Here is a 275683-nt window from a genome sequence, read left to right on the forward strand (position 1 = left end):
GAAGAGGGCAATGATTTCTAAGGAAAGAAGTAAACAGGGTCTCCAAAGCAAGGATGACAAAGGCAGGAAAGGCTGTCAAGTGTTTGAGTGGGAAAGGACAGGCACCCCAAAGACTGGCAAGAAAAGGGAACAAAAGGCGACCCATTAGCATTTGAGGGACACTTGTCAGGTGTAGAACAGGAGGTCTGCCCTTCAAAAAAAATTTTTTTAATGTTTATTTTGGAGACAGAGTGTGAGCAGGGAGGGGCGGGGGGACACAGAATCTGAAGCAGACTCCAGGCTCTGAGCTGTCAGCACAGAGCCCGATGTGGGACTGAAACTCACAAGCTGTGAGATCATGACGGGAGCTTGTCGGATGCCTAACCGACTGAGCCACCTAGGTGCCCAGGCACTCTACCCTTCACATGCACCATCTTATTTACTATAAAGGTCAAGACCAAAATGTAGATATTGTTACCACAGAAGCAGTAACCAAGCAACTTTCTTGCAGATATCTTCTTCATAAACTCTTCCCAGAGTTCTTGAAGACATGTGAAGATACTATGCTACCTAAACTTTTCTGAACTCCTAGCACAGGGCTGAGAATTAAATGGAATTAAGTATTCATGTTTATTTTCTTAAATATATAGCTACTTATGAAAATACTTTTATATTTTTTCTTTGATATTTTGGATATATATTAGGTAGTATCATTGCACTTGCAAACTGTGGGTACTTAAGAACACATGCAGAGCATGCTACATTTGCAGAAAGCATAGTGAACAAAACAACAAAATGCAAAACATAATGAGGTATGTCACAAGGGAATAGCACACATATGAATACCTCTTATTAAGGATCATACCTGCAGCATTAAGCCTCTCAGAATCCACTTTTGGAAATTCATGGTTTGATGCAAATGGGATGGATTCATGAATGTCGTGTATTGAGAACATTGAGCTGTTGCATGCACCAGTGACTCATCATCATTTATTATAAATATAGGTTATCCTTCCTGTCTGAAGGTCCTAATAGCCCAGCACCCCTACACTTGGATCTAGGATTGTTTCCATAGTAGGAAGGTGAATTTGCCTGTAGCTCTTTCTCACCAATAGCAGGACTAAGAGAACTGATTGCTAGTATTAAATAGCATGCCCTCTGGCTATGGAACAAAGCTTACCTAAGTGGTCAATGCAGGGATCAAACATGCAAATGAGTTCTTGCTTAGTACTGGGTTGACACAACTAAAATAAGCAGCCAGCATAATCAAAGAATCCTATGAAAAGCATGTTAGTGTATTAAAATCCGACATCGTTATTAAATACCTACTTGCAGAGGCCATCATGCTGCTCATTGTCAAGTAATTAAACAGGCACCAACATTACGGGTGGTTTTAGCTAATGTCAGAGGCATTCCTCTCATTAAAGTCTGCCTAATCACTACATCATGATTGCCCAAGAAAGTAAAATTCAAAATTGCTGAAGGCATAAAAAAAATCTATTTTCATATTGCCTAATTATCTAAGGTGTGAATATATATGATTTCACAATTTGGGGAGCAGAATCTCCATGGTGATTATATGCAGCAAATTTCTTTTATAACTGTGAAGGAAAACTTTCCCAAATCTAGGGGAAAATTGTTTGTTAACATCTGTATTCAATATGTTGGGAATCCATTTATGCAAGGTTTGTACATAAGTCCTAAGCACATTTTGCTGCTTTATTACAACCAAAGACTACTCAAATTTTTATCTTTCATTTCCTCCAAGATTCTTCAGTTTTCTTGGTTAAAAAAAAAAAAATGGTTCCTGCATGTAAAGTTCCTTAAAGCTCAATTTCACTGCATGTGGCAAGCAGAATACATATTTCCGAAGCTTATAAATTTTCCCAAATAGCAAGTAAGTTCAACACACTCAGTTTGATGTTTAGTTCTGCATAACTTTTTGTTATGTTAAGAAACATAATAGAAGATAAGTAAGTCCCATTACAAAATGTGCATTTTTCTAGTAATTTAGCAATAAGCTGCATTTATTGAACCACAAATGTGTAAATAACAGTCAATCCTTTAGCAAGAATTTAACAAATCCCTACTACTTGTGTATCATGGTCCTGAGCATTACAGGAGATACAAAAATATAAAATCTGCCCTTCTTTAAGGAACTTATTGGGTGTCATGAGGAGTAAATAGGAATGTGTCAGAATATTTTTGGCATGCTAAACTATAAAGGTTCTTATGTATTTGTGAGTGTTTTTCTACATATTTTCTACCATCTCTCCTCTTTCCCCAACCATGCCCTCCATATTTAAATATTTAGCTAGGCATAAATGCTTCTGATTTTCACTTTACATATGAAATGTGACACCATCAGGTAGAGGAAAAATATATTTCTTCCTAGTATTTTGATTTTCAAAAGGCTAGTACTTAAGAGAAAGTAAAAGATTCATAAGTAGATGAAAGATTTTGCAAAACACAAATAACAGTAAGCCTGTACTGTTCCCAGTCCTCATCCACCCAGGTTACACAAGAATCCCTAGGACTAGGATGGGGAGGAAGGGAACTGACAAAGGCAGACATATTGATGCATCCCAAAGATGAGGATCACATACCCTGGATGAAAAATAGCAACATTCTAGGAAGGCTTGTGGGAACAGAAAGCAAGAGGCCTGTACCTCACATCTCAGGTAAAGACACAGAGAGACATTAGGATTCCTTCCCAGGTGAAGACATGGGAGAGGAATGACCACGTGTCGCACACTGGCAGACACTGCCTTCTGCAGCCTCACTGGGATTTCTTCCCCTTTCATGGTGCAGCAACACAGAATGGTGTGGCCACATGACCAGTGATGATATCAGGGCAGCAGAGAGAGCAATAGACCTGTGAGAGCCATATTGGTAGAGTACAAGTGCATCTCCAAAGCACCCTAATTAGAGGTGAAGACTAGCAGAAAATGCCATCCCATAATATGACTGTTGGAGCTCAGGACTTTCCAACCCAAAACATGCGGCTGTCATATATTGATTGGTTTAACCATAGGTGCTTGGAAAATAGCAAATGCTGGGAGAGGCTTTCTCTGAACTCTCCTTATTACCTAAAGACAGATCTTCCAAAAGAAGTTCAATTGTCACAAATACCCTCCCCGGGAGTTTCAACAACCAGGTAAAATTGACTCTTACCATGGGAGAAGAGACTAGAAGTCAACACCACACCCAGACAAACTTTGTGTCACAAACTATAATACTTCCCACCTATTCTTCTAAGAGCCCATTCATCTTTCCTAAAATTCATGTACTGTCCCCTAAGAGACCTTTATCCTCCATCACCTTTCCCTATCAAAATGGTATTTAAACTTTGAATTCTGAGCTACTTCAGAAACGTAATCATTTTCCCTGGGTATCTCTCTTGTGTACATGAGGTATACATGTCAATAAACTTCTTTTGTTTTTGTTTTTCTTTTATTCGTCGTTTTTATCATAGGAGTCTCAGCCACAAACTCAGAAGGGTAGAAAGAAGATTATTTCTTCTCCTCTATCATTGAATGGCCAAGGACTTGATGGGCCAATACACGCTTACTGTACTTGAGTTTTGACGCGTAACATTGAAGATCTAATGGCCCAACATTCACCAAAGTATTTCCCAAGTCTCTAGCTTCAGGTTCTATAGAGTTTAGACAATACTGTGGGGAAAAGGACAGTATAACTTTTCACTGGGGTTGTAGGTTGACCACCCCAATGAGAGAGTCAAAAGGTAAATTCACTAATTATAAGAAATGAAGAACTTTGAACTTTTCCTATATTTTAAAATTGCGAGTTTATATTTATAGCCAGCATTCTAGAGTAAAATCATTAGTACATAATTAGGTCCTATCTTACAGATAGCAAGAGCTCTGACTTCTCACATTTTTGAAGGCCTTCAAAATGAACATAAATCACTCTAAAATTTATCTGGGAGGGTTTCACAAGAGAGAATAAACCAGAGCTGGACATTTGAAGACAGGTAATGTTCAGGGAAGCTGGTTATCAGGAAGGGAAATTTACTGAGAGGAAAAGAAAGACCAGAGAAAAAAGGAGAAAATGGGATCAGCATTACATGTCACAGAGTACGGACAGTGGCCAGCTAGAATAGAACATGTATGGATGTAGAATTAAATGAAGTATTTAACTAAAGATAGTAAGATCAGATGAGCTTGAACAACAGTGCGTTCTGCATGACCACACATGATAAGCAGTGAAAAGCCCCCAGTCTACATTAGGATTCTCTTAAATATGATCATTTCCAACCTTTATAAGCAATCTTAAAGAGGTTTTCTGAAACTAATTGACACACCAGATCATTCTTCTCTCTCTGCCAAGTGTTTGTGTGGCTGGAGGTACAGATAATAAACTGCAGAGCAAAACAGTGTAATAGGCAAGGAGGGAGACTTTGAAGAAGGGTCTTTCATCACCAGCACTAGAACAGAATGGCATTTACATGAAATTGATTTTCAGTGGTAAAATTATGCTTGTGATGTTCCATTGTAAATATTGACAGCATTAAAAGGAATGTCTAAAAGACAGGCACTAAAATGTCACCAGAAAAAGGCTGACTAGTATTTATGCTAAATTCCTCAAATTGCATCCCCTTTTTTACATAAGTAGTGATGCCTCAAGAAACAAAACAGATAATTCTCTAGAGCTATGAAGTGAAAGGAAATGAATGTGCCTACATTCATATACAAAGACACCCACTGCCTCTCGTCATAGTGACACAGGGTTTTTTTTCCCCATCTTTGAGGATTCTCAGATAAGAAAGCTTACATCTTTCCCATATTGAGCTCAGAGGATGAATAGACAAAATAAAATCATCGTAAACATAAAGGCCCCTTTCAAACATTAAAGGATTTCTAGTTATTGAGCAGAGAATCAGTTATTGATGGGACTTTGACATTTGAACTTAGAAACGTTTATCTATTTAATGAGGAATTAGACTAACAACTTGTTAATGATGGGAGGGGAAAAAATCAGACACTGCTGCTTCTCTATTAGTTGTAATAAAACAAAGGCTAAAAGGCACAATCTGAGGATTTCACTCAGCCGAATTTCTAGAAGCTTTTAGTTTGTCCTGTATCATTTTCCATGTCGACATCTAGCAGTTTCATTATGAATGATCAGTAGCTTGTGTACTGTCTAATTCAAGAAAATAGGAGGCAGTCTTGTGATCTCCGATATAATATTTAGAATTATATGCAATTATTCTGAAAGAAGAACTTGAAGAACTATCCTGGAATTCATTTTAAGAATATTATTACTCACATAGTACGTTTATTAAGTAATTTAGAGCAAAATATTTTATTGGGTTTCTAATTATATTACAGAACATTATATTATATTTTTGAGCTTGTGCTAAAATATCCTTGGAATGAATCATAATTCTAGGATTAATAGACTTACAGGTTTTGAAAAAAAGAAAGGTTCCCTTTGAAATATTGCAATTAGTGCTTTGCATTGCTACTGAATAATGCTTTCTTTCTCAAATTATTCTGAAGAACGTAATTTAGAGTGATTTGTGGAGAATTTTATTGTAAATTTGAATTCTGACAATGACATTTTACATCAAGAGACAAATTTGTTGAGAAACACCAAATGCAGTCATTCTAAAACTGTTATAGAAGCTAAATACCTTCTGCTATGATCAATAACAAGCATATGCATAAAGGTACAGTTGCCATATCATAAGAAAGTCTATGGATCTCAGGAAGAATCACAATCGGCCATTTATTTGGGGTCAGCTAAATAGTAAGGCTACTTTTTTAAGTTGAGTGTCTGTGCCAAAGTGATGGTAGAGCTTATTAAAACAGAATAATTGGCAGAAAATAGGCCTGCTCTTCAAATGCCCTCAGAAAACTTTGAGCTATGAAAAGGTTCAGTGTTCATTTCCTGAGTATCTATTAGACTGTGGCTTTCTAACATGAAGATAGTAGATGAAATCAATAAAGAGCCAATGAACTAAGTTGCTAGCCTAAGGGAGAAAGTTGGCATGACTTGGCCAAGGTCACCTGGGGCAAAACTGAATTCTGAGCACAAGCTTCCTAACTGCAAAATCAGGTCTACACATTATAATTCTCCTGATTTTCTCAGGAAAGGAAATAGTGGATATTGTCCATTTATATCTTTGTTTAGTTATGTCCACACTTGCATGTATGCCATGATTGAAGGCTAGGGGTGTATAAACTGGCTACTTTTGGGGAAAGAAGCACAGGCTGGAATCTCAGAGTTAGAACCTAAATTGGAGCCTAAAGCCCAAGGTTTAAAATCTGATGGCAGGGTTGTTTTAACGATCAATGAAAACAGTTTGAAATAGTGAAAAGTACACTAGAAAGGAAATAGAGATATGCAGGCTTTAGTTGCAAAAACAATTAAGTCTGAATGATTAGCTGTCTGTGGGCCAATAATTTAACCCCTAGATCCTGAACCTGTAAAACAAAGAAACTGGACTAAGAGCACTTTGTATTACATAAGATCTTTTACATTTTGGGGGAAAAAAAACCAAAACACAATTACAACTTTTCTTCATTTTTTCATCAGTTAAAAACTTCAGATGTTTGGATTCATCCTTAGTCTAATCAAGGTATTGTGCCTCATAAATACTAAGCTCACAATATACACTCCGTTCAATGAATAAAATTATTTTTGAAAAGAGGAATAAGGGAAAGATTTTATAACATAGGATATTATTTTGTAATTAACAATAAAATCAACAATCAAATTGGTTTCTCATGCTCACCACTGTTTCTTTATAACTGTATCTTACAGATCTGTCTGAATGTAAACACAGTATCTCGATTCTTCCCAACCTCCATCCAATCTTGAATTTCCTCTTGCCATTTTGAACACCATTGTGTTCTGGGGCTGCAATCTGTTTGTACCATTGATAAAGTCAGGGCCTCCAACCTTTGTCACCTTCTAAAAGGCAGGGAATACATCTGTCTAGGTATCCCATAAGCAAGTATCCATAAATTATATTATTTGAGAAATAGGTAATTGGTATGTTTGCTGGAGTTCCAAATATGATCCTTAAAATTACTAACCTAACAAGGCTGAAAGTTTGATATCCAAATATCCTTGTCATTTTGAGTACTAAATCATACTGCCTAAAAATGTTTCTTCTAACTCATTGCTATAAGATTATCTGAAAAGTACTTAAATTGACAGGATTTATCCCCAACATGTGGTGAAGACACCACTTGCTCATGGTCAGCATTCCTCCACCTTACCTCATTCTCTGGACCCAGCTCCCAGGCCCCACCACTTAAACCTAGAAGAGGTTAGAGGAGAGAAAAATCACTATCCAGCTAGAAAAAAAATAACTAGGAGTCCATCATCTTGTTTGAATTATTAGTAGGATCCTAGGGAAACCAGGCCACCTTCGTAGCACCTGAAGACCAGAAAGCTGGGTACAAAGACCAGACATGGAAATTCTGATAGGAGAGTAGAGGAATGTTGAAGACAGTCTTTTCCCATTTTAAATTTCTCCAAGGATCAGCCCAATTCACTAAATTTGAATATGATTTTACATTGGATGAGAACTCTAAGGTAATATCATAAGGAAGAGAGACAAGGTGTGCAAGGTTGTTTGAGGATTAAATTGGAAAATAAAAGCCAATCATTTATTATCAACCTTAATTTGTCTAGTTACCTTTTTTTAGACATAGGTTTTAAGCCAATTCTAAATGAGGGTTTGGATTCTAAATCAGGTTGGAATCATGTCATAGATCATTGGGCACAGATTTGGAAGTCCCCGACAGTCTAAACATTGAGATCTTGAGAGAAAACTGAGTTTGTTTTTCCCGTAAGATATCCTTAATATGTTTTGACAACCCAGACCCATACATTTTAGTGTATGTATGAAAGGTATGTGAAGACAATTTTAGCATTGGAGCTGGGTCAGCAGCCATTCTGCTAAAGCCCAACCATTCAGCATTTATGCTACTTACTTACCAACTGGCAAATACCTATAAAGGTAATGAGTTTAACTGGATTCATCTAAAGCAATGGTGCTTTAAGCCAGTGTCTAACAAAAACTCATTTGGAAGAGAGAAAGAAATCTCCACTTAATTGGGGACAAAACAATAAGATATTTCCATCCTCAGCTGAGCTAAGTAATGAAGTGATGAAGGTGCAGTAAAGCAACACCCTGGCCAGAAGGGGTAACATACAACCAGAAGCTCTGTGTGATAGGACCTGCCTGTGGCCAAGGGTCTGAGAGGGGTTGTGTTTGGAATGGGTTGAGCCAGGGAATTAGTCATGGATACCAGGAAGATGAAGAAGAAAGGAGAGCAGAAAGAGAGGAGAGAAGAGGGGAAAGGCCAGGGGGGCAACAAGCAGGAGAATAAGGCAGGAAGCCAGTATTGGCTGGAGGGGGGGCGGCAAATCCTCAATTACACTCCCACAAGTAGGCTATTTTTATGTCTCAAGTTTCCTTTAATAGACCTGCACTATCTGCCAAGTGTAAACCATTTTTCTATTTGTCCACTCTTCCGTTTCTTATTTTAAGGGCCTAATGAAATGAAAATTATGGAGGAAGAAAGGAGATCTTAATAATAAAGTTATTTCAAGAATAAAGACTACAGCCACGCATCCCCTCAGTGTTGATCCAGCACTCTGCTTCGAACTCAAGAGTTCTATGAAAAGCCTGAAATACATAAAAAAAAAAATAGGATAAGATGCAGAATACTCTGAAGACCCCCGTAACTGCTAGTCACCGTGGGTGTTTTCAAAGTTTATGATCATCTTACTTAATTACATTTTCTCCTGAGAAGCATGGAATGTTAAGAAGTTGAAAATGAAATAGACTTATCTATATACCTTGTATTATGCAGAAGAAACTGAGCCCCAAAGCCATTGAATGAATTGTCCTAAAACACACACAAGTTTGGTGATGATAACAGGGTAATGCCCAATTTTGCTAACATTGCCACAATATTAAGATGGTATCTATGCACATTTATATGAATATCTGTACCTCAATACACTATTCACTTTTGCCTATTCACACAACAACAACAACAAAAAGCTTTAGGAAAAAAACTATTATGTTTTCTTTTCCATAATCCATGCTTTGATCTCCTGAGACTGATTTAGAGTGAATAAAGACCTTATAAATAAGTCTTAGAAATATGATTTCTTTAATGTTTGTAGTATTATAATGCAGTGTGTATTAAAATGTAATTGCCAATAATCTTCAGTTGGTCACACAATGAAGAATTCACTTTTATGGTTCTTTCTGTCTCAATCAGTAGGTTGAATCTTCAAGAGATTTCTCAAATGAAAATAAATGGCCAGTTAAGAGTTGGAAAATGTGTTTGAACTTTTTAATATAATCATCTATATATTGTTTCAAAGAATTTTCAGTATTCATTGAAAATATATTCCACGTAGAAAGTCTTCAGTGACAACCCAAAAGAATAAATACCAGATAAAAGGATAACATTAGTATGTCACATCAATATGAAGAAGGAAGTGTGAAAAAAATAGCCATTACTCCTTTGGCTGAGGAAATAAATGTAACTTCTCTAAAGTTTGGTTCTGTCATTACAAAAAAACAAACAGAAAACAAACAAAAAATAATATAATTCTTTTAAATTTTCACTGATGAAATGTATGTGTGCTCTTTAAAAGGGTAAGTAAAATGTAAAGTATAGGGACTTACTGCCATCTTGTGGAATGTTTGTTATTGTATTCTGAAATATCTTTTCCCGTGCATTTTTTAGAATGTCATTTTGTGTTGCTATTAGTTAGAAAATGACTCAATAGTTCCCCAGCAACTAACCACAACTAATATTATTTACAAAGCAAGACATGAGAAAATGGATGCATTTTTCTTGATGAAGATTTTGATTTCTTAGTTGGAGATTTAATTTCCTCAGTGCCCCTTGTTTTTAGTCATTTACTTATCTACTTCCCCTGTTAAGTGGATTTCGCACATAATTTAATATTTTTGATTGTCAAGGATACAGAGTGGAAGAAAAGAAATGTTAACAGAGTGTTAACAGGCAAAGAAAAAAACAAAGAGCACATTTTGTCCTGGGAAGTTAGGGCAGTCCAAACATCTAGAGCAATTGTTGCAAAGTCAGTTGGTACTACACAAAGCTTGGTCCTGGGATTGGCATCACCTGGGAGCTGTTAGAAATGCAGAAACTTGGGCCCTATTCCAGACCTGCTGAATCAGAATTTGCATTTTTATGAGATCCCCAACTGATTCACATACACAATAAAATTTCAGAAGCACTAGCAAAGTCCTCCATATTTCACTCCACTTACTTAGAGCAGAATATGCATGCACGCGCACACACACACACACACACACACACAATGTTACCTGGAGTTATGACAAGAGGCAAGCATCAAAACACCTGGCTTCAAGTCTATATTATTTAATTTTGTGCATCTGAGTTCAAGCCCCAATAATTTAATTTTTGTGGATCTGAGATTTTTTTCTTCTGTAATGCGCAAAAGGGTGTTTATAAGATGATTCTAATGTCCTTTATCATTCTAAAATTGTTAGATTTATTATTTATGCATCAGTTGCTCATTGGGTTAAAGATCCATGCATGAGCAAATTGATCATCCCAATACTGATTTTGACCTGATGATTAAATTTCAAATTCATAGCTTGCAAACTGTCTTTCATCCCAGCAGAAATGTTTTATCTGGTACGCAAGGTATTTTAAATTTTTGAAATTATTTACTAATATTTTTTTAATTATGATTTTACCACAAAACTTTTGGATCTTCTTCTTCTCTTGGAAAATCAGAAAACCTACCAATGCTTAGCTCACGTTTCCACATGGAAGCAATTACCTACGGTGGAACTCCACTCTGCCCCAATCCCCACTCAGCCCTATTCTTCACATTGATGCCCGGTCCTTGTAGGCCTTGAGGTCAGTGACCTCTGGCTTCAATGGTGTTCTCAATCAAGTGTTTAAACATGTCCAAAATCTATAATGGACTAAATGAAAACTTCCCCTCCTTTATAAACTCTAATCTTCAAAGCTGAATGGTGTCTTTCTTTGTAGCAATAATACTCTTACTTAAAGGTAACCACTAAGTACATTTAAACAAGTAGAAGCCACATCACTGCCTTTTCTAGAGGTGGAAAATACCTTTGATCATGGGGGTTTTCATGAAGCAAATATTTACTGAACAAGGTGCAAGGTGGTAAAATAATTTTGCACAAGACAGAATAACTCTGCCCTCATAGAACTGACGGTTTTACGGGAGAGAGACATAATTGAATAAGTAATTCCAATAACATGTGATGGTGGTCCTGATAGAGGATGTGAGCTGGTCTAGAAGTGTTCATACCAGCCTTTAAGCTGAGACCTCAAAGGTAATAGTAGCTATCCAGTGACAGGGATGGGAAGAAGAATGTTCCAGAGAGGGAAGAGCATGAACAAAGCCCCAGGGGGAAAGGGAGCATAGCCAAAAATGAAAAGATAAACAATGTTGCTGGAATGAAAAGAAAGAAGCAGAAATCTGACATGAAATAAGCTTCAAGAGACAGGACAGTTTCTAGACGTTGGATGTTCTCCTAGGAGGTGGGGGAAGCCCCTCATGGGGCTTAAGTGAATAGCCAACTTCGAGCTTTTAAAGTATCACTCCGATTTAAGTATATGTCTATAAGCATGTGTATTCACAGAAACTATGGGCATCAAATACATTCATGTATGTATCACCATCAAATTCACAATGTACTTTGCCAAATTGATTACAAATATTAATTCATCATGCCCTAGATGCACCGTGGCCTAGTAAGGACGTATGTTTCATAGTTTACAACATATTTTTTTATGTTGTTGAATCTCTGTTGATGAACCTCTGAGATAGTACATATAACTTCATTTGGGGGTAATGCTAAAACGTCTAAGTTTGCGCCCTGTTGATGGTGAGCCAGACAGAGCCCAATGGTCTCCCAGCTCCACTAACACAGACCCTTGCTATGTAGGGGAGCCAGCGTTCCAGCCCATGACCTTTACTCAGGGGTGCACATGAGGTTGAATGCATTATCCCTTGACCTCCTGGCTGAAAGCCAGTCTCGTCTGGATGATCCTACTGTTTCTAAGCAGTCCACAGCTGGGGGACTTATTTAGGATGTTTTTAAGGCATTCCTTCTGTTCAGTGTTTTTAAGGCATTCCTTCTGTTCAACCTGCTTATTTTATCCCGCTTAATGCAACAGCCAAGCACTGCCTGGGCCCCCTGCTGTTGGACATTGATGGCACATTTCAGTCTGAAAGGAGTTAGATTGTGATTGCAAATAACATAGGAAGGTGAAGTCTCCAAAATTAATTTGGATTTACTTATTTTTTAAAAGCTGCACAAATTTTTCTCACCCTCCTCCACCCCCCAAATTTTCTTTCATTACCCTATTTTATGGCCACTTGAAAGTGTACAGTCACTTTCCTTTTTTCATGTCATTATTACCATGTACAATCAGTTTTCATGCCAATTACCTGTCATAAGAGTCTTACCCCAGTCAAATTGTGAAAGGGATGTTTCTTCAACTACAAAAATACTTTTCTCTGTTTAGCTCCAGACATCTGAACCAGAAAAAAATCACCTTAAGTGATGAAAAGCATGGTGTGCAAATCAACTCTCTGGGTGCCTGTGGAGAGATTCACATCCAGGTAAATAACTCTTCAGGCCCCCTGGTCAGGACTTATCAGCAGAGACCCTTCCGGGCAAGTAGGAGTTGAGATGCAGGCGAGAGCAGCTGTGTGCAGTGTAGCTTCAAAAGGCAGGCAGATAACTAGACAGATCTGCCTCCAGGCAGGTCCTCGACAAGAGAAAGCCTATCAGACAGGCAACAGTCCTTGCCTGCCTAGAAAATAAACTGGAAGCCACAGGGGCTGGGGTTCCGAGTCAGGAAACTCCCTCAGCATGTCCTAGAAGGCAGGTCAGCATGAGGCAGGCAGGGCCACTGGGCACGGAACTACAGAAGCCCAGCCTTAGGCTCCTTTCAACATTCTTCCTTTCAGTGGAACAATGTCTCTGGAAGAAAAATAATTTCTTTTAATGAAGTACTCCCTTAGACTGAGGCAATGCTGAACTGTCTTGCTCTCGAAAGATAAAGGGGAGAGTGTAAGTGCTCGTGTGTGTTTGTTGTGTGAGGTATAAACGCAGCTGATAGATCTGTGCATGTATTTACAAGTGTTCTATTCACACACAGTTGTAGCATTGATATGCAGCCCAGGTAATGATTCTTATTATCTTATCTTGAGTTCACAGCCTATGATTTCAGGAGAATTTATTTTTAAGGCGAATACAGAAATCAAATATGAGAAAGGAAACATAGCTGGCAGATTATTTAAAACAGCCACAGCAATAACAACAACTTATATAGGCTTGAATTTTCCCAGGTATAGTGTATCAGAGATAATGGTGATTATAAGAGATTCTAAGTCTGTCTTACACACCCCGCCTAGGACTGCCTGTTGGTTAATTTTCTCTGTGAAATCAAGTTACAAATTTGGAAGTCTCAAAAAACAGACCATGAAAGAGCTGAGCAGATAATTGTGAGTGACTTGATACCCAGTGATATAGACACAATGAAGTCTAAATCAATGGTTTGATAACATGTGGCTCTAAATTTCCTGTCTTTAAAACAAATTAGAGCATGTAAATTTGGTTACATTACACAGTGTATTTTATAGAAGTTTTTGGCTACCCAGACTTATCCAAGGCTAATAGAATCCCAACCCCTAAATGCTAGCAATATTCCATATCTGGACCTATCTCCACTTCCCCTGCTAGCATCCACCATTTCTAAGAACTTGTCTGTGACTATCAGTTCAGAAGGTGACCGCTTCTCATAGAGAAAGAGGAGGAGAAAGGTCAGAGAAATAAGAATAATGTGATCTTAGATAAAGGCCCTGGATAGAGCTAGGGAAGACATGTGAGTAGGACGTTTAAACACTCAGGAGAAAGTGAAATATGAAAAGCAAAGAGTATAAAGAGATCAACACAGATGGGGATTTTTTCCTAGCCTAACTGTGTTAATAGCAACTTCTCCAAATGTGTGTGTGTGTATAATAAGGCATTATATAACCAACCAGTGTTAGAAAGAAGCCAGATCACTGGGTGTCTAAGTATGATACTGGAGAAAAGATTACAAATGTATATATCCAGACAATTAAAGTCTGAATTATAGAGACAATAACACAGAAAGAGACCTTGAATCAAAAGACATACACACTGCATAGCTCCTATCACATTCCAAAAGCATTATTAATTCATCAATCCACCCATCCAAGAAATGTTCACTGAGCATCACTTCAGTGTGTTAGATTCCATGCTCAGCCCTGGGGAATACAATGAACAAAACAGAATCCATTGTCTTATAAGGCACACACATTCTAGAAAACAAGACAGAGAAAAAACATATAGACAAATATGTGACACGAGAGAAGATTGTGATAGGACTTTTCAGGCAAAATGAATCAGGTTAAGCGTTAGGCAGAATATGAACAGGGGACTGTGGTAGATAGTAGCTCTTCTACATGGGGGTTTGGGGAAGTCCTTTCTGAGTAACACAACAGAGCTGGGTCAGTGAATATCTGGAGAAAGGTGGTCACATGAGGCAAGAACAATGAGGGTCCAGCTCAAAGACAGTGACAAACTTGGGATGTCCAGGGAACAGGAACAAGCCAGAGTGAGCAAAGAGAGAGTGGCAGGAGCTGAAATGAGACTGACGGACAGGGCAACCCAAGTGGGGCTTTGGAGGCCATGGTAAGAAGTTTGGATTTTTTTCTAAGTGCATTATTAGAAAACACTGTGGGGGTGTGGATCAGGGGAGTGGGGAGTGGCATGATGTGATCTTTTCTTTGAAAAGATTTCCATCTCCTGTGTGGGAAACAAATTATATCCCCAACAGAATGGAAGCAGGGAGACCTGCTAATAGGATGCTATTGTGGTAACCCCGAAAGAAGATGACAGTGGATCAGAATACAGTGATAAAGGAGGTGATAGGATGTGGACTGTGACTTGAGTTTCTCCACACCTGACAAAGCTCGCAGAATCATTCTACTTCAGAAATTGCTATAGAGGTCATCTCAACCCAGGCCTCTATATTCCATCAGTTACTTTGCTGTTTTGAATAACATCTACCTTGATGATGAGTTCCTCAAACTTGCCTAATGATAGGGACTGGTTAAATACACCGTCTGGGCCCCCCCGCCCCCTCCCTGCAGTTTCTGACTGTGTAACCTTAGTGTAACCTTGGTGGGGTCCATAAATCTGTTTAACAAGTTCTCTAGGAGATTTTAACAACAGGCCAAGTTGGGGAGCACCGACTTTAATAACTGAATTTTGTTATTCTCCGCATTGATAGACAAGTCCACCTCCCAGTGAAAAATGTACTCCTCATGACTAAAGGTATTGAGGATATCACCAAAGACATTGCTTCCAATTCTATATGCGGTTCAGAATCACACAATGGCCTTGATAAAAATGTTTTTGATCAACAGACCAGAGTGAGCATGTAGTCTCACTTATCCTACAAATTTCTTCTATTTCCACTTGCTACTGTGCTGGTTCAAATTCTCATTATTTGTACTTATTTTCATTTTCAAAAATTCTATCAGGAATTCCATTGCTAGCTCAATCTTCCTAGTACATTGCATTGAAAAATACTTCTCCCCTGCTTAGAAAGTTTACTTGGATCACTTTTTCTATAATTTCCCAAACTTTGGTTCAACTTTCAACAAAACCTGCTATGTATGACTGGTCCTCTGCATAACTTTGTAGTTTTCTCTGTTCCTATTCCCTTAAGAATCCCCCTGCTCTGACCTTTTAGGTCAACAGTGACAAGGACTTCACAATTCTTGTAGTTGGCTCATGTCATTTTTTCCTTCTTTCTAGAATTGTGCCTATCTAAACTTTACCCCTCCAGGGGGCGCCTGGGTGGCTGGGTTGGTTGAGCATTGGACTTGCATCTCAAGTCATAATCTCATGGCTCATGAGTTCGAGCCCAGCGTAGGTCTCTGTGCTGACGGCTCAGAGCCTGGAGCCTGCTTCGGATTCTGTGTCTCCCTCTCTCTCTGCCCATTCCCAGCTGGTGCTCTGTCTCTCTCTCTCTCAAAAATAAACTAAAAAAAAAAAGAAAAAACAACTTTACTCCTCCTTCAAGGCCAGGAGTGGGCTGCTGTACCCATTTTCGCCAGCAAGAAGTGATTTCTCCTTTACCTCAACTTCTACGGAATGACTCGTTAAAAAATTTTTTTCCTTTCTTTTTTTAATTTTTTTTATGTTTTTAATATGAAATTTATTGTCAAATTGGTTTCTATACAACACCCAGTGCTCATCCCAACAGGTGCCCTCCTCAGTGCCCATCACCCACTTTCCCCTCCCTCCCACTCCCCATCAACCCTCAGTTTATTCTCAGTTTTTAAGAGTCTCTTATGGTTTGGCTCCCTCCCTCTCTAACTTTTTTTTCTTCCCTTCCCCCATGGTCTTCTGTTAGGTTTCTCAGGATCCACATAAGAGTGAAAACATATGGTATCTTCTTTGACAAAGCAGAAAAGAATATCCAATGGAAAAAAAATTAATGTTTAATCATTTTTGAGAGCCAGGCACAAGCAGAGGAGGGCAGAGAGAGGGGGAGACACAGAATCTGAAGCAGGCTCCAGACTCTGAGCTGTCAGCACAGAGCTGGATGTGGAGTGGGACCTGGGGCTCAAACCCACAAACTGTGAGATCATGACTTGAGCCAAAGTCAGAGGCTTAACCTACTGAGCCACCCAGGTACCTCTCTATGGAATGACTCTCCAGGCCATTTCTATATGTTCTTTCTTTTCTTTCTATTTCCAGTATCTGACACAAGTCAGGCTCTCAATAAATAACTGTATCACTTTGAGGCTCCTGGGTGGCTCAGTTGGTTAAGCATCCAACTTCTGCTAGGGTCATGATTTCATGACGGCTTGTGAGTTCGAACCCCACATTGGGCTCTATGCTGACAGCTCAGAGCCTGGAGCCTGCTTTGGATTCTGTGTCTCCCTCTCTCTCTAATCCTCCCCCGCATATACTCTGACACTCTCCCTCACTCTCTCTCTCTCTCTCTCTCTCTCTCTCAAAAATAAAAAAAAAAAGAAATAAAAGAAATTAAAAAAATAAGTGAGTCACTTTATAAACATGCATTCAGTGAAATACATTATTATGAAAGAATAAATGTATTGACAATGTTTTCTGAGTTTATTTATATCCTTCCTATCCTCCAGGTGATTCTGATGTGCACTCAGGATCAGCAAGGCCTCAGACCACATGTCATTGGCACTAAGTAAAACTCAACTGAATTCCCTGGGCTGGACAACACAGACCACCAGTTCTAGTGAAAAGAAAAAATGTCTAAACTGTAAAGCTTAGTCAGAACTAATGTTCAGGATTGAAGCAAATTTGTTAATAATCTAGAGGTGTAAAACCTTCCAAAACAAAGTCGTCTGCCTTGAATTGTCCCTGTGCTCTCTATAGATAGATCTAACTCACTGAAAAATTAATCTCATTTTTACTTCATCTAGCCCCAGTAGGACACAGCTGCACTCATGTTCATCTCAATTGATGGAGTGAAGAAGCCTCATCTTTATTCAGTGTGAAGCAGCTGCCAAGAGAAATAGCCTCTGAGAGATGTAATAAGTTCATGAGGATCACCTGTGTCGTGCAAAACAATATTTGATTTTTTTGAAAGTTTAAACCGATTGGAAAGAACATATGAATTAAGCATCTAGCTTGTGGGTGAAAAGTTTTGCTGCAGGGTGATGGAGTGCACCATCAAGGTGATACATTTCAGACATTGCCTTCCTATGACACAAGGGGATCACGGAACAAATGGAACAGAGGAAATTATGACCCACTGACCAGCACGGATTCACAACACAGGAATGCTGCACAAATATGCTCTATTCTTATCGTGGAGAATAAGACTTTGGACAAATAAAACAAATGCCAAAGTACAGGTTTTCTGTGTGTCTGAACATAAGCTACGAAACAAGGCCGCAATGGAAATTTGTGATATATTTGGGAAACTATTCTCTGCTCCTCCACAAATGTTTCACCTTCCCTTTTTATCTTCAAATTCTAAATTTCTCCCTTTCTTCCTATTCTATTTGATGCAAAAGCTTTTTGTTTGACTGCTAACAAAACCTTAGTGTTATGCTCCAGAGGAGATTTTCTCTGCTCTTGTCTGTCAAACAGACATATGCTCAGTTTAACAAAATTGCTACCAAGGGAAGGCACACACTCTCTAAGAATTATGAAGCCATTCTCCTAGACTCATCAAGGTTTGACCTTTTAATAGGAGACAGTGTTTACTTTAAGGTGCTATAATATTGAAATTGGGAATAAAATATTGAGTTTTTTTACCTGGAAAGAAATGTGGAATGAAAATAAACACTGGCAAATTTCCCAATACATGTCATGGGCAGTTATAAGTAATTTACATTTACCTGTTAATTTACCTTTTATCACAACTCTTTAAAATCTCATTGTATAGATGAGGAAATGAAACAGAAATCACAAACCTGGGTCATCAGCTAATAAGTGACAGAGCCAGGATTTGAACTTGGGCAGTGTGGCTTTGTAGCCTTGATTTAGCCTCTTAAATACATTATGTTAAACTTCTACAATAGATTTTGGTTGGGCAATGTAAGGATTCATAGACCTTTGAAAAATTCTAGCTGAAGTGGTAATTTTTCTGGTATAAAGAATCTAAAGAAAATGGTATATGACTATCTTTCTGGGATCATTATAAAGTAGTCTGTCTTCTCAGCAAGTTATCATACTGCTTTTTTCTTTTCCATTAAATAAGAGATGCCTCTAGGCAGTTCGCATTATTTACTCTAAGAGTTATATAGTCAAAAACAAGAAGCAAATCCTTACAAAGAGTTATCAGGTCTGTGTGGTCAGAAAAAAAATCAAGTCCCTTCCCTCACGAGTCTATAAGTCTTATTCTTCTAGGTCACATCAGCCAGAGAATACAATAAATGTTTACCAACATTTTCCAACCCAACATGCAAGTTAAATAGCTATAGTAAAATACTTAATATGCTACATGACATCAACTATTTCTTCTTTTGTGGTTCCCCCAAATACTTAGTAACTTACATTTTTTATTATGCTTCAATAATTGCTCCACAGAAGTGGAGACCATGCCCTTGGCTTACACTCTTAATACACTATAAACCACAAAATCAACTCTTTTGTACTCTGATCTTATTGCAAGATCTCCAGTTATCCTACACATAATTTCAACAATTCTCATTTAATCAGTTTCCTATCCCATCCCTCTGGGTTTCACACCCTGGAGTTTGCCTAGAAGACCCCTCGAAGACCATTCTAGTGCCTTTTCTCTCCTTTTCCTAGGAGCCCTAGTAGATGTCTACTCACTAAGCCTTTTCATGTAAACTCTTTCCTTCCTCAAGAGGACACTGCTTCTTCACCAGACACTGCCATAGGTAACTGTGCATGGAGAAATTCTTTCTCTAAATAGAAACTTTGGGGACCATTACAAATAAGCCTCAATACTTTGAGTTTTTAAATTGCATGGGCATTCTATTTGTAGTTAGAATGTGGGAGATCTCTTGCTCCTGTGCTCTCATTATCTTACAGTTTCAAAAGCCTAAGGGACTGCCAGTCTCCCAATATCACAATCCATTTCAGCCTTTTCTTTGTACCTAATGCCCAGGTTCCAATAAAAAATTACAATATATGTAAAGAAGCAGGAAAATGTGATCCTGATCAAAAATCAAGAGAAAAATCAGTTAATAAAAATAGGCAAACAGCCAAAATGCTGGAATTATAAAATAAGAACATAAAAATATTACTGATAAATTTGTATAAGAACCTACAGGATATTATAAATATAATGACCAAAGACATGTGAAACTTCAGGAAAGATTTAAAAACTATAAAAGAAAACCAAAATAGAAATCTTGAAACTAAGATGTAAGTATTTCAAATAAAATATTCATGGGATGTATTTTAGAAACATATTGGACACAACAAAGAATCAATACACTTGAAGACAGCATTTAGAAATCACTCAAACTAAACCACAAGTAGAAAGAAGAAGATTTAAAATAATGATTGGAATGTGACAGTATTGAGCAGTCAAACATATACTCTTGACATCCTACAAAGAAAGAAGGGGGAAAATGACACAGATAAAATATTAGGCAAGGTAATGGCTGAAAACTTTCCAACATAGGTTATAAACATCAAGTCAGAGATCCAGGAAGGCTAGTAACACCAAATATAATAAACGCAAAGATAACCACACCCAAGAATATCATACTCAAATGACATAAACCAAAATAAAGAGAAAAATCATATGGGGAAGGGATCCAAGATGGCAGTGCAGGAAGATCCTGAACTCACCCCCTCCCAAGGACACACCAAAACTACAATTGCATATGGATCATTTCCCTCTGAAAAAGACCTGAAAACTAGGTGAACAGGTTCTCCACAGTTAAGAACAAAAGAACCACATCGAGAGGTGTAGGAGAGGCAGAGACATAGTCTTGGCAAAAAACCTCACCTCCAGCCCAATGGTACATAACAGGGAGGGATCTCACCAGCCCAGTTCTTCTCCCAGAGGAGTAAGGGGTTGGTTCCCCACATCAGGCACCCTGGTCCTTGGTAGAGGACATGAGAGATGAGCTCCCAGAAGTGCCTGGCTTAGAAAACCAAGGGAAATAAAGTGCTATAGGAAACGGAGATTCTCCTTTTAACGGGCTCACATGCAGTCTCACTTGACCCAGGATCCAGTGCAAAAGCACCAGTTTGAAAAATGCCTTGACTGTATGTGAAGGAAATTCATTTTCTGGTCTGGAGGCATCTGCTAGAGGGTCATAGGACAGTTGGGGCTCTCTCCAAAGATGCAGGCACTAGCAGATGTCATGTCTATACTCCCCATCTACCCTTCTGGCACAGTTGGGCACACTTGATGTAGCACCCTCCCGGTGCCTCATTGGGACAAGCAGAGGCAAGGGGTCGTGGCGCTGTCCCACTGCCTTGCTGAGGCCAGAAGGCATGGGTGTTGCAGTGATCCCGGCTCCTTGGCCCGCACAGGTGAGTGCCAGTGGTCATGAACTTCTCTTGCCCTCACCCTGGGGCCTGCATGTGTGCAAACAGGGCACCCTCTCACAGCATTGCTGGAGCCTGAGTGCACTCATTCTCACAGTCAAGACATTTCCCCACTGCCTTTCTGAGGCCAGTGAGTATGTCCCATTCCTACACTCACTGGCTGCACTGCTAAAGCCAGTGGATACACACAAACTGCATGGGGTGGCCATGGGGACTGGTGTTCCTGAACGGATTTCAGGACTTACTCTAAAGCTACAGTAATTAAAACATTGGGTAGAGGCAAATGATAGAAAAACAGATCAATGAGCTAGAACTGACTCTAGAACTGGAGCCACACACATATGGCTAATTGATTTCAACAAAACTTCCACGATACTGAGACAAAAATGTCTTTCCAACAAATGGTGCTAAAACAACTGGGTCTGCATATGGAAAAAAATAAGAAAAGCCCCACCCCTACCTCATACTACAACAAAATTAATTTTAAATGATCAGAGACCAAAAGTGGGGACTAAAAAATGTCAAGTATCCAGAAGAAAACACAGAAAGTAATCTTTGTCAAGAAATTGCAAAGATTGCTTAGACAAAAACTAACCATATTGATAAAATAAACTTTATCAAAATGTAAAACTTTTGCTCTTCAAAAGGCAAAACACAGATTGGGATAAAACATTTTCAACACATATGTATGGCAAAGAACTTGTCTCCAAAATATTTTTTGAAAAACTCCTAGAATTCAATAATGAAAATGAAGAGCTCATTTAAAAAATGAGCAAAAGATTTGAACAGATACTGCACAAAAAAATATTCTAATGGCCAATACGCATATTGAAAGATGCTCAAAATCCTTAGTCATTAGAGATATGGAAATTCAAACAGCAGTGAGAAAAAGCTCCCATCATACTAAAATGGCTAAAAATAAAATGACTGACCATACCACATGCTAGGGCAGAGGTGGTATGTTCCTGGTCTGTGAAACGGTATAATCACTTTGGAAAACAGAATTAAAAGATAAACTGAGGCATATCAAAATTTTTAGCTGTTTAAGCAAAGATCAATTCAAATTTGTCAGTGCCAAAGCAGAACTGGTGAGGAGTGCTCTACAAAAGGAGCTCCTAGAGAGATTTTACAGAGAAAAGGCGGAAGCAAAGTAAGACAATTACTAATTGGCTATAGCTCAAAGCTTAGTTAGCTATTTGTGATTACTTGTCCCTGGGTTTCAATTTTGTACACTTGAGGCATTTATATAGGTTTATATTTTGATTAGCCACCACAGCATTAGAGCCACCTCAGTCTAATCATCTTATTAATTTCTCTTAAAGTTTTATTTATTTTTGAGACAAGAGAGACAGAGTGCTAATGGGGGAGGGACAGAGAGAGAGGGGGAAACACAGAATCCAAACCAGGCTCCAGGGCTCCGAGCTGTCAGCACAGAGCCCGTCGGCAGGGGTCGAAACCATGAACCATGAGATCATGACCCGAGCTGAAGTTGGACGCTTAACCGACTGAGCCACCCAGGCACCCCTCCTTATTAATTATTTTAACAATTGTTAACCATTTTTTTTAGAAAATGAAACATACGTTTGCCACATAACCCAGCATCAACTGGTGAATGGCCAAACAAAACTAATAACAAATAAAAAGGGATAACTTATTGATACACATAACAGCAAAGATGTATCTCAAAAATATTACATATAGTAAATAAAGATTGACATAAAAGAACATACTGTATGACTTAATTTTTATAAAGATGTAGAGCAGGCAACACTAAGCTATGAAAATAGTAATCAGATACGCTCACAATAAGGATTGAGAGTATTGGAATGGCCTACAAAGGACGGTATCAGGGAGTTTTGGGGAAGATGGAAATATTGTGTCTTGAATTAAGGTGCTAGTAACATGGGCATATTCATTTGTCAAAAGTCATCCAACTGTGCTTTTACACTATGTGCATTTTATGTGAGCAAGTTATACTTTAATAAAGTGATTGAAAATTAGAGAGGAAAAGAGAGAGAAAGGGAGAGAGAGAAGGAGAGAGAGAGTGATAACTAGATATTGTTTGCACAAATAGATCCCGGGTTGATTTCCAGATGTGCGTATCTAAACTCTTTAGTCCTTTTGTCTAGGGTCCTTGTTATTCTCCAGTGCCTTGGAAAGGCAATTTCCCTTCTAAGAGTGAACTGGGGAAAACCACTCTAACTGATTTGATCAACAAACCCAAACCCACCTCTATTTAAAGAGAAGCCAATTTGAACATCCTATAACTGCGTGCAGACCCTGCCTTGCTTGAAGGGGTCTGCCTAGCAGTGCCATAACACATAACTCTGCTCCAAATGAGATTGTGGTTACTGAGGCAGAGCAGAAACATTTGCTATGCTTATTTGCATTAACCAATAGTCAGACTGGCCTTGGGGCTCAAAGCTATTTGTGGAAGGCTCTGTGGTCTACTGAGCTGATGAAATGCAGAGGTACGGGCAAAGGGAAGGTATAAAAAAGAAAATCGGCATACATAAGGCAGGTTTTTCCTTTCTAGCTTTTTTCCTTTTTATTCTTTGTTTTTCATTATATTCACATTGTTACTGAAAGCGTTATATGTGCATAGGATGAAAATTATAAAAATAAATCAACGGTACAGAAGACTATACAGAGAAGAGTAAGTATCCCTCCTACCTAGTCCTTCTCTATCTAGAAGCAAAATCTATTACTGTTTTCATATATGACATTTCAGAAATAGTTGATGTATCTGTAACTATATTTGCTTAAAAATGAAGCAAGCATCATGAAAAGCATGAATTCCTGGGCCAGGCTGCCTGAATAAGCATCCTAGTCCCATTGTTTCCTATTTAGTGATCTTACTCCAGGTGTGGTCTCATTTCCCTTATTTGTGAAATGTGCGAAATGATCATACCTACTTGATGGGGTGTTGTGAGTATTCAACAAGTCAACCAACAGTAAACTGTCACCTAGAATAATGCATATTTTGTGCCTTGTTTTTGCCTTTAATGATGTGCTGTGGACACTTAGCAGGTCAAGCTATATAAAGGCATCTCAGTGTTTCTGACTTGCTTATTCTGTTCCATTTCACAGTTCCTTTTCACATGCTTTTTTCCCCCTCCAAAATGACCACAATAGTTTGAGTTGATCTGTCAGCCTTTTTACCTCATATTTCCAATAGTTTAATCTTTCCCATTGTACAGCCTTTTATTTTCTTTTGCTGATATTTGCCCTGGCTTCTCTCGCTGATGTTTTCATCTTCTAAATATTCAAAGATCTTTTCTTGCACTTGCCAGAGTGCTACTAGTGAGCTATCTTGCAACCAGGCTCAGACTGCATGTCAGTATTCAGTTTTTTTTCCTCAATGTACCTTCCGCTTCTCTCAGATTTGTTATGTCTGTGCTCTTGACGCACATATGATGAGGGTTAAATAAGCAGCCTATCATATTTGCACTTTTGCCTGTACATCTGTTAAGTGTAGGATTCTGGTAATGCAATATTACTCTTAACAGTAGTAGCAGATACTACATTAAAGCTTATAATATGACTGGTTTTGATCCAGCCATTTTGAAATCAGGTATGGCCAGAAGAACAATGTTTATGTTGCACAGATAGACCAGGGCTCTCTGAGGACCCAAGGCTGAGACTGGAGATTCTTGGAGATACAGTTGTTCGTGTAAGAAACAGAGGCACGCCATTTTTACGGATTTATTATTATTCTTCAGGTGGGAAGAAGATGCCATCATGAAAAAAAGCACATGGTCTTTGTTAACATAAGGCCAAAAAGGGTAGGTTCACTGTTAATAATCCCCACCCTTCACAATAAAAAATGAAGTCAGAATCCTAGTGGTGCTTCCATATTAACCTCTTACTCAGGAAATTGGGAAATAAAGGCTAAGCACTTCAGCCTAAACTTTGCAATATTACCATAAAACTCTATTTTCTTGTAAGTAAAATGGAGAGAGTAACAGTATCTATCCTCATAGGATTACTGTGAAAAGCAAAAGTTAGAGAAGCCAAGCACATGGGAAGAATTCACTAAGTATTAGCTGCAATCATAAATGTTTCTCAACAAAATCTTCCAGTGATGAGGATTTATCTGTTGGTCGCCTGGGAAAGGAACAAAATGGAGACCTCAGTGTACAGTGTCTAGGTAACACTTGAGAAAAGAGGCCCTTTTAAGGCAGACTGGATGTGAGGCAAACGGGCCAAGCAATAAGTCCAGCTGCAATGAAATGCAGAACAAGGGAGCAGGTTTGGGCCCGAGGAGAGTGTCCATATTTAGGAGTGGAGCAACCTGGACTGGGTTTCTGGATTATAACTCAATCAAATAGGTTGAATACAGATTGCACATCTCGAGATTGAGTGAAATGCTCAGATTTATACAGCAGATCAGTGGCTAAACAGGATGAGGATTTAGCCCTGCTTTGTGAAGACGAGATCCGTTTATCAATCCCAGTAGGATTAAGAGAGTGGAGGGACAGTGGAGGCAATGCTCTTTATCCAAAAGAATGCCAAGATTCAATCTCTCTCTTAATAATGGAGTGAGGGGAAAATGCATTGAGTTGATCCTCTTTCAGGGCTGGCCCTGTATTCCCCTGCTTGGCAGGCAACCAGCCTCACAGGGCCTGGGTAGGAGAGGGGTAATAAAGCCACCCCTTGGTGGCTGGACACTCCATCCAGTCCCTGAGCAATGATATGTGGAATCATATGTGGAAAAGAGGACGATGGCAGAAGAGTTTGCACTGTTCTCATACACCTGCACAAACCCCTGCTTATAATTTTAGCAACTGACAGGGCCAGTGGCGCAATGGATAACGCGTCTGACTACGGATCAGAAGATTCTAATTTTAGCAACTGATCCAATTCTTTTTTCTTTAATTCTCTTTACGTATTTTTTTAAGTATTAAGTAACAAGCTCCTGTTTTGAAAATAATAACCCTATACTACTCTTACCATGCTTTGATACTCACATGTCTATATACTATACATTATATTTACTTAAAAACATTATTATTTCTGTAAACTGGAGGTAGTGAAAGACCAATGCAGGTTCCTGTCTGTCACTGTGGTTTTCCCTCATCTCTGCTGCTTCTAGTCTGTTCTTGATTCCTGCACTTCATAGCCATCTACCCTTCCTGACTGACTGCCCTCAGACTTGAGGATCCTGACACAGAAGAAATAGATTCCCATGGCTGTTTAGCCAGTCCCTATGGTTTTTCGAGGTCAAAGCCCTATAATAAATCCAGAGATAGAGAGATGGAGAGAGAGAGAGATAAATACATAGATGATAGAGGGATAGAATTCTTTCTGATTCTGCTTCTTCTCCCCTCATCAAATCCTAAACACCTTTCGTGTCTTTTTGTTTTGTATGTTATTGTCCACTTTATCAAATTCAGCTAAGCTTTTTGAGGACAAAAGTTTGCATAGAATATTGCTGAATACCTAGAATACTTACTAACACAATGCTGGCACATAATTAACTCTGAACCAACCTGTCCTACTATTAACTGTGTGATGTTTTTTCTGGATACATTTACATGCACTGACTCCCAGTCAGGTGTCCTAACCTTGTGGAACATTTCATCTTTTAAAAACAGAACATTTCATCTTTTAACAGGCGCCAGGGCGCCTGGGTTGCTCAGTCAGTTGGGCATCTGACTTCGGCTCAGATAATGATCTCATGGTTTGTGAGTTCAAGCCCTGCATTGGGCTCTCTGCTGTCAGCACGGAGCCTGTTTCAGATCCTCTGCCTCCCTCTCTCTCTGCCCCTCCTCTGCTCATACTCTCTCTTTCTCAAAAATAAATAAAAACATTTTTTAAAACTTATCAAATTGTACCCTTAAAATATAAAAATAAAAAAAATAGTAGGTGTAGTAATAGTAGTAACTTGTACTATTAGCACTCACTAAATGCCAGACACTCACATACATTACCTAACTCAAGCTTCCCCACAACGCGACGCAAGTCACAACTGGGGAGGCTAGCTTTCAAGTCTGTGTTGTTAACCACTATGCTATCCTGCCTTTCAATGCAATGATTTATTATATATAGATTTTACACTGTCTAAGATTACACTAACCAAAATTTCTAGTGAATGAAACTTCTATTTGTAGGATTTATCTTTTTGAGTAATATATGTGTCAGGGTCCCAACAGGAAACAGATGGCACACTCAAAATAGGATAACTGCAGAGGATGTTATTTACAAAGGGAGTGTTGACATAATGAAGGTGTCACAAGGGAACAAGGAATGATGCAATAACCAATGCTTTAGTAGCAGCTGAGTCCTTATCACCCCCCTGGATCTGTAGGAACTAGGGGAGAACAGTTTCTGGAGGTAAGAGGGAGAAAGAATTGCAAAGTGAGCCACAGTGAGAGGTCAAGGGCACAGTCAGTTCAGGGCGATTTTGAGGCAAGGAACTAGAGAAAGAAATACTATGCCTTCTCTTTCTGCTTTCCAATCCCTTTTTGGGGCTTCTCCACTGGTGAAACCCAGCTGAAAGTCAGACAAGTGACAGGGGTCCATTGATGTGTGCTGTACAGATCACCCTGGTAGAATCAGAGAGCAGGGTGGAAAAGGGTAAGGGGATTGAGGGCATACTGAAATCTTCTGGCATGGGTCCATTCTGAAATGTTACCAAATAAAAGGCATGGGGCAGCTCACATGCCCATCACCATCTTCCTCCCTGGGATATGAAATGTTTGCTTCCAAAGAAGACAAATTAAAACCTACAAATTGGGTAGCAGTACAGATTCTCTCTCTGCCAAACAATTAAGCTATGTCTAATGTATATAAACTTAAGTTTAACATTTCTCCTTGATCATAGATGAATCTCTGGATAATTTCCAAGACACTAGCACATGCTTGTGGTTCAGTTCTGCTCTGAGTTCATCCTGATGACAGATGGTTTTTCCTATGGCTTAACTGTGTCTTTAAAAGCAAATCTCCAGATAACCATGTCACACAGAATAAAGAAAGCATTCCCTTCTTTCCCTCACACTGCAACCCTTTGCTTTCTGACATTGGACACATGCCATGTATTTTGCATTAGCTCTGTGGCAAATGTCTAGTGTTACAATCCAAGCACCAGTGCTCATTAGCCTTTTTAGGAGCTTGGAGACCAGAGTTGGAAAGGTACAACTTGGAGAAATAATTCTCAGTGAGCAAGTAGCAATTTGCCAAGCAGACAAAAAAAAAAAAAAAAAAAAGAAAAAAGAAAAGAAAAAAAGAAAGAAACTGAGGAAGGGGGAGGAGGAAACCCAGACAAAGTTGTCTGAGTTAATGAACCAGAGTCTGAACCCATGACAGCAAAGGAAAAATAAAAATAGTCAAACTCCTGCACAGCACTTACTGTAAAGAATAAAAAAGGATGCAATGAGTGGGGTTCTGTGAGCTGTTTCTTGTAAATTCACTGATGCTTAGCACCTATGTGGAAAGCAAAAGGACTAAGTGGCTGGGGAGTGAACCTGGACCATCCTGACAGATGGAGGGGAGGGCAGATCATCGGGAGTTCATGTCATGTTGAGAGAGGGCTGGGCGCCCAGCCTGGACACCAAAGCCTCTGCCCACTCTGGGCAGAAATACCTCCAACTGGAAGGATATGACACAGCTAATGCCAGTCTCTGTTGAAAGACCAGCCCGTACCTGCTGTATTCTCACCCTCATTCAGCACACGCACACACACACACACACACACACACACACACACACATATATATATATATATATATATATATATATATATATATATATAACCATGAATATCCCAGGCACATACACTTCATCCTCTATGACTTTACTTATGCCTTCCATGCAGGCACAAACATTATAAAAGTTTCATTCTAGCAGAAGCCAAATTCTGCAGAATATTATATGAATGAAGGGATAACCAAGTCTGCTGGGGTTCTTTGTGTTTATCTGGCATGATAGAGCCTGAGGAATATTTAGGAAGAGTCTTGCCAAGGATCCGCTACGATTCTAGTCACAAATGCCAATGTGTGGGTAATTTTTTTTCACACCAGCAAGCAACAGTCAGACACAAGCAGAGTGTCCTAAAATTCAACTCAGTTCTAACACTGTCTACCTGTAGATAGCATCAGATCCCAAAGGTTGGGGGCTCAGTCAGATTTATTGTTATAAACTGCAATGTTACATCCACAAAAGCAAGAGATAGCATTTCAATCACAGAGGGCTAGAGACAAACTGGAAACTTGTCTTATTCACTATTGGAGTTTTTTGTATTTATTTTAAAAATGTTTATTTATTTTTGAAGGAGAGAGAAACAGAGTGTGAGCGGGGGTGGAGCAGAGAAAGACACAGAGACATAAAATTCGAAGCAGGCTCCAGGCTCTGAGCTGCCAGCAGAGAGCCTGATGCGGGGCTCAAACTCACGAACCGCGAGATCATGACCTAAACCAACTGAGCCACCCAGGCACCCCGAGTTTTTCCTATTCTTAAAAAGATATGCAATTCCAAAGTTTACCCAATCTATTTAAGGAAACAAAAGGTTGATATAACAGTAAACTAGATGTGTCTGTCAGTATGAATAGTCTTTATGGGAACAATTAAAAAAAGAAAAAGATAGTAAGTATAGTCCCATGAACCAAGAAAGTGGATCTTTGCAGTTCTATAAATGAGAAACCTCATCAAAAATCTATGTGTGTTCTAAAAAAAAATTTTTTTTGAATTAAAAATGAAAAGTCATGTATCCTCCCCCCTTCCTCCTCCCAGGGGCAGGGAAAGGAATTGTGAGCAGCATCTAGTTCTATAGTAAGTTTAACAGATACTGCTGTCATTGTCTCCCTACTTGCCCTCTTATCAGATAGTGGCTAGAATGGTGCCAAGGTTTCACGTACAAACATTTCCTGACCTGTACACCATTCCCTAGGAGCTTTACTCTCTGATAAATAATCTAATAAACACATTTTGTGGAAAGGAGTTGAAATATTTACATTTCAATTTGGATTTGCTTAATACCTAACTTTGTTTTTTCTAAAACTAACTTACTCTGGATTGATCATTACCAATTGTGGTGGCTCCATACTGGGTTCTTTTTAGTTGAGGAGGCCCTGTGTTTGCCAGGAGATTCTTGCCTATGTGGTTCTGGGTTGTGGTTGCTCACAGAAAAATATTCATGAGAGTTGGAAGGTAGGGTTGAAGGGGTAGCCATTTTTACAGTTGGGAGGTTGGCTACTGTGGCAATAGCTTCTAGTGCCATCCCTGATCTTCAGCTCACCTTGTTGGGGAAGAAGGGGGACAAGCCAGGCTTCAGCTCCTCCCTCTTCCACCACTTACCCTCTCTGACTTCAAGACCTGGGCTGGATACATGTGCGCTTTCATGGTAAAGGCACTGGCTTGCCCTGCAGTCATCCATGTGATGAAGATTAGAGATGGTGATGTTCAGATGTGGGTTCCACTTTGTCCTCATGGGTTCTAGCTTGGTCCTTGCAGATAGGAGTTTGTCATTGCTCTTCCTAACTTCATGTTCGACGTCCTTCTCCATTGCTGCCCAGCTGATGCATAGTCACTTCAGGCCAAGCACCTGGCATGAAGGGAATTGCCTTTCAGAGGCTACTCCCACCATTTCATAAGGCTTGATCGACCCTGACTGAGACACTAAGACACGCTTAGATTTGATCATTAAAGGTATCATGATTCCTTCCAGTTTAAAAATAAACTCTGGGAAAATACTCAGTTCAAAGTTCACAGTTGTTTCTTGACTGTCAAGGTACCTCTTTCCCATCAAAGTGAAAGCAGAATGCAAGGAGCAGGTCATGTGCCCACACTGGCACCTTGCTGGTGCAAATGACAAGTATTGATAGTACACTGGGCCTCTTAGCATCAACATATCTACCCACTCTGGAGCATAAGGGATATTTGGATAAGCACATAGAGCCCTTAGGCAACTGGGCATATGGCCCACAACCTCTCTAGACCCTTCCTGCTGTCAGTTTTACTCTCTCTTCTTGTGCTATGTTGGTCTCAGCATCTTGCCAGTAAAGAGGTCTTCTTTGGGGAACAGGAGCTCTGTTGTTCTCAGGGTGTGCCTAACTTACCTGGTCTTCCGCCTTATCCTTATTTTAGGGAAATTGGCATAAGAAGGGAGCTGGAGCACTCAATTCTACATTCACTCGTTTCCCTCCCATCTCTGCAGATCCTTCTACAAGCACAAGAAGCTTATGACCTTCCTTTGATTAGTGGAGAAAAGAACACTTCCGTTTCATTATACACTTCTCCTTCCCCTCTTACATTCTATGACTTCTATAAAAGCCCTATTATCTGAGTCAACCAGCCTTGGTTCTTGTTAGAAGAAGGATGCTTTTGGAATTTAGAAAAACCCCTTCCCTCTCAATAAAGCCTTGCTCTGAAGACACTGTCTCATTGGAATATATAAAATGCCAATTTGAAACTAGAGTTAAACAATAACGCCTTTGTTCTAGGCTTCCCTGAAGCAAATAAATAAATAATTGCCTCTGAATCAATGTCATCTAGGTAATGGGGACAATATAGAAAAAAAACTACATCAGTGTAATATCTCAATATTATTTTTTTTAACATTTATTTATTTTTGAGACAGGGAGAGACAGAGTGTGAACAGGGGAGGGTCAGAGAGAGGGAGACACAGAATCTGAAACAGGCTCCAGGCTCTGAGCTGTCAGCACAGAGCCCGACACGGGGCTAGAACTCACGGACTGCGAGATCATGACCTGAGCCGAAGTCGGCCGCTTAACTGACTGAGCCACCCAGGCACCCCAAAATTTATATTTCAATATTATTCTAGCATTATACCTTTCAAAATTTTAATTACTATATGTAATATCTAATAGTTTATAAAGATTATAGGTGAAAGTGAGGTAATGAATGCTTATATCCATAGATGCTTAAAATTGAAAAAGACCACAAGGTTAGGTGGTTAACTATACATGTTTCTGGTAGGCATTGTGTTTCGTTATTCATGAAAGAGACTGGAAATGGAAAAGGATATAAAAAGATGGAAGTTTTATTTTGTTTTTTTTTTCAGGTTATAAACAAAAGGAGGTAGATAGTCCAGGCTGATAAGGCCCTAAGAACTGAGCCTGTTTCTATCTTTTTGTGCTACCATAGTAAATGTGTCTCCTTCATCCTCAAGGTCATACCATCATTCTAAATACAGCTGGAGCTACCGCCCGCCAACACATCTGCATTTCAGGCAGGAAGCCAGAAGAGAGACAGGAAGGACAAAAAGACTTTGTCAAAAGTTCCATCCAATGATTGCTCCTTATTGATCACAGTTATCTGCAAGGGAAGCGGGGAAATGTAATTTTTCATCGCAAACAATAATCCCAGATCCTGTTAGTAAGAAAGAAGAGAAAGGATACTGGTTAAGCCTTGAGCTGTCACTGCCATAACACACTTCTACCAAATTGTCATCCAGCTTCTGGACGATCTTCTCCAGTGACAGAAAAATCTGCCGCAACCAAAAGCAAACCAATCTAATAGCAGACTGACTTTTTCCTATGTCTACCTGAAATCTGCCTTCGTGATACATCTGCCTAGTCACTAGTTCTGCCCTATGGCATTGATGAGAACAAATAGTCTTCCTCCTCTACATTTGCCCATTTTTCCAAAACTTCCTATTGTTACCTTGTTATTTTGTGTTGTTGTATTTGTTCTTCCAGACTTCATCTGAAATAGTCTGGATTAATTCTGTTTCTGGATTTACCTCCCTTTGCAAGTTCCTCTTAAGGTAGGATCTCAAGGGTGAACACAATATGTTCAACCTATCAACCTATCAATAACTCCAGGTTATCTGGTTGCACCAGATCTAAGGAAGTGATTGGAATGATCACTTTCTTAGTTAATATATTGAGTGGCAATTAGATAGTCTGTATGGAAACAGTGGCATTAATCCAGAAGAATTTCTATAGAATTGGGATACATTTACTCTATCTTTACATTTTAACATAAGTGGTCATTTAGTCTACTGAGCACAGAGCTAGCTACAAATACACAGACACGTACAAATGAACCATGCTCCACAGCTACAGCCCAGTTACATTACCAAGAATATAATTCCAGAGCTTAGAATGATAGTAATTTGAATAGGAAGGCCAGAAAAAACTCTCAGTCAGACTATTTTTACCTCCCACTCTGGCTTAGTCCTCCCTTCCCTAAGCCTGGACCAGACTCTCATTTTGCCATATGCTGCCTGGAGTTTGAGCAGTATGCTTATTTCTGTATGACATGGGAATGGCACTCAAGAGGAACTAAGTGCCTTTGACTTACATGACTGAGTGAAAATTTGGAGGGAAAGAGCCCCCAGATGCAGATGGAAGAGGCACCATGTGGCTCAGCTGTAACTGCTGGAAGACTGGGTTTGCTGAGGAAGAAAGATGCTGACAATAGATGTCCACATAAAAACCGGGAATGTTGAACTTACCAATCTTTAGGTCCCACTGAGGTGGCAAAGTGGGATAATAGCCTCTACCATATGGCTGCCATTGATCATTCTTCCAGAAAAACCCACCAGTCCCACAAATCCAAGTCACAAGAGAGAACGGCAACTCCATCCACCTAAGCTCAGCTGTAGTCCCCTGGCCACCTGAGGGAGGCATTGGCATTGCTTGTTCACATTATATGGAAAGTGAAGTGTTCATCAAACCACTCAGAGACTTCATGAAGAAGGCCTCACCTATCAGGAAGCCAAACCCCAAATCCATGTGTTCAAAGTGTTGTACACTTAGCGTGCCCCAGATGCTCAGAAGACATTCGAGTATGCCTGTCAAAGACATCTGCCTATTGAGGCTATAATGCCTAATATGAGTTATCACTGGTTTCCCTGGTAGTTTTGCCCACAAAATCTTGGGATTTTGTATTGATCCCAAACCATTAAGTTCACTGCAAACAACATGAGCAAATTTGCATGCTAGAGTCCACACTAAGCACTTGGAATAAAATAAATAAGACACGGTCTCTGTCCTCAAGAAATTCACAGTTTAGTGGCAGTGAAAAGACAAGGAAGTAAAATTTGAATATGATAATGTTATTTTAATTTCAAATCAGAAAAGTACCTTAAGCCAAAAAAGAAAAAAAATTGTGTGTGCTGGGAGGGGGACAGAATTTACTGACAAGAAAACTAGATGTGCCTGGTTTCTGCCACAGATGGATGAATACAGGTACTTAAACAATAATGTTCTGGATCCATTCTCCTGTTTTGCGTTTATTTTCATACTTGATCTCTTCCCAAAATGTGAGTAATGACCCATCCACAGCTCCTGATTACCCGTCTTAGTACCCTCAGCCTTTGAAGGAGGAAAGACTTCTTTACAAAAGATTCCAACAAATGTCCCGGGAAAGGGTTGTCATTGACTAGCTTAGTTCCATTCCCTGACCCTCTTCCACAAATGGGAAGGGGAGAGACTGCGCCACATGGTGGGGAGGAGTCCCTAAAGGAGAAGAGCTGTTCCACAACCAGAAAAAGAAATAGAAAACTTGACAGATTAAGGCAAGAGAGGATCTTCACACATGCAATCATATGGAATAAGAATCATGCAAGATAGAAACACAATCTTATGAGAAAAAACTAGAGTGCAGAGTATATGATCAATGAGGCTGGATTCACACTATCAGTGCTGAGACCTAAGAAATGTTACATCAACTCTCAGCTTCAGTTTTCTCTGCTATAAAATGAGGATAATAAGCCTATCTGAATTACAGGGTCATCTGACCTTTAAATAGGCAATACTATTTATTGACTTTAAATAGGCAATACACATAAAATCCTTAGCTTACAGCCTGCACAGAATAAGTGCTCAATACATCTCTATCATCATCACCATTGTTATTATTATTATTATTATTATGGTCATTATTTCAAGAGAATGGAAGAGACTAAGGACAGGGGAGGGGTAAGAGTTTAGGATAGGCCTGACATTTTGTGTTGATTAGGATTGGTATTGGAATTAATGGATTTAGGCTGGAACCAGGCTTTGTGCTACGGTTAGGCGATCTAACTCACTGCGTGCCTCGCACTTTGATAACCTAGAGAACCATGAAATGTTCCCAATACAAGAGGCTGCATCAGAAAAGGCTTCAGGACCTCACCATGAGGCCAAAGGACAGGGCCCTGTGGTCTAGTGGCTGCTGGTACACGGTGGTCCCTGGCCCAACAGTCCACTTCCCACTCCATCCAAAATCTGCACGTTTTTCTGTCTCTGTTGTGAGAAGCTGGGTTCTGCCTATCTTAGTAAACTATTTACCTGCCGCTCACCTCTACTTACCTACCATCACTGGCACTAAATTTAGTGGTCACTGTTGGATTCCTTTACTTATTCCATGTGCCTCTTACCAGTTTTGGTGACCTTTTTCTTCCTACTGCCAGCACTTCTGGCTCTTCAGCATACTGTCTCAGGCCACTGACACTGCTTTATGCTTTCTTACAGAGAGCACAAACTGCTCAGGAATTCATATTTCCCAGGGAAGCCCTTAGGTAGTGATAATGACAAGTGGAACTACATTCCAGAGTCCCCTGTAGGTGGAGCTGGAGCCACCCATCTCAGTACTGTACCTTCCCTTTCCTGCTCCCCCTGTTTGCCCACAGCATTCTTCTGGACTTGGCTGCCTTAATCAATCAGGGTCTACTTTGGGGAACTCAACCTAAGAAAATTGCTGACCATCCTACGCCTGGGTAATGTTCAACAATTTGGACAGCTTTATATTCTGCCCTCTGTCACAGAGGTTTCTTAAGTAACCATAACCAAGAATTTATTGGAAGTTATAGATTCTGCCCAGAGAGGGAAAAAAAATACACAAAATATTCCCCATTATTTCATAGGGTTCCTGAGCTCCCTAAAAGCCACCTATGGGTCTCAGTTTTTAAACATTTGACGTTGACACACAATTTAAGACAGGGAACAAAATGTAAACTACCAAAATGCCAGACAGATTAAGACAACACAAACTTAGTGTGTTTTACTTTTCCCAGGGCCACATTAATTGTGTATTTTTTTAAAGCTTATTTATTTTGAGAGAGAGAGTGAGGGAAGGGCAGAGAGACACAGGAAGAGACAGGATCCTGAGCAGACTCCCTGCTGTCAGTGCAGAGCCTGATGTGGGGCTTGATCCCCGAGATCAAGAGTCAGATGCTCAACCAACTGAGCCACCCGGACACCCCTACATTAATTTTATATTCTATCTCTTGTTTTGCTTTATTTTCCCTTAACAAGTTCATAATTGTACTGGATGCGTTTAATTTGACCCTCAGAGCACCTTTCCCCACCTTCTCTGTGCTTTAGGAACTGACTAGGCAGGCTGCCTTGCCCGCTGGCACTCCATTTGGCTAATAGGAATAACCATCAGGAGATTAGAGGGAAAAGGGAGAAGGAGGTCTGAGGTTTCCTTTCTGTTTCCTCCTGCACAGTAACCTCAGACAGGCAGTCTCCTCTGACCCAAGCACAGAGCTCCACGTCCTATGGCCCTCTTCACAGGACTTTCCTGCTCCACATTCTGGAAACTACTCCCTTCCCTGTACCTTTAGGCTTAGAGTGGCAAAGGCTTACTAATTTTAAATTCCTGGGGTACCACACTATCCCATGTGGTTTCTCTCCGCTAACACAACTTTGTAAATAACCTTTTATTAAATTCAGCTTAATTTACTCAATTTGAGTGCCAGCTGTTTCCTGATAATGGCCTTAACTGATGCATAATAAATCACCAAAAGGCAGTGACTACTTTTCCTTTGTGAGGCTGGACAGAGGTTAGAACTGGGATAGAGCTGGGGCGCCTGGGTGGCTCAGTGGGTTGAGGATCCGACTTCAGCTCAGGTCATAATCTCACTGTCTGTGGTTTCAAACCCCACATCTCACGGTTTGTGAGTTCAAACCATGGTCTGTGAGTTCAAAGCCTGCTTCAGATTCTATGTCCCCCTCTCTCTGTGCCCTTCCCCCACTCTCACTCTGTCTTTCTGTCTCTCTCACAAAAACAAATAAACATTAAAAAAAAAAAACTGGGCTAGAGCTCAATTAAAATTAGGATTGGGGGGCACCTGAGTGGCTTAGTCGATTAAGCATCTGACTCAATTTTGGCTCAGGTCATGGTCTCATGGGTTCATGGAATCAAGCCCCATGTTGGGCTCTGCACTGACAGTGTGGAGTCTGCTTGGGATTCTCTCTCTCCCTCTCTCTCTCTGCCCTTCCCCTGCTCCGTCTCTCTCTCTAAATAAATCAATGAATAAGCCTCTAAAAAAAAACTATTAGGGTTTGAAAAGGTGACACTGCATGATACATAGAGAAGTTAAGAGAGTAAATCTGGAGCATTCTTATCATAAAGAAAAACATTTTCCCCTTTTTTCCTGTCTTTTCCTCTTTTTAAAATGTTTATTTATTTATTTTGAGAGAGAGACAGACAGAGAGTGTGAGTGGGTCAGGGGCAGATTGAGAGGGAGAGAGAGAATCCCATGCAGACATCATGCTGTCAGCACATAGATCCCGAGGCAGGGCTCGATCTCACAAACCGTGATGAGATCATGACCTGAGCTGAAATCAAGAGTCAGTGCTTAAAGGCTGAGCCACCCAGCCACCCCTTTCATTTCTTTTAATTGTATCTTTATGAGAAGATGGATGTCAGCTGAACCTGTTATGGTCATCATCTCATAATGTATATAAATCAAATCATCAGAATGTATGCCTTAGATTATACAGTGATATATGCCAATTATTTCTCAGTAAAACTGGGGGAAAGAAGATTAGAGTTGAAGAGATAACAGCTATAAAGATGTGCCATCTTGCTCTTTGTTCTCAGCTGGAAATTTAAAGTTCAGACATCAGCCGGGGTGAATTTTGTCTTCTCCTGTTAGCTACTAGAATCACAAGAATATTGCATGCTTAACACATGAGTAGTTATTTGTTGAAACCTAAAAATACACGCCAGACGTTGACAACCAAATATTAAAATGAAGAATGTGAAATAGCTCCATAATTTTTATATTGACTTCATGTTGAAAGAGTAACATTTTGGATATATTAGGTTTAGTATAATATGTTATTAAAATTAATTTCAGTTATTTATTTTTACTGTTTTGGGTTTTTTTTGTTTTCATTTTTTTTTACTTATGTATTTTGTTTGAGAGAGAGCAAGTTGGGGAGGGACAGAGAGAGAAAGCGAGAGAGAAAATCCCAAGCAGGCTCCATGCTGACAGACACGGGGATTGATCCCATGACCCTGGGATCATGACCTGAGCCGAAATAGAGAGTCGAATGCTTAACTGACTGAGCCACCCAGAAGCACCTATTTTTACTCTTCTTAACCTGACTACTGGAAAATCTTAAATGACATATGTGTCTCATACTGTATTTCTACCCGACAATACTGCTATACTGTTATCACCTAGTTATGTTTCTCTCTCCCTCTCTCTCTCTCTCTCTCTCTCTCTCTCTCTCTCTCTCTCTCTCTCTCATTGCATATATTTTAGTTCCTTACATTTGGTTACTCTTCATAATGTCCTTCCCTAAGTTCCCTACTACATGTTCACCACTCCACAAGTCTCTTTCTATAATCTTCTCTGTCACTCTTAGTGCCCTCTATTTTAACATCACTGCTTTGATGCAAAATACATGGTCCATTGAAAACACAGAAAGCCAAAAGTATAATGACACCCAGTCTATAATCACTCCTGTTTGGAACACACGCTCTGCTTCTAATTTACATTTTTCATATTCTCTTGCAGCACTGAGAAAGTAAGAAATGCTAATTCTTTTAAAGTGCATGTAGCCATTCAAAGTGATAGGAATTTTCACAGGCATTCTATTGAAGGGTGAGCAGATTTTGGCAAGATGGCTACACTCACAAATTATGTTCATGTAAAAATATCTCATTTTTAGTGAGAAAACGACATACTGATTTCATACTCTTTTATAATGTAAGAAATGTATTCATGGTATCTTGATAATAAAACTGAGCATCAAATAATTGTTACACACATTGCGGCAGTTATCTTAGTGCTAGAAATACTAACCCTAACACACAGCCTTGCTAAAACTATGCCATATGATGTGACACGAACTTCCAAGCAGAAGGTCTGCCCTAGCCCCTGTAGCTCAGCAGGGTGAATCTTGCACCTTCAACATGATGGGAAAAAAAATACATACAACCCCACTAGGCTATTTTTACGAGAATACTAACATTTTCTTTTGATACCAATGAATTACACAGAACTCTCGGTGGCAAATAACCCAAATCTAACAGGCCTTGGTGGAAAAAGGGACTTTATTACTTATAATGAAAAAGCATTCCGATGAAGTCATATAAAATCTGTTTCTTGCTATCTCTCAGTTCTTTCTTTGGTATTACCTTAGCTTTCAGAAAACCTCTTTCCATGTGTTGACAAAGATGGTGACAAGTCAATCAACACATATAGTCTACAGCTTAGCAACACAATCCAAAAGGAATCATCTCTTTCTGGAAAGCTCCGAGGGGAAGCCTCAGACCAGACTCTCACTGGGCAGAGCCCTACCCTTGAGCTAATCAATTACTGTGACCCGGTTGACCAGGCTGGGATCACGAGTCTGACTCTCGAAAAGGAAGGAAAAATTATTCTTGAGAATGTGGAAGTAACATTTCCCAAGTAACAAGGGGGACTGTATCAGCAGAGTAAGGGATATCAGACCTGCCAAATTATCAGATGTGCATGACAACAAGGAGATAAGCAAATGAGAAGCTAACATGAAAAATAAAGCCCTCTTTCTTTTAACCCAAATTGCTTATGATACTTCATAGGCCAAAATTCTTCAATTCTGTTTAGCCATTATTACTGAGAGAGAAAGAGAGAGAGAGAGAGAGAGAGAGAGAGAGAGAGAGAGAGACTTTATCAGTGAAAGTTTGAGAAAGGGTGTTCTTTCCTTAACCATTAAGACTAGACTTGATTCTGAATAAGCAATGGGTGGGAGGGTCGAAAGAGGTGCTGTAAATGTATCCTGGAGAATCCTGATGAGTAGGAGTAGAGGATGTTAACATTTTCAAATCTAAAATTTTAGATTCAACCCAGTTGTGTCACTCAACCTGATTTCTGTTTGATACTTTGCGAACTTGATGATCTATCTTTGTCTACCAGCACAGAAGCAATCCTGGACCCGGAATGCTGACTGTGTTCAGATTATTGTCAATCCACAAATAGGCTCTTAATGTTCACTGTGGGACTGACACAATGCTCAGTGCTCTGAGCGGTGCTAAAAATGTCTTAGACATGATCCTTACCCTTAAAGAGCTCTCCTTCTGGGGCACCTGGGTGGCTCAGTTGGTTGAGTCCGACTTCGGCTCAGGTCATGATCTTGTGGTTCGTGAATTTGAGCTCCGTGTCAAGGTCTCTGCTGTCAGCACAGAGCCTGCTTCAGATCCTCTGTCCCCTATCTTTCTGCCCCTCCACCTCATCTCTCAAAAGTAAATAAACATTTAAAAAGCACACCTTTAAAGTGCAGAAATAAAGCTAACGTGCTTGAAACAAAACTGGACAGTCTTGAGCGATGACAAAACAGGGCTAAGTGTAACTGCCACAGGCCACTGCTCTGGAAACTCAGAGCAGAAGAAAATCAGTGGTAGTTATAACATGAGAGTTAAGAGGCCACTACTTTCTGCACTTGATCAAGAAAGAGTGAAGAGGAATGGCTAAATTATTAAATTCTGACTTCCTATCATTTAGCACTTTATTTCCTAATTGTTTACAAGAAGTGCATAAACACTTTTCTAAGCATTCTCTTTGTTTTTAGATTATTTCTATGCCCTTGAGCCTGTTAAACATTTGTAAATACAAGATAAAGTGAAGTGCAAAGAAACAAAGAATCAAAGATAAAAATCTTCAAGCAAATTGTTGACATGGTGTAAACAAATTTTTTTCTTAAAGTCACAGTCAATTCACTAATTTTCATTTAAAAAAAATTACATCTGCAATAGCTGATGTAAGCAAAGGGTGGGCTTTTGGTATATATTTATTGAATACAAAATTTGAAAAAGTCGTTCTGTAAGAAGTCATCACACCGGTTAGAATTTGGTGGGTATATTGTGTATGTCATCTCTTTCATTGGCTGAAGCATGCATCTGTTAGGGTTGCTCCTAGGTCAGGTCATTTGTCTCTGGTCTCTGGAGCTGCAGAAGGTCCAACCTATTATTGATCCATGTGCTAGGCTGGTATTCTCTACAATGATTGGCAGTCTGGAAATCTTCAGTGGGATGTAAATAATGTGTAAAGCTTATAAAGGTAATTTGCTAACTAGCAAAACTGTATTACTGTTTTGAAGACAATAATTGTGAAGAATCACAAAAGCTACTCTTTACCCTTAACTGCATTTCTACCTGATTGCTGAAGATGATAAGGAACCTCGGAATGTGCTAATTAATATGTCATAGACATATTAACAACCAGAAATATGAGTCTTGATGTTCTTTTACTTTTAACCTGTCATAGAAACTTTTTTAAAGTCCTTTCTTAATTTATTATATCAAATGCAAATAAATGTTGCTCAAGGTTAAAATAATTTTATGCTGACAGAAATCAGATACTATGCATTATTTGATATAGAGCCTAATATTATATAGTATACAGCAGCTTGCACTTATTTCTATTTAAAGCAGCACTAAGTGACTAGTAATATCATATGATTTATATTTTCATATGTATAGTAGAAAACCTACAATTTTATATACTTAAGGCTTAAGTATGGGTTACAAACTACAAATGTTCTCCATTAAGAATCATATTTTATTAACAAAATAAATATTTCTGTCTTATTCTTAAAGATGCACATTAGTTTTAAATCTAATCTCTTGCCCACAAAATTGATGTAGTTTCATTTTTATTTAATAAGAAGTTTCTTTAAGAAAATCTATCATTATCTTTTGAGTGTTCTGCTGTATTCTGATAAGCAGATATTTAAGCTTTGAGTATTATTTAGCCAAGTCTGCTGCCTGCTCATTTCTTCTATTCATGGCTCCCCCTAAAAATGCATAAAGAGATGATTTTTTGGTTTTATAAATGCCAGCCCCCAACACTGAGGTTAAAGAATGAAGTTGGCTCTTTTCAGGCTACTAAGAGCTCTAACTTGCCTTTTGAATCCAAGCAGTTCTCAAATATTTTTGAACACAGTCAGATTTAAATTGGGCAGAACTCAACTGATCCAGTACTGAACTCAGTTGCACACGCCAGTAGTGAAAGAACAGCATGAAAAAGAATTTGAAAGGAGCTCATACAAATTATGTATCATTTACTTTTTAAAACAAGGGTCACAAACCTGTGATCTGTAGACGCCCCCTGGCTCACCAACTGCTTTTGTAAATAGTTTTGTGGGGTTTTTTTTTCATTTTACCACAGCCATGTCTATTTGTCTACATATTGTCTGTGGTGGCTTTTGTGCCACATCAAAGTTGAGTAGTGGTGATAATCTCCTTACAGTCTGCAGAGCCTTCAACCTTTGCTATCAAGCTTTTTACAGGAAAAAAAAAAGTGCATATCCCTGGTTTAAAACAAGTGCAGTAGTATGTATATACACTGATATTATATGAATAGTAATTTTCTATGAACTTAATACTAACTAATTAACTTTATAAAGCATATCTTGATAGTAGTTTCAAGATACTTCTCAGCCAGACCATTGCCAATGAGCTGTCATAATAGAAGCAAAGTATAGGAGCACTGTGAAAATGTCTGCCTTGAGAAGTTTCATATGGGTGGAAGCGTAGAGCATATATATCTTAAAACTTCATTTGGAAAAATGTAGAAGGATTATGCTGAACGATTAGCTATGCAAGAATTAAATGGTGATGATATAATGGCAATTTATAACTACAAAGCAAAAATAGCCACTGAAAGCCATCACTAAGGCATTATTGATGCTACCCTACTAATATGTAAGAGATCATCCCAATGACACATGTGTCTGTGCCCAGAAGCTTTCCAACAAGGCTTTGAGTAGAGTCTTGAATTCTGGGTCTCAGTAAACATACTAGCGAGGCAGTAGTTTTAAATTAAGAGGAGATGTTGGTAACCCTTATTAACATTCTGGTTTGGTTACCGGTAGGTGACCATTAGTCATCTGTGAAAGACAAAGTCTTTAAAATTATGAATTAGTTGCCTCTAAAGATGCAAAAAGTCTTGTCCGTGTCCATAGTTCCTAAATTGTGTACCAGTATCTCAATCAAGGCAGCTTGACTTACTAGGCCCTGATGAGGGAGCATAAGGCAAGCTGACAGGCCACAAACACCGACCCCCCCCAACCAGGTGGGATATGTGTGATATTCCTCCAGCTGCCCAAGAACAAAGGAAAGGGGGAAAACAAAGGGTTAACTGATAGAGATGATAGTCCTGCAGGACCTAAGTCTCCATCACCCCTCCAAAGTGATGTGGGAAACAAAGGCAGAAGGAAATGGCAGATAGAACTAAATTTCCTTAAGACCTGCAGTCCACTGACAAATACTTGAGGCTGGCAGACTAAAATGTTTCTCCTGGAACTCCTTACTGTCTTAATGTTAATGCTTTTCTAGAGGGAAAAACAACTTTAGTTTGACAATAGCCAGGCCTCCAACATCCTGTAAGTCTTTAGTATATGAAAAGCTCATTGGAAACTTTCCTTGGACTTTACCTCCCCCCAACTCCATAGTATAAAACAAGTCTCTCCTCATGATCCCCAGGGACAGCTCTTCCTCCCCACGGGTCCTGTCCCCAGCCTTCAATAAAATCACCTTTTTTGCACCAAAGACATCTTCAAGGATTCTTTCTTGGTCATTGGCTCCAGACCCCATGAACCCCACAGTCACCCCAAAAAACCTCATCAGTCTCGAGCAGGCTAGTTGGCTAAATTTAATAGCATATTTGAGGAAGGACTACAATAAATCACCTTTATTACAGAGATATAGAAGACTATTCCATACTACTCCTCTGTGATTCTCAGTCATCCCTATCTATCAAGCCAAGACCTAAATGGAGAGAACAGTCCAGGACCTGGAATGAACCACAGCCACACTCCCAGCATATTTTCTTTTATCATGTTTCTTTGTAGTATGAACTCAGAAGAGATAAAATCTCCACAAGCCCAGAATGCAAAAGTTATAAGGTTGTTTGATCCTGCCACAGGATGAGTATTCACAGCCAAAGAAAAAGTGCTCTCCTCAACCACAAGTCTCCTGACTCAAGGTTTACTGCTTTTTCTGCTACCAGTGGCACAGCCTTCTGGATGGCTTGATTGCTCAGCACCCGGAACACAATACTAGCTCTGAATTCTAGCAGGGAACACTTTGCCACCCCATTCTCTCTATCTACCACTGTTTTACCTTCCCATTTCATTAAATTCAAACTGCTCCAAAATCCAGCGAGACTTGGTCTATGAGGATCTTTCGGAAACTCAGCTACAGTCTTCTTTGTCCTGACACACTGTGGGCTTTATATTTTATGCATCAACTAAAATTATACATACTTTTGGATTTATTTTCTTACAGAAATTTGGAGAATTTTTATTTTTTTTATTTATTTTTTTTTAATTTTTTTAATGTTTATTTATTTTTGAGACAATGTGAGAGACAGAGTGCAAGCAGTGGAGGGACAGACAGAGGGAGACACAGAATCCAAAGTGGGCTCCAGGCTCTGAGCTGTCAGCCCAGAGCCTGACGTGGGGCTCAAACTCACGAACCATGAGATCATGACATGAGCCAAAGTCGGACGCTCACCCGACTGAGCCACTCAGGCGCCTCTGGAGAATTTTTAAACTGCCATGCATTATTTTTTCATTTGGTTTCAGTTCTTCTTTGCAATGGACTCTTTTTCTTAAATCCTTTGGTTGATTGTCCCATGGCAAAAGAATCTTTGTCTTGCACATTCTCTAATGAAGGTTATCTAGAAGGGGTGATGTGCATGCCACTGTCTTCAGATGGAGTGCTGCAGACAGATGGAGGGTGCTCAGGGGGAGAAGAGAAATGAGAAGCTGGATCACACCGTGTATTTCATTAGTATTTTGTAGAAAGATTATGGTTCAGTGGGTTGAGAATATCATATACATCTATTTCCTAAATGGTGAATAAATTCAAAGACTGTGCTTAAACTAACTTCAATTTTATAAGTGTAATTTGAAAACCTTCAATGTGCACATGGTGGCATGTACTTGCACTGCCCTGGATCGAATACATGAAGCAGTAATTCATTTGTTGGAGGCAGCACAGAGTGTGCTCTGTTCACAGAGCACTGGCCTGCTACATAGAGCACCAGAACTCTCAAGCATGCCTGCCACCAGCTGGCTTTAGGACCCTCAGCAAGCTGCTTGACTCACCTTGGACTCAGAGTCCCTGTCTTTAAAATGAGATAACTGATTAGCGATAACCACAATAGACTCTTTCCAGCACTAACATTGTATAAATCTGCAAATTATCTAAAAGTCTTTGCCCTGAAAGAAATCCAGACCCGACCAAAACAAAACTAGGCAGTGCCTGTTTCTAATATTCCCAGAATTACTGAAATGATTCCAGGGAGTCTGAGAAGGTAATGAAATTTGTTTCAGTCTAGTGAGAGTCAATTTGAGCCTACTGAGTAGGTTAGTATAAATGAGTAATCACCTTGGGAATACAAGTAGCCAATTTGATACTGAAACCACATAACTGGGAAGGGAAATCACTTTTGTTTAAAGCTTGTATTTCAGAAACCAGAAAATTATTTTAGTAAGATGATCACCTGAATTTCTACTACACATACATTCTCGGGGCACCTGGGTGGCTCAGTCGGTTAAGTGTCTGACTTTGGCTCAGGTCATGATCTCACGGTTTGTGGGTTTGAGGCCCACGTCGGGCTTTGTGCTGACATCTCAGAGCCTGGAGCCTGCTTCAGATTCTGTGTCTCCCTCTCTCTCTACCCATCCCCCTACCCTGTTCATGCTCTCTCTGTCTCTCTCGAAAATAAACATTAAAAAATGCAAAAAAAGAATCCTTGTACATTCTTAAATCAGAGTCTATATTCTTTCAGTTGTCCATGTACTGTAGATGTATGAAGAGGATCTGGTAACAAAGGGGTGACTGGTCAAACCAGTAAATAGCAGACACTCCATAGATATCTTTTGGTAAGGTGACTAATGCTATCACTTTAGAAATTTTGCTACAATTATTAAATTTTTGATCAGCATCTTTTATTTTCATTCTTATTGTTTGGTTATGAGATGCCCATAAACTCTAGTGCTGGTTTTGATACCATTCAAGAACAAAGCTACAGGAAATTTATTCTTGTATTTGTTTATTCATCCAAAAGAACACATTGTTGAAATGTGCCAGTCTATGCATCTGGTAAGACAAGTAGAAAAATCTCTCTTTTCCACCATGGAACAGAGGCATATCAAATGACAGCAATGTTATCAGTGTTATAATAAAGATATACAAGAGGCTGATTAACAACCAAGGAGGATGCATTTGATTCTTTTTGGTGTGGGCAGGAGGGCTTCACAGAGGAGGTGACACTTAGTGTTAGAGTGTCAGGGATTCTACACAGAGGAAATAGCATTTACAAAGGCGAAGTGGGAATTCCTGTAAGTAAGGCACCATTAAAGAACTGTTTGCATTTAACATCGCTGAAGCACAGGGACAACTGTGGTGCCAACCGTGAGAGATTATCCTGGGCAAGAAAAGTCTCAGTCAGGAAAGTTTTATAGACTGTGCTAAGGAATTCGGATCCCATCTATCAAAAGGGAAAAGATTACATCATCCAGTATGCAGTTTAGAAAGAATGTGGAGGGAAGATGTGGAAAACAGATTGCAAGTGAGACAGCTGAAGAGATTACTTTACTTTATGCCATGTTTATAAAACCAAAAGAAACATTCTTTTTCCTGTAGAAAAATGACTATGGAAGGAGCATTGTCTTTTACTCCATTCTGCCTGAATAAAAAAAGTTACAGCCACAGGATTTGTTGAAGCCCACTTGCTACTATTGATTTTACCCCTCTTAAGGATCCTTCCTGGGCTGTCTTCATCACAAAGGACGCCCTGGGGGTTTAATGACTCCTGTATTGGTCAAAGTCTCCATCTGAGGGGAGAGAAGAGAGCGGACATACTGCATTTTGACTCTTGGAGCTGAGATTTGGAAAGAATAAAGAGAAGATAAATAAGAATGAACCCGTTAAGACAGGAGTCAACTAAACATCTCTCCCCAGTGCGCACTCACTCAGTTGCCTTCCAGAAGAGGAAAGGCTATTTTAATTCCTCACACTGTCCACTGAATAGTGGAAATAGGCTTGAAACTAATAGCTAGATGACACTGAACGTGATCTGTAGAATATTTTCTATCTCCATTTGGTAGAGAGATTCTTGTGTTTGACTATAAAAGTAAATTTTTCTGCATTTAAAGATTTATCTTTTGGTCTTGGTAATATAAAGTTCTAAGCATAGAAGCAGTTCCTCTATCTAATGGCATATACTTTTTATTGTAGTAAAATATACATAATGTAAAATTTACCATTTTTAACTATTTTTAAGCATTCAGTTCATTGGTTTAAGTACATTGATATTGCTGTGCAACCATCATCACCTCCATCTCCAGAACTTTTTTGTTTTCCCAATCTGAAACTCTAAACTCTCCATTCTTCCCTCTCCCACAGCCCTAACAACCACCATTCCATTTTCTACCTTTATGACTTTGACTACTCCAGGTATCTCGTATAAATGGAATCATGCAATAGTCATCCTTTTGTGCCTGGGTTATCTCATTTGACATAATGTCTTCAAGGTTCATCCATGTTGTCCCATGTGTTAGAATTTCATCCTTTTTTATGACTGAAGAACTTTTCATTATACGTGATTGCAGTATAGCCACATTTGGTTATCCATTCATTAGTTAATAGACTCTTGGGTTGTTTATACCTTTTGGCTATTGTGAATAAAGCTGTTGCAAACATTGATGTAGATAAGTATTCAAGTATTCAAGTCTCTACCTTCTCTTCTTCAAGGCTTTCTAATTCACTTAAGTGGAATTTCTGGATCATATGGTAATCCTACACTTACTTTTTTTTGAGGAACCACCATACTGTTTTCCACAATAGTTGTTTCCACAATACATTGCCACCAGCAATGCACAAAAGTTCTAATTTCTCCACATCTTGTCAACAACGTGTTATTTTTCTCTCTCTGTGTATGTGTCTATTTGTGTGTGTGTGTGTGTGTGTGTGTGTGTGTGTGTGTGTGTGTTTAAATAGCCATCTTAATAGGTGTGAAGTGTTATCTCACTGTGGTTTTGATTTGCATTTCCTTAGATATTCTGCATCTTATTGTGTGCTTTTGGGCGATCTGTGTATCTTCTTTGGATAAGTGTCTATTCAAGTACTTTGCCCATTTTAAAATAGGGTGATCTGGGGGGTTTTGTTGTTGTTGTTGTTGCTGCTGCTGTTGTTGAGTTGTAGGAATTCTTTGAATATTCTGAATATTAATCCCTTATCAGATATATGATTTACAAGTATTTTCTCCCATGCCTTTTCATTCTGTTGATAGTGTCCGATAATGCACAAAAGTTTTTAATTTTGATTAAGTTCAGTTTCCCTATTTTTCTCTCTTTTTGCTTATGCTTTGATGTTATATCCAAGAAATCATTGCCAAATCCAAAATCATGAAGCTTCCCCCTATGTTTCCTTCTAAGAGTTTTATAATTTAATTCCTATATTTAGGCCTTTGACACATTTTTAGTTAATTTTTGTATATGGTGTAAGGTAGGAGTCCAATTTTACTCTTTTGTATGTAGATATCCAGTTTTCCTAACACCATTCGTTGAAAAGACTCTCCTTTCTTCATTGAATGGTCTTGACACCCTTGTCAAAAATCTCTGACATATACTTTTAAATGACTCTTAACTTGAGGAAAGTAGGAGGGCAACAATATTGCTTTTGCTTAGTTTATGCCTAACAATAAGAAAGTAAATATGTCTCTCTTAGCTGTGACCCATTCCCTCAAAAATGTGGAACACTCATTGCTAGGAAGTAGAAAAGAGAGGATGGAATGATGGGAGAAATGTTATTTGTCGTAAGATGTCATTTGCTCCAATAAAAGAGTAAAACCATAGCAGAAGAATAAGGCTACTTCACACAGCCCCACCTCATTCTATTCATTACCAGTTTGTTCCCTAGCTATGACTATTGTCTTCGATCCCATCTTCTGGTCTGGAAAATGGGGTTAAGTTTGTTATCCCACAGAATTAGTGGGGATAAATGTTCCTAGATATTCTGTAAAAAACAAAAGGCCCCTCAAATTTGATATCATTGTTGTTGATTTGTTGATGGTCTATGTAAATTGTACTATCTCTTTCATTATGCTTCTATTTCCTTACTTAAAAATCAGAAACAATAATACTACCTTCTCAATAATGTGTACCATGTAACTACCTGTTCGACAAATATTAAAATGCCTCTTTCATATGTGACTTGAAGAAGCATGTCTCCTGCCACTCAATTTCAATTGCAGTAATATTTATTGAGAATTTACCTTATGCCAGACATGGTGATAGTTGGCTGAAATCCCAAGCTGAAAAAGCTAAAGTATCTGCAAATTATACCTGTAGTGTAATTTAATCCCTTTAACTTCTAAAAAAAAAGTTTTACTGGCTTTTACTGCATAAATAAATACTTTCACTATCTTCAAATTTTATAAAGAAAACCATCATGTATATTTATGGATATATGCAGATATGCCCTTTTAATCAGTTGTGATTGATTTCAAACTTTGAATTCTGAACAGTTGTACCAATTCAAGTATTTTTAAATTTGTAGCTTTTAAATAAAAGGATACCTGCATATTGAAACTAGTTGTGTTTGCTTTTTCTCTTCTGACAAAACACAAGGTTCATTGATTTCTCTGCATTAGATATATGAAAATGTATTCTGTAAACTTAAAAAAAAAAGTTTGAATTAACAACAATGAAAGTTTATTTCCACTTACGTAAAATTTTTTTTCTTAAAATAGACTGTGAGAGAAGATTCCTTTCCTGAGATTTACTTTGAAATCAATCAAAAGGAGTATAAAATCTAATGCTCTTCACAGAGAACAATGTGACATTGACAGCTGAACTGTATTTTTCCAAAGATTTTTTATAAACAATACAGATTTGGTGCTGTTTGTCTCTTGCAACTTGGGAAATCAGTTTTTAACCTGGGAATTCTTTCTAAATACCAGAGACTAGCAACCATTGTTCTAGTAGCCTAAGAAAGGACATAAAAGCATGGCATTTTTTATTACTTTTATATCCTTCACCTATCTGACTTCCTTCTTCAGTACAGACTCTATTTTTGAGAAATCTTCCTGACCCATAATAATAGCCTTTGCCTGAAGACCAAGTATTTAATCTTTCTTCCACTTCTTTGACATTTATGCATTCATATGCCTTTACTTTCATTTCTTTATGTCTTTCTCCCTCACTAGACCAGAATCTTGTATTTATTTTTCATAGCCTCTGGCACACAGTAGGTACTTGATGTGCTTCCTAATGGTCCTCTTCTTCCGGGAGGTACCAACTGAGATAGAAGGGGGAGAGGTAAGGCAAAGAGTAGCTAACAGAGCATGCAGATATAAACATAGCTCCATTTATTCATTCAAGTGATATTTATTATACACGATTTTTTTAGTGTGTCAGACACTGTTCAAGGAATTGGGAATATATCAGGGAACAGAAAAACAATGTCTCCACTGTTGTGAGTTTATACTTTCGTGGGGAAAGATGGACTGCAAAATATGCGTGTAGTTATGTACACATACACACACATTTGAAGTGCTGATGAGTGCTGGGATGAGATCTATACAGAGATAAAATATTGTCGATGGCTGCTTTTTATATAAGGCACATGGAGGCTTGACTGAGGGCAGCAAGAGAAGAAGCTAAAAGACCACTTAGGAGGCTACCGTACCAGGAGGCTGTCGTCCAATGAGATGCATCAGATTGGAGCACTGGAGGTGATAAGAAGGGATCATATTCTGCGTGTAATTTAAGGATAAATTTAACAGGATTTGCTTATTGGATGTGAGACGTGAGAATAAAGTCAGAGTTGACATTAGGATTTTTGGCCTGAGCACCTGGAAGGATGGAATTTCCATTTACTAAGATAGTGAAGCTCAGGGAAGAAGCTGGTGTGGGGAACAGAATGAGGATTTCTGGTTATGGACTGAACTGTGTCCCTCCAAAATATGTTGAAGCACTAACTCTCAGTATCTCAGAATGTGATTGTATTTGGAGATAGGGACTTTTAGGAGGCAATTAAGATTAATTAGGTCATAAGGATGAGGCCCTAATCCAATCTGACTGGTATCCTTCAAGGAAGAAAAGGAAGGCACGCCAGGGATAAACACACAGAGAAAAAGGTCCTGTGGAGACATAACACAAAGACATCTATCTATAAACCAAGGAGAAAACCAAACCTGAGAAAACCAAAGCTGACAACACCTTAATCTTGCAATTCCAGTCTCCGGAACTGTAAGAAAATACATTTCTATTGCATAGGCCACCTAGGCTATGGAGACTAATGCATCTGGATTTACTGCCTCTACTCACCACTTACAATTATTTAGAGGCTAAATGAATTCTGATGTTACCATATTTGTTCACTTGTTTAGTATTTGTTCACATGTGCTTGCCTAACTGCCTGGGAGGGTCACCCCTATCTATGACATGCCAAAGGAAGGGCACACAGATACAAAAGCTTCATCTTATCAAGGTATCTTCTTCACCAGATAACATGTATTTTCTCTTTTCCTTGTTTTTAAATGTTTTTATTTATTTTTGAGAGAGAGAGAGAGAGAGAGAGAGAGAGCAAGAATGAGCAGGTGAGGGGCAGAGAGAGAGGGAGACACAGAATCTGAAGCAGGTCCCAGGCTCTGAGCTGTCAGCACAGCCCTATGCAAGGCTCAAATGCACAGACCAAGAGAAGATGACCTCAGCCAAAGTCATGCTCTTAAATGACTGAGCCACCCAGGCACCCCACTCTTTTCCTTTTGCATGAACTGGCTTTGATTTCTTGCTTCTCAAGTTGGTAATCATTTGCCATTGTCTTCACAGGGTATAGTTTTACAAAAGCATCATACATTTCCCCCCATTGCATTCTTTCAGAAAGGTTGCCAGCAAAGTGTTAACACTGAATTCTGGACATTAGCACAAATACTTGATAAACTTTTAAATCTCTGATTGAATGTCAAAGCTATTGCTTGCCTATTGTATTCTTAGTTATCTCCTGGTAAACACACACACACACACACACACACACACACACATTCACACACACTGGCTTTGATTCTTCTGTCTTTCTTGTATCATAATTTGAACTCATATTGGCTTCAGTATTTCTGGCCCTTCAGAGGAGTGTAAATTGTATTAGAGGTTGTAAATTGTATTGGAGATAGACACAGGAGGCAAGAATGGGACGACACTATTAACTTTCTACCAAAGTAATTCAATTCTCCACCTAACTTAGCGTGTGCAAACCTGTCTTAAAGACCTGGTTTTTAGCAGCACCGTCAAGGCCATTCCTAGAAACTGGAGCATTTGCTAACCCAGATGTAATGGCTTCATCCCATGTGCCTCTTTCAGTATTGCATTCCAGAGGGTGCGTAATTGCTTTGGTGAAATATTGCAAAATGATCTTATAGTGTGATTAAAATATTTTCACAACTGTTGTCAAGGGAACAGTGTAAATAGATTTTTCCGTGTGATCAACTAGATAACCCTGAAGCTTAATGATGTGTCCCTGGCTTAGAGTAGGTTAGCATGAAATTTAATTTGTGGTAATCTGCCTCAGACCAATGGAGGACAAACTAACCTCTAACTGGGATTTACCCAGCTTCCAGCACATATAACTCAAGGGTGGCATCTCTAGAATGATGCCTCCCTCTGCAAGGAGGCAGAGGAGGCTGTGTTTTGCCATGAGAAATCATTCACCAAATTTTGTCAATTCTCCCTCTGTGATAACTCTCCCATTCACAGCTTCACCTTACCATCACTGTCACCTACTTGAGACGTTTGTCACTTTAACTGTGGGTGAGGTAATAGCCTGCATCTTGGTTTACCTACATCTCTCTGCAGTTCCTTTTATTCCACCAGATGAATCTTCCTAAAGTATGCATTTTTTTCATGAGATTTCTTACTGAAAAACACTCAGTGGCACTTTTAACCTGGCACTTGAAAACAACTACCTTTCCAGACTTCACATCAGCAAGTCAAGTTTTTAGCTATTTTTCTCTAGCCTAAGTGTGTAAGAACAGTCTACTCAAAATGTAAACATTTTAGCTGTTTCCAGGTCTTTCTCCCAGTGTGACACCCACCTTCTTTGCTTGCCTTTCTTCCCACCCATCCTAAAGGACAGCTAAAATTGTGCCTTAAAGCATTTCCAATTCCAGACTTGGCCACGAGTAAATTTATCCTGGCTGCAACTGTTGTAAATCATTCTGTGTTAAGTATTCAGATCACAATAAGGCATTACTTCTACTACCTTCACCTTAACAAAATACATATATTTTAAGAGACTGGTCTTTGTGATTCCAGCAGAACACTAGAAGTTTGTTATCTATAGTGGGTGAAATAAATAAAGATCAAGGATGCTGTGTTGAAGGCAGAGATTTAACTAATGTTTTCAAAACGAAATTTGAAACACTCTTTTGGGAAGCATCAGTCACATTGGCTTTCCACATAGCCTCTTGAAGATTTGTCTTTGAGAAATGTGGCCAACAAGAAAAAATATCTAGATACTCTGATTTGAAGAATCTCCAATGAAAGATGCCGGTTAAATCAATCTACAGCAAAGACTACAGTCAAATGCCCCACACATGGAGACAAAACTTGGAGCTTTTTATGATCCTGTCTTAAGTATAATGAGCCTAGCATTTCAGGAGAACTCAAATAATAAAGACAAAGCCTAAACCAAAGAGCAAGAGGAAAACTTGGAGAAAATAGAAATATGAAAACAGAAGAAAGATTCACATACATATAATTCTTTTTATTGTCCTCAGAGATAAGAAAAAGGATGCCATAAAAAATATTCAGAGAATACATTGGAGTTTTTAGAAATCATAAGATAGGAGGTGCCTGGGTGGCTCAGTTGGTTAAACCTCCTACTCTTGATTTTGGCTCAGGTAATGATTTCACCATGCATGAGATCAAGTCTTGCCTTGGGCTCTGCACTGATGGCACAGTGATGCTTTGGATTCTCTCTCTCCCTCTCTCTTGCCTGTCCCCTGTGTTCTGCCTCTCTCAAAAAAATAAAGTAATAAACATTAAAAAATAAAAGATAAGATGAAGAAATTTAAAACTCTGAAGAATATTTGGGAGATAAATTTGAGGAACTGTGGGAGGGAGGGAGGGAGGGACAGAGGAAGGAAGGAAAGGAAAGGAAAGGAGGGAGGGAAGAAAGGAGGGAGGGAAGAAGGAAGGAAGGGACGGACAGAAGAAGGAAAGAAGGGAGGGAGGAAGATAAAAATGAAGGAAACCCATTAGTAGCCCTCAAGACCTAATATCTGAATCACAGGAGTTTCATAAAGGGAAAAGATTGAAAACAGAGAGAATAAATTGTATCCAAAAAAGAATGAAGTTAATTCTGAAGAACTGAAGGGCTTGTGCTTATACAAAGGAAGGGACCGTCATAAAGGGTACACAAATGCAGGCAGCACAAGAAAGGAAAACAGGCACAGACAGTGCTGTCTCATCATTATAACATTTCAGAACCAGCGGGCAAAGAAAAGATCCTCAAAGCTTCCAGAAATGAACATACATACCCTACACAAAGAATTGAGCAACACTGTTGCAAGAGGTCATCGGAATGACGTGACCGCAAGTTGACCTGGGAGCTGAACGCTGGTAATGGAAGTCTCCTCGCCACCCCCGACCCCATTCATCAGGCGTGCTTGGGGAGTGAGTTCGGCTTGCCTTCCCCATTCCCAGAGGCTGCCCGAAGGACACAGCCTGCAGATAGTGCTGTGGTCCTGAGACTCTGCGCGGTACTTGTGACTGAACCCAGTGAAGGCCTCTATATAGTCTTCTAAGATTTGGCAGGCGGGTGCAGAGATCTACCCCTCTCTAGCTAAAACCCCCAAGACAAGCCTCCCAAGTAAGTTCCCTTTTGCTTATTAAAACTGCCGCCACCAATCTGGAGCGGCCTGCCTCTTTCTTGGTTTTCTTCCTGTCCTCCGTGTACACTCAGAGAACACTGCAGAGGAAGGAGCTTGTGAACAAACAGAAACTAAAATACGCTGGAGGAGCAGCGTCCTTGAAATTCTGAGAGAAAATAATATCTAACTTAGGATTCTACATTCAGCAAAGCTAGCAGTAAATGGAAGGATGATATAAAGAGATGTTCGGGGATATGCACAGTCTCAAAATTTACCTGGCGGGCATTTTTCTTCAGGACACGACTGCTGGAAAAATCCAGGAAACAGGAACGCAGGATACCAGAACAGCAGGGAATCCGATAAGGAGAGAGGAGACCCGCGGCAGAAGGCTGGTGGAGAGAGATCCCAGGACCACGGCGCTATACAAGGTAGGAGTGGAAACAGACCAGATTGGAGCAGGTTAAAAGGCTCAGGAAGCAGCTCTTCAGAAAATGAAAATGGTAATATTGACGGTGTCTGAATATACTGAATGCTATTATACATCTGAGAGAGGATTGGGGAGTAAATTAGTCTACATAAATAAAAATAAATAAATAAACAGGGGCACCTGGGTGGCTCAGTCTGTTGGGCGTCTGACTCTGTTGGTTTCGGGTCAGGTCATGACCTCAGGGCTGGTGGGTTCCAGCCCCACCTCCAAGTCTGCGCTGGCAGTGTAGAGCCTGCTTGGGATTCTCCGGCTGTCTGCGCCTCTCCATGTGCACTGTCTCTGTCTCTCTCAAAGTGAATGAATGAATGAATGAATGAACAAACTTAAAAACAACTAAACAAATAAAAAATAACAGAAGAAGACTGTTACTCCATACAAATAAAAGTTGATCAAGTTGGGAAAAGTCATCCTAATCAACTACAGAGCTCAGCTAGTGATCGTATTTACATAATCATAATAATGTAAATCCTGCATATTAGTGGAATTGTAATGATAATGGGAGTTTATTAAAGGTAATAGACAGGTGCATGTATATGTGTGCAACGTTCACACATGTGTGTGTGAGCATTTGTGTGTGGCTGTGTAAGATGTGTGAGAAAATGTGCTAAATCCTCTTCTTTAGTAGTGGGAAGTCAATAGGTAATGCCTACCACAGAAAAATTCAGAAGTTGATCATTTATTATTTTGAGACATAGATAAAAAGTTTTTTAAGTGTTTAAAGAATGGGACATATGGGAGATGTTTTGGGAGATTGCCAGAATTTCTGTAGAATAAACCATGTTCATGTATAACTTGGATAAAAATTAAAACTAAGTTTAAAAATTCAATTAACGATGCACACATGCACACACACATGCACACACACCCACAGACACAGAAGAATGGAGAGCTTCCGAGGGCAAACTGGATTAATTCCGAGCATTAGAGCAGCTTGTCCCTACAGCGTTAGATCAATGCCATATCAATTTGAAGATGGAAAATTCCCACAAACCTGCCTGGCCTGACTCCAGGGCAGAAACTGCTTACTAGCCCCAGGCCCTTGGCTGCCCTCCGCATGGGCAGAGTACCTCACCCTCTAGGTCACAACACACTGGTGTAGAAAGATCAATTAATCTGTGTGTCCTAAAGAATTTGTTAATAAAATACATTAATTTGTGAATGATTTTCTTTTTTGTAAATTATTACAGATGCAAGTTTTTGCACATGTTTTTATTATATTATATTTCCTTAGGTGGTAGAAAAATGTGTGTACTGTAATTACACACATTATATACTACATACATATGTACATTACATACTACATTACAGTAGTTATGGCAGAAAATTGGCTTAAGCTGAAACATGTCTAATTAATGTTACTACCAAAACATGAGTAGTATGAAATACCATCCATCATGTGTGTTTTATCAACTTTGTTTTTGAAAAGTGAGTCTCTTTGATGTAATTAGATGCATCAGTGTATAACCGTGAACTTCACTTGTTGCAAATGACAGAAACTGCTAAAAATAACTTAAAGGAGGAAAAGATATATTAACTTCTGAAATTTGGAAGTCAAGGAGTTATCCTTCAGGTATGGCTGGATCCAGTGTATAAATTATATATCATTATGATTCTTTATCTATATATAGCAATGCCAATTCCAATTGATTGTTTTCTTTCCTAAAAGGGAAATATTTCTTCCATGAAGCTAAGATTGATGGCAGTTATATAATTCAGAGTTTCCTGACCTTAATTTAGCAACTCTAATAGGGAAAAAAAGGGTTTTTTTTTTCATGTGCTCATGTATGAATTTAAATAAAGAATTCTGATTGATATGTATGAGCAATATGCCTACCACCTGGACCAGTCACTCTTTCCTGGGAGACAAGTTTCAGTGATTGACCAAGCCTATATTATATACAGTCCTATGGTATACTAAGATTGACAGTTCCACCAAAATTACACATAATGGGAGTAGAGCATTTCTTTAAAGGAATGGATTATAATGTGCCCTCAATCCTATCACCCACTCCTCTACTGATGTATGCCTATCATCATATTATTAGAATTAAACACTTTATTAAGATTTTGATCTCTTTTAAATTATAAATATCACCAGGACAGGAACATTTTTAAGCTATAGGCTTATAAATCCTCTGTTCCAATCAAAGTGCTAAGAGCAAGTTTGACAGGTTGAAGGAGGAGCAGTGGGGATTTTTCATGGTCAAATTCTAAAGCAGAAGGAGAGACTACATGAAATTGCTAGGAGTGAAGACACTTTAAATACTTTATTATTTTGCCTTGATTTCTGTTCTACTTAGCTATGAATGCAAGTGGTCCCCAAACCTAGGGGCTTAAAATGACAATAATTTTTCTCTTATCTCTTATGGGTATGAGGATTTATGGGTATCTACAGAATGATTCTCACTTGGCATCTGTCATCCAAGCATATGCAGATGGTCGTGGTGGCTGCAGTTCCTCAAAGCTCCTTCACTTACATACCTCGTACCTGTCCTGGAAGAGCTGGCAACAGGTCCACAACTCTCCATGTAGCCTCCCCTACCCACCAGGTAGGGGCTTCTCTACAGTGTGCAGGGTAGTCAGGGTACTCACACTTTTCACCTGGCATCTGGCTTCTACCACAGTGTGTGATCCGAGAGAGCCAAGAGGAGCTACCACTTCTCTAAGACGCCAGGTTGGGACCTGATTGGCGTCACTTTTGCTATATTGTTCAAAGCAGTCCCAGACCAGCCATATTTAAGATGATTGACGAATAGATTTCACCCATTGATGGGAGAATGGTTGACACAGACATGGACGGAAGGAGTTGATGGCTGCCATTTTGTAGATAAGCTGCTACAACTACCATGTTCTGGAATATTTTCTGTAAACAGCAAGGATGAAATTACTTTGTACCCACCTAAAAGATGCAAACAACTATTGATTGTTCACTTTTTGCCCATTCTTCAATGCATCCTTTCACATTCTCTTTACTTCAGAGAGATAGATGTAAATTTTCATAACCAAGAGACAGAAATGTACAATATAGTAAAAAAAATTGCATTTATTACAAATTTTACAATAATGCAATTTTTGGTGGGATTTTTGGGATTTTTTTTGTTTGCTTATTGATTTTATCACCCACCAAATGAGCAAAAGTTAAAAAGCATATTCAAAAGTGAAAGCATGATATGAAAGATATAGTTTCATATTTTATAGTTGGGAATATATCAGCAACATGGCAACATAATGATGAGTGGAAAGAATATAAATTAAAGTGCCAATTTTCTTTGTCACAATAACTCCCATTTTGGGAAATCTATCCTTAGCAAGTTACTTGATAAGTATGGAGAAGAACGAAAAAGTTTTCATATAAAAAAGTTATTGTTGCATCATTATTTATAGTAACAAAAGTTTAGACTAATTTAAGTGCCCAACAATGGAAATATGGATAATAACCTTGATACACCAACCTAAAGGAACTTATGTCATCATAGAAAAATATATTTATAAATAATTTATAATATGGAAATATTTTTGCTTTCATTTTGAAAAAGAAAAAGAAAACAGAATACAAAATCATACATGGACAGCATAATCGCAGTATGCAATATGAATGAAAAGCTATGCCAACAGAAAAAAAGACAGAAACAAAACCTTCAAAAGATAAACAATGTTGACATAGCTAGATGATTGAACTATGAGTAAATCATTTTCTTTTTCTGACCTTTTTTTCTTCTTATTTGTTTATTTATTGAGGGGAGGCGGGGAGAGAAAGAGAATGAAAGCAGGGAGGAAGGGCAGAGGGAGAGAGACTCTCAAGCAGGCTCTGTACAGTCAGGGCAGAGCCCAATGTGGGGCTCAGTCCCACCACCCCGGGATCATGACCTGAGCTGAAATCAAGAGTGGGATGCTCAACCAACTGAGCCAGCCAAGTGCCCCTCCAAATTTCTTAATGACACTTGATCTTAGCCAAAAGACTGAGAAGGATTTTTTTTACCTGCCAATCTGAATTTGGAAAGAAAGAGGTAGTGTGAAATTCTACCTTCCTCTCGACCAGGACCACAGATAAGGATATGGAAGAGCTGACTTTGGTAAGATTCTCACCCTTTATAGCTTCTGCCAGTTTTTTCAGAACCCTGTCTGCAGGCTCTCGAATGAGGGATCCCATCCTGGTCACCCAGAAACTATAGAGGACAAAACTTACCCTCTTCCCTCAATGGTGAGTGCTTGGCTGAGACCCCTTTTTCTCCAGAACACCTAGTAAACAGTTTATCTAGGTTAAAGCTGCTGTGTGTGGGCACCTGGGGTGAACTCATTTGGTTAAGTGCCTGACTCTTGGTTTTCGCTCAGGTCATGATCTCACGGTTCGTGAGTTCTAGCCCCTCATTGGGCTCCACGCTGACAGCGCAGAGCCTGCTTGGGATTTGGGATTCTCTCTCTCTCCCTCTCTCTCTGACCTTCCCCTGCTCATACTCTCTCTCTCTCTCTCTCTCTCTCTCTCTCAAAATAAATAAACTTAAAAAAATTTGCTCTACTCTGTGACCACTGTAATTCAAGTTTATCTTTGGTGATGCTAACCTGCATGTGCAGCCTTAAAACATAATGCTGTTCACCTGAGGCTTCACAGTGGACCCAGACCCAGTGGACCCCGTCCATTTCCAAGTCAGATCCCGTCCAACACAGCAAGTTTCCAGACCCAGTCTGAAAAAAGAAATGTTCTGGTGAAGTCTGAAAGCCCAGAATGCAAACGCTGTAGAGGCAGGGTCTTACCCATCCTGGCATGAAAGCGGAAAACCCCAGGGGCTCAGCAGGCACCTTTGCCTGGTTGCTGTGGCTCCTGCCGGCCAATGGGGCTCTGTTTGGGTTTCCTCTTCTGACACGAGAACTATTAAAAAATAAACTGGGACATTTTAAACATTTTGAGTTTATTTGGAACAACAACAACAAAAATCAACTCAAATCAGTGGTTAGGAACCTAAATTTCTGTAATGACAAATGTCATTCATGTTCTTTAAAGAATGTGTGCAGCTTTTCTCACTTTGATTTTCATGTAATCAGGCAGCCTCCAAGAAGACAGCACCATGGCAAATGAAAAGAGATCCTTTTCTCTAATCATTCCAGCTGGGGGGAAAAAAAGTCCAGATGAAGATGTCGGGGCACTTGACCCAATGGGAAGCAGAGTCTTTCCTTCTATCCTGGACCTAAAGTAAAAAGTGGCCTTTCAATACTGAAGTGTAAAGCCATTGAACAGAAACTCCAGGCATTTGTTAAAAGTTAAAAGGCCCTGAGGAAAAGGAGACAGATGGGCTTTAAATCATCAAAACACTATTTCATAGGCTGATAGCAAATCATAAATGATTCTGGAGTCTGAAAATTTTGCTGCTTTATAGACCTTGGCTGTAATTTGAGCAGAACTTAGATGAATTTCCACTGAAAGTTCAGACTCTAAAATGTTTATGAACATGTCCCAATTCAATTCAAAAAGCATTTATTAGATAGCATGAAAACATTTTGTAAACCTGGTGTGTTAGACAGGCATGAGGAATATATAATAAACCCTCACTGTGGCTAAACGCTCTGCCCAAGCCACCAAGGCAGGCAGAGGTCATCCAGAGAGACAGGAGTGTCCCCATAACCTAGTGCAACCAAAATATGGCAGTGGGGTGCTTTCACCCCTCTGAGAAATGAGGGTAGAAATAGTGTAAGCATAATACATTGTGCCTTTAGTTGTGAAAAGCAAAGCATTGGCCATGTCCTGAAAGAAGGTGATATTTTCTGCTTAAAGAAGAGAAGCAGAGGGGCACCTGGGTGGCTCAGTTGTTCAAGCATCTGACTTCAGCTCAGGTCATGATCTCATAGCTCCTAAGTTTGAGCCCCATGTCGGGCTCTGTGCTGGCATCTCGGAGCCTGGAGCTGCTTCAGATTCTGTGTCTCTCTCTCTCTCTGCCCCTAACCCACTCGCATTCTATCCCTGTCTCTCTCCAAAATAAATAAACGTTAAAAAAAAAAAAAATTAAAAAAAGAAAGAAAGAAGAGAAGCAGAGATTCAGTCCCATGTTTTCACAACAAGGATGAAAGTTTTCCCTGTTTTCTTTAGCACCTTAAAATGAAGTAAAGCTAGGTTTTTTGCAATTTGCCTTCTCAATTTTCTAATGAAAAATTATGTGCTAAACTATAACACATAGTCTCTTGGTAGGATATATTCCAGGTCTTAAAGCAGGCATTTAAGTGCTGTACCTATCAATGTTTGAGTGTATTGGGGGTGACTGGTGGCCATTGTCCATAGGGACAGAGTCCCACTCACTCCCACAGGGCAGAGCTGATGTGACACTCAAGACCCATGTATTTTGTAGGGCCCAGTATAAAATAAAATGTGGAGTCTCTTGTTTTAAAAAACTATTAAGAATTTCAAGGTGAGAAGAGCACTAAATGAAGCATTTGACCCTTCTGATCATGGAGCCCTTCTTAGCATGAGACTCTTTTGAGTCAGGGACCTGTATGACAGCATGGCTCACATGCCCATGAAGTTGGCCCTCATGACATCTATCCTTCCAGGCTTGCGTTCCATATTCTTTCTTCTTTCGATTCTCCATATTCACACCTTAGGCTAGCCCTCAGCACATTTATAACTAGTGATTTCTGTTTCTAGCTCTCTTCTCCCTCTCGCACTCCTTCCCATGACTCCCACAAGTCAGTGGTGCTTTGTTATTGCCTGATTCCTGCAGTCTTCCTTTATGACATCCCATACAGGCTTGACTCTTCAAAGATCCCTACTTAATAAACTTTTTTCCTTAAAACTTGGCCAAGTTGTACTCCATTTTTTCACAGTAGGAAAAAAAAAAAAAACAACAGTTGATCATGCCAATGAAGATGTCTCCCAGAATATATATATTTACCCAAAATCACAGCATGTGAAGAACTTAATGTGAGTAGACAAAAATGGCAGAAGTGCTGGTTCTCCCAGAGATCAGTTGGGAGGATTCTTACTATTGAATAAGGGATTTGATTACCCCTGATCGTACCTCCATCTATGGCCATAAATAACCACATTTAACCATGCCACTGGGTCTCTTCTCTTAAATGGCCTTCTGCTATGAGCACAAACAGGGAGATAAGCACAGAGACCATTTAATTGTCCCCAGGCAATTAAATGATGAGCCACTTTGTTGCAAAGATGATTCATTCCAACAGAACTGAATTCTCTGATTTCTCAATAAATATTCATTGAGCACCTATTTTTCACATTAGCCATTACTTTAAAAAATATGCACAAGATAATAGCCCAAGTAGTATCTAGACGTGGTTTACCACACCAGTTGTCTCAGGTCAAGTACCTTAGAAGCAGATTCTGAGATGGTGTTCTTTTTCTTTCTTTCTTCTTTTTTTTTTTTTCAGTATCATTGATACACAATGTTACATTTGTTTCAGGTGTACATCTTAGTGATTTGACAAGTTCATACATTATATTATGTTCACACAGGTCTAGCTGCCATCTGTGCGGTTACATTGTTAACATCGCTAATACAATATCTTTGTATTCCCTGTGTTTCGCTTTGTAGTCTTGTGAATCCCTCATTCCATAACTGGAGGCCTGTATCTCCCACTCCCCTTCACCCATTTTGCCCAGCCCCCCACTCCCTTCCCCACTGGCAACTATCAGTTTGTTTTCTGTATTTATAGTTCTGATTCTGTTTTTTTGTTTCTTTATTCATTTTTTTTTAGATTCCACTTATGAGTGCAATCATACGGTTTTTGTCTTTCTTAGTCTGACTTACTTCACTTGGCATAATATCCTCTAGGTCCATACATGTTATCGTAAATGGTACAATCTCATCCTTTTTGATGGTTATGTAATTTTCCTGTGTGTGTGTGTCTCTGTGTGTGTGTGCGTGTATGATTTTCCTTATCCATTTGCCTGTTGATGGACACTTAGGTAGCTTCAATGTCTTGGCTATTGTAAACAATGCTGCAATGAACATAAGGGTGCATATATCTTTCTGAACTAGTGTTTTCGTTTTTCCTGGTAAGTACCCAATTGTGAAATTATTGGATCATATGGTATTTCTATTTTTAATTTTTTGAGTAACCTCCATACTGTTTTCTACAGTGGCTGCACCAGTTTGCATTCTCACCAACAGTGCATGAGGGTTCCTTTTTCTCCACATCCTCACCAACACTTGTTTCTTGTCTTGATTTTAGACATTCTAACAGGTGAGAGGTGATATATCTCATTGTAGTTTTGATTTGCATTTCTCTGATGATTAATGATGTTGAGCATCTTTTCATGTGTCTGTTAGCCATCTGTCTTGTTTGGAGAAATGTCTATTCAGGTCCTCTGCCCATTTTTTAATTGGATTGTTTGTTTTTTGGTATTGAGTTGTATAAGTTCTTCATATATTTTGGATATTAACACTTTGTTCGATATATCATTTGCAAATATTTTCTCCCATTGAGTGGTTTGTCTCTTAGTTTTGTTGATGGTTTCCTTTTCTGTGCAAAACCTTTTTATTTTGATGTAGTCCCAATAGTTGATTTTTTTTATTTTATTTCACTCATTTTAGAAGACATATCCAGAAAAATGTTGCTATGTCTGATGTCACAGAAATTATTGCCTGTGCTTTCTTCCATGATTTTTGTGGTTTCAGGTCTTATGGTTATGTCTTTAATTCATTTTGAGTTTATTTTTGTGTATGGTGTGAGAAACCGGTCCACTTTCATTCTTTTACATGTAGCTGTCAGTTTTCCCACTACTATTTATTGAAAAGACTATCTTTTCCCCATTGTATATTCTTTCCTCCTTCATCATCATTTCTTTCATCAGTGTGTTTTATATTTTTCAGAATACAGATCTTTCACCTCTTTGGTTAAGTTTATTCTTAGTTATTTTATTCTTTTTGGTGAAATTTTAAATGGTGCTATTTTTTAAACTTCTCTTTCTAGAAATTTTTTGTTAGTGTATAGAAATGCTACTGATTTCTTGGTATTAATTTTATATCCTGCCACTTTACTCAATTCATTACTTCTAATGAATGGAATAGTGGAGTCTTTAGGATGTTCTATATATATAGTATCATGTTACCTGCAAATAGTGACAGTTCAACTTTTTCTTTACCAATATGGATGCCTCTTCTTTTTTTGCCCAGTTGCTATGGCTAAGGCATCTAGTATTATGTTGAATAAAAGTGGCAAGAGTAGGCATCCTTAAGGTCATCTTGACCTTAGAGGGAAAGCTGTCAGTTGTTCACTTTTGAGTATGATGTTAGCTGTTCATATATGGCCTTTATTATATTAAAGTATGTTCCCTTTAACCCCATTTTCTTGAGAGTTTTTATCATGAATGGATGAGAAGTCTTATCAGATGCTTTTTCTGCATCTATTGAGATAATGTGATGTTTTTATCCTTTGTTTTATCGATGTGGTATATGAGATTGATTGACTCATGAATATTGAACCAGCCTTGCACTTGGGAATAAATCCCACCTAGTTGTGGTGAATGATCTTTTTAATGTATTGTTGTATGCAGTTTGCTACATTATATTATTTATAATATATTTAATATTATTATAGTAATATAATTATTAATATTTTGTTAAGGATTTTTACATCAGTTTTCAACAGAGATATTGGCCTATAATATTCTTTTTTTGTGTGGTGTCTTTATATGGTTTCAGTATCAGGGTAATCCTGGCCTCATGGAATGTATTTGGAAGTTTTCCTTATTCTATTGTTTGGAATTGTTTAGGAGAATAGATATTATCTCTTCTTTAAATGTCTGGTAGAATTCACTTGTGAATCCATCTGGTCCTTGATTTTAATTTTTTGGCAGTGTTTTTATTACCAATCCCATTTTGTTATTTGTAAACAGTCTGTTTAGATTTTCTGTTTCTTCCTGGTTCAGTTTTGGAAGATTTTATGCTTCTAGAAATTTACTAGAAGCATAAATTTACTAGAAGCATTTCTAGAAGCTTCTACTAGAAGTAAATTTCTACTAGAAATTTACTAGAAGCATTTCTTCTAAACTGTCCAGTGTTTTGACATATAATTTTTCATAGTATTGTCTTACAATCCTTTGTATTTCTATGGTGTCAGTTGCTAATTCGCCTCTCTTGTTTCTGATTTTAATTATTTGTGTCTTTTCTCTTTTTTAATTGACAAGTTTGACAAAAGGTTTGTCAATTTCATTTATCTTTTCAAAGAACCAGTTCTTGATTTCAATGATTTTTAATTTTTTTAGTCTCCATATTATTTATTTCTGTTCTGACTTTTATTATTTTGTTTCTTCTATTCACCTTGGGCTTTGTTTATTCTTCTTTTTCTGGTTCGTTTAGGCATAAGGTTAGATTATTTATTTGAGTTTTCTCTTTTTTCTTGAAATAGGCTGTATTGCTATATACTTCTCTCTCAGAACTACTTTCACTATATCCTAGAGATTGTGGACTTTTGTGTTTTCATTTTCATTTGTCTCCATGTATTTTTTGTTATTCTTTGATTGCTTGATTGACCCACTGGCTGTTAATAGCATGTTATTTAGTCTCCATTTATTTGTGTTTTTCTGGGGTTTTTTTCTTGTGATATATTTCTAGCTTCATACCGTTGTTATAGGGAAAGATACATTGTATGATTTAAATCATCTTAAATTTATTGAGGCTTGTTTTATGGCCTAATATGTGATCTATTCTGGAGAATGTCCCATGTGCACTTGAAAAGAATGTATATCTTGTTGTTTTTGAATGGAATGTTCTATACAGATCTGTTATGTCTATCTGGCCCAATGTGTCATTCAAAGACACTGTTTCTTTATTGATTTTCTTTCTTTCTTTCTTAATGTTTATTTATTTTATTTTGAGGAGAGAGAGAGAGTGGGGGTATAGAGAGGAGGATAAAAACAATCCCAAGCAGGTTGCCTGCTGTCAGCACAGAGTCTGACATAGGGCTTCAACTCACAAATCATGAGATCATTACCTGAGCCAAAATCAAGAGTCTGATGCTTAACTGACTAAACCACTGAGGCACCCCTCATTATTAATTTATCCATTGATGTAAGTGCAGTGTTAGAGTTCCCTACTATTATTGTATTCCATCAGTTTCTTTACGTCCAGTAATATTTACTGTATGTATTTAGGTGCTCCAGTGTTAGATACATAGGTATTTAAATTACTATATGCTCTTGTTGTACCTATCCCTTTCTCATTCTGTAATACCCTTCTTTGTCTCTTATTACAGTCTTTGTTTGAAAGTCTATTTTGTCTGATATAAATATTGCTACTCTAGCTTTTTTTCACTTCATTTGTTTGGTAAATATTTTTCCATCCCTTCACTTTTAGTCTGTATGCATCTTTAGGTCTGAAGTCAGCCTCTTGGAGGCAGTATATAGATGATTTTTGTTTCTTTTTTTTTTTAATTTTTTTTAATGCTTTATTTATTTTTGAGACAGAGAGAGACAGAGCATGAGCAAGGGAGGGGCAGAGAGAGAGGGAGACACAGAATCCGAAGCAGGCTCCAAGCTGTCAGCACAGAGCCTGATGTGGGGCTCTGACTCATGAACTATGAGATCATGAACTGCTGAAGTCAGATGCTTAACCAACTGAGCCACCCAGGCACCCCACAATCATTACTTTAAATTCTTTATCAGGCATATTGCTTGCTTATCTCTGTTTCATTTATTTCTTTTTCTGAGGTTTTCTCATGTTCTTTTTTTTTTTTTTTTTTTTTTTTTTTTTTTTTTTGCATATTCCTCTGTTTCCTCATTTTGCCTGACTTTCTGTTTTGTTTTTGTGGATTAAGTAAAACAGCTACTTCTCCTAAAGTTGAAGGAGTGGTCTTGCATATGGTATCCCCTATGCAGACTGTGTGTGCTTGGTGACTTTAGCTGGCTGGCTGGAGCTGTACCTATACATGCTAGTTACTCTTTTAAACCAGGGCTTTTTGTGGAAAAAATAAAGAAAAAATAATAAAATTTTTAAAGAGAAAAGAAGAACAGAGAAAAAAACAAGAAAAGAAAAAAGAACATGAAAGAACAAAACCAAAAGAAAAAATAAAAATAAGACAAGACAAAATTTTAAAGTTAAACACACACACACACACACACACACACACACACACACACAACTATGGCTTGTTTTCTGTGACCCAGCACCACAAGGAGGCTGGTGTGGTCTTGTGGACCCTCTGCTACCTGAGGTCACAAGCTCATTGTGAGCCAGATCTTGCTCCAGTCTGGACCTTTAGGGTGGAGGGGGAAAGAATGTTCCCACAGTTGTTTGAAACCATGGCTTTTTTCCATATGCCAGTGTAATTGGGGATGCTGTGGGCTTGAGGACTCTGGGCTTGTTGAGATTGCAAGTTCCCTGTGACTGCCAAACCCACTAGTTATGGTGTCTGGATGCACTGTTGGGACCCACCAATTATGGTGTCCCAAGCTACCCCTTATGGCTTCCAGACCCTGCTCTGGTCTAGGCTTTTAAGGTGGAAAGGGGGAGAGCCTTACCACAGTTCCTCAGCCCTTTTAAACTGCCACATTTTTTTTCTGTGTCCCAATGCTACTGGGTCTGGTATGAGCTTGTAGTTCCTGGGCTTGCTGAGGTCACCAGCTATCTGTGACGATCTGACTCACCTGGACTCAGGATCCATGAATCATGGGGTCTGAACCTGCCTCTTATGGCAGCCAGACCCTGTTCCAATCCAGGTTTTTGAGGTGGAAGGAGAGTGCTCCTACAGTTCCCTGGCCTTTTTAAACCATGGCGTTTTTCTGTATCTGCATGTGACTAGGGCTAGTATGGATTTGTGGAGCCTGGGCTCCCCAGCTCACTGAAACAACCGGATCCATCAGTTAATGGCGTCCAGACCCTGCTCCAGTCTAGGTGGGGTGGGAACATAAACCCTGTTGATCTCCAGTCCCTCTGACCTGAAGAGATTTCCCTCAGCTGCCCTGCCACTTGGCAGAGTTCTAGTGTTCTCTCTTTTATATGCTAACTGCTCTTTTAAATTGCAACACTAATTTTTATGTGCTGAAGGACAGGAATCTGTTTCCAGTCCCTCACTACTATCCCTCCTCACTGCCCTTGGCAGCCTATGGAGAGGAAGTTCCCTTTGTTACCATGTCTCCTTCTATCTTTTTTGCTCTTCTCTTGCCGTTCTCTCTATGGTTGTTCAGTAGCTGTTCAGTCAACCCTCAGTTCTTCAGGAGGAATTGTTCTGTTAATAGGTGTAATTTGGTGTGCTCTGTAGAAGTGAGTTCAGGGTCCTACACTGCCATCTTGAACTGGACCATCTGAGATGCTGTTTTAACAGGTAGTTCACTCACTAGGGAAGGCCCTTGAGATCTCACTGAAGGGAGAAAGGAGAAGAAAGAGGAATTAGACAGAAGGAGAAATAAAGCTGCAATTCAAGAAAAATGTCAACTTTAACCAATCCCATGGGGTCTCTGGTACTAGAACTCCCACTCAGAGAAATCCCAAGTAGGAGCTAAAAGGCCAGACATTTATACTCCATCAGTCACTGTGTGCAGTCCTACTAAGGGATGGCTCTTTTCAACTGAGACAATACCCAAAGAAGCTAACAGTCACGTCCACTACACCAGTTGTTAAAACATTGAAATACTCCATGTCTAGGGTTAATCAACCACTGTTCTGCTGCCTGGGCCACCTCAGCATCTTCTGGCCTCCAAAACTGATCTAACCTTATAACTAGTGTCTGTTCTGACTGATCAGTGCTCATGCTATACCAATTATCAAACGGTTTGGTTTGGGGTTGTTGTTTTTTTTTTAATAAATCTTTTTGTTTGAGAGACAAATGAGAAGCATAAAATGAGGAAAGAGGTGAGCAGCTCTGGAAATACATTGAATCTAAAATATGTTGAATTCAAATTGTGGGAAATCCAAGTTTCTCAGTTCAATTTTAGATGATGAACTCAAAATTTAATTCTCTTTTTTCAATTCAGTTTCATTGATTACATGAAGTGCTCTGCTTTTCTGTCTTAATTAGAAAGATTGCTTAATTTAATTTGGATCTACTGACCAAAAGACTACTGATGGGTATTTGAATTCATAACGCACAGTGACAATCAGGTTATAGGGATTTTCTCTAGAGTATTACAAGATAGATTCATTAAATAGCATTCAAAACATTTCATTAAACAAGAATTTCTGAATCACAACTAATTTTAAAATTTACATAAAATATTTCAGAAGATTTCCAAGGTCAAATATACATTTCGTGATTAACTCTGGAGCTGAGGTTAAAAACCAGGTATCACTATAAGGTTGCCTTATCTCTATGAAAGAAATATTTAGGAAGAGCAGGTCAGAGATGAACATGAGACAAAAAGCTCTAAACACTTTATTGTCTCATTGGCAGACCCCATCACCTCAACTGCATTATTCATCCATTCTCAAATTCAATGCAGAGGCCTTCTGTAAATCAGGGACAAATATGGAGCCTGGAACAGTTTAAGGCATTATTTCCAAATGGTGGTCCAATGAGCTTTAGGAAATATGCAAGATACTCAGGGGAGTTCAGAGGGACAGAGGTGCTTCCCAGTGGGCTCCAAGCCTCCATTTCAAGCAGAAATGCTCTCCTGTATTTAGTTTTTAGAGAGACACCTCTTACAAAATATTTACCTAAAATAAAACAAAGTAGATTCTATGGTTTAAAAAATAAAAAAGGTTTGCAGACAATTGTCATAAAGTGGCTTAAATTGTAATTAGAATAAAAATTACAAATACATGTCATTTTAAGACAACTAAATGTATGTAAGTTAGATGAATTGAGAATTTGTAAATTCATCATTTATGGCGATTCAATCTTAAATATGACCACATTGCCTTTTTCACTATATGTGTGGGGGTTGGGAGGTGGGGAATAGGTCAGCACAGAAAAGTTCTGACTAGTCAAGAAGGAAGTTTCAAGAGAGTGACCCAATTTCAAGCTAACTTTACATACAGTTTGATATTTATAAGTGGTTCTGATTATTTATTGTTAGTAAAGAGTCACATTTGTGTAATTGGTTTAAATGAAATTTAATGACATGTCAGCATGCCTAATATAAGGATTTTTTACATTGCTGAGAGTAAACTTCCAATTCAATCTGAATTAATTATACCTAAATGTAGGCTAACTTAGTTAACAGAAAAAATATATAAATAAGTAATATAATCATTCAGGCAAAATCAGAGTACCTGACATTAGCAGCCATGGTAAGCCATAAAACCCTAAATTGAAGAATGGGAAAAACAACATTTGATCATAATAATGTTTGTTTTATTTAGAAAGTATCTGTTGAGTATGACACAGAAGAAAATTAAACCCAGCAGCAAAGTTAAACTGTGTGGACTTCAAATGTCAAACTGCTTGAGATTTGAAATGGTTATCCTTTGCTTCTGAGTACTTTTCTTTTTTTCTTTTTTTTTCTTTTTTTTTATTTTTTGAGAGAAAGAGGGGGGGGGAGGGAGGGGCAGAGAGAGAGGGAGACACAGACTCTGAAGCAGGTTCCAGGCTCTGAACTATCAGCACAGAGCCAGATGTGGGGCTTGAACTCACGAACTGTGAGATCATGACCTGAGCAGAAGTCGGATGCTCAACCGACTGAGCCATTCAGGTGCCCCTAAGTATTTTTCTTTAACTTTAAGTTAAGAAGGTGTTATCTTCCAGGAACAGTTTACAGGGGAAATAATAGTTAAATTTATTCTTAATGAATTATTTCAATATCTTAAAAATAAAAAAATCATTAAATTTGAACCTAAATCTGATCATGACTTCAGTTCTAACAGTGAGCTTGTAGGATAAACCAGCCACAGAGAAACATGTGCAATGAAACCATGGAGATGGAGACAGCAAAGTGCAGAATATGGGAAATGCTATTGAGCCTGGATTATCAGCAAATAAACCACAAGGAAAAACAAAGAGAGAGGGGACTCTGTAGATTAAAAGAGATTTAAGAAACACCAATGAATTACAATGTACATTTCTTATTTGGATCTTCATTTAAAAACCTGGACAAAATTTATACGATGGGGAAATCTAAATACAGCCCAGGTAAAGATTCTGAAATGTTAGGGATACATGCTAAAATATTTATGAACAATTGTAAGATTTCATAACTATGCTTCAAAAAAATCTTGCAAAAAGAATGGCTATTTCTGTAAATGAAAAAAGACTGGCTATGTGTTAACAAATGTTGATAGTGAGTGATGGGCACATGGGGTTTATTATGCTATCTCTCTGCTTTTGTGCTTGAAATTTTCTATCACAAAAAGTTAACAATAAAATGAAATAACAAGACAAATAATATTTTCCTATATAAAAATAAAATGATTGAAATTTCTATTTAGTAGAAGGATATTTTACATGTCTTATAAGCAGTGGAACCAGTCTTACTCTGTTTTGATTTCCATTGGTTATTTTGCATCAGCTTCAAATCCTATGACTTCCTTGGCTGAAGCAGGACATGGGAAATTGACATCAGACTTGGATCTTCCCATTAATGAAGTAAGCAGCTAAAAGCATATTACAGATAGACACACAATATTTCCTGAGAGTTTTCAGAACTGGCCTGCCGAGGGACCCCTAATTTAGTATCCCCAAATTCAATCCATGACTTGGCTCACTCTTTTCTCTTGTCCCCTCCCTGTCATCTCCTAGTCATTTCAATTCTGTGTGGACAGGTGTCTAGCCCAACCAACATTTAAATGTGCTTGGAAAGATAAGCCCAAATGACACCCTGATAATATTCTTAAAAACTGCAGTATTGAGTGTAGCAGAAAATACATTTTCCCTTTCTTCCTTCCAACAGAACTTCTACATGCTCAATTAAAGGTCCTCACCTTTCCAGAGTCTCACAAGACTCTGACATATGACATAGTCCTGGCCAAAAAAACTTAAGTGAAAGATTTTGAAAGAGGATTCCCAGAATATTCTTTCAAAAAGAACCAACTCATTCTGTTCTTTATTTTCTCATTTTTCTGTATGGATTACAGCCTGATACCTGGTGCTACAACTGCCATATTAGAACCATGGGAACAATACCTACAGGCTAAAGATGACAGAGCAGGAATAGGAAGAGTGCCTCATTCCTTAAACAGCTGACCAGCCAGGAGCAACTTACCCCCAGTCCTTATGACATGAGAAAAATGGATCCCTATTTTATTAAGCCACTGCAATGAGATTCCAGCTATCTAGAGCTAAATGCAATCCCTTACTGATGTATATCACTTATTGAATGGCCAAAATGTGAAAAATGTGATTCTTACTACTAAATTCTCAGGGAAAAATATCAAAGTCCAAAAATTAAATCTGCAATATTTTGTAAGTATAAATCAAAGTGTACTAAAGTAAAAAATGCTATCCTAAAAATTTGTCACTTTGCTTAATCTCAATTAGAAGGTCCTCAACCAGATGCCTGGGAATGACATTTTCTACCATTTTAATATCCTCTGTGCCCATAACTCAGTTTAACAATCTTTTATTGAACATATACTACATCCTCACCTTTTATTTGTGCTGGAAGTAAGAACAGATGTGAAATGTAAGCTTCTAATATGAGAAACTCATACTTTCATTGGAAAGAGAAACATGCAAATGTACTGATTTAAATAAACAATGTATTGAAGTATCCTGTTACCACACTGTAACATAAAAGGCTAGAATAAGGGGGCACCACTACTAACCCATATCCTGGCTTAGTGCAAATTATTTGAAAACTGTGCCTCTTATGCGGAGCATCTCACTTTTATCTAATATGTATTACTTAAATGTACAAGCATCCTATACAAAATATACTATGTCATTAGCTCCCCTAGAGGCATGCAGTGACAACCTGCACAAGGTTCTGCCCAATCTGGAATAAGGAGAAGTCACCGTAGACTAAAGTCAGAGAAGACACATAGGGGAACAGTGTGAGTCAAACCCACAATATATTAGTAAGACAAAATAGACGAAAAGTTAAATTTTGTGTTTGATGGATTTTAAATCACATTTTCATTATTTCAAGGAAGAGCATCTATCCACAGAAAACAGTAAGCCATACCTCCAATACTGATCCCTGTATCCTGCTAAGTCTGTAAAAGTAAAGAACTGTTTAATTTTGCTATTAGAAATCCACGGATGCCTACTTCCCCATGCCATAAATGAATTCACTCACAGAGTGGCAGTAAACCAAATTATAGAAGGGCTTTTTATGGTCTTGAGAATCACACATTTGCAGGGGAATGAACATATGTAGTGGCAACAGAGGAGCAATTACGCATCCTATGATACTCCATATGCAGCTGTGAATATCTGCGTTGCCACCGGTGAGTCGACAGCTCTCCTGGCTGAGACACCCAAGCCAGGGTTTTGCTTTGTTTTGTTTTAAAGAATATAGCTTTCAACCCCCTCCTGAACAAGACTATAACAAAGCAGAGGGCCTCGATTGAATGACTCTTTCCAGTAAAATGCTCACTTGAGTGCTCTGGAAAATGCCCTTCTGAATATCCCTATGGCTCCTTTAGAATAAAAAAAAAAATGGGAATGATCTCATCCTTGGGTGGCATCAGGTGGAAATTCATTTCTAGCCCAATGCAGGGCTCGAACTCACGGACCGTGAGATCATGACCTGAGCTGAAGTCGGACGCCCAGCCGACTGAGCCACCCAGGTGCCCCTCACATTTATTTTTCTATAGGAAGATGTTTCCCAGTCTTTTTTGAGCCATGTTGCTCATTGACAATAACCATATTTATAAAGCACACTGGGTAAATTGATGAGGTTGTTCACAGCCAGAGGCAAAATATCTGGGGATCTTGACACTGTAGTTTCAGACCAGTCCCCCAAACGTTGAGAAAATCAGGAACCTATAACCCATTCAAGGAAAAGGAAGAAATTTCATTAGTATCTTGTAACTTAGAAAAAGTAAGAAAGGAGCCAGGACATTGGGGTCCAATTAGTTTTCCTTTCCTCCTCAGTCCCAGAAATGTCTTTAATCTTCTTTAAGCAATAAGAAAAAAATGTATGCCTAATGTTCTGCCTACGCTATGATGTTTAGAAAATATCTAAGTTGCATTCCCTCTGGTTTGGAGTATATAAACCCAGCTCCCAATGAAAGTTGGCTATTAAAAATAAAAAGCATTGATTTTAGACTATTATCTAGCTGTAGACTTTAAAACTCTTAAAAACTCTACTGTGAACCTCAAAGACTAAGGAGGCTACTTTGTTCTGGATAGAATCTTCCTTCCACTTCCCTGGACAATACTTTTTAGCTTCAAGGCAAATGCTTTAACATAGAATACAGTGAGGTAATTTATTAGATTGTATTATTTATTCATTTATTAGAGATGGTATTTCAGTAGGCTACAAAGACACAAACACAATAAACCTTGATATGAACAAGAACGTTACATATACTTGAGGAGAAGAATGTACCAAAGGTTCTTGGAGGTCCTTAACTGAAGTGATTTTCCTAAAAGGCAAAAAATATTTGGGGAGATATTAACCTGATATTTACTCATAAACATTCCTTATAAGCACATTACTTTTCATTTCAGAAACTAGTTCCATATGCACAAGACATAGCAATGCTCTATTGATTTAACCATTGTCAGTGAACAAGAATTCTGGTATTTGAGTTTTCCAGACAACTACAGCCTACCTCCTAAACATGTGATTCTAATTTTCTGCTTTATTATTTAACTTAGAAATTTTTTCTACAGAATATAGCAAGACATGCTCACTGTGGGAGAGGTAAGGGGGGAATCAAAGCATATAATATAGTATAAAATAAGAAAAAAGTACATAAAATATCACTACCTAAATATTAATAGCACTTTAGATATATCCTCCAGACATTTTTACACACATAGATATTCATGCAGAGTACTAAAATTTTTTAAAGTATTATTTAATACTGATGTTTAGTAACCTGATTTTTATATTAAACATGTAATGGACATTGAAAGAGTGAGACTTTGAAAGGTTATCCAAACTTACTTAAACAATCATTTGATTATAGATTGGTTTTTAGTTTTTCATATTATAAGTAATCTGGTTATGAATATGTGTGCATATAGATCTTTGCATATGCCTTCGGGTGTTCCTAGAGAATTCAGAGTCCTAGAGGTAGGGTCTCTGGAGCAAAGTGCATTTACATTTAATAATTTGATAAATATCACCTAAGTGACTCCTAGACAGGTCAGCAAGTAATTGAGAATGATTGTAGCCCAATGCTGCCACCAACCGAACATTTTTTTTTCAAATAGTTTGTTAGTTATACCAAATCCATTTAATGACAAATTTTATCTTTTGCCACTAATTTGAAAGGCCTCTTTTATCATACACTAATCTCCATATATTCCTGCAACAGAGCTCCATATATGTATATATCCATATACACACGTATACACATGTATACTGGTGTAATTTATATTTATATATGTATTTATATATATATATATATATATATATATATATATATATATATATCCTTCTTTTCCTGAATTAAAATTAGAATTTTGATTAAGATTATATAAGGATATAGATTTATTTGTAGAAAATTAATATTAACATTATTTCTTATTTCCATTCAAAAATATAAAATGTATAGTGCTTAGATAGTTCTCACATAGAGTTCTCACAGATACCATATTAATTACATTAATACACATTAATACACACTAACTGCTTATTTTGGATATATCAGGAAGATCATGATTTTAGGAGAGTTCGGTCATAACCAATCACTTAACTGAAGGTCCCATATTATTTATAATGGGTTTCAGTATACTCTCCTGCTTTTTCTGGGTCAAGGATCAACGACTCAAAAATAATGATAATTTTCCCTCCAACCTTATAAAAGTTTTGAGCTGCTTCTCTCTATTGTAGTAATTACTCAACTGTGAACCAATTTTATTAAGATTGGGTATAAGTTCATGTTTTGGGGGAGCAGGAATGACTGTTTCCAATTTGTCCCAATTTTTGAGGGTTATACTGATAAATAAATGAGTATACATGTGGGGTTTGATAACTTATGACCTGATCTCTCATTTTTTAAATTATCTTTTTTTTCTAAGTTCAATCTACTGTCCAACAGCTTTTAATTTTGGTTGCTATGTTTTTCATTTATAAAAGTTCTGTTTGGTTCTTTTTTTCAAATTTGCTAAGTCATTTTGAAAGTATGTTAAAGCTCATCAATTTTTTTGTTGTTGTTTGCTAATTTGTTTTGAGAGAGACAGACAGAGAGCAAGTGGGAGAGGGGCAGATAGACAGGGAAACACAGAATCTGAAGCAGGCTCCAGGCTCTGAGCTGTCAGCACAGAGCCCAACGCAGGACTCAAACTCACGTACTGCAAGATCATGACCTGAGCAGAAGTTGGACGCTTAACGGACTGAGCTACCCCAGCGCCCAGTAAAGCTCATTGATTTTTAACTATGATGAGCTGAGTTCAAAATCTGCATATGATAATTCCAGCATTTGAATTATGCCTCAAACGTTTTCTAAAGTCTGTTATTTCTGCTGGTTCTTTTTCTGCCCCAGTTTTATTAAAAAATAATTGACATATAATATTGTGTAAATTTAAGGTGTACTGTACCGTGATGATTTGATACATGTTTATATTGTGAAATGTTTGTCACAATAAGGTTAGCACATCTTTCACTCCACATAATTACCATTTTGTTCTTGCTGTTTTTATGGTGAGAACATTTAACTTCTTACAACAGTTTTCAAGTGTATACTACAATATTGCTAACTACAGTCACAATAGTGTAAGTTAGATCCCAGGAACTTACTGATATTGTAACTGAAAGTTTGTATCTTTTGACCAACATCTTCCCATTGCTCCCACCTTTCAGTCCCAGGCAACCACCATTCTACTCTGTTTCTATAGAAATTCCACATATAAGTGAGATCATACAGTATTTGTCTTTGTCTGACTTATTTCACTTAGCATAATCCCCTCAAAGTCCACCCATGTTATTGCAAATAGCAAGATATCCTTCTTTTTATGGCTGAATAATATTCCCTTGGGGATGTGTGTGTGTGTGTGTGTGTGTATCACATTTCTTTATTCATTTATCCATCAGTGGGCATTAAGTTGTTTTCATGTGTCAGCTATTGTAAATAATGTTGCAATGCACATGGGAATGCAAATATCTCTTCAATACAGTGATTTCATTTCCTTTGGATAGCCACATTAGAAGTGAGATTACTGCATTACATGGTAGTTCTATTTTTAATTTTTTGAAGAAACTCCACAATGTTTTTCATATTGGGTACACATTCCTACCATCGCTATACCAAGACTCCCTTTTCTCCACATCCCCACTAGCATTTGTTATTCCTTCTATTTTTGATAATAGTCTTTCTAACAGGTGTGAGGTGATATGTCACTGTGGATTTATTAAATTATTAAATTATATGTCCATGTTCCCTTGCAGCTCTCTGAACATCTTTAAATAATCATTGTGAATTCTTTGTTGGGAACTTCCTGGATTTCCATTTCTCTGGAGTTAGTTAATGGAAGTTTCCTGTATTCTTTTGGTGGTGTCATGTTCCCTGATTCTTTATGATCTTTATGATCCCTGTAGCCTTGCATAGGTACATGCATATTGTAGTCTGCATATTTGAAGAAGCAATCACCTCTTCCTGATTTCAGGACTGACTTCAGTAAGAAAAGGCCTTCACTTGTAGGTGGGGAGATGCCGGGAGATGCTGTGACCCAAGGTCTAGTGATGTGGGGCACTGAGTACAAGGGTGTGTGGTGGCTCAGGTTCTGGGTGGGGGGCATGGTGTCTCATCAGCTCAGACTGCTGGGGTGCACAGCAAAAACAACTGCATGGTCCTTGGTGGCACAGTTGTGGAGAGGGGGTGCATAGTGCCTGCAAGAACTATTGGGTTCCTCAGCAGCATCTCCAGATCCAGTCATTAGGGGCTAAGGCAGATAGTGATGTGGGTTGGAGCTGGTGGTGTATATACACACACCAGCTGTGGGGGCTAATTACAGATGCTTGTGTAGTGGCCGGGGCCAGTCACAGACACACACATAATGGTGGGGGACAGGGCCAGAAGGAGGGGCCGGGGCCAAATGCAGGTATGTTGGCAGCTGCAGAGGCTTTGGCTGTAGGAATATACCCCTGTGGCTGCAGGGTCTCCTCACAGATGAATGCTCAGCAGTGGAAGAGGTAAAGGGAATCAGGCCAGCATGAGCAAGTGCACAACTGGAGGGACTAGTTGTCAGGCCAGTGACTGGAGATAAAGCCATATCTGGGCCCACAGCAGTTGTGGGGCCTTGGCTGTCAGCGTGTACTTCTATGGATTCGGGATCTCACCACAGGCATACACACAGCAGTCAAGGCCAACGAAGGGAGTCAGACCAGCAGCAGCATACAGGTGCACAGCTGGTGAACCTAGCCCCAGTTGCACTCACAGTGGTGGGGGTGCACCACGGTGTCTACACTGACATCTTGCACTCACTCAGCTGCAGAGCACTGGCTGACTGCCTGTGCAGATCCCAGGCTCCAGATGAGGGGAGGGAGGTGGGCAGGGAGTCAAGTGGCTGGCATCTGTGAATGAAAATACCTGTAGGGTGAAAACTAATGAAATCTGCAGGAAGTTCATGGTAGTTATGTTGGCCATCAGTTTCATCAGTGGACAGAAGCTGTTGGGGTCCTTTCCAGAGCAGGTCACTGGGAACTATAGTCACTGTTGCCATGTGGCTGATATTGGTAGATTTTGTTCTTCCTTGTTCCTAGCTATCTCTATGTGTCACCTTTGCTGTTTCCTGGGTGGGGTGAAATGGAAGCAGGTCCTTAACGAGGTGCCCTGAAAGGCTGGGGATGCTGGTCACTCACCCTGCTCTCTTTTCTGGTCGTGAACTCCTTCTGCCTTGAGAGTTCTTTCTTGGCACCAAGCAGTACTGGCCTGGAGGATGGGATGATGCAAGCACGATAGAGCCACACTTCCTTCCCTTTTTGGGTGGTTATTGTCGGGATTTTTGTTCCACTGTCTTGCTGAAGTTTCTTAAGTAGACTCCTGAGCAATCGCAGAGCTCACACATTGTTGATTTTTGCTGGGAGTGGGAATGGAGTCTGGGGTCTTCTTTTTTTTACCATCTTGGTGGCATCACTCTTGTTTCTACTGATTGTTTTTCATGTTGCCTTGTTTCCTTGTACTCCTAGTTATCTTTGATAGTTTGATGATTACTGCTTTTGGGCAATTATTTGTGAGCGTTCCTTGGAACCAGGATTTACTTTGCCCTCTGCCAACAATATATTGTGACTGCTTTTGCCAAGTGCCTGGGACCACTATCACAGGTGGCCTTTTTAATCCGAGTTCAAGGATAGGAGTTCCTTGACCAATTGCAGCAATGTAACCTATGACCATAAAATCCTAGAAGTTATTTTCTTTTCTTTTTCTTCTGTTCTACTCAAAGCAGGATAGCTTTCTTTGAAGTTCGAGGTATGAGGTCAGGTAATGGATGCATGGTCCAGATTTAGCATTTATAACTAAAGTATTACACAGTAAAATGTGAATTTCAGATTAACAAAGAATCATTTTTTTAGGCATGGGTATCCCCTCAAATATTACCTGGAACATAATTATACTGAGAAATTTTTCATTGTTCAGCTGAAATTAAAATTTGACTAGATGTCCTGTATTCTACCTGACAGTCTTAATAATAGGTTTAGTTCCTATACTTATCCTGGTAGTACCCACCCCAATCCTCAGGCCTTGGCTTTTCTCTGCCCTGCCTCAGAAGGCTGCAAATAAACTAGGGGTACAGCATGGACATATTCCCCCAAAAGCAGTGGCGTTTGTGCTTGGATATCGTGCTTACATATCTGATTCAGGCTGTCTTCCCAAAACTTCTCTGGCAGGTAGCCACTATTTTTTTTAGCTTGTCAGTGTCTTTAAATAAATGGATTTTGTTTTTTCTTGGTGATAGTTGAGTTAGCTCACTATGTTGTTAATGTTGCTTAAGCAGAAGGTTTGACTTGAATAACCTAGTCCAAATTACCCAGGATGCTGGGTGGGGGGACCATTTTCCATCACTGAGGACTGAAGACTGTCTTCTAAACAGAGGTACAGTTGCATATGAAGTGTGTAAAAAGGGAGCCACTCCACAACAGGCATAACTTCATCTGGCAGATATTTTTTTTCATATGTGAAGCACTAGTAAACTCAACATGTAAAACTGGAGCTTTCATCCCAGCTGGAATTCATTCCTCCTTCCTTGGGGCTCTCAGAGCAATTTGTAACTCTAATGTGTCACAGAACCCTTCCCTTGGGTTGTAGATTTATATATACATGATGTCTGCCTTTCCTCTTCAGCGGAGAGCTTCTTGATGGTATGGTTTTGTGTCCTCAGTCTCAGACCCCAAAGAGCCCTCAGAATGGTGATGGCTGATAGACTTTCAGTACTTAAAAGATGTGTACTAAATTACATTGAATGAACGGAAAATTGGTATAGATTTTATCCAAAAACAGAACTAATACACTTCCTAACATTAAAAAAGTAGAGATGCAAACCGGCAAAGCCAAGTTGAAGACAGCCTTTATATGAATTCTCTAAGACAGGCGGCAGAGCTGATATATAGTATTAACACCTCATTTTGAATCAGTTCGCCAGTGACCTAGAGGGGGACAGGACGGTGAGAGGATGACACAGAGGACAGATATGTTAATGAAGTCAGAGAAGGGGTATGTTTGGGGACTGGGAACCACATGACCTGTTCGGGTGCACAGTATGGGACTGGAGAAAACCATTGACTGCAAACTAGAGACACTAGGAAGCAGGATAGAGCAACAGACAAGAGTGTATAGAATTGGAATCAAGAATTTAAAAGAAAAGCCGTTTGTATTTTCATCTGAACCTAGAATGTGTAACCATCTTCTAGCCAACTGACTTTATAATGCTGGCTGAGTAAGGGCAGGACAGGAAATAATGATAAGGGCAGGGTTCCAGGAAACTAGATCTAAACCTCCTTCAGCTTATCTCCCCATGATGAGGAATTCAGGTCCTGGGGAGCTATATGGTAAGTCATCTGTAAATCTCTCTGCACTAATGGCAATCTATCTCACCATTCTATATCCCTGCCTTGATCAGACGAGTTTGAAGGTAAGCCCCTGCTTTAGGGCTCAGAGAAATATAGAACAACAAAGTGAAAGAGAGGATTAGTGTCTTAAAGGGCATCACAGGAAGTGCCCAGAGCAGAGCAGCCATGATTTATCATTCTACACAGGGCAGGGGAGGCAGGATGGACACCACCTGACCCCAGATAGAAGACAGCAAGTAGTGCTGCTGGACAGCAGGTAGTTTCCAAAAGGAGACTTTCCTTTTGGAAAAATGCATGAACCCATAGTTTGTGGCTGTTGCATGTGTGGCTGGTGTTCTAGGTATTACCAAATGACAACTGCACTCCTCTGCCTTAGGTGTGATGGATAACTTTATGTGTCAATGTGGCCAGGCCACAGGTGCCTAGATGTTTGGTCAAACATTATTCTGGGTGTTCCGGTGAGGCCATTTTGGGATGACACTAACATTTAAATTAGAGGACTTTGAGGAAAGCCAATTACCTACCATAATGTGGGTGGGCCTCATCCTACCAGTTGAAAGCTTGAACAGAACAAAACATCAACTTCTTTGAACAGGAGAATTCTCCAGCAGTTGGCCTTCAGATTTCATCTGCATCATTGGCTCTTCTTGGTTCTACAGCAGACTGCCTTCATACTCAAACTGGAATATTGGCTTTCCTGGGTCTCTATTCTGCCAACCCAACCTGCAGTTTTGGGTTTGCAGGCTTCCATAATTGAATATTAGGAATGAGTTAATTCCTGATATTACATCTCTTTATATCTGCACATCCTATTTGTTCAGCTTATCTGGAAAACCCCAACTAATACAGAAGGGATGTTTACAGAGGATGGGGAGATGGCTTATAGGCAAACATAAGAAAACTGGCTCTACCCTGCACCCCAAAGAATGGCCACATGTATTATTTTTAAGTAATTTTTATGTCCCATTTCTCCATTTCCTTCCAGCTGTAACTCCATAAGTCCTGTATTATCTTTAAAAGACCGTATTGTGTGGCACAACACTGATGAGTTCATTGGACATGTAGTGTCCATTTCAAGGGAATTCAGTCTCTTATCAAGATTGACTCCAAGAGGGGCACCTGGGTGGCTCAGTTGGTTAAGTGCCCAGCTCTTGATTTTGGCTCAGGTCATGACCTCACATTTCTTTTGTGAGTTCGAGTCCCGCATGGGGCTCTGCACTGACGGCACAGAGCCTGCTTGGGATTCTCTCTCTCTCCCTTTCTCTCTCTCCACCCCTCCCCCAGAAACTCACTCTTTCTCTCTCTTTCTTTCAAAAAAAAAAAAAAAGGTTGACTCCAAGAGATTTTCACAAAAATTTTTGTGAGCATCATCATCCAGAAACACTGCTAACTTTGATCACTAGAGAGAGCAAACAGTTTTTTAAATATACTACTCTTTGACTACTCTGTCCATGTGACTTACAGTCTTTAAAAAAAACAACAGCACTATTTTCAGAAATTTTATCCCACTGGGATGGTTGGTCCCCCACCCTCTGTAAGGAACAGGAAGTGGTGAAAATAATGTACAGGTGCTAGCTCATCCTTTATGAAGCCTCACACAGAGACCTTGCAGCACATGCCCAAACTTCAAAAATCCCTAATTTTAAATGTTTCATATATTAGAGAGAAGAATACAGTCTGTTTCACTTATCTTTCCTATACCCAAGTTTATAGAGGGCTCTACCCAAACCCCAAATCTGTACAGAAATGAACCTTCTCAACATGGAAAGAACAAAAGAAAGTCATGACACAGATGCTAGTCCATACGAAGGTATTGTCTCAAAGGCCACAGGAAGTGACAGAGCCGAGGGTCTACCCTGAAAATATTATTTCATGTCTAGTTCAATGGAGATATATATATATATATATATATATATATATATATACACATATATACATAATACTTACACATATAAACATTATAATTCTACTAATTTACTCCACCATTTTGGAAATAATGATCATCCTGGTTCTGGATGGATTGGGAACTGCAGGACATATTTGTTCAGCACACACAATATGGTATAGCAGTTAGGAGCACAAGCTCTGGTGTTGGACAACTGGGTCCAAACCCTGAGTCCACCACTTGCTGGGTGTCTGTAGGTATGTTATTTATCGTCTCCAAGCATCAGTTTCCTGTTTTGAGAAGAACGAATGATAAAGGACAAACTTCAGAAGATTTCTGTAAGGATTAAACAAAACAACTCATTCTAAGTGCTTAAGACTTAGGAAATGTTTAATAAATACTATTCATTATTGGAACCATTATTATGCACAGGAAGTTCATGCAAATCAATGGTCCTTGAGCAAAAGGTTTGAACCGATAATAAACTAAACAGGTGGGAGCCCTGCATGAAGTGTCTGTGTCATGAAAAGATAGACTTGCCTAGCATTCCTTAAAAAAAAAATCCCCTCTGTAAACTGCTTTGTGCTTACTACTATACAGAGCCTGGTCCATCTGCAGATGGCTTTGGGCCTTGCTTCAATGTGGAGAAACATTAGGGGTCATTCAAACCCTGAGTGCTGCTGGCTTCACCTTCAAATATGTCAAATAAATAAATTCCTGACCAATTAGGAGCCAGCTTTGGCTGGGAATACTGGACAAATTGATTTATCAAAGCTGGTCTGAGTCATTGCTTCACAGCTTCTTTATTGAGCTTTTTACAACTATAGAAAACTTTTCTTATTGAGATGATTCATAAATATATTAATATTTTAGGGGTGCCTATGTGGCTCAATTGGTTAAGCCAGGTTGAGTTCAGCTCAGGTTATGATCTCATGGTTCACTAGTTTAAGCCTCACCTCAGGCTCTGCGCCTGCTTGAGATTCTGTCTCCCTCTCTCTCTGACCCTCCCCCGTTTGCTCTCTCTCTCTCTCAAAATAAATTTAAATAATAATAAAAATAAAACAAAATAAAATATATTAATAGTTTAGTTGGAACTAGATATTTCTATGTTTCCAAAATTTAAACTGATTGTGCTTATTTGTAAATGTATCGTTACATACCCATGTGCTAATGCGAGTAACAAAAAACAAAAGTGATGTAAAGTGGGCTTGATTTTTACCATACCAGAAAGAATTGAGTTATCAGTGTTCTCAAAAGGCTTCCCTGCTGGGAGAACAAAGCTCCAGTGGGAAGTAACAATATGCATTTGTTTTGTCTGCTTTGTTGGGTTTCCAGAACATTCTTCTGTTCCCTATCTTAATTCTTTATCAAAGAAAAAAAAATTGCCTGACAACTTGCTCTTCTTATCCAGATCATGTATTCTGCCTACCAGCAATTAATAAGTAAGTTTTAATTTCCCTGTATGCAGGAGAAAGGATTTTGGAAAAAGATTCCACTAGAGAGTTTCCGATGGCACGTTGAAAGTGAACTAACGCCCTGCTATCTGTGGTGCATATGAATTCTTATTTGAAAACTATAACTATTGGGGTTAACAAAGACTCTGCGCCTGCCAAGGTCAAGTTTAGTTATGAGAATCTGCTATGAACATCTCACCATAGGAAAAGGTCATTCTTTATGTCCTCAACTTGCTGAAGGAAGAAATTCCAGAGAGGTAATCTCTGCTTCCTGACAATGAAGGAGAAAGATGTCTTGGAGGCAGGTCTTTCCTGGAGAATGTTAAGATGGCAATCTTCATGAAGAAGTAACCTTGCAGTTAAGAAAGGATGAACCATGGAAAGGTGCACTGGAAGATGCCCAGTCCTTCTTAAACACCCTGTATCGGTTTCATTCTAGTTTTTCTTGGTATTTTATGATACTTTCTGAAAAGTTCATATTGAAAAAGAAGTTAAAGTATCTTTACTGTCATACAAATGATAGTGTATGAAGAGCATCCTAAGAAATCTACAAAAGCTACTAGAACTAATAAGTGAGTTTAACAAGGTTGCAAGAAAAAAGTTGAAAAATAAAGATTAATTACATTTGTATATATTACAATATATAAGATCCTTGAAAAGTAAAATTAAATTAAAAATTCAATTTATAGTGATATCCAAAAACATGAAATACTTAAGGATAAATTGAACAAATAAGTAAGAACTATGGAAACTATAAACCATTGTTTAAAAAACTTAATGACCTAAATAAATGGAGAGATACACCTTTTTTGTGGCTGAGACTATATTGTTAAAATATCAAAGCAATACCAATAAAAATTTTATCAGATGGTTTGCACAGATTGGCAAGCCAACTTCAAAATTTAATTGAAAATGCAGAGGACTGGGGCACCTGGGTGGCTCAGTCAGTTAAGCATCCAATTCTTCATTGGTCATGATTTCACACTTTGTGAGATGGAGCCCTGCATCAGGCTCTGCACTGATAACATGGAGCCTGCTTGGGATTCTCTCTCTCCCTCTCTCTGCCCCTCCCCCTCTCATTCCCTCTCTCTCTCCCCACCCTTTGTCTCTCTGTCTCAAAATAAATCAATAAACTTAAAAAAATGCAAAGGACCTAGAATAGCTAAAACGATTTTTTAAAAGAAGTACAAATTTGAAGGATTTACACTCTTAATTTCAAGTCCTACATTAGGGCTAGAGTAATCAAGAGAGTGTTGTATTGATGTAAGAATAGACATACAGAAGCGAATTGAGAATGTAGATATAAGTACACGCACTGATTTTTCACAAACTACCAATAAAAAGGGGTGTTTTTTCCATAAATGATATTAGAAGAAGTTGAAAAAATTAACCTCAATCTTTACCTCACTCTACATACAAATTAATTCAGATAGATTATAGACCTATATGTAACAGTACATGTAAAACTTCTAGTTGGAAATATTGTGATGTTGAGGTAGGTAAGGATTTCTTAGGCACAAAAAACTCACAAAGCATACTAGAAAAATTACATATTGCATTTGATAAAGATTAGAAACATTTGCTATTCAAAAGACACCATTAAAAAAAGTAAGGAGAACCATAGACTATGAGAAAATTTCCATAATATATATATTTATGACAAAGAACTTGTATGTAAAAAGTATTCCATCTCTATTAGCAGACAACTTAATTAAAAGCACAAAAAAATTCCAACTGACACTTCCCAAAGTAAGGAATGTTTTTAAGTTTATTTATTTATTTTGAGAGAGACAGAGACAGCGTGAGTAGGAGAGGGGCAGGGAGAGAGGGGAAGAGAGAGAGAGAATCCCAAGCAGGCTCCGCGTTGCCACCACAGAGTCTGATGCGGGTCTTGAACTCACAAAACTGCAGGATCATGACCTGAGCCAAAACTGAGATGCTTAACTGACTGAGCCACCCAGGCACCCCAAAATAAGGAATTTTAGTAGCCAGGAAGGATATGTGAAACTGCCCATCCTTATCACTCATCAGGAAAATGCAAAATTTAACTATGAAAAGCTCCCACTTTATACCTGTATGTGTAGCTAAAATTAAAAAAAAAAAAAAACTGACTGTACCTAATGTTGGCAAAGATAAGAAGCAACCGGAACTCTTAAGCCTTGCTGGTAGGAGTATGAAATGGTCCAACTACTATGAAGAACAGCCTGGCAGTTTCTTTAACCCTTGCACATACAACACCCATATGATCCAGTTATTCTACATCTAGGTATCCTCCAAGGAGAAATGAAGCTATATATCCACAGAGTCTTGTGCGCAAATGTTTATAGAAGCTTTACTCATAATATCTACAAAGTGGATATGACCCAAATGTCTATCAAGAGTTGGATAAACAGATTGCAGCATATCTACATACAATGGCATACTGCTCAGCCATAAGAAAGAACAAACTACAAATACATGCAACATGAATAAATCTCATAATTGCCATGTAGAGTGAAAGAAACCAGGCTCAAAAGAGTATATGCAGTTACATTTACTTCAAACTCTAGAGAAGACAAATCTAATCGGTAATGACGGGCAAGTTCATGGCTGCTTTGGAGCTGAGATATTAAAGGAGTTGACTGAGAAGGAGAAAAGGACTCTTTTGACAGTGATCGAAACATTCCGTATTTTGATTGTGCTGGTTATTACATGGGTATATACCTTTGTCCAAACGCATTAAACTATACTCTTAAAATGAGTGCATTGGATTATATGTAAATTATATTTCAGTAGTCAATAATCATAAACTTTACTGAAACATAAGTATCAAAAGTAGCCCCCAAAATATGTTTCTCCCTTCTTTTCCCACTGCCTGTCCATAACCCCTATACATACAAATACACTGGTACCTCACTGTTAGAGTTAATCAGGCACGTATGCAGGAAACTAAACATCTTCATAAAGTAGGGGGGAAAATCAGTCTGTCATGAAAGTCATTTAAATTTTTGGATGCTTAGAGTTAACCACCATAAGCATTATTTAAACATTTATGAAATTTAACTATATTTATTTTTATTCAGTTTTAGAAACTGAAAGGCAGAACTAAGCAGTAAATAAACATATAATTAAAAAAATCAATTGCCTGAGTGCTTTCAAAGATAGACTGATTTCATAAACACTGGGAATAAAGGTATAGAATGACAAGGCGGGCTATTGTACTAACATGGGGTCAGTCATGTTTCCTGGGCCCCTCAAAAGTGCAGGTAACATGAGGAAGAAAACTGAAATCTCCAATCACCCTGCCCACCCTTATCCATGACTTATATACCAACTGTGAGCCTTAGCACTTTCTCATGTTTTCAACTCTGCATGCACAGGAGCTCAAAATGACCGTCTGCTGTGCAGCAGAAACTTAGTTGAGGTTTAAAAAAAAAGGAAAAAAAAAACCTGAGCAAAATTGGCTGCTATTTCTTCTGATTCCCAGCCCCTGGGGCTCAGATTTTATATGAAGACACAGATGCTAGGAAGATCAGTGGAGATATTTGCTAGGACAGGATCTAACAAACACTGTTGGGATTCCCACAGTCTGGGAGATAAAACTTTCTGCTTGATTAAATGGAAGAAGTAGCAAATATGAAAAAAATAACTTAAAAATACTAGTTCACTCTTGCTTTTTTCAGAAGTATATTTAATCTAGAAAATTACTGTTCAAGTTCTCTTCCAACCAGCTTTCACTCCCTAGTGCTAACTTGCTACCATGTGAAAATGCTGTTCCTGTAGTGGCTAAAGGTCACAAAAAAGAAAAATTGGAAACCAAGAAAGATCTACAACAGTAACTGCAAATAAGAAGAAAATATATATAATGGGAATGTGACCAGGCTTTCAAAAGTGAACCTATCAACTCCTATTTGGGCTACAGATTCAGGATCACCCTGTCCTCTCCTCTTTGACCAATGTTGTGGACCTGTTCACATTACTGATCTCTCATGCATGTACACACACACACACACACACACACACACACACACACACCAGGCAACATTCTTGCCCTTATTTTTTCACTAACCTGAAGAACAAAAGCAACAATCTGCAAAAGTACATTCCCAATTCTGTAACTGCCATCACACAGATTCTGCAAAGAACTAACCCCCAAACTGAATCATCAATATATTCATTTCTTTAACACATTTTTAAGGATCCATTAGATAATTTACTGACCTTGATTCCAAATATTTTTCAGCACATCCAGAATGTTTCTGGTCTTTGGTTTTACAAGTTCAAAGGATTTTTGAAATTAATGGATTTATAAATTTCAGCATAAATATAAAGTGTGCTCTAAAGATGAAGAAATGGGAGAAGAGGGAGGAAGAAAAAAGAAAATGTGTCAAATGATATCACTTTCCACTGCCCGAGTTCGGTCTTCCAGTAACATTTAGGTGAGGACCTCATTCTGGACTGTTTCCCTGGGGAGGAGCATCAACTCAAGACTACAGTATGACTTTGTATGAGTGACTTTGTGTAAATGGTCGCTCTCTCCTTCCACCTGCTGCCTTCCTCCTTCACTTCTTTCCTCCTTACTTCCTCACGCTTCCTCTCCTTTCTTCCTCTATCTTTTGAAAATTCATATCACATAAGTGTGAATTCACTTACATCTACAAAATACTGATGCTTATTTTGTGCATATTTATATGTTTCTTTGTAATGTTTCTCTGCCATTTTGATTACCATATGGCTTTTCTCTCCACCCTTTATAAGTACTTGGAGGACAGAGTTGACAAATTCTTTTTGTCAGTCTCTTCCCTTTTCCACGTGTTTCACAGTCCAATTTATAAATATAGATAGAATCTTACAAAAGATTCTGCTCAAGACTGGTTCTTGGTAAATTCTTATTCTTTAAGTGAGGGGTATCAAATAGACCAAATAAAATTACACTTAACCATGTGAAATCATGTAGATATCTTAAAATGATTACATTAAAAAGAACAAATCATTTTTCAAATGCCACTGAATTGTCTAAACATAGATTTGCATTTATCGTGTTTTCTAAAGTTGACTCTACAAGGAGAGTCTTTTTCTAATCCTGTATGATAACAAAATACTCACAAGATTAATTTAGTAGATGCAGTGTATTGCATTAACAGCCAAATGACATCCACTTGATATACACGTCACTCATTGATCATATTAAAATACCGAGACTAAATTTGAATTACCTGTAATTTTGAGAATTTCAGAAATATTCATGTATTCCACACTTGCAGCTTTCAAGTCTTGAGAAGATCAAAGAGATTTGTTCAACTGGGAAAACCTTCTTAAGAGCTTTCTAAGACTCTACACATCATACACATTTCATATATAAGACAAGATTTAGGAGAATTTAGGCCACAGTGGTATAAATGTCAGATTCATTTGCTTATAATATAAATAATGCAAATATGCTTTTATAGCAGCCATGATCAAATTCTACTTTTTGATGAAATATAGAAGCAGATGGCCCATTCATGGTGATTAAAGCTAAGTAAAGTATTTTAATATGACTAATTTAGCGAAAGAAGCAAGGGAGGTAGGTGGAAAGTTGAGAGAGAGGAAGAGAGAGGTCCTATTTAAATAATACCTATAATTAGAATAACTGGTGATGATCTGGTGCAAACAAATTTACTTTTTCAGGTGGGGAAACTAAGGCCCAGAATTTAGAAGTAGCTTGCCACTTTCCTTATGTTCCTATAGTGATCAGGACACCACAGCCTCATTAAATATGTGCTACAATATCCTAAGAAACAATCAACCTGTAACCTGCTGCATTTAAAAAAAGATAAGTCTTCTTTCTTCTTACTGGAATCCCAAGTTAAAGTACTTTCATTCTTGTAAAAAAAAAAAACTGAGTATATTTAATAAATAAGATAAAATAATGAGCCTAGAATCAATCTCTAGATCTCTAATGAACATGAAAGGGGGAAACTGGTATATTTACCCTAATGTATTAAAGGAAACCATAGATGCAAACTGAATGCTTCCTTAGGCAAGAGTTCAAGGAGTTCATGGTAAAATAATGGAAAATAAATAGGGTTTGGAATTAAAAAAATATAATAATAACTGAATTTTAATTCCTCATCTACTCACTAATGATTATGTGTTACGGAGCAGGGAACATAACTAACTTGACCTCAGTTTCTCTCATCCTTAAAATTAGTATAATAATGTCCATGTTATGCAATTATACTGCAGATTGTAGGAGACAACACATTTAAAAAGACAATACACAGTCTAGCATGTAAAAATCCTCAGTCAACTTTATTTATTATTGTTACTTTTATTACTATCTTCATCTTTTTAGTATCATGTCAATCACAATATTATTGGTTCACCTTCAGAAAATCACCTAATTTGTGGTCTGATCCTCATCTTTGTAACATATTATGAAGCTTAATTGTTTCATATCATCTAAACCAACAAGTGATAGATCTGAATATTAGAATATTAATATTTTCATTTAAAATGGAAACGGGTTATTTATAGGGTGTGCCACTATACTTAAGAGAACAAATTATATATCAAGTCGTGTTTGATAGCCATTTCAAAAGGAGATGAAAAATAGTTATAATAGTAGATAGCAATTAGATGGTTACGTTGTGTGGAAGCGTTTTCTCATTTTTTTTTTTCATTTAATCCAATATAAACCCTGTGACCTAGGCACTTTTGTTATCTCCATTTCACAGATGAAGTAAATTGAGGCACAGCGCTTCAGTACCTTGCTCAAGTTTACATATGACGCAAGCAATGGAGCTGAACCTGCACCATTAACCTTAATATAATTCTACCTTCCTAGGCCCTGGTATCTATTTCTAGTAAGATAAGATACTATGATAAAATACCCTGAGGCACTTGTATTAGTTTGGATTTACACCATAACAGAGAGCACAGAGACTCAAAATCCTGATTCTTCAAAGTTATTTTATTTCTCCATCATACAAAAGTCCAGGTGGGTGTTCCATAGCTGCTAGGGCAGCCCCATAATCATCAGGAATTTAGTTCCTTTCTCTTCTGTTGCTATACATAGACTTTCCATGTACAAGCACATATACCTTTCTCCACATACCCCTTTTGTGTAATGGTACAGGGTGGCTGCTCCAGCTCCTACCACCACACTTGCTTTTCTGCTGGTGAGAAGAAGGAAAATGCACAAGAGTTAGGTGGGCATTTCAGTGTTTGGCCCAGACTTTTCCCACACTTCTGTTTCTGTTCCATTGGCCAGCACTTAGTCACATAGCACAACTAGCTGCAAGAGATGCTAAAAATATATATGTTCGGTTGCAGATAGCATGTGCTCAGCTAACATTATATTAATGTGAAAAGGCCTATTCCACACCATCCTATTTCTGTCTATTTAATGTAGGAGTAAAGATTCAGAGCATCCTCTCCCTGAGATGTTGTTATAAACACACTGACACATTCCATACTCTGCACTTACATAGTCTACCACGATTGAATTTGCACAGTAACAGTGATCTGCTACTGGCACATGATTATAGCTCATTGTGCATTAATCATTATTTAATATGAGTCTTTCCTTTACCTAATGTGGGACATGCTTTTATTTCATGTCAAGGGAGTTGTTCTTTCTAAGCCTAAGTGCCTCCCATCTAATTGCCTTTGATCTAAGAAGATCTCCTGTGTTCCTTGCCAGAAATTTGCTAGTCTTGGGAAGATCACACTTAGATAATAACAGAACTTTCCAGTATGAGAGTTTCCAAGAATGGGGCTTCAAAAGTTGTCTATTTAGGGGTAAATTATCTGGTTCTCTTTTGATAGCTGTCTTTGGTTCTCCACTGGCCAGTGACTACTTGACTAAGGACTTGCATTAGTCAGGGTCCCAGAGAAACACACACACACAGACACACAGACACACACGCACATGCCTGTATGTACAGAAAGAGAGAGAAAGAGATTTATTATAAGAAATTGGCCCATGTGGCTATGGACACAGATAAGTTCCAAGATCTGCTGTCTGCAGGCTGGCAATACAGAAGAGCTGATGTGTACTTCCAGTCTTTGCATAGGAGAAGACCAATGTCTCAGCTCAAAAGTAGTCAGAGAGAGTGAATTTTTGCTTACTCTGCCTTTTGTGCTATTCAGGCCTCCAAAAGATTGGATGAGGCTCACCCACACTGGGGATGGAAACCTGCTTTACTCATTATACTAATTACAATGTCAGTCTTACCCAGATCTTTAACATGCCTGGAATAATGTTTAACCAAATATCTGGGCACCCCATCTCCCAGTCAAGTTAACACATATAATTAACCATCACAGTGGCCAACAGACACATGAAAAGATGATCAACAGTACTTATCATCAGAGAAATACAAATCAAAGCCACAGTGATACATTACCTCACACCTGTCCAAATGGCTAAAATTAACAGCTCAAGAAACAATAGGTGCTGGTGAGGATGTGGAGAAAGGAATCCTCTTGCACTGTCAGTGATTGACAAAGTAAACTTGTGCAGCCACTCTGAAAAACAGTATGGAGTTTCCTCAAAAAGTTAAAAATACAACTACCCTACAATGCAGCAATGGCACTATTCAGTATTTACCTAAAGATACAAAAATACCAATTCAAAAGGATACATGTACCATGATGTTTATAGCAGCATTATCTACAATAGCCAAATTATGGAATTATCAGGTGCCCAGTTCATTGACTGATGAATGGATAGCAAAGATGTGTGTGTGTGTGTGTGTGTGTGTGTGTGTGTGTATACACACACATATGTATGTATATATGTGTATATATGTGGGTGTGTATAAAGAATATATATATATATATATATATATATATATATATATATAAAAAACATATAATGAACTATTACTCAGCCATAAAAAGGAATGAAATTTTGCCATTTGCAATGATATGGAAGGAGCTAGAGAGTATTATGCTAAGTGAAATAAGTCAGTCAGAAAAAGACAAATACCATATGCTTTCACTCATATGTGGAATTAAAGAAAATAAAAACAAAGCGGAAAAAAAGAGAGCAAGAGTGATAGAGGGGGGTGGGAACCAAGAAACAGATTCTTAACTATAGAGAACACACTGATGGCTACCAGAGGGGAGGTGGGTGGAGGGATGGAGGATGGGGGATGCTTACCAGAGGGGAGGTGATGGGGATTAAAGAGGGCACTTGCTGCGATGAGCACTGGCTGTTGTATGGAAATGTTGAATCACTATATTGTACACCTGGAATTAATGTTACACTGTATGTTAACTAACTGGAATGTAAATAAAAACTTTAAATTTAAATTAAAAAAAAATTAACCATTGCAGGACTGAAGATACCTCAGGATAAAAAGGTGAAAGTAGAGGTCTTGATGAAGGAACTGCTAGTTTTCTAACCTGTTGGAAAATATGGCAGCATTATGAGACCAAACCACAATCATCTAAACTGCACTGGACAAGCAATTCTCCGGTGAACTGAGACTTATTAGACAATCTTCTTGTTAACAGTTAGTGAATGGGATTATTTCCTTCCGGAAAAAAACAAAAAACAAAAAACAAAAAACAAAAAAACAAGACACAGCCAAAATGAGTGGACAAACAAAAACACTTTGAAACACTATTCTACACTGCCTATATAATTTTTATTTTTCTTACTCTCTTAGGCAATACCTTCAGTACAAGCTCGTAAAATCATAGCCTAACCTACTCTTGACTTTAAAGTAATTAAGCTATCTGGTGTCTTTTAAGCTCTGAAAACAGGGAGAAGAGCACCACAACAACAGGATCAACTGTGTTTCCTGTAGACAACTGCAAGGGTCAAAAAGTGATGGCCATTCCAGTAGCAGTATGTATTTAGAAAGTAACTCCATTTTATTTTTCATGCCAGAGACAGAAAACAATGCAACCGTCTCACTTCAATAAGGAACTAAAAATCAAATGGAAAACCAGACAAATACAGAATGGGTTTGGAACAAAGTTGCAGAGTTTCTGGGCCTCACTGTGCACAAGGTTTCAAAGATCCACATCATGCTGTTCAGAAGCAGAAGTAAACATTGCTGTGCAACAATCAATATTTTTGTAGTTCTGCAATGGCAGAGCACTCAGAAGCTGAATGGGAAGTGACACAGACTCAGCCTGATCAGCAATCCTAAATCAGAGACCTGGGCGTGACCCCAGTGGAGAGCCCTGCTGCCCTAAGAGACACAAGCCTTCCAGAAGAAGGATAGAGCTTTTGGCAGCTTCTCACCCTGACTCTGATAAGGATAGCTAATTGCACTTGTTTTACCACTTGAAACTGTGTCTTCTTGGTGCACTGTGGATTTTCAGAGGGTCTCTGAACGCTGCTTCAAATGACATCTCTTCCTCAAATGGTAAAGATTCATCATGACAGATGATGGACCCAGAGGAGAATGGCATCACAGACAAGTGGAAATACAAGCAGTTCTTGCTGGAAGCTGACAGCAACCTCACACTGAGGCTGAGATATTGTTTTATTGAACATGGGAGAAAGTATCTGCTTAACAGCCTTGAAAAGCGAGTATCTCAGAGATGGGGTGCTTTGGTTTATTAGACTTTCGGTTATCTGAAAGCCCTTGATACTTCAACTCTTATCACTGGAATTCTATGAACTTGGAGGAGTCAAGTTCCCATATTAGTATGTATTTTAGAAGTACACTCAACATGACTGAACTAGTGGCTGGGGATTTGGCACAGAAGCTTGAATTGTCAGTGGATATGGATGAGGAACTTATGAGGGATTGGAGCTGAGTGATGCTGACCCTAGGACGTATACCAAAAAGGCATTTGTCCATTAATCAAATAATTATTCAATTTCTAGTCTCTGCCAGACATGGAGATCAAATCTGCCTGAGTGGAAGGGGAAGAATTGACAAAATATTTCACAAATAAATATTTAATCAGAGCCAGCTGTGTTTAATGCTATAAAAGCAGTGAGCAACTGACAAATTAAACCAAGGGGCCCTTCCTTTGCTGGCAGTCAGTGAAAGTTTACTTGAGGAGCTGATGGTTAACCCAAAACCAAGCAGAACAAAGAGCACTTACAATTATGTTTAAAACAAATTTCTGTTATTTTAAACTATTTTTAATATAAGCTGCAAAAAACTACAATATACAGAATAACAGAATATCTTTTTCCATAGTCAAATATTGCATCCAAATAGCACACTTTATTAGTAAAGTATATTTGCAAATATTATAATTGTTTTAATTTGCATTTTTTATTGCTTCCGAGGCTGAGTATCTATTCAAATATTTATTGGCTATGTGGATTTTCCCTTCTGGGTGTACCTATTCCTAGCCTTCATCCATTACTTTGTACTTCATTTCTTTCTTGTTGATTAGGGAATTTCTCCTGTTCTAGAGATGAGCCCTTTGCCTATACACTGAAAACCTCTCTGATTCTGGTGTTATCATTCTGTTTATGGTCTTTTACCTTGTGCAGAGATTTTAATATTAACATGGCCAAAATGAACAGTCTTCTTAAAATTGTGAGTGTTTTAGGCTTTGATTATCATTAGTTACTTTAAGGTTGCAAAGGTATTCTGTCCGCCTTTAAATAAAATTTGTTGTTTGGTATGAATTATGCAGATTCTTTTATTTATTATTTTGGCCAGTAAACCAATCGCCACAGCATCATTTATTGAAAACATTATTCCTTATTGATTTGAAATATCTTTTCTGTCATTTATCAAGTTTCAGTAGGCGTTCCTGAGCTCTTTAATCTGCCCCTCCCTTTATTTCCATTTGCTTATCTTACGACCAATATATATCATACTATAGTTGTATAACCAGTTTTGCTATGTAGAAACGTTGTTCCCTAACTTTGTTGCTTTTTAAAGACAATTTTGGTTATTTTTGGCACTTGATTTTTCCATCTGAATTTTAGAATCTCCTTATTAGCATTTTGATTGGAATCGTACTGAATTGGGGGACAGAATAACTACCTTTACAATATTGAGACTTCTGGTTCATGGATCTGGTACCTACCTCTATTTTCTCATTTCTAAACTTTCTGTGATTTGATTGTACTTTAAAAATATTAAAAAATTAAAATTCTGCTTATCTTAGTTTTCAGTTATCTGAGATTTAAACCTCAAAACAAGGGGCTTCCAAAGAGCTTGATAAATTGCTGGCTTGGACTTGGAAAAGTTAAGTCCCCTGTTCTGAAGTGTCTATAGGTTCAGGAGATGATGACTTTGGTAAAATCATGTTTCATAGCAAGTACAATGTTTTCTGAGCCTTTCTTAAGGATTACAAACACCATTTTATCTCAGGAATTTCCTTTTACTGTGATCTTTGTCTGCTGTGCCTTGGGAGAATTTTTCCCTATTGCCTTTCTTATTTCTAAATTGGTTTTAGCCAAGAAGAAAATTGCACATCTGCAGGAGATAATGCTCAGCTTCAGTCTGATTCAGTACTACAGCAGGTATTTGATTTCAGGCCAAAACTTCTAACAGCGAGTATAGCAAATGTTGAAAAGAAAATGAAAGTATAGTATAACTTCATTACATTTATTTACGGTCATTTTGGCTTCGAAATAATCCTTTTGGGCTTACTTTTCCAGCATACAAACATCTGTTATGTTTCTTTTTCTTTCTGTTTTTCTAGCTCTCTGTTAATCCGTTTTACAACATTTTCTAATAAATACGTAGGGGAAGCATATTCTCTAGAGTTCCAGTAGATGGCAGCATAGAGCTATTGTTCCAGCTGATACGTGAATTCAGTTCTGAGCAGAATCAACCCTGCTTAACAGTAGTGAGTCCCAGATACAGAATCTGAGTTCAGTGTGTAAGCCAAGTCCAACCCAACTGACAAATATAACATCTCCAAATTTCCTGAGCACCAGCCAATGGGCCTTCAGAGTGAAAACTATAACATTGCAAATAGCAAATAAAACGAAAAGAAATGTACTTCTTACAACATTGGCTGGTTCACTGGAATCATTTGGAAGGCAGTAAAAAGAACATTTGTGAATTTGAATATTCTTTATTGGTCAGTTAGGGAAAAGAAACTAGAAGCCTAAGTGCTTCCTGGTGATTACTTTCTTACCAGGACTGATTAAAGATAGTAACTGCTGGTACGACACAGGGCTCCCAGCCATCAAAAAGTTGCCTGACCAGCCAGCAGAAGATACAGAGACTCATCCCCTAACCGTACTTGAGGGCTGAATTTCATCCCTCTTCCTGGAAATAATCAAAAGCTGGGGTCTCACTGCAGGGAGACTTGGGGATAACCTAAAGATCTTTCCCTGATGGCCATCTTTTCTGATCCTCAATTTTTTTCACTTGCCAAGTTGTAATTATAGGTCTTTCTCTGCTTCCTTTATAGAGCTTTGATATGGGGACTGGAGGAGGCTAGGAGCACAGTACCAGGTATCAGGAGACAGACAGAGGCAGCAGAATCTGGCACACAGCCATGGGCTCTGTGGCCACCAATGAGGTCTTGAACCCACATCCATACCATTAACCATTCAACTATGGACAGATTACTCAAGCTCTCTATGCCTCAGTGATCCCCACTGTAAGACAGGTTTAGTTTCTAAGACTAGAATATATTTATTCTGTTTTCTCTGTTTAATGCATATTTGCTATTATCATTAAGAAGCATAAATTTTGCCCTGGCCTTGCCATTAACATCTCTGTGGACTTGGGTATATCACACAGCCTCTGAAGCCTGGGCTTCCTTATTTCTAAAATAAAAAGTTGGACTTTAACCCCATTTGATTCAAAATATGTCATATATTTGTAAATTGCAAAACACCATATAAATGAAAAGTATCCTTACTAAGTGGAAATCTGAAGGAAATAGATGAACTCAGCTGACAGGTGTTTTCATGGAAGTGGCCAGGTTTGGGGACTGAGTTTATTAGAGGCTTATTGCCGTGATCCATAAATACTTCTCCAGGTAATCAGAGTACAGTCATGTATTAGATGGAACAAATGACAAAGGCCAAGGGCAACACCAAAGCAGCTAGGCCTGGAACACTGGCCAAGGCTGGGCGATTCAGGCTTGAAGAGCTACAGGTGCTTCCTAAGTGGAAGATATCTCATCCAGCCACCATTTGACATCTGCACATGGAGGAGACTCCACTAGAGACTTTGCCACAATTCTATGAGTGTCAGTCCTGGGTAATCCATGGCCTATCCCGGATTATCTAAGGACATGGATTTGTAGCACTTATACCGCCCTCCTCAAATCAACCCCATAAACCTGCCAGAGGTTTCCAATATTAAGTCATCCTAAGGAAGAAATGGGATTCTTATAAGTCAGACACAACAAATCTGGAATATTTCTTTACTATTATTAGGAGATCAGAGCCTGAGGAAACATCATGCACACCTTTAATGGAGTGGTAGAAAAGGTCATGGTGAGGAGTTCAGGCTCAGGCCAGGTCGGTGGAATGCTCTAATGAGGAGCCCAGGACACACGGAGGAAGCAGACACCCAACAGGTGTGTAGAGTTCACCTCGGTTGGAAAAGAAAATGAAAACTGACTAGCACTTGTCAGGGCTGCAGAGTTTTAGTCTGTCATCACAAGTTGACAGAGAACTCAGTGATCGAAACAGAAGATGTGAAGTCCTGATAAAATAAATCGTAGTGGTTAAACTTCAGCCAAGAGCAAATCATATCTTAAGATGTCCCAGGCAAACCGAAATAAAGCCAGAAGGCTTCTTGGTGACTCTAGCAAATTAGAGCTAGAAAGCCATCTGGAGGTGGTCCAGGCCAAGGACACTGAGGAGAGCACTCACCACTTTGGGCTAGGGTCTGCAGACACCCCCAGTATCCCACTGCCCTTTACTGAGGGACAGTTGACCTCAGGGTCCTCCCATGATCAGCACGTGAGGGGAAGGATAGAAGAAGGAAGGCTTTCTCGCCATCCTCTCCACATGCCTACAACACACTGGAAGTGCTTCATTAATGGACAGCTTCTCATTCCTGCCTGCCCTTATCTCTGACACCATCAAACTCAATCTCTTGCTTTTAGTCTCTGATAAATGGCAGTAACAATTGGGGAGCATTTACAAAACGCTTTAATATGTGTTAATTTAATAATCACAAGAACCCTATGCAAATTATAAACCCCACTTTATTCGTGAGGAAAATGGGACTCAGATCATTTAAATAGCCTAATGTATGATATCTGGTAAACAATGTACCAAGATATGAACCCAGAGGGATGGATTTCTGAGCTCTTGTTTCTAACTACACCAAGAAGCAGGCAATAGCAAAGCTGCCCTGATACATAAATAGAGAATGGGAAGTGAAGTGAAATATGTGCTTTAAAATCCCTTCTTCCATTCCCTTCAGTAATCATCTCTATGTTATCCCCTGAAAATAGCAATGTTACCAAGCCAATCTAGATTAAATAAATGAACAAGCAGGATTATTCATCATATTAAAAACTTTAAGGGGCGCCTGGGTGGCTCAGTCGGTTGAGCGTCCAACTTTGGCTCAGGTCATGATCTCACAGTCTGTGGGCTCGAGCCCCGTGTCGGGCTCTGTGCTGACAGCTCAGAGCCTGGAGCCTGTTTCAGATTCTGTGTCTCCCTCTTTCTCTGACCCTCCCCTGTTCATGCTGTCTCTCTGTCTCAAAAATAAATAAACGTTAAAAAAAAATTTAAAAAAAACCTTTAAGTATTGATACATATGGCATATATTGAAAATGAACAAGCAGGAGTTTAATGTATGAAGTTAGTGTTTCACTCATAAGCTTTTGTTCAATTATATTTTGGAATGACCCAAAATAGGTGTATAATATTGACCCTCTATATTAATCATCTTATATGCACACTGGAAAGAATAATGTGTATTATTCTAAATTTTTCATTCTTTTTTCATGTGTTTCTTTTTCTTTTTTTTTTAATTTTTTTTTTTTATTATTTTAGAGAGAGAGAGAGAAAGCACGAGTGGGGGAGAGTGGCAGAGGGACAGAGAGACCTTTAGCACACACCAACCTCAGTGCAAAGCCCAACCTGGGGTTCAATTCCATGACCCTGATATCATGATCTGAGCCAAATCAAGAGTCAGACACTCAACCAACTGAGCCACCCAGATATCCTACTTTTTCTTAATTCCATTGATTAAACTATGATTTTGCCTGTTAAATCTAATAATAAAGAATTGGGATTTGCATTTCTATGTTTTATTAATTTCATTATTCTAGGAATTAATTTTTAGTTTATTTTATGAAAGTGCCCACCCAATGGCTTGGGGGGGCAGCCTGGTGCTTCAGCATAGATAATTAGAGAAACACTAGTGTTATATATACAAAGGTGAGTTAGACTAAGAATTTTCCTGTAAGAGTCTAATGGATCTATGAATTAAGTGAAAATTTGTTTGCTTATGAACAAAACCAAAATAGTTGTTTTTTTAAGTTTATTTATTTTGAGAGAGAGAGAGAGAACACAAGCAGGGGAGGGGCAGAGAGAGAGAGGGAGAGAGAGAATCTGAAGCAGAATCCATGCTGTCAGTACAGAGCCTGAAGTGGGGCTCAAACCCACGAACTGGAAGATTGCCACCTGAGCCAAAGCCAAGAGTCGGGCATTTAACCAACTAAGCCACCCAAATAGTTGTGTTTTAACCAAAATAGATCTCAAGATCATTTCCTGGCCCAAAATGGCTGGTGCATTTCACCTGCTATCTTCATTCCAGAAAGCACAAACGAAGTAGAAAAAAATGGCTTGCCTCCCAGCTTTTATGTAGATTTCCAGATTCTCATATAGGTCAACAAATAAAATCAACATACAATCTAAGGGCCATGAGAGAAGTACTGAGAAAAAGCTAAGGGAGTTAAGAGGCTAATTCCTTCTAAGGGGAAACCCTTATCCAACAGAAAAGGAGGTAACACTGGTATATACCATTATCTATCAGGCGCTGTACTGGGTGAATTATAGGCTTTACCTCATTCTTTCTCATAACAATCCTACCAGATACAGTAAGTAATATTTTTAAAATTACACAGTGAATAAGTGGTAGAATACTGATTATTAAAGAAGGTATAAGAATATTCCAGCATGAGAAGCATAAGATGAGAAAAGATGGAAAATTGCAGGATTTCTGCACCAATGACAAGGATCTCAGTTTCTCTGGAACACAGAGATCCTAAGAGGGGATAAGGCTGCAGGGTTAGCCTGAGGCTGGATCCTGCATAGAATGGATTCCAGCCTCCAGAATTAGAAGTTTAGTTTGTCTCAGGACAGGATTGTGGAAAATGCCACAGACTTAGGCCTGGGAGGGTAAGAGGATTTGGGGTGGGGAGTAATCATTTATAAAAATAGAGTCAAGGGGAAGGAAAGCAATGTAAGTTAGAAGACATCTTATTCAATAGTCAGGAACAATACTTAGTCACATTTTAGAAATGGGCATAGGGGGCAATGATATAACGTGTTACATACATGCATTAAGCATGTGTCTCAATATGACAAAAGTGAATTATCTTTTTATAGAGAGTGGTTAGAATTCCTCCTCGTTTCTTCCATAAACTACCTCAAAATTCATCATCTATAATTTCCAGGCTTTTCATAGATCTTAATAACACTGTGAAGCAAAGGGAGTACAGAATCTTTGTAGATTTTTACAGTTCCCCAAGAAACTTGTAGACACAATGTGACACTATGTTTTGACAACTTAGCTTTATTGATTCCAAGCATTAAACTGATTTTTCATAGAAGCAAGTTTTTTTCACACTTACATTTCATCAGTTACTTAGTTATATAATTATAATAACAAGTTATAGAATTACAATAACAAGTCCAGCAGGCATAAACAGGCTTGGGAACCAACACTTGTGACCCCTGGTAAGTATATGACTCAGCTGATAGGTGCATAACTTTTGGGAACATGATTAGTCATGAGATAAGTAAGTAGTGCACTTGTGCGCCTCAGCCAATATAATATGTTTTATGGAAAAAGAGACGCCTGTCAGTTAAACAACTTAATTGGTTAAAGAGAAGTCAGGTAAGAGACCGTCCACTGCATTAGATATGAGGTATCACTATTTTTTCTCCTCACATTTTTTTCCATCATTTTGCTTATTTTTTTCCAAACACTTTCTTCAAATAGTTTCAAGCACCTATAAAAAGTTATGTTACTTCTATTCCCCCAAATTTAACTCATGGATTGCTTTTGCATGAAACCCAAGATGATACGTTCCATCGTGATCCTGTCTTTTTTTTTTTTTTTAATGTTTATTTATTTTTGAGAGAGAGAGAGAGAGCATGAACGGGGGAGGGTCAGAGAGAGAGAGAGAGAGAGACACAGAATCTGAAGCAGGCTCCAGGCTCTGATCTGTCAGCAGAAAGCCCAACGTGGGGCTCAAACCCACGAACTGTGAGATCATGACCTGAGCCAAAGTCGGATGCTTAACCGACTAAGCCACCCAGGTGCCCCGTGATTCTGTCTTATATGTTGACACATTGTTCACACATTCTTCTCAATTCACAGAACGGTTGACTTAGAAGGATTTTAGAGACCATTAGGTTAAATGCCTACATCTTCTAAATCCATGTTGCCCAGTGGAAATATAATGCAACATACAAATATAAATTTAAATTTTCTAGTAGTCATATTTAAAAAGTTGAAAAGAACATGAAATTAATTTTAATGTATTGTTTAATCCAATATATCAAATATTATCATTTCACCTTGTAAACAATATAAAAACAATTATCAATAAAAGTTTTTCCTTCTTTCTGTACCAAGTCTTTGAAACCCAGCATGTATTTTACATTTACAACACATCTCACTTCAGACTTAACACATTTCAAGTGTTCATTGGCCACATATGACTAGTGTCTACTATATTGGACAATGGAGTTCTAGGTGACTGGAGATGTTGAATCTCTTGTTCAGGAAGTTTAAATTACTTGCCCGAGGTCATCTAACCATGATTAGTCTTAGCCCAGTGAGACTCCTCACTCCTGCCACCAACATCATGGGTAAAGAATGGTGCTGTGCTAATGTAGCTTACCAAACCTATCAGAAGATTTACAGATTTTTTTTTTTTTAACTCTTTGGTTTTTTTTTTTTTATTTTGGAGGGGGAGGGGTGATTAGTTTTTCTTTTATTGTTTCAAGTTTTTATTTAAATTCTAGTTAGTTAACATAACATTGATTTCAGAACATTGATTACATCACTCATGTAAGTGAGTGATTCCTCACTTACATGTAACACCCAGTGCTCATCACAGTGCCCTCCTTAATACCCACCACCCATGTAGCCCATCCCCCATGAACCTCCTCTCTAGCAACCCTCAGTTTCTTCTCTATCATTAAGAGTCTCTTGGGGCGCCTGGGTGGTTCAGTCAGTTAAGCATCCGACTTCTGCTCAGGTCATGATCTCATGGTTCGGGGGTTTGAGCCCCACATTGGGCTCTGTGCTGACAGCTCAGAGCCTAGAGCCTACTTTAGGTTCTGTGTCTCCCTCTCTCTGCCCACCACTCTCTCTCTCTGTCTCTCTCTGTCTCTCTCTCAAAAATAAATAAACATTTTTTAAAAAAGAGCTTCTTATGATTTTTCTCCCTCTCTTTTTTTTTCCCTTCCTCTATGTTCCTTTATTTTGTTTCTTGAATTCCACATATGAGTGAAATCATATGCTGCTTGTTTTTCTCTGACTGACTTACTTAGCTTAGAATAATACTCTCTAGCTCCGTCTGTGTCTTTGCAAATGGCAAGATTTCATTTTTCAAAAAATACTTATATATTTATTTAGAGAGAGAGAGAGAGAGAGGGAAAGGGGCAGAGAGAGGGAGAGAGACCAAGCAGGCTCCATGCCCAGTGCAGAGCCCAATGCGGGGCTCGATCCCACAACCATGAGATCATGACCTGAGCCAAAATCAAGAGTCAGGCACTTGACCCACTGAGCCACCCAGGTGCCCCAAGATTTCATTCTTTTTGATGGGTGAGTACTATTCCATTATATATATAGCATATTATATATATTCTATTATATATATATCATATATGTGAGATAGATATATATATATATATATATATATATATATATATATATATATCTCACATCTTCTTTATCCATTCATCAGTCAATAGACATTAGCTATTGTTGATAATGCTGCTATCAGGGTGCATGTGCTTCTTCAAACCAGTATTTTTAAATCCTTTGGGTAAATACCTAGTAGTTTTACAGATCTAATGACTTACCTAATATTGCATTTTTCTGATTATAGAATATAACCTTATTGTAGAGAATGTAAAAAAAAAAATACAGAAGCATATGTGGAAAAAATTTTAAAAATCACTGCTGAGAACAATCACAAATATAAAAAAAAACTATGAACAGTATAATACTCGTGTTAAAAATAACTAAATATACTAAATATTATTTTGAGATTTATTCCCTTTCTTTCCTAGTCTTTGACCTGTGTTTCTGTGTTCTCAAAGTTTTCTCTTTTTTTTAGTTTAAATTATTTCCTCTCTCTCTGCATTTAAAATGTTGTATAATTTTTTAATCCTACTATCAAAAGAGCAGCTGTCCAAAATATCAGTTTATTAGCACAGGGGCAGAGAAGCACAGCTAGGATCTGGCATCATTGTATATTTAAATACTTCTAATGATCCAAATGTAGCCCTGCCAGAGTCTTCCAGCTGTTAAGAAAGGTAGACGCCAGGTTTATGAATTCATCTCTCCCAAATCAACTTATTCTTAGAGTAAAATAATTTTTTCAATAAAACAAAACATCCTTCTGCAGGACACAGTCTGAAATGTGGCTAAAGTATCTTGTAATTTAAACATACTATGTTCCTTATATTTAGTTTTATACAACAACCCAACCAAAGGCTACGTGTAGTAGAAAGTCAGAATGAGCTACATAAGAATCACATTCTGCCACTCACATAAAGAGCCACTCTGGGTACTTACACACAAGAATAAAGTTATGACTTAAATATAAAAATGAAAAAAGAATGATATAGAATGAAAAGATTTTGGAAGCACGTGGTATGTAGGAGAAAACGCAGAACATCAAATCACAGCAGAGAAATAAAAAGGAAATTGAAAAATTGAATTAGAGGGGGTAAGATGATAATTGAGTTATTTCCAGCTAATATCACAGAAATTTGTTTGCACCTAATCGTGACCAGTCCAGACAATACCAAATGCTTATGTTGACCAGCCCCCTGGTTGCAGCTGGGGAATAACTCCGCATACATGGAAGCGTTGTTGGCCACATTTGTAGGAGGGGACAGAGTTGTGCTTTTAAAATTCTCCCAACAATCAACAAGCAAACCACTCCCTGAACGATGTGTGGTGAAGCACACGGAACCTAATTCTCTTACAGCCAACTACTCACCACAATTCATCATATTTGGCTTCACGTTTCTCAGTCTGTTCTGGAACATTTGACCTGGCTTTGATTGTGCATTTAAAGGCGATCTGTTCTGACTGGGGCTCCCCAGCTGGGCAGGAAGATTTTGTGGCCTCAGGCCATGCAAAACAGGCTGCTTGTCTACATCTCTGCTTACAGACCTTCAGCAATTGTTTTACAAAGGAAAAGAGGTCAGGGGAACCCTTGGGGGGAGGGAGGGTAGGAATTTCTTATATATTTTTAATGATTTCCAAAGTTTGAGGAGGTTGTTAATTAAAGCAGTTTGAAAGGTAATTTGTAGGGGTTCCTGGGTGGCTCAGTCAGTTAAGTGTCCAACTTCTGATTTCAGCTCAGGTCATGACCCCAGGGTCGTAGAATCAAGCCCCATGTAGGGCTCTGCACTGAGTATGGAGACTGCTTAAGATTTTCTCTCTCTCTCCCCCTCTCCCCCTGCTCACACACTCTCTCTCAATCTCTCTCAAATTAAAAAAAAAAAAGTCACAAAGAGTAATTTCTGATACCTCCTGCACTTAACTAGAAAAACAAGTCCGGTACTCAAGGCTTTCTGAAATTTACCCAAGTATCATCATAAATATTTTAACATAACCCTTTTCTTGTCATACTGGTTTATTTAATATCACCTCCATACACAACGCCATTTTAACTTTTGCACCTTCATTCAAGCATGAAATATCTTTCCAGTCTCATGTTGCTGCCCAGGGCTCCCCAATCCTGAAGGCCCAGCAGAATCACTCATATGTGAAGCTTTTCAGAGTATCCAGAGTGGAGCCCAGTCACCTGAAGTTTCCAAAACCACCACCGATGATTCTAAGGCACAATAAGTTACAAATTACTACTTCATGCCAAGTTCCCCAAATGTTGATGTGTGAGTGAAATATAACACTGACACAGTTGTTCAGCAGAAAAAAAAAAAAAAAAAAAGTCAGTTAGCCATTTCTATGTCACTCCTTCACAAGTAATGGAAGAAAGAGCCACTGGCGAATCCCCCCTCCTACGGTGGCAAAACTCTAGAGGCAACAACACAAAGTAAGCCTACTTCCTTATGTCCTCAGGATAAAATTTACTGAACTCAGAAGTGTCTTGTTATTTTAGTTGTTTAGGGAAAGCATCATTTAACTATCAAGATGGTGCATAAGTTTGAGAATAAAAATAGCTGATAGCATTGCAAGTGTTTGGTTTTCTTTTATAATAGACTTTGATTTTTTTTGAGTTGTTCATTTTCCTTTCAATGTATGTCTTTTCCCCCTTTACATATCCTAGTGAGTTGCTCATTGATTTTTCACTGGTGACTGCAGAGGATGTTTTGGAACAAGTCCTGTTACAACTTGGAATCAGCCAAAAACTTGTTGATTTAAGAGATCTGTTTGATTTCCTAAGCCAGACCTATCTGGTGATGCTGCCTGCTGGGAGAATGCCCATCGTGAGCTTGCAAGACTGAGGAGACTGCAAAACTATTGTCTCTCAATGTCACAGCTGAAGGAACTAAAAGACCTTACATAGCTCTTAGCATTTAAGAATCTCTGTCCTGAGAAGAAAAAAATAAAGTTAAACCAATATGAAAAATCCAAAATGAGAAATCAAGAAATTCTCATCCTAAACCATACAAATAAAACAGGGTCGGGGGAGGGAAGCAAGAAAAAAAAATCTCACCTTACAATTCCCATTTGTGCACCAGTGATTGCCCAACATCTAACAGTCTAGTCTGGAACACAGTAGGTGTTTCTGTAATATCTGTTGAATGGTGAATTAACTCATAGATAAGTTAACTACTTCTGAGAAAATGCTGGTGGATACTATAATAAACTTGGAACTTGAATATCAGTAAGACCAAAAGAAAATAATGTAGATGGATTTTAATAATAAGATATATATAATTATCATTTACATGGTTCTTTTGTTGCAAAAGACACCTTAGGTTAATAAAATAGTATAGCAGTCTAGTTAATAACATGGGAATAGTAAGAATTTTGGGTTTGACACTTGTTAAATGGATGACTTTGGGCAAATTACTTAACCTCACTGAACTTCATGTTTCACAATGAATATACATCAATTTTAAAATTAGGAAAATATTACTAAATTTTAAAATTAAAAACTGTGCCTTATGTAAAAAAAAAAAGGATAGCTATCCCTAAAATAACATATAAATATGGTTAAGTGCTAGAAGTACAAAAGGCGTAATTATTTGAAAAATGAGATATTGACCAGAAATGAAAGGGCAGCATTAGAACAGTTTCCCTCCTTCCCACCATCCCCCCCCAAAAAAAACAGAAAAGAAAATAATTTAAAGAAAGAAATGTGGCCAAGTGGGAAACAAATTCCTAGAACAGAAAATGGTAACCCTAGTAATTATAAAGACATCACATATGAAAATTCCTTACCTAATAGGATTTTGGCTGGGTGAGGATTGTTTAGGCTCTACGCTGAGTGTAAAGCCTGCTTAAGATTCTCTCTCCCTCTGCCCCCTAGCCCCCTTGTGTGCGCGCTCTCTCTTTCTCTCTCAAATAAGAAATAAATAAAATAAATGGGAAGCACAGCCACACTGGTCACCCAAAGGAACAGAACCCTAAAAAGGACAGCTATAGACGTGCAGGCAGTAGCTGTGATTAGGAATAGCCACGTCCTTTCCTACAGCCTCCAACCCCACCATAACTAGAAGAGAGGCGGACTTCTTGTGAATCAAGCTGTACCATATTTAAAGTGTCAGTGGAAATAACATCAGTGACAGTGTTATTGTGAAAGACTTCATAGTGCTTCTTGATTAATTGACTATAAGGAATCAGGGTAGAAAAGGTTCAGCAGAATTCTATGAACATACAAATGTATCTTGCCCAACTAAAATATATTTAACAGACTGTAACAAGATATTACAGGTAAATGCTTCTTGTGATATGTCTGAAGAAGAGAGGAAAATCCGTGCAACTTAAAATATGTCCTCTACAATTTTGCTTGATGTTGAATGTTCCCCATTCTTGACTTCACACATGAAATTTCTAATGAGGCACAGTGCATATAACCAGTAAGATACTGTATAGTAACTAAAATCCCAGGTCTTAGAAGTAATCAAATTGAGATTCAAATGCCAACTTTACTGCTTTCCTATCTTATGACCTTACAAAATATTCTTTAAATGAAGTCTTTGCTTGTTCTTAAGAAAAATGCTATAGTAATTCCAGAAAGTTATATTGTTTCAAGGGTTATAATAAAATGTGCATAAATCACTTAACACTGTTTCTGACATATAAACAATGTTAAATAAATAACAGCCATTACTGTATTCTCAGAGGAGTATACAAAAACAGGAATAAGGAAACAAATGTGGAGTGTGTTCGTCATGTTCTGGAAATACTACCTATGCTTTCCGTTAAACTTCACAATTCACCCAAGGTCACAAAGACAGTAACTAGTAGAGTTTGGATTTGAATATAAGACTATCTGACTTCAAAGACCATGCCCTTCTCACTAAAATTCCTAACCTGAATTCTGTTAGTATATCATCAGATATAAATCCCTTTTCTCTTTCTTTTCTCCACACATCACTTATAAAAGATGATACCTTTGTGGACATGGTACAGCTGAGAGGAAATGTTTGATCAAAAGAATGAAATAAGCAAAGCCTCAGAAAATTTGGTCCAAAAAGAGGAGACTCCCCAGTACCATGTGAGCTCACCCAGGTGCCAAGGGAGTGGGGGTAGATGAAGAGGAATGAGGAGAAAATAAAACAGACTATTGAGAACCAGGAAGATGAACTACATAAGCAGCCCTGTCCAACTCCAAACCTTTCCCGGACCAAATATTTAAATTTGGAGTCATATTAGAAATCTTAACATTTTATAATTACGTATCAAACATTGACAGTTCATTCCAGTTAATTAATATGTAGGGATATCAGTCACGTAGACTGCATACTTTCACATTCTGTAGAGATAGAAAGGAGCATAAATGCAGTCTCTCTCTTCAGGGAGTTTGCCAGGTGGCGCTTCTGTTAAGACATTCTCAGATAAAAATGACACTAACATACACCACAACGTTTCAGAAACATTTCATGAGCGGTGCTCACAAACATCTATGGAAGGAACTCAGAAACCAAGATATGACTACCAGTTGGATAAACCAGGGAAAGGTCCACTTAAGTGAAACTTTGAAAATGTATTTGAAATAAAGGAGGGGGGGCTCATATTTTGGAGGAGGCAAAACAATAAAGTAATGGGCATGAGGATAGCGCTGTATGTCAGAACAGTAGTAATTTGCTTTGGCTGGGGATGATAATCTAGGTTGAAAAGTTATAAAATAAAAGGCTGAGAAAAATAAGTTGTTGCTGAAGGATAGAGGACTTTCAGTCTCAGGCTATGCTATTTAATTTTCCCTTTCTAATAGGAAGAAAACTTTAAAGTTTGGGTTTTGTTTGTTGTCTTACTCAAGGAATGATGATCAATAGGCTTAAAGATATTCTCTACTGACAAAAGTGTTCTTTATCTTCATTCAAGCTTTCCTCTGGGTACCTAACAGTGTTTTAAGGACATTGATGATTCTCATGTCCCCTCAAAGAGAGGATATATAGCCATTCACTAGGTAAAGACAAAGATGAAAGTATTGTCCAGCTCACAAAACAAACAAAATGAGACATCAGATTGCTAACAGTCAGTTTCCAATTTCTAGGTTTGAAAAAAATCCTGTTCTTGAAAATCTAGGAAAATTACTTGATATGTGAACCTCAGTTTCTTTCTTGCCCAGCCCCCACCATGGGATTTATAGAGATCTAGGCAGTGATTAATATGAAAATTTTTAAGGGGCGCCTGGGTGGCTCAGTCGGTTAAGCGTCCGACTTCAGCTCAGGTCATGATCTCATGGTTTTGTGGGTTCGAGCCCTGCGTTGGGCTCTGTGCTGACAGCTGAGAGCCTAGAGCCTGCTTCTGATTCTGTGTTTCCCTCTCTCTCTGCCCCTCCCTCACCCATGCTCTGTCTCTCTCTGACTCTCAAAAATAAGTAATGAAAAAAAGTTTAAAAAATATGAAAATTTTAAAAAAGAAATGCTTTGTTGACAGCTAAGTAGTAAACAAATGCAAAACATTGTAAAAATTATATCGACTATTGGAACAGGGAGCATTTGCTGACAATACATGGTCACAATGTGGTGACACGAGTGACCATGAGTCACATGAGTGTCTTGCCCACACTTCCCTTGAGTCATCATCTTCCCTGCTCTGCCACTTTTGTAGACACACAAACGGGTTCAGAGACAGGGTAACTTGTTCAATCGTCATAAAGAAAATACCAAATAGATAACCCCTATGGAAAACAGTAAGGAATTTCCTCAAAAAATTACAAGTAGAACTACCATAAGTTCCAGCAATTCCACTTCTGGGACTATATCTGATGGAAATGAAAATGCTATGTTGAAGAGATCTCTGCACCCCCATGTTCATAGCAGCATTATTTATAATAGCAGAGGTATGGAAACAGCCTAAGTTCATAGATGGATGAATGGATAAAGAAGTTATAGTGTAGATAGATAGATAGATAGATATAGATAGATACACACTACATGTGGTAGTATACATATATATGTGTGTGTGTCTATCTATATATGTGTGTGTGTGTGTGTGTATCTGCACACACACACACGCACACATACACAATGGAATATTACTCAGCCATAAAAAAAGTGGAAAAACTGTCGTTTGTGACAACATGGATGGATCCTGAAGACATTATGCTACATGAAATAAGTCAGAGAAAGACACTGTCTATGATCTCACTTATATGTGGAATCTAAACAACAACAAAACCAAATTCATAGAAAAAGAGATCAGATTTGTGGTTACCAGAGATGAGGTGAGGGGGAATTGGATGAAGCTGATCAAAAGATACAAACTTCCAGTTATAAGACAAGTAAGTACTGAAGATGTCATGTATAGAATCATGATGTACTACTGCTGTATGGTAATATTTAAAAGAGTAAATCCTAAGAGTTCTCACTACAAAGATAAGGTTTTTTTCTTTTTTTATATATCTCTATGAGATGATGGATGTTAACTAAACTTACGCTAATCATTTCATGACATATGTAAGTCAAATCATTATGCTGTACACCTTAAACTGAAAAATAAAAGATAGAAATGGTAGTTAAAACTCCACTCCTCATTTCTTCTCCCCAGTTTGATCTTTAAATTCAAATTTCAGCCCCAGTATAACTCTCAGGAAGGTTTTTGGTGGGTTTTGTTTTTTGTTTGTTTGTTTGCAAATATTGAAATGCTGATTCTAAAAATTTACATGGGAAAGCAAAGGAACTAGAATAGCCAATTCTGAAATTTTGGGAAAAAAAAAAAAAGAATAGTCAGAGGCCTCACATTTCTGGATTACAAAATTTATTCTAAAGCTATCAAAGCTATCGTCATCAAGGCAATGTTTTGTCAAAAGGACACACACATAGATCAATCAAACAGAATGGAGAGCCGGAAACAGATGACACAAATATAGTCAACTGATTCTTGACAAATGTTCAAAAGCAAGTCAATGGAGAAAGACTTTTAGAATAATTGGATATCCAAAAAGAAAAAACAAACAAACAAATAACTTTGATCCATACCACCTACTGTATTTAAAACAAACAAAAAACTTAAAATGATCATAGACCTAAAACTTCTTCTAGGAGAGATCTGCATTACATGGGGTATGTCAGAGAGTTTTTAGATACAACTCTAAAAGAACAACACATAAAAGAAAATATTGATTAGTTGGGCTTTCAAAATTGTATACTTTGGCTCTGTGAAAGACCTTATTAAAAAGATAAAAAGACAGTCCACAGAATAGGAAAAAAAATATTTGTAAATCATATATCTGGTAAAAGTTTTATATTGAGAATATATAAACACTACCCAAGTTCAATAATTAAAAACAAAAACACCAGATAGAAAATGGGCAAAATATTGGAAGAGACACTTTACCAAAGAAGCTATATGGAAATCATCCTCATTATCCTTAGTTTTTAGGGAATAACAAATTAAAAACACAATGAGAATTTGCTATATACCTATTAAAATTTTAAACTATGACAATATCGAATGTGGATGAAGATGTGGAAGAATTGTAACTATCATACACTGCTTGTGGGAATTCAAAATGGTAGACACTGGAAAGCGGTTTGTTAGTTCCTTTTAAACTTAAACAGACCTTTGATATATGATCCAGTAATCCCACTACTACATATTTATACCCAGCTAAATTGAAAAACAAATGTTCACACAGCTTTATTCCTAATTGCCAAAAACAAGAAAGAACCTAGATGTTTTTCACAGGAGAAACAAACTCCAAAATATCTGTACAATGCAACACAGAAATTATCTATTTATTTGTGCAACGATATGGATGAGACATGAAAGCATTTTGCTAAATGAAAGAGGCCAGATCCCAAAGGCTACATATTTTTTTGATTTCCAGAAAAAGGGAAAACTATTGGGATGGAAAATAAATTAGTGGCTGCCAGGGTTTGGAATTATGGGTTGAGTACAAAGGGATAGTTTAAGAAATTTGTGAGGAAATTGAAACTGCATACATTTGCCAAAATCCATAAAACCATACATTACAAAGAGGGAGTTTTACTGTATGCAAAACAAAAACTAAAAAACGCCGACTTCTATTCCACACTGATTTTAATTTTCTGGTTTCTTACCAGGTCACATACATAAGTCTAACTTACAACCTTTGCTCTCATTTTTCCTTCCCCATGTTCAATGCAGAGACAAAAATCCAGACACATTTGACTTTTCCCATGACTCACTAAATCTCACCTGTGTGCAGGAAGACGTGGCTATTATGCCACGTGGCTATTATGTGCTTCTCTTTGTGTCTCTCAAAATATATTTTTGGTTACACTAGTCACAAAAGAGGCACTCAAAAAGTTCCAAGAAAAAAAAAAATTAAGGTCTTTAAATAGTCCATGAATAAATCAATTTAACTTTATTTTATCTAGACTTCCCTAAACTTAATTGAACTCAGGATTTTTTGTTCATATCTACTAACTTTCCTTGGAGGTGGTTTAGTAAAATATACTTTGAGAAACATTTATGGATGTTGAAATACATTTTTGCACTTTGGATAATACTTAAAAGATTAATTTTGGACTCAGAAAAGGTACTGAGGTCTTAAGAAATTTCAAAGATTGGGGTGAATTGTTTTGACTGCCAATTTAAAGACCGTGTGATATTCATGAAGCCTATTATATACTTATAACCATTACAAAGCCACAGTTCACATAGTCCAGTCCCACAAAGGGGTCGTAATTTAAAGAATCCAATCTGTGTGATGAAATTAATTTCAAGATAACTTGTTATTTATTTAGTAACTTATTTTTTACTTAATAATTTATTTGCTTAATATTAACTTAATATCTTGAATACCATGAAAAAGCTGCATTGTCCGTGTAATATTTTTTTAAATCCCCTTTTTCCCTTTCCACTGCATTTATATACTAAAACTTTTTCCAGCTCTCTCTTCTTAACTGCTCCTGAAAAACTCCTCAAACCTTCACTACCTCGTCTCTTTTGGTTCTGCTTCACTCACCATTTACTCTTGAATTGCCACTGAGGTCCAGGGAATCTGGCCAGGAAGGACTTTCTTCAGGGAGGAAAAAAAGGGGAAGCAATCAACAGGCCCAACCAGAACCCTCTTAGCAGGCAGAGGAAGGAAAAGCCAGGAAATACTTAGTAGTAATATTTATTTCATTAACTACTTAAAGAGGGGCGTAGTGATCCCTGAGAAAGACTTTTTAACAGTAAATGATCAGGCAGTCAACATTAGGGAAACTGAGGGCCTCCATCTTTTGGCCCCGTTGTGACCATTGTGGCCAATTTTCAGTTGGGTAAATTTAAAAAGGAGTATAAAACTAAGAGACGATGCCAGTCAAGGTTCAGTCAGGATGGGGTGCCTGGCTGGTTCAGTTGGTAGAGCACGTGACTCTTGATATCAGGATTGTAAGTTTGAGGGTGTAGACATTATTTAAAAATAAAATGTTTAATTTTTTAAATGTTTATTTATTTTTGACAGAGAGAGACAGAGTGTGAGTGGGGGAGGGGCAGAGAGAGAAGGGAGACACAGAATCTGAAGCAGGCTCCAGGCTCTGAGCTGGCAGCACAGAGCTGGGGCTCGAACACAGGAACTGTGAGATCATGACCTGAGCCAAAGTCAGATAAACCGACTGAGCCACCCAGGCACCCCAAAAAATAAAATCATGAAAAAAAAAAAGGTTCAGTGAGTATATTTTGAGAAGCCAAGCAGTTTCATGAAGGGGAATCCATGGAGTGATCTAGGGAAAGATGTCCATGTGACCACCACTCCGTGGATCCACACCAAGCTTCCAGAGAGGGGCTTAGGGCCGTGACTGCCCAGTAGGCACAGCCACTGGAAAGAAGAGCTGGATACAGATGGAGGAGAGTGAGGGCAGGCTAGAACTCTTGGTCTAATCTGTGTGTCTCTCTATTAGAAGCTGAAGAGCTTGAGAGAGGAATGGCTGCCTCCGGGCTTCAGACGTTCTGGATCTCATGCAGATATAGATCTCTTTGGTCAGCTGTAACACACAACTATGTAGGGGAAAGGATCCTAGGAAATGTGGTTCCTAGCTTGATGGAATCACATAGAGAAACCTAACACAGGGGTTATTAGTGAAAAGAAAAAAGGAAAACATCTCCTTTGTGGTTGAAAACGGCATTTGCGTGATTCAGATTTAACAAGTTTTGGGGGGATTTCCACTCAAAGTCAGACATGATGGCAGTTATTTTCACATAATGTACACACACATACACACAACTTCTTCAGTAATATCACACTATATGCTACTTTTCCCCATTTCTATTGGTTACAAATGAGAAAAATGAAGAGTTTGAGTAAATCTAGAGCTTTACTGACAAGATGTAAACAGCAATACTCTGTGAGACAATATTGTACAATGGTTAAGAGATATAGTTCCAGAGTGTCTGGGTCTAAATCTTGGGTCCTGTCATATAACAGTTGAGCGATCTTGGGAAAAAATACTTAATTCCTCTATTCCTCAGCTTTGTCATTGCAAATTTCAGATAATACCCACCTTACAGGGTTGTTGTAATAATTATATATGATAATATATGTACAGCACCTGGGGTTAAAAAAAATAGAAAGTCCAATTTAGGAATGATTAAAAATAAGTGTTAGTGAGATTCCTGCTTATGCGCATAAATATAATTTTTTAAAGACTCAATTGCTAAACAGAAGGGTTTTTAATTATACTTATGCATTTTTTTAAAGTTTATTTATTTTGAGAGAGAGAGAGAGAGAGTGAGTAAGGGAAGGGCAGAGAGAGAGAGAGAGTACCAAGCAGTCTCCACGCTGACAATGTAGAGCCCGATGCAAGGCTCAAACCCACAAACCATGAGATCATGACCTGAGCTGAAACCAAGAGTTGGACGCTTAACCGACCGAGCCACCCAGGAGCTCCTATACTTAGGTATTTTTAACTTATGTTCTCTCTTTTTTGCTATCAATCAAAATGCTTATATCTATCATTATTTAATAACATACAGATAACTGAATATGTTACATATATCATACAGTCCCAGAATCCAGAATATTCAGTTTCTAAATTATAATCTGAAGTTATACATAGATATGAACTGACATAAATAATTCCAAATTACTGAATAAACAACTGAAAATAATTGAGTTAAAGGGAGCACAAATTATATTTTAATGACTTAAAAAATAAAATGGGACATTCTGTTGCCCTGTATATTGCTAAATCTATATGTCTGCATGAACTTCCTGCTAACACAGCTTCGTAATCTGGATCTCCGCCTAAATTAATGTCAAACCATTAGGCCTTTCTGTTTATTATTTCTTGATAATCAATAGTGATCTCCTTTCCTTGGTTCTTCCTTTATAGCTATTTATCCTAAATGGGACAATCATTCATTTTGCTACAATAAGTAAGACTGTGTTTCCCAAGTTATATGGCGTTGACTGTCACTTGTTCACCGTTTTTCACTCACATGATACGCTCTTTTCTGCAATCCTAATTAAAGCATAATGTACTTCTCTAGATCATTTATAAGATTCTTAAAAAAGGAAAGACTACGGACAGAAAATATGGTTTGATTGGCATAAATTGGATGAATTTTAACTCATACAAAATATTAGCTACCTTTCAAGTGTTCTGATCAGAACTATTAGCATTGGCATGTGCTTTTTACCTAGTAATAGTGCAAATTAACTGGAAAGGGTTTTTTTATTAACTTCTCTGTTCTTCCCTTTTATACACATGAAGACATGGGAATATTGACTGATTCTGTATAGCTCGTTTTAAATTAATGGCTTATTTTTATCCATTCACATTATTCAGCAAAGTGAGAATCAGATTTAAGCTATGGATGGTCAACCATTTCAAGGAGCAATGAGCAGGCGGGGGCCCACCCGTTACATTTCACTTATATTACAACCATATGACTCCTAATTGAGGGATTCTCTGATCTAGAAGACAATGAGTGATCCTTAGCAGCGATATCCTTCAAGAATGCAGGTCCTCAGTATGTGTCAGCATGTGCTACAACATATGGTATGTATTCAGTCCCTAGACAAAGTTATACTTAAAAGAGTTATGACAGTTGGCTAGCTCATGCTTTATGAGGCAATGCCACATTTGGCCAGTAGATAGCACTCAAGATATTTCAATAAATGAAGAGAAGGCATCTTGGTGTGATGATTACTCTGCTAAGGAAACAGACAAGTTCATTTTAGATCAGCAGAGGGGTAAAATAGATGCTTCCAAATGGTTAGATATTGGGATTTTTATACCAAATCTCAATAGCCTTTTAATGTAAACCTGTACTTTATTAGGATAGGAAAATTACCCCACTTGTTTTCTAACAGTTTCTGTTTGAAGGCAAGGAAAGTACCATCCATTTGACACAGCTTGAAATAAAACATGAGAGCAGCACTTGAATAGAAATGCTGGGGTCCAGAGGGACTACGAAGTGAAATATGGCAGTTGTATTTTACAAAAAGGCTCAAAACGCAACCCTGTGGGATTCATCCATCCTGCTAAAGAGCACAGTTCAAAAGCTATAGGTATTTCCAAATACAATGTTTAAACAAATAAGAACCTGGCTGTAAAAAAAAAAAAAAAAAAAAAAGACCCTAATTGCTTGAAGCTGGTAGACAGTGCCTTGGTGTGGTTAAAACCACCGGTATATGTAGCTGCTGCTATGCTTTGGTAAGTGATGGCTTTCATGGTGTGTACGGAAGAACTCTTGTACCTTTAGAGGTGGGAATAGCTGCGGGCTACTCCTGTGATTTTGCACCATCTTCCACAGGTTACACTCCCAGTTCATCTGATGCAGCAAGTATGGGTCTGTGCTGACAAACAAGATGCTGGGCATGGAGGTGTTGTCCAGGCAGATACAGAAAAGCAGAGTGTGAGAAGTTAGGAGATGAGAGTCATTCGAATATCTAGCAAAGAAAACTGGAGGCAAGAAATGACCACGTCAAGGAAAAAGACATCTGAAAAAGAATCTGTGAGAAAACTAAAGAAACAACTTCAACTTCCTTCTGCAGAAAATCAGTGGTGGTTGGAAGGTGTCAGGCTATTTACAAAAGTCAGCTCCTGGGAGGTTTTATTCCTTGCTCCCTGGGGCTCCAACCTCAAGCTTCCTGCAGCTGCTGCCCCCAGCCTACTTTAATGCACTTACACGCCCAGGATGGCCAACCCAATATTCTGCTCAAAAATTTCTTAATCTAGCATCAAAATGCCTGAAACTACCTTCAGACTTTGAACTTGCTATTAATGGGAATCATTACAATGCTTCTCTTGTCATTGTTTGATTTGAGCTGTGTTTGGACAGTAGCAACCAAGAGTGCCCTGTTAATATGTGAGGGAAGTAGGGGGTCCTCTCTAACCTTTTTTCATCCAGGATTTCTGTCTTCCCTCTTCTAGGAACCCTAAGCATTCCACTCAAATTGGAAATTTTCCATTTAATTACTTAAGATCGTGTTCTGTAAATGTGGTTTTCCTTTGCTGTCCCTTTCTTAACTTACGGATCAGCTGTAGGAACTCCGCAGCTCCACCCCACCCGAGTAAGCCTAGCATAGTCAAAGTCAAAAAAGCAACTGGAGTCTGGTCTTCTCCTGCCATGGTATGGCTGTGTGACCTTGGGAACATCACTTTCCCTCTCTGTGCCTCAGTTTCTTCATCTATAAACTAATGGGCTAAGCAAGATGTTACAATTCTAACCTTCTATGATCTGTTCTCCTGCCTTCACTCCATCTACGGAGCAACATTCAAAGCAGGTTAAATGATTTCCTAGTTATGACACCCATCATATTTGATGTACAAGTAGAAAAGGTGTTTATTCTGTCAAATAATCACACATATATGGACAGTGCATGGAAACATACATGCAAAGATAATGACAGGTTTATAAAAATCAATCCAATTTGGTAGAGATGTAATATTAGCACTCAGGGAGAAACTCTCTCCTGCCTTGTCAGTCTTGAGTGATGTTCTCTTCACCCAGTAACCCTCTCATCACAAGACCCACTGGGAAACCCGGGCCACCTCCCTCCCCTCTAGACTCTCCTCTTGATTGCTGACAGTGGCATCAACCAGTACATTCCTGGTAACACCTTTTAACATCCAAGGAAGAGATGGTGAAGAGATACTGTTGTGACAATCAACGTTGGAGAAAAAACAATTTCCCTACAGAGGAATCCTTTGATTTGTGTTTGAACCAGGAGCCACTGATAAGTTCATGTGATAAAACTTTATAAATCCTCCAGTCATGCCCAAATATCTACAAAGAAAATGTCTAGCTTTCTCCTGAGAAGTCCTATATAAGAATAAAAATAGGTTCAAATGATATTCTGTTAAAACCTCAGTGCATTCTAAATGGGAGGCAACAATTCTGTAGGGGAAGGAAGGAAGGAGGGAAGGAAGGAAGGAAAGGAGGAAGGAAGGAAGGAAGGAAGGAAGGAAGGAAGGAGGGAGGGAGGGAGGGAGGGAGGGAGGGAGGGAGGGAAGGAAGGAAGGAAGGAAGGAAGGAAGGAAGGAAGGAAGGAAGGAAGGAAGGAAGGAAGGAAGGGAAAAAAAATAAGTTTCTGGTAGAGCAGTAATTCTCAACCATGACTGTATAGTGAAATCTCCTTGGTGAAAAATATCAGTGCTCAAGTCCACTTTTAGAGACGTTAATGTCCCCAGTGATTCCATGTGCAGTCAAGGTTTAAAGTCACTGTAATATGGCATCATATTTTATTAAATAGTAACTCAAGAATACTCAATTACTCAACAAGAATGGCAACTTAAAAGGATTTTAGTTGTTCAGAACTGCTACTAAAAGCCCACCAGCTTATTACAGAGGTCTAAGAGTTCCAAAGGCTTCCTGAGAATTCCCTCTATCCTTGGGGTAAGTAGTGCCATATTCCTGAGTCCTGAATCCCACTTCCCTAAAGGCTGCAGAGTAGCCCCATGCCACGTAATTCTCTTCATGTCTCACTCTTCTAAAATTATTACCAGATCAATGCTTCAGGCTCAGTCCAGTCAAGCTTCTTTTCCTAATAATAAGATAGATTCTGGGGCTTTTAGCATCCATAGATCATTCCCACAACCCTTATTAGCTAAAGGTTCATTCATTCACTACATCAAAACTTTTATAACTGCCGGCCAGTTGAAAAATACCTGAGGAAGAGTGATGAATTGAAAAGAGCACTGAACTATGAAGCCGGAGGCCTTGAATCAAGTTTCGGATTTGCCCCCACCTCTCCAGATGACCTGAAGCAAGTCACATAACCTTTTGAGCTCCCATTTCCTTAAACATAAAAGTGAGAAAGTTGGTTAATGTCTAATATCTACCGCAACTCTGAAATGCTATCCTGTGTAACATGTTCTTACCCACATGCTGGTGATGATGCTAATGAACAGTAGAGACTGAGAAAGTAAGTACAGAGGAGAAGCACAAGAAGCAAGCTAATTGTCCAGATGAGCAACAAGTTGACAAATTTGCTCTCAAAGCATTGACAGCCCTGTAAGCTGCCTTTTTAAAAGACAACAATGGAGTCATATGGCAGTAAAATTTGTTAGGCTCTACTTTCTGCCACTTGTCTGTATGAGAAGACTATTTTCACTCCCCTCACACTGTGAAAACCACCCTTGCAAAATGAAAAGGCAATGATCTGATTCTCTAGCTGTTAAACTGCCTATAAGAAAGTGGTGATGTTTAAAGGGAAAAAAAAAATCCTCCAATATGCCAGGAAAGTTTAAAAATATTCCAACCCCAAGTTCAGTTCACTGTTCCATTATAATAAGCTCATGTACCCACGTCTCTCCATTCTTGTCTTTTCAGCTACCAGGACCATCACGTCATGGGACCTCCTCCTCAAGACCACCCTGCATGTATATATCTTTATGCCACTTGGTGTATGACTTTCCTCCTCCAAAAAGTTGTAAGATTCCTTATTTCCTACAGATCAAGCTAAACTATTTAGCTTGGCATTCTTGGATCTCTACATTCTGGTGCATAGCCCACCTTTCCTCTTGCTTTTCCTCAACACATGTCCCCCAGCCAGTCTGCTGCACTTACTGTCCATCCTTCAGTTATGTCACATGCAGTCCCCCACACTGCCTTTGCCCATGCTCTTCCTGCCACATGAAATGGCTCTTCCCCTTTTCTCCCCGATAGACTCATCTTGGCCATTCCTGGAAACTGAGCCAGTTCCCATTTCATGTCTGCCACAAAACATCCATACTGGCCTACAATGATCTTTTTTCCCTCCAGCTGTACAAGGCAGCACTTAAGCTTACACTTTCCTGTAATGTCTGCTGTGTTTTGTTTATTGAATGTTTTCTAATTAGACTGTATATGCTGAAGGACAAAGCAACGTATTAAATGCTACTTTCTGCCTATCTTTCCTCCTTCCTCCCTCCCTCCCTCTTTCTCTCCTTCCTTCCTTTGTCCCACTTTCCCATGTATGGGCAGCCAAATTTAGAGAATACAATACATTATCGGCAGTCACCTTATAAATGAACACAGTAATACCAGACCTTAATCAATTAGGCCCTTGTTGCTTCTCTTACACGGCCTTATCAATGGGACAGAAAAGTTCTCTCATGTCCCTTAGTTTTTAGCTTGGAATTCAGCACCCTTCAGTATGTTCCTTTGTGAGAAACTTTGTACTACTAGGACACATGTCCAAGTATAGCTTCCTTTAAAATTTTCTGTATGTTTCTCAAAAGTGCAGAAATGGTGTCAGAAATATGAACAACTTTAAAAAGTGAAGTATCCCAGTAATTAAATCCCTTAGTTATTTATTTCAATAGTGTGTTAAGTCATACACTCATCATTTAGAGAGTTAGTAGTAACAGAATTGGAAACTACTAAGTCAGAAAGGGATCTCACCCTCTGGTTTTATAGATGAGTCAGCTGAGGCTCAGACTCTAAATGAGTCAAAATCTTGCAAAGTCCTTTGCCCTCCCCTTCCTCTTCTAGCAGCACACCTCCTAACAGGGGTTCCTCTATGTCTGCCAAACCCTTCCCCATTGAGTCCTTCTTGTTTCCCAAAGACTGTCTGTGAATAAAATCCTTATTCAGGGACCTAAAGTAGAACAAGGAGATCTTTTAATTTTCAAAATGATCTTACTTATGCTTCGAGGATAGAATAACTTTCTAGAAGTGGGCTCTAAGCCTCGGTAAAGAGAGAATTCTATGGACCTGAGGGGTGGCTCTAGGAAGTGAGTTATAGATTTACATATGCAAATAGCGATTGTGTCTAAAAGTCTGTTGCAAAGAATAGTAAGAGTCTGAGGACAAGCAAAAGCGGGAAGGGGCTGCTGCATCCTTTGCCATAGGGCCCTGGGACTCCCAGTCAGTCTTGGCAAGGGGTTAAGAAGGATACATGACCCTTCTTGCCTCCCTACCTCTATAAACAGAATAGAGTTGCATTTGAGAGATACCCCACCTACAGCCTCAGGAACAACGTGCTCTCAAAGTCGCACTGGGATCTCAGAACACTGGAATAAACTCCCTCCCCATCTGTACAGTCTTGGCATCCCCAGTGAAATGGTGGGACCTTGCCCTACCCAAGTCAATTCTATTATCCTTGGGACCTACCACGGAGGCTGCTCTGCTTCAAACGTGGTCCTGGACCATTTAAAGACTTACAAAACTCCCCTTCTTTTCCTGTTTTGGGGTGGGAGGTGGGCAGTAAGAAGAGAAGGGTTTTCTTAAAATTCCCCTAGGAATTTCCCGTAAGATTCTATCCCAAACTTCACTTTTTGTTGTTTTATTTTTTGAAGGCTGGAAATCAATCGCAATTCTTCTCCCTTGCATCAGTATGTTTTTCTTCCGTAAGTAAGAGCTTTGTGTTTCTGGGTGTAGGAAATAACCTTGTTTTGCTCATTCTTGTCGAAGCAGCTGCCCAGAGACTCATCCCTGGAAAAGTGACCGTACTTCTCTGGACCTTAAATTTCCCACCTGTTCAATAAAAGGGTTGATGAATGGTGGCTACATTCCCATCCACCATAAACATTGGAAGAGCCTGAGGCCCATTGCCCTTTGACTTTTCCCCTCAAATGTCCAGCACAGAGATGGTTAAAGGTTCAGGATCTCTCCAATGGCGAGTTGTTAACATGGGAGTGAGGTTCACTAGCTGCAGGTGTACAGCCTCACCCGGTCTCAAAGATACCCCTCTCCAAGATTTCCCGAGTGGGAGGCTGCAGTGGGGTTTTCTCCGTTCTTCTCCCGCGTCCCGGCAGGTTTGCGCGGCGCAGCTCCGTTGGTCTCTGGGCCACCCAAGCTGTCTACACCACCTTCAAACCCGAGCAAGCCCCGACCGCACACCTAGCTCGATTTCTCCTGGCTCTGCCGCTACCCCTTCTCCAGGTCCCTCTCGGTTCCCCCTACTTCCCACTTCCAGAAATCCTTCCAGCCACGCCAGCCACACTTCACACCCCTCGCTCAGGGCTCAGGAGCTAGGCGCTGCCGCAGAGTGGGGCGCTCTCCCAAGGCGTCCGGGGCTCCAGCCCCACCTCCCCGCTTCAGCCTTTCTTGTTCGCAGCCCCCCACGCCCCGCCCAGGACGCTGCTGTTGCCTACGCTTCAAACTCCTTGGGTGTTCTCTCGGAGCCCTCTTTCTCGCAGCCATACAGGGAGACTCCCCCCGCCCTACCTCCCCAGTAAAACGAGAGCGGGTCAGTGGGCACCGGACAGGCCCTCTGCTGGGCGGGGACGGGGGCAGAGAGGGCTCCGGGCCTCCCCCGGCTCCGGGACGCGCTCAGCTCTGCTGTGCAGCTGCACCGTGGGGCCGGATCCCTAGAGCAGCCTCGCGCGGGAACGGGTACCAAAGCTCCCGAGCCGCCGCCTCCAGCCCGCAGGCGTCCCCCGCGCTCACCCAGACCCCGGAACGCCGGAGTCCCGGGCACCCCTGGAGCCCCGCGTAGCGTGCGGGTCTCGAGCGGCCCCACACGCTCCTTTCCAGCCCCCCTCCAAGGAGTGGCGCGCGGGGGGCCCCAGAAGCACCTCCCGCCAGCCCGCCCTCCCCCTTCACCTTGCCCGCCCGCCCACCCGGCCCGCGCGGCGCGGCGCTGCGCTTGGATTCCGGGAGGAAAGCGCCGCACAGTGTCCCTGGCGTCTTCAGTCCTGCCCCTCGAAGTGGAGATGCGCGAGAGGCAGGCAAGGGCGCGCAGCTCGTGAGACGCCGCGCCAGCCGGCACCATGCGCCTGCGGCCGCTGCCCCTCGTCGTGGTCCCCGGCTTGCTGCAGCTGGTGAGTGCCCGGCCGGCTGCGCGCCCCACGCGCTGGGGACGCGTTTCGGCGGGAAAACCGCGCGGGTGGCCGACTCGGAAGCCGAGCCTGGGGCTTCATGGGACCTTGGGGCTAGGAGTGCGCGGAGTGGAAGGAGTTTGGGGTTGCTTTAGGGGTTAGAGGGGAAGGATCGCAGAATGGAATAGAGGGGATCTGGAGGCGGATGAGGGGCTTAGCAAGGGTTGGGACTTGAGAGCTGGGGTAAAGTAGGCGGAAAGTGGCCGGGAAGAAGGTGCGAGAGGGGATGAGGGTACCGGGACACGATGAGAATGGTCTGAAAGATTTGCCTCCAGCCCAGAGTTTGAGGGGCTTGGTGGTCTTTATATTTCACATGGTATTTTGCCCAGATGTCTGCAGACACTTCTTTCAAACCCTGACATCGTGCCTCCTTGTTTTTAGGGTCAGAGGCTCCAGGCTAGGGGAAAACTTAAGCAAAGGACCGATTGGGGGGTGGGGGGGGCGGGGAACGCAGACTGGATTTCTCTTCGTTTTCCGTCCGGCGCTGGGGACTGGGATGGGGATTTCTGCCGGTGGGGATGCAGGGTCTAACTTTCACGCCAAAGTCCACGCTGGGGCCCCCTCTCGGGAATCTCCCAAGCAGTATGTTACCAAAGACCTCTGCTGCCTGGTCTGGCGCCTGAAGGGGCTCTAAGGAATATGAAGAGTATTAGATAGAAGGTGGTTCAGGGTTTGCCAGCGAGGCTTTGGGCGACTGCTCGCGTTGTAACTATCTTCTCTCCTCGCTTTTCCCGCGTGGCGCCGTGCTCGCCTCCTTCCGAAATATACCTACATACTGTATGTATTGCTAGTTAATTCTATGTCAGGGAGTCACCAGTAAAAGCGTCAAGAGGACCACTTTTAAAGTAAAATTACAGAAAGGGACTGCTTTCGCCTGTGTGATGGTTTTCTCCTGCTCTCTTGGCACTTACCTTGATACGGTGCTGTTAAAGAGAGCTTTCTCCAGATCCCACGCTTTTTGGTCCTCATACTTAAGATTTTACTCAGTTAGCTGCGGGCTGTTAAAAAAAGGTTAAGGAAACCAAGCACTTAGAGAAAGACAATGTCTTCTCTTCTCTTCTCTTCTCTCTTTCTATTATTTCCTTCTGGAGGGTAAGAACAAGTAACTTATGAAAGTTTCTTTATCAGATGTATGATACTGTAGATGCAGAGATACTTTGCAAGTGGAGAATGGAAGGGATTCTAAAAGGTCTTAGTGAAGGGGAGAGGATAAGAAAGAGCCTGGCCATTCTCCTTAAAACAGAGATTAGCTCCACTTGCACAGCATTAAGTGAGAAATTCTTCAGTGGCATCAAGAGGAAAATGCAGTGGTGTTCCCAGATGTCCTTCAGTGAGCCATCACGTGCTGCCTATATACAATACTGCATGTTACAAAACATTTTAAATCTAAGGCATTGTGCATGCAGCATATATGCCACATCAGACTTTAGTGTCACTTGCTTTTTCAAATGTTTAAGCTGGATTCCAATAAAAGGTGATCTGGTCAGCAGCATTTGTATGGTGTGTGTAAGTGAAACTAAAAGCCTGAGGAAATCAGGTACTTAGGTAAGGTCTTCAGGATATCTTCATGAATCTCTTAGTTCGTTAATTTAATTTTGCATTCAGTGACCATGAACTGTGTATGTGTTCCACTGTGTTAGACTCTTAAAGATGAGGAAATACATTTGGGCATCTGTTGGGAAAAAGTTCTCCCATCAGCTGCTATACTGGAAATGTTAGATTCTTTTTTTTTCCACAACACCATAGTCAATAGGGACTAGGAAATACATCTTGAAGGAATTATATACCCTTCTTAAGAGCTAGATTCTAATATTACAGCACGGATTGATTGATTCATTTTTAAGGAAGCTTATGTCAAATTCTAATCCGTTTTTGGATTGTGCTTGGGTTGTAATGTTTTTTTGTTTTTTTTTTCCTGGAGCACTTTATCATGGTAAGTGAGGTGGGAGCTGCAGCCCTGTGATAAGCCCACATTTCTTACACTGCCATCCTTTTGGACAATAAAAGGCTGTTTACATTCTCCACATTCTTAGAGCTGTTTCCAGCCTTATAACACAAGGAGGTTACGGTGTAAAGGAAAACAGAGTGGCTTAGGAGGGTGGATCTAAATGAAAACATTCCCCAATCCCATCATGTACCTCACCCCAGCAGGTATAAAAAAGGGCAGATCTAATTCCACCCTTTGGGTGGCTCACAGCTTTAGTCTACCTTTTCCAGCTGATATTGAACTGATTTGCTAAGTCCTAACAGCAAGTGGATAACATGTTTTCTAGATTTGAAAACTAGTCTTTTAATTTTCTAGGAACTAGAAACATATGTAGTTAGTAGAGGTGCCATTGGGGAGGTGGGGGGGGGAGGGGCGGGGCAAGGTTGGGTTATTGCTGGAATCGGCTTTTACTTTTTCATCCATACTGGCAATCTGAAGAATATACTTTTTAAAAACTGCTAAATATTTTAAGTGAGTAGTGCATTCATTTGGGGATGTTGAAATTTAATTTTAAGAAAATTGCCTTTTTCATCAAAAGCAGTCACAGGGAGTTGGGTCTAAATAAGTCACTAACCACCTGATACTGGTACAATAGCTAGAATGTTTTTACTTGTTTTTTTTAATACTTAAAAATTTTAAGAAAACAATAAACTGAATTGATAAATATTCCAGGCAACCTATGAAGTATGTGTGTATGTTACTTGTCCCTGCCCAGTTTTCCTTGCCTGCGTGTGTCCGGTGTTTTAACAGATAGGTTACTTTCCCTAATTAACAGGATTACTAGGCATTTGCAAAATTTAAATTTCAATCCTGAATGTATTATTTTCTCTGAAATCCTTATTCAGCAACACATTCTTTATTACAGTATTAACAGCGCATTATTTCTTTTCTGCCATCTAATGATGAGAAAATTAGCATTTGAAATTAATATTATAATACAATGAGTGTTATTTCCTGACATGATACAAAGACTTTGCCAGATGACAACTTCTTACAGATTTACATGATAATGTGTAACTCATAATAAGTGTGATTTTTGCCTTTAAGTAAAAAGCAGATTGTAAAAAGATTAAATTTGAATTTAAATGGATTACTAGCTTGAGTTTAATATAAAATTCAGTGATCATTTTTTAAATAAGTTTGTTACACATTTCAACTTGTTTTCTGTGATATAATAATTTTATAAAGTAACATATAAATTAGAAGTGATATAAGGTAGCGAATTTTAGAATTCTATAAAATCAGAATACTTGTGATGCAGGTATTACAATTTTAAGTTCATCCTCGTAGAATATCATCCCACATAAACTTACTAAGGGTATTTTGTTTATCCTTTAACAAGTTAATAATTTTAGTATTTGTTTAGTACAATATTTGTACTACATATTTATTCTCAGCTCTATATTTACAAAAAGTGGTAACTTATGACTGTCTTCCATTCAGAAATCACAATTTCCCTCTTAGAGTTCTGATCAATAAACATCAAAACAGTATTTTCTAGTGTAGGATCGATAGTTGTCTGTTGGCTAGATGGCAATGCACAGTAGAACTACTGCCATGTCATGGTTACCACTTAGAGTTGGCTGGGCATTAAAATTAATTCCTCATTAAAAGCATCATTATCTTAGACATTTTTAAAGATGAGAATCAAGATCACACAGCGAAGCCCTCCATTCTAGCCACTCTTCCAGTGTAAGTTGTGTCCCTCTGGTCTGTTCTGAGATTTATGTTATCTGGTTCAGTTTTAAATGCCTTTCACACAGGAAACTGACTCCTCTTGGGAACTTATTTTATAGCTTAATAGATTTCCAAATGGAAAAGAAAAGCTTTCTTAATCTTTGTTCTGTTTTGCTTTGTTTTTTAATATTCTTTTCTCATTGTTTTTGATTAATGGTCAAAATGCTAAATAAGGCAGAAGGCTTTCTGAAAAACCTTTTAGAGGTTTTACATTGTCAGCTTAAAATGTGTAGCTCTTGCAAATCGAATGAATTAAGAAATGTTGATTTTATAATACGTTGCCCACCTTTTACCTATGAAGGATCTAATCAATACACTTTGAATGATTTAGACATTTAGCGGTGGCGATCAACAGTGAATATCAATGTGTCAAGGGTTGTGATTTCGTAAAAGCTCTGACGTCTCTTACTGTTTACATATTCTGTGGACTCCTTTACCTGAAGCATTGCTGGGTAAGATTTGAAAAAAGAATTATAGCTGCACACTCAAGTGCCTACAGTTAGGGCTGTGTCAGCGTTTCTGTAAAGAATCTCATTTCTATCTTAGCCATAAGCATTATTGCCGGTAAGAAGTTGGCATTTAATATCTGGATTTGGGAGTCAATTATTTTAAAGCTGCTTTAAAAAATTGGACCAAATGATTTTGGGCACTCACCCATGTGAGGCTACTCTCTCAGTAATCTTATGGTATGCAACAAACTAATTTCTGTATTATTTTGGCCCAGAGGTTATAGTGTTTAACGTATTTTAAATAATCCTTTCCCAGTTAACCTGTTTATTGCATCATTGTAGGATTTTGTAACATGACTTCATCAAGAGTGTTTTTAATGGTGTCAAATTCAGATGCCCTAATGATTGTTTTTATGAGTCTTTATTTGCTAACAATCTACTTAAATGTTTTACTATTTTTGATATGACCAATGGTGTTGATGACATCTCTTTATGTTGATGGCATTCTTTATTTCAAAACCCTGTTCAATAGAAAAGGATCTAAAGCAATTTACAGCATGGAGTTTCATACTATAGAAAGAATCCTAAGATAGAATTGATTGAAAACTTCTATTTTATGTTATTTTTAATGTATGAAAATCTAGAAAAAAACCTTCAAACAAATGTTTGGTTCATTGTGCTCTAAGATCAATATATAATAAGGAATTCTGTTTCTTTATGGAACGACCATTAAAAATTAAAGTTTCGTTATTTAAACCCAAAAGCCATAGAACATATTTTCCTTTTTCCTAGCCAGTCATTCAAGAAATTAAAATAGTGTCTTTAAAATTGCATTCTTGTGAATTTTGTCTTTCTTAGGCAATGGTCATACGGTAAGAGACAAAGGAAGTTTTGTACTCTTAAACTACAATAATAACGTTCTCTGAGATTTGCATATACTCACCCTTTTCAAGTTTCTTTTATATGGTTTATCACGTTCTATTCTCCCAATAAAACTATAAGATCTAGAAGGATGTCTTAAACATTTCCATTTTGAACAATGCATTCGGTGTTCCATTTCTAAATAAATTGCACCCTCAACAAATATTGACTGACTGACTGTTTGAACCCAGACTACACACCGAGAGAATAGCAGATGTTGAGGACATAGCAGCCAACAAAATAGGACTGGCCTGAGAGTGTGAGTGTGTGAATGTGTGCACATACATGTGTGTGTATGTATCTTGGGCAACTCATTTAACAACCTCAAACCCTTCATCTGTAAATGAAGTCATTAATGATAAAGTGGATGAAAAATGATTTCTGGCATCACTCTCCTTTTTTTAATACATGGTAACAGTGTTTCTGGATTTTTCTTTTTAGGAATTACATACTTAGTTACTGTACAATTTAAAGTATGTCTTACAAACATATTGTTTTAAATATAAATTTTACTTTGAGTTTATGCTGTTAACCACATCACAAAGGATATGTATATTTAGAAGTAGATTTAAACGCTGCAAGATTGACTAATGTTATCCCTGTTATGGGAAGGGAAAATTAGTTGAAAGTAAGCAAAGGGAATTGATGAACATTTATTTAACCCATATAATCAACCAAATCAATAAAATTTAAATTAAAATTGTGCATTCAGGCTCTTTCCCCTCTATACTATTTTTAAATTGTAAACTACTAACATCTAGTGATTACTTTAATTTAAATAAAAAGTAAATTGACTCTCAGTTAAATTCTAATTATTAAGATAAACAACATTACAGTTTAATACTGTACTTCAACCAGAAAAAAGATCATATGACTTTTGTGTGCCTCAATAGAATCCAGCCTATTTGACGCAGAAATACTTTTAATTACTAAGATTTCAGGAGTTCAAATGTAAATGGTACAACACTTTTAAAAGAAAACCAATAAAGAGCTGGTATGTGAGACCCTATCAAAGATGGAGAAATGTCAGTGGTCATAACTTTAGGCAACAAGCCATCTGAAACAGACTGACTAGTCCTGGGGATCAGTCCAGCTACACTTGAAACAATGTAAATGTCTAAAAACGAACCCTGACTTTGTGATATTGCTGTTTGGACCAAATAAGGTGATTCTAGGGTCAAAAAAACACTCACTTAAATCTCTTCATGCAAGAATATGCGAGATTGTGATTTTCAAGCATTGTAATATAATACTGACACTTTTAAAATCTCTCTCATCAATTTTACCTTAAGTTACCTAGCATGTATATATATTCATTCAAAACGGTAATTAATTTAAGAAATAGTCTAGATGATTTGCAAGGAAAGACCACATGTTTAATTTATATGGTTATATGAAGTCCACGTGATTTCCATTCCAGAATTCTACCCCTCTTTTGTGTGTGCAGGCTTAACCAGTGAAAGTGATCTATTGAGTCTGACAATCTGCACAACATTTTGAACAGATAATGTCTACAGTAAGAGAATTGAGACTCAAAAGAACTGTTTAACATTTTGTAGTAATGATAACGATAATTTTTATTAACAAAATTTTGCATTTTGATAATCCACGATAGAAGACAGTTGGGGTCAGTATAGGAATATTGCTATGGAAATAAAAAAGGAGGTGAAGTTTTCAAAGGTGTGTTTTCCATAGTCGTGAATTCACGTGTTGCTCCTATGTCGATGACTCCCAAATTTGAACCTCAGTCTCTACCCTGTTGTTCAGGATCCAAGGCCATATCTCCAGAGCTTACCGTTCATTGTAACTTGGATGTTTTACTACTTTCTCAGCTTAACATATTCAAAGCCACACACATCTTTCTTGAACAAGTTCCTTACACTATTCATGGGTTTAGATCTTGAGGTCACCTCTTCCCCCTTTTTAATGTCTGGTATCCTTGTATTCAGACAAGTGACTTGGAATAAAGCACTACATGGTTTACTACAGTCTTTCACACATGTGATCTCATTTTATCTTCACATCAGCTTGGAAAGGTAACCAAAATAATAGTTACTGCATCCACTTTACAGATGAAGAAACAAAACCTTTGAAGGTTTCAGAGATGGACTGTAGACCAGAAAAAGATAAAACTTGAATCATGTACCTAGTCCAGCTCTTAGGTCAGGCAGCATCCATTTGTAGCAGAAGGCTGTGAGATCTGTCTTTGATGTCCTGAATGATAGGCTTGAGGGACACTTCTAGGAAATGTCTCATTCTGTTCAGTGTCCATGCTGTGGTAGAAACCTCAACTCATTCATTTTAGGAATGTTTTAAACAGTTTCTCATAAAGTCAAAGAAGGTAAACACCACAAACAGATTCTTGGATCATGTCCCTTAATCAGGAGTTCTATTTAGGACTTAGCCTCATAGAGTTTGCCAAGTACTTTGGCTTTTATACAGCTTTAGGGTTAAGTTGTTGGCTAAGTAAATATGGTTCCAGTTAAGATCAACAGAGGATTTGAGAGTTCCTCTAATTTCTCAAGATCTCAACCTGTACCACTTCGGATTGAAAAAATGAAAAGGAAGAGAGTGAAAAGTCTTAATTTCTATTAAAGGCCATTTAATCCTGGTTGTCTAATGGGCAGGCGGGAATATGAGAAGGAGCCTGGGGGATGGGGCGGGGCTACCTAGTAGGTGCTCACACTGGTGCAGAACTTGCAAGCATTCATATTTAATTTTGCTTTACCAGTAGCATACTTCCTCTTGCTCTCTCTTCCCTTTCTTACATTTTATGACAATATGTATCTTATTATAAAGGTAATAATATATCATAGTAGATTTTGTTGGCTGTCCACCCAGATCTCTTTGAAATGTTGAAAAGACATTTCTATGGACCACCCCTGTAACCTTCGTTCCCCACCCCCAGCCTCCACCTTTTGGTTTCTATTCTAACACTGGGCAACTGTGACTCTCCTTCAGAGGAGCATCCCAGGTGTTGGTGTTGATGCACCTTGCCAGAGAGCACTCAGAGTCGCATTGTCCTGTTCCCTTCCCACCCCCTTCAGCCAGCTCTTAACAGATAAGTGACTCACAGGTGCCAGGGTGTGAAAAGCCACGTTCCCTTGCTCTGAGATGTAGCAGAATGTTCTGGAGTTCCCTCTGAGGCAGGAGGCTGAATCTACCTCAAGTGCATTTTGCTTGAGATCACATAGTTCCATGGCTTCCTTCCATTCTCTGACCTGCGGCCTCTCTCCCTTACCCGACTTCCCTGCAACCGCTTCATGATAAATCACTTGCATTCAAACACTTGTCTCAGGATTTGCTTCTGGAGAACCCAACCTCAGATTTCTGTTTAAATTTTTTTTTTAATATTCATAAAATTTAAAGTAGCCATTCTCAGCCTTGCCTGCTTTCTGCCTTCTTGCAGTTAGAGATAATCACTACTAATAATTTAATGTATATTTTTCCAGAAATTGTGGGTATATATGCTTTTATCATAATTATAACAATACAATATTCTGTAACGTATTTTTAATACGATAATATATTGTGGCCATTTTTATGCAATATAGAACAACTTGTATTTTTGAGCATTCATAGTATTTCACAGCATTGACATACCATAATGTATTTGATTAGTCCTTTATTAATATTTTGATTGTTTTAATTTTTTTAGTATAATTGTGAATATATAAAATGAATTCCTAGAACTGAAAATACTGGTTCAATGCTGGGAATGTACAATATGGTTTTGGTAAATATAAATTACCCCCTAAAAGATCATACCAAAATACAGTACCACACACAGTGTATTTGCATATCTATGTCCCTATCTGAATAGTGTTTTCCCTCTTTTTTTTTTTTTAACTTTGCTAATCTATTAGAGGAAAACACCTCATTGTTTATTAGGAAGGTAACGTGTGTTTTCATATTTAACCATTTGTATTCTTACTCTTATAAATTTTCTTAATTTTTCCATTTTTTTCTACAGCTTTAAACTTCAATATTTTTTTTATTTTGCTTTTGCGCAGTTGTTTATTTTACTATTCTTGGACATTTTATACATTGTAGGGTTGTTGTGGACACTGTTTCTATGCCTGACATTTAAAAATTATATTTTGCTGGAATATAATGAAATATATTTATTTTCATATATTTGTGTTTATATGAGTAGAACTCAGAAATGTAATTTCTGAAGTAATTTTTATTTTTAGTAATTCTTAATTTGATTCTCCTGGATTTTATGTATAGACAATTATATTATCTATAAATAATCTTATGTTTGGCTCTTTCTATTAAACACTGATGCCTCTTGAATTAAAATTTATTCTCCTAGCATATGGAGTAGAAGCTTCAGAATATTGTTGACTAACACTGGAAAGGTAGGTATTTTTTTTCATATTTCCAACTGTAATGTAAACTTTACTAAATATGATGTTTCCTTTTAGCTTCTGATAATCAATCAAGTTACATTCCAAATTAAAATAAATTTGTTGATCATAGAGGTCGATTTGAGATATGTTTTCAGCATCCTTCAAAATGATCATTTTTTTAAAAAAATGCCTACCTCTTTATGTTTCTTATTTATGAATAGTTATCCTAATAAACTGCTTAAACCAAGTTAAATTGTCTGCATTTTACTGTATTTTTAAAAAAAAAATTTAAAGGTTTATTTATTTTTGAGAAAGAGAGAGATAGAGTGCTAGCAGGGGAGGGGCAGAGAGAGAAGGAGACACAGAATCCTAAGCAGACTCTAGGCTCTGAGCTGTCAGCACTACTTGTCAGCTGGGCTCAAACTCATGAACAGTGAGATCATGATCTGAGCTGAAGTCAGACGCTTAACTTACTGAGCCATCCAGATGCCTCAAATTATCTGTATATTAATACACTGATACATGTGTTTTTATATTGTTAGTATTTTGTTTAGGAACACTATTCATAAATAAAATATAGCAAAAGTGTAACACAGCAGGTTTTGCATTAGGATTATTCAAGGACCATAATTAGAAGGACTTCTATTTATTTTTCTCAGTTCTGGGAGATATTAAAATAGCTGAGAATTGCTTTCTCTTAGAAGTTTGTTAGAGGTTATTTAATCCATTTGAGCCTTTTTGTTTTAGGAGAGAGCTTTTATTTTCTTTTTAGAGAGAGAAAGCGCGAGTGCGAGCGGGGGAGAATGGCAGAGGGAGAGGGAGAGAGAGAATCTTAAGAAGTCTTCATGCTTAGCATGGATCCCGACATGCGGCTTGATCCCATGACCCTGGGACCATGACCTGAGCCTAAATCAAAGTCCGATGCTCAGTCCACTCAGCCACCCAGGTGCCTCAGGAGAGACTTTTTTTTTAATGTTTTAAATTTTTTTTTTTTTTTTTTTTTTTTGGCGGGGAACAGGGGCAGAGAGAGAGACCCACACACACAGAATTGGAAGCAGGCTCCAGGCTCTGAGCTGTCAGCACAGAGCCCTACACGGGGCCTCAAATTCATGAGGCGTGAAATCTTGACCAGAGTTGAGGTCCGACACTTAACCAACTGAGCCACCCAGGTGCCCCAGGAGAAACCTTTTATAAACATTTCATTGTCATTATGGCTCCTTCTCCTTTCAGATTTTTTCTTCAGCCCTTATGGAATCGCTTTTATTAATTTTAAAAGAAAATTATGCATTTTTGCATATCTTCAGATTTATTTAGCATAACATTATATATGTTCTTAACTTAATTTTTAAAAATTTACTCCACACTTTTGTGAGTGCCATATTTCCCCCTCAAGTTTGTATGTTTTGGAACAGGAGTAGGGAACTGCCTTCATTCCCTCTCTAGGTCTACTGCTGTGGAAGCTTTCTGTGGCAGATTCCATGGTTAATTCTATACAGTCCAAGGTGAATGAAGCCTCACATTAAGGGGTGAGCCTCCAGGCCGCGTCCCTCTTTTTGCTCATTAGAAGATTTTGCGGCCACCTGGGAGCTGGCCTGGTGCCTGCATGCACTCCTAGCTCCTCCTGGGCTGAGCGTGGTGGTGAGAAGAGTGTATTCCACATGGGGTAAACCCTAGCTTAGTGCTCAGGTGCTGTTCTCCTTTGTCTTCTTTGTTGGTTGCAGACTGCTCAGCATATCCGGCTTTTGCATCATTCTGATTCACTCTTCTTTCCTTCCTCTAGAAGTTCTCAAATCTTGTGGACTCTTGGCATCTTTGCTTCTTTCTAGCACCGCAATGCATTCAGTCTTATTTTTGCATTCCTAGTTCATTTCATTGGAAATTTGGGAGGGAAGCAAGGTAAATACATTCACTCAGCTTTCCCCTGCAACTGGAAATCTTTTAGTCATTTTTGGCTCATTTTCTTCATCCCCTACAATATCCATTCAGTCACAAAATCCTATGAAATTTCCTTCCAAATCCTTCTGTAAACTGTCTCTTCCTCTCCACCTGCTGCCATTTCATCACTACAGCAGCCTCCTAGCCAGTCTACTTTATTCCAATGCAAGCCTTCTAAATTCACACCACATGTCATAGAATCATCTTTCTTAAATCTTCCTTTGATTTACTATGTCACTCAACTTTTAAGAATGAGATTGTGATTCCCTTTTTCTTAACACACCTAGTCTAAATGTTTCTACCTGCTTTTGCGGCCTTAGATGTCTCATCAAATATTCATCACACACTGATACCCACAGCCAGGTCTGTATCTTTAATACTCCATGAATACTTCAGATGAGGGAAAAAAAGCATACGTTTAGATGTCAGATTGACTTGGATTCCAGTTCTTTTTTTGGCATCTTGGACAAGCCAATAAATCTACTCAATTTCAGTTTCTTCATAAAGTAATGTCAATTATAGCTATTTCATAGGGTTATGGTCATTATATACAAAAATGTAAAATGCCCAGTACCTAGCGTTAGCTTAACAAAGATCAGTTTTCCTTTCCATCTGCAACACCATCAGTTCTTGGTGTTCAAGCAACAGAAGCTAACAATGACAAACTTAGGCAGAGAAGAAACTCATGAAAACAGGTGGCTCATGTGAAAGGTTGCAGAACCAGGCATGTCTAGAGCAGAATCAAGGGTCTAGGTATCTGGAAGGTATCAATTGGGCAAGATGATGAATAAATGCCAAGCTTTTTTTTTTTTTTTTTTTTTTTTTTTTTTTTTTTTTTCTGCAGTTCTTGTTTTGCTTCGTTTAATATGTCATGCTCTTGGCTTGGGTCATTTGCCTTGGCTTGAAAAGGGTGGGATACTTTGATCAACAGTTCTACACATCCTAGGGAATCAACACTATATATTGTCATTAGAGATCTTGTCATCGGAACTCCCACTGAAGGAAGAACTCTATTAGAAAGAGAGACCCAAACACCTACAAAAAAGACCCATTCCAGTTCTTCATATTAATTAGCATGATTTTTCACTCATAAACCTAGATAAGCAAAGATTACCAGACATTTGAGAGAAATCATTAGCAAGAAGGAGGATGAGGAAGAGGAAGATGAAGAGCTACCCTGGAGGAAACAGATAATATAGGGGACAGATTTCAACTTTAAAGACTCCTAATTAGTATTCTCAGAAACTCAAGAGTATATTGCATCCTGAAAATAAGAACATGCTGCTGTGAAGAAAGATCAACTGAGCAATGAGAAAAATTCTTAGAAATGAAATATATAACTGATAAAATTAAAAAGTTGGGGAGAGGGTTGAAAAGAAAGGGCAAAAGTTCGTGCTGGTGAACTGTGTGACGTGAATTCAAGGAAGTCTGTCATGACAGAACCAAAAGACCAAAATGGGAAATAGGAGTTAACAGTGAAGAGACACAGAGAACCAATTCCAGAAAATCCAGTGAGGAGCCCCAGAAACAGAGACCGTGAAGGGAGATGACCTAGTCAAAAAAATAGTGTTGAAGGGACTGGTTTAAAAACAAGAGAATCTGATGAAATTTCTGAACTCAAAGGAAATAATAGAAAACCCTAAGAGCTTTCAGAGAGACAAGAGATTACTGACAAACACACATACGTCTCTTTAACCACACTAGACGTTAGAAACAATGGAATAATGCCTTAAAAGTTCTGAGGGGGAAGGGATATTGAGCCAACAGCCAAATTATATTAAATGTGAAAGGGAAAGAAGAAGAAAAAAGAAGAGAAAATCAGAAAAAATGAAAAATGACGTTTGGGGCATGCAAGGATCTCTGGGGAGTTACCACTCACACCATATGGAATAATCTTCAAAGACCTAGCTCAGCCAAGCAGGAAGAAATATAGAACAGGGGAATGATGTGGGACACAGTGGTGTCTGAGTATGACTCAGAAGAAGTAAAGAAAGCAAAGAAAGGAACGGTTAGCTTCTGACCTTGGGAAGGTGTCAAAGGTGTCGGGTTCCGTTTCCTTCTCTGTGTCTGGTCACACTGTGACTCTACAGGGAAGCCATTTCACTCTTTTCAGTTTTATAAATGCTGTTTGTTTACTGTGTTTGGAATGGATTTATACACAAAGCATGAGTGATTTCAATATAGTCTAAGAATGGAATGTAAGCATAATAAATATTAATGAACTAAAGTAATAGAATATGATAAAAAATTTGGAGGTAAAAGGAATACACAGGTAAAGGTAGATGAGCATGCCAGTTTCCTTACCTTTCATAGTAAGAAGAGAAGCTGTCTAATGTTAATAAATTAAGAAATAGGGTTAAAGTCTTAAAAGCTACCAAATAGAAGACTTAAAAGTAATACAACCAACAAAAATTATGCATATAAATTTATTTACAATGTGCTTTTATTCTTTGTCATATAAACAGGTTAGAATGATAAATTTAATATTAACAACTGGAAACTGCATTTTGACCTTCAAATGTGATTTTGGGTATGTGCACTTGTTTTTTGTGAAGTGCTTTTGGCATATACTATCGCTGTGAATTTCAAAATAAGGGTGTTCTTTTTTAGTGGAGGGAGCTGCCCGGCAGTTATAAAGGCATGCTTATAAGGTCCTGAGTGTGCATTCACTAAGATGTGATGGATATGTGAATGGCAGAGATGGTGGTGATCGTTTCATGAGTGTATACTTATCTCCAAGTGTATACATTATACATATATAGTATTTTGTATGTCAGTCATGCCTCAATAAAGTGATTTGGAAAAAAAAAAAAAAGGTAAGCAGAGACAACCTATTTAGTCATGCTATATGGCAGGGTTTCCCAAACTCAGCACTATTGTTGACATCTTGTACCAAGTAATTACTTGCATGGGAGGTTAGGGGCAGGGAAAAGGAGGCTGCCCTGTGCATTGTGGGATGCTCAGCAGCATCCCTGGACTCTACCAGCTCACTAGATGCCAGTAGTATACTCTCCCAATTATGACAACCAAAAATGTCCCCAGACATTGACAACTGTGCACTGGGGAGCAAACACCCCCTGATGAGGACCACTGCTGTAGGTGATTCCTGGCTGTGAAAAGCTGAACCAAATGACCTCTTTGGCCTCTTCCAGTTAAATGCATTGTTGGAAAGGGGTTAGCATTTTGCATAGACCTAGTTTCTTAACGCTGTTTTCCCCATATCTCAGGCAAGTTTCCTTCAGTTCAATTCAATTCAAACAACATTTTTGAATGCCAACTCTGTTAGGCACTCTGCCCAGGGTACACATCTCTGTTAAACAAATTTCCCTTTTTAAGGGAAATGGATGAGTGATTCCCCTGATATTGCTCTCCTGGATAGGATTTCCCTCTTTAGTAGAAATTCACACATTTCATTTTGCCTCAGGTGCAGCTCTTACCAGTTGTTAGGGCTGGCTCAGAGAATTTTAGTAAAGCCTTTGAATTTCCATATTTTAAAATGCAGTAATAAGAAAAAAAATTACCTTGTAAAAGATAGAAGACAGCAACTAAAACTGAAAATGACAATCATAAATAATTGGTTAATAAAAATGTGAACTGAATCACATTTGATGTGTGTATTTGTTACAATTAACATATAGTAGGGTTACATTCTTCAATGAGTTTATCACAACCCAGATTATATTATGCATATCAAAACTGGAGAGTAGTGCTTTTGAGTAGGAAATTCCATTTAGTGTTTTTGACATTTTAAAAAGTAGCTTAAAATTATTAAATTCATACTAAAATATAAACTCCGAGTTACTCTTTTTATGAATGGTATAAATCACTTCTACATTGGAATGCATTCTTTCAAGTTTATTTATTTTTATTTTTGAGAGAGAGAGTGAGCAGGGGAGGGGCAGACAGAAAGGGAAAGAGAGAATCCCAAGCAGGTTCTGTGCCGTCAGTACAGAGCCCCATGTGGGGCTCGATCTCACCTTGTGAGATCATGACCTGAGCCCAAACCAAGAGTCAGACACTAAACTGACTGAGCCACCCAGGCGTCCCAATTGGAATGCATTTTTAATTACATTTCTTCTTTAAGGCAATTCTCATTTTTAAAAAATGTACCTGTGAAGGTATATGCACTGTAAGAGTTGCTTCTTTTCCTCCAGAGATAAACATGGCAATAAATAAGTACACAGAATCCTTGCTGGTGTTAAAATTTGAAACATAGTATGTTTTCATGAAATTATAGCTAATTTCTATAAATAATGACTACTTATTGGGACAAAGTCTGAGAACCACAGTGGACTACAGCTCTTTGCCTTTATATCTATGGTAGATGAACCTGTGCATAGGCTCCTGTAGCCTCTGGAGTGAGTGTGTTGAGGGCACCGTGGGCAGGCCAGTACATCCTTCCTACTGCCCTTATACATACACACACGCCCTGCACAGAGAACACTCTCCTACTGAACTTTCACCACCACATCAAAAGTGGTATCTTTTCATTGGCAGGAGGATGTTTTTTCTCTACCTTGAAAGTTATAGACCTGTTTATATTGTGCTAATGTCATTCTCTACAAATGCCTGCACAAGCCATTATTTACTGATATTCTCCTACCTTCCATCAAAGGTTAATGTAGGAGATAGCCTTAGAAAAACAGGTGTTTTTTTTTTGGTTTTTTTTTTTTTTTTGCAACACATATATTCATATTTTCATTCATGGCTTCATATGCCAGTTTAAGTGTCTTGTAGGCATAGTACTATGCCAAGCTTTTCCTTAGAATATATTCCTAGGAACAAAAGTATGTTTCCCTAAATCAACTATCATGACTTAAAGAATAAGAGTTTCAACTCAGTGTTTTCTATTTACTTTTTCTACCAGGAAAAGCAGAGCAAATTTATAGCTCATTGCAATGAGTACCTTTACTAAAACCAATTTTCTTGAAGGTTTTCTCTCCCACTATATAGTTCTTGACCTTGTATTCTTTTACATATGGTCCTATGATATACAGCTTATATCATGTGCCTTGAAAATACTTTTTGAAAGTATTTGTGCTAAAAGTTTCTTGGCCAGATGTTTCTCCATTGCTGTTCCTGAAATTTGATGGAGTCTTTTCATTTCTGCAGGTATGAATTTCCTCTAAAAGTTTCCTTCTGAAAATTGAGGTGGTTGGATTCAGTGATTCCCAAATGCTGGTCTATGTATGCCGACTGCAACAGCCACAATGAAAGAGTGTGTTCAGAGCCTTCAGGCATGTTATATCAGTGTCTGTGGGTTGGGGCCAAGGCACCAGGTGTTGCTGGGGCCCAGCCAGATTTGGGAACCCCTAAGCCAGATGGTCTCTTAGATGTTCTTTGGCTTTATGAATTTATGATGCTGTTGGAGCCTTGGCCTCTGATGGGTGGAATATAAGCCATATTATTATGGCTTATGGAAGGAGCTGCAGTTACCCTGGCCACCATCACAGGAAGGAGATGGCCTCAGGTCACACACCAGGGGTTTTCCCAGCTTCTGCAGACCTTTCCTCCAAAGGCATGTTAAGTGCTTCTCTCTGGGCTCCTGCATACTGCTCACACCTCCACTGGAGACGGAAGCATCTCTTTGTATAGTCCACTTAAATGAAATCTATAAACACTGAGAACGTAGATGTCAGTTTCTAACACCACAGCCAACCACACAGTAGGCATCCAATAAATGCTCAAATGACTGAATGAATGAACTTTTGAGAGAAATCACTCAATAACCTCCTTGATGAGCCATGCTTCAAAGCCAATGGAAAACTACCTGTAACAGATTACAAGGAAGAAATTTGAGTGACAGATTAAATCTAAGTGCTATACATTAGCATCCCTGAACTCCTTCAGAGTGCACCCGAACCCCCTTTGTTTTGGAACTCTGGGTTTATATGAGAAAAGGCCCTTAACTTTTCTTAATGGTATCATCGCAAGGATCCTCTGGGACAAAACTTTTACACCTAAGTTACAGCACCATAAAAAGATAGATTTATTTGCTCTGTGTGATTATTTTAAGACTAAGTCTGTTATCTTCTATTAGAACAAAGAAAGGATATTCTCAATAGCCAAGGAACTGATTGATTCCAGTGTTTACCCTTTTAGAAGTAAATACAGATAGGCACAAATAAAATTTGATGTTGGTTCACAAACATGCCCCTTATAAAGCTTTATAATCTCTTCTTCTTATTATTATTGACTCCTGTGTTTTTAATAAAATATGCTGTGCTGTTGCCCTTTTTAATATATTAAAATTTATATACTTAGAGAAATAGATAACAGGGAAAATTTTATTTCTAAAGTTTAGAGTTAAATCATTTGATAGAAAAATTTAATGAAAATAAGGATTTAAACGTTCAACAATTTTAAATTTATGATCAAGATTTCTGATCTGGTTTTTAACTCTGAAATTTCAAAGACCACACACGGTTTTAACAGTCATCCCTTTACCTATCAGTAAGCACTGTAACCTTCTTGTAAAATGACATGTGCCCCAACTCTCCCACTTTAAATATAAGTAAATGTAATGTGAATGGAAGTAGGCATAGCCCGACCTGAGGAGCCAAGCTTGGTTCTGTAGGATATGGAGCCTCTTCTCATTATACTAAACAAGCACATTTCCAGCAGATAAAGAAGCAGATCTCCTTTCAGTTGAAGAGTATTATTTGTAGACAGTTATGGTTTAAGCAGGACACAGCTCACAAGCTCCATGTGATAAAAGCATCCTCTGTTTATTCATAGGGAAGGTTCTTGCACTTTCACTCAGGAACAGCTTTTCTTCTGGGTTCCAACAACACAAATATTATAGTATAATAAGCTATTTTTATGTGTTGTACAACATTTAAGTTAGCAGACCAAAATTGACACGGTGAAGGCACATGACCAAATCATTAAAAAATTCGTTTTATAATATTTGGCTTTGGGTTTATATTGGGGAGATGTAGAACCAAATCAAAATGTATCCCAGTTGTTATTAAATGATACACCTGCAGTAGGAGAATGGTATTTTATGAGTGCCAGTAGTGAGCAAAAGCTGTCATCTTTGAATGTGATTAATGAGAGACTTAAAGTTTTTATTAAGCATTCTGGTGTGCTAGAGGCTTCTGGGTAAAGTGTGAATCATGGGGAGAGATGCCAGAATTGGTGTGAAATCTGGTTTCTTTGGCAATGTCATACATAGCATAGCTTGTGGACACCCATGATCTCGATTGACCTTTTTGATGACATAATACAGTGTCGTTCAAGGCTCTCATCTCCAGATATGTCAGGGATAGGTTACACGTTGTGCTATAAAAGAAGCAAAAGTCATGCTTTTTCTCTTTACATCTGTTCCCTTCTTTCACCTCACATACACTCAGCTTTGAATCTGCTTAATGTGCTTTCTAACAGAAACTTCTGCTAAGCTCTTTCTCTGGGGACCCAAGTGGTCCTGGCTACTTCCCAGTTCTGCGTATACCAGAACTGCGTATATCTCTAATTCAGGAAAGAAACTCTCTAAATTTCAGTCGTGTTTAATCCTTATGCTACTCTGGATTTCAACAAGCCTAATCTAGGATCTCCACCTTTGTAACCCTGTACTCTGAAATGTGATGACGTTTTGTGTGGTTAGCACTACTCCCCTGACACCCTCTTGAATCCCACAAGCGTCTTAAATGGTTAGCTTCAGATGCCTGCCTTTTAATTTTCTAATTCTCAGAGCTGCTAGGTTTCTCTTTAGCTGAATCTGCTAACCTTTTTTATCTTCAGATAATCCACACATTTGGATGCACATGATGAAGCGTACTTTGCCTTAGATATGTACTTCAATCAGAATCTTTGAAAGTTAAATGTTCTTGTATCTGCAAGCGACCAGAAAACCACTTTTCCAACTTTATTTTAGTGAACTTTGGGGGTGGAGGAAGATGTACTTGGGTACTAAAGCCCAAGCCAGGATCCTCCTTCCTCAGCTTCAAATGGCACAGGAAACCCCCTTCAGGTTTCCAGCATGCTGTCTCAGAATAGCTCTCATTTCTGTGCCACAGAACACGCTTTGGCTTCTCGCTGAGAGCCAACAGGAGGCACAGCAGATGTATTAGTAAATCACAGAAATTACAAAACTATGAGGAAATACAGGCACATAACATTGAAGAGCTCCGAATGCATAAATGTAACTGGGAGTGTGCTGTGGCCCTGACTGTTGGGGACCTGGCCAAGAAACTAGGTGTCAAGGTTGCCCCATTGCTAGAATAGTTGACAGCCATAGGTGAGTGGTGAGATCAGGTACTACAGATCAGAAAAAAATGTTTGGTTTGGGGTTAGCCATGTGTGGCCAGAGAATATTTTAGAGACTGGTGAAATAACTGAGGTTAGGCAGAGCATAAGTGGGGAAGACAGGAATGACCTGAACAGGTTCAAATGGAGGGGAGGGTTGGGCAGATGGCTGCTATAGGTCAGAAATAAGGACAAAAGCTTTGGACCTTTGTGGCTCTCTGAGCTTCAGGTAAAGCTAGCTCTAACACCTGAAAATCTCCTTAGGACAGACGTTTACTTGGCAGCAGTATTAATCAGTTACAGGCTTGTACATGCCACAGCCTGGTTTAGTCCGGCAGCCACCCTTGCCCTGGATATTTGCTTCGCAAATGGAGCTCAGGCCTTTGTCCTCAGCCTGGGTCCTGCAAAAACGTGAAGTTATTCTTCTTTCTGCATTTGGCTTCAGAAAGAAGGTCCATGTCTGGTCTGACTGAGAACTCTTCCAGCGTGTCTACTCAGTCCATGAGTCTGGCATATTAATCTGAGAGAGTGCTTCTCCACTTTTAGTTTGCAACCACCTGGGAAGATGGCTAAAACTGCAGGTTCTTGGCTGCTGCTCAAGGAGATAGGTGAGTAAGGGGGTGCCCAGAAGCCTGAATTTTAGGCAGCATCTAAAGGGTTTCTAAAGCAGGTTTTATAGTCAGTTGGAGGAACACTAGCCTAAAGGGAACTGGTTCTACTTCCTCTAGAGATTTTAATGGCAGAGTATTACTTAAAAATCCTGACAGAATTTGTCCTGTAAAGCAGGACAAATTTGTCCTGTAAAGCAGAATTTGTCCTGTGAAGTGGTTGACACGTGATTGCCCATACTCTCCATATATAAACGTCACAGGATTTCAGCATTGGAAAGTGTGTTGTTAACACATATAGTTCTTTCTGTTTCGGAGGGTCAGGTTGAGTCATCTTAAAACTTAAGCTATTCTGAGTCTGTCCACATACTCAATATCTGCAAAAGGACAAGAAGGAGAGTGGCTTGCAGATGGGTTTATTACCATTCGCCAGTAGTTGGGGAGCTGGTAGCCCACTTATTCTACTGTTGTGTCTATTAGATATATGGTATTTATCCCATACAGGGTTGGGTTTCTTAATTTTTTCAGTTGCCTTTGAGAATGAACCAATTGCAGGTGAGTTTTATCTTCTTGATTTGGGGGGAAAAAGTTTAAAATGGGTTAGGATTTTGAAGCCTTTTTCAAAATGATTGTTACTTCTGAGGAAGAGTGGCATAAAAGTCTATGGCAGAGACTATTGGGCTGGCTGTCACAATCACCATCTACAACCTCTTTGTTCTGTGTAAAATTCTAGCACAGTAGGATTGTAAAATTCTCACAATTCTTAGAAGACATTGCTATGGCCAATGGCATACAAGTCAAAATTTTCTGAGTGCTACTTTCAGGAAAAAAATAAATAAATGAGTAAAATAAAATAAGGATAAATTGGGTTGGAATACCTTTTGCCCTTTGGCATTTTGCCCCTTTTCCACTTGGATTATAGAATTGTAGCTAGGGGGTACAGCAGCCATCCTGTGAACATGAGGCAGCAAGCATGAGCAGAGGGCTACATCTCAGGGATGGAAGAAAGGAAGGATGACAAAGACTGAGTCTCATGGCTTTGTGGAGCATCTGTGTCAGCCCTTGCCTGCCTGTTTCAGGACTTCGTGTTTCTTCTGTACCTGCCTACTTAAGCCACATAGTGTCCTAACTGATACAGGATACTCAAACATTTTGTGAAAGGTTCCACCTTAGTAAAAACACCCATTATCAAAGATTGTTGCGAACCCAGGCGCTTGGGTGGCTCAGTCTGTTGTGTGTTCACCTCTTAATTATGGCTCAGATCATGATCTCAGAGTCATGGATCAACCTCTGCGTCAGATTCTTAAGATTCTCTCTCTCTCTCTCTCTCTCTCTTTCTCTGCCCTTCTTTCCCACACATTCTCTCTCTCTAAAATAATATAAAATAAAATAAATAATTTAAATTAAAAAATATAGTTGTGAACCATTATGAATGGGACAACTTAATTAAAAAGAAAGGAAGAAAGAAAAATGCCCTCACAAACCATACACCAGACTGATGGGATTCAGAAAGAATTACAAGGGGTTTCGAATGATAGGCTGTTCCTCCTACAGCATACATGGCCTCAGATTGCTTTGTAACTTGAGGTAGGGGCGACAAAATGTCTCAGGATCTGAGATGGTGAGTTCTGTATCTTATAAAGTAAGCAGAGGAAACACTTTCACGACATGAATGTATTATGATATAAGAACTAGACCAACTCTCATCCACTCAGAATGGGAGACTGAGAATGGAATGTGTCAGAACCACTTTTCATGAACTTTTTGCTGGCATTCTTGGTGAGGTACAATTGGTGTAAACAAAATCTGAGGACTTAAGAGTGCTCCAGACATGGTAAGCCAGTCAGAGAAACGGATCCACAAGGCTGCATCTCTAATTATAAGTCTTTCAATTTTGAGAGCTAGAATTTGGAAAGGCAAGCATGTGACTTAACAAAACTTAGGACATTTCATAGTGTGGCAGGACATGTTTGTTCCAGAACGCTTATGTAGGAGTTCACAGAGCTCAATCAGGTAGAGAAGGCATGAGTTGAGCACAGAAACCGTATTGTGTAAGGAACTCTGGATTGAGGGCAAGAATTTGAACCTGAAAATTAGATTCTTCTTGTTGACTAGCTGAGTGATTCTGAGCAAGTCACAATGTCACTCAACCTCAGTGTTTTTCCATGAAAATGTTATGTGAACTTTAAAGTTATGCCTAGACCTAAAATTCTGTGATTCTACAGTAATTTCATAAGGATAGAGGGTTGCGGTCCTTTGGGTCAAAGCAGATTTCAAGCAGAGGCCTCCTAGGTACCTGAATAGCTCCTTGGCAATAATATTTAATAATATTATAGAGAGAACCCAGGTGATATTATTCAAATCAGTGACCAGTTTTTTCAAAAGAAATTCAGTCTTATTCAAGTATGATTTTTCATTTTCCTGGAGTCTTCCATTGTAAAAGGGTTGTGGCCTCTCTTTTTGAGATCTAGTCTGTGAAATATAAGAGATAGAAATTTCCTTAAAAACTTGAGTATGAGCATCATCCCTGATTCATCCCCTTTCTCATCACATAGCTTGTTGAAAGCTACATCATAACAGTGGTCTTTCTTGGACCATCACTCGTCACTCAGAAACATGACTCTGGGAAAAAGTTCATTGGTATGTGTATTAGTCAAGGTTCAACCAGGCAAGCAGAATCAATGGGAGATTAGATGGATGGATGGATGGATGAATGGATGGATAGATAGATAGGAGGATAGATGGATGGGTGGATAGATAGATAGATAGATAGATAGATAGATAGATAGATACACATACATCATACATACATATGTATCCATCCAGCCATATATGTGTGTAAGCACACACATTGTTCAGTGTTCATTGATACAAAATTAAGGCTATAGTCTAATAATACAATAAATTACCTCGTAACCTACTTAACTAGTTTGCCAGCTGAATTAGTGGCTTTATCTCTCTCTGTCAAACACACTGACTAATCCTATGGAACACTGAGAGTTTGAATCCCTTAGAAACCTTTCTGAGCACTTTCTTAGTACAATAGAGCTTCTGTTGTCAAGTCTGTTTTCTTTTGCACCCAGTTTATTCATGACCCTTTAAGTGTTATTGATTCTGTAATTTAATTATCATGAATTGTTAAAAATCGTTTCTGAAGAGAAGGCAATTTCATTTATTAAAATTTATTTAAGTGTCTTTGAGAGAGTAAATAAAGGCTAGTTATTACTTTTCTAATAAATATGGGCAAGGCAACTAAAGAAAAAGGCAAATTGTCTTCTAAAATTCTAGGCAGTTTCCGCATATAGATTACTTTGGAAGTGTGTTCATTTTGAAGGTACTTAAAGGAATTGGTATTGAAAATCTTAGAGAAAGTGTGGTTTTTATAAGAAATAGATATAACTTCCATCACGAGGCCATTCTCAAAGAAACGTTCTTGATCTTACAATGAAAGATTGGCATATTTATATATTTTGATCAAAATAAAATACATTTAGGGGTGCCTGGGTGGCTCAGTTGGTTAAGCAATCAACTTCGGCTCAGGTCACGATCTCATGGTTCATGGGTTTGAGCCCCATGTCGGGCTCTGTACTCACAACTCAGAGCCTGGAGCCTGCTTCGGATTCTGTGTCTCCCTCTCTCTCTGCCCCTCCCCCGCTTGCACTCTGTCTCTCTCTCAAAAATGAATAAACGTTTAAAAAATAAAAATAAATAAATATATAAATAAAATGTTTATATTAGAATCCTTGCTAGTGCATTAAGACAAGGAAAATAAATAAACAGTGTTCATATTAGAAAAGAATGAATAAAACAGGTGACATGATTATGTAACTAGAAAATTCCCCCCCAAAATTAATAACGGCAAAAAGCCCTGGAACTAAGAGGTGAGTCTAGCAAAGCCTCAGGATACAAGGTTAATACACAAAAGTCAATTTCTGTCTTACATACCAGCAAAAATCAATTGAACTTTGAAATTTAAAAAATAATACCATTACAACAACATCAAAATTAAAGAAGTACTTAAGTAAAAATCTAACAAAATATGTCAGGATCTCTCTATGAAAAACTACAAAACACTGATGAAAGAAAACAAAGCAGAACTAAATAAATGGAGACATGTGCTGTATTCATGGATTGGAATTCTCAATATTGTTAAAATGCCATTTCTTACTAATTTGATCTACAGAGTAATCTAATACCATTGAAAAACCCCAGCAAGCCATTTTGTAGACATTGAAAAACTGGTCTTAAAATTTATGTGGAAAGACAAAGACCCAGAAAACCAATATAGTACTGAAGCAGAAGAACAAAGTTGGAAGACTGACACTACCCAATTTTAGGAATTACTATTAGGCCATGGTAATCAAGATAGTATGGAAATGTAAAAGAATAGACACATGGATTCCTAGAACAGCATAGAGGACCCAGTAATAGATCCACCTAAATATAGTCAACTGATCTTTAACAAAGGAGCCAGGGCAATTCAACAGAGAAAGGACAGTTTTTACAACAGATGGTGCTGGAACAATTGGATATACATATGTAAGATATGTAACTAGACACAGAGTTTACATCTTTCACAAAAACTAACTCAAAATCATAAACTTAACTGTAAAATGCAAAACTATAAAACTTCTAGAAGAAAACATAGGAGACAATCGAGGTGACCTTGGGTCTGTTGATGGAATTTTTAAATAGAAAGCCAAAAGCACAATCCAGGAAAGGGGGAAAAAATGATAATTTTGTCCTTATTAAAAAATAAAAACTTCTTGGTGAAATCACTAATGAAAGAATGAAAAGAAAACCACAGACTGAAAGAAAATATTTGTGGAGTGAATATCTGATAAGGGAATTGTATACAGATTATACAAAGAATTCTCAAAACTCAACAATAAAAACAATTTAAAAATGGGCAAAAGATCTGAATCTCATCATAGAAGACATACAAATGACAGGAGTGCCTTGGATGGCTCAGTCCATTAAGCTTCTGACTTCGGCTCAGGTCATGATCTCGAGTTTGTGAGTTTGAGCCCCACATTGGGCTCTGTGTTAACAGCTCAGAGCCTGGAGCCTGCTTCCGATTCTGTGTCTCCCTCTCTCTCTGCCCCTTCCCTACTCACACTCTCTCTCTCAAAAATAAATAAACATTAGGAAAAAAATTTTAATAAAAAAAGAAGACATACGATGGCAAATAGCCATATGAAAAGATGATCAATATCATTTGTCATAGGAAAATCACATATTAAAACAACTATGAGATACCACTACACATCTGTTGAAATACCTACAATCCAAATAACTTCCAATACCAATTGCTGGCAAGGATGTGGAAAACAGGAATCTCATTCATTTGCTGATGAGAATTCAGAATGGTACTGACGCTTTGGAAAACAGTTGGCAGTTTCTTACAAAGCTAAACATAGTTTTATCATAGGATTCACAACTGAGCTTCTACATATTTACCCAACAGAATTGAAAACTTCTATTTATGCACAAACCCCTGCATGCAAATGTTTATAACAACTTTATTCATAATCACCAAAAACTGGAAGCACACAAGATGTCCTTCAATAAGTGAGCAGATAAGCAGATAATGGTACATCTGTACAATAAAATATTATCCAGTAATAAAAAGTGTGAGTTGCAAGCTAGGAAAATATATGAATGAATCTTAAATGCATATTGCTAAGTGAAAGGAGCCAGGCTAAATGTCCACACACTTTATGATTACAATTATATTACAGTCTGGAAAGAGGAAACTATAGAGACCATAAACAGATTAGTGATTGGCAAGGGCTCGGGGGCAGGGGAGGATATGAATGGCAAAGCATAAGAGACATTTTAGGACAGTGAAGTTATTCTGCATGATATTGTAATGGTGGATATATGACACCAGGCATTGTTATAGTACATACAATTTTGCAGCACAAAGCATGAATCTTCATGTATGCAAAAAAAAAAAAAAACATTTAGGAGGTCAAGAGATTCTGGGACGGAATGCAGAATATGACAAAATAATCTAATTGCATTACCAATACATGAAACAACCTCACTAAAGAGGATGGGGGTCTGGGAGAGTTGCTGACCTAAGTAACTTCATAAGTGAGTGGGGTCTGTAAAGCTAAAGGCAAGAAACTGTATGTAGGCACTGTACTCTAGTTGATAAAATTGTTTCCCCTGAAGGTCCAAGTCAGCAGTCCTTACATCGCTATGCATGTACACTGGAATCAATCAATTAAGGAAGTGTGTGGTCCATGTGGGAGCTAGATTTCTTTGGAGCTGGAATCTGCTGATCAGGAAAGGCGGGAGGCTAGAATGATCTAGAATGATCCGTGTGATAATGGATTAGACTTGGAGTCATCAGTATAAACTCATGCTTAGTATAAATATAGATGGTTGCACTTAGAAAGATGTGTGTACATACACAAGTTAGTATATACACATGTATCCCCTTGCTCTGCCAGCTGATAGCCTAGCAACAACATCAACCCAGTAGCAATGAGCACACATAGCAACCACATCTTAGTTTCTAATACCTTTTTTTTTTTTTTCCCCAGTAAAAGGAACCAGGGCTTCTTAGATAAATGACCGATTCTAGAACTAAGGCAGGAAATATACAGCTCATGTCTGGAGCATCTCATAGTGCCAGAGGGTAAGAAAGTGTTCAAAAAGAGAAAAAAAATCCTCAACAATGGTGTATGTCAAAAGGACATAAGAGCCAACTGAAAGCTTCCAGTGGTCAAAATAATGTGAGCAGCGAAGTAAAATAATATTGGATTACAACCCAAGGCTTAAAATAAATGAGTCCTTACTGATATAAATTACTGAATAAACAAATCTCCCAGGCAGGAGGGTTCCAAATGTTGTGTGTAGATACTCCGCCCTCAAGGAGGGGTAAAGTGTTCCACTCCTTAAGCTTGGGCTATGCATGGTGATTTCCTTCCAAGCAGTTCTGTATGGAAAGGGGAAAAACTGATTTGTGGTGAAAGCTGACAAACACTGCCTTGGCCAGATAAAGTTAAAATCAATGTGGATAGTAGATTTCCTTGATACAATGAGATGAACATGGCACTTTAGCTGTTAGTCTTCCTCCCAAAAAACAGTCTCATCACGAGAAAAACACGCAAGGGGCACCTGGGGGGCTCAGTCAGTTTAGCGTCCAACTCTTGATTTCAGCTCAGGCCGTGATCTCACGGTTTGTGAGGTCGAGCCCCACATTGGGCTCTGTGCACTGATCATGGAGCCTGTTTGGGATTCTGTCTCCCTCTTTCTCTGACCCTCCTCTGTTTTCTCTCTCTCTCTCAAGAAATAAATAAACCAATAATTTTTTTTTCTCATTTTTTTCTGAAGTGCCTGGGTGGCTCAGTCAGTTTAGCGTCCAATCTTGAGTTCAACTCAAGCCATGATCTCACAGTTTGTGAGGTCGAGCCCTGCATTGGGGTCGGAGCCCATTTGGGATTCTCTCTCGCTCCCTCTTTCTCTGCCCATCCCCCACTTGCATTTGCTTTCTCTCTCTCTCTCTCTCTCTCAAAATAAATAAATAAACATTTTTAAAAATCTGACAAATCCGAATGGAGGGCCATCCTACAAAATACCTGCCGAGTACTCCTCAAAACTAAGGTGATCCAAAAGAAAGTCTGAGAACTCCAGCCAAGAGGAGCTTAAGACATGATGACTAAAAGTACTATGTGTCCTAGATGGGATCCTGGAACAGAAGAAGGACACTAAAGGAAAACTAAGGAAATCTGAACGAAGTATGGGCTTTAGTTAATAGTAATGTACCAACATTTGTTTATTAATTACAACAAATATACTATACTGATGTAAGATGTGAATAATAGTGTAAATCAGGACAGGGTAAATGGGAGCGCTATAGTAATTTCACAGTTTTCTGCAAATTAAATACTTACAAAATATATAGTTTATTTAAAAAACGTTTAAGGGGGGCGCCTGGGTGGCGCAGTCGGTTAAGCGTCCGACTTCAGCCAGGTCACGATCTCGCGGTCCGTGAGTTCGAGCCCCGCATCGGGCTCTGGGCTGATGGCTCGGAGCCTGGAGCCTGTTTCCAATTCTGTGTCTCCCTCTCTCTCTGCCCCTCCCCCGTTCATGCTCTGTCTCTCTCTGTCCCAAAATAAATAAAAAAAAATGTTGAAAAAAAAAAATTTTTAAAAACGTTTAAGGTGTGTGTCATATTTAATGTACATATCTCTTTTAAACTGGCCAAGGGCGAGGGCTAATCTCATCAGATGAGAGGGCTTCTCCTGAAATCTCTGCCATTAATTCAGGAAGGGGAAATTCCACTAGAAACCTTACTTTTGTTATTTCATTCAGTCCCTACCACAACCCCACGGGGATAGTGATTTTCTTCAGATCTATGAATAAGGAGTCTGATGCTGACAGAAAATGGGGGGCTTGCCAGAATTTTATTCCTAACAAATAAGATTTGGGTTCAAAATAAATCATATGTGGGCTTTTTTCTCCTTACATTTCCTCTTCACATTGTCAGATACAGGGAGCTCTTAAAGCCGTGTTGTTAGTAGAATTAAATCATTTTTTATTGCTCTCTTCTCAAAATTTATTTTTTAATCCCTTCAGGCCTCCATTCCATTAATGTATCTTTGAGACCAAACTCAAAGTAATTTAGGCATCTCAAATATTCCTAAAGTCATCTCCCAACAATCTCAATGATGTCTGTTACTCAATTTAGTATATTTAGTGTTGACTATTAAATTTAGTATTTAGTATTACAATTTAAATTCAGTATTCCTCACAACCTTTCAAATAAGAATTGAAGTTACCCTGGAACGAAGAATATAGTAAAATTAATTTAAGAAAAATCTAAACAGAGTTATGAGGGGATAAACAAATACTTTAACCATAAAAGTTAATAGAGTTGTTAAAATTCATCATGAAAGCTGCCACAATTTTATTTGGTGGCCAAGAAAAACAAGGAAATGTGATTAAATTATATGTCCCCTTTGAAGAGGGAACATACCAGTTTCTCAGAGAAGCAAAACTTTCCCTTGTTCCAGATTCTGAAAGAATTTATATTTAGGGCATGTCAAGGAGGTAAAATAAAGAATTGTTCGCAATGGTTTCACAGCCAATATGGAAATAAAATTTATATGGTTGTTTCTCATAACAACTGACTAAAAGATTGAAGCCATAATAATAAAAGGCAATTCAATGCACATAGTTATTTGACATGATATTGTAATGTAGTCCAAGTATATTGTAGTAGATTCCAAATTCTAATTCACTTGGAGAATATCTGAGACAGTAAGAGTGGTATATACATAGTTTGTTCCTCAAATTGTCTTCTCTAACTACTATCTTTCTCATCTGGATGTCTGTGAGTAGCTGGGTCTCAAAGAGAGCATGGTATGTTCTCTAATATGTGATCTTTACTACTCGTTGATTTCTTGCACAAATATTTCTTTCCAAGTACCTTCTATATACCCAAATATCCTGGTTCATTTGGCAACAGACACCTGCTATCATGAGTGTATGTTCTAGTGAGAGAGACAGAAGGGAGCAGGTCAATAAACCATCAAGAGATGGTCAGACAATAACAGGTGCTATGCAGGAAAAATACCCAGGGTAATGAGACAGAGGTGGGATGGAAGAGTGGCAGTAGGGATGCAAGGGGGACTGAGCAGGGGCCAAAGTTTTATAGAGGGTAGTAATAAAAGGCCTCTCTGACTTAACATTAGAGGTGTCACCAGAGTGAAAGAAAGAAGCCAGACATGGGAATACCTGAGGAAATAGAATCTATTCCCAGGGAGAGGGAATAGAAAATGCAATGGCTGCCATTTTTGCCCATTTTAGGCATTAATGGGATGAGTGAAAACAATGTTGAAATAGTAAAATATAAGTTTTTTTATGTTTATTTTTGAGAGCAAGAGAGAGAGCATGAGTGGGGGAGGGGCAGAGAGACAGGGAGACACAGAATCCGAAGCAGGCTCCAGGCTCTGAGCTGTCAGCACAGAGCCTGATGTGGGGTTCGAACTCACAGACTGCAAGATCATGACCTGAACCAAAGTCGGCGGCTTTACTGACTGAGCCACCCACCCAGGCGCCCCTTTTTTAAATATTTTTTAAAATTTTTGCTTCCCTTGATGGTGGTGATGTTACTACAATGCAGCTTTTGAAAGAGTAGTTTAATAAAACAGGAGACTGTGACTTTGAAAGATGTAAATACTTACATTTTGCTTGGAATATTTTTCCTATAAGATGAGAAAGATTATAATGAGAACAGGTTTGCTTCTCCTAAAATAAATATTGGATTGAGAGACATAAATTTGCTACTAATTAAAAATAGAATTTTTTAAAGCTAGGAATAATACTGAAGTACAGTATTGAAAGAATTTGGTAAATTAATGGGCCTACGATTGTGAGGACCAAACTTATGGCCGTTTTAGTTATACTTTTAATTTACGTTCAGGGAATTATTGCTAAACTAAAGGGTAAAATGAAGAAAATAATCTGTGAAAGGCCAATAGAAGGGTTTAGGTGTTAGCAGAAAGAAGTATTTAACAGGTCTTCTTGCCTTATCTAGCAAGAAGCTTAGGATCATGGATTTTGAAGCATATTTCCTGGAACTAAAAAGCTGTATGTCATTACTTTAAGATTATGTCACACATCATTCACTAAGTACATATCTTCCCAAACTTATTGCATTCTAAGAGCTAAGCCAAGTGCCTCCCATGGGCTTTTATTTTATACTTTTTAAAGTAACAAAGCATTTGTTACAAAATATTGAATAAAATAAGCTCTGTTTAATTTAACTCAGTGTATATAACTCCTGGTTAGTTTCTTCCTTTTTTTTTTTTTTTTTTGAGAGAGAGAGAGAGAATGCGAGTGGGGGGAGGAGGGGCAGAGGAACAGAGAGAGAGAGAGAGAGAGAGAGAGAGAGAGAGAGAGAATCCTAAGCAGGCTCCATGCCACATGGGGCTTGATCTCACAACCCAGAGATCATGATCTGAGCGGAAATCAAGAATTAGACGCTTAGCGGACTGAGCCACCCAGGGGCCTTTCTTCTGCATGCTTTTAAAACAACCTAAAAATGTTTTATCATGTTCAAGGGGCACATTCAGCCACAAAATGTTCTCAGTCAGGCTGGCCAGGTCTTTCAGCCAAAAGATCTATCCTCTGCCACACTATGTGAGAAGCCACAAAATATTCTATGGCAATAGAACCCACCACTATTATTTGTTACTTGGAATGAGAGATTCAACACTTCTGCTTTCCCTGTAGCTTGTAATATTTAGATTTTTATTTTTGGTTGTCTTCAAGTTGCTGAGGCTACACATACATCTCTTTTTCCTTTTAATTTAATTTTTGAAGTCACGCAATTGTCCAATAGATTTTTTGGACAATATCTATTCATTCACTTGTCTGTAAGGCCTTCAGGGTAAGAACTGGTTCTTATTCACCTTTGTGTCACCAATACCGATAGTCTCTGTTCTTGTAGCCGCGCTTGCAAATGTTTGGTGGACAGATGGACAAATGAATGAAGCCCCACTCTGCTGCTACCCAGTTAAAGCTCTGATTGCTGGGCTGCATCCATGATGTTTGTGTTATCTAAAATATGTTCTAGATAGATTTTTTTTTCTTATTTCATGAGCTTCTTTTATTTTCATGTCCAAATCGAATTATTTAATTCTTCATGTGCTTATGTCATTGGCTGAATTTGGACTTCTATTAATGTTTAGAATTAAATCATTTGCATACATTCCAAGATTTTGTTTTTGTTTTCTTAATTTTTACTGCATGAGAGATACTAAAAGCAGAATACATGGATGACTTTCACATTCACAAAATGTTTCTTTTGAACATAGTAAATGGTGAACTATAAAAAGAAATATCACTTTAGTCTTCACCATGGAGAAGAATAAAATAAGACCTGCATTCTGGATGCAACAAAAGGTTGCATTATTATTTTCATCCTGTAGGAGCCTCACATCACCCTGAATGTCATTGTGTGTGTATCTCGTGTGTTTTCTGTTTGAGACCAAGAGTAAAAAAGTGTTTCAGCTGAAATGCCTCCTAATCAATGAAATGCCTACTATTCCCCTATCTTTCCTGAGATTCAAAGGGAATGGGCAGCTGTTCCCTAGGTTCCTGGCTTCTACCTCACATGTCAGCATCTTTTGAAATGAAACACAAAACAAATCCTTTATAGAAGCAACATAGTCCCTGCTATTGATTTGATTTAAGATACCGGGAAACGCTTGCACTGGTCTTAAATTAAGTTGGTAGAGGAATGTTTGCTCATTTAAATTCATCCTTATGAGGAACAAAACGTAAATGTGGTGTCTTCATAAAAGAAATACCTCATGTCAATAAAATTTATTATTGCATCCTGACATTATAAACTGTACTCTTAACTATTTGTGATTTAAAATTATCACTTTTTTTCCTCTGTAGTTTAAGCAACTATCTTCAAAACTTTGAATGCTTTTGCTGTTTTCCTTTTTTTTTTAAGTCTATTTATTTTGAGGGAGGTAGGGGCAGAAAGGGAAAGAGAGAAAGAATCCCAAGCAGACTTTGCACTGTCAGCACAGAGCCCGACATGGGGCTCAAACCCACAAGCCGGGAAATCATGACCTGAGCCAAAATCAAGAGTCAGATGCTTAACTGACTGAGCCACCCAGGGCCCCCCTTTGCTGTTTTACTTTTTAAACTAAGAATTCAGCTTGGGATAAAAAGGCAGGTGGAATTAAAGTGTAGGGAAACCTCTAATTCTTGAATTCATTTAAAATTTTCCTTTTTCTTAATAAAGAGTTTATTCTTTTCAACGTTTTTTATTTATTTTTGGGACAGAGAGAGACAGAGCATGAACGGGGGAGGGGCAGAGAAAGAGGGAGACACAGAATCGGAAACAGGCTCCAGGCTCCGAGCCATCAGCCCAGAGCCTGACGCGGGGCTCGAACTCACGGACCGCGAGATCGTGACCTGGCTGAAGTCGGCCGCTTAACCGACTGCGCCACCCAGGCGCCCCAAGAGTTTATTCTTTGAATATATGTTCAGGATGAATCATTATAAAATTCAAACACATTGATAACATAAGACAAAGTATTTGAAAGTAATTTGATAAACATAAAGGAGCATCTAAGGTATTATCATCAATAAAAGCTTTACTAAATCAAATCTGAAAATTCAGGACTAAAGGAACTAAGTCGTATATTTCAGCCTTTTGGTAAGAGAAGGAGTAGAAACAAGAATGGAAAACTTTGTTTCTTTTATTCCATTTTATTATACAATCACAAAGGAGTCCTTAAGCTTGCTGACCACAATGCACACTTTTCTTTTTTAAAAAACTTCCATTCTTGGGGCTCCTGGGTGGCTCAGACAGTTAAGTGTCAGACTGTTGATGTCAGCTTAAGTCATGATCTCATGGTTTGTGAGATTGAGGCCTGTGTCGGGCTCTATGCTGACAGCATGGAGCCTGCTTGGGATTCTCAATCTCTCTCTCTCTCTGTCTCTCTCTCTGCCCCTCCCCAGCTTGCACATTGGATGCATGTGCTCTTTCTCAAAATAAATAAATTAAACATCAAAAAAAAATTTTAACTGCCATTCTCCAAGCGCTCTGTTTTGTATATTGACTGCCTTTATCCATAGGGTTGCAGTAACATGTCATCTTTGTTTTCTAAAAGCAAATCCAGTAGTCGTTAAGTCGAAATTTCATTTCCACTATTTAGATATGAGAATGTCTTCTTCATCTCCTAATAAATACATTTTCCACAGTATACTATTGTGTGTGTGCACGCATGTGTGTGTACCTCTCAAATCAGGCATTTTCCATGTCTAGCTCATCTCTATCCACTTTAGTAATAAATGTATTTAGGTGGCACTGTAATACTTGCACACTTTTTTGTGGTTTACTTTGTCATTCTGATCCAGCAATTGGACCATGACGGGGAGGCAGCTCTGGGAGCGGCCCCTCTGGGCAAAAGGTTGCGTCACGCCCCGCTGACCTGTAAAGGATATAAATGATGACACTGAGCTAACTTTCAATGAGCGCTCACTCTCAACCACTATGCTGAGTAAGAGCTTTCTGGCAGTGCTCACCATAGTCCTCTGAGATTGATACCACCTTTTGTTTCTGTGGCACAGAGGAGGAAACAGGCTGGTGAGGTTAAGCCAACGAATTGATTGTCATTCCTCTTCCTTGCTGACACACAGCAGTGTCACTAGCACCACCACAGTTCCAGGCATCTAGCAGCACGCAGGTAACACTGGATGAATGAATTCATGTAGTAACTTGCCCTGGTAAATGTCAAAGCCACAAAGGAATCCATAGCATCTGATTCCAAACCCAATCACCTAACCTCAAAAATCATGTCAGAGGGGGGCTGTTAACATCAGCCTGAGCCAATGAGAAGAGCAAGGAAGGCCTCAGGGTGAGAAGAATAAGAGTTAGAGGTGTGGAGGTAAAAACAAGTCTAACTAAGGTGGAGGAAGACAATAAGCTAAAACTGGAGAAAGGAGAGGCATTGTAACAGCTGAAACTGCGTCCTTAGCTTTGCCAACCACACATGGAATAGTGATATCTCGGTACACAGTCCTGCATTTGCACCCTAAAAGTTGCATAGCTGAGAGCCCTAAACTCTCATGGAACAGGTGTCCACTATATGAGGATGTGGAGATGAGAGGAAGTCTCTGGAAGCAGCAGTCTGTACTCAGAGATCCCCCACCCAACCTGGGAAGATTGAGCCTGGCTCGCAGATCCTCCCATGGTGGGGCTAGAGCCAGGGAGAACTCTCCCCCTCACACAGTGGAAGAAGCCAGACCTCAAGGATCAGAGTTATGCCCAAAAGAACGTAACAGGGAAGCATGTTTGGGCTGGTCTATGAAGGAAAAGAGGCTTAGAAGGAGGAGGAAGTCTGGACACTTGAAGGAGGGAGCTCTAGGGCAGACTGATGGCAAGGAATAGCAGATTGAGGGCATCAGGAACTACATGGAGGATCAGATCGACACCTACCCAATCCCAAAACATTGACCTAACCAAAGCAAAGCTTAGTCAAAGAGGTGATGGTGGACACTGGTAGAGCAACCTGTTTATACAGTCCTCCAAGGAGTAATGTAAATAATAGGACCAGTGCCAAAGACAACAATAAATTACTGTCTTCCCTACCTTGGAGAGAATCTTTCTTTTGTCCTTTTCTTCTTTTCACTTTTCCTTTTTTTGACAGAAAAGACATCCATTATTAAGCCAATCCATTCACAGATTATTTGTCTATACTAATTAGGGGGAAAATGCTGTCATCTATTTTATATACGGAGACAAAATTCTTAGAACAGTATATTCTCATGGTCACAGCAAATTCTTAACATTATGACTACTGAAAACATAGTTTTTATTATGGCCAAGTCACTCCCCTACTAGTAATGTTTGTAAAGAGAGTTGGATATTTAAAGACATGGTAAAAAAAAAAAAAAGATAGATTAAAATAACAGGATACCTTCAGTCATTTCTGTAACAGTCTCATTAAGATATAATCTCAGACCATGAAATCTACCCTTTGAAAAAATGTACAGTTCAATGGTTTGTAGTAAATACACAGAGTTGTACAACCACCACTATCTAATTTTAGAACATTTTCATTACCCCCCAAAAGATATTCTATACCCATTAGCAGTCATTCTCTATCCCCCACTCCCTCCAGCCCTAGACAACTCAATTTACTTCTTTATGGAGTGCTGATTCATTTCATACAAATGGAGTCACATAGTACCTGGGCATTTATGACTGGCTTTCTTCACTTAGCATAATGTTTTCAAGGTTCATCCATATTATAGCAGGTATCAGTACTTCATTCCTTTGTTTGACTGATTAATATTCCATTATACCACATTATACCACATATACCACAATTTATTTATCCATTCACCAGTTCAGGGACATTAGTTTGTCTTTTTCCAACTAGAAGTGGACTCTGTCCAGATGACCATGACCTCAAAGAGATACCTCATGGCATATGTAAATCCATTTCTCCCTGCACTGGGTAAAGACTAACCACCTTAGTCACAAGCAACCAAAAGAACTACTTTGACACTATGGTAACTCTCTTGAAATATATTTGAGAATGCTTTGTTTCAGCCAGTTCTTTGAAATGAAATATTTACCATAATTAATAGTCTTGCAAATAAGAAATGATCTCATAGGCTTAATACCAATATGTATTGATGTAGAACTGAAAATGCATGATAAAAATATTGTTGCTGTTTGTGTTTGCCGTATCCAAGAGCAGGCAATATTTGTTACTTTGAATGTCTATTGTGATGCAGACCATTCTGTTCCAGGCTAGTCTGTATGCCTTCGTGGATACCTTTGGAACCTGAACTTCAAGAACACTGTCGACACCACAAAACTTGAGTCAGGATTTAAATGAGGTCTCTATTTCCTCTTATTTGGGTTCATCCAATAAAGGTGACTTGTTCTGGGCCCAGCAAAGGTTGGGGTGCCTTCTTGCTGGGATTGGTTACAATTTCAGCCAATTGAGGGGTCTGCATTGCTCATTGTGTCCTGCTGTGTCTTACACACACTCCTGTCACATTCATACATTATGGCATCCACTGTTGTCCATGGACACTTACTGGTGTTTTGAGAATCTTGGAAACAAACCTTTAATCTCATTTTATATGACCCCATAATAGTACCAGAGTTTGTTTTTTGTTTGTTTAACTGAAGTATAGTTGACACAATGTTACATTAGTTTCAGGCAGATAGTGGTTTAAAAACTCTGTAAGTTGTGCTATGCTCAGTTCACCACACGTGTAGCTACCATCTGTCACTATACGTTGCTATTACAATACCATACCAGAGGGGTTTTTTTGAAACGAATATTCACCAAAAATATTAGCAAGAAAATTCCTGTCAAAAATACATTGATATTTTCCTATAAGATCCAAATTCGTCTCTTCATTATCAATATGCTCTATTAGTACCCACCTTACCCTAGGATTCCTCACTATTTTAACCTATGTAAGTTCCAGAAAAAAAATCCACACTGCCCTCAGGGCTCCAGCCCCTTATCCCAGAGGAACACCCAAAGATAGATTCAAGTGTTAGCTCAAAGACATCTCACATCTGCAAGGCTGTCAGACACCCAGCTCTGAAGTTGTTGAGGATAAATTAAACAATCTGAATTCTCAGCCCAAGACTCATTATTCCTGGGATTAATACCTTAGTAATGAACTGGTTCAATTCCAGCCAAATTTTGTGTTGCTCTCTTTCCTTTGGAATGCTGACAGTTGGCTGGAATTATGGACTAATGATGGCATGGGATTGACTTTTCAGGCTCGTAAATAGAGAGCAATATGCCAGCTTCCATGGAACGTGTAGCCATGAATTAGCAATAGTGTATTTTACCATGGTAACATTCTTCCCATTAATGCTCAAATTGAGTGCAATACAGGGCTTTGTCTGCTTTGGGGATCCTCTACTTCTCTCTATTCTGCATCTAGGTAATTCTATAAGGGCTGGAAGGAAACAGAAGTAAATGCAGTTGATATCCAAACATCTCTAGTTGCAATCCAGAATGGAATTAGATGTAACCACTACAGAAAGTACATAATACACTAAATACCTTGCTTTCACATCAATTTTTGCTACTTTTGTTGCTTTAACCTAGATTTTTTTTCTGGTAAATTAGGGTATTTGTGTCTAGGTTATTTCATTTCAGGACTCCACGTAATTTATGAGTGGTGCAACTTCTGCAGATACGGAAATTAGTTCAATGACAAGAGGTGCCACTCCTAATTGAGAAATTAGGTTACTTGTTTATCTCTTCCAGAAGTAACTGGGATTTGGATCATACAATTTCAGAACTTCAATAGGGAGAAATATAAACCAAAAAAGTGGGGGATGATTCCCTATTTTTCTAGCATTCTCAGAAATCACTTCAGAGAGAAGGTTAGCAAAGGTAGCTCTCAGGGTCTCTGACCTAACATTTCTCCATTGTTTCCGAGCTCCCCAGTGCTAGTCCCTGTCTGAGTGGCCGCGTGAATGAGTGTGTGCACGGCTGTGCAGGGCATCCATCTCTTGGGCCAATGGTGCCCATAGCTCTGCCAATGCTATCTTGGCTGGAGATGGTAATGGTCTCTGAACATCATGCTACCATGGACTGATCCCCCCTCCACTCGTTCCCATCCACAACAAAGTGGAACCGTCACCAGCACTCATGGAGAATCAGGCCAAGTTGTCAAACAAAGGTGTTTTCATTCCCGTTCTCAGATCTGTTAAGTGGATTTCTGTGTTGTTATGTTTCAAAAGAAGTCATTTTCAACAGGAGTTGATACAACGCCTATTACTTGCCAGGAAAAAGGGAAGGGAGAAGTGGGACACAAGGGAATTGTCCCAACATGGCTCTTCTCTCTAAGGATCTGTTTCAAGACATATTTTTCCCCACCCCAACCCCCACTCACATCTCGACTTTTATTGGCTGCTCAAAAGTACAGGAGGCAACGGCACTTGTTTCTAACTCTGCTTTAGCCAATTTGCCCCAGGGTTTCGCGCTCATCATTTCAGATCCGTTGCATAGCCTCCCTTTCCCCCTCAGGCCCCATTGTGAACGAATTCTTACTGTGATCTATAAAGCAAGCAAGAGACTTTAAACTTTATAATGCAATAAGAATTAAAATTTTGGATGATAAAAGTTATTACACATGAGTGAGTTTGTCTCTCCAAATCAAGGAAATAAATTAGGTTCCCTGCTTTGTAGCATATGGTATCCTCAGAATTGCCTTCATATAATTATAACTCTGTTTATTAAAAAGAATTATGTAACAGTATGGTTGATTTATTCTGATGTGATTGGCTTAGTAACTTAATTGGACTAAAGCAATATACCCGAGATAAAATTAATTTAATTAGCTGATTCATTTCAAGATGACTAGAACCCCTCATTGCACTTTGATAATCCTCTGAAAAGGTGTGCAAGCAAACAAGCGAAGTTCAAGAACAATTGGATACCTATGTGGCATGTAGATTAGAGAAAAACAGAAGGGGTGCCTGGGAGGCTCAGTCAGTTAAGCATCTGACTTGTTAAGCATCCCACTTCAGCTCAGGCCATGAGCTTGCGGTTTACAGTTTGAGCCCCACATCGGACTCTGCTGACAGCTCAGAGCCTGGAGCCTGCTTCGGATTCTGTGTCTCCCTCTGTCTCTGCCCTTCCCCCACTTTGTTCTCTCTCTCTCTCTCTCTCTCTCTCTCAAAAATAAATAAACATTAAAAGAGAGAGAGAGAAACAGAAAAAAACCAAGTACGAGAATACCTCTAGCCAGAGAGTTGAAAAATAATATTGTACCTCGTCCTCTTAACTGCAACAGAGATTTTCTCAGACGTCTACATACCCTCTTTTCCTGAGTTAACCAGGACCTAGTTACTAAAATCTACTCTTAACTTGTCCCTCCCTTTCCTACTGCAGATCATAGTCATGATCTCCAGCTGGTAAGGTCATTCGTGCCACTAGGGCCCTAAGGTGAAGAACTGAGCATGAACTTGAGCCCCATATGACCAGTTTGCATGGTTCTTTTCTGTGGATTGAGAACGCAATGTGCAAATTTGTACCATTTTGCACAAGAGGATTTTAGTGAGCATATATGAATGGATTAGGGGGAAATTGCCACAGTTGTTACAAAAGCAACTCCAAGTGTACGTATCCAGATAATTCTAGGGTCAAGGATTACATCTTCCCGCCTGCTTCCTGTCTGTTCTCCCTGCTCATGATTTCCCCCCCTTCACATTCTAATCTATTCTGTGCAGTGCCACTGTATAATATATAATATATATAATATGTAATATGTATATTATATCTTTTTGTTTCTTTATGCATATGTACAGTTCCTGCCTCATCCCTGAGGAAGATTCACTACTGCTAGGTTAATCTCGCACTGCATCTTTGATCATATGTCATTTCCCTACTTGAGAGCAGATGGCTTTTCATCAGCTAAACTGCAGAGGAAAAATCCCAGTTCTTCAGCCTGGTGCTCATGTCCCTCTGCAACCTTCTCCCACCATATTCCTCTGGCCTTGCCTAATGTGACCCCACTGTGGGTGACAGGCACTTGGGACTTCTTGCCGTTTCTTCCCTCGGCCTCTCCCTTCCTCTTCCTTCGTGCCCTACAGACCTCAGCTCGTTCCATATTCTATTTCCAAAATAGTTCCTCACCACATTTCATTACTGTTTACCATATGAAGCCTTTTCTGATCACTGGAGTCAATGCTTATTTCTCCCTCTTCTGAAAGTGTGTGTGTGTGAGTGTAAAATTTTGGTGGCAGATATTTTGGTGTTTGTTTACCTAGGGGCTGTGACACTCCTGTCCCCTGTGCCTCCTGGTATAGCAATCAAATCTGGAATCTAAGGTGGAATTTGATGATTCCTTGTTGCATAAATGAAAGCACATTATTATGATTGTGGTTGTGCTTGTTCTCATTTTTGTTGATATTTTGTTTTTATCACTGATACAGACACATCTCAGAGATCCTGTGGGTTCGGGTCCAGACTACTGCAGTAAAGGGAGTATTATAAAGCCAGTCAAATGATTTCATTTTATTTTTTTTTTAGTTTCCGAGTGCATACAAAAGTTATGTTTAGGGGCGCCTGGCTGGCTCAGTCAGTAAGCACACGACTCTCGATCTCAGGGTTGTGAGTTCAAGCCCTATGTTGGGTGTAGAGATTACTTAAAGATAAAATCTTTAAAAAAAAAGTTATGTTTACACTATACTATAGTCTCTTGAGTGTGCAATAACATTATGTCTTTAAAAATGTACATACCTTAGGGGCGCCTGGGTGGCTCAGTCGGTTAGGCGGCCGACTTCGGCCCAGGTCATGATCTCGCGGTCTGTGAGTTCGAGCCCGGCGTCGGGCTCTGTGCTGACAGCTCGGAGCCTGGAGCCTGTTTCAGATTCTGTGTCTCCCTCTCTCTGACCCTCCCCCATTCATGCTTTGTCTCTCTCTGTCTCAAAAATAAATAAACGCTCAAAAAAAATTTAAAAAAAAAACAAAATGTGCATACCTTAACTAAAAAATACATTATTGGTAAAAAATGTTAACCATCATCTGAACTTTTAGCAAGATGTTGATGGCTACTCACTAAACAGGGTGGTGGTTACTGAAGGCAGAGGTGGCCATGGCCATTTCTTAAAATAAGACCCCAGACAAGTTTGCCACATTGATGGACTCTTCCTTTCATGAACAATTTCTCTGTAGCATGTGACACTGTTTGGTAGCATTTACCCACAGTAGAACTTCTTTTAAAGTTGGAGTCAATCCTCTCAAACCCTGCTGGCGGTTTATCAACTAAGTTTACGTAACGTTCTAAATCCTTTGTTGTCATTTCAACAATCTTCCCAGCATCGTTACCAGGAATAGATTCCGTCTCAAGTAACCACTTTCTTTCTTATCCATAAGAAGCAACTCCTCATCCGTGAAAGTGTTATCATGAGATTGCAGCACATCTTCAGGCTCCACTTCTAATTCTAGTTCTCTTGATATTTCAACCACATCTGTAGTTACTTCCTACAGTGAAGTCTTGAACCCCTCCAAGTCATCCAGGAGGGTTGGAATCACCTTCTTCCAAATCCCTGTGAATGCTGATATTTTGACCTCTTCCCATGAACCGCGAGTGCTCTTAATGGCATCTAGAATGGTGACTCCTTCTCAGAAGGTTTTCAATTAACTTTGCCCAGATCCATCAGCGGAATCACTATGCTTTGCGAACTATGTTGTTGTTGTTGTTGTTGTTGTTGTTTTTAAATAATAAGACTTGAAAGTCAAGACTTGATCCAAGGGCTGCAGGATGGAGGTTGTGTTAGCAGGCATGAAAACAACCTCAATCTCATTGTACATCTCCCTCAGAGCTCTTGGGTGACCAAGTGCATTGTCAATGAGCAGTAATATTTTGAAAGAAATATTTTTCCTGAGCAGTAAGTCTCACAGTGGGCTTAAAATGTTCAGTAAACCATGTCATAAACAAATATGCTGTCATCCAGGCTTTGTTGTTCCATTTATAGAGCATAGGCAGAGTAGATTTGGCATAATTTATAAGGGCTCTTGGATTTTCAGAATGGTAAGTGAACACCTGCTTTAACTTAAAGTCACCAGCTGCATTAGCTCCTACCAACAGAGTCAACCTGTCCTCTGAAGCTTTGAAGCCAGGCATTGACTTCTCTAGAGCTATGAAAGTCGTAGATGGCATCTTCTTCTGCTAGAAAGCTGTTTTGATTAAATTGAAAATCTTAAGTGTAGCCACCATCATTAATTATCTTAGCTAGATCTCCTGGATGAGGTGCTGCAGCTTCTACGTCAGCCCTTCCTGCTTCATCTTCTACTTTTATATTATCAAGATGGCTTCTTTCGGTACATTTGATGAACCAAATTCTGAAAGCTTCAAACTTTTCTCCTGAAGCTTCCTCACCTCTCTCAGCCTTCATAGAAATGAAGAGAGTTAGACCCTTGCCCTAGATTAGGCTCTGGTTAAGGGAATGTTATGGTTGGTTTGATCTTCTATCCAGACTAATGAAACCTTCTCCATTTCAGCAATAAGGCTGTTGTGCTTTCTTATCATTCGTGTGTTCCCTGGAGTAGCACTTTTAATTCCCTTCAAGAACTTCTTTTTTGCATTTGCAACTTGGCTAACTGTTTGGCATCAGAGGCCTCACTTTCGGCCTATATGTCTTTCAACATGCCTTCCTCACCGAGCTTAATCATTTCTATCTTTTGATTGAAAGTGAGAGACAAGACATTCGACTCTTCCTTTCACTTGAACATTTACAGGTCATTGTATAGCTATTGATTGCCCTAATTCCAATATTATTGTGTTTCAGGGTATAGGGAGGCCTGAGGGGAAAGAGAGAGATGGGGGAATGGCTGGTTGGTGGAGCAGTCAGAACACACACAGCATTTATCAATTAAGTTTGCTGTTTTATATGGCATAGTTTGTGGTGCCCCAACACAATGACTGTAGTAACATCCCAAATCACTGATCACAGATCACCGTAACAAATATAATAATGATGAAATTATTGCATAAAATAATAATGAATAATATTATAGCATGAAATAATAATGAATAGTAATGCAATAGTGAAATATTGCAAGAATCACCAAAATGTGACACAAAGACATGGCATGAGCAAATGCTGTTGGAAAAATGACATCAATAGACTTGCTTGATGCAAGGTTGCCACAAACTTGCAATTTTTAAAAAAACAAAATGCAATAAAGTGAAATGCAATAACATGAGGTATGCTTATACAGTGCTTTGTAGTTTCTCTTCCTCAGGCAATCAAACGTTGCCCATGGAAGCAATAATTGCTAACTTATTCACCATCCTATATTCAGTATGAACTTTAACCTATTGTTTTAAGAAGCTTTTCTTCTTAAAATAGTAGACACTGTTTCCCAAGAGTTCATTAATTTTCAAAGCCTAGATGTCTTTGAAGGTTTGTTGACTTCCATTGTACTGTGTAGTGGTGAGTTTGTGAGTTGCAGGCAGATAAGTCTCTGAGGATGGTGTCATAGGTATGTTATAGATGTTATAGCTTCCCAAAGAAGCTGATGAGAGACAAAATCCCCAGTTCACTGATTCTGCCCCCTTTGATGCTGCAGTACATGTGGCCTGTGTGATAACGTATTTCCCGCAAGCAGCACTCACTGGGCAGAGCAAGGGGAAAAAATTCAGGCAGTCCCTTCGGTTCTCTTTGTTTCAGTGAAGTTAGATTAGGGTTGCTCTGCACTGCATTGAACTTGGGTGCTTTGATTTCTTTTGTTGTAGGAACAAAACTGTAAAAGAGAGAATAGAACAGAGGTGCTGCTATAATGAGCATTGAAGTGATCGAGGAAATCTATATTGGACAAAAGACCCATTTATCAGTGCCATGAAAATCCTTTGAATAACCACAGTGGTTTTTTTTTCCCCCTTAAAGTCTTTTATCCTTGTAGACTGAGGTAATAGGTATATCTCTAAAGATTAGATAGAGATTTTTGCACACAATGAGGGAAGATGAAAATATGTTTTCCAAAATAAAAATAGAAATAGCAATTACCATTTGGGAGCGATCCACTAAGTGTCATGCACTATTCCAGGTGTTTTTTTCTCCATTATCTTATTTAATTGCAAGAACAGCCCCATAACCTCCATAGAATCACCATTTGACAGATAAAAAAAAAAATAAGTCATAACAAGTGATAAAATGGAATTTGGAGCCCAAAACCTAATCCAAACTCTGCTTTCTACCTCACTGGACTGTGTCTACATATGAGAATGAAGATCTTCAGTCTAACCAGACAATAGAACAACTCCTTCGTGTTGATCACTGGATTATTAACCACAAATTAGACTGGCAATGTCTTTCAAAGAATGACAGAATACATAATGATTCAAAGAAGCACTCTTATTAGTTGCCTGAAAGTCATGTATTTTACACATACTGATTAGGATACCCACAATTTGAAGGTCTGGAGGGGGTATCTGACTAATTCCAACACATTGCTCTTGACTTGAGAGAGAATAGCCCTGAAAGGCTGAGACATTCCAGAGACAGATGGACTCTGAAATACATATTAAAATGTGTGGGGATTGGTGACATGGAAAGAAAGAAAGAAAATAAGGACACCATAATGGGATTCCAACTCTGAAACCTCCTACAAAAATCAGTCTCAACCATCAGCTCTTTTTGTATTTACAGAATCATAGGAGATTTATGATCTTTTGGGTTATAAAACTCAACATTTCCAAGTTCAGGCATCCATTATCATGGATTTTCCAGAATAGCACCATATTTATATTTAAGCACAGCTTCTTGCCTGCCACAAACCCCTTTCCCACCCAACCTCAAACTACTGACTTCCTCAAGATTTTGTTCTTGGCCTTCTCACTTGGTAAAATATCTACCATACCCTGCATAATACCACCCACTATCAAGACTAATTACCACTTAACAAACTGAGGACTTCTAGATCTACATCTGTGACATTGATCATTTTTCTGATTTCTATCTCTTGATTCCACATTTTTATCAAGATGCCTCTGGGCTATCACAAACTCAATTCACAAAACACTGAATTCCCTCTTTTCTCCTCTTGTCCCTGAACATCTCCTGCTCGCCATATTGCTTCTCTCTGGTAATGGTACACCAGCTATCCAAGCACCCAAATACAAATCTGGGTGCATTTCTTCTTCACCTCCCTTACCCACCCCCATCAGCACTAGGGCCTATTCATTCTGCCATTTGTAAATCTTCCTCCACTCCTGACACGTCCCTCTGGCTTTTTGCTGTCACCTTTCTAATTGGCGTTCATTCCCTCAATCCCATAGTCCATCCTTCTACAAGCACACATTCACTTTTCAAGGTTTATCAAACATATCCCTTTAACTTTCCCTAGCTGGGACATAAACTTTCCCTAGCTTGGACATTTTTTCCTCTCTGCCACCCATCACATTGAATAGTTACTTTGCTTAACTCATTGCCTCCCCATGATATTATGAGTTATATGGAGTACGTATTTGGTTATTCGGGTGACCCAAGTATGTTTCTCATACATATTTGGTCTTCATTTTTGGTTCTTAACTTGCAGCTTCCCAAACCCTTGGAATTTCCTCAACAATAAGAGCAATCCTGTCCTCTATTCCTAAAAACCACTCCAGAGCCATATAGGTGTAATGGGTTGTCTTGTTGTTCATAACAAGCCCCTTTGCACCACAACTGGATCTATGATAATGAGGTGACTTCTCTATAGCACCTAAGGAGTGGGGCTGGTTGCCTGTGATTAAAGGGTTGGCCATTTCAGTCCCATACCCCTGACCTCTGGGGAGTTGAAAGGAGATAGAGGTTGAAGCAGTCAACCTGATTGCTTAATGAATCATGCCTGTGTAATGAAACCTTCATAAAAACTCCAAAGGAAGACGTTCAGAGAGCTTCCAGGTTGGTGAACACATGGGGATTTGGAGAGAGTAGCACACTTGGAGAGGGCATGAAAGCTCTGCACCATTTCACCTCACCTTGTCCTGTGCATCTCTTTATTCTGGTCATTCCTGAGTTAAGTCCTTTTATAATAAACCAGTGATCTAGTAAGTAAAATGTTTCTCTGAGTTCTGCGAGCCATGCTAGCACATGAATCAAATCCAAGAAAGGTCATTGGAACCTCCAAAAAGTAGATGGTTGGTCAGAAGCACAGGTCGTGACCTGAACTTGCAACTGGCATCCCAAATTGGGGAGGGGGGCAGTCTTGCTGGACTGAGACCTTAACCTGTGGGATGTGATGCTATGTCTGGATAGATAGTGTTAACCTATAAAGGAGGCAAAACTGAAAAAGAACAAAGGCTTTATGTAGGGGTTGAGGATTGTAATTCAGGGAACACAGATTCCAGCAGTAATGGGAAAAGTGTCCAAGGTAAAAGCAGGGAAAGAAGAAGGGGAGCAATTAATGACTTGGATAAAAGAGGGGAAAAATTGTCAATTGAGACTAACAGGCAGAGTCACTTTTGGTTACACATTGATCAACTATTCTATTGGTGTTAGCAAATGAAACTACTCTTGGTGTTCATTAGTTAGCTATTAGGTCTTTAAAATGTCCACAACCCACAGCCTTAAGATCAGAATGTCCATTGTCCTGTTGACCTTACCAACAATTGCTTGTAAAACACTTGCTGTTTCTGGCCCAGTCTGAAGGTCTTTTTGCCCATTTCACAACGAGTTCATTTACCATTTGTTTTAGAACGGAAAATGGGGCTTTTTTTCAAAATGGAGTCTCTCATGTCCAGAAGTTTTACATAATTCCACAATAGTGTCAGACTTAAGTTAAATTCTAAGACACTCAGCTGGTGCCAGAGTATTGCTTGTTGGGCGGAGGTGGGGAGGGGATAACAACCCCATAGGTTGAAATTGCATATTTAGAAGTTTGCTCCCCTTCTAAAATATAAAGTTGAGGGTCACCTGTGTGGCTCAGTCAGTTAAGCTTCTGACTTTGGCTCAGTTCATGATCTCATGGTTTGTGAGTTGGAGGCTTGCGTCAGGCTCTGTGCTGACAGCTCAAAGCCTGGACCTTCTTCGGATTCTGTGTCTGTCTCTCTCTCTCTTGCTCAATAATAAATAAACATTAAAAAAATTAAAATATAAAGTTGAGAACAGAGATTGAGTTCTATTCATCCTTGTATTCCCCATGCTCAGAACATAATAAGTAGTTAAGCTTTTCTTAAGTCAAATATCCCCAAGCTGAGTTCTGCTTCTCAATAATTTCCATGCATTATTCTAGACCTACCCTTTAAAACTACCCAAATGCCCTTTTTTTTATTTGACACTTTTTTCTAATATTTACAAATAGCACTCTGATTGTCTCTGATATCTTCTTGCTTCTTGATGTATAACTACAAATCATTCCATTACCCCTGATTTCATATTCAGGAAACTTCCAGATCCTGGTCACCATCTTCTGGAAACAACTCATTACTCAATATCCTTTTTAGAACCAAGTATGAATATCAAGACATGATCTGAGTCCAAGGGCACAGTAACCTCCTTTGATGGTCCCATATGATCTGCTTCTATAATGTAGCTAAAAGTTGGGAGAGTTTTCTGTTGCTTAAGTGTAGCTAGAGGACAACTAAACATACAGATATTTTTTCACATGAAATGACAATTTCCACTGAAACTTTTTCCAAATATAAGTGCAAGACTTCACATTTCCCTCCATTAATTTCATATTCTTTCCTTTTTGCCTTTCAGGATCTTTTTGATTCTTGGTTCTGTAATCTGACATGTTAATAATTTTTCCTATCTTGGAGTGACCTGCATATTTGATAGATGGTTTCCCTCTTGATTTATACAGATGTGAAATATCTAGATGTTTATTCAGTCCCTGTTTTAAGTCAGATATTCTCTCTAAAATTTTTATAACTTTCCCTTCTTTCCTTCTAAGTTACCCCCCATTAATAAAATGGCCTTCTGTGTATCTTGATTTCTTTAGATACGCTTATCACAGGACCACTCATACAAAACAATCTCATAGAAATTTTTCAGTCAATATGAAAATCATCTTTAAGGAAATTTCTCCCTCAAATCACTTAATTATAGGTCATGTTGATACAGTGAATGAAAGAATTTTTAGAACATACAATACAGGTTACTTCAATACATTCACTTTTCTCAACTTCTTAAAAAAAAGAAAAAAGAGCTATGCAAGGTATTTGAAGGATTTGTGTGTGTTAAACACGACAAGAGATGATTTAAGAGCAAGAAGTCACAGAAGCTGCATTTTGAAAAGGTGGAAATGTAATCAATTGCTTGAAAGTTTATTTTGCACAATACCAAATATTTGTGATTTGCCTCGGGTTTTTTCCATTTAATCTGGAGGTTTGGGCTTTCTATAAAATATGCCATGAGGTATATAATCAATAGCAGTCAACAAACCTCTAAAAGTGGAATAAAAAGAATAAGCAATGGAGTTAGCAAGAGCCATATTATTCAGAATTATAAAGAGCCAGTTATTAAGACTTCAAATAAATGATTAAGGACACAAACTAAACCTGAATGCCAGCAGAAGGAACATTTGAAAGACCCTAGGTTCAGAAAGATAGGTCAATGAGATGACAGCACAAGCTCATAAAGCCAAGGTGACAAGGCAGGAGGAGGGCAGAGTCTTTAGAGTGAAGCTTTAAGGTGCAGGACTCAGAAGGCTGGGCCAGTGTACCTGAGGTTCTCTCTCCATTTAAAAGGAAGTCCACAGCCTCAGGCCTGACACTGACACAAGTTTGTTTGTTTGTTTGTTTGTTTGATTTTTTAGATGAGACCTTCTTCTAAAAGGAGTCCCCACCTTGACACTTTAAGAGTTAGGTTTTCAACTCTTTTTTTCTTACCTAACTATGAAGGTGCCTTTTAAAAAGTTCAATTATGGGACACCTGGGTGGCTCAGTCAGTTGAGCATCTGACTCTTGATTTCTGTTTGGGTCATGATCTCATGGTTCCTGAATTTGAGTCCCGCGTCGGGGTCTGTGCTGACAGCGTGGAGCCTGCTTTGGATTCTCTCTCTCCCTCTCTTTCTGCCCCTCCCCTGCTCACTTTCTCACACTCTCTCAGTCTCTCTCACAATAAATAAATAAACATTTTTTTAAAAAAAGTCCAACTGCACATCCTACTCTCCTCCCGGGCCATGTATATGACAGGCCACCTAAGTAGCTTCCCAATCTCCTCCTCTTCTCTAGGACTTTCCATGGACCAAATTTCTCTCCAGGATTCTAAAAACATGTTTGGTTGCCTGAGATGATTATATCCCTAATCACAAAGTTCCCCTTTCTGACACAGCATGTATGAGATCAGCATACTTGGAAAGCAATACAGTCCATGGTTTCTTACTTTTAATTTGACATACTTTGGATGTAAACCAAGATGTCTGAGAACAAACAGCCAGTTCCTTAACCTTCTTTGCCATGTTAGTCACATTTTTATTTCTGTTTCCTTTTATCCACACATGCATCCTCACCTGCCTACTCAGAACAGCCTACGCAGACATCATTTTCAGATTTTGGCAGAGGTGCATACACACAGATCATAGGTTGAGGCAATATATAAATCATGAGAACTGAGAACCATAACTGGAAACAAATGCAACACTTTGGGGGCAAGAACAACAAAGAAAAAGGTACTATTACAAGAGGAAGGGGGTTTTAGGAATTGTGACGCTGGACCTGTCAAGGCCATGATACCACCTCCTCCGCGTGATGGCTTAATGGTGCTGCTCGCTGTAGACCAGAATGCTGACCTTGGGCCCTAAGACTCCAGCACTCTCCCTGGGTTGACCTCCATGGTTTCTAGCAGACCTATCTATAGATTTGCTTAAATATTTCATCTTTAGTGTCCACAGACTCTTAATGGCTCCGCCTGGTGTTTATGGAAGAACATAGAAACAGCCTCATCCACCAAGGGCACACTCTCTTGGGCATTTTTAGCCAGTAGTTTCATCACTTTGACTCCCATGTTAAGTTGCCAAAACCCTGGGAAGACTATGCTAAAAAGCAGACTATTTGTGAGTTGACGCAGTGCTGTCCACTGGAGGACTTATTTAGCATTTGGGTTTCCTTGGTGGTCATTGCACTATCAGTTCCTAGATTAGAGTTAGCAGGAACAGGTACTCAAAGCACCCTGCTTAAGTTTAACCACGCCTCTTCCTAAATCCCATCATTTACTTTCAATGACTTTTTCCAACAAGAACAGAGCAACATTGAACCGATAGTCATCTCTCTATATAATAAGTATTCCACAGCTTCTGATTATGAGCCCATAAAGCATATCTGATCTGGGCGAACAAATGAAAAGTGATTCCTACTCTTAAAAACCAAGGAGTATCGTGGAAGAGGCAGAAACTGAATAATAAAAATAAGTGATTAAATGCTGTTTAAGTGTTTATATGCTGTGAAGGAGGAGGATAAGGAACTCAAGACAAATGAAAGGGGACACTTTACACTGGCCATCAGAAGAGACCTCTTTCAGGAGGTGATGCTTAAGGATGATGGCGGAGAGCAGAGGGAAGAGCATTCCAGGGAGAGAAAAGAGCATATGTGAAGCCCTGTGATGGTGTTACCCTTATCTATTGCTGTATAACAAACCACCCCAACTTAGTGGCATAAAACAACCAATTTACTGTGCTCAGGGGTCCTGTGGGTGAGGAGTTTGGATAGGCTGCAGCCTGCAGGATGGCTTGTGTCTGCTCCACAAAGTATTGGGTGACTTGGATGGCTAAGGGCTGAAATCAGCTGGAGTTATTAGGATTTCACTCCCATGACTGGCTCTTGTGCTAGCACAGCTCAAAGGTCAGGCTGAGCTGAGGCTGTGAACCCGAGAATCTACATGTGGTCTGTCCAGTGGCTTGGACTTCTCCACAGCATGGAGCCCCAAGGTAGTCATATTTCTTACATAGTGGCTTAGGGCCTCAGAGTGAACAACATCTAAAAGATGCCTTTTAGAACCTGGCCTCAGAAGTGTTATGGGCTGACTTATGTCCCTCCAAATTCATATTCTGAAGTCCTGTGCTCCAGTACCTTGGATGAGACTATATTTGGAGGTAAAACTTTCAAAGAGGTAATTAAGGTAAAATGAGACCATAAGAGTGGGCCCTTTCACTCTGGTATCCTTACAAGAGGAAATTAGGACTCGATAATGCAGACCAAGGGACGACCAGGTGAGGACAGAGTGAGGTGATGTCTGCTTCCAAGCCAAGAAGAGATGCTTCGGAAGAAACCAACTCTGCCGGCACCTTGATCTTGGGCTTCCTGCCTCCAGAACTGCAAGGAAATAAATTTCTGTTGGTTAAGCCACACACTCTGTGGTATTTGTTACAATAGTCTTAGCATACTAATACATCACATAGTGTCACTTCTTATATACTCTCTTGATCAGAGCAGTCACAAAGCCACCCAGATTCAAACAGGGGAGACATGGACTTCTCTTCTTCATGACAGGAGTGTTGAAAGATACGGGGCAGTGTTTTAAAACTGCAGCATGTTGGAAGGAGCTTGGCAGTTGGAGGACCTAAAAGCCAGTATGGCTCGGACACGGTGGGCAAGGCGTCACATGGTAAGAAGTTAAATGTGAGGAGGTAGGCAGGGATCAACTATTTGAAGACTTTGTTGTCCCAACAAAGAGTTCAGATTGTGCTCTAAGTGCAGCAGGATTTTATTTTTTTTAATGTTTATTTATTTTATTTGAGAGAGAGAGAGACGGAGCACAAGCAGGAGAGGGGTAGAGAGAGAAGGAGACACAGAATCTGAAGCAGGCTCCAGGCCCTGGGCTGTCAGCTCAGAGCCCCACACAGAGCTTGAACTCACAGACTGAGAGATCATGACCTGAGCCGAAGTTGGATGCTTAGTTGACTGAGCCACCTAGGTGCCCCAAAGTGCAGCAGGATTTTAAAAAGTTAATCCAGAGAAAGAGGTTTTGATTTATAGTTTTGAATAGCACTGATACAACTGTGAAAAAGAGGACAACTGGAAACAGAGTGACTGATTATTTTTTTTAACTTTACTTATTTTGAGAGAGAGAGAGAGAGAGAGAGCAAGTGGGAGATGGGCAGAGAGAGGGAGAGCAGGCTCCAAGCAGGCCCAACATGAGGCTGAATCCCATGAACCATGAGATCATGACCTGAGATAAAGTCGGATGCTTAACCAACTGAGCCACCCAGGTGCCCCAAGGAGTGACTGATCATTACGCTAACTGAAGGGTTCAGGTGAACAAAGCTGTTGGCTTGGAGAAAGGTATTGGCCATGAAGATAAACAGGGACAGATGGGTACAAAATAGTGTTTGAAGGTAAAATTGGCAAGACTTGAAGAATTGAATGTGAGTATGCAGGGAACTGAAGGTATGAAGGATCACTACCAGATTTCCAGCTTGAGAAAGTAATGATGCTATTTACTGGGATGAGAAAAGAGAGATAGACCTGGCAGGAAGGTACATGCAAATCGAAGCTTTATTTCATATATATAAAGCATCTTTTGAACTTCCTCAAATCGAATTTAGCAAATCTCCCCCTAAAACAATAACCCAGAAATGAAAAGGCCCCCCTAAGTTTATTCACACTCCTTTCTTTTAATGTGAGTAGAAAGAAATTACCTCAGGGCGCCTGGGTGGCTCAGTCGGTTAAGTGTCCCACTCTAGATTTCAGCTCAGGTCATGATCTTAACGGTTCGTGAATTTGAAGCCAGCGTCAGGCTCCCAGCTGGCAGTGCAGAGCCTACTTGGGATTCTCTCTCTCTCTCTCTCTGCCCCTCCCAGCTTTCTCTCTCTCTCTCTCTCTCTCTCTCTCTCTCTCTCTCTCTCAAAGTAAATAAAGTTTTAAAAAAAATAATAGCTAATATTTATTGAGCTCTTTCTATATGTCAGGTACTGTGCTAAGTAATTGAAATGACTTTCTTTTTTATCCAAATACTTCTTGTTGGGTATGTGCTATTTTTGTATCTAGTGGATTAAAAACTGTTTTAGACATTGTGTTAGTCTGCTAGGGCTGCTAAAACAAAATATCACCGACTGGGTGGTTTAAACAACAGAAATTCATTTCTCACAGTTCTGGAGGCTTGATGTCCTAGATCAAGGTAGGGTGGTGTCTGGTGAGACCACCCTTCCTGCCTTGCAGATATGCATCTTCTCTCTCTGTCCTCACGTGGCCTTCCCTTGGAAGGTGCACCTACAGAGATCTCTAAAGTGTCTTGTTTCTCCTCCTCCTCCTCTTCCTCCTCCCCCTCCCCTTTCCCTCCCTCCTCTTCTTCTTCTTCTTTTTCTTCTTCTTCTTTTAAAGATTATTCATTTTTAGAGAGAGAGGAAGAGTGCAAGGGGAGGACAGAAAGAGAGGGGGAGAGAGAGAATCCCAAGCAGGCTCTGCACTGTCAACACAGAGCCCGTTGTAGGGCTTGATCTCACAAACTCGTGAGATCATGACCTGAGCTGAAATCAAGAGTCAGACTCTTAACTGACTGAGCTGCTTAGGCTCCCCTCTTCCTCTTCTTCTAAGGACACCAGTGTTATCAGAGTGGAGTTCTAGTCTTATGACCTCATTTAATCTTACCTTGCCTCTATGAAAACCCTGTCTCCAAATAGTGTCACATTGAGGTTTAGGGCTTCAACATATAAGCTTTTTGAGGAAAACAGTACAGTCTGTCACAGAGATATTAAGAAACTTACATGAGCTCATGTACCTAGGAAATACAGGAACAGGTTAGGAACCTAGTCAGTCTGACTCTAGAAGTCTATGTTACATTTTCACTTACTTTGCCTTATATAGGAACATCTGTCTCTGTCTTCCAGATCTTGGCAGGTACACAAAAATTAGAAGTAATAAAATCCACAGAAATTTATTTGGATCAAATAACATGAAAACACATTTCATGTACTCAACCAATAAATTTAGTCTTTGGTACTGTGTTGGAGATATTTTGTGTGTGTTTGTGTTTCTTTTTTATTGTTTCAAATTGATAACAAATAAAACAGCTTACTTTAGTATGGATTGAATATATTTAATCTCCAGAAATCCTAAGGAAGGAATAGCAGTAATAATAATGGTCCATTTCAGTAACACCATTTCTGTATCTAGGTTAATAATCTAGGGGGAAATATATCAACATTATGTTAATTAAACTCTCAGTTGCCTATACCTTGGGACATGTTATGAATGGTGCTGAAGAGAAAAAGTCAATATGCAAATAGTTACAATATCAAGATGTAGTCAGGAAATTGTGGCACAGATGAGACAAACTCATACATGCATGAAAGAATATAAATGTAGATAATGTGAATAGCAGTAAATACTAGAAGCAGGCATACTGGAACAATGACAATACTTCTTACTTGTGCTTTTGAAAATTCTTTACACACAGCACATGGGGTTTTTAATGCAGGAAAATAAAAAAAAAAAAGCACAGAGACTGTCAGAGAAAGCCACTGATCATTGAAGCTGGAAAATACAATTCATTGTCAGAAGACTATTTTTAAATACAAAGAACAACTATATACATAGCTTGATGGAACAAATGTGGGATAAATTCAACAAAAACCAGTGTATCTACAATGCCAGATACCATATAACAGAAGCCTAGAATATCCTTTCACCACAATCTTGAATTAAAACTATCTTTGAAAAAAAAAAAAACTTGCTTTCATGAACTTCACCTAAAACAAACAGTCACAATTTAACATGTATTCTTAATTATTTGCCTTCAAGTCAACATACATTTACTGAATAATCAGACCCTCAGATAAGAAATCATAGCTTTTTGGATTCATCTCCTTTCTCCATCCTCTCCCATGGACCTCATATCTATCCCAAATTGGGACACTAGTAAAATATGGTAAAATCTGACTTCAGATGGGTAGATACATGAGTTAGTCTTATCTATTTGGGGACTCAGAGTCCATTTAACACAGCATCAGATGAAAAACTCTAAAAGCAGCCACTTGGTAAATATGTGTCGTACATAACCTCAAATACCCGCAGTTTAAAAACTTGCAGAGGCTTAAAATAGTAGGATAAAATATTCAATAATTAACTGTCCTCTCCACTCTTTTGTTCTGGAGTAGACATAATCCATGTTTATCTTTCAGACTCCATTTTCAAAGCAAATACAAATTGTATTCTAACCATGCTATGTCTTAGCTCATGTTTCCTGGCTCCCACTTGTTAGCACAAAAAGTAGTGAACCATCACAATGTGGAATGCCAGAAGGGAGGGCTCAGTAATAGTAGCAGTAGCAGGCACAGCAACGGCTGTCCTTAGTAGAGCTTCTTCCATTCACAGATTGACTTTCAGCTATGTGTAATCCTATTGTGTTATGAGTGCCTAGCTCCAAAGAGAGCATGTAGCACAATGCCTGCTGCATAGTAAGCACCCCACTGCTGTTGGTTTAATCAATTACAATATTCATCTTCTTGAGCCGCTAACAGACTAATTTGGACAGGAAACACAGACACACACAAACAATTATCGGTAGTGCAGTTTCATCATTTCACCAAATCCCTTTAGTATTAACAGTACGATTATGAGCTACTCCTATTATGAGCTCCTCCGAGTGTCTCCCACCTTCTCCGGCAAAGTTATCTTTTCTTAAAGGTGGAAATAGCAATAAATAGTTTGGGAGGGAAACAATTAGGAAGGAAGAGACAGGTATCCAACAACGAACAATGATCTGCAGAGCTCTGCCCCATCGGGCCTTAACTTGGTGCCATATACAACGTTATTAAGTCCACGCGCATGCGCCTGCGCTCATCCCATCAGACAGCAGTGTTTGGGGGAAGTTAGGTCCAACATGAATTCGTGCCGTAGTGTAGCCATGTCACATACTGCAAACTCTAAAGACATGACAGAAAACAGGCTAAGTGTGATGTGGCGCCCCTAAAGTTGATAAAACGTCTTATCTACCTGATGGTTTAAGAGTAATGGTGAAAGAATCCAGGGGCTCAGGGAGCGTAAATACTAGCTAGTGATGGAGAAGGACATCTGAGGCCAGAGAGGAGAGGCTTTGGGAGGCATCTCCGCTCAGTCGTACCGCAGCTTCATGGTGTACCAGCTGCGAGGCTTAGGGCCAGTCTCAAGTACAACCTCTGAAAAATGGGATAATGAGAGTTAGCCTAGAGTGGCAGTGTGAGAACGGAACTGAATGCCAAGGACCTGATAGGAGACAGATGCCCAGTAAATGTAGGTTTCCTTTTTTTAGTGTAAAATCTAAGGGCCTTTCAGATGCCTTAGAAAAGGGCCAGGTTCAGCCTTTTCCAACGAGATACAGCTAAGAAAAGCTAGGATACTAAGAAATACCAAGGCTGGACCCCTAACACTTGGCTTAACATGAAAAAATCACTTGGAGAAGAGAGGCCTTTTGGTTTAATCACTGAAAACTAGATTTTAGGGACAGGTTTGAGCCAAACTGTTTTGTTTCACTTCGAATGCCAGGTATTCTGCTAAGTACTTAACCATGGCTTTTCCATCCATTTTCCAGTATTTATAATGTTCAATGAGTTTCCTTTTTTCATTGATTCTTTCTGGAATGAAATCCTCTACCACTGTCAATTGTTGCTTTTCAAGGCTTCATTAAAGCTACTTGGATTAAGGCTTTGAGGCTTGAGAAACACTGTTTGTTTGCTTCACTTGGCTGTGCTTTAACATGAAGGCCTATAATGAATTTCCTCAGAGTTGTTCTGAGAAAGAAAATATCTTGTCTCAAGCATTTCTTGTCTCTGCTTGCCCTGGTGATAGATATTAAATAATGTGGTGCTTAACCTCTTCATTTTTTTTTTTTTTTACCCAGAAAACATGCAGTCAAGGACATAGGAGGCAGTAGGTAATAGCTGAAGAAGCACCCTGTAGCACTATATTTTTCCCTTTATTTTACTCTTCTTTCTCTGTCATTTACGATTGAGGCATCTACTGATGAGGAGGGAACTTCTGGCGAAAAATCGAAACTCAGATCTAATTGATACGGGGCTTCATGCTATTCTTTCGTCCTCCTGCCCACCCCCCGCCCCACCTTACCCCTTGTGCCACTCTTGACTATGTATGTTCTGCATACGAACACCTGGAGAGTGTGAAGCTAAAGAACTTCAAAGGAAAGTGGAAGTGAACTTGAGTTTTTGAGCAACTATTAAATTTTAGGCATTTTTTTTAACTTTGTTTTATTCTTACAAGACCAGCCAAAATTTCTTGAGCCAATGGTCACACCTTGGCCATCCATCAGCAAATCCTGGTAGTACCACCTTCTAAAACATCCAGAATATAACCACCCGATCACCCCTTCAACTCCTAGTCTCATTTTCATTGTTTGACTGACCGATCACAGTTCTCTTTGCAGTGGGATTCTCTCTCCTCCTAATGCACCTGCAGTTGGTACTCAGCAAGGCAGCCTTGTGATGCCCATGCAAGTCAGATGGCGCCTCTGCTCTGCTCAGGACGACTTCCCCTCTCTCTGCCCACCCAGAGGGATGCTGGCTGGATGCCTGTCTACCCGTGCTGACTGGCTGAGCCTCCATGCAGCCCACATATCCCACGTGGTCTCCCCTCCACCACCTGCTTGCTCTCCACGGCTTCCTATTCCCAACACACACACCTCCTCAAGATTCCTGCCCCCATGCCCAGCTTTCTTCCACACCAGGACCTTTGCACTTGCTGTTTCCCAGACCCAGAATTCTTTTTTCCAAATATCTTCAAAACTCACTTCTTCACTTCCTACAAGTGTGTGCTCAGGTGGGACCTTATCAGAAGATGCCTTCGTTGACCATTTTACACAAAAAAGCAGCTCTCAGTTACTCTCCATCTCCTCATGCTGCTTTGTTCTTCTTCACTACACTCATCATCTTTGGTATATACTTATTTATTGATGTCCATGTGTGTCCATTAGTGTGTAAATTTTATGAACGAGAGACCAGCAAATTAGATTAAGTTTCTGAGAGAAATGAACTTACCCATGATGTCCATAGAGCGCTAGGCTGGCAATCTCTGCAGCCTATGCTCTCTCTGCTATAATCACGCAGCTGACTTTGAAGCAGCTTCATCCATTGCTATTACAGGTCTGCACATTCAATAAAGACAGGATGCTCAGGGCGCACTACCCTTTTGTATCTACCTGATGCATCTAAATCCTGCAAACTCACAGTGTTATCCATTTGCTGACAAGACTACTCAGCCTGGGGAGGTTTAAGCCTTTGTTGGTCTTAGGTTTGCAGGAGAGAAAAGAGGGGTAAGAGAACAAGACTGAACATAATGCAGGATTCGTTAGTTCCAGAACTTGTGTCCCCTCTCTAGCTACTCAGCATGCTCTTTTTTACTAGCTTTTTTCTGCACATGCCATATCTCTCCCATTGCAAATATAAATACATACATACATACATACATACATAAAAAAATAACAGGTCTAAATGCTTCTTTTGAAATCAAATGATCCTCCTGCCTGCAGTGTTGCTGAAAAGCCCCACCTCCAAATTCCTCCAGCACATCTCTGTACTGTTGCCAGGAGGGTTTTTTAAAGACATGAATCGTACTATTCCATTTTGAGAAAGGAAAAAAAAAATTGCACTAACATACAATCATGATTCCTTGACTTAGCATACACACTAGCAGGATTTCTTACTGAAATCCCATGTCCCTCACAGCCCTCTGCTCAGGCTTGCCCCTCTAGCAGCTTTTAATTTCACAACACAGAAATATCTAGAAGACCCCACATACATCATTCAGTGTCACATTTTAATACTTTTATCTACTCCAGAAACACTACCTTCTCTGCCTGATTTCTGTCGGTTGTACGTTTCTGATTGTTGTTAACACTGGCATCTATTGAGAGCCCTCTGTGTGTCAGGCGGTGTTCGTCGTGAGGTATATATTGTTCCATGCTCACAACAGCCCTCGTCACAAGGATTGTCAGCCCATATTTTACAGGTAAGGAAGTGAAGCTCAGAGAGTCCAAGATCCCATGACTAGACAATAGGAGAGCAGGGATCTGAGCCACATGTTCTTGTCACAGCCCCATGCCTGTCATCTTTCTGCACTGCTGGGTGCCATGCGTCTGCTCCTGTGATTCTATCTCGTCCTAAGATTGCAAGCCTCTTCCTGGCAGAACTTTCTCTTTCCTTTTGTAGCTACAGTGCCTCAGCTACCAACCGGGGTCATCAGTTTTGTGGTTACATAAATAGAATTAATTATCTGTGAAAAGGACCATGACTGAGAATTACATCTGAACACTAACAGCCTTGGGGCAGTCAGCCCTCATCTTGACTGTGTGGCCTTTTCCCTCACCCCCCCGCCCCACCCCCATTCAAAGCTAACAAATGCCCACATTTTGCAGGAGTTTGTTCAGTTTATGGTGACCGCAGGTCTATGAACACAGCCATCCATAAACACTAATGTTTGTTATGGTCTGCCTACAGGCATACTTTTTTTCTGTTACGGAGAAGTTTGTTTTATGTATGAAGATAAGGTTCTCTAATACTTACTGCTGGTGTTCTTCATACAGTCAACAGCAGACCTGTTTTACTTGTCCTTTCTAGGGTGGAGATGACCTTTGTTGATTTAAACGTACTGCTTTTATTATTTAGAATTTTTTTATTACAGTGATAATATATTTTCATGTGATCCCCCCAAGAATTCAATAGATTTATATTTTGTACTGGACTCAATGATTTGAAAGTTCATATGGAAAAAAATAAATGCAAGAATTCTCAAGAATGTGAGAGGGAGAAAGAATAATGATGCATTCAGGTAGTACCAGATACTGGAATTTACTTTAAAGCTAATGTAATAAAAAAAAATGATATTTACACAAGAAAAAGCAAATAGAGCAGTAGAATTGAATCAGATCGAGAAATGTATGTAAGTAAATGTGGGAAGTTACTGTATGATAATAAGAGTATTTCCATTCCAGAGGAAATAGAGAGTTTATTTAATAAATAATTGGCATTATTTGGTTATCAAAATAAAAAAAAGTTTGAATTTTAATGATATACTTAAACGTTCAGTTTTAACCGAAGAAAGTAAGGAAAAATCACACTATACATTTATAAATTTAGATTTTTCGACTTGTTACAACACATATTGCCTTTGTAATGTACAGTAATTAGAATTTGTTTTAAAAGTAATATTTACATGTTGCAAATTATATATTACATGTTCCCAACATTAAAACAATTCAGAGATTATAAAAGTAAATATTGAGAGACTCCTTCATCTTTCCAATACCCTCAGTTTATAGTTTTTCTTCCCTGATATTTTTATGTACATTTACATATACCCATGCAGAGATACATTTTTTTTTACCATAATGGGATGACATTATTTTGCAAATTTTATTTTTTTTGCATTAAATGTATCATTGTGGACAACCTTCCAAAAAGATATATCTTGACAAATGTCAGTCTTTCCAAAGGCTACACACAGTGTTCCATTATATGATTCTAACTTAAATTTATTTAAGTAATCCTTTATCCCTATCAATAATATATTGTTAGAAATCTAATCATACAGAAGGGACAGAAATGAAAAGTCAAGTTCTCTATGACTCTATTTCCAACATTCTTCCCCATAAACAAAAATGGCTCTGTGTTATAGTGCTGAGATTAGTTAAGACACTAAACTCTAGCCACTCATAGGATGATGGCCCAAACCTGAAGGTCTAATGGTTTCTCTTAATCTTTTGAGTTTTTTTCCTCTGAAGTCATGTCAGCTGCTACTCCTGTAGCTCATGGCATACTCTTTTTTAATTATTTCTTTTTTTGTTTGATCTGCTGGGGAGCCTTATTGAGTAAAGCTTTTGGAAAGCTTGTGAGGGTGATAAACTTTGTGACAATTTGCATGACTGAGAATGTTACATAAAGAATAGTTTAAGTACGGAAATTCTAAATTCATAGTCATTATTCCATGAGTTTTTGGACAGTCTTTGTTCTTTCAAGTTCTAGCGTCCAGTGTTGCTGATAGAAAATTCTACTATCAATCTAATTCTCCTTTCTTTATGGACGGCATCGTTTTTTTCTCTCTTTGAAAATTTTTAAAATTTTCTTTCCAGAGATTTCAATAAAGCATGTTTAAGCATGGATCTTTTTTCCATCTACCTCACCTCAGTGAAGCTTTCAATATGAAGGATCTTATGCTTCTTCAGTCTGTAATATTTTTATTTCATTATTTCTTTTATTATTCCCCCCCTCTTTTCTGTCTTCTCTTGGAACTCCTTTTAATCAACTATTAAGCCTCTCAGACCCATTCCTCATATTTTCAAACTTTCCCTTTTCTTCCTTCCTTCTTTTCTGTTTGTTGTTTTAGGTTGCTGAAAATTTCTTTGCTTGAGCTTCCAAATCAAAAACATGGTTTCTAACTCTCTTAAAATGCAGTGGTCCGTTGATGTTTAAATTTCAGCCATCACATTTTAATTTCTAAAATTCTTTCTTGTTCCATAGGTGCAGTAGCCTCTCTAATTTTTCTAAAGATAATATTTAGAATTTTTAGGGACATTTGGGATCATTTTGTTTCCTCACATTTCTGCTGATCTTCCGTTCTCTGCTCATATTTGTGAATCACATAGGTTGACCTGAGGTGCCATGCTGTCAGTATTGTAAAAGTTCTTCAGGTGATTCTCATTTGGTGTCAAGATGTAGAGGGATCTCTGCCAGGTAATAGGGCAGATGCGTGACTAAGTACATGCTTTTTCACTTTGTCTTCTCTCATCTAATAACATGTCCTGCAGGGTTTTTTTCACCAGTGTATGGAAAGCTCCCTCCTTTTTTAGAGCTTTATAGCATTCCATTGTGTGGATGTCCCATAGCTATTTCATTATTTCCCTATTGGTTTCAAACACTTGAGTTGTTTCAAATATTAGAGCAAGGAATTCTTTCCTCTAATGCTGCAATAAATAATCTTATCCATCTGTCATTTTGTACCTGTGCAGTTACACCTGCAAAATAAATTCTCTAAAGACAGAATGGGTAAAAAAGTTAAATGTATTTTTACTTTTGATGAATTTTGACAAATTGCCCTTCAGTTTGAAACATGAGGAAACATGGGCGCCCGCGTGGCTCAGTTGGTTGCACATCCGACTCTTGATTTTGGCTCAGGTCATGATCCTCACGGTTTGTGAGATCGAACCCTGCATCCAGCTCTGGCAGTGCAGAACCTGCTTGGGATTCTCTCTCTTTCTCCCTCTCTCTGCCCCTCTCCTGTTCTTGCCCCCCCCCAAATAAATAAATGAACTTTAAAAAAAAATGAGGAAACAGCCCCAGAAAGGTGAAGTGACTTAATAATAGGTGCATAGCAAATTTATGCCAGTATGGGGAACAGAACCATCACCTCGTGACATTCAGTTTAGTATTTCTTCTGCTGTATAACATTTCTCTCACTGTGTTCTATAAGCAGGGACCAAAGCTATGTCAGGTAATTTGGTGAACTGATTGATCATCAGGGGTCATCCAAGATGAATCAGTGACTGGAAAAGGACTAAATACCCACATCCATTCCCCGTAGCCTCACAGAAATAATAGAAAAGACATGCATATGAAGACAATGCAATGATATGTAGATAGCACAAAGCAAAATAAAAATGGAATTAGCAGTGGACCTAAAAGTTCAAAGAAATGTTGGAGAGAGAAAGCAGGATAGGAAAAACTATAGCCAGAAATACCAGAGACAAAATTAGTTCTCAAGATAGCTTGCAAGGAAACTCCAAGTATAAAGTCAATTAGGACAAAGGCAAAAGTTGATCATCAGGCAAACAGCAAGATTTTTAAGAACTAAATTTAAAACTGCCAGTTCAACTGTCTTCCTAGCTCTCACTTCACCCCAATATACAGAGGCTACTACAGAGCTGGTATGGCAAGTTTTGCTATTGGTACTGAAGACCTATTCGTCCATCCACTTATTAACCACACTCAACCCTGCTTAGCTTCCAAGATCAGATGAGACCAGGTATGTTCAGGATGGTATGGCCATAGACTGAAGACCTATTCTCTAAAGAACAGGTGGCTGAGGAGATTGGGGAAGAGTCTTAGTACATGTACTGGACTTGAGAGAGAACAGAAATGGAGATTTAGGTAACCCTGCATGTCTATCTACTTCAGAGAGCATGAGGAAACACGAACGAAGCAGTTCTGGCCATCAGTAAAAACAGGAGAGCCTTCTAACCATAAAAATAGGGCCCTGGACTGTTGTGGGATTCCAAGCCTCTTGTCTGCTACCAAGCCAGCATGTCCTCCTGGGAAGCCTGCCTCTCCGAATGCCTGGATACAGTCACAGGTGAATTCTACCCTCCAGTTCAGAAAGCATTTGGTAAGCCAGCCTGCCCCAGGAGTGTGTTTTAATTCATCCAGATATGCATGAAAAGATTGTGCAATATTACATACCTCATAAAAGCTCCCTCCCCAAGTAATTATTTTTTTAAGTTTATTTATTTTGAGAGACAGAGAGAGAGAGAGAAAGAGAGAGAGGGAGAGAGAGTCAGCAAGGGAGGGGCAGAGAGAATCCTAAACAGGCTACACACTGTCAGCACAGAGCCTGATGCAGGGCTCAAAGTCATGAACACTGAGATTATGACCTGAGCCAAAATCAAGAGTCAGATGCTTAACCAGCTGAGCCACCCAGGTGCCCCAAAACTCCCCAAGTAATTCTAAGTGGCATCCAGGATTGAGCAACCCTTGTCTAAACAACTGACTAGAATAGTTGTACCTGTGTAGTATAAAATAGTCTCTGCTCATTTAAAATCGAGTTTAGAGTGAAAAATCAAATTCTAAATCTGTTTAATAAATGATTGTTTTTTTGCCAAGAGAGCTATTAGCTTATAGTCAATTATAATAAATATACAGAGACTGTAGTGAAAAACAAAGCCACTGTAGTGGACCCACAATGAAATATTCTTTTCAGCATGTTTGGATGAGTGTACCTAGAGTCGATGGAACATCCTTATCTCCATCGCTGACAAGGAACATATATTTTGCTTCAAATTTCACCTCTTTGTCATTGATGTTTGGGAATTTCCACTCCGATGTATCTACTCATGGAATTGTTTTACTCATATGCATTGGATTATTTTCTGTAAATTAGTCTTTCATCCAGTCTGGAAAATTCTCATTTTCCCTTCAAATGTTTCTTCTCTTCCATTCCTTCTGATTCCTCTTTCTGAGATTCTAATAAGACATATGCTAAGAACTTTTCATTCACTTCATATTTTTAAACTTTTCTTTTGTATTTCCATCTTTTTCCTCTCTGTGCTGATATTTTCCTCAGATATCTCTTTCTGTTCATTAATTCTATCTTTAGCTCTACATAAATGGCACTTCGCCTTTTCCTTCCCCAAAGTATTTCCCCTTTTTAGAGTTTCTGTTTGATCCCTTTACAAGTCTACCAGGCAATTCCTTCTTTCTTGCTTGTTTTTTTTTCTATTCCTACATTATTTCTTTAAATTGTTCACACATTCTACGTTCTATATCTGATAGTTCCAATCTCTGCAATCCTCAAGTGTCAGCTCTGTTCCTTGTCACGTGCTCTGACTCTCACTCCTGGAGCTTGGTGCACTTTGATTTTAAGCTTTTTGTTTGTTCTTCCTCTGTGGGGATCCTGTGGAGATGCTTTCCTGAGAAAAGTATCTATCTCTGCTTCTTCTGTGAACTAAGGGTCTGCGCCAACCTGGGACCATTTCATCCCTCTGAGAGTGACAGTTCAAGACAGGATTCTCAGGCTCAGCTTGTCTATGGTGTTGTTCCCAAGGCTCAAGGTCTAATTTATGACATAAGACCCCAGGGAGACCCTGCCCCTACCTGCCACTCCCACTCCCAAGTAGCTTATGGTTTGGAGGTTTGTGCACCCTAACTAGACTCTTTTCTACAGGAGAGTCCCTCCCAACCATATTGCCCACCATATTGCTAGAGGCAGTTATCATTATGAAATATTTTTAGCAGTGTTCTGGGGAGCCGAGCCTGATTTTATCAAACGTAAATGAGCACAGCATGGAAGAATGTTTAGTGAATTAGGATAAACTGTAACTGGCTGGTTATCATATTAATATAGTGAAAATAACTTTCTGTCTGATGTCTTTTGTATCAGTCCGACATTTCTTTTCTAACATCTCTAATTAATTCCTAAATTAATTTGTTTGGCCACAATGTTTTATGAATTTTCATTAAAAAGTGTGAGAAAAATGTGTTAATAAGTTTATTAACTAATTTTGCAAGTAACTTTACCGCACATATGTAATGCTTCCTCTGATTTTCTGTGTTTCTCTGGTTAAAAGAATCATAGAGGTCATACTGATGGACATCAACAATCAAAAAAATGTATCAGTATCTATGTATCTATCGATATTGTATATGTGTATGCCTTTAGATGTTATATGGCACAAGGTTAGGTTGTTTTAGTACGTGGTCTAATTTCTTTCAGCTGCTGGACTTTTGCACATGGTAGAAATAAAGTCATTCAAATGACTTAATACCATTATCTCAGAGGTGGACATAGTTCTTCAGTACCTCACCTCTTATTTTTTATCAGTTAATTAGCAGGAAATCTTTTCCAGTTTGTGGGGAAGTGAACACAGCCTGTTTCCTGCCTCTGTGATTAGTAGAGTTCAGCATTCTCCTTGCATATCATCTTCAAAAAGACTTCAAGTTTTTTTCCTGAGGTGCTAGGAATAGGGAAGTCTTCTATTAATGTGAGAAGTGTCGCTCCATTTCTAGGAATTGAAAGAAATTCAGGACACGAACTTCAACTCAATGAGGGTATATCCAGCATGGAGTGAGATATATGACAGGCACTTAATATTTTTTATTTGTTGAATGAATGAAAAAAAAATAAATTAATGAATCTTTTAAGATAGGGAGCCAGTACAGGCACTTGGGTGGCTCAGTTGGTTGAGTGCCCGACTCCTGATTTTGGCTCAGGTCATAATCCCAGGATTGTGAAATCAAGCCCCACTTCAAGCTCTGTGTTAAGTGTGGAGTGTGCTTGGGATTCTCTTTCTTTCTCCCTCTGCTCTCCCACACTCACACACTCTCTATATATAATAAAAATAAAATATAAAATAAAATAAAATAAGGATCCAATAATAGAAAACTATCCCACTAGTGGTGATTTCATGGTGGGATTGTATTTGCTCTTTTATTTAGTATGCCTTCATCCCACCATATACATACACATACAGCAAAAGAGAGAAGCAGGGGTAGAAAAGAATTTAATTTATTCCAGTGAATTTGGAGGCCAGAAATAACCAATAATTATAGTCCAAATGAGTGACCTATTGCATTAGGACATACATTTAAGCTTCTATACTTTTATAACAACAAGAAAAAAGAAAGAAACTCTTCTCACTGATTTTTCTGGCTTATTTTGTTCTACCAACTGCAGGTTTTTTTGTTTTGTTTTGTTTTTACATAATTTGAGAGTGGTGCACTGACTAGGAATGTGCCAGTAGGAACTAAAATTTATCTTGTGAGAAGATAAAAATGAGTATCTGGAGGATTGTTTGGTAATTCACACTGAAAACAGAAAGGTTTGATAAGAAACACATTGGATTCCCCTGGCGGGTACATTGTGAGTCTGTGTGAAACAAAGGCTGGGAAGGATCCCCTGTGCCCAGTGTCCTGTCTCAGGCCTATTGTCTGGGCCCACAGCCTCATCACAGAACAAACGTTGTGATAGCATTTCTCTTGGGATCCTGGGCGAATGGAAATTCTGCCTGCACTAATTTTGCAATTTTTGAAAAAGGCTTCCACAATTGACTTTAAGTGCAGTTAAAGCCAGGTTTTAGAAAGCGTTTTATATTCCTTGTGTTCTCATTTCCTATTCATTCCGTTTCCCTCACTGAAATCAGGAAGTGGATACTGAGCATACCCGATAACCCAGCACTGTGCAGCAAAGCTATGACCAAAGTTTGCTCAGTTTGTATTTAGTCTCCTGTCATTTGGAGGCTTCTAAAGATGGCAGAGGGAAAAAAATTAATCTGTTACTCCTAGTAGAAAATGGTTTCTCTTCAGACTGAGTCGGCATCCTCTTCAGCATGCTCTCCTGTGACTTCTGAGGCTTGCTACTTGAATGAGGTAGGTCAGACCCCAATCAGAAGGGCAGCAATCAAGGTCAGCTGCAGAAGGAGCAGGGTGGGGGCAAATCCTCAGTGGCTGCCCAACCCAGGTTCCTCTCAGCAGGAAACCCCTTTGGAATTAGCAGGGATGGTTACTTTACAGTTGACTATATAAGGCTTGAAAGCATTGGATTATTTATTTATTTATTTATTTAGATTCAGAGCATTTTTGTTAGCCACCAATATTTAAAACTGTCTCAAAACAATTAGTAATGGTAGGCATAGCTGAGAAAAAGAAGAATTAGAGGGAATTTATCACAGACTGTTTGCTATGATGGTCTCTGCTTGTTCCTTTATGCAATAGTACTGGCTGAATACCTGCTATGTGGTAGGCCATGTAGAGAGTGTAGACAGATACACAAGACATTGGCCTAGTTTTCAAAGAGTTTTCCATTCACACGTGGAAATAAGGACTGAGCCCAAGTACTTATAGTGCAATGGATTTTCTGCTCGGTGGCACAGAGTGATCAGTGCGTGGCGGAATAGTAAAATAATACCTAAGAACATGGACAGGAGGGGAAATAAGCTTTGCTTTCTCAGAGTTAAGCTAAGAAGATACACTCAGACACATTCGAAAGGTTGAACTTGATTTGAGGATAAACCAAAGACAATATGCCGCTGCAGATTTGGGGAAAAGTAAAACTAGATTCACAGGTGTCTGAATATCTCAAGGACAGAGAGTGGAAGGTTGGAAGAGGACAGGTAGGGTAATATTGTGGCAAACTGCATTTAAGCTGTTGAGAATAAAACTGAATCACGAGAAAGTAGTCAGCCCAGAGAGGAGAGAATTCCAAAGTTCATTTTTCATTGGCCTAAGGAGATGAGCAATTCAGCCCCTGGGACAGAAGAATGAATCCCCATTTTGGTATTGATTCTATACTCATTTAATATTATGATTAGAAATTGGCTTCTAGGGGCACCTGTAGCCCTGTCGGTTGAGCATCTGACTCTGGGTTTCAGCTTAGGTCATGATCTCGTGGATCATGGGATCAAGCCCTGCGTGGGGCTCCATACTGTCAGGGCAGAGCCTGCTTGGGATTCTCTCTCTCCCTGTCTCTCTCTGCCATCCCTCACTCACACTGGCAATAAATAAACAAAGAAACAAGCTTCTAATTTAAGTCTATCCATCAGGGAGACACCCTTCTACTCATGTGACATACCTGCTTTTATCTATGTAGGTTATAGCTGTCATTGTTACTTAACTAATATAATAGCATTCTGCAATGCACATACACCCACACTAGTTCCATGAGCTCAGGTAATGTGTCCATTCCTAAGAAACAATTCTTCCCAGCATGCACTGTTCAAAGTCAGGTGCTCCATCTACCATACTGAGGATTAGACCCTGGCATTGGTGAACGTCCCAAGGTGAACTAATTGAGACCATCTGGCAGGTAGCCATCTTCCCTCATGTAATGACACCCCAAGCTCACTGGATGCTTTTCAGATTGAGCTAAAACATAAAGCAAATGCTACAAACTACATGAGACCAGCAAAGGATATACATTTCTCTTGTAGCTGGAATTATCATGGAACCTCTACCCCTGAACAAATGTAGAGGTTCATTAAGCAAAGGGCTTTGGTGAATGGGAAACTAAAGGCCAGGTCATGAGCCAGATGCAGAGGGAGGTGCACAGCCTGTGCAGATGGGAACTGCTAGGAAATAGTGGGAGCTGGTGTGGGAAAGATGGATTGGGCCAGCCACTGTGGGAGGCCTGAACTGCTAGAACCAGGTGTTTGAATCCTACTGAGTAGGAACTAAGGAAAAATTGAAGAGTTTGAGTACAAGAATTTGTGCTGTAAGAGATACAGTATGATTGCAATAGACAAGATAGATCCGACTGCATTAACTGAAGCAATGATATCCTGCAGTGCGCACACACACACACACACACACACACACACACACCAGTTCCGTGAGCACAGATAATGTGTATCTGACTGAGGTGCAGTTTAGAGGCAAAGGGACAAGTATGGATAAGTTTGGAAGCTGTTGTCATGAGGTAACTCTGGCCTCAAGTAGGATGGAGGCAGATGGATGACTGAAAGTGTAAGTGCTAGAAAAAACAGAGGAAATTCCTGTTGAAGTGTTCACTAATTAGTTAGGCTAAGATTTTCAAATAGAATTATGCCAGTCATAAGACAGCACTGCGCATTTTCAGAGTGGAAAGGAGCATGTCAACCTCATTTTATTAAGTGAGAGTAGCCGGCCCTAGGAAGAGGGCAGCAAGATGCATGAACTGAGGGGCATGGAGAATGTCAACAGGAAGTGCTGAGTGGCCCAGCGGAGCTCAGGCAAAGCCTGAGGAGGGGTGGGGGTGTCAGGTTGGTTAAGTGTCTAGCCTGAGTTGTTTAGCTACACTCAAGTCTGAGGTGGATGAGACACTTCAGACAGAGAGTGAGTGAATGTGGGATGGTGAAGGGCCTGAGACAGAGAAATGGAGGTCCCAGTGAGGGGAACTCCAGGGGGAGCTGTAGCTCCAGGGCTGATAAACTGTAATAGCTTATAGTAGAATTTATCTCACAGAGTCTGAGGTGGAGGAAGGATGCCAGGTACCTTCAAAGTTACCCTCCAGTAAACGAACTCTTGTACATGGCTAGTGAAAATGTGAAATGGCGCATTTGCTGTGGAAAACAGTTTGGTGGTTCCTCAGACAGCTGAACATAGAATTACCAGGTGATGCAGCATCCCATTTCTAGGTATTGAAAATAAGAAAATTGGGGGTGCCTGGTGGCTCAGTCGGTGGAACATCTGACTCTTAATTTTGGCCCAGGTCATGATCTCACAGCCGTGGGATAGAGCGCTGCATTGGGCTCTGTGCTGAGTGTGGAGCCTGCTTAAGATTCTTTCTCTCTCTCCCTTTATCCCTCTCCTCCACTTGCACTCTCTCTCTTTCTCAAATACAACCCAAATGTCACCAACAGATGAACGGATCAACAACACATGGTACATAGGTACAACTGAATGTTATTTGGCCATTAAAGGAATAAAGTTCTGATATATGCTACCTAACGGATGAATCTTGAAAGCATTATGCTGAGTACAATAAGCCAGGCACAAGAGGACAAATATTGTATGTCACTTATAAAAAAAAAATATCTAGAAGAAGTAAATTCATTGAGCTGGAGAGTAGGTTACCAGGGCCTTGGGATGAATAGAATCACTGCTTAATGATTACAGCATTTTTCTTTGGGTGATGAAGAAGTTTTGGAAATAATGGTGATGGTTGCATGCACAACAACATGGATGTACTTAATGCAACTAAATTACACACTTAAAAAACATTAAAATGGTGGATTTTATCTTATACATATTTTATCACAATCTAAAAACATGTTTTTTTTTTTAAAAGAGAAGTTGCAAAGGCTGTTTGTAGGGCGAAGAGTGAGAGAGAAAATGCAGTTTGAGCCTCCCAGGTCCTGAGAGTTCTCCTCAGGAATGCCGAGCCCCACGGCTGCCCCTATGGCCCTGAGAGGATGGCGGGTGCTCTTTGTACCACCGTAACGCACAGTCAGAACTGCCAGCTCCATCCCAGCTTCCCCCAGTGGCTCCCAGAGTCAGCTCTGTAGGGTCTAAACACCAGTTAACTCTACTGTCAGTGACTGCTGCTAGAATACACATGGGGACCAGGGGAATATTGAAAGTGCTGGTTTCTGCAGCTTTTGTTTGGTAGAATGCCAGAGAACACAGCTTTTGCTGTCATAATTGGTCTAAATTTAAATACTCGTTTTTGTTTCACATTGGTTTGTGCGTGCGTGGACACAGCCTAGCTTTGTGGGCAGAGAGTGTATTTTGTCAACACGGAGAGAGTGAATCAGGAGGGTTTGCTATCTAAACCAGCCCTTGTTTTCAGTCTTGGTTTCCCTGCGCCTTGATAAATGTCCTCCAGCCTTTGAGTCAAGTAGAGGTTGGAATCCAACCACTTAATTGGAGGTTTTCCAGTTCACAATAGTTAATTTTTCTACAACTTGTCTCCTTAATTTAGAACAACATTCAAAGAGAAATGAGTGTTATAGCTCACATTAGTTTGGGCCTATTTCTAGACTGCTGTGTAGAATATTCAGAAGGAAAAGACATTTATTGTCTTTCAAGAGTTTTCAATAAGATTGTGAAGGAAAAAAAAATGTCTTGAGGTTTATTAGTTAATTTCAGTTAAATTGTTAAATGGGGTGATTTAGTATTTTTCAGTGAGTGCAGCATTAATTTGCATATTAAATCACATTACATCTGCCTCCATTAATGAAGTTATTTTTAGGAAATCAATACAGTCTTCTGCAATATTCAAATCATGATGTAAGAAGTAGCACTGGCTCAATTGTATGTTCAGATACTTGTTAAAACATCTTAATTAGTCTATGCTCATCATTCTGCCAAGTTTAGATTCACGGCTTTGGTGATCATTGGAAAGTGGTTTGTGTGTATGACAGCTGGGCAAGGTAGCAGCTACTTTTGTTTTTCCAAATAGGCCTTGCTTGAAGGAAAAATACGATAGGGGCACCTGGGTGGCCCAGTCGGTTAAGCATCCAACTTGATTTCAGCTCAGTTCATGATCTCATCGTTTAGTGAGTTTGTGCCCAGGTCTGGCTCTGGCTCTGTGCTGACAGTGCAGAGCATGCTTGGGATTCTCCCTCTCTCTCTACCCCTCCCTCACTCATGCGATCTCTTTCTCTTTCAAAATAAATAAATAGACTTTAAAAAACAATAAGATAAAAACGGAGGAAGGCAAACCATAAAAGACTCTTAAATACAGAGAACAAACTGAGGGTTCCTGCAGGGTGTTGGGTGGGGAGATGGGCTAAACCGCGTTGGCCATTAAGGACGGCATGTGTAAGGATGAGCACTGGGTGTTATATGTAAGTGACGAATCACTAAACTCTACTCCTGAAACCATTATTACACTATATGTTAACTAACTTGGCTTTAAATAAAATTTTAAAAAACAACAACAAACAGGGCTTCCTTGTCATCCTATGCCAGAAAAAGAGTTAAATTCTCTGATTTAAACACATTTATTAAATGCCCTGTGTTTAGACTAAATGCACTTGTGGATGAGACACGCACAGTGCCACGCATGAGGCTCTGCCGGAAGATAGCCCTGGCACCTTGGGACAGCCAGAGTTGTGACTGCAATCACAAATTATTCCAATGAGGAGGAAATGGAGACCATATCTGTAGTAATCAGCTCGACTGCCCAGGGAGCCTTCTGACAAGGTCAGATTTTAAAAGGGCAGATGCAAGTCTTAATTTACTAAATTACCTGATGACGTGAGGCTCAGAGAGAGAGGGGGGACGTGTTGGCTGACAGGATTCAGAAGGATCTCAGCAGGCTAGAATGATGGGCCAAATCCACAAAGAAGAAAGTTAAAAAGGGATCATTGTGAAGTCTGGTACTTGGATGCAAAAAGGACCACCACCAAAGGATGAAGGATATATGGTTAGCAAGTATGGAAAAGTTTTAACTAAAATAAACTGAAGTTGTGAGTCATCAATATGGTGAACGCTTTTCAAATGTGCATGAGCTTTCCAGAATGCTTATGCAATCCTAGACTGTATTAATAGACTATGGTATTTAGTAAGAGAACAGCGATAGCATAAAGCATTTGCAGGCAATGTACACAGATGTCAAGCAAATGCTCTTTGGGATCAGACAACCATTTTTCAGATCCCATCTCCGGCTCATTGTGTAGTAGAAGCTCTTTAGGAGTGATTCATAAAAATATCAAGTGTACACTAAACTTTTTAACTTAAACTCTGAATGTTCATTCTTTCATGCATTTTTTGATGTAGGGTCAAGCCTTTTCCTTTGAGAGTAGGTCTTACCTCCAGCCAGTACACACTTGTATGGCCAGGCCTGTGATTGGTGACAGACCCCCATTCGCATGGCTAGGTGGGTGTTCTCATTGGTTATAACAATATTTGCAATATTATTCCTTTGAATAGGGGTCCCCTGACTGGAGTTTTCATTTTAGCATTTAAATAAACCCCATCCTTTAACAAATTATCTAAGATTTCTAGCTGCTGCTTTTTGAAAATGGAGGATGTACCTAAAGACATCTTCTAATCCAAATTGTTCTACAATTTTTGCATTTTTTTCCTTTTACAGTTGTCTTGCTTTCACTTATTTCAACAGCAATATTTTAAGAGACTCATCTGCAAAAAGTTTCTCCAGGCATTGAACTTACTTTTTATATAAATAGCTTTCTTTTCTCACTCATATTTCATCCGCTTATGTAATATTTTATTAAATTACATAATTAAAATGACCAATATAATGGGCGTAAACAGGGTGGAGAAAAAAGCTGTGTCACATACATTAAGAAGGTGGGTACCAGAGAAGAGCCCACTAAATGGTGAGCGGTCAGTGTACTGTGTAACAGGGTCGTAATCAGAGGGAAGGCACCAGGAGGGTTATGGGAATTGAAAGGTGGCTCATGATTGATCAAGTGGAGGCATTTAGTCTAAAAAGGGGCTGATTCAAAGATGTCCTCAGCTGCTGGAGTGTTTATCACTCCATGGAAGACTCACCAAGCTTTTTCCCTAGGACTCCAGAGAGAGAGAGAGAATACAGATCAGTGAATAACGGTATAGGCAGATAAATTTCAACTCATACCAGTATGAATTTTAGTAGAAAATTTAAATATGACTTAGGGCCTCTTGAAAATACCCGTCACTGGACATGTTCAATGTCCAGGCAGGATGACCAACTGGGCAGTGATGGTATAGAACAAATTCAGGATAATGTGGGGAATTTGATTAGGTAATGGTGACTTCTCAAATCGTAATGGCAATGCCAGGAAATCAGTAACTCAGGACAGTCTGCTAAAAAGGATTAGGTAGAAGACATTCCTTGGGCTTTTACATTGCCAAAAGAAGGGCAGTCCTAAATGTCATTGTTTCATATTAATTTGAAAAAAACAACAACAAACTTGTTTCAAAAGAATGATTATTGTGTCAAGATACCTGAAATACAACTAAGAATATACATACATATATGTATACATACATAGATACACAGATATATATGAGTCTATGTGTATATATATTCTTGATCAGTACAAGACTCCATATCTGAAATCAAAGCAAAAAGAAACAAAGAAACACAGATCTTATTAATATTATTAACAATAACATTTCCTGGAATAGGATTATTTTACATCTCCACTACACAAAGATATGTTAAATGAATTTGTTATATGAATTTAAAATGACTTACAAATCTGAAAAGAAATATATAAGGTTGATAATGCTTACTTTGAAAAATACGATGGATCCTACTCTGTCGAAGAAAATCCACTTGATAGAGTTACAGATGTCAGAGTATAGTAATGTAAAAGTATAGACATCCTTTATTCTGTTATTAGGAGACAAGATACAATAGCCACATTATGGTAGTCTTTAACTCTAGACAGTTGTCACATCTTGAGGGATGTAATTTGAGCCCCAGTATGTCTTTGCTCCATTCCATAAAGGGGTTTTACCCTACTTCACAGCCACTGTGAGCCTATCAGTTTCCAATTTAGAATCCCTTTAAATACATCTGTAGGGGCTGGAAAAATATCTTCCCATTACACGGGGCTGCACCTGTCTGTATTAACTCAGCCTTCTTCACGAAGAGATGCATCCCACTTGGACCCTCTAATAGGAAAGGCTGATCTTCAGCTGGTACTGGCACTTGTAGTGCTTGTTTATAGCCTGTGTCTGTTCTGATCAGAAGCCAGTGACCAGCTTCTATTCTGGTCACTTAGGAACTGTGCTGAACCAGTTGTTAGATCTATTTAGTATCGTCGCATGAGAATCCCCTGTGGAGCATAATACCCAGGAGATGCTCAAGCTCCACGTCTCCTTCATTCTGATTTGATTGGTCTGAAGTGGCACAAGCTTTCTAGGTCAGTGTTTCTCAAACCATCTTTGTAAATAACCAGTGGTTGTTTTGTTGTTGCTTGTTTTAAGTTCTGATACCTTTGTAAAATGAAAAACCATATGACTGAATGTTGTTACAATGTCAAATTGCTATAGAAATTTCTAAACAGACAAGTATTTATCTTGGGGGCGCCTGGGTTGCTCAGTCAGGTAAGTGTCTGACTTGTGATTTCGGCTCAGGTCATGGTCTCATTGTTCATGGAATCAAACCTCACTTCAGGCTCTGTGCTGACAGGGCAGAGCCTGCTTGGGATTCTCTTTCTCCCCCACCCCTTCCACCCCTCCTCTACTCATGCTCTCTCTCTCTCTCTCTCTCTCTCTCAATATATAAACTTTAAAATAAATAAACAAACTCAAAAAAATGAATTATTTATTTTGGACTGGTAACAGTTTGTGAATCATACTTTAAGAAGCACTGATTCTAACCCAAAGTGAGAGTAAGGAACCACAGGTTTAGAAAGCCTGAGTTGTCTGTCAGTCATTGCTTTCCATGTAACTTCTTACATTATCTACTTGTATTTCACACTCCAGTATCCTGAAGACATTTTTAGTCAGGGCCATTTATTATAAGGAATTGGCTTACATGGTTATGGATGCTGGCAAGTGCCACGGTCTGCAGGGTGAGTTGGCAAGCTGGAGACCCAGGAGAGCCAATGGTGTAGTTCTAGTCCAAAGGCCAGCACCCTAGAGACCCAGGAAGAGCCAACATTCCAGGCCAAGTTAGAAGGCAGGAAAAAGGCCAATGTTCCAGTTTGAAGGGTATCAAGAGGAAAGAACTCTCTATACTCAGGGAAGGGTCAGCCTTTTTGTTTTATTTAAGCCTTCAACTGATTGAATGAGGCCCACTCATATTGGAGAGAGAAATCTGCTTTACTCAAGTCTACTGCCTTACATGCTAGTCTTATCCAAAAACTCTATCACAGAAATGCCCAGAATGTTTCACCATAAATCTAAGCTCCTTGTGGCTTAGTCAAGTTGACCATAAAGTTAATCATCAGATCATGACACATAAGAAAATGCTAGACCTTTATTAAATATTTTGTATCACAGGCATTGGCTAAGGCTCTCAGGGACACCAGGTGACTCAGATCTGGTCTCACTCTCGATAAGCTCACTGGATATGAGCAAGGGGAATGTAGCTAGTTAGCACCCATTCACACCATTACCACACAATTTAGTAAGTGTTGCAATGAAGTCATATCCAGTGTGTTGTTGTAGGAAAAGCCTGTAGCTCCCAAGGGTTCCGTAAGTTTGGAATGAAGCCTATTTGTATTTTTTCAAAAGTCCCCCTAACCCACCTTGGTAAATGACAAATAGGAATCGGCACACAGATCCCCAGTAAGTACATGTTTCTCAATTCGGAAACTGTTTGCCACCCTTCTTACAATAGCTTAGTCACCATGCTAAGCACCCATTACAATGTGTATGAAGAACCAGTGTTGGGGTGCCTGGGTGGCTCAGTTGGTTAAGCGATCGACTCTAATTTCAGCTCAGATCGTGACCTCTTGGTTTGTGGGATCAAGCCTCACATCAGGCTCTGCTGTCAGTACGGAACCTACTTAGGATTCTCTCTCCCTCTCACTCTGCCCCTCCCCTGCTCGCACTCTCTCTTTCTCAAAAATAGATCAGTAAGCATTAAAAAAAAAAAAAAAAGAATCACTGTCATTTGTGTTTCATTATATTGGTCACTTAGTCACATTTACTCATATCATGTCCCAAACATGGTACCTGAAGTAGAATCTTTGAGACTCCCTTAAAACAGAAGTAACAGTAAAAGGTGTTCTTACTTAAAACTAATTGTGGTTAGAACCTGTGCTAGTTTTTTTTTTTTTTTTTAATGTTTATTTTTGAGAGAGACAGAGATGGAGCTTGAGCAGGGGAGGGGCAGAGAGAGAGGGAGACACAGAATCTGAAGCCGGCCCCAGGCTCTGAACTGTCAGCACGGAGCCCGACGCGGGGCTCGAGCTCCCGGACCGTGAGATCATGACCTGAGCCAAAGTCGGATGCCCAACCGACTGAGCCACCCAGGCGCCCCCCTGGGCTAGGTTTTAGTAATATACCTCTCACACACCTACTGGGCTGCTAGGTAATGACCCCCAGGATCTGTCTTTCAGTTGTACTCAAGTGGCTGGGAATAGTTTGCTGTGGCACCTTTGCCTTTAAAAGGCACTGGGGACTTATTATTTTAATCCTTGTACAGCCTGATTTATCCCTTCAAACATCTGTCAGCTGTGCTTTGTCTTGAAATTGGTACCGATGCTGCTGCTGATTTTTCAACAGCAGCTGGGAGACGTTCATTAGTTAGACTCTCAGAGGGTGTGTATGGCTGTAATATTTTCTTTTACTAATGATCTCTGAAGCCTTAAACATTATGCATCCCATATCTACAGGAAATCTCAAATTTTTATTTCGCTGCTTCAAGATTTGAAGCATTAAGTTTTACTCAATTAGCTAAATTATTAACAACCTTGTCCCGGGGTCCTGGAGATATAAAAGAAAAATGGACTTTTAGTTCCTAGGTTAAACACTTGTTATTTAACACAGGGGAGAGAACATGGTACATTCTTTCCAGCAGATATAAATAAGAGCTGAGGCACAATTTTTCTTGAAAGATTTTCAAATTAATTTATCAATAGACCATCCCTTCACTTAGCCCTCATTTCCTTTTACATTCTATACTCACAACAGAGGACAGGTTTTTGCCTTCCTAGGCATCTCTATCCTACCTTTGGTTGGCCATTGTTAAGGTTCTTATTTGTCTGTGCAAAGATCTTTCATGTTTCTTGTTCTTGGCACCTCGCAACTTCTCATAGGTGAACTAAGGCAGCAGCATTTTATACTGTACTTGAAGCTTTGAATATTCTGTCTAAGAAGTACACTTTCCCTCTGGCCCCATTGTTCCTGCACTTCCATCATGAATTTTTGTTCCCCAAGTTAATTTATTCAGGCTATTTGGGGTGGGTGCAGGTGGAGTAGGAAGGAAACTCACGAAAACTTTTGAATCATCTCTAATTCTCCTGGGAGTGGATGCTGTGAGTAGGAGCCCCAAGATGATATGATGCCAAGGCCAAATTTATAATACTACTCAAGGCAGGACCTGAGTCTGGAATATATTAAAAGATAAAGAGATTGCCTCTAAAAAAATCATAAAGTAACTTCTGTGTTGTGAGAATTCTCTCAGTATTCCTGGAGGACACTGCTGAGGTCTTTAAGGAAGGATTCATGTCTTACTCATCTTTTTCTCTCTGAAATATGGAGAAGCATCATGTAATGGAAAACACATAGAGTATGACATTGGACAACCAGGGTCTCAAATCCAGATTCTCATCTCTCTAAGCCTTAGTTTCCTCATCTGTACAGTGCAGGTAATTCTCATCTAACCCAGAGACCCTAATCAAGCACACAATAACATTCAGTAAATGCTCATTCTTATCGGCCTGACTCCTCTAGTGAGTTGTGAGTAGTTGATGCTTAGGAGATACTGTGGCATTTCCCCAGGATGTGTTTTTTTCCTTCCCCTTACTGACATCCTCTATCCTATCCATCTTTTTATTCCTATTCCCTTTTTTTAAAAACCTATTCCCTTTTTCTGGTTTTTTGTTTGTTTGTTTGTTTGTTTGTTTGTTTGTTTTTTAGTTTGCCTTTTTTTTTCCCCCTTCCTCACTTCTTTATACCTTAAGTCTGAGAATTGCACTCAGTTCTGCCAACCAGTGGGCATTCCCCAGGCTGGTGGATGCCATTCCAGGGCAAAGATAGCACTGACCTTTATCCTAAAACAAGGAATAACCCACACCACCTCACTTCCCACCCACTTGGGCCAGCAGATTGCAAATGCTCCAGGAGTTAGATCAGCTCATGCAGTTAAAATCCTCCCAACTTGACCACAGGACTATTACCTGCTGTGCTTCCTATTTGATTGCTTCCTCCCCCCACCCACCCACACACACACAGAAGGTAGGATCATGAATAGTTTTACAATTGAGTCTATTTACCATATTTACAATTCTTCCTGCCTGCCTTTGTTGCTTTCCTTAAAACACAGTTCTCTACATCTCTTTCAAACTGCCTACTTTTTTGAGTGCCAAGGTAACTCTTGCTCAAGGCTCCAGGGGATGAGAACAGATGTGAAATTCTCCTGCAGTTAGAAGATAGCACCACTGCGGTTCAATCGCCGATATGAACCAACAGATAATTACAGTTTAAAATTAGTATTTTAATGAACCAGTCTTAGCAAATGTAAAGTGAAATCTCTTAGGCTTTCAAGAAATGAGCAGGAGGGAGGACATTAACTAAGAAGTCCAACAGACGGATGGCCAGCAGGTGCTGGTCTGATAGAGTGTTGAACGTTCCAGTTTTTATGTGCTACACAAGGCAGGGAAAAGCCCATATTTAAAGGTGAACAGAAATACCTAAAGAGCAATGTCAGATTCTAACCAATCATAGATCTGAGGCTTCAATCCAAGAACTACAAATTAAATATCAGCGCAAAATATAGGGAAATAAATTCCTTCTTCATTTAGGCCTAATGTCAAGGTTCTCTTTCAGAAATTAATGGCGTCATTAAATATTTATGTAGCCTGATACCCAGCAGTAATTGTTAGCAATATTATAAACTGTTTCAACAAAATAGAAATATTAGAAACCAGATGTAGGGAGGTGAAAAGATCGTTCAGTTGTTAAGGTTTAAATATTTATAGTGCTAAATGTTTAAATGTTTATAGCGTTAAACATGTATTTTACCAAGGGCTTGATGTTATACCACCTATTCAATTAAAAGAAAAGCCATGGATCGTGTTAAAAATGTTTTGAATGTTGGATGAAAATGGACTATTAGATGCATCTCTGTAGGGGCAATAAAAGGAGCAGGATTCTGTTTATTTTCCAGGTTCACTTGCTAGAGAACTTGGATTAGTTGCTTAAACTCTCTGTGCCCTGATCTCTCATCTGCAAAATGAGGCTATTACCATTTGCCTACATGGCTTACTGGGAAATAGGGAAAATGGAATTCAGCAATGTCTTCAAACTACACCAGCCAGCACAAGGACATGTCCAGCACATGTGTGGAACAATGTGGCATTATTGCATAGAGCGTGCATTGACAAGACCTACCACACAAGCCTCAATTTCTATTTTAATACATTTGGCCTCCTGTAGAATCTTGGATTAAAGGTTGCTATTAACAAGAAAATAAGCACAAACGTATTTCCACAGCCAGTGCTTTGCACCCAGCAGGAGATTGGCTGGGATCAGGTAGGATACTTGCTCACCCAAAGCCCTGACTCTAATCCCTGCAGAAGAAAGCCCCCTCATGCTGGCATCCATCATCTGTCATCTGTCCTCCCAGACGCTGGGCACAGCAAGATCTGCCCTCACTCTCACCCCACCTTAGGCTAGCTCCTTTAACCTGCTTAGATCTTGAACCCTGATCATCCCATCCGTTCTCACTGCCGTGTTTTCAGGCCAGCTCTCATCCCAGTGACTGGATGCTGCTGTAACAGGAAGTCGTTTCTGGATTAGATAAAGCACAAAGCAAAGAGGGGAATATTTTGCCCTCTCTTCCCCTGCTCCATTAAGAATGATTTTTCTTTTTTTTTTTTTAATTTTTTCGAACAAGTTACCTATGCTTGCTGTTCTTTTTTTTTTTTTAATTTTTTTAATGTTTATTTATTTTTGAGAGAGAGAGTGCCAGCAAAGGAGGGGCAGAGAGAGAGGGACATGGAATCTGAAGCAAGCTCCAGGCTCCCAGCTGTTAGCACAGAGCCTGACGTGGGGCTCGAACTCAAACTGTGAGATCATGACCTAAGCCAAAGTCAGACACTTACCTGACTGAGCCCTCAGGTACCCCTTTTTAATTGTTTTAATGTTTATTTAGTTTTGAGAGAGAGAAAGACAGAGCATGAGTAGGAGAGGGGCAGAGAGAGAGGGAGACCCAGAATCTGAAGCAGGCACCAGTCTCTGAGCTGTCAGTGCAGAGCCTGACGTGGGGCTTGAACAGTGAGATCATGATCTGAGCCAAAGTCGGATGCTTAACCGACTGAGCCACGCAGGCGTCCCCAAGAATAATTCTTGTTAATGAACTGTTCACAAGGTATCAACTGGTAACCCAGTTTGTATTGTTTCTTGACTTCTATTTTCACCAGCTCCCCAGTGGGCAAGCGAGCTGATTGGATAAGGAAATGCACCTTCCTCCCAGGGTTCTTTTCTCCCAGGGCCATGGGGCAACACTTACATTTCAGTAGACACTTACTCCTGCTCACATAGGATTAAATTTGCACTTCATTGACAACTCCAGAATGAGGTTGCATTCATTCCAATTTTCTCTGCATATATTGTTGAAACTTTTTACACACTGTTGATTAATTTGGGAGATTGCTTTATATCGTGTATTTATGTGCATACACATTCATATACATCTTCAATATATTTTTCATTTCTGTTCATTGTAACTCGCACTTATTTAACCATCATGTCCTAGGTATTATGCTAAGTGTCATATGTACAAATCTAAATTTGTTGAGTGCCATATTGTTTACTGTCCAGGCACTGAAGTAGTTTGATCCCCAAAACTTATTACCCTTTTCAATTTCACCAGACGCTAGAAGTCTAAAGGATTCTACCTGAGATAGCAAATTGCCTGAATGTATTAACCTTGATCTGGGCATATTTTAACTCCAAAATCTTATTTGGGAATAATTATTATATTTATACTATACTATATATTTATACTGTTGACTGTTTTCAAAATATACAAATGCATTAAAAATAGGGAGAAAATTATCAATGACCTTTCTGCCTAGTTGTAACCTATAAGTATTTTAGGATATTTATTCTAACTTGTACCCATTTATTTATTTTTATTTTTTGAAAATGTTTGTTTATTTTTTGAGAGAGAGAGCGAGAGAGAGTGCGAGCAGGGGAGGTACACAGAGAGAGGGAGACACAGAACCTGAATCAGGTTTAGGCTCTGAGCTGTCCACACAGATGGGGCGCCTGGGTGGCGCAGTCGGTTAAGCGTCCGACTTCAGCCAGGTCACGATCTCGCGGTCTGTGAGTTCGAGCCCCGCGTCAGGCTCTGAGCTGATGGCTCGGAGCCTGGAGCCTGTTTCCGATTCTGTGTCTCCCTCTCTCTCTGCCCCTCCCCCGTTCATGCTCTGTCTCTCTCTGTCCCAAAAATAAATAAAAAACGTTGAAAAAAAATTAAAAAAAAATCACTTAAAAAAAAAAAAAAAGAAAATCAATTGCTCATATATATGTGGGTTTACTTCAGGGCTCTTTATTCTGTTCCATTGCTTTGGGCATCATTTTGCCTTAAGGTAAATTCTTAAACATGAAGAATTGGGCTTAGGGAATCACAGTTTTTAGGGCTATCAGTTAATGTGCTTAAGTGTCTCTCTAGAAAGAGTGTATCCTATTTATTTTTCCAGACACGTTCCCAACCTTCAGCATTGATTGTGTCACTTTAAAAACTTCTTGCCAATTTAACTTTTGGAAATATTATGTTATTATTTTAAGTGGATACTTGTCTTTTTTCCCCAATATTCATTAGCTATTTGTTTATCTTGTGAAATTTATGTTTTTATCCTTTGTGTTTCCATTGTGGTTTTTACCTCTTTTCTTAATGATATCTAAAATCTCTTTATATGATAAGATGTGAATCTCTTTTCTACCATGTTTGTTCAAAATAGCTTACCAGTTCATGTTTGTGTTTAACTTCATTAATCAAGTTTTTTATATCAAGAGGGGTTTAAAATTTATTTCTAAATGGACTTTAAAATCATTTTTTCAAGGGGTGCCGAGGTGGCTCAGTGGGTTAAGTGTCCACCTTTGGCTCAGGTCATGATCTCGTGGTCTGTGAGTTCAAGCCCCACATCAGGCTCTGCTGATAGCTCAGAGCCTGGAGCCTGCTTCAGATTCTGTGTTTCCCTTTCTCTCTGCCCCTTCCCCATGTGCATTCTGTCTCTGTCTGTCAAAAATAAACAAACATTTAAAAATAAATAAATAAATGACTTAAAAAATCATTTTTTAACGTTCTCCAAAAAACCCTGTTTGAATTTTTAGATCAAATTACATAAAATGTATATACATTTATTTGGACAGAAGTGATATCTTCACACAATCCATTCTTCCCAGTCAAGCACATGTTATGTCTCCATTTAGTGCAGACTTCCTTCATTTCTCTTGGTAGAGTTCTATAAATTTACTCACAGAAGTTCTAGATATTTCTTGTTAAAGCCGTTTCTACATATGTTAAACTTTATGTTTCCACCATGAACAGCATGTTTTCAACTTACATCTAACACTTTTAATATTAAAATATAGAAAACTATTTATTTTTGCTTATTGATCTTTTATATGGTCATTTTGCTGGACTAGTATCAATTTTGAATCCTTTTTACTTGATTTCCTTGGATTCCTTGTTTATGCAACTTACTTCTTTCACTTTTCAGGTAGTGATAATATAGTCATTTCATGGCCAGGAGCTTTTCCAATTATCTTCCTTATGCCTTACTGAATTGGTCAGAACTCCTGCAACAATTTTATTCTTTTATTATTTTTTCTAAGTTTTATTTATTTAGAGAGAGAGAGAGAAAGAGAGGAGTGGGGAGGGGCAGAGAGAGGATGGGGAGGAAGAGAGAGAATCCTAAGCAGGCTGTGCCCTGTCAGCACAGATCCCGATGTGGTGTTCGATCTCAGGAACCGTGAGATCATGACCTGAACCAAAACCTGGTTTTGTTGGATGCTTAACTGACTGAGCCACTCAGGCACCCCAGAACTTCTACAGCAATTTTAAATAATAATGGCAATAGTAGGTCCATGATCTCAAAGCCTCCAGTATCATTTACGGACCATAGAAAAGTATATTAAAAATGAAGGTAATTTGAGACTGGAAAAAAATGTAAAGGCTGTCTAAGTCAATGCTTACTTACTTTATGAATTTCCCTCACCACCTCAGATATTCTGCTTTAACATCCAGAGTGATGAGGACAGAGAAGTTCACTGTGTTAGTTTTCTAGGACTGCCGTGACAAAGTACTACAAACTGGATCAGTTAAAACAACAGAAATTTCTTCTTTAGCAGTGGGCAGGCTGCAAGTCCGAAATCAAGGTGTTGGCAAGGGCAAGCTCCCTCAGAAGCCTCGATGGGAGGATGCTTCCTTGCCTGCTTCAGGTTTTGGTAGCTTCAGGTGTTCCTCAGCTGGTGGCAGTGTAAGTCCACTTCCGCCTCCATCTTAAGAGATTGTGTCTTTTTGTCTGTGTCTTCACAGCGTGTTTTACCTGTGTGTTTTTTCTTCTCTTCTTATAAAGACCCCAGTCATGTTGGATTAGGGCCCACCCTAATGACTTCATCTTAACTTGATTAAATATGCTAAGACCCTATTTCCAATACAATCCCATTCACAGGTACCAGAGGTTAGGACTAAAAGTCTTACCTTTGTGGAGGGGACACAATCCAACCCATAACACTGTCATAGGAGCAGATTCTTCTATAGATGAGCAGTCCTTGTGGTTAGAAATCCCTTCCTTTTACCAAACCATGGTCTACCTACCTCTTGTCTCCATACTCGGACCTAAGGCAAACTACTATAAATCTCACCTGGCTTCTGGTAGACAGCTCTTCAGATGTACCAAAACCTCATAGCTCACTGTTTAGAGATAGTCACACCTTTGAAGAAAGAAAGAAAGAAAGAAAGAAAGAAAGAAAGAAAGAAAGAAAGAAAGAATTTGCCACAATTAAGAATTTGCAAAATACATAGAAACTACTTATCACCAGTTCACAGAAAATACTTCAGAGGTACACAAAATAAATGTAGGTGATAGGACTTGTGAGTTTTAAACATCCTGCTCCTGACCCTCATCAGTGACCTCCTCAGAGAGTAATCTCAAATTCTGCCTATCTGCATGGTATTGGAGCATCTGAACTGATCTGTGGCATACCTGATCAGCATACTCACAGGCACATAGCTTACTTTACATTTTTAACCTGACCAAGAGCCAGTAATAGAGAAACTCCCGTGCTTTTATAGCCATGAGTTCGGTCCTACAGATGCATAGTTGGGGAGGAAGTGGATGATTCCTATTTTCTTAGCTACTTTTTCCCTGACCACAGTGGCCTGAAGCATGGGGCAAACCATGAAAGTAAATCAAGCAAAGACAATGAAGAGGGGATAGGATGAAAGAGAGACAAGCAGGTTCTTCAGTGTTATTAATCATTAAGTCTTTGCTTGAAACTTCTTTTAAAAGGAGAATATGTGTGAAATGGAAATACAACTTAAATGCACTGTGTAAGAAGGGGGAGAAAATTTAATTTACTTAAAAAAGGCTTTCTTAAGGTTCTGACAGCTGACTTAAGAAACCAGGTCTCTTCTAATTGTTTTCTCCTCTGCTCTCCTCTGTTATTGATGTGACTCCTTCATTAATATTGCAAATCTCCAAGTATTCTGAAGCACCTACTTTTTAGAATTAGGTCATATCAAGATGAGAAGTGAGATATATTAAAGATCAAATAAGCTCTGCATAAAAATGATGTCTGTTGTGAGTATATTAAAAGAGTAAAAACCAGCACTCCTGAATTTCACCTGCTTTCTGTTGGTCTGGTTTAATAGTACCTACTCAATCATTTTCTTCTATTAAGGTATCCACTCAGAATTAACATTTAAGCATCTTCTTCAGGGCAAAAACGTGCCTGAATAAGACCCAAGACAGATAGAAATTCTTAAGCAAAACTAACAGAGGTGGTTACTCTTACACCTATCTTGAATATCATTGAAATATATAAATTGACCAAAGCTCTGCATTGTCTGGTGAGGAGCTGGCATTGATTCCTTGGTGGTACAAACATGTCTTATGGAAGTCATACCAACAGTCTGGACTCAGGTGGTCATGTTCAGTGTTGCCCAGGGATTGGTTATGGACTTTTCAGGAGCTGCCTTAGTGAGGACTGTGAAATCCTGGAGGCAGAGTTTAGGAAGGCCCTGGGGCTTTGTGTAGGATCCATACAACAGAATGACTCAGGGCTGAATCATCCGGGCTAATTCTGCAGGTCACTCCAGATGCAGATAATCTTATCTACAGGACAAAGTTCCAATTATCTCTTTAGCACTTGCACATTGTGGTTCCACCTCTATCATCTCACAGACTTACACGTGCCCTCCATGTTTCAGCTATTGACTGCATCAAAAACTACCTTCACAATTTGAAATCTTGAGAAAGCAGCCATTTTATTATATCTCATGATGTTGTGGATCCAAAATTTGGACAGGTTTTAGTTGATGGATTCTCTTACTCTGAGTAGCATTTACTGGGATTGCTCAGAGATACTCCATGGCACTTGAAGAAGTCTGAAAGGTTCAGGATGACATCTCTCTCATGCATGGGGCCTGGGAAGGGATACCTGGACATTTGGACTCAACTGGGCTCCTTTCCCTATCCATGTAATTTAAGAGCTTCTACACACAACGTCTCCAGCAGAGTAATTTGACTTGTTACCTGCCTGCTCAAGTTTTAAGAGTGCGTATATTAGAGAGTTATAACTCAGTCCCAATAGTGAGGAAAATCTTCCTTGATGTACAAAATACATGGGACATGAATACTACGTGGCAATGAGAAAGAATGAAATATGGCCTTTTGTAGCAACGTGGATGGAACTGGAGAGTGTGATGCTAAGTGAAATAAGCCATACAGAGAAAGACAGATACCATATGGTTTCACTCTTATGTGGATCCTGAGAAACTTAACAGAAACCCATGGGGGAGGGGAAGGGAAAAAAAAAAAAAAAAAGAGGTTAGAGTGGGAGAGAGCCAAAGCATAAGAGACTGTTAAAAACTGAGAACAAACTGAGGGTTGATGGGGGGTGGGAGGGAGGGCAGGGTGGGTGATGGGTATTGAGGAGGGCACCTTTTGGGATGAGCACTGGGTGTTGTATGGAAACCAATTTGACAGTAAATTTCATATATTAAAAAATAAATAAAAAATAAATAAATAAAAATAAAATAATTAAAAGCAAAAAAAAACAAAAAAAAAAAACAAAATACATGGGACGTAATCAGCCAAAAGAAGTTCAGGAAAGGGGGAGCATCCAGGCAGGGACCAATATTTGTTCCTAGAATTAAGATAAACTCAGGAAAACTATCAGTAGCCATCACCCATTCTTTTTTTTTTTTTTTTTTTTTTTAGAGTTTGGTGTGTCTTATTTATTTTTATTTTTGGGACAGAGAGAGGCAGAGCATGAACGGGGGAGGGGCAGAGAGAGAGGGAGACACAGAATCGGAAACAGGCTCCAGGCTCCGAGCCATCAGCCCAGAGCCTGACGCGGGGCTCGAACTCACGGACCGCGAGATCGTGACCTGGCTGAAGTCGGACGCTTAACCGACTGCGCCACCCAGGCGCCCCAGCCATCACCCATTCTGACAAAAGACTGTCGATTAATGCATGTCAATCATGTTCAATCTGTGCATGATAGAAGCTGGAATTGTCATCTTTAGATGCTGACATCTCCACACTACTTCTGTGTCTTCATTTATATTTAACTGTCTATAGTGATACTAGAAAGGGCTCTCAACAAGGAATGTGGAGACCTTAGTTCTAGATTTTTTTCCCTAAAGAGCTCAATGTATTAACCTGTGTAACTTTGCAGTTGGCATATACTCCTCTCTTGAAAACTCAACAAATATTTATTAAACGTTTCTTATAAGTAAGATGCAGTGCCCAAGTGATCTGACCCTTGCCTGCTCCTCCAGAATGGCCTTGTGTCCTTTCTCCTGCCACTGAACACCTTCATAGAACTCTTGGAGTCCACCCAGCTTTATCTGGTCATGAGGCCTTTCGTGAACTGCCCCTCTGCCCAGAACACTACTTCTGAACAGTTCCTGCAATTCTGTCCTTGTGAGATTAAGTACCACCCACTCTAAAGTGACCTGCCCTATTCTCTGGTGCATCTTTTGTTGGTTTTCCTCTCTGCACTCCAACGATTTGCTTTTATGTTGTAAATACATGTGTTTACAAAGTTTCTGTCCGTCTTCCACACTAGGCACTATGCTCCATAAAGTGGGAGGTTTGTCTTACTCACTGCTGCACCTCATTGCCAAGCCCAGGGCCTGCAATGCAGAAGTGCTTCCCAAAACATGTGTGGAATGGATGTTATGGAGACCCAAAGTCAATTTGCAATCTAGTGAGAGAAAGCAAATGAGGCAGAACATTAATGTGCCTTAAGATAAAAACTATAAGCAAAGTTCCCTGTTGGTTTCAAAAGGAATAGACAGAAGGTCACAGAAAGCTTCTGCCCAAGAGAAAGTGGAGCACACTTTGGAAAGGCAGAAGGAACCATAGCCAGAGGTCCTTGCTCACCATTTGAGGGGTCTGAATTTTATTCTTAATGCAGTGGAATACGCTGACGAGTTTGAGCAACAGAGGGATGTGGCCGGGTTGTATAAAGGTCACTGTGTGGAGGATGAGTGAAAGATTGCACACAGGAGATTCTGAATGTGTCCAAGAGAGAGACCACCAAAGGAGGTGGAGGAGACAGTGAAGGTGAAGAGAGGGAGACAGATTTAAAATAGATTTGGGAACAGAACACAGAAATTCGTGATGGATTAGATGTGGGAGGGTGAAAACAGGGAACGGCTCAAGCATAATTCAAGGTTCTGGGTTCAATTACCGGTGGAGGGAGATGCACTAGGTGGGAAAGATAAGGTGGCAAAGGGAGGAGAATATGTTTGCAAGAGGGAATCAGAAAGGAACTAAGCGCAGATGACCGTGTCCTCATGTAGGGGATGAGCACTGTTGAAGATAAGTTTACAGTTCAAGTTTCTCAGTCTGTGGATATTTGCTTTCTTACCACTTCCTTCCTCTGCCACGACTTCAGGCTACCCGTTCATTTCACTTCAAGTTCATGATGAGGAAATGTTCCCCGAGTGATCTTTACATCAGAGTTGCTCAATAAGCACCAACGTGAAGCAAGTTTAATTAACAGGTTAATTAGTTCTTTATACTTATTTGTACATTAGGACCTAGTGAATCACTGGTTTTTCCTCCCTTGCCCAATAACACATTGGGAAGGCATCCACTGGTTATTGAGTATTCTGACTTACTTAATACAGTATTCTGGTTTACTTAATAGATTGTTAAATATGTCTACAAAAACCAAGTGCAGTATAGTGAGAAATGGAGCATTTACCTATGTGCTTTAGGTCCAGAGCACTTTTAGTCTAAAATAATCAGATCTCTCCACAACACTGTAACTTATCTAAGTAGCCTCTTCCTTTGTCCTTTACTTTGACATGGACACTACTAGACGAGTGTGCTCTCTCTCTCCTTAGCAATTCAGTGGATGCTGCACTAATTCTTCCCTGGACACTGAAGGACACTCTTCACAGTAGTCTTTTCCCTTCCCCTCATTAAATAGGGTAAGCCACAACATCCCTTTTTCAGACTCCTTCCTGAATATGACCGTACTCCTGAACCAAGCCCAAAAACCCTTGTCTTCTGGATCCCAGGAGTTGGGATTATGCTGGAGTCTCCAAGGCAGGTGGCGAGGATCTCATCAGAAATTGTTTGCAGCATCCCATTTTGTTCCTTTCTCAATTATGGCTTTTCTCCCCAGGTTCCCTACAAAAACCACAGAGAGTTAAACTTTTTGAATTTGATCCCCAATAATTTAAAAATATTATATGGTCGTTTGGGTACAGGCCAGAAATGATTTTATAATGCATAAAACCTACTGGGAAAATTTAACCAAGTCATTCAGTTAATATTGAAATTATATCAGCACTTTAGGGGAAGGGTTACACTTTTTTAGCAATGTATGTTTACTCAACTTGTGTACTTTATTTTAAACATTGTGCTGGGCTTTGGGAATATAACAAAGAATACTAAAATGTCCGGATCTCTAAATAATTTGGCCTTGTGAAGGGATACCGACCAATTCTGGTGCTATTGTAAGAATATAATGGCAGGCCCACCAATAGGTGGAGAGTGACCAAATCCTCTAGATTGTCAAAGACATTCTATGGTAGAGATGTTGCCACAAACTATTTTGAGGCTGATATGACTGCAACAATCATCTACTACCTCTGATTTCAAGTTTTGTGTTTGTTTTAAGATCCTTATTGCTCTCATTCATGAAGCTTATAATAATAATTGTTAAACATTTGAACTCACATATAATTGTGCATTAATAAATGGCATTGGTGTCTCTTGTATATATTAAAATTCTACAAAAGCCTACTTTAAGGCAAAAAAAAAAAAAAAAGATTACATCGCTTTGTAATTGTGAAAACACCATCCTAGGTAAAAGGGAGTTATTTAAAGGCTCACAGTTAGAACACAGATTTTAGAAAACATACTGGGCCAGATGCCTGATAGGTGTGGTTTGACAGGAAATGTTTGCAAGAAAGAGCCAGGGCTACCGCCTGTAAGCTTGAACCAGCATCTAATCCCAGGACAGTTCTGTTCGACTTTTCCCAGGACTTCTGAACCATTTGATGGGAGAAGAGTGGGGGGAGAATGGTGGAAGGCTACTCAAGAGTTTGCCAGAGAGACAGAAGAGACTTTGATTTGACCTTATTTGCAAATGATTGCAGACCGGGAGAAAGAAGCCATGACCAGTCTTAGCCGGTATCAGATGACTGAAAGACAACTCCCTTGGTGTCTACCTACTGTGCCAGTTATCAGCAAGGCACAAAAGCCCATAGGGTTGTGCGAACACAATATCAGCCCAGTAGAGATTATATGAGGCAGCATTGTAATCATTTGACTTGTAACAAAGAGTTCCTCTGCCCCCGCCTCCCATTAAAAAACTTCTACCCTCATTTTCAACTGCTACGTACACCATCATGGAAGAATCATATCATGCTTTGCAAAATGGGAGGCTATTGTTGTGTACTTTCCATGGCTCAATTAAAGTGAACCTATCTGTTACAGATCTAGATCCATAGAACTTAAACTGCAGATAAATTCTGGGCTAACAGTGGACATCTGCGAATGAATCTCAGCTTCTACGTAGAGGACAAAGTCCCAGAACAACTACCCCCTTGAGAGTAATAACATTCAGTCCCTTTTATAATACTCTGTAAATTAAGTCTTCCAGTAATTACTGCCAACCTTTTTAAATGTTATTTTGAAATTTTTTCCGTTTAGTTTTTATTATTCCTCTATCAGATGATCGTTACTTCTTACTCAGTTCCATTCTCCCAACGTGTAACTCCTTTTTCCCCATCGCCACTGTTTTTCTAGTTGACTATTTTATCGACTACATTTTATTTAGGATTTAGAACATTTTCCAAAGTGGCCTAAGAGTAAAGCCTAGGGAAATAAAAACTTGTGAAAGGTTCAGGATGTTACACACTGCCATTCAGATTTATGTAGTCCGTTTTTATTAGGCACTTATTGTGAATCAAGCACAGTTATAAGTGCTAGAGATATAAAGGCGAACAAGATCTAGTAGCTGTCTTCAAGGAGTTTGCAAGAGGAAGAGTCAAGTAAAAAATAAATAATAATGATAATAATAAACAATATGACAGGTGAAAGTCTATCTGAACTTTCACAGTTTACTCTTGGAAGAACATGGAGACAATTGACCCTAAATCTGACCCAGTGATGAGGTTGCAATCAAGTATCCCCTATATTATGAGGAGAATATAAGACAGTAAGAGACATAAATGAATCATGAAAATAAAATGTTCACACATGAACATAATTATTAAAATTAAAAGGCAGTGTATTAGAGTTCTCCAAGGATACAGAATCAGTAGGATAAATAGATGATAAATAAATGGATGGATAGATGGATAGATAAATGGAAACCCAAAAGCTGTATTTCCAGGGATAGGTTCTTGTAATTGTTTTAAGATGTTTCAACTGATTGTATAAGGTCCACCCACAACATCAAGAATAATCTCCTTTACTTAGAGTCGAACTGATCTGCTCTGGAGAAAACACCAAAGGTGTGGCTAGACAACTTTTGCTAAAGACACTAGGTCTATGACTCATGGATCCAATCAACTATCTCAACAGAAACCAGGAATAGACAAACAGTTATCCAGAAAAGATGTGTGGAGGGCACTCTTGTTAATGGCTTAGAACCCCAATGAATGACACAGGAGACTGTCACAAAGTTTTAAGAAATTTATACCACCAGAAAGGTTGCACTGAAAGTTACAGGGAAAGGGCAGGATGAAAACAGAATGACTCCAAGGGCAGAGCCATGGATGCAAAGACCGGAGCTGACAAAACCTCCTTGGGCTTCAAAAGGGTGGAGATACCACACCAGCCAGTCCAAAGGACAGTGACTTTGCTCCTGCCCAAAAAGATCCAAATGACTCTGATTTGCACTTTGATGACAAATGATGGAAAAGCAAAGTATCCAAGATTTGAGGAAGAGGCCTACAAAAAATTGACCCTGCTTTGGATTTAGATTTTACTGTTTGTAATAGTGAGATTTTTCTCTTCTACAGCATTTGAACTAGTATTCAACTGAATACAATATTATTTTCCTTAAAAGTAATTAAAGGTAATATACAAAAGATGATTATTTATATTACATAAGGTAAAAATATAAATGCATATTAAAATATTCACAGTCATCTGTGGGACGCCTTGGTGGTTCAATCCATTAAGCATCTGACTCTTGATTTCAGGCCAAATCATTATCTCACAGTTGGGGAGATTGAGCCCCACATCATGCTCTGTGCTGACAGCAGAGCCTGCTTGAAATTCTCTCTCTCCCTCTCTTTCTGCCCCTTCTCTGCCCTCACCTCTAGCATTCTCTCTCTCAAGATAAATAAGTAAACTTTAGGATAAAATAAAAATTCACAGTTATCTGACTTTAATTTTCTTCAGTTTTCTTAGTTTCATTTTCTAGAATAAAATTCATTTTGTAATGAAAAGAATTTTTTTCTTTGTAAGGTAAATATGTTATATTATATTACTTATATTATATTGCCCAAGTTATTTTTTGGTGTCAGGCCCCTTAGAGTATTTTTAAAAATTTTTATTTTTAATGTTTATTTTTTGAGAGAGAGAGAGAGAGAGAGACAGAGCATGAGTGGAGGAAGGGAAAGAGAGAGGGAGACAGAATCTGAAGCAGGCTCCAGGTTCCCAGCTGTCAGCACAGAGCCCAACGCAGGGCTCAAACTCATGGACCATGATATCATGACCTGAAGTCAATGAGCTGAAGTCAGACACTAAATCTGAGCCACCCAGGCACCCCAGGCCCATTAGAGTGTTAATGTGGAAAAAACAGTGACTTGATAAAAAAAAAAGACCTGATTCCTAGATTTATTGCTGCCTTTCAATATGTGGACCATGGACAATCCCTCTTAAGCTTTTTAAGGCTATATCCTGCCCTACACACCTCACAAAGTAGGCATAAGAACAAATGAGGTTATTTATGTAGACGGTAGTTCTCAGTGTAAAGGTTAGGAATGGTTATTACAAAAAAAATTTAACACAGTAATCAGTTTCATATACACAAGTAATATGCATTTGTGTTTTTTATTAAATAGACATTTTATCATATGGAAACTATCACTGATTTTATAAAACATTTATATCATGTCATAATAAAGCAACACATTTTTGTAGGATCATGTAAAAATCCCCAATCGACTATGAATGTTTACATTTAAAGTGAAATATCATACTATGTATCTAAAACCATTTGAAGGTTTATTTTAAATTAACAAATGTCATGTTTGGTGAAAGAAGGTTAACCAATAAACACTATCATTTTGAAATGAAAAAGAGAAAGTCAGCTGATTGTGGATGTTAATCACATCTACAATATACCTTCACAGCTACACCTAGATTAGTATTTGAATAACTGAGAACTGCAGCCTAGCCAAGGAGACACTTAAAACTAACCATAATGGTGCCTGGCTGGCTCAGTTCATAGAATATGTGACTCTCAATCCTGAGGTATGAGTTCAAGCCCCATGTTGGATATAGTAGAGTGTACTGAAAAAGAATTAAAAATTTAAAATACTAACCATCACAGGCAGTAATTGTTAATTGCAGACTAATGGTACCAGAAGATTGAAATAGCAAATGGATTTGATGGTAAAATACAAAACCATGCACCTGTGCACTTTTCCTAACCCCCATCTGTTGCCTCTCTGCACCCCTCCCCTGCACCCATGTTTCCTCATTGAAACTCTGCCTAAACTGACATAGAACTACAATATCTGGCATTTCTACTCCTCATTTGACTGTTCTTCCCTCTTTTGTAACTTTCCTTTTTAAATGCCAGCTTTTAGAGGTCAGGACATATTCATGTTGTTTCTCCCAGGCATTATATTTGAGAAGTCTTGATGGGTTCCTACCACGTGAAGCTCTTCTCTCACATTGAAAACTTGGTTGAGGCTATAAGGACACGTGGGTGAAAACAGACAGTACCACTCACCATTCTGAGGCATTTCTGTCTTTTTTGTTTTTTAATGTTTGTTTATTTATTTTTGAGAGAGAGGGAGGGAGGGAGAGGCAAAGAGAGAGGGAGACAGAAAATCCCAAGCAGGCTCTGCACTGTCAGTGCAGAGCCTGATGCAGGGCTCAGACTCACGAACCATGAGATTGTGACCTGAGCCGAAACCAAGAGTCAGATGCTCAACCGATTGAGCCACCCAGGTGCCCCTGAGTCATTTATGTCTTAACTGCTAAAAGACTATTTTTTTTTCTATTGGATTATCGAAAGAATACCTTGTTTGACTTTGCAAACCTTGCATTAAATGAGACTGCCATCTGCCCCTGTTTCATTCTGGAAGTGTGGTCACATCATAACACTTAGCAGCCCCCTAGCACAAGGCATGTTCAGTATTTGGTTCTAGCATGTTCATTATTTGTTTAAGAACCCCTTTTATTCAGCTTGCTAATACAAAATGAAGTCTAAGTTACCTTTCACACCATTTCCCCTAAACATTTGCAGAAGTTATGGTATGTGCATGCACACATGTGTTCATACACATGATATTTCTGTGTATCAGTGTGTGTGTGTGTGTGTGTGTGCGCAGAGGTTTTTTGCAGAGGTTGTGTCATTGATTTTCCAGATTACTGTCATCAAGATAAAATAGGAATTGCCATATTTAACCTTAGCAATAAAAGTACTGCCAAGCATTGCAATCTAGCTTTTTGGCTCTTACTGCTAAGATTTCTGTCTTCACATTTATGTTTCCTGTTAGTTCCTGTATCAATTTAGAAAAATGTAAAGGGTAGCTATTAAAAGATATCTGGGAGGTAAAATGAATTTGCTACTCTCAGCAGAAAGGAAGGATGTCCACTGTTAAGCTTTCTTCTCCTAAGCAATCATTTGTTTTTCAACTTGCAAAATGAATTTTGAAACAATGCCACATTATGCCACAAGATATTAATAGGCACAATTAATATATTGATGTATGTTTGATTCTACCATCCTTCATCCCCTTTATGTCATTCTTCTTTTAATCTGCTGTGACAGTTCAGTAATGGAGCCCCAGAAATATGACTTTAGGGCAAGCTGTACTACTAATCATCAATACAACATTGTATGTTCCCTACCAGATACGTAATACCTGTTTTGTCAGCGATGATGATACTCTGTAAAATTTCTACTCAGAGAAAATGCTTTCCAAGATTCGTTTACAAGCAAAAAATTTAATGGGATGCTGAGTTTGATCATGACAGGGATTTTTTTTTTTCTTTCTTTCTTTTTTCTTTTCTTTTTTTTTTTTTTTCTGCTGAGCTGGTTGTCGTTTTAGTTTTAACTACAGGATACAGGATAGAATTGTTAAAGCAATCCAATTATATAAGCTATATGTAGGCAGTAAAAATGAGGCTTTAGACCACCTTCTTCATTGGCTCTATAATTCTTCAGCTATAATGGGACCTGCAAGCCACCTCTAAATTGTATAACAGTGTTCACTTTTGGGGTTCTTGGCTTAAACTAATAGCCCCAGTTAAATAATTAATGGCTAGCTACATGGATTCCATCATGAACAACATTATAAACAGATCTATTAAAAAAACCAGTTATTCTTCCAAACTGGCACTTAGCAGTGATTGTCACTCTGAAAGAACATTAATGAATGCTTACAGGATATCCAAAGGGGGCAAGCCAGCTGCCTTTAAAAAATATTTGTACAGATCTGTATCAATTTATCTCTTAGAGTATATGCCACTCCTGTTATTAAGAAAAAGACAACACTCCCAGCTTGGTACCAATCCACTAATTTGGAGCATTGAGTTCATTCTGCCTGGTTCTGGAAAGTCAGATTTTTTTTTTCTTTAATGGACAGAGGACTACATATTTTTAGTGCAGTGTAAAACAGGGATATGGCCTTCCTTGTTAATGGTAGGTGATCTATTCAATGTAAGCGTGGTGTTTTATGTATATTTTGGCAAATGATTCATGGAAAAATAGTATGGGCTGTAAGTATTTTATATTCAATCATAAAGACAGAAAACTGAAAACATCCTCTTGAGGCATAGATGTCTCTTCAATGCTATGATTATGGAAAAACAATTAGGTTGTTTTGTTTCACCTTTTATTTAGAGCATTCATTATTTCTCATGAAAATCATATATGCCAGCCAAATTTGTTGTGTATTAGCGTATTTTCACACACTTAGAAACATAAAGACAAACCTACATTATTTCAGAATATGGTTATTTATCCAGAGCATACTTAGCTCATTATAAATCAACATTAATATATGTTGTATTAATTACATAAAATTATAGAAAAGGGTTATAACACAATTATGGCCAAGGTCTGACTGTTCCAGAACCCAATAATATACATAGTCTACCCTTGAAAAACACAAGGAGCTAGTGGTGCTGACCCTCATGCAGTCAAAAATCCACGTATAGCTTTTGACTCCCCTAAAACTCAACTACTTGTTTTTTTTAAGTTTTTATTTTTATTTATTTTGAGAGAGATACAGAGAACAAGCAGGGGAGGGGCAGAGAGAGAGGGAAAGAGAGAATCCCAAGCAGGTTCTGCACCGTCAACACAGAGCAAGATGTGGGGCTGGAACTCACAAACCATGAGATCATGACCTGAGGCTGAAATCGAGAGTCAGACGCCTAACCAACTGAGCCACCCAGGTGCCCCAAAACTCAACTACTAATAACCTATTGACTGGAAGACTTACCCATAACATAAACAGTTGATTAACACATATTTTGTACATTATATGTATTATATACTGTATTCTCACAATAAAGTAAGCTAGAGAAAAGAAAATATTATTAAGAAAATCATAAGGAAGAAAAATTCATTTACAGTAATGTCCAGTATTTATTGAAAACTACGTGCATATAAATGGACAGAGTTCAAACCCATGTTGTTCCAGGGTCAGCTGTATTATAAACCTTCAGCAGCTCTTAGGAGGTTTAAGGGTGAAAGACAAGGCCTGCAAGGGTGCCACCTGCCAGCACTAGCCCTCCTAATCAGGAATTCAGCACTGACTGAACACTGGAGCCTACTTACGGTTAATAGAAGTGGCCATGTATTTTCACTTATAAGATGAATAAGTTCTTTGGGTCTAACGTACAGCATGGTGACTGTAATTGATAATACTGTTATTACTGTGATAATACTGTGTTGTATAATTGAAATTTGCTAAGAACCCTTTCTTAAGGGTTCTCATCTCCCTCTCCCTCCCATAAGGTGACTGTGAGGTGATGGATGTGTTAATTAACTGGATGCTGGGGATCCTTTCACACTGTAAACGTGTATCAAATCATCACGTGGTACACCTTAAATATATTACAATTTTGTTTGTCAATTACACCTCAATAAAGCTGGGGAAAAAAAGGAAAAGAAAAAATTAACCTTTCACTGGAAGAAATAGAACTATTGTCTTATAATGTTATCACACTCTCATTAGTAATTATAAACAAATCGATATACAATTTGGAACAGGAAAAAAGGAATATAAATACCAAGATCGATTCGTTTTCTTGACACTGATTCATTCATTGTCAACCATCAACTAGTAAATCTTGGATTTCATTTCTCTCATCAGAATAAAGGTATTAATTACTCAATTCTATTCACTCCCTGTACTGTTGCTTCCCCTGTTAAGGACTAGCTCTCTCTACTCCCTGTTATACTGATATGTGTACATATAGATAGAGATATAAATTTCCAGGACCTCATGACAATTATAAGTAAGTGAGATATTTATGTATGATTAATGCTTCTTTTCCCTGCTCTTCTGCAATTCCCATGAAGGCAGGAACTCTGTCCCTTGAGCAATGTGCTCCCAATACCTAGTGCCTAAATGATGTACCTGGAAGGCATTCAATAAAATGTGTTGAATCAGTGATTAAAGATGAACATGTACATCTGGCCACAGTTCCGGGTCACCTCAATCCTCTGGACTACAGAATTCTCCTCATTACGAGTATCCTGCCCACAGAGCCACCTCACTCTGATTCACTTTCTACCTCACAACCTCCTTTTTCTCCCTCAAGTGTAACTCCACCCTTTTTTTTTCTCCCCACCATTTTACCCTGGAGAAAATGGTCATGGCTTCCCCAGGATGATGGGACCATAAGTGACAGTGCCAGATTACTATCCCAGTGTTTCTGATGCCAACTCCTTCCAGCAAATCAAAGCACTGCTATTTCCATCTCTCACTGTTTCCCGCTGCAGTTTTTAACCTATTGTGATTGAGTTCCTTGTGCCTGCTTCTTTCATTCATTCCTTCACTCAGAATCGTTTTTCTGTTTGGGCAAATTCAGCCACTGAAGGATGTGCCAACAGATTCTTTCTACAATGCACAGACTTGCTTGGGACTCTCCATTTCTTTTCCCAGTCCAATCATTGACAAGTGCAATGTGGGAGCAGAGTTGCATTCATCTGATTGCAGGTATAGGCTAAAGTCAATGAAGCAATAAATTTACTCTTACAATAGTAAAATAATTTTTGTGGGGGGCGCCTGGGTGGCTCAGTCAGTTAAGCGTCTGAGTTCAGCTCAGGTCATAATCTCATGGTTCATAAGCTGGAGCCCGGTGTTGGTCTCTGTGCTGAGAGCTTGGAGCCTGGAGCCTGCTTCGGATTCTGTGTCTCCCTCTCTCTCTGCCCCTTCGCATTCCCACTCGGTCTCTCTCACTATCTCCAAAATAAATAAACATTAAAAAAAAATAATAAAATAATTTTTGTGGAAATATTTCCAAGCTGTCTTAGGCTCCCTACTTTCTTAAACAAGGTGTGTTAATGTCATCCAGTCTGGTCTTGCTAAGTCAGGAGAACTGTATATAGAAACTGTGAGCTTCAAGGGTTAAGCTTCAATTCCTTAAGAAATCCAAGCCTCTCCTACTCCCCTGGTGCCATGTAAGTGAAGAGTGAATGGGTATTAAATAAAAGTGTCAGTTATAATTGTTAAACACTGGACTAGGACAGCAAGGCTGGTGGGGATATCTCCTCCCCTGGCATTTCTTCAAATAAAAACAGCATCTGTTAGAAGCGCTATAGGATAGAACTATCTGGACCGATAATGGCATGGCATACATTGAATGGAATTTGAACCCCAGAAGCTCAAAGCTTTAAATGTCTTTCACTTCCTTTCTGTTATTTGCTGTGTGTAAAGAAATCTTCTCCCTCTTCTCTACTCCCAGCCCTAGAGCATACAGCTACAGGGAAGAAGCAAAGCTATCACAGTATGGACATATAGAAAAGAAAAGGATTATCCCATAATTATGGCAAAGGTCTCACTGTCCCAAATCCCACAAGAGACCAAGTAGCATTCATGGTAGTGTAGCACCAGAATACTATGAATATAGAACACCCTTTTGAGAGGTTTTCTTTCATTAGCTCCATTCCCGTTGCCAAACAGGTACAAAGAAAAGTTGATACTGACTCACTGGATATGGAGAATCAAGTACAGTGGACGGGCTCCAAAACTGAGAAAAGAGACATTTGAATCTGATGTAGTCGGTGTCTAATTCTACATAAGATATTGATAGAACAAGCTCTTCCTATTGAGCTACCAGGTATCGAAATAGACCCAGTTTTTAAGAAATTAATATTAAATAAAAATAAAATAATAAATAATGAGGACAGACATATTTATAGCACATAATGTTGCTGAGATACTTTATAAGTAGTGTATTATTTCCTAAGCAACTCTGAGGTTATTTTAGATAATTCAGGGATGCAGTAGTTATAAATTGAAATGCTTGAGAATGCTTCACTTAAAAAAAATTTAACCCTAACCAAGTGCCACTGAATTAAGTGTAAATTAAACTAAGCTTATGGTAGGGACACCTGGGTGGCTCAGTTGATTAAGCATCTGACTTTGGCTCAAGTCATGATCTCACGATTCGTGAGTTTGAGCCCCGTGTTGGGCTCTGAGCCAACAGCTCAGAGCCTGTTGCCTGCTTTGGATTCTGTGTCTCTCTCTGCTCCTCCCTTGCTCACACTCTGTCTCTCTCTCTCCTCTCAAAAATAAATAAACATTAAAACAATTTTAAACTAAGCTTATGATAACAAAAATGAATAAGCCTTGTGAAAATTCTGAAAGGAAAAATTTATTTTTTTTAATGTTCATTTATTTATCTTGAGAGAGAAAGAGCTCAAGCATGAGTGGGACAGGGGCAGAGAGAGAGGGAAAGAGAGAATACCACACAGACTCTGTGCTATCAGCACAAAGCCCAACACAGGGCTCAATCTCACAAACGGTAAGATCATGACCTGAACTGAAATCAAGAGTCAGAAGCTTAACCGACTGAGCCACCCAAGTGCCCCCTGAAAGGAAAACTTTAAAAAGAGGATCTTCTCTCCCTAAGCCAACTATTAAGAGTAACATCAATAGTCATAAAATATGTTGCTAACATGGACCCTTGAGATGAAGTAATGAAAATGGTACCTTACCTCTGTGTTCTTCCTCCCCAAATCTGTAACTCCAGTGTAAATATGAGAAAAAATCAGACAAACTCAAATTGGAGGACATTCTACAAAATGCCTAACCAATACTCTTCAAAACATACAAAATGTCATCAAAAACAAGGAAAGACATAGACAAGACAAACCTAAGGATTCATGATGACCAAATGTACTGTGGCATTCTAGATGGGATCCTCAAATAGATAAAGGACATTAAGGAAAAATGAAGGAAATCTGAGCAAACTATGGACTTTACTTCATAATAATATGTCATTATTGGTTCATTAGTTGTGACAAGTGTGTTGCAGTGTAAGAAGTTAACAATATAGGAAATGGGGTGCAGGGCATATGGTAACTCTGTATTACACAGCTTTTCTCTGTAAACTAAAATTATTCTAAAATAAAGTGCTTATTGAAAAATACATGACAAATGTAGTTTTTAAAAGGATCTTCTGATATAGTATTTGCAGATGAAGATGCTTTTTGGTTTATAAATTATTTCCATAATTCGTGACAGTTCTCACATCTGCTACTATAAAATTCATTGCAACTTCTTTGCCTCTTGGGGAAAAAAATGCATTTAATTATCAGCGAAATTCAACTCCAGCTTGTTATGATGAATGATTTGAACCTGTCAGCTTCTTTCCCCCTAAAAACAAAGAATTGAAATGAAATACAGTCTTCTTCCTCTATTTCCTTCCTTCCACCTGCTTCATGTAATTGATGAAGGTTTGAGCTTTTATTCATCTTTTTGAGCTCCTCTGTAAGATGCAGAAAAAGCTAATATGATATCATTGTATCTCGCTAATGTGTGTGCTTTGTGAAATGGATACACTCTGCCAAGACATAAATTACTTAAACTTTGATAAATGTGTGGAAATCAGGGAATGTTCAAACAGATAAAGCACAGAAATTCCTCTTTTTTCTCCCTTTTTTAAACTCCATTTGGTGCTTGCAGTTAAATGTTTTTGCATTATTATTGCGATATGATGGGACAAAAGACAGCAGTGATACCGACAGAGTCCCCAAAAGTACAAAAGTAACCAGGGGGAATATAGCCATGTGTTTTGTAGATAACATCTAACAACATTGTCTTGGACAGAGTGGTTTGCCAACAGGTTCAGAACCACCTGCAGTCTCTCCCAGCATGCTGTATCATGGAAATTGTCTGTTCAGGAACGAAGGCGCCTGCCAGACACTTTGTACTTTCAGGTCCCTTTGCTGACTCATTCGGTAGGTTGGAATCAAAGATCCACAAACACATTTTGTTGGCAAAGAGAGCTTACCTGTGCCTGTGATCTGGCTATAACTCAGATGCCAGCAAGACTGGAAATAGGAGGAAACGATTGATTGATGTTCTGGGGCTGAGAAGGGTATTTTCTATTCAGTCATTAATTTGTCATATGGCACTGAACAAGTTGCTTGATTAACCATTAATCAGTTTCCTGGAGGCCCGAGAGTTCATGCAACCCTTTGAAGACAGTTCTTGAATAGGAAACATGGTACTATCCATTGGACCATGCAAGAGCCATCAGTCATTGAATGACTCTTGCCAGAGATTGGGCTCAGTAATTTCCATCCATTCTTTCATTTTGTCCTTACAATCGATCAACAAGGGAGATATAGTTTTCTCAACAAGTGAGAAAACGGGTTCACATCAAACACTTAAGTGAGGGGTGTGAGGTCATCAGGCACCAAATCCCTGTGCTTTTTCCACCATGCTGATTCTATACTGGGAGTGTATGGATGAGTGTGGGGCAAGATTATATTTCCTCCAACCCTTTGTCATCCCTGATTAGGTCTCTGAGGTTAAGCATGAGCTTTGGGGACTTAGATCATACAATACTCCTTGTAGACCGGGTCTAGGGGAGGGTGCCCTCTCAGCAGTGATGTATTCATTTGAAGAAAACATTCCAGGGGTGAAGCCAAACGAGCTATACCAAAGGGAGAGTGAATTGGAAGAGGAGGTACAGTCGTCTTCTCTTTAGGACAATTAGCAATATATTTATCCTTTTAATGGCACTCTTCTGCCAATATATCATTATCTAATAACGTTTTGAGATTGGGGTTTATGTTTGGAAATCAGTATTTATGATAATAAGTAATAAACAGATAAGCTTACACACAGCTTTTCTCAACTTCTTTAATATTGCTGTCAAAGCAAGCTAGACATGTGATGGTCTAGGGCAAAGCAAAAAAATTAAAACATATGTACATCTACTTTTTATCTAAGGAACTGTCTGAGTATTTTTATGAGAACAGAGACCACTTATAGATCTGTGCTATTCGTTAAATTTTATTATTTTTTATATAAGCCAACCTTCAAATCAAGAGCTCCTTGAATAAGTTTGAACCTGAAGAGTATTGTGTTAAAATATATTTTTTAGAAATTAAATTACATTTTAAATTCATATGGGAAATCTTTTCTGAAGAGTTGAAGAGCCTTTCTAAAAGCAAGTAATCACATCTAAGTTATCTGCTTGATAAACTAGGATTTTTTTTTTTTTTTTACATACTTATTGCTCAGGGTTTGTCAACATATGTTTGGGTCAAGTTGTTACAACATAAATTACTACAAAGAAAATCTTCATTTTTTTAAAACTCAGTAAATGATCATTTATTATTATTCTTGTTTTTGTTATCATTGAGTAATCTCAGAACCATCACAGCAGAAGTCCTAGAGAAAGAGGATTTCTTAACATCTGTCTCATAACGGCTTCTGCAATGAATAAGCCAATACCAGTTAACTTGCAAATTTACTTGTCATTGAATGATGGGTTCAATGTTTATAGGTTTTCAATAATGGAAAAGTAAGGAGAAAGCCAGGCCAAGCACTAAATGAGAACAAATGACCCAGGTAGAAAAAATTCAGGAAAATGTATAATGTAAAACAAACATTTTTAGGGGAAAATAAAAAAGATCATGTTGCTGTTGGTAACAAAAAATGTTCTCATACTTCTGAGCAAGAAAAATGTTTTTGAATAGAGAATGGGTCTTAGTTCTACTAACATAGTATTGATCGGCAGCATGGTACATAAAGGTAAGAACCAAGATTGTTTAACAATTTAGAAGGGGAATTTGTCAGAAGAGATTTATCCTATGAAAAGAGAGGAAGGAAGGCAGGAGTGAGAAAAGAAGTTTGGAAGTTGTACCACATAGGGGAGTAGAGATCAGGAAGTAAAGTTCTTGTTTACAAGATTCTAGTAAGTGGTAGGTATGTCTGTCAGCATTGACCAAACAAGGCACATCTCATGAAATACTGGAAATGGATGAAAAATAAATAATAGAATCTGGACAACAAGAATCATAATCACAGAGAAGGGAAATTGGGCCTTGATCAGCAAGGGGTTTCTTATCTGCCCACATGTCCTTGTCCTTGCTGGGGAGAGGCTGGACACGTCAGTTGGACCAGCCTGCAGCAGTCAGTTCTCAGGAAACTCAAGTTATAACTGAAGGCAGTACTGAACTTCGTGGGTTATTACCAATGGTTTTGAATGAGATTTGTGCACATCATAATTATGAGTATTCAAAATCAGAAAGCTAGTTACAGTATCAGAAACACGCAGAATATTTTGAACCAGAAATACAGACTAAGGATTCTTTTTTTCCTGGTGAATATACTAATCTTTCAATGCCAGCAAAGGAAAGAAGTATCAACTCAGGATTCACAAGCTCCTAAGAAGGCGGTATGCATTTAGGTTCTGAATATAGTAAGAATGTGCATTGTATCAATTTTCCCTCCTACCAAACCTCAGTAATTTAAGGGAAAAGAATTTTTAAAGATAGTAGACATGAGGAAGGAAAACATTCAGGAAACTAATCAGAAGCAAATATATAGATTATGAACTCTGCCTCACCACCCAAAGTACAAAAAAGGGGAAAAAAGCACACATGCATTGAAGTCCTTGGTTTCTGACTCTAAAGTGATCCTGGGGACAAGGTGTAGGTGAAAACACTTTGCACAAAGCTCTATTAGAACTTCTAAACTTTTGTGAATATATCAAAGATAACCTCAGTTTATTAAACTCTACCATACAGTCAAGTGAAATATTTATAATCCAAGCTATGTCTCTTTTTTTTTTCCTCAAAATTGGATTGAAAGTAATAATTTTTTGTAATGATCTGAGACTATTTTTACTAGGTGCTTTGCCAAGTTTGAAAGGGTTGGGGAAACAGTTCATAAATACAGCTTCACTTCTTTCTCATCCTTTTCATCATGCTGACAGTTTTCTGGAGAATCATTACCAGAGTGGTTTGTGCCATTAGAGATAAGAGGCTATCTGTTTTTCCACCAGAAGCCTCTATTTTCCGGACTTCATAAGTCATCCATAAATATTCACTCCAGGCAACAGTTTCATATATTATGATTCTGTCCCTCCAAATCAATATTGACTTAACTAAATGATTTTTAGAAATTATGGGGACTCTTACACTACAAAAAGAATAAAAAGAAAAATCAGATGCAGATTAAGTGCTATGTTTCAGTGGGTGGGATCTGAACCACGTTCTGTGGAATCCATAAAACATTTGCATCCTTTTAAGCAATTCTTTCGGGGTATATAATTCAGTTGTAATAACATTTGTTGAATAATACATAGTCTGTTACTAATTAAAAATATACATTTGGAATTTGTGTAAAGACCACAAAATTTGAAATTATATTCTTTCAACTAAAACGTTTGTGGACCGTTCTATTACTATTCATGCTCCTTTTTTGTTAGAGAGTTTGAGATGGAATTATCAAAAGTTATGAAATGATATGACATAAGCCTTTGAATATAATAATACCCTTAATATTTCCAAATATATTTAAGAGACTTATTAATATTTTATATTTGGATGGTTGCTAGCTTCTTAGTAGAAACCTTCAGCATTCTGGAGTTGTCTTCTACCTGAAGTAGAAGACTTCACAAATTGAATGATTTTTTTGTTTTTGTCATACAAATTGAATGTTTTTATTGAATGAGATACCAAAATACATTCCTTCCTCCAATCTGGAAAGATAGTATTGTAAAGATTAGGAAGCTGAGACTAAAACCACATCAATCCATTAAAATAAAATACTCTCTTCCTAATTACATTTTAATTTTGATACTCACAATTTTACAGTGTTTGAATGAAATGCCCGTCTCGTTGCACTGTTGAGCCCAGCTGTGTGTGTGAAATGCTATTTATCAAGAATCGAAATAATACTGCAAGCATTTCCCCTGTGCTTTAGCTTTAGTGTGTACACTCGAAGCATAACCTAAAGTTTATTTCTCTTTCTTCTTTTCAAACAGTTATTTTGTGAAAGTAAGAAGGTGGTGCATGCCACAGAGGGGCTGGATTGGGAAGACAAAGATGCTCCGGGGACATTGGTCGGAAACGTGGTGCACTCAAGGATCATCAATCCTCTGCGCCTGTTTGTTAAACAGTCTCCAGTCCCAAAGCCTGGACACTTGGCGTATGCGGACAGCATGGAAAACTTTTGGGATTGGCTGGCCAATGTCACCGAGGTTCAGGAGCCATTGGCAAGAACTAAACGGAGGCCGATAGTAAAAACGGGAAAATTTAAGAAGATGTTCGGATGGGGTGATTTCCATTCCAACATTAAAACTGTCAAACTCAACCTCCTCATCACAGGGAAAATTGTTGACCACGGAAATGGAACCTTCAGTGTTTATTTCCGACATAATTCCACAGGCCTGGGCAATGTTTCAGTGAGTTTGGTACCCCCCTCCAAAGTGGTGGAATTTGAAGTTTCCCCGCAGTCTACCTTGGAGACCAAGGAGTCCAAATCTTTCAATTGTCGCATTGAATATGAAAAAACAGATCGGGCGAAGAAGACTGCCCTGTGCAACTTTGACCCCTCGAAGATCTGCTACCAGGAGCAGACTCAGAGCCATGTGTCTTGGTTGTGCTCCAAACCCTTCAAGGTCATTTGCATTTACATTGCCTTTTACAGTGTTGATTATAAACTTGTGCAGAAAGTCTGCCCTGACTACAATTACCATAGCGAGACTCCATACTTATCTTCCGGCTGAATTTTTCCACAGTGATGTAAATGAGGGGTGACTATATATTTAATTAGAATGACCAAGAACCAAGCCCAGCTCTTCATGATAAAGGATCCCTTTTGTTTCTGGCAGTGAACCTTAGTTCCCTATTAGATTTCAAATTTAAAAAACAAACAAACAAACAAACAAACAAAAAAAAGAAAGATCTTTAAATGTAAAAATGTGTTTGTTTCGGTCTTAAGTACCTTAATCTAAAAAGTCAAACTGTGTATGAAGCCATCGCTTTCATGTAGGATGGCTAAGTCCTAGAAATATTGTTGTTTCTCTAAAAGAAGCATCAATGGTAGCAACATGTAATGAGAAAGAACCGAATTATGCATGTGATAAACATTGCTCTTGAAATGAGCCTGCCTTTGAAATATGTTTTGGAAGGTTACCTTAAAATAGCAGATTCCGTAAAGTAACTGAAAAGATTGTATTTGATAGAGGAATCACATTTCTGACATCAAACTCTCGTTTTTATTGCTGTCTTTCCTCCCACATCTATGCTGTTATTGATATGAGAGATGAAGGGGTAAAATTTGTTTCAGACCTCATGTGTGAAGTTACAGTGCCACAGTGGAACAGAATACATTATTATCTGAGCTTGAGTGGGATGTGACTTAAACATTTAGCCCTTTGCTGGTCACCATCCTGAGGCTACTCACCTGAGTAGTAATATTAGTGGGTTGGGAAAGCTAATCTGGTTATATTTTAAGTGAGTCCCACAATAATGAAGGTCATGATGTTTTTAGATTCATTTGCCAAATTCAATGCTGTGAGATTGCCAAAAATACCATTAAATCTGTATCCACCCTATAACCTATAGCTTCGTTCTATTCATTTGATAGTGTGATTTTTATACACATAGGGAACAACTCTGAAAGTGAAAGTGGTTGTTCCCTAGAGGTTAGAATAAGGAAAACAATTGGAAGTGGACTAACAAAATTCCAGGATTATGGATTCATTATTTCTAGCCTCCCAGATTCAGTTCTCTTTGCATTTAGTTAATTATTTGAATGAGGGATTAAATTCTATGTAGAAATGAAGAGTATATTTAAACATTACTGATTATTGTTAAGTGCTAACAACAAAGATACCTGATGCACCAGGCTTTTGAAATCACTTCAACATTATTGTGGCTTCACCATTGGTGTCCTTGCCATCTTCTCTGAGGCGGGTGGACAGTCATCCTGCGTTGTAGAACTGGATGATCTTTGCATTAGTCCAGAAAGAGGGTCTGGCTGGCCAGTAATGTTTCTAGAACTTGTGAGACTCGTGGAACAGCTATTCTTTTTACAGTAGGTATTAACTTTACCCAGCCCCCACTCCTTATTTGTAAAATATCAGTTGAAGTAAAACATTAAACTGAAGGAAGACCAGTCTAACCAACAAAAATGCTCTTACTGCATTGTTTAAAAAGCCAACAGCTCTTGTCCTCTATTTTGCTTTTCATTCCTTTCCTTTTACTGGTGATATCTGTACAGTGTTTGATTTTGTCTTTTGAAAAATTGTACTAGGCTTAGTGTGTGGTAGTACAGGCTTGAAATTTTTGCTCTGAGTTCATCAGGTGCTTTTGCAATTTTGTGGTTGGTGTGAAATATTTTAAGGCATCTTTTTATTTTCATCTAGAAACAAGATTAAAATAATATTTATTGTAAAATATGTGGGAACCATATATGTATATATACTTAGAATTTTCTGTGTACAGAGAAAGTATGTGTACACATTTCTATGTAAATAAAAAGAATTTGCTAAATCTGTCACATGATTTCAGGCTTTTTTTAAGACTCTTCTTTCTTTTCTCAGGGTGTGTGTGTGTGTGTGTGTGTGTGTGTGTGTAACACCAAGGGAGCATTAAGATTTTCCTTATGCATATATTAAATAAAGCACCTTGGCTATGAGGACTTTAATGTAAAGTAAAAGGATAATTCACATAAGCACTTGGCATATAGTCTGGTACCTGGTAAGAGCTCTGTACGCGTAAGCTTCCATTATGATTGGAATAATAATTATTATTATTGCAGCATGAAATATGATTAAAAACTCTGGTGTTCAAATGTTGAGTGATATGAACATATCCATACAAAGGGAAAAATATAAATTGGTTTACAAAATTCTTGGATTTTAGCAGGGTTTGTGGAATTAAAAAAAAAGAAAGCTAATTTCCTTAGGCATATTTTTTAATTGGAGTAGAACATATGTCACATACATTTTTAAGTCATAATTTTATTTCAAAGACTACATAATTGTCAGTAATGGTACTTGGCACCATATAAATCAGATCCCATTTAAACATGCAAATGCATACATTTCTACAAAACCATTTTTACCTTTGAATATTGCAGTTGAGGAAAAGGACATTCATGTAAGCTAACTTTACACTCAATTATAAATTCATCAAAAGTTAAAGAATAGACCCTTTAAAAATAAAAATTAAACCAACAATTGTACACCTGAAACTACAATAATGTTATATGGCAATTGTGTTTCAATAAATTTTTTGTAAGTTAAAAAAAACACACTTAGCAGAAATTTAATCTTCAGGGAGATGTCAGGCATCTTTCCAGGGTCTCTCTAGGCTTACTGCTTACTAGAAAGCAAACTAGTTTGAAGACCTTTTCACCCTTCAGCAGAAACAATCATTTTACTCATCACACTGAATGAGGAAAGAGACTGTATTTCCATGACTAAGAACAATGTGATCATACCAGCCATAGACTCTATAAAATCTATGGAAGGGAAATGAGAGAAAGAGCCAATGGACAGCATGCGGGAAAGCAGCAATCAGTAAAAAGGAAACAATTTTCTTCTTACTGCTTGGTTCTTGGAATTTCAATACATTCTTATGATTAGAATAACAGCAACAATGAGTGTGGTTCTCTGATATGGCCACCCAAAAGAGCACCTGATACATATTACATTATATTCTTTAATCTTTATTCTTGCAACACCTTTCTTATTTACATGACTCAGATGCTACATGCTACATTTAGGCATGATCCTTATTCTGCCTTCATTCAAAACATGGTTCTGCGAGGTTGGAACTGCCATTACAGCTTCAAGAGCCTTGCTCTTCAGTGTGGTGGGCAGATCAGCAGTGTTACTTCTAAGCTTGTTAGAAATGCAGAATCTCTGGGGGCACCTGGGTGGCTCAATCAGTCAAACATCTGACTTCAGCTCAGGTCATGATCTCACGATTCATGAGTTTGAGCCCAGCAATAGGCTCTGTGCTAACAGCTCAGAGCCTGGAGCCTGCTTCAGATTCTGTGTCTCCCTCTCTCTCCCTACCTCTCCCCGACTCACACTCTCTGTCTCTCAAAAAATAAATAAGTGTTAAAAAAAAAAAAGAAAAAAAAAAGAAAAAAAAAAGAAAAAGCAATGCAGAATCTCAGGTACTACCCCCAGACACACTGAACTGGAAGTTTTCCTTTTTAATAAGATCCCCGTATGACTTGTATACACATTAACCACCGAGAAGTATTTCCCTAGAGAGTCTGATCTGATTTAGTGAATGTGCTATAGGGATTATACATTTTTTATAGGGAACCTACATCTTTTTTTAACCTTTAAATTTTTTAAAAAATTAATAATTGACACACAATGTTATTTGGGTTTCAGATGTACAACATGTGATTCAAATTCTCTATACATTATGCTATGCTCACTACCTGTGTAGCTACCATCTGTCACCATACAGTGCTATTACAATGTCATTGACTATAGGATTCTACATCTTAATAAGCATCCTAGGTTATGCTCATTCAAATAAGCTTCCGACAATACTTTCCTAAAAGTTAAAGGAGCAGACTCTTTTAACAACGAAAATTAAAGTAGTAGATTGATAACCAAATAAAGAAAAGTAAGCAACCCGATACGAAGATACATAAGAGTAGTATTCCAAAGAGAGTGCACCCTACCTATCTTCTAGTTCAACTCCCTCATTTGACAAACAAGTTGACCAAGACCCCATCAGAGTAAAGAACATGCCCAGTATTAAGTGACAAACCTGACTGAATCCTAATCTCAGGTCTTGTGTCACATAAGAAAGGTAAATTGAAACAGATATTCAGGACAAAACAAAAATAATTGTCGTGAGTGTATAACAAGACATGATTCAGAAGCCAAACTAAACATGAACATGGCTAGAAATGCACTCCCTCCAAAACCTTCATAGTTATAATTTCCCCATGAACATAAAATTTTTAAAACTAAAACTATAGAAAAATAAAGTCAGGATAGAACAATCATATCCAAAGATAAGAGTCGTGGGATATATTAGAGGCATGACTGGATAAGAATTAACATCAGTAAAACACCACATTTGGCAGAATTTTCCAGTCATTTTAACTCCTGAAAATATATTTTCACAGAACTAGGTAAATTGTGTGAAATACTTTAATTGCCTAACGGTCCGATTTTACCTTATAAAGAATCTTAAATTAATTGGTTTATAAAATAGAGGATGGAGTCATGCATTTTTACTTGCAGTAAAACTAGTTAACCTCAGCTTAATTAATCATAACTTTCAATGAATGGAAATGTAGTATGTTCAATTATAAGGGACAAATTATAAGGAAACATTTATAGGAAAATATTAGAGATATTTTTCTTCACAAAAATCTTATAGAAGATATTCCAGGGTCATTTCATATTTATGCCTTCATCTCTTGCCCTAAACTGTGAGGTCTAGAATCCTGGGCACATAACTTAGTCTGCTTCATTTTTAATCTTCCTTTTTCTTCATCCAGCCCAGCTCCTCCATAAATAGTATGTAATCTATTCTCAAAAAGAATGAATTAACTTCTTTGTGTCTTCCAGAGCACCTGGCTCAAAGTGTCTGGTATGGAGTAGTTGCTTGATCAATATCTGTCACTTGATTTTTAAAAAAAATTTCCAGTGCCATACAGGGATTATTCAAGACCCACTCTACCCACATAAGAGTTACTGTGCACCATTTTGAACATGAACACATTACTCCACCTGAACACAATACCCATTGAATGCTAGCTCCCAGAACCACAGAAGTGTAAAGGTGGAAACAAGTTTAGAAATCATCTGGAACAAGTTTTGTTTATTAGATAAAGAAATGGAGGCTTGTTCTTCCTGACCAGGTAAAGTCATTCATTCTGTTTTTTTTTTTTTTTTTTTTTTTTTCATGGCTTAATTTTATTTTATTTTATTTTATTTTATTTTATTTTTTTTTAAAACAACGGCCCTTTTTATTCCAAACCATTGATTCAACACTCCCTGCCTACTGTGCCCTTAAATCTCTGTTTGGAAATATTTTAATCAGGTAAATACAAGAATTAGAATAATTATAACAACCAGTTGCAACCAGTTTTTTATCCTTCCCAATCATTGATGTTCCCCACATTTGTGACAGAGATTGTCAACTGCCCACCAGAATGGACCTTCCTCCTTCTCCCATTGCAAGAGGTCAAATATGTGGCTAGCCAACTGCATGCCCCTGCCTCTCAGCTAATGAAATGTAGAAGGAAGGGATGTCTTCATTCCAGGAATAGACTCAAATAAAAGTGCTCTCAGGCTTCTCTGCGCTCTCTTCCCTTTGGGTGTCTCAGAGAGATGCCCTGTGGGTCCTGAGATACTATACAGTGAAGGAGGCAAAGCAACTGCCAGTCTGAGCGCCTTTCCCACCATGGAGTAGAGCCACGCAGCTAACCAAAAGCCCACCCTGGACTGCTACATAAGAAATAAACCAACATATCCCTCTCACAGTCGCTGAATTATTAGGATGGATTTGTTACTGCACCTCAGCCCTACCTAACGAATACAAACATTGCATAAAACTTCTCTGTGAACTCGAGCTCCACTCTGATCTCCATCTGTTTAAATTGTGTCAAGTCTATGCTAAGCATTGCAGTAATAATTCTGTACACACACTTTTAGCTTGCCTTATTATTTATACTTCTTCATAGGTCCTAGAAAGAAAAGTAAGCTCACCAAAGCCAGAGATTACATTTTGTACTTAATTTAAATGTCTCACAATGCCCAGATAAAGCCATTGCCTTTTAAGTGGATGATAAGTTGCACTCAAAGATAACATAGGAAGTTATTTACTTAAAAAATTGGTTTTCTGAATGACCCATGTAAAATACTGATGGGAAATTCTTAAAAAATAATGAAACAGCAATTTCAGAATCATGCTAATTCTACTTCACCTACTGAGACAGGGAGAAATGTATATGTTTTCATTTTTATTTTTTTGTTAGTAATCCACTTACATGGATTCATAATTCCAAATTTACCAGTACAGTAGATGATACAAGGCCTGTTTCCCAGGCATTTTCTATAGCCAGCCTTTTCCATCTCTAGAGGAAAATCATAGTATCAACTTCTAGTGTATCGTGACAGAGATACATCAGTATGTTTTGGAATGTTTTAAATGATTAAAAAATGTTCTCTTCAGTTTTACAAGATGCTCCCTTTGATGTGTATTCTGGCTTGCTGAAGCATTATGGTACATTTATTTGTTATTGTTTCCTTTTTTAATTCAATAAACCACTTTCAAATACTCAAATTTTTTAAAATTAAAAATACTACCCATCATCCCATCACTAATAAATTAAATCTATTTATTTTTATATTTTCCTCCTCATCTTTGTCCATATATATGTATGTGTGTGTGTGTGTGCACAGCTTTTATAGAGTTGTAATTATGTACAGCATGGTAATTAATAAATAGATCATTATATCTTATGTATAAAACTCTTGACTGAAAGACAAAGAGACTAAGAGCATTTCCTGAACAAACCATGTGGGAGATAGTGTATGGCTCAATATGAACTAAAAAATGGGATATCCTAGGACTAAGTGAGTAATGGGATGTCCTCTGCCTTGTCTCTTTCTTGTCGTCTACTCCATGACAAATAGAGTGAAGAATGATTCTAGTCCCTGAAACATAAAACAGTTTTGCAGAACTTGCTGTGTCAAAGCATATATTACAAATTTTAGTTAAAAGGATCCCCCCTAAAAAAATTTTAAAAAATAAATAAATAAATAAATAAATAAATAAATAAAAATAAAAGGATCCCACTCATAGTAGACTCTATGAAGCCAACTCACTCTCAGAGCCCCTGTGGCATCTAATGTGGTAAATGGAGCCTGTCATTATTGCAATTCCACCCCCCTCACTTTCTGAAAGGACCTTGTAAATTATAGCATTATATAAATGAAAGAGTCTTTACAGAGAAAGAGCTAATGTTTATCAATGCTACTATGGGTCCAATACTATCCTAGATACTTTATAAATAAGCAGAGTTACAGTTAGTGTAACCTGGATTTAGGACTTGACTTTGTCACTAGCAGATTCACACATAGCTGTGTGAACTTGAGCCAGTCACTCAATCTCTTTGAGCTTGAATTCTTTCATCTGCAAAATGGAGTTATATGCCTGGCTCATAGTAGTGTTGAGGTGAAAGTAAATGTCACATAGATTGTGAGCAGTAATGGATGACAAGAACCTTAAAGCACAATATCTTTTTATTATTTTTTTTGCTACCAATACTTCTTATACATTATAGATATACCAAAACCAGTGTAAATAGTTAGACTTCATTATTTTTATTCAAAATCCATGTCTACACTTACCTGGTATGTCAGTGAGAATATCCTTATTACCAGGATCACAGCTGTATATGCAGGTAGACTTGGACTTGGACTTCTTCGGCGTCTGCAGAGAGATGTCTACTTAAGGTGTATTCTTTATTTCTGTATTTAAGAAAAATTGAAAATGTAGACATAGTGTCTTGCATAAAGAAAATCAAAGATTTTAAAAGTAAGACATAATCGTCTTCATAATATTCATAATATGAAGCCCAGATTTCTTTTAAGTAAAGAATAGATATTGAAGTAAAGAAAAGTAAACTAATTGTAGTTAATTAATAAGTGCTATTTAACAAAATAATCATCGCAAAAGGAAAACTTATAACTAAAATGATGCCCAGATGTACTGGGCACCTAGTGGGTGGTCTTGCCAGCCCCTTCTTTTCCTAACAATTTTATTTAACATGTCATAAATCATGCTGGATCCCAGCAGCTGTTTTGTACCATACAAGCTTGCCCACTGGATTGTTTCAACAGCACTAGGCATGAGCATGTCTTGCACACTGGGCCAGTCAGAAGCTTTCCTAGGAATTTAGAGTTAGGACTAAGAGATAGTTCATTATGGAATGTTACACCTAAAGACTGTTGGCCATAATGTTTTCCAACATACAGGTAAAGAAGCAAATGAAACTATCCTACGGAAGAAGAGGGAGGCAAACAGAAAGGAACAGAGAAAAGAAAGCAAGTCCTGAGTGTACTTAAGTCTCTCATTCTGGCTTATTTCCAGGGCAGGCTGCAATCCCTGCCTTTGGGCTCAGTAAAACTACTCAATATATCATTGTAATAAATGTCCTTTTTTTCCCCTAGAGATAAGTGTATTAGAGTGCCCGCAGAAAACAGGTCACCCAGTCTAAAACCCCTGTGGGAGAAGCTTATGTCCCCACTTGTTTGACTTGAGGCTTGGTCCTGTTACATGCTTTGGCCACTTGGATGTGAGTAGACTTGACCTTTGCCCTATCCACACAGAAGCTTAACATGTAATTGTGGGGTTTGGATTGGGCTTTCCCTTGAGTTTCTCCCCTCTATCATGAAAACATCAGCTAGAAGCCATTACCATCATTAGGCTAAAGAAATAAGGGAAGAAAGAGTATGTTGACAGCCAGTGGAGCTGGAGTACTGAAGAAAGGGCTGCCTAGCCTGGCGGGAGCTGTGGTCAAAAGAATGCAGCCACTGCTCAAAGGAGAGCAGAGGGAAGAAATGAACATCCAGATCTCTCTCATCTTGCCCTCATTCATACCTAACAGCACCTCCCAATGCCACACCCAACCAGATATCAATCAACAAGATGGTTCAAGAGAATGAGTCTCCAGGGCTCTACAATCCAGAGCACAGAGCAGCACCATGGCACACACTAGCCACTACACAAAAGGACAGTGAATGGATGGAGAGAAAGAACAGCAAGTGTAAAATAAACCATGAAATAGCTCAAATAGATTTATATTACATGCAACCAAGAGGCTCTTAATGTGAAAGATAAATTTGGCTTACACAAAGAATTAGTGAAAGAAACATCACAACTTGAGATAAATCTCTCAATAAAAAAAGAACATTTGCATGTTATCAGTAGGCCATGCGCTACATTTTGTGGGGGGAAACAACTTCATGGGAACAGGAATCACATTGTATTAAGCAGATTCCATAATAGCATGTTCGACATATTTTATATGTTACATAAGTACTTGTTCAGAACAATAACAGTGATGATAGATTTGCTTTCCTTCCAGCATCAATTTAGGTGATGTATTTCTATTTTCATGATTATACAATGTAGAAAAAACTTTGTACTGTAGTACCCAAAGATTTTAGGTAAAGAAAAACAGGGAGTGTTATTTTGCAAAAGACAATCCTGAGATGTGGGATTCTACAAGTGATTTATTCTGCTACGTCATGGGAAAATAAATGTCCTTTCCAACTGACCGAGACTCTTTTCATTTGTCAACTATTGATCCCCTCCCACAACCTCTCTTCTTAGCTCCATGATTCTTCTAGAGGTTAAACCAATGAAGCCCAGTCCCATTTATTTCTTCCTACTTTATGCTGTGGTATCACCATCGATAACATCAGAGCAGTCAGCCACTCATCTTCAGTGAGCAGCACAGTGGCAGATCCTAGCTAGAGAGAAGCTTTTAGAGGTTATCTCGGCATTTCCTTTCAGGAACCAATAATATAAATTAAGCCTTAAAAATAACTATGGAATGCATATTTTAAAAAAATTATTGTCTTTGAATTTTATGTGTATCTACAACTGCATTGCCCCTTTGTTTGCCATTCTAAGGAAAGCAACAAGGAAAATCATAATGGGCATCAGCGTATTGCCTGTTAAATAGGAGAGAGAATGAAGGGAATGGGCCAAATCGAAAGTCAAAGAAAAATCTCCATGACTCACAAATGTCATGCTCCTGATAATTTATTCTAGGGTCCCCTGACCATATTTCCTTTACTTTTGGTTTCTCAAATCCTGCCAAAGAACTTTTTGCTCTCTAAAGGTTTGTACTTATTGTTTCTAATTCATGAATCACTATTTCTCATTGCTGAACCATTGTGCAGAGATGCTCACCTCCCCTTCCATCCTCCCATGAAGTTGTCATGGGTCTGAATACCCCAGGTGTTCTGACTCCTTCACAAACACTTGGAATATTCAAACACCAGCCTATATAGTAGAGGCAAGAAAGAAGATGTGTCTAAATAATGAGTGATTTTGATATATGAGTGATTTAGATATATGAGTGATTTTGTCATTTGACAGATATCATCATTTGAATTGTACTTTCTTGTTAGACTGGAAGCTACACAATTAAAAGAAATGTTTCTTCTCAATTTCTTTTCTGGTCTATGAAATGTTAATAGCAATTATCTGCTTTTAGTGGTGCTTGACCAATATTGTTAATAAACCAGTAGACCAGTCTATCTCTTTATCTACTGATGCTCCATCTTGTCTGAGAAATGACTTATGGTGGCACATAGGAATGGATTTTTTAAAAATACAAACTACTATAAATCGAGGATAGCAAATGAGTTTTATGCTACATGAAACTTTATTGTTGGTAGAAGAGGCCCAGATAGGGCTAGTAGCTAATAAAATGGCTAATAAAGAATGAGTGGCACCATCAGTTAGCAATGTCTGCCATGAGTGTGGGAGGGGAAGATAATGGATATACCATCCTAGTTTTTTAAAGCAAAATATAAATACATGATCATGTACTAAAAGTCTTCCCAAATATGACAACAAGGCAGATACCATAAAATGAATATTGATAAATTTGATAACTGAATTTTTTAATATTTAAACAGACCACACAAAAAAGATAAAAATAAATTAGAAACTGGAAAATATTTGAAAATGCTTTTTTTTTTAATCTGAGTATAGTTGACACATAATGGTACTTTAAATTCAGGTGTACAACTTAGTGATTTGATAAGTTCATACACTATGCTATGATCATCACAAGTATAGTTATCATCTATTCCATTACACCTCTATTAAAACATCATTGATTGACAACACTTATTGAATAGGTGTTCATACCCTTTACGTCTAAAGACCCCTTCCAGATCAATAACCAAATTATGGTCTTCACAATTAAATACAGGCAGAGAACATTATCACCTGCACCAAATAGAAAACCTAACTTAGAATGGCGTAAGGAAATAGAGGTTTTGTTTTTCTCATGTCATATAAATCTGGGGGTGAGATATCTTGGGCTGTTATGGAAGCATTATGATTTAATCTTGCCAACAGGGATGAGGACATTATAGAAAGGAAGGAATGATGGAAGGGAGGCATGGGTGGGAGAGGGAGAAACAAAGTTAGTTCAAGAGGGAGGGCAGGAGGAAGGTTAGGGAGAAAAATGGCTAATAAATATCTGAAAACAGTTTTCTTCCTCATAATTAATCAAATTAATACAAATTAACAAAATAGAAATTAATTTTTTTATATTCAAGTTAAAATGTGTACAGGAAAGAAAACTGTGCATGGTCCACCTTTCTTGAAAGCAATTTGGAAATATCTTCCAAAGCCTTTATGGTGTTGACCCTTTATTCTTTGACCCTGCTATTGGACTGCTTAAGAGCAACTCATAGATAAGAGCAAAGATCGAGCAACAAGGATATTCACTGGATCACCATTATTAATATGAAATACTAAAACAACTGAAATTTTCAAAAAAAAGAAGACTGATTAAGAAAAACGAGGCACATCTATGCAATAGAATTTTGCGCAATAGTATAAAATGATGATGTGAAAGAAGATCCTGTTGAAACAAGTTCAACAAGGGCAGGTGAACAGCAGTTAACAGAGGTTATTTTTAATTCTTTCCAGCACAGAAAATCATGAGCTTTGGGATCCTCAACATTTTATTCCACAAGCAAGGTTCCAATACTTTGAACCTGAAAATCATTCAAAGGCAGAAAAAAAACAGAAAGCTAACCTTCCCCAAACAGTCTCAAAAAAGCACCAATTCCCCACCATTCAGCAACACTATTGTCTGATGTTGTCTACAAAACAAACCATTTCCAAAATGTATGCCAAAAGAAATAAAGTTATTTTGCAAGAGAGAATTACTTTTTTTCCCCTCTCTGCCTACCTTTAGCCTTCATTCACTGGTCCTAGTGCCTGCTTTCCATGCTACACATCCACAGACTCTTTGACATGATGACATTTATGGTGCTCAAAGTCCTCTCTCTTATTTGCCCTCTATTTTTTTGTCTTTTCTGCTTGTCCTTCACATGTTCCCCATGTTAAATGCTTTTAGGCCCTTTAACGCATTCCCATGCCTCTCCCCAAATGCAGTACAATATATCTGTGCTTCTCCTTTAAAAGTTATCCTATAGCAGTCAAGGTGGGATGGACCAGTAATGAGTCCAGCAAGGGAACTACCTCCCTAATCTTAAATTTTCTTCTTCATTAGTGTCACTTAAGATTATACCAATATTCTTAGTAATCATGCATATTAACTCATGTCAAGTTTACTGTCAACATAAACCCCCAAGTCTTTTCTATATCCCCCATGCTAAACATGCATAGTTCCATTTGCTTTGGCCCCAAAAGTTCATGTATTTTGGCCCCAAGGTTCCAGTTTAACCCTATTATATTTCAGTATATCACACTAAAACATTTTTATTCATAAAGGACACTTACCAAAAATAAAAACTTTAGTTAAGAAATAAACTATAGCCTTTCTTTCTGGCAAAAATCAAGAAGGAGTTGTTTCTTCAAGTCCTTTACAACTCAGTGTAATAAAATCCTATCAGCTGAATATAAAAGAACAGTCATCTTTCTGTTCACTGTAGTGAGAGGTGGGGAGAAAACAGGCAAAATGCAATTAACTCACATATTTTAAGAGTGTATAAGAAACAAGTAAAGGAGAAAACATTTCAAAACACATCCTGGTGTTACCCAAATGAAAATTTTTAACTATTTCATCCCCAAATTTTCCCAATTAACACATGCATAGGTTGAGTATCAACATAGAAGGTCCCATGCTGAATATTTGCACCTTAGGCCAAGGACAGGTGCATTAAACTATAATTATCAAATATTATTTTTACTTGATTTTCTTACGAGGTGGTAATGAGTATAACACAGTCTATGGTGAAAGAGCTGTGCCTAGAGACTATGTGCTTGTTAATAGATATTGTCTTGAGATGCAAACTTAGTTATATAATATCTGACCAGGGTACAATGTGGATGCAATAATAAATAATGTATAAATAATGTATAAAGCATTGTCCTTCTGACTAGACTGTCAGCTTTCTTGGGCCATGGATCTCTTCTTCATTATTCTTGTTCATTGTTCTTCCCTGTCACTTAGCAAAGCTCCTGACCCCTGGTATGCTCACTTATGTGTGTTATAGTCAATTGAGAATAAGAGAGACTACGTTTTGGGTCCATCCATTCGGATCTATAATTGTAGAATTATCAAAAGCCCTCCTTTCAAAATGGTTCTTTAAAACTTAGGTGATGTATCTATCAGTCAGTATTCCAGGAGGAAACAGAAGACACCTGAAGAGGTATTTTGAAGAAAATTTAATAAAAGGACTATTTCCAGACATGTTGCAAGGGTAGAGGAACAACAAAGGGATATTGAGGCATGCAGGGAAGGCATCAGTGGAACATCCCTACTCTTTCTAGGCCTGGAGAGGAAGGAAAGGAAAGTGTTACAAAAACCCAGTGAGTTGAAACTATTATAGAAGAAGATATGTTAAATAAGAGCTAGAGCCGGAAAGGGATGCTGGAGTCTTAGCCTGGGGTGGAAAGAAACAGAGAAATACTCCAACATATATGTACTTTATCTATTATAAATAGCTATTAAAATAATAATGAAATAAATATTTTTGTGTTCTGATTATTTCCCTACTATAAATTCATAATGGTAGAATTGATCAGTCACAGGCCAAAACTGTTGAAATATGAATTGTCCTCCAGGAATATTGTGCCAATTTGTGCTGTACAACAGACCATTATTGTATGACAGTGCTGTTTCTTGATATTCTTACTAATTAACACACACTCCCCAGGTGTCAAGTTCTCTGTCACCTCAATGAGTTCACTTCTATTGCATACTCAGTCTGGCTAACTCTACTTTTCTCCTAATGTTCATGACCTGGTCTTGGAAGCATTTCCTCACTCATCTCTGCCAGCTATTTGTTCTACATTTCTATCATACTCCTGGCACCTCACCAAATATAATGCATTGCAATCATTTGTTCATTTGTTTGTCTCTTAAACTATGCAGTGATTTATTTGAGGAAAAGAACCATTTCTTAATAGTAGTACTATTAATATTCAACTCTGTAAGTGCTGTTTAGCACTATCTGAAATGCAGAGCATACACAGAGCTATGTTTTAAATGAAAAAGATATGGAGGCTGACCACCATCATACTATGATCTGAGGATGATCCATCAATCCTCACAGCTTTGTTGTTCCATTCAGCCTGGTTCTAGTGTGAGTCACATGGCTGGCACAGCTCTGGAGAAGAGTATTTCTCTTGAGAGTTCCATGGGGGCTTAGCCAGTTATAAGAAGCTGCCCAGCCCATTCTTTAGGAGCTGTTATTAGCCTATCCTTTAAGTATTAAGAGTATAAGAGATCATAAACTCAAGGAGATGGGGATCTGGCTGGGGATTGACCGAGCTCTAGACCAGATGTCACTCCAACCTCTTTCTTCCAGGATCTGTTCACAACCATCAATATACTTGGTGCATATTTTGTTATTAAGAGAAGACAGGAGAATTTGAATGTTATAAGAGTAGGAAGTGGATGGGTAAGCCTGAGGGGGAAGTTAGAAAAGCAGGAGCAGAGGGACATCACTTCCCATTCTGCCAATAAGCTACACTTGATTGAGTCTCTATGACAAAATGTAAAGGCAAGAACAGACAAGGCTGTTTTTGTTAGTGTATCTGTTATCTAATGAAAGTATTGAAAAGTCATCAGGGCATTGGTGAGAGCCAGAAGCTGAGGGAACTCTGCACTGCTGAGTTCAAGCTGAGTGGCCTTGGGGCTGAGTGGTAGAGGCAGAGAAGTGAGGGTAGGCACTGTGCTGCATGGCTGCAGGGTGCTCACTGCGGAACACTGGTTCCTGACAACTAAGTTCTTATTCACCCTATGGCAGTTGTAACAGTGAGGTCTTGGCAAGTGGCTCTTCAGGTGATGAAAGTGGACAATAGAGGAGGAAACAGAGGATGAGTAGGGCAAATGCTTTCTGCCAACTATAGCAGATTACATATCTGAGAACCCCCTTCAATGTCTCCTCCCCTGGAATACACAGGGGGCTTCCTTTTTCCCTTTCTTTGGGTCCAAACTTTTAGCAAGTTCTCAGTGAGGCTTGAGGTATGATAGGAGGGACCAATGTGACCAGGGTCAAATTTTCAGCTGGCGTAATCAGGAGATGAAGTATATAAATAAATACATTGAGAATAATGCAACCTGGGTATTTTATTACCAGATAAGGGATTACAATTAAGGAAAGGGGAATGCTAATACATGTTATTGTGCTGGACTGAACTGGCTTGTGATAGATGACAGATACACAGATAGACACACAGAGATAAAGAGATGAAGGTGTATATGTATAGGTTTCCTAATGCTGCCCTATGAGAGGATCTAGCAGCAGGAACACTCTGAAGGTTAGATCTTGGCTTCTTAATATCATTCTCCATTGAAAGGAACCAGGGATTCCTGAAGTAATGGCTCTTGGAGTGCCTGGGTGACTCAGTAGGTTGAATGTCTGAATTTTTTTTAAGCTTAGGTTATGATCACAAGGGGAAGAAAGAAAGAAAGAAAGAAAGAAAGAAAGAAAGAAAGAAAGAAAGAAAGAAAGAAAGAAAGAAAGAAAGAAGAAAAGAAAAGAAAGACAAGAAAAGAAAAGAAAAGAAAAGAAAAGAAAAGAAAAGAAAAGAAAAGAAAAAGAAATAGGCCTCTCTAGGACTAGGGTAAGAAAATTACATAATAAGACTAAAATGTTTTGTGCCAGAAAGCAATAAAATACTCCAGAATGATGGAGACCTCAAAAGGCCACAAAAATCAATTTAAAGGGGCTCCCCTTGGTATAGCCCAGGACAATTTGAATATGAAAATAAAGAATAATTGTAAAATATTGCAACCCTTTGAGTAAAATAGGAAGTCATGAGTACATGCTGATAGAAATGAATAAATAAATGTAAGAGAAGAGAAAGTTCCATCTTACAATATGTTGCCAATTAGTAAATCTAGAAGGGATGATGGAGTCAGGAAACTACCATTTGACATAACATGATTCAACCTTTATTTGTGTATTTATTTATTTATTTATTTATTCATTTATTTTAATTTTATTTAAATTCAAGTTAGTTAAAATACAGTGTAGTATTGGTTTCAGGAGTTGAACCCCATGATTCATCACTTACATATAACACGCAGTGCTCATCCCAACAAGTGCCCTCCTTAATGTCCATCACCTCTTTAGCCCATTCCCCCATCCAACACCCCTCTAACAACCCTCAGTTTGTTCTCTGTATTTAAGAATCTCTTATGGTTTGCATCTCTCTTTTTATCTTATTTTTCCTTACCTTTACCTATGTTTATCTGTTTCTTTCTGTTCACTATGTGTACTTTATCATTCTGGATATTTTATTCTCAGTATCATCTATGTTCACACCATCTATAATTATTTTTCAGTCCCCATATTTGACTTCTTGCCAGTTTGGGTTAATGGGATCTTCCCCCTTGAGACTATGCTTCTCCTCTGGGCCTCCATTACTTCCATCATATGTCTGGCCTCCTTACCTTTCCTCTGCCCAAATCCCCAACCACAGCCCAAATCCAGAGGTCTCAGGAAAAAAAAAAAAAAGGCAAAACTTATTAACTTCTGCTTTTGGATATAAAGACAATGGATGCAGTTTTTCCTTTTTTTCTTCCAACAGCTCTTTCTGCCCTTTCATCTGAAATATGTTTCAGGATTGGCTACTGTTCAATATTCTCCCAGTCTCTTCAGAGTTGAAATAATATGAAAGTGACCTAATACCTTATCCTTTATATAGAATGTGTTCTGCAGTGATTAGAAAGATTAAGAGGGAGATGGGAAGGGGGGTAAACATATTCTCCAACACAGTTTATTTCCCTCCTTTTCTCTTTAATCTCACCGATTGCCCCTCTTTTATTTTTATTTATTTACTATGTTTTTTAGAGAGAGAGAACATGCAAGCCAGGGCAGAGGGAGAAAGAGAGAAAGAGAGGAAGAAAGAAAGAAAGAAAGAAAGAAAGAAAGAAAGAAAGAAAGAAAGAAAGAAAGAAAGAAAGAAAAGGAAGGGAGGGAGGGAGGGAGGAAGGAAGGAAGGAAGGAAGGAAGGAAGGAAGGAAGGAAGGAAGGAAGGAAGGAAGGAAGGAAGGAAGGAAAAGAGAGAGAATCTTAAGCAGGGTCCATGCTCAGCATGGAGTCCCATGCATGGCTCAATCCCACGATCCTGGGATCATGACCTGAGCCAAAATCAAGAGTCAGTTGCTCAATCAACAGAGCCATCCAGGTCCTCTAACTCCTCTCTCTTATCCTTCACCACAGGAATTATTGTTTTGATTATGAGATAGACAAAGACCCAGTGGGTAAGTAGCCCTAACATCTGGATTGTAGCCAAATTCTGCCAACACAAATGATGTGATCTTAGTTATGCAATGGCATCATTTGAGCTTAGTCTCTTCACTGAAAAAAATAAGAGGTTTGACCTGATAACTTCGTAGAGCCTTGTTATTTCTGAGTCCACGAGTCTATGATTTGAGCTTTAGATCTTGAAATGCTCCTGAGCAAGGCCTCAAAATTTGTCTCTTCTTTATTGAAATTAGTGACCTCCTGAAATCTCTTGGTTTCATATACTAATATCCTGATAACCCCAGCCTGATAAACCTGATATCTCCAGCTCCAATCACTCCATTCCTGCCACCATGACCTTTCCATCTGCAATTGCTACTTGATACCTTCACTTGGCTGTTCAATAGGCATTACAAATATAATATCTGGAAGAGAAGTCTCCATTTCTGCCCCTCCTCCTTTTCCAGTCTCTTCCATCTCAGTAAAGGGCAAAACTATCTACCCAGTTTCTCAGACAAAAAATTTAGCAAGCTTCACTGATTCTTTTCTTTCTTTCAGGCTCCACATTCAATTTAACAGTAACTTCTATTTGCTTTTCTTTCCAAACTATGTTCAATGAGACCACTGTTCAGCTCTTCACCACAGTCATGACTTAGCCCCAGCTATCATCACCTCTCCCATGAATTATTATCCTCGCCTTTTTTGTCCCCTACTTTATAGTCTCTGAAGAGCTTTCAAGATCTTTTTTAAAATCGAAATCCAAGCATATCACTTCCTTGTTTAAAATCTTCCAGTAGTATGCCAATATACTCAGGAAAATAGCACAAAGTTCCTTCTGTGACCTAAAGGCCTTATTACCTTCCCCTAGCACATGCCCACCTCTCAAATATCATCTTCCCTCAGCAACAGTCACTCTGCCTCCTCTGTGTTCTTTATGTATGCTGGAAAGAAATGGGCTAAGTGCTTCCCAAACCTGGACCCTCTTCTTCTCAAACACAGCTAGGTTGCATTTCCCAGCCTCTTGTACCGATAGGAGTGACATGTGATGGGTTCTTGTTGGTGAAATAAAAAAAAAAAAATGACAGGCACATGCCATTTTCAGACTTGGCCAGTAAAAACCTCCCACACAATCTGTTTGCTTCATCTTCCAATGGGATAGAGAGGACTCAGGATGCTAGAGAGTGGTAGAGCCACCAGGGGAAGGGTCCTGAGAGCCTGAAACTACACAGGGATGCACATCCACTAAACCCACACTAGCCTCTGCTATGAGCAAGAAATAAGCATCCTTTGTGTTAAACCACTTGAGTTTCCATGGTGGGCATGGGTGATATTGGCATTGGTTTCTAATCTCTTTAGGAACTTCCCTGGTGTAATCTAAAATCAGCCCATGAATAGGGCAGAGAGAGGCCAGAGAGAGGCAACCACTCCTGATTGATAAGTGGAAGGTTTAAAGCGCAAGGGAACTTACTTATGAGGTTTGTTTTGGGTGGCCACATGACAAGTAGATCTCTGCACCCACTTGTCAAGTCTTAGAAATTTACATAGCAGCCTTAACTGGGATCAGTCACGTATACTATCTAGATGGTCTCAGCAGCACATCACTGTCTCAAGAGTGTGTCCTTGGTGCAGCTTCCAGGACCAGCTTCCAGGAAGCAGAATGCACATTCCAAGGACAGAGAAGGAAGTGAGAAGCGCCTCTGACTGTTGGGGTTCAGTTCACAGGTCATCCAGTGGTCATATCTTCCCAATGACCTCCTCCAACATTTGTTAAACATTTAGTCTCCCAGGGCACATGGGTAGTTCAGTGGGTTAAGCATCAAACTCTTGATTTCGGCTCAGGTCATGGTCTTATGGTTCATGAGTTCAAGTCCCACATTGGACTCTGCACTGACAGTGCAGAGCCTGCTTGGGGTTCTCTCTCTCCTTCTCTCTCTGTCCCTCCCTCACTCTCTTAAAATAAATAAACTTAAAAAAAAATTAGCTTCTCATAACTAAACCATGAACCAAATTTCTTTGTATGTCACTTACTTCCGTTTGAAATCTTTCTATATTCATGTGGCCTATTTCATTAGATCTTTCCTCATATGTCACCTCAAAGAGGCCTTCTCTGACTACTCATCTAAACTAACCTAGCCACCAAAAAAAAGACACATAGACCAATGGAATAGAATAGAAACCCCAGAACTAGACCTACAAAAGTATGGCCAACTAATCTTTGACAAAGCAGGAAAGAATATCCAATGGAAAAAAGACAGTCTCTTTAACAAATGGTGCTGGGAGAACGAGACAGCAACTTGCAGAAGAATGAAACGAGACCACTTTCTTACACCATTCACAAAAATAAACTCAAAATGGATAAAGGACCTAAATGTGAGACAGGAAACCATCAAAACCCTAGAGGAGAAAACAGGAAAAGACCTCTCTGACCTCAGCCGCAGCAATTTCTTACTTGACACATCCCCAAAGGCAAGGGAATTAAAAGCAAAAATGAACTATTGGGACCTCATGAAGATAAAAAGCTTCTGCACAGCAAAGGAAACAATCTACAAAACTAAAAGGCAACCAACGGAATGGGAAAAGATATTTGCAAATGACATATAGGACAAAGCGCTAGTATCCAAAATCTATGAAGAGCTCACCAAACTCCACACCCGAAAAACAAATAATCCAATGAAGAAATGGGCAGAAAACATGAATAGACACTTCTCTAAAGAAGACATCCAGATGGCCAACAGGCACATGAAAAGATGCTCAACGTCACTCCTCATCAGGGAAATACAAATCGAAACCACACTGAGATATCACCTCATGCCAGTCAGAGTACCTAAAAGGAACAAATCAGGAGACTATAGATGCTGGAGAGGATGTGGAGAAACGGGAACCCTCTTGTACTGTTGGTGGGAATGCAAACTGGTGCAGCCACTCTGGAAAACAGTGTGGAGGTTCCTCAAAAAATTAAAAATAGACGTACCCTATGACCCAGCAATAGCACTGCTAGGAATTTACCCAAGGGATACAGGAGAACTGATGCATAGGGGTACTTGTACCCCAATGTTTATAGCAGCACTCTCAACAATAGCCAAATTGTGGAAAGAGCCTAAATGTCCATCAACTGATGAATGGATAAAGAAATTGTGGTTTATATACACAATGGAATACTACGTGGCAATGAGAAAAAATGAAATATGGCCTTTTGTAGCAACATGGATGGAACTGGAGAGTGTGGTGCTAAGTGAAATAAGCCATACAGAGAAAGACAGATACCATATGTTTTCACTCTTATGTGGATCCTGAGAAACTTAACAGAAACCCATGGGGGAGGGGAAGGAAAAAAAAAAAGGAGGTTAGAGTGGGAGAGAGCCAAAGCATAAGAGACTGTTAAAAACTGAGAACAAACTGAGGGTTGATGGGGGGTGGGAGGGAGGGGAGGGTAGGTGATGGGTATTGAAGAGGGCATCTTTTGGGATGAGCACTGGGTGTTGTATGGAAACCAATATGACAATACATTTCATATATTAAAAACAAAAAATAAAAAACAAAAAAATCTAACCTAGCCATATTTGTCTATTATCCCCTTACATACACTGATTTTCTTCAAAGTGTTTCTCATCACTTAATATTGTTACGCGTTTAATTTTTATTTGTTTATTGTCTCTCTCCCACTAAAATATAAGATACAAGAGGTTAGTGCCAGCCATTTTTTTCATTGTTGTATATTTCATGCTAAATCAGGGTTTCTTACATAAAAGGAGCTCTATCACCACCTGAATGAATGAATGAGTGAATGAGTGAGTGAATGAATGAGTGAGTGAATTTTAGTTGCTCTTTAGCAGTGTGGCCCTCTTTCAGCTGTTACTATCACCACAAATCCAATTTCCACTCACACACCTCATTTTCAGATACACAGTAGCACCCACCTCGTCACTCTCCATCAATTAAGCTTTTGCTTCCCTTATCTTAACAGCTCCAAATGAGGCAGTGTGCCTCCTGAAAGGTGATATTCTGTCATGGCTTTTTTTTTTTTTTTAAGTTGAGAGAAGTGAAAAACAAAGGTAAACTCAAAACCAGTCTTGGATACTGATAGGGAGGAAGAAGAACACAGTGGCCTTTGAGCACCTGGGCTGAGACCAGCCTCCATGGTAGATGCTTCCCAGCTCTTGCTTCCAGGAAAAACTCCCAGGCTCTCAGAACTTCCAGTCCTCCACTTCTCTCTGGTACCTGGGTTCGCTTTGGGCCTGAGCAGCACCTTCAGAAAGAGCATTAGTGTAGTTAAGAGTTGGACAGCCTTGGGTCCAAAGCCAAGCTCTAACCCCATCAAGTCCAACATTCAAAGTGAGGTCACATTCATTAATTCAACATTTATGGAGTGCTTTCTATGCACAACCCCAGACTAAGTGATGGAAAAACATCCAGAAGATAAATGTTATAGAACGCTATCTCTGGGAGTTTATAATCTAGTGGGAAAGATAGGCATTAAGTTCATAATCTCTTGGTTACAATTGTAGTAAACTCCCTGTTGAAGAAGCCACTTGTTCTGTGATGGTTGATATCAGTCCCTAGACTGTAGGATAGGAAGGAAATATTTCTGACATATAACTGAGCTGGAACAAAAAGGATGAGAGTTAACCAAAACTTGGCCAAAAGGCAGGAAGGCAATGAGAGTGTGCAGGTTGAGCACGGGAGATGCTTGGATTATTTAGAAACACGGCCCAAGATCAGAGTAGCCAGTACACAGTGAGCAAGGTGGAAACCAATAGAAGGGAGGCAAGGACAAAATTGTACACGGTGGGCCAAATTTAGGACCTCAGTATGGTGCTAAGGACAATGGGAAGTTAATGAAATACTTTATCAAGGGAAGGACAGCAGGGCATAATCAGTTTTGCATTTTGTAATGATTTCTCAGGTCTCTGTAGAAGATGGGTTATTAGAGAGCAAGTGTGGAAAAGAGGGTCAACCAGGTAGTAAGTACTACAAGATCCAACAAAAACTAATGACTCCTTGGACTAGAGTGCTAATAAAGATGGAGAGAAGCAGATGGACTTGAGAGATATTTAGGAGATAAAGTCACTAGGCTCCGGATGGATTGGACATGAGCAGTGAGGGAGGAGAGTGCCTCCAGGAAGACTCTTGATTTTCTTTTTTTTTTTTTTTTTTTTCCAAGTCTGGTTATTTATTTTGAGAGAGAGAGAATGCAAGCAGGGGAGGGGCACAGAGAGGAGAGAGACAGAGAATCCCAAGCAGGTTCTGAAATCCATGTTGAGCCTGATGTGGGGCTCAATCCCAGGAGTGTGAGATCATGACCTGAGTCAAAATCAAGAGTCAGACGCTTAAGTGACTGAGCCACCCAGGCACCCCAACTCTTGGCTTTCTAATTTGAGCAACTGAGAAGATGCTGCTACCTTCACTGAGATAAGATCTATTGGGCCCAGAGCAGGATGAGGGGAAATATCATAACTGTGATTTTGGACATTGTGACTTTGCACTGGCAACAACTTATTGCCTGTGAGTCTTGAGCTGATGTGTGCGACGGTGAGGACCTTGCTATCCTAAAGAGTGATTGTATAGTCTGGACCGTGGCCCAGCAGAGCAAGTGCTCAGCAGTGTTACTTCCCTTTCCCTTCTTACCACCAGCCTTTGGTCATTAATTCATTCTGTACCTGTCAAGCAGTCACCTAGATACATGAGTGAACTCATGAGGTCCCTGTTGTGTTGGGGTATACTTTCTAGAAGGATAGACAGATGATAAAATAAGCAGACAGTAAGTATTCTAGCTAAACTCTAGGAAGATGAATAGAGCAGGTTAAAGAAGAGAGATGGGTGCTGCTTTATGTAGAGTGGCCAAGGCGTCTCTCTGGGAAGGTGACAGTTAAGCACAGACCCAAGTGAAATAAGGAAGCCAGCTTAAATGCAAGGATGCAGAAGAGGGATCGAGGCAGAAGGGACACAAAATCATAAAGACTCTGATGGGCCTTTGCTTGGCTTGTTCTAGGAGCAGCACAAAGACCTGTGTGACTGGAAGCCAGTAAGCAAGGGGGGCCTGGTAGGAGTTGATGCTAAACAAGTGGCCAGGGTTCATTCATACAAGGTGAGCACTTTGGCATTCGCTCAGAAGCCACTGGAGGACTATGAGCTGGTGAGTGACAAAAGCCGTGTTCTGCAGGACAGAATGGTTTAGCCTATGACAGATGAAGAAGTCTTCAACAGAACCAGCTCTTTTTTTTTTTCTATTTCTACCTCGACTCAGTGAGTGAATATAAAACAGCTGTAGAATCCAATTAATTTTTTTAAATGACATTTATGGAGCATTTGCTATGAATCTCTTGCAGAGCCTTTTACATGTTATAAGTGGTTCAGATAGCAGCCTTCTTGTGGGCGATTAACCACCTGCCTAACATGCTTGTATTTAATTTGGTGTTCATATCAACCTTGGAAGTGGATTTGACTACCTCCCTTTCGCAGATGAGGAAACTGAGGGTCAGAAAAGTTAAATAACTTCTGTAAAGTGCCAGTAAATAACAAATGGTGGAGTCAGGATTCACCACATGTGAACGGAAGCCCAAGGTTTCCAGACTCTGAGTCCATACTGCTTCCATGGCTTCATGACAAGGTGGCACCTGATTATCCCCATGAACATGTTTTATATTGAAAGGAAAGGCTCTGAAAACAAACAAATGACCAACCAGCACAAAGTAAGTTCACATTTCAAAAAAAAAGTGCATCACTGACAATGAATGGAGAGAGAAATTTTCAAGCACAGAAGTGGAGAAAGCCTTCCCACCAGAAAGGATGGCAGAGTATACATATACTGTTTAAGGACCCATTAAACTGTCCTTACACTCATATGTTCACACATGCACATATGGGCTGTGGCCCTACATAAGATCAGGTAAGGCACTATGTTTTAAAAGACCCTACATCTATTCTACTATACAACCAGGATGGAAAATGTTATTATCTATCAGTTGTCAAACTGTATCATCCACATTCTTGGCCACCTTCTCCTTTGTTGGGTCACCTGTGTGGGGCTGGGGGGTATACAAGATAAATAGTAATCCAGGTGATTGGAACGCTGGCAGCACAATAACTGCGCTCTCTGACAACCACCTGAATCACAACACAACAAATTGTAGCAATGGTCATATTTGCCTGAGGCAACCATTGTGCCTACAGGCAGGAAAAAAGTCAAAGGCAGGGTAAGTGTTTAAAAGAAAAGGCTGCCAGAAGTTAACCAGAGTGGAAAAAGCCATGACCCAGCAGAGCTCAATAGGGACTTTGAGGGGCCTTCTGATTTCTAATCTGCCCAGTCAGGGGGAAAAAAAAAAAAAAAAAAAGGAGTATCCATTACTACAAACAGGAAGTATGGAATTCATAGAAGTTCAAACATTCTCAGAAAAAAAGAACTACCTCTTTTCAGAGTTTCCATTTTCCAAGTGGTTTCTAAGTGCTTTTAACATGTAGGGCAATAACTCGGGCTTTTTTTTTTTTTTTAATAGTGCAGAGCTAATTACCAGACGTAGCTGTACTGCAAGCACTTAATGCCTACATAAAACATGGGGCCATAATGAAGATAATTGAAAGTATGACTTTCATCAATATTTAATTAGCATTTGGTGCTAACTCATTATTTCGGTACAATTAATTTGACATCTTGCTATAAGTCCTGAACAGATTTCAATCCAGAGGGCTGTTTTATTGGCGAGACATGTGTAACATCACACATGCCCCTGCCCAGAGGAAACAATATGAAATATGGGGGGATGATTGACAGTTTAATCTAGTTCTGAATCGCGAAGCCTAATATATTAAAACCAAATAAGCATGTTTACTTAGCAAGGCAAATCCAGTATTAATGAAACTCCTGGCCTTGCTCGCCAGTCAGGGATAGAACCCCACTGTTTCAGGTCAACTTTCTGGGGTATCATCTGTTGCAGTAATAGGAGAAACATTCAGAGTAAAAGCACTCTGTTGGTCACCTCCAATCCAAAGTTTAATAACCCACCCACTTGAACCATCTAAGAAGCTCAATGTATTGTCCTGCTAAATACAAGGGAGTCCACAGCAGGAAGGGAGAGGCCAGGATCCAGGGATCTGGGTTTTATGCTGGTCCTACAACATAACCACTTATTAGCCTTTGGGTAAGTCCCTGAAAGTTCCTGCGGCTCAGTTTATGTATGTGTGAAATGGTAAATAAGCCCCATTAAATCAGTGTCCCTCAAACTATCTGTGGTAAAAGGGCCAGTTTTGTGTCTTACATTTTGTTTTTTCTTATTTTCCAGTGGTTGTGAATTGATATGTCCTTAAAATACAATTTTTAAAAAATGAACAGAAAAATACTATGTTCCCAAACACTGTTCTGGGCACTGATGTGATGAAATAGCAAATAAAAACACAAACAAATTTCCTGAGTCCATAAACCTTATATTCTAGTGGGAAGAAGAAAAATAGCAAATAAGAAAACCAATAGAGAAAAAGAGAAGTGGGGACAGTGATAAGAGATGGGAGGAAGGAAAGCAGGTAACATGCCAGAGAGTGATAGGGCAGGATGGGTTGTGTTCACAGCAGGGGAGGGGGGGAGGCAGCAGGAGGGGAGGGGGTCCTCTGAAGGGAGGCTCTGAGGCAAAGACTGAAAGTTGAGATTGGATGGAAGAGGAGCCAGGCATGCCTGCCCCCTGGAGAGGAGCGCTCTAGGCATCTTTACTTAGTGCCAATTCCTCACCAGGCACCAGCACTGAGAATAGGGTTGCAAAGATTGATTTGATATAGCCCTCACCTCTGAAAAGGTCATTTTCTAATTAATACTCATAAATAATTAAAACATTTTAATGTAAGGGATTTGGGTACTTTATTGACCTCTCGACGTGACTAATTGCTCAAAAAAATTATTAACAGATAATACCTTTATTGAATACCTGCTGTGAGCCAGTACTTCTTCAAAGCAATTTTCATAGATTTCTAGACTCTATATGGCAGGTTTCATGATGATGATGAGTATATTGTTACCATTTAATAGTTAAAAAGGCACAGAATAGGTAATTTCCCCAAGTCAGTTAGCAAGTGTGAGAGGCAGAAATTAAACCTTGTAGTCCTTTGCCAGGCTCTAGACCTTTGGTATTATACTGAAACTACTCTTTTTTTTTTTTTTTAAACGTTTATTTATGAGAGAGAAAGAGACAGAGCATGAATGAGGGAGGGGCAGAGAGACAGGGATACAGAATCCATAGCAGGCTCCAGGCTCTGTGCTGGAGCACAGGCACCCCTATACTGAAACTACTCCTTATGGTGTTCTTAAAAATGTTTTCCTATACAGAATTCAGAGGTCAATATGTTTTTTAAAAGGTTACTCTTTTTATTTTGTAATTATAAATATTTTTCTATGCCAATATTCAGTTCAATTATTTTGCAAACGGATAGTCATATACTCTATACAAAAATAATTTATAACTTCAAAAAAGAATAGAAAAATAATAAAAAGACATATAAAATAAAGCCCTGATTTTTAAGTATTAGGTTTAATAGATGTATAATTACTCCTCAAAATTGCTATAATGCTTTCTATACTTTTATTCTCAACTTTTGTATGTATCTGTTGTGGATCAGTGAATATTTGTGGACCATACTTGAGGGGCACTGCTTTAGACTTCTCTCAGGAAGAACTAAGAAAATAAACAGATTTTATTTTTTTATTATTTTCTAAATATTTATTTTTGAGAGAGAGAGTAACAGCACATGAGTGGGGACAGGGCAGAGAGAGAGGAAGGCAGAGGATCTGAAGCAGGCTCCTGAGCTGTCAGCACAGAGCCTGATGCAGGACTTGAGCCTAAATGGGATGCAAACAAGTCGGATGCTTAACTGACTGAGTCACCCAGGCACCCCAGGAAATGAAGAGATTTTAAAACAATATGAGGAAAAAGTAAAATTACTCCAATTATGAGAGGCTACTTCTGAGAAAAAAAGGCAGCAATAGCATTCGGATATAGGGAGGAGACTGGCTTTTCTTAGGATTTAAGTAAGAAACAACAGTGATCCCTAATTTTGAGTTAGTCACCCCTCTGAGACTTCTTGGGCCACACGTTCAAGAATAACACACTTACTTTATGTTGAATTCTATAAACAGAAGGGGAATCAACTAACTGGACAAATTGAAAAGCTAATAGTATGTATGACGTATCAAAGCCTTTGAAAAGCAGAGAGACGTCTGCTTTATAATATCCAAAGATGGATGCTGTGTGTGAAACAATTTTGTTGAGGTTAAACTGACATAAGATAAACTGCACATGTTTGAGGTGCACTTTATGATAACTTTTGACATGAACATACCTATCAGCCCCAAAAGTTTCCTCCTGCCATTTTAATCCCTCCCTCCTTCCCTGCATTCCCTCCCCTCTGCCCCATCTCCCAACCCCAGATGACTGTGGCTCTACTTTCAATACCATAGATTAGTATTCATTTCTAGAAATGTGTGATTGGAATCAAAAGCATATAACTTGTTTTAATCTGGCTACTTTAAACAAATTTTTTTAAATGTTTACTCATTTTTTGAGAGAGAGACAGACAGACAGAGCATGAGTGGGGCAGGGGCAGAGAGAGAGGGAGACACAGAATCTGAAGCAGGCTCCAGCCTCTGTCAGCACAGAACCCGATGCGGGGCTCAAACTCATGAAACATCAGATCATGACCTGGCCGAAGTTGGACGCTAAACTAACTGAGCTGTCCAGGTGCCCCTTGAATAATTATGTTGATATTTATCCATGTTATTATATTTATATATAACATATTATATATAATAATTCATATATATATATATTATATAAATACAAGTCCTTTATCAGTTATATGCTTTTCAAATGTGAATATTTTCTCCCACAGAGGTGTGGCTTTTCATTCTCTTAATGGCTTCCAAAGACTAGACATTTATAATTTTTATGAAGTCCAACTTATTTTTCACTTTATGGATCATGCTTTTAGTGGGATATCTAAGAAAACTTTAACTCAAAAGCACAAAGAGTATCTTATGTTTTCTTCTATAAATTTTATAGTTTTAGGTTATACATTTTGGCCTATGATCTGTTTTAAGGTAAGTTTTGTATATAGTGTGAGGCATGCATGAAAGTTCATATATTTTTAATATTTTCTTTAATGTTTATTTATTTTTGAGAGAGAGAGACAGCATGAGCAGAGGAGGGGCAGAGAGAGAAAGGGAGACACAGAATCCAAAGCAGGCTCCAGGCTCTGAGCTGTCAGCACAGACAGAACTCAACATGGGGCTCAACTCACAAAGGGAAAGATCATGACCTAAGCCAAAGTAGGACTGCTGACTGAGCCACCCAGGCACCCCATAAATGGAAGTATTTTCTTAAATTTAATTTGATTGTTGGCTACTAGTATGTAAAAATACAACTAACTTTAAAAAATATTCTCACTCACCATCTGTCCAAGAACACTAAACGGAGTTCTCAAAAGATGATAGATATTAGAAAAGGCAATTGACTTTGCGAAAGAAGATGGTTCGCAGGAGTTGTCATGGAGAGACCTAAGTTACTGACTGTCTTTTCCCTGTGCCCAGAACAATGGCCAGGGGTGCCTGGCGGCCCTGGATATGTTGGAAATGACCCCATGGATAAGAACTGCTTACTTCCACTGGGGAGATCAACTTAATGCAGTGTTAGTTGTTATCCCTGTTAATGGAACTGGTGCGGAGTGTTCTGAGGAGCCTTGGGCTAAATACTGAGTTCAAAAGGCAGCAAGAAGATGGAAAGTGAGGTCTTGAGAGCACACAACCAATTTGAGCAATTCTGGCCCTCGTGTAGAGAGTTCTACATCTCAAGAGGAGGGAGTCCTGGGCTGAAATCTTTTTGCTAGAATAACCAGCTCAGTGAGAACAGCTTCAGCTATCATCCTGATTAGGAGAGATACCAGCTCCCCAGTTACTTAATGCTCTCAAGTTGTGGGTGCCTGAAGAGTATGGAGGAGGCTGAGAGTCAGAGTCTTACAGGTAGGGTACAACAGTCTGAGTCAGCAGAGGACTGGGCTGCTAGCGATGTGGCCAAAATAGCAGTAGGATCAACTATTGGACATATCATGCCATCGGAGGGATGTGGCTGATTCTGTTGAAGCAGTCATAAGCAGTGAACACCTACTTATTTTATTTTATTTTATTTTATTTTATTTTATTTTATTTTTATAAAACTTTTTACCTTAATTCCAGTATAGTTAACATACAGTGTTTTATTAGTTTCAGGTATACAATATATGATTCAAGAATTCTATACATTACTCAGTGCTCATCATGATTAGTGTACTCATAATCTCCTTTACTTATTTCACGCATCCCCCATGTACCTCCCCTCTGGTAACCACCAGCTGGTTCTCTAAACTTAAGAGCCTATTTCTTGGGGTGCCTGGGTGGATCAGTCAGGTAAGTCTCAGACTTCAGCTCAGGTCATGATCTCACAGTTTGTGGGTTTAAGCCCCGTGTCAGGCTCTGTGCTGACGGCTCAAAGCCTAAAGCCAGCTTTGGCTTCTGTGTCTCCCTCTCTCTCTTTCTGCTACTCCTCTGCTTGCGTTCTGTGTGTGTGTGTGTGTGTGTGTGTGTGTGTGTGTATCTCTCTCAAAAATAAATGAACATTAAAAAATTTTTTTTAAAAGAGTCTATTTCTTGGTTTGTCACTCGCTTTTTTTTTCTTTGCTCATTTGTTTTGTTTCTTAAATTCTATATATGAGTGAAATCATATGGTATTTGTCTTTCTCTGATTTATTTCACTTAGCATAATACTCTCTTAACTCTATCCATGTTGTTGCAAATAGCAAGATTTCCTTCTTTTTTATATATCTTCTTTACTCATTCATCTATCAATGGACACTTAGGCTCCTTCCATAATTTGGCTATTGTATATAATGCAGCTATAAACATAGAGCTGCATGTGTCCCTTTGAGTTAGCATTTTTGTATTTTGGGGGTAAATAAACAGTAGTGTGATTCTCTGGATGGTAGAACAGTCCTGTTTTTAACTTTTTGAGCAATCTCCATACTGTTTTCCACAGTGGCTATACCAGTTTGCAAAATTTGAGGACCTACCAAAAAGACTCAGAAATAGAGATAAACAATATTTAAGTTTACATTTTAAAAATAAAAATTAATTAAAATAATCTATGGCAGGGGTACCTGGGTGGCTCAGTCGGTTGAGTGTCAGACTTCAGCTCAGGTCATGATCTCATGGTTCATGAGTTTGAGCCCACATCAGGCTCACTGCTGTCAGTCTGTCAGCACAAAGCCCACTTCTGATCCTCTGTCCTTCTCTCTCTGCCCCTTCCTTGCTTACACTCTCCAAAAAATAAATAAATATTTTTGAATAAGTAAATAAAATAAAATAGCCTATGACAAACAAAATATCAAAAATTTAAATGGATGGGAATGCAAGCTGGTGCAGCCACTCTGGAACACAATATGGAGGTTCCTCAAAAAACTAAAAATAGAACTACCCTATGACCCAGGAATTGCACTACTAGGCATTTACCCACGGGATACAGGTATGCTGTTTCGAAGGGACACATGCACCCCCATGTTGATAGCAGCACTATCCACAATAGCCAAAGTATGGAAAGAGCCCAAATGTCCATCGATGGATGAATGGATAAAGAAGATGTGGCATATATATACAATGGAGTATTACTCGGCAATCAAAAAGAATGAAATCTTGCCATTTGCAGCTACGTGGATGGAACTGGAGGGTATTATGCTAAGCGAAATTAGTCAGTCAGAGAAAGACAAATATCATATGACTTCACTCATATGAGGACTTGAAGAGACAAAACAGATGAACATAAGGGAAGGGAAACAAAAGTAATATAAAAACAGGGAGGGGGACAAAAAGAAGAGACTCATACATATGGAGAACAAACTGAGGGTTACTGGAGGGCTTGTGGGAGGAGGGATGGGCTAAATAGGTAAGAGACACTAAGGAATCTACTCCTGAAATCATTGTTGCACTATATAGTAACTAATTTAGATGTAAATTAAAAAAAAAAAAAAAACTTAAATGAAGACAATGTCATATTGAGTTCTATTGGAGCTTGAGGTAAAAAGAATAATGTGCCCCCTATATCCATGTTTTTATCTATTTTTTAACGGCTAGTTTTTTCCCAGAATATTAAAGTAGTTGAAAAAGTATTGAAAAATTTAAAAGTATGTGTATTAAAATTTTAAATATTGTTTTAAGTATAAATTTTTTTACATTAAAATAATTTATTATAATCTAACTTTAATTGAAGCAGGCTCATCAATAATATTTTCAAAATCTACTTCTGGAGCTTGCAGACGCCACCATCTCAGAGCCACCCATGCCACCCAGACATGGTCAACTCCACCGTGTTCTTTGACATCACCAGGAATTGCAAGCCCTTGGGCCACATCTCCTTCAAGCTGTTTGCAGACAAAGATTCAAAGAGTGCAGAGAACTTTTGTGCTCTGAGCACTGGGAAGAAAGGATTTGGTTATAAAGTTTCCTACTTTCACAGGATTATTCAAGATTTATGTGCCAGGGTAGTGACTTCACATGCCATAATGGCACTAGCGGTAAGTCCATTTACAGGGAGAAACTGGATGATGAAAGTTTCATCTTGAAGCACACGGGTCCTGGCATCTTGTTCATGGCAAATGCTGGACCTAACATAAACGGTTTCCAGTTTTTCCTCTGCACTTCTGAGACTGAATGGTTGGATAGCAATCATGTGGTCTTTTGCAAGGTCAAAGAGAGCATGAATATTATGGAAGCCATGGAGCAATTTATGTCCAGGAATTGCAAGACCAGCAAGAAGATCGCCATTGCTTACTATGCACAGATCTAATAAATTTGACTTGTGTTTAACTTAACTAGCAGATTATTCCTTCTGTAGCTCAGGAGAGCACCCCTTCACCCCCATCTGCTTGAACTATCTTATAATCTCTGTGCTCTTGCTGCAGTTCTATGGGTTCCATATTTTCCTAAGTCCCCTCCAAATCTAGCTGGATTGCAGAGTTAAGTTTGTGATTATGAAGTAAAAACTAAATAAGGATAATAAAAGACAAAACTAAAAATCTAATTCTAGGAAAAAAAGACATTAAAATGTATAAAAATATGGATAAATGGGGGGGACACACTTTTCCTTTTGCTTCAGGTTCCAACATGTTTCAACATGGAATACTTCCTGAGAATAAAACCATGTGAAGAAAAACAAAACAGAGAGATGTCAGGGCAAGGAGAGAGGTAAAGAACCAGAGAGAGAGCCACAGAAAGGCTAACATCCTTTGCACGTGTGCAGCTGACTGCATCAGAAGCCAGGTCTGTACCTGGACTTCTCAACTTTGTGTGCATTAGTTTCTGTTGTTTTCATTGTGTGATTTGTGTTTCTGTCACTTGAAATTCAAAATCCATGTTTAATCAGGGCTTTGTCTTAAGTTGGGTTCCTGAAGCAGACCCTGAGACAAGATGTGAGTTCAAGTAGTTTATTTGTCAGGGGATCCCCAGAAAATAACAGGGGAGAATGAGAACGTGAGATGGGAGAGGGAAGGAAGGGGATAAAAGGAAGCTTTGTGAAGCAGTGTGTCACTTGAACATCTCTGGGGCTCTCTGTGGAACACATCTCAAATTTGCCTCACCCCGCCCCAGATGACAAGGCTAGAGTATTTAGCTGTAGCTCCCATATGCCATTGGCTCCTGGGGGCGCTGACTCCCTGACATTTAAGTCTGCCTCTTGCTCAGATCAAGAGAAAGATGTTAAACAGAGAATCTTAGGTGCTTGCAGAAGTCTGACCAACCACATAGACTGGAAAGATGGTGTTCAGCACTATGGTGAGAACACCTGCAATATGTACCACAGTCTTGAAGGATGAGTGCATTGACTAAAGGCACGTAGAACAAAGTCTCTCTCTTTACAGGCCAAGGTGGGAAGCTGGTAATGTATAATGGAAAGCTCATAGAATTTGGATTTGGAAAGAGCAGACTTGAAATGTTATCCCCAAACCTTACTGGTTGTGTGGATTGGACAAACTCTTAATGTCTTTGATTCATCTGTGTGTTTCCTCATCTGTGGAATGAGTAGAATGATAATAAAACTGACTTCCGAGCAATGCAATGAGGATCAAACGAGGTGCAGAATGGATGAGAAATGCCTTTAAACAATTGATTTTAATTTTTCTATTAGGGATTATTAGAAAAGAAGTTTCCATGTTGGAGGGTATTCAAAAATTACTTGAAGAACTTATTAAAAATAGAGTGACATCTAGAATTTCTGATTCAGGTCACCTAGAGTGTGACCCTAGACTCCTCATTGTTCAAATGTCACTCTATAAGACTAAAACACGTGGCTTGTGGGTCATACATTGAGAAACGCTGCAACTGGACAGAATATATGGAAGGAGAAAGCAACAGGCTGTGACTGAAAGATAGGCCTGAGAGAGGAGCTGAAGGTCATGCAGGAAACTAAAGGGAACTTGGGTTTACCCTGTGAGCAAAGAGGCAACATGTCAAAGGCTTTAAAATAGGGGAGGAGCACCTGGGTGGCTCAGTCAGTTAAGTTTCTAACTCTTAGTTTTGGCTCAGGTCTTGATTTCATGTTTGTGAGATGGAGACCCATATTGGGCTCTGCGCTGACAGTGCAGAGCCTACTTGGGGTTCTCTGTCTCCCTCTCTCTCTGCCCCTCCCCAGCTCATGCTTTCTCCTTCTCTCCCTCTCTCTCAATAAATAAATAACCATTTAAAAAAATAATAAAATAAAATAGGGGAGTAAAATGATTAGTACCACAGGAGAGAAATGCCTTTGGCTGCAGCACTGAGAAAAGATTAAGGAGGGTAGCAAGGTGGGGACTAAGAAAACAAGAGTGGGGAGGCTGGTAGGAAATGAGATCGGGAACTGGGGGAATGAACCTGAGAACAGAAGACATGGGGGTGGAGAAACAAATGCTAATAACAGATTTTAAGAGAAAAAGTAGAACACCAAAATGTATATGCATATTGTATGTTCCTATTTTGTTCATACATTTGTGTGTATATATGTGTAAACACACACATACACACACACACACACTTAGAGAGAAGAAAAGGAAATGCAACCAAATGTTAATGCTTATCTCTGAATAGTACATTACAATGGAGGTTTTAAGTCTTTTTTTAAAAACAGATTTTTTGGTGGACTCCTGGGTGGCTCAGTTGCTTAAGCATCCGACTTCGGCTCAGGTCATGATCTCATGGTTCATGGTTTCAAGCCCCGTGTCGGGCTCTGTGCTGACAGCTCAGAGCCTGGAGCCTGCTTCAGATTCCGTGTCTCCATCTCTCTCTGCCCCTCTCCTGTTTGCTCTCTGCCTCTTTCTTTCTCTCTCAAAAATAAATAAACATTAAAATAAATAAATAAATAGATAAATAAATAAATACACAAATAAAAACACATTTTTTTCTTCCATTAATAAACATGTATTACTTTCATGATTATATAAAAAAAGAATATAAAGAAAGAAAGGGGGAAACACTTCATTATAAAACAATTTCACAGGAATGGCTGAGGAACAGCCAAAGAGGAAGATCTACAAAAGAACAAGTCATTCTTCATGAGGACTTAGAAGCAAATTCTGGTGAAAACTTTAGCACTATTAGTTAACTGTGATGTGGTTATTTAAGCTTTTTTTCAGCTCCTACTATTACCTCATATGCCTTTAAAATATAATTAAATAAAAGTTACTGCAGGTTGATTGATGGCTGGAATCCTGCTCACTTGCAAAATGGGTAGAACTTGAACTGTGTATATATTGCACATTCAAGAGGTGAAATGCAGGGCTCCTGGGTGGCTCAGTTAGTTAAGCGGCCGACTTCAGCTCAGGTCATGATCTCGCGGTCCGTGAGTTTGAGCCCCGTGTCGGGCTCTGTGCTGACAGCTCAGAGCCTGGAGCCTGTTTCAGATTCTGTGCCTCCCTCTCTCTGACCCTCCCCCATTCATGCTCTGTCTCTCTCTGTCTCAAAAATAAACAAACGTTAAAAAAAAAAAGAGGCGAAATGCTTTTCTGTTTCTTTAATGATTTTTAACTTTAAGGTAGAGTCAGATATGCACAAGGGAGGAAAAAACAATCCATAGTTTTTAGAACTGACAAAAAAAATGTGTAAGGCTTAGTAAAAATCATGCCAAGAAGTATGGTGTGGTAATATATCTAAGAAAATCCAATATATCAAGTAGTTCTTAGATTAGCATATGTTAATTTTGGTTGAATGAAACTTGATGATTGTTTGGAAGTGTAAAAGAGTAAATGTAATTCATGACCGCAAAATTTGGGGTAACATAGCATGGAGCATTCAGGATTGGCTATTTTTCTACTTTTAATGGGCTTCTGATGAAGCTCTCACATTCATACTGTCACTTTAGGGAGGGGGTCCAAAGGTTCCTGGGCTCCCAAAAGCAGCCCTTAAAAATCTTCACAGTGCCTTTCTGTTGACATCTAATACAGGATAGGAACCAGGATAACTGGGTTCAAATAGGTAAAGGACTAGTCACCTCACAATGTTAACAAAGGGTTCAAAGAGGGATTTTCATGAAAAGCTAGGTTTAGCAGGGGCATCATCATGGTGGAGGAGGATAGGAGGGTTTGTGCTCTATCTACTATCATTCTAAGCAAAACAAATGGCCGAGAAAACTTACCAAGAGAAAAAAGCCTGGTGCATATTTAAGCAAAGGTTGTAAATAGGATTGCAGGGCACAGTTTGTATTCTAGAGAACATTGGGACTTGGGTAGAAATTAAAACAAAGCAATAAGAAAAAAACCAAGCAGATCTCAAAGTCAATACTACGGAAACACCTGCTATTTGCTGTTTACTGCCCAAAAGGTCAAAATGTCTCCCTACAGTCTTGTCTAGGAAAAGAGATACTTAAATCCAATGATTCCTACTTTATGGACTGTGGACTTCTAAGGAACCAGGGATTTTGCAAGGTGGCTTTATACCTGTAGAAACACAAGTCTTAGATAAGAAGATATAAGAACATAGAATTACCTGCAAAGAGGATTTGCATTGCTTCCCACCTATATTTATATACCTACTACTATTTTTCAAATGTATATCAATTTAATTGAAATTAATTCTTAGTAACTTTGGACATTTGATCTGTTAATAACAAATCTGCAATAAACACATACCAAAAATATGTCAACTGTGGTGTGAGAGATGGTAAAAATATTTAACATCAAAGGAGCCCTTCCTTGCTCAAAAAATCTAGGAATGCCTGCCTTAAATAATTTACAAGTATCAGTATATAATAAAGAGTTTCTGCTAATAGCTTAGAGCAGTGGTTCTTAATCTTGGCTGCATGTTCTAATTACCCAGGGAGTTTTCAAAAACCCCACTGCCTGGGTCATGCTCAGAATCTGTGAGATAAGACCCCACCATCAGAATGTTTAAAGCACATGTATTTCAATTTTAATTTCTTTGAAAACCAAAAGACACACATGGTAAACCTTTCCCATATAAACAAGCATATGCAATGAAAAGTCTCTCTCCTACCTCTTATTCCAACACCTATTATCTTGTCAGACACTACCACTATTTCCAGCTTCTGGGCAATGATGCAGAGATACCTTAAGCATACATAAAGGTAAAAATTGATATTCTTGTTATGATATGAATTTTTAACAATTATCTTTGCCAAACATAGGACAGCCTATACCGTATGGATGGATGTAGTATAAAGTCATGATCCCATGGGTCGCAAAGAAACAAGCTGCTAACCTGAGCAGGATCAATTGCTTCTATGTTTTGCATGCATCTTCCTTTGTTATATGTTCATTAATTTTGCCATCTGTTAGCACTCAGTGACAGACAAGCAGTAGTAGACACCAAAGGTTAAGAAATACTTTGGGAAATGAACTTTAGTTTGAGAAAATTCTATCAGTTAACTTAATTTGTATGCAAATAAATGTCACTGGCATTGCCTTGAAGAATTTGGAGCTGTGCTTGGGTGGAGAAGACAGAAAGTGGTAGAACAGAGAAAGGATGGTTTGTTCTGGCTCTATGCCTTTAAATATCCAGACACTAGAAGAAGAGGGTGAGCCAAGCACAAAAAGCATGTCTCAAGAGTTGTCCGAGATTAATTAGAATGTGTTTTAAATGCCACGTCTTTATCTTTTCATTCCCTTTATCTCTGGGTTTCCCCTTTTAACAACCCACTGGACCCCTACCCCTTAAAGTCAGGGACAATGTCTTGTCACCAGTGCATCCCTAGTGCCTTGCACAGTGGCTGGGCTTGGAAGGCAAGAGCCATACAAACAGAGGAATCCCAGCAGATCTACTAGCAAAAAGGGATGAACCCTCAAGCTTCAGTGAGAAGTGGGTGTGAGTGCCTGGAAACAGGGCAAAGGGAGATCTGCAAAAGTCACCAAAGAAAATGTTGTCCCAGGGATTTCTCAAGGAAAGAACAAAAATCAGAAGGGGTGGGTTCAAGTTCCAGTGCTGGTACCATCTATCTGGCCTTGAGCTGGGCAATCTTTTTGCCCTTGGAACTGGGTTTTTTGAAGCCTGGGTTTCCTTAGAGATATGGGGTGGGTTGGAGTACTGTGAGAAGTGGCCACATGCGTCAGTCTTGGCCATTAGTCCCACTTCGTTCAGAACAGTTTTTGTCTTATCTGTTGGGAGTTCTCCATAAAATCTTATTTTAACAAAGAGTTTTCTTGCTTTAAATTTGGTTAAATTCCACTAGACCGATCATTTCTGAGATTTCATCTGGCTCAAAGATTCTAGGATTCAATAATTTCTAGATTTAGGGGCTACAAAATGAAGATTTCAGACTCCTGAATTTTAAAATTTGTTTCTTCTTTGGCCTGGGAGTGAATCATTTTCTAGAAGTCCCACTGAAAACATTATAAAAACGTCCTCACACTGAAACGCTAAAGGCACATAGGCATAAATGCATTAATGGCTTTTCATTATTTCCTAAGAAAATCAATAATTCTCTTTTCTGGTTAGATTTGTATAACAGCAAATAGGATTTTCTAGGCTTATGAGTGGCCCACAAAGACTTATCTCTTACAGTGAAAATTTCTAGTCAAAATCAAAATGTGGAAAATATTTTTGCTTCCCCCCAACTTCCCAACAAGCCAAGGAGGAAGCACCACTTTTCTGATAGCGCCCACTTCACTTCATTTAAAGATAACAAATGAGAGAGACACTATCCTAATAGGAATCAGAGGACTGAGGATTAATTATTTCCCTCGCAGCTGACTCTCCCACCCTGTTGGGGGGCGGGCTCTTCCTCAGGGAGCCCTTCCGCACTGCTGATAATGCGCCTTATGCAGTGAAACAGCAGCGACTGCAGTTGTCACCCTAGATTTTCAAGTTCTCAGGGCTTAGGACTTAGAAAAATTGAGATTCCTGGGCATATGGGGAGGGGCACTGGACTAGCACCTAACAAACTTGAGTTTTGGTCTTGGCTTCACCATGTAACTTGCCTGAGTCTCAAATTTTTCATCCCAGAGGTGGGGATGATGATCCATGTTCTCTAGATATCAAGGAGTCTTCAGGAAACAAGAGGCATGAAGGTTCTTTAATGAGGGTCATCTTAGCCTGAGCTACTATAACAAAATACCTTAGAGGGGGAGGGGGCTTAATCATTAGACATTTACTTCTCACAGTTCTGGAGGTTTGTTAAGTCCAAGATCAAGGTGTCAGCCAATTCAGCTCTTGGTAAGAGTTCTCTTCCTGACTTGCAGATGGCCACCTTCTCATTGTATCCTTAGAGGAGGGAGAGAGGGAGGGAGAAGAGGAGGGGAAAAGGAAAGGGGGAAGGGGGAGATGGGGAGGTGGAAGGAACAAGGGGAGAGAGACAGCTTGTACTTTGGTCTCTTCCTTTTCTTACAAGGATACTAATCCCATCATAGAGCCCCACCCTCATGCCCTCATCTAAAACTAAGCACCTCTCAAAGGCCCCACCTCCAAATACCATCACATTAGTGGTTAGGGCTTCAATACATGCATGGGGAGGGGCACAAACATTCAGTCCATAACAAAGGTGAAGCACTATAGAAATTAATAAACTATGTATTGGAGAGTATGAAATGATGTTATCAGCATTTATTCCAGTTTTTCTAGGATGCCTTCCTGGATTGCAGGCCTAGAAGTTAAAAACAACATTTCTCAGGGTACTTGGGTGGCTCAATCCATTAAGCATCTGACTCTTGATTTCAGCTCAGGTCATGCTCTGGAGGTTCCTGAGTTCAAACCTCATGCTGTCAGGCTCTGCATGGACAGTGCAGAGCTTACTTGGGATTCTCTCTCTTCCTCCTTTGTGCCCCTTCCCTGCTCTTTCTCTCTCAAAATAAATAAATAAACTTTTACAAAAAGACATTTCTCAGATGACCTTGCATCTGATGATTGTGGGTATGATTTGGACTTTGCTAAACACATACGTTTATGAGAGACTTGAGTATGGAATTGGGTGTAATTGTGACAGAGGAGGCATGGTTTAGCAGTGGACAGCTGGAGGGGCTGCCTCCATGCAGGAAAGGTAGTTTTGTAATTATGGTGGAAGCAGTGTCTCCTTGTCAGCAGGGTCTCCCTTGTCAGCACTTCTTTCTTGGAAGTTCCACTGGTTAGTTCCCTTAGTCCTTCCAGTGATTCTGCAAACCATTTAATAATCAGCTGTAAATCCTACCTTAAACTCACTGGACTCAGAAGATCTTGCTTTGTCTCTTTAAGTCAGGTGCCAAGGACAGTTAGGATCTCAGAGAGGTGGAAACAGGTGTTCAAGGTGATGTTCAGATGTTAAAAAATTCTGTGTGGATTATACAGAGTATCTCCAGACAGACTGCAGGAGAAGTAGACTGAGGAGCTGATCTTTGGACCAATTTGGTGAAGGTACTTGTATGTCATGCTAAGGACATTATTCTTTTATTCTTTTTTTTTTTTTTTTTTTTTTAAAGAAAGGCAGACTGCCACATGCAGCACCTCATTTGGACGTGTCTGGAGTCTTGGAAGCTTGACTACCCTACATTCTTCTACAAATGGACCTTGAGAGCTTGTTTGGAGTTTCTAGCAGGGGAGCGCAGCTACTTGTATACCCTTGACCGAAGAACAGTCCTCCTTTATCGGGGAAGGTCATCCTCTTCGACCGAGCACGCACCTTCAGGAGGGACACACATGGAGTGGTGAGGGAGGAAGGGGAAATCTGCCTATAGCCAGCCAGATCAGCCGAATCAACCCTGGCAATCAAGGGGGTGACAGATGTTACAGCCAGATCGCCCTCACATCCCATTATGCTTTTATTCTGTAGCTGAGACCCAACATATTTTTGTGCATGTTCTGAATATCAACCTGGATAAAGAAGAGTGACAAACAACCCCAGAATGTTAGGGGCTTAGAACAAGGGAATGCTTATTTCTCGCTTATTCTTCCTTCATGTCTGATACAATTAGACACCAATTCAGTTCCACTTGACTTTACTCTAGGACCTACTAATAGTGCACCTTCTTTCTACCTGGAAGATTGCAGGTCTTTTGGCAAAGGGAGAGAGAAGTTAGAAAACCACATGTGGGGGGCGCCTGGGTGGCTCAGTCGGTTAAGCATCTGCCTTCAGCTCAGGTCATGATCTCACACTCCGTGAGTTCAAGCCCTGTGTCAAGCTCTGTGCTGATAGCTCAGAGCCTGGAGCCTGCTTTGGATTCTGTGTCTCCTTCACTCTCTACCCCTCCCCTGCTCATGCTCTGTCTCTCTCTATCTCAAAAATAAATTAAAACATTAAAAAAAATTTTTTAAAGAAAACCACATGTGGTTTGCATCATGGGTAAACCTGAAGGACATGATGCCAAGTGAAATAAGCCAAACAGAGAAAGACAAACACTGTATGCTCTCCCTCAGATGTGGAATCTAAAAAAGTGGAACTTGTAGCAACAGAGAGTAGAACAATGGTTGGCAGGAGCTAGGAGGAGGAGAAAAAGGAGACATGTTGGTTAAAGGGTAGATTTTCAGTTATAAGATGAATAAGTTCTGGGGATCTGACTGTAGTTAACAATACTGTATTATACATTTCAAAGTTGCTAAGAGAGTAAATCTTAAGTGTTCTCACCATACACACATGCGCATGCACGCGCATGTGCACACACACACACACACACACACACACACACACATAGACAACGGTAACTAAAAAGAAAGAAAGAAAAGTGCATGCAGGCTTTTACAGCCTCTGCCTGGATATGTTACAGGACATTCCCATTCCCATTTGGTTAGCCAAAACAACTCACACAGCCAACCCTGATACCCTTGTTCCTCCTCCCAAACAGAGTGATTAGCAGAAACATTTTTTAACAATAATACAATTTGCCATACTCTAGAAGGCTTCCAGAGAGGAGATTGTACTGAGCACTCATTGGCCAGCATATATTCTGTTGTGGTGGCACCAGAATGGAGTGGGTGACACAACAGGCAAGGTCTTTGGCTTCATGGAGTTTTTAGGCTAATACTTATGATGTGTCATATGTGTTACAAATTTTTCATTATCTCATTTAATCCTTATACTATTATTATCCCTCATTTATAGATTAGTAAACTGAGGCTTCCCAAAGTAAAATAATTTGCCCAAGTCCAGACAGAATGTGGCCGACCAGATCTGAACGCAGGCAGTGTGAGCCCAAACTCCATGTGCTTACCCTCCATGGTATGTCATCACTCAGCTGCAGTAGTCAGAAGGAAGTGTGGTGGAGACCAGGGCAATGGGGAAGAGGTAAGTGTGTTCTGAGCAGATAGCAAGTAGTAGATATGAGTAGTGAGTGAGAGGAGTCTCAGATGAGTGAGGACACTTGGCAGATGAGTGAGTGGTTTAACTCTTCCTAAATGTAAGTAAGTCAGAAGGAGCTGATTTGTGAGAAAAGATGGTAAGCATGGTTTTCAGACCATTAGGTTTTGAGACATCCATGAGGCATCTAAATAAATTTTAGAAAAACTAGTTCGGAATCCAAAAAGGAAGTGAGGAATAGAAACACAGGGACATGGTCGTGTAAGGTTTTCATTGATGTTATGAAAGAGGAGAGATTGTATCCTAGGTGCAGATTAATTTAAATGGTTAAATAGCCAATTTCAAACTGCTACAAATCAGAGTAAGTCAATGGATTTTTTTTTCTGGAGCATGGGGGAGATTTTTCAGGTGTGGCTCAATTTGGAAGTTACCTTCTTCCAAAAGTCTCTCAGGGTCAGGCGCTAGATCAGACACTGCAGAGTATGTGTTAGAGAAAAATAAACCTCCTTATGTTTCATAGTTACATGGATCTTTGCTGCAGCTGAGAGGAATCAAAATGAGGAAGGTATGAAGAGTTCACATATATTCTATACTTCATGTCAGAATTAGAAAATTCTCTACATCTGGAATATCAGAAGTAAATACTTGAGTCCATAAAAGTGTGAAATATGGACCAGAGTGGATGCCAAAAATAATCACCAAATATTGAGTGAGACTTAGGGTCTGACAGGAAGGAAAGGGAGCAATTCCTCTGAACCACCCCGATGAAGCCTTTCCCCAATGCCCTGTTTGGATAAATGTGAGTTATTTCAGAAGGAACTGAGGGCACAGTGTTTTAAAGTTGGAAACGTGTCATAATGCAGTTCTTTGCAGTTTCTGTGTTCTGCTCCATAAACCATAATTTATCTTTGTGGCCTACTTTTTTGTTTTGGAAAGAACCCTTTTCAGTCCTGCAAATGTAAGGTAAGTACCCAAATACTGCCCTCAGGGAAACCTTGCATGTAGCAAA

General features: G+C 38.8%; 1 protein-coding gene, 1 long non-coding RNA gene and 1 pseudogene across 2 annotated transcripts; all 3 read left to right on the forward strand.

Moving 5' to 3' along the window:
- Positions 1 to 54480: 54480 nt before the first annotated feature.
- On the forward strand, positions 54481 to 96886 carry LOC131503754 (uncharacterized). Its single transcript, XR_009257580.1, has 3 exons — positions 54481 to 55135; positions 55433 to 55564; positions 94691 to 96886. It is a non-coding gene; the product is annotated as an uncharacterized LOC131503754 (long non-coding RNA).
- Positions 96887 to 124139: 27253 nt separating this feature from the next.
- NXPH2 (neurexophilin 2) lies at positions 124140 to 234026 on the forward strand. The gene is made up of 2 exons (XM_058715415.1): positions 124140 to 125078; positions 231500 to 234026. The coding sequence occupies exons 1-2, from the start codon at positions 125028 to 125030 to the stop codon at positions 232241 to 232243; spliced, it is 795 nt and encodes a 264-aa protein (XP_058571398.1). The 5' UTR covers positions 124140 to 125027; the 3' UTR covers positions 232244 to 234026.
- Positions 234027 to 264289: 30263 nt separating this feature from the next.
- LOC131493077 (peptidyl-prolyl cis-trans isomerase A-like) lies at positions 264290 to 264783 on the forward strand (annotated as a pseudogene).
- Positions 264784 to 275683: the final 10900 nt, after the last annotated feature.

This window comes from Neofelis nebulosa, chromosome 2 (assembly GCF_028018385.1).
Source record: "Neofelis nebulosa isolate mNeoNeb1 chromosome 2, mNeoNeb1.pri, whole genome shotgun sequence".
Classification (NCBI taxonomy): Eukaryota; Metazoa; Chordata; class Mammalia; order Carnivora; family Felidae; genus Neofelis; species Neofelis nebulosa.

Excerpts from the sequence above, each read along its gene's own strand:
- NXPH2 (XM_058715415.1), top strand. The coding sequence starts at position 125,028 with ATGCGCCTGCGGCCGCTGCCCCTCGTCGTGGTCCCCGGCTTGCTGCAG. Across the intron at positions 125,079-231,499 it reads TCCCCGGCTTGCTGCAGCTG|TTATTTTGTGAAAGTAAGAA; the intron begins GTGAGTGCCCGG and ends CTTTTCAAACAG.